The 243,793-nt window shown below is 46.0% G+C and overlaps 1 protein-coding gene across 4 annotated transcripts; it reads right to left on the bottom strand.

Moving 5' to 3' along the window:
* Positions 1-986: 986 nt before the first annotated feature.
* Positions 987-172,939, bottom strand: AZI2 (5-azacytidine induced 2). 4 transcript variants are annotated; one of them, XM_086942121.1, is made up of 9 exons: positions 172,669-172,939; positions 152,948-153,059; positions 141,691-141,914; positions 110,815-110,940; positions 109,056-109,155; positions 77,886-78,034; positions 42,217-42,278; positions 29,499-29,617; positions 987-5,081 (listed from the first exon to the last, which is right to left on the bottom strand). In XM_086942121.1, the coding sequence occupies exons 3-9, from the start codon at positions 141,907-141,909 to the stop codon at positions 4,720-4,722; spliced, it is 1,137 nt and encodes a 378-aa protein (XP_086798247.1). In that variant the 5' UTR covers positions 141,910-141,914; positions 152,948-153,059; positions 172,669-172,939; the 3' UTR covers positions 987-4,719. The 4 variants fall into 4 exon arrangements, with proteins under 4 accessions (XP_086798247.1, XP_086798246.1, XP_086798248.1 ...); XM_086942120.1 differs by having other exon boundaries at positions 172,376-172,787; XM_086942122.1 differs by lacking the exon at positions 172,669-172,939 and adding an exon at positions 172,384-172,530.
* Positions 172,940-243,793: the final 70,854 nt, after the last annotated feature.

Here is a 243,793-nt window from a genome sequence, read left to right as displayed (position 1 = left end):
ACCCCAATACACTTACCCACCGTAAACCCTAAAAATACCTTTGCCAACCAAATACCATTACCCACCTTAAACCCTGAAAATACCCTTGCCACACAAATTACCTTACTCACCCTGAACGTGCTTTAGACACCCAGTACCCTCACTCGCCCCTCAAAATGCCCTAGGTAACTATCCAGAGTTTTTTGCTTCTTTTCTGCATAATTTATGCAACACTCTTAAGCATGAAACGGTATTCTTTTGAGATCTATAGATCTATATATTGTGTGTTAACACTTACCTGTGTAATACTTGATTTTTTCATTGTAATGGCATGCATGGTAAATGTATATTCAAGGTTAAAAAAAATGTGCGGTAAAGGCGTGTTCATGGTAATGCATGGTTAGGACAGCGTAGAATTGGCTAGATTGAGATGGGGGAGGGATGATGCCGCATTCTCATTGACAGATTTCTGGTGGTATCGGTTGTCTCTGTGGTGAAGTCAGCAGGGATGCAGTGGTATCCCTGCCTCAAATGAGGTGGGGAAACACTGATTTGGTGGCACATCACTCTACAGCCTACCTCGTCTTCAAATTTGCAGCCTTTCATTTCTCTAAGGTCAGTAAAACGAGCACCACATTTAAATGCTGCTAAGTTATATTTGAAACATCTAGAAACGATTATGATTGAGGTTTGTACTATAAACATGGTCCGAACTATTTTCTACGTCGTTATACATTACACCAATAAGACATGCGGAACATTCAGAGTTGAAGGCTACAGACATTACATTGAATGCAAAATTATAAAAACAGATTTGAACTAGGAGTGGCTCTGTCAAAAAAAGAGAGATGTGCAGTCCTAGAGTTACTTTAGATAAACGGTTTTGCCACCTGAAGCATATACATGGGCTAGTCTGGAGTGTCAATGGGATAAAACATTGTTAAATCTCTTAAAAACAATAAGGTGCATTGAACAGAGTGCAGGAAGCTGGAAATAAGAGCCTGATCAGGATTTCAAGTGGTCCTTTTAATAGTGCAATACACCTCCATCAGTACTTGAGTAGCTCAGTTAGAACTGCTATCTTAAATGCTGTAACACAGTACAAATTTTTAGCAAAACATTTTATTCTGCACGTCGTCACCAGCAGTTTGAAGAGTGCTTCATGTACAATAAGTCTGATCGTAGGTTCGATTATTTATGAAACCACAAAATCGACAAGAGTTGTGGTCTTGGGGTGGATAACAACAAAGAAAAATGGGTCTTAAAAACGGTCAGAATGTGAGAGGAAATACAGTGGATTAAGAAAAAAAAATCTTAACTTCATCACAATACTATTTACAACAATGGGCAAAACAAATATTGCTTTACTGTTTCATAGAACTGAACTTAATTTGTATGTTAATGTAAAGCAGGAAGAAAAGTGTGGAGTCCACTATAAAGTGTATTCACATGATTCTGAATAAGGAGGAGTAAATGTTGATGCTCCCTGCTTATTACACAGGTATTTATGTGGTTTGATCAGCGAGAGCTCAGCAAGTTGAATTTATTCTCATGCATATGGGGATTTGTTACATTGCTGTTCCAGGGACTCTTCTCCCTGGAGCATATGAGGTTCATCAGCCACAAGAAATGGAATGAAAGCGCTGGGTGAATAGATAATGCATTGTTTATGCATGCCGTTCACAAGCGCATGGAGGGTTATGCGCATTACGTCTTCCAAATACATCCGCTCCAGTGAGTAGTTGGATATCCAGCTTAAAGGACTCCCACAAAAACAAAATTCTCACGTGTGATATGGTCTGCCTTTTAAGCCAGAAGGACAGTGTAGTGAGTAGAACTACACATGACCACCTCCCATTACTGAAGTATCTGACCCGTATGGTAGGGGACATTGTGGTGGGCGTCATCATGAAGGTGAGGCATCAAGTGATAGAACCAGCTGTGAGGAGGATGCAGATTCAGTGCAAATAAGAACAGCCACGTCAAGCCGAAGCATACAGAGTAATGCCTTGTCACATGAAACCAGAGGGCTCACCTCAATTAGACGACGGATAAAAAACACGTATGTGGCCTGCACATCTTGGCAAGGCAGTAACTCCTGCCAGAGCGGATAAACAGCTAACGGAAGGGCAACAAATAAAACACTTCCAAAGCTCCCACAAAACAGTTGAGTAAATGGGGGGCACAGACATGAAACAATAGTCTGAAAATGAGAAACTAATCGGCATATTTATTAGGGTTTGGTGTAGCAAATCACCTTGCTGTGCTGCCCTGAATCAAAAAGAAAGGGCAGGAATGTGCAGAATTATTGTCACATGGTGCATTCCAGTCCCTCCCCCATGCTTGCACTGTTTCGACAGACTAGCACCAACGCAGGCACCCTTGCACATGGTGCAAGGGGGCCTATTGTTTTTGTGCATGAAGGGGCCCCTTCCTTCTCAAGACCAATCCTGGGAGACGTGTTCCTCTTTCTGTGGTGCTGTAGAATGTAGCACACATAGAAAGAGGGGAAAAAAAACTAGAATAAAGTTATTTCTTCCTGTTGCACCTCCCCTGGAGAGGCGTAAGGTTTTAGCCTATCCCCAGGTCTACATGGGCTTGTAAATGTGGGGATGTGTGAAAATCCATGGGTGTTGCGTGGGCACGCCCACGGAAGGCCTCCCTGGCGCAGAGTAAGACAAAGCATCGATTTGCACTGCTTTGCCTCACTCCACATCTATGAGGCCATGCAGAACCACGCAAAGTGGGTTTGCTTCGCCTCATAAATAGGGTTTGGTTTGCCATTATTGGATCACAAAAAGTGCTGCTGCGCAAAGAGCTTGCAAATATGCCCCCAAGAACATTCATGGTGCATCAGTTCTGTGCATGTGGCCTTGGCTGTCATTGCAGTCTAAAGGAACCGGAGAATAAACTGCTGGAGGCAACAAAAGGAGACATTCCAGAGTGATTTACGGGGCCGGTGCCTACCTCATGGGTTGATGGTCCTGCTGTGTATGGGAGCAGGTGCCTGCCGCCTGGGTTGATGATCGTGCTGTGCATGGGGGCAGAAGAGAGAAGGCGTTGCTAATGACTAGCTCTTACCAGGGCCATGTGGGTCAGACATAGTTAGGAGGTAGGATAGCACTGGAGGAACAGAGTAGCTCAGTCAGTAGTTGTATTACTTATTTTAACAACAAACACCCTGTTAAGATGCAATGGATTGGAGGAAAATGCGTCAGCAGCCGAGGAAGTCTCAAAAACTGGGCACAGGGAGAGAAAACAAATGGTGAGCTATTACTTGAATGCCACAGGGAATAAAGCCTTTCATTTTAAAATAAAGCGAAGTCCAAGGAATGTACTTGTTTCAGTGGCGATTGGTTACAACTTAGACGCAGTAGATTTAGTACTAAAAAGTTGTCATCACTTTGCTAATGCAATGAGGGACAGGCTGTAATGGAGAACTGGCGTTGGCCCACAGAGTGCATGGTTTATAAAGCTACAGTACTAAAAACAAAATCAGTGCAACAAGATGCTGTAAGAAGCCCAGGTTACGATTCATTCAGGCACCGACCAGTGTTTTTCATAGTGTTTCAATAAAGAACTCACCGGTGCCATGAGAACCAATAGTAGTTTTTTTGCCAAACGAAGACTGAGCAATGGCTCTACTGCACCTTTCATCGCATGACCCTCCTTTTATCAGCTAGGCATCACATCAGCCCTAACTGGAAGGACAGAACCCATTGTTTTTTAGTATTAGACTGATGTACCAAAGGAGGAATTCATTTTGCCAGCCTCATTCTTCACATAGATGCCAACCTAAAACCTGTGGGAGACCAGGGAAACTTAACAGTCAGTTCTGGCTTTTCAAATCAACAGGTGCCAGAGTGCATGGGGCCAAATGCACTTGGAAACATAGTGAGAAGGCATGGCCGTGCCTGCAGCTGTTTGAAGTGCTTGGAGTCACCTGCACACTGCTTCATTAACAACCAAGAAAAGGTTATCGAGAGATGCACTAATTGAGCTGCAATAAAAGGTCTGCCAATACTTAAAAGCGTAGCCATCTTCACAACACTAATCTCCATTTTTAACACTTGTGCTGGCCTTGGTTAGACTTCCTCCACAATACCACCACATCAAAAACCACCTTCATGCCCATCCAATGAGGACAACTACTTGCAGTGAACGTACCAACGCAAGCTACTGCTTGAAGAAGGGGTGCAGTGTTAATATACTGTTAAAGAACTGGGGAGTACGCCTTGGGCCCAGATCTATGCCAGATGTGTAGAGTAACCACTGGCTGTGTATATCAGTTCCATTTAGATCCACTCTGCATCGACTGGCATATCCTTTGTTAATATGATGAAGATCTGCTTCCCCAACCTGCGGATCAAACAAGTCAAACTTCATACTTGCCAACCTTGTATCTGGATAGTTTATATGCTTCTCTTGTTTTATACACATTACACCCTGAACCGGGGGGAACTCAAGCCTCAACAATCCTTAAATATATTAATCACATCTTTGGGATAGGCCAATTGCAGCCTTAGAAGTTCTTCATACATGAAAGGTACTGTGCATTTTGCTCTATACATAAGCATTTTTGTTTGAGGATATTTAAGTCCCATTTCCACACATCCACTGCCTTATGTAGTCAGTCGTTCCTACTACAATCCGCCACTCATGCTCTGGAGAAAAAACAGCCAACATGAGCCCCAAACTCATGAGCAAATGTTCTTTAACTTTTGAACAAACAGGTACGATTCATTTTCTCAAAAAGTAAGGAGAGGGTGGAGAAACATGGCTTTTTGATTCCCAAAATGTTGAGTCACTTGGCTTTGGAGAGCCTGAGAAGACCCAGGAGTTTTCATCGAATGAGCCCTTCGCAGAGAAGTCATTTTCCTGGTAGGCTGGCCCACCAACAGGGATAGGTCTTTCCTCTGTCCGTGTACCAGGAACCCTTGGGTAAGGGGTTATAGGATCTCCAGAAGCCCAGCAGGCATTTCCATTTTCTGGATGGATGAAGTAGTCATGTTTTTTATACTCTGCACCAGACGAGGTCAGTCGCAACCTTGTATGGCCCGTCTCTAGATCTTCCATGCACTGCACTGGTGCGCTCGTTGAGGCTGGAAAAAAAATAGAACACCATGAAACGTTTCTTCTTATGACTCTTGCAGAACAAACAATTGAAGTAACATGGCTTACAATTCCGTTTTGTGATATATCTTGGGGCAATCATCTTTAAACCGGTTTGTGAAATTAGAGGTGAACAACCGTGGTTCATTAGTGCAACAACTAGGTTTGGGTAAGGATGGGACAATGCTGTGCAACAACAGCTGCCTTATTTATTTGATTTGAGGTTTGTGTACGGTAAGGCATGTGATGATACCCAAAGATCAGCACAGCGAGCAATGCTTTTACTTCAATTGAGGTAGTTGATCTCTTTAAGACACGGTGACAAGACAACTTAAAAGAACGTACCTAGAGAGGAAATGGACACTTCCACAGTAGAGCATCAAAACTGCAGGTATAGGCCATGCTTCAAATGTCGATCAAACTATCTGGATTTAATGAAGTACGATGCGCTAATTAAAGAAAATGGCATCATTTGAACTAGAAAATCCTGTAATTAATAAATGGTGGCTGGAAATCTTAGGCACACGACTTTCGTAAAGAACTTGCCTGCACCATGCTAAATCCGATACTCTAACAGTGTACTAGTGTTTCTTGTAAACTACAAGGGAAGAGATGCTTACTCATAAAAGAGGTTTTATATATCAAGAGTATCTATCACCTTCCAAGGTTCAAAATGTAATATTTTAATATACCACTTCCTTTCTAACTTATTTTTCTTACTATACATTTTTTTAAACTAAACAATTCAATAACCGATCTTAGAACTGAAGTAGTGATGTAAAATAGACTTGTACAGAACAGTTGTCAATTAATGCACAACCATCAACATGAAAGCAGGAAGCTCCCAAAGGTTTTTCCAAAAGGTTTTGTCAAGTTTAATATTTCTGTATCTTAAGATGAGCAGATGTCTACAGCAAGTGTGCATGTGCTGTTAAGGTCCCATGGAAGCATTATGAAGGGCCTTGGGAGGGGAAACTTGTATCACAGTCAGGTGACTTGAATAAAGAAGGTTGGCCAGGCAAACCTAAAAAGGCCAAGAGGGCAGACATAATCTTTAACTATGACCATCAAAAAATCTGGTCAGCCAAAGATAAATCAAACACAGTGCGCTCAAAATATCGAATATTTAATATCGGCCTACACTAATATCGAGTTTTTAATATCGTAGGGACAGAATATCGAAGACAAGAATATCATTGACCAGAATATCGACTTTAAAGATAAGTAATTTCGATTTTTTTAATATCGAATTAAGTAATATCGAAGTAAATAATACCATTAACAAAAATATCGTTGTAAATAAAATCAATTTTCTTTAAATGTATTTTATAAGCATGTTTAACATTTTTTTACATATTTTTTCATTATTTTTAAATAAATATATTAAATGTTTAGAAAATAGTCTTTTTTTTAAAGTAAATTTAGCGTTTTAGTTTCAGAGCGGGTTGTGGGTTCATAGGGGAATAGGGTGGGAAGTAATTTAAATAAGATTAAATATTCTTTTTTATTTATTGTTATTGATAATACATTTTTATTAATTGGCTAATTTATAGTTATATTAATTATAATTAATTTATAATAAATGTGTATTCATTATTAATGAATTTATTGTAAATTGATTATTAATTGGTAATTACTTTTTATTATTGATTAATTGATAATTAAATTGTTACATTTTAATGTGTCGCAGGTTGTGGGTTTTTAGGGGAATAGGGTGCGAAGTAATTTAAATATAATTAATTATTTTTTATTTGTTATTGATTATTAAGTTATTGTTAATTATTTTTTATTTAGTTAATTTAAAATTATATGAATTATAAATAGTGTATTAATTGTTAATTTATTGTTAATTATTAATTGGTAATGAATTTTTATTAATTGATAAATTGTGTTTTTTATGGGAAGCACATTGTGTGTTATAGGGGAATAGGGTGGGAAGTAATGTAATGTTATTTAAGTAAATATTAATTTAACAGGTATTTATTAATAATGTTGTTGTTAAATAATTATTAATATGTTATTTATATTACAAAAAATATTTAATTGATAAATATGTTTATCATACATTTCCACACTTTTACACTCGCTGGAGTGGGAATAGTAATGTTTACCCCTACGGTATCCAACACTTTTCCTACTGTTGCAGTCACTGGAGTTGGAATAGTAATTTTATTTCCTCCGCTATCTAATGTTTTTTGTAATATTTTAGCTAATGCACTGAATATTTAATTTTAAAAGATTAAAAATAATTTTAATTTGTTTCATATATGCATTTAATTTTTATTTATATCAGTGGTTTATGTGTATAGATGTATTTATAATTTATTTAAAAAAAATAAACAATGTATAGGTTATTAAAATACATATTAAAACAGATTAATAAGTATGTTATATATTATATGTATATTAAAATTTTATATATTACTTATAATTTTTAAGCATTTTTAAAATATTTGTAACTTTGTTTATTTTAATTATATGTATTATTTACTTTATTTTACATTCTTTTTTTAACTTACATAAAACAATATTTTCAATAACAATATTTTTGACAGATTTTTTTTGCTCTATTTTTGTACTTACCATAATGTAAATATGCTGTCGATATTCTTGACTTCAATATTTTTGTAGGTCGATATTGTGACCTTCGATATTTTGTCAGTGATTCATCAAACACCACAAGGTATGATCATTTGTCGTGTAGGGATCAAGCCAACAGCCAGGGCTTTAAGTGGGCCGGGCCCTGCCCGTGCTAAGCACCAGCAGTTCTTAAAAGCAGGTGCTGTGGTGGGTCCCTATCGGGCTCTTCATTTTTCCCCTCACCCTCAGGGTGGGAAAAAAATCTTAGTTCTCCACCAGTACCACTGCTCAAAGTCTTTGATGTAACTTCACAGAGACTAGTTTTAGTTATTTCACAATCTCATCATTTCATAAACTGAAGCATTTTTAATATTCTATACAATAAAGCCATCGTGGTTGCTTATTTATTATATGCAACTAACAACCATTGACAAAGCAAATAGTACTGGCTTGTTGTATGTATAATGGTACTGTATCATATCTGGATGTAATGACAGAAACAACAAAATACCAGTCGGGTGGCACGTTCTGCTAATAACAGATTTTTTACTTACTTGTTTTTAAGCCATGCCCTTAATTACAACGGCCATGGCCCTGTGAGAGGACCCTCCCTCCCCCGTTTTTAGGTCTCGCGCCTAACGTTGCACTGCTAGGCAGTGCATCGGGCAGCGCGAGGCATTTTGTAATCGAAATAGGGGGTTTCAGCAGTCACTTTGGACTGTAAAACGCTCGTGCGTGCGCTTTTTAGTGTTACCTCATTGGCCTTGGCATTCTTTCGATAATAAAAGACTTCACACTATTGGCTTTTGGCGCGAGCATTGCTCCTCCCACGGCCTATTGGTGTCTATTACGCGCTTGGTGCGCGAAATAGACACCAATAGGCCGTCACGTGATTTCTATTAGCGCGCACACACGGGCGCGATAATATAAACACATGGCTTGCAGTGGCGCGCGCTCGTGCTTCTTCTTTTTTTGCTTCCTGCCGCAATGATATATTCACTGCTGAAGCCACACAGGAGGCTGCTCACAGCATTTGCAGTGCAATACCACTCGTATTAGTAAAAAGGCCAGCTATTGACATTCCAAATGCAAATTTGTATCTCATTTCAAAGAATGCCAGAAAAGGGTGCAGTAACACCGGCTGTCCCTAGGTGTCTCTGGTCCTGCACCCTTTCCTTCGTGAAAGAAATTTCTTTGTGTACTGCTGGCATACTTTGAAATGGAAAAAAACAAATTAGCATCTGCAACGCCAATCGCTCATTTACATAATTATTTATTCAGATTTCTATAGTGCGAACTCTACCTGTAGGTATTAGAGCGCTTTACATGAGCTCCTGTTACATTACACAAGAGCACATTCAGGCACGGGGAGTTTGTGATCGGCAGGCAAGGCTGCTCGGTAGGAGCGCTTGAGGCAGGCTGGCACTGTTTTTTTATCCAGATTTCTGTGGCCCGAAGTCTACCTGAAGGTATTGGAGCGCTTTACATGAGCTACAGTTACGTTACACAAGGGCACATTCAGTCACAGGGAGAATATGTGATCGGCAGGCAAGGCTGCTCGGTAGGAGCGCTTGAGGCAGGCTGGCACTGTTTTTTTATCCAGATTTCTGTGGCCCGAAGTCTACCTGAAGGTATTGGAGCGCTTTACATGAGCTACAGTTACGTTACACAAGGGCACATTCAGTCACAGGGAGAATATGTGATCGGCAGGCAGGGCTGCTCAGGAGGAGCGATTCAGGCAGGCTGGCACAATGTTGTTTTTATGCAGATTTCAATAGCGCAAACTCTACTTTGAGATGTTGGAGGTCTTTACATGAGCTCCGGTTACGTTACACAAGGGCACATTCAGGCACGGGGAGATTATGTGATCGGCAGGCAGGGCTGCTTGGGAGGAGCGCTTGAGGCAGGCTGGCACTGTGTTTTTTTATAATGCAGATTTCTATAGCGTGAACTCTACCTGAAGGTATTAGAGTGCTTTACATGAGCTCCAGTTATGTTACACAAGGGCACATTCATGTACGGGGAGATTATGTGATCGGCAAGCAGGGCTGCTCGGGAGGAGCGATTGAGGCAGGCTGGCACAATGTTTGTTTTTTAATACAGATTTCAATAGCGCAAACTCTACTTTGAGATGTTGGAGGTCTTTACACGAGCTCCAGGTTCGAGGCATGTGGGCTGCTGAATTCATATCTGTGCATAGATCGCCGCCTAGTGTTGGGTCCGGATGATTGCACATTGTTGTCCTGGAAGAGTCTTCGAAGTATCACGAGATAGGTGGCTCCTCCCCTGGACTACAGTGCGCATGGGCATCGACTCCATCCCCAGATTGTTTTTTTCCGCCATTGGGTTCGGATGTGTTTCGGTTCCCTCTGTCGGAATCGATAGTTGTTTAACTTACTTTGCTCGAGACCAATAGGTCTTTAGGACTTGCGTCGGTATTGTCTAGCGTTCGGGTTCGTTTTTTCTTCGGCTCCGAACCAACACTGCCCTTCCGCGTGCTTTCGGCGCGGACGGGCCTACACGACACTCCAATCTACTTCCATCATGGAACGAAGTCCATTTAAACGGTGCCCGGTGTGTGCCTCGAAGTATCCACATATCGACGTGCACCCGGTGTGCAATAAGTGCTTGTCGCCGGACCCCGACGAGGCCAAGTGTATGGCCTGCTCCAAGTTCCGGTCGAAGAAGACACTCAAGCTCCGCCGAGCTGCGCGCCTGGAGGCCCAGCGATCGGCACCTCCTCCAGCAGACATCTTCGACACGGAGGATGTCGGCGACGACTCTATCCAGGAGATCCCAGAATCTAACCCGGCGTCGGAGGTCGAGGAGGACTACGACGCGGAAGATGAGGATTTCGATGAAGTCGTCGAGGAGGTAGGGGACGACGACGGGGCCCTTGCCACCGTAGAGGATAGCTCGGACGAGGAGCTTCCTCAAACTGACTCCGGGGCCAGCCACCATTCTAAGGCCCAGGCTGAGGGATCGCCTTCGGGCCTTACCCAAAGCCTTGATACCCGTCCCACGGCTACGCCTTCCGGCCCGGCCACGGACATTGATACGGCACCACTCACGGTACAAAAACCGAAAGTGAAACCATCGGTCTCGACGCCAGACGTATCGAAACCGAAAGCGCTAGTCGCGCTGGTCGGGTCAAAGTCTTCGGAGGCCTCGGCGCCGAAGAAATCAAAGATGGCCGTCGAGCTCAAGGGCCACGCCAAAATGGCCGACCCGAAGACTACGGTATCGAAGCCGAAGGTTAAAACGGCCGACGCGGCTGCATCGGCGCCGAAGATGGTCGACGCACTTAAGAGTCGCCTCGATACCAGGAAGGCGGACGACCATAAGAAGGCCACTCTCAACACGAAGAAGCGGCAGGACGACCCCAAGTCTCTCACTGCCCCGCTTCCACTCGGCAAGGCCAAGGGGGCAACCGCGTCGGCTCCGAAGACTGCGTCATTGGTCGCCATCCCGAAACCAGCTTCAGAAGCTCTCTCGAGCCGGTGCGTCCCTCCGCCTCGTTCACTAAGAAGGTTACGGAGTCCCTTCAACGTATTAGGGAGAGAGCCGCAGAAGTCGAGCCCCCTGTGCCGCCCAAGCCTCTTCAAAAACCGGCAAAGACGCCAACGCCGATTCTGTTCACGTTGCCGCCAAAGACGGCGCCGAAGGCTTTCACAGCAAAACCTGGGGCCGAAGGGCCCGTGAAGATATCTTCGACGCCGAAGGTATCGCTAGTGGTTCCAAGCCCACGGCACCGACCGCTGGCGGACGAGGAGCGTCAAGAGGTGATCATTGACGCCAACACGGGCAAGCTCTCTCTCCTTAAGAGAAAGATCACCCCTGAACCACAATTGGAGCATTACCAAATTCCACTTAAGAAAAAGATGGACTCTGCTGGTGCTCCTGCCCCTGTGGAGCCTGTGTCTCCACAAGCACATGAACTTTCACCCACTCATTCCAATGTGGAGGAAGGTGACGGCAACGACTAGGATGAGTATTCCTATCCAGTCTACTCAGACCCAGAAGATGTAACTGAGCCATGGTCTGCTGGTGGCGATCCTGGGGACCCGCATTCAGGGCAGGAGCCTCAGCTTTTTTCTGCCAAAACTTCCCCGACAGAGAACTCTGCAGCTTTCAATGCACTCATTGAAAGGGCGGCAGCCAATCATGACGTTGATCTACATGCTGACCCAGTAGACGTCGACTTCCTATTTGACACCTTTTCAGTCTCTGAAAAAACTGTAAAGACTTTACCAATGCTAAAAGGGGTGTTGAAACATGCGGCAGAAGTCTTCAAGGAGCCCACCCGAGCAAGACTCATCAACCCACGTATCGACAAGAAGTACAAGGCAGCGCCCACTGATCCTACTTATATCAGGGGACAGTTGCCTCTGGATTCCCTGGTTGTCTCCAATGCACGCAAAAGAGCCAACTCACAAACTACGGGTGATGCTCCTCCCCCAGACAAGGAATCAAAAGTCTTTGAGGCTTCGGGGAAAAGGGTGGCTGCGCAGGCAGCCAACATATGGCGCATATCCAATACACAGGCGCTACTGGCGCGTTACGACAGGGCACACTATGACACTCTAGAGACCCTTTTACAGCACTTACCCGATCAATATAAAGAAGCTGCAGAAATGTTGATACAGGAGGGGAAGCTTATCACCAATGCTTCAATTAAGTGCGCTCTGGATGTGGCTGACACCGCCTCAAGAGCAATTAACACTAGCGTTCTACTTCGTAGACATGCATGGCTCAGGATATCCGGTTTCAAACCAGACATTCAAACCACCATCTTGAACCAGACGGTCAACCCTGACCACCTGTTTGGCCTGGAGGTTGATACCACCCTCGAGAAGATGAAGAAGGACACCGACACTGCGAAGTCTATGGGTGCCTTGCAGTCCCAGCAGTTTCGGGGTGGTTCCTTTCGTCGCTCCAATAATAGAGGCACCTCGAGGGGTCAATTGTCACAGTTGACGCAATTCTACAAAAGCAACACCCAACCTTCCTATACCAACAAGGGTCGGGGTGGATACCGTGGCAACAACGTCAAAGGCAGAGGACGTGGAAATAACAGCTCCAGGTCCTCCACCGCCAACAAACAGTGACGCCTTGTCACTGCCCCCCGACCACATAACACTGGTCGGGGGGAGACTCCAGCAGTTCCTGCCCGTGTGGAAGTCCATCACCACGGACAGGTGGGTCAGATCTCTTATCCAATACGGTTATTGTCTGGAGCTCACATCCACTCCACCCAACATACCCCCAAAGAACCGTCCTATGTCCGGCGAGCACTTGTTGCAGCAAGAAGTCAACGTCATGCTGCAAAAAGGGGCAATAGAGCTCGTGCCCCTGCAGGAAAGAGGTACAGGAGTTTACTCCCTGTACTTTCTGATTCCAAAGAAGGACGGATCCCTCAGGCCCATCCTAGACCTCAGACCTCTCAACTTTTACATTCTCTCAGAACATTTCCATATGCTCACGCTACAGGAGGTTCTCCCACTGCTTCGGCAAGGGGACTTCCTAGCAACTCTGGACCTGAAGGATGCGTACTTCCACATTCCACTGCATCCTTCACACAGAAAGTACCTCAGGTTCACCATTCACAACCAGCACTACCAGTTCAAGGTTTTGCCTTTTGGGGTCACCACAGCGCCCAGGGTTTTCACAAAGTGCCTGGCCACGGTGGCGGCGCATCTAAGACGTCAAAACATCCACGTCTACCCCTATCTGGACGACTGGCTCATTCAGGCGAAGTCGGCCCAGCAGTGCGCCAACCACGTGTCCCACACCATTCACCTTCTGCGCGATCTGGGGTTCTCACTGAATTACCCAAAATCCCATCTCCAGCCCGCCCACATCCGGCAGTATCCGGGCGCGACCATAAACACTCTGGCGGCCACAGCGCAGCCAAATTCAGTGAGAGTCAACAGCATTCAATTGCTGATCCAAAAATTCAGGGCTCAACACTCGCTTCCAGCAAGAGTGTTCATGCAGTTGATAGGCATGATGGCCTCCTGCATCTCCATAGTTCCACACGCGAGACTACATATGCGTCCGCTTCAGGAGTGCTTAGCACGTCAGTGGACTCAGGCTCACGGGCAGTTAAAAGACCTAGTGTTGGTGAGCGGTCGGGCATACAACTCTCTGCATTGGTGGAATCCACAAAACCTTTGCAAGGGCCGACGTTTCAAGAGCCTGTGCCGCAGATTGTCCTGACAACGGACGCTTCTCTCCAGGGATGGGGAGCGCATGTACTCCAATACACTGTGCAGGGACTATGGACACTACAGCAAAGGAAGATGCACATCAATGTACTGGAACTGATGGCGATCTTCATGGCCTTTAAGGCATTCAAAGTACATCTGTGCAACAAGGTCGTGTTGATCCGGACGGACAACATGACGGCAATGTACTACATTCAGAAACAGGGGGGCACACACTCTCCGCAGCTGTCTCATCTGGCTCAGAGCATGTGGAAGTGGGCCATCCAGAGGAACATTTTCCTCATGGCAGAACATCTCCCAGGCAAGGACAAACAGATGGCGGACCTGTTCAGCAGGCACAGCCACCAAATGCACGAGTGGGAGATACATCCATCAGTACTCCAACCGTACTTCCACAGGTGGGGTCATCCAGAGATCGACCTGTTCGCCACAAGGGAGAACGCAAAATGCCAAAGCTTCGCCGCCAGGTTCCCACACCCGCAATCGCAGGGCAATGCGATATGGATGAACTGGTCAGGCAGATTTGCGTACGCTTTTCCCCCAGTACCTCTGATACCGCTGGTGGCGCGCAAGCTCAGGCAGCACTCAATAACTCTCATCCTAGTTGCTCCAACGTGGGCTCGCCAACCATGGTACACCACGTTTCTGGAACTGTCCGTGGTACCGCATCAAAGGCTTCATCTCACACCACGCCTTCTGACGCAGAGCCATGGCGACATTCAGCACCCAGATCCGCAGCAGCTCAACCTGGCGATCTGGCTCCTGAAGTCCTAGAGTTTGGCTACCTCAACCTTCCTCCCAATTGCATGGGCATCATTCGCAAGGCTAGAAAGCCCACTACTAGAGCATGTTATGCGGCAAAATGGAAACGGTTTGTCACCTATTGCGCAAACCACAACATTGATCCACTGGATGCTTCTATTCAGAACATCATCTGTTACCTGTTCCATCTCTACAGGTGTAATCTGGCATATACTTCCATTCGCATTCACCTGTCTGCGATGGCCGCATACCTCCAAAATAGACAGCACCTTTCACTTTTCAAAGTGCCTGCCATCAAAGCTTTTCTGGAAGGCCTCAAAAGAGTCATTCCGCCACAGACTCCACCAGCTCCTGAATGGAACCTCAATGTCGTTCTTACAAGACTGATGGGTCCTCCCTTTGAGCCACTACATTCCTGTGAGATTCAGTTCTTGACATGGAAAGTGGCTTTCCTTGTAGCAATTACATCGCTACGGAGGGTTAGTGAACTGCAAGCCCTCACAATCCAAGAGCCTTTCTTCCAAGTTCATTCAAACAGGGTAGTGCTACGCACTAACCCTAAATTTCTACCCAAGGTTGTGTCCCAGTTCCACATCAACCAAACCATTGAGTTGCCGGTGTTCTTTCAAAATCCAGAGTCACTGGCGGAGCGGATGCTCCACACCCTTGACGTTAAGCGGGCCCTGATGTATTACATTGATAGGACCAAGGATTTTAGAAAGACTAAGCAGCTTTTTGTTGCCTTTGCGCCACATCACAAAGGCAACCCTATTTCCAAGGCTGGTATTGCTAGGTGGATCGTGAAATGTATTCAAATCTGCTATGCAAAGGCAAAACGCACTCTTACCATTCCCCCAAGAGCCCACTCCACCAGAAAGTTGGGGGCCTCTATCGCTTTCCTTGGAAACATTCCCTTAGAGGACATATGTAGAGTAGCCACATGGTCTACCACACACACATTTACCAAGCATTACTGTGTAGACGTGCACTCCAAACAGCAGGCAGCTGTAGGGCAGGCTGTTCTCAAGACACTTTTCCAAACTGCTGCAGCTGGCACGGGCGGCCGCCGCTAATGGAGGGACTGCTATGTATTCTATGCACAGATATGAATTCAGCAGCCCACATGCCTCGAACTGCAAATGCTACTTACCAGTATGCATCTGTTCTTGGCATGTAGGGCTGCTGACATTCATATCGCCCGCCCTCCTCCCCGGCGCCTGTAGCAGCTGCAGTGTTCACATATCATTTCATGGCATGGTCATCATTCACTGAGTTTCACTCCATCTTGGCCACAATGGCTAAAAACAATCTGGGGATGGAGTCGATGCCCATGCGCACTGTAGTCCAGGAGAGGAGCCACCTATCTCGTGATACTTCGAAGACTCTTCCAGGACAACAATGTGCAATCATCCGGACCCAACACTAGGCGGCGATTTATGCACAGATATGAATGTCAGCAGCCCTACATGCCAAGAACAGATGCATACTGGTAAGTAGCATTTGCATTACGTTACACAAGGTCACATTCAGTCACAGGGAGATTATGTGATCGGCAGGCAGGGCTGCTCGGGAGGAGCGCTTGAGGCAGGCTGGCACAATTTTTTTTAATGCAGATTTGTATAGCGCAAACTCTACCTGGAGGTATTGGTGCGCTTTACATGAACTCCGGTTATGTTACACAAGGGCACAATCAGGCACGGGGAGATTATGTGATCGCCATGTAGGGCTGCTCGGGAGGAGCGCTTGAGGCAGGCTGGCACAGTGTTTTTTTTAATGCAGATTTGTATAGCGCAAACTCTACCTGGAGGTATTGGTGCGCTTTACATGAGCTCCGGTTACTTTACACAAGAGCACATTCAGGCACTGAGATATTATGTGATTTGCCCATCACAGGATGTGGACGCCACCCAGAGGATCGAACCCTGGTTTCCAGCACCAAAAAGCCGGTCACTCTCCAGAAATAATATATGTACACAACATCTCAATACATGGCCTTTGCTACCTTGCATGCTATCTGTAATTGAAGGGTCGCATAATGTTGTGCATCTTTGCATTCATTTTTGTTTCTTTGTAAGCCTCTGTTAAGTAATCTTGTTTTTCTAAGCCTTTTACCGTGTCTGAATTACAATTATTCCAAAATGACCACACTTCTACCAGATTAGAGTTTAAAGTGCTCTAGTGGCCGTCTTTGCTATTTACACGGGTAGCAGTTCCAGGTTCAAGGGAGCCACTTTCTTCTTCCAGTGTCCCGTGCGAAACTCAGGGTGGGATGCTCCTAACAGCTGTCATGGTGAAGAAGGGAGCAGCTGGAGGGATGGGCGAGGGCCGGGCACGGCGTATAACAAAAAAACATGTTAGGGTTTGCTGACTTTACGCCCTTATGAGCCCTTCTATTTTGTTTTCCAGAATGCAGGGATAATGCCCAAAGTCGTGTAATGGCGAGTGCAAAAGAAATATTTTGGTATCAGCCAGCTAGTTCGTGCATTTGGGTACATTAACAGTCATATGGTTTTATTATCCGGAAAATGAAGAAGGGAGGGAAGAGCTCCCAGATCTAGTTAGACTAGTTTATTGTATCCTTAATTTCTATCAGCGAACTGTCCACAACCTGTTGGTCAAGATATCACTGTAATTGAGCCCTCCTGAATGTTGTATAACACTAAATTTTGTTCATTCTTTTTTAATGTCCTCACGAAGCCTGCTCCGTAAGAAGAAAACCAGGGGCTGCAAGTCAGTGACGGGATTTTCCCAGACTCCCCAGTGCAAGCAATGGATATTATTTCTGACTTGGACCCTCCCCCGTCAATTTCACTCCTCTTCCGACCCCCGTTGATGTTGCAGTGGTCTGTTCCTGACACCTGTCCTTGCTGGAGCAAAGTTCCTTCGGATGTTTTCATTGCCTCCTCCCCGTCATTAGCAGGGGACGGAGCAGGCATGCCAGGCTATGCCTCTGGAAAGGCTTCCTGTCTTGGGAAAGGAAGATGAAAGGGGCAGGCGCTGAATTAGCAACCATTTTGCTGCAACGTGTAGGGTGGAGGGATGAGAGGCCTGCTGCTTATCAACGCCAAATTCACTTTTAAGAAGTGTAAGAAACCCACTAGAGTGAATTTGAGGCATGGTATAAAAAACGTATTTGCTTCACATTTAACGTTATCAGTTCACTTCTAATGAACCGCCTCCCAAGAGTCCTCATTCCCACTACACCACAAAGATTTCCTAACAGACACTACTTCTTCAACAACATTATCTATCATTTAACTTTTTAATACACCTACACATTACATGTGATTGTATTTCAGTATAATTGCAAATCCATGACTAGCACTAACAACATTGCCATTTTCAATGCCAACTGCTCAAACTTTAATAATGCGAGACCTATTGCATTTCCAATGCTCGTTTTTCATCCCACTTAAAGTCCTGCCAACTGTCTTTACACCAGGTCACACATTTCTACCAACTCCCTATGTAGGTGGGCAGGAGAAGCACATATATGCAGTGCTTGAGAAGCAAACAGACATGCACACAGGTAGTGGACGGTGGGGAGGAGGGGCTGGGGTAAGCAAATAGACAACAGAGGGTGGGCGGGAGGGCTGGGACAGCACATTCAGAAGAATGGGGAAGAGCATGGAGGGAGGAAAAGTACACGAGGGACACAGCTTAAAAATGCATACTTTCTCGTTGAGTGCTTAAACAAAAAGAAATAGAGCCTGAAAAAGTGAGCAGTGGAAGGACAAAATAATGCGTCCATGCTCCAGGGGAGGGACAAACACAAGAAGAGGAAGGAAAGCTGATGACTAAGACATAAGCATATAAGTGCCAACAAAGGCAACCAATGGTAGGCAACAACAGGCTCTAAGCCTACGTAAGGTAACAATAGGTCTTCCAAAAGACAGAGGATATGCGGTCTCTTCGTTAGGTGAGACCTATAGAGGTCATTAGTGGCTGGCCAGAGTGAATTATGGGTTTATTCATTCTTCTCGGGGGGAGGGATGGGGGGTTGCCAATACTTTTTAGGTCTCGCTTAGGCAGCGCTTGCGCAGTCTCTTCGAGACATGTTGTATTCAGGATATGGGCATAAAGCTTAAATGGCTTCAGGCAGGACACATACTTGGGCCTAAGTTAGGCTGGCAGTGGTTACTTTACTCACTAGAAAATCTCACATTTATATGAGACCATCTATAAATTTCCCTTCATCAGCTCCACACAGATTACAACCTAATCCGCAATTGATGTAATAATTATTTTGTCACATTTCAAAGCTACTAATTGTATATGTGGACATAGCTATTTGAATGTACTCTTAGTACTGTCTTGCATGCAATGCATAATGAGTAGGGTGGATTTACCATATCTTCTGCAGGGTGAAGTACCATATGTGACCAAAAGAGGTCCCCTTTTGGCCACATATAGTACAGCACCCTGCAACATAGCTAGGTAAAAAACATTGTCATTTACAATGCCAATATCTCCAACTTTGTAGACCTGCAGTGCTGATGCCTTGCTCACTAGGGACCTTTAGGTGCAGCTTGTGGAACTGCACCTTGACATTCATTGCTGGTGCCTTGCTCACTAGGGAGCTCTAGGAGCAGTCTGTGGTACTGCACCTAGACATGCAGTGCTGATGCCTTGCTTACTAGGGACCTTTAGGTGCAGCTTGTGGAACTGCACCTAGACATTCATTGCTGGTGCCTTGCTCACTAGGGAGCTCTAGGAGCAGTTTGTGGTACTGCACCTAGACATTCATTGCTGGTGCCTTGCTCACTAGGGAGCTCTAGGAGCAGTCTGTGGTACTGCACCTAGACATGCAGTGCGGATGCCTTGCTCACTAGGGACCTTTAGGTGCAGCTTGTGGAACTGCACCTAGACATTCATTGCTGGTGCCTTGCTCACTAGGGACCTCTAGGAGCAGCTTTACTAAGACATGGTTGATAGAGAGATTGATGGCATTCACTACTCGGTCTCCTCTGTGAGGGTTATTATAATGGGACAGGAGGGTTGGGGTTCACTTCCTTTCACTGGTCTTTCATGGGTGGGACAAGACAGAATGACCTTTTCAACTCACTCCTGGATCGGAAGAGGTTGATGCATCCAGCACTGTTAGACTGACCTTCCTGTGACTCTGGCACTACCAGATGGGCTAGCTTGAAAGGGCCAGCATTGAGGATGCTTCCAATATGGCTCCCATTATGGCTCTGCAAAATCTTGGCACCTTGTCAGGTCCCAACCCAGGGTGCACTGCCACTATTTGAATTCTCAAGTAAATAACAACAGTCCTTTTAAAGATTAATCCATTTTTTATTTCATTCTATTTTACTTCCATAGTTCATATTTCATCCAATTTTCAATAGTTCCACCGCTGTCTATCCAGGCTTTTCTTCTACAAACATGGAGATTCGCCATTCTTCAAAGCACAGCGTATTTGGTCAAACCGAATTCATTTCAAGCACTAAATGCCCTTCTTCAGGGGTAACTAATACCCATCCCAGTCTTGTGTATATCATTCGTTTCACCCTAGGCCACTTCATGAGTGAGAAATAAATGAAAAAAACAGCCCACACAACATAAACACAAAACAGATTATTAAACCATTGATTCACTGTGCCACCCTGCATAATGCGCCTTACTATTTAGTGCTACATACACTTGCTTTGTGCCCATACAGGACTTTAAGTGGGCCGGGTCGCACTGGAGCTGAGTTTTTTTAACAGTGGCCTCAATATCTGGCTAAGTTTGGTGCCTGGCACAGGCAGTCCGTTTTTTCTGGACTGAAGTGACAGCAGGCACTTTGATGTGCATGTGCTCACATTGCTCACTTCTTACAAGTGGAAAAGTAACTGCATGACGTTGATGTCATGTGAGTGATGTAGGGGAAAGAAAATCCTTTAAAGAGAGTCATTTATTTTCTCTCTGGATTTCCCTTCTCTTTTTGAAGCTCAAGAGCAGCAACATTGTCGTGATGTCAACAAGGCTTTAAGTCGAAGCTTTTTCAATATTATATACAAGCCATAGTTGCTGCTTATTTATCTTATGCAACTAACAACCACTGACAAAGCCAATAGTCCTGACTTTTTGTAGGTATGAGGTTATTTGTATCATATCTGGATGCAATGACAGAAACAGCAAAATACAAGTCGGATGGCACACTATGCTAAACATAGATTTCTAGCGTACGTGTTTTAAGCCACGTCTTTAATTTCATTGACCATACCCGTTTGAGAGATCTGTGTAGTGAAATAATGTGGGATGGTGTGCAGTGTAATTATGTGGATAGAAATGACGTGGTATTGAGTGTACTGGAATTATGTGGAGTGGTATTGTGTGTCTTGGAGTGAGATTATCTTGAACTGTATTTTGTGTTGTGGAGTGGTATGTAGTGGAGTTTACTTGTGTGGTGTGCTGTTAAATATTGAAGCATGATGTGGAATTTTGTGGTGTAGACTGAATGTATGTGGTGTGTTGTGTTGTGTAATTGTGTTGTTGGTTTGAATTATGTAGTTTGTTTTTGATTTAGTTGGTGTGGAATGGAAATGTGTAGAGTTGAATTGTGTGATGTGGAAGTATGCGCTGTTGAGTTAAAATTATGTTTAGTGGTATTATGAGTAGGGGTCCCAGACAACGTATTTTTCAAAAAAACAAACATAAATTATTTGAAAGCCAGGTACAAATGACTAATAGCGCAACTTGAATGAGTGATGTTGTTTATTCATATCCTCATATATACTTTTCATGTATAGATACTTTGTACAGATCGGTGTTGTGCCCAGGGTGAGGCGAAAAGAGGAAGGGAGAAGGAAGGTGATAGGTGATTCGTGAGGAATAAAGTAGTGGATAGTAGTTTCAAAAGTCAAATGTGGTTACAAAAACAACATTTTTCAGTTGGCATCACATGGGCATATTTTTCTAGCCCCATACAATTCTAACAGTTGTAGAATCCTATGCCATACAAAAACCACAGTAGCAATGATCTGTTGATTGTGGGTAGAAGTTGTAAAGCATGGAAAGTTAACGTATCTGGATGTGGTTCCATTTTGGAACCACTCTGCAAGTACATAGACGTTTTTCTCAAACCAATCGCAGAAGGAACAGAGACATACCTAAGAGACACAGTCCAGACAATTACTTTGGTGGATGGACTGCATTTTGACCCCCAAGAACAGCTACTAGTTACATGCGCCATAGTCTCGTTGTATACTAGCATCCCGCAGACTGAGGCCCTCAACGTCATACGCAAGACATTGGACAACCGACCGCACCAATGGCTGTACCCACGGAATTCATCATTGCACTTCTGACCATCGCCATGACTAATAACTTCTTCATCTTTCAAGATTGCTTCTATCTCCAGACCAAGGGTGTCGCAATGGGGGAAGCCTTCGCGCTGGACCTGGCTAATATCTATATGAATGACTTAGAAGAAAAGCATGTCTTAAGCCTTAATAACCCCTACAGAGAACACATCTCATGGTGGAGACGTTACATCGACGATGTGCTTATGTTGTGGACAGGCACTAAGGTTACTTTGGATACATTCCACTGTTGGTTAAAACAAAAGAGTAATGATATTCAGTTCACACTTCAGTCAGACAACAACAAGGTTGTTATGAGGATAATAGACTCTGTACCACACTGTACCGTAAACCAGCCGAACGTAACTCTCTACTACAATACAACAGTCCCCATCCCCGCGCCCTAAGGGACAACCTACCAGTTTGCCAATTCCTGCGTATACGTCGCAACTGTACCAGAAGAGGTTATTACTTCAAAGAATCGGAAGATTTTAAATCAAGACTGCTGGCCAGAGGCTATCCAAGACGACTCATCAAACATGCCCAAAAGCGAGCATGGTACAGCCCCCGTGATGCACTTCTTACTACCAAGGAGAAGAATGATGTAAGCCTAGAAAGGATATGTGTAACCACATATTGCACGCAGAGCAATGAGATTCGCAAAATCATCAACAAACATTGGGCTTTGATTGCTGATGACATAGGCCAGATTGATCCCCCGATGCACTCCTTCAAGAAGGCGAAAAGTATAAGAGATTATGTGGTTTGCTCTTTTTTGGACACCCCGAAATCACCGACATTGCAATTAATGTGGAATTTGCAAGTGACTGTGGGCCATCATCGCTGCGGCCAGTGTAAAGCGTATGATACCAGCATACAAATCAAGCAGTTCACACACAGACAACATAAAATAGACCTTGTTTACTTCACTAACTGTAACACTAGTTGTGTGATCTATTGCATCATATGCCTGTGTGGCCTGACCTACATAGGTCAAACCCAACAAAAGATAAAAGCATGCATTCTCCAACACCATAGTAGAGTAAGATGCGATGTCCAGGGTGCACCACGGGTTGAACACTGCAAATCAGCGGGTCACACACACGATCTTTTGAAGTGGGTGGTACTGGAGAAGTTAGAATTAGGCCCCAGGGGTGGTAACATTAGCACAATCCTGACCCTGAGAGAAAGTAAATGGATGACCAGGTTCGACACTGTCCAAGATGGCTTGAATGAACAGGATGCGAGCTACGTCCAACTAGCATGCCTATAACAATGAACTTTTCTGTAACCTTGTATTTTAGCACCCATGTAAATTTTTTGATGTTTCTATATCGATCTGCAGGTCCACCACAGATGAACATCCTCAATTCTACCATTACAATGTTTTGTAAATTTATGCCAGCATTCTCGACATTCAAGATAAATGCCTTATGTAGTACATGCACACCATCAATGTAACCGATTTGATGTATTTCCTTTGCCCCATATAGATGTGTCATTAATATCACGTTTTCAATTCCTAATGGGTTGCCTGCATTGTTTGTCAGACTATGGACCCAATAGAATTCTCCTGCACACTACTGTACGCTATACACCAGTCATAGACCATAGTCTCTTTTCTTTTCTTTCAACGGACCGGCTCACCGCTAAGCTAGTCTGTCTTTCATTTCGCCTAGAACGGTGCTCCGTCAGCATTTAGCTGCTGCAGTTGCACACGCTGGACCATTTATATAGGAGCTGCCACCGCCCTGCCCGCAATCCTCACGACTGACGTGAGAGAGAGACGGACTTTATTCACCGCGGTAAGCCTCAATTACAGGCCCCCATTAGTTTAGGATGTCTAGCTCAGCCCTTATTTTACGATTTTACAGTAGCCATTGCCCGTTTTTGCTTCCCCGTTGTGCAGATTCACTCACGGTTTCACTTCGAGATCTCCCTAGCATTTGGATCTCCCGAATTTTTCTGACTTATGAGGTAATTCTATTTGATTACACCGTTTGTGTGTTTGGTACGATTATGCCTAAAACGATCAGTCTCACTGCCCTTGAGCCCCGTGCTCCGACCGGGTTGCGTTTATTTTTCATTGTTTGATGATATCGAGAGGATATGCTTTGATATCCGGCTGGGCCCATTGTGTACCGGTACAGATACACGGCTTTGGCCAAGTTTTTAACTAAATTGAACAAATGCCCAAATCTGGTTTTAAGGAGCAGTCTCCCCGCCAGTTATTGTTACGCTTGACTCGTTGAGGTTCCCCTGCCCTACATTTACTGCTGAACGACTTTGCTTTAACTTACTGACACGCTGTGTAACCCGGATGGACACATCATTCGTAATTAATAGGCATGCACACAATGTAATGTCCTTGTGCAGAATAACATAGTGATTATGGGTTTCCACCCTTTTCCTTTTATATATCCTCTGTACTCTATGTTTTTAACCTGGCTGGGTTTTGGTTATTAATAATATCTCGCATATTTGCAATTAACTTAGCATGTTTTCCTGTGGGTATGCACTAATTATAACCCCCTTCTTTATGTATTCACCTATTCATAGGACCACGCTCTCTGTATAACAAGGAGCTCACGGGCCCAACCATTATCCGCGAAGTCTGCCACTCACTGAAGGTGGCTTTTTTTGGTAGATATTAGATTATTTATTTTGTTTTCTTAATTAAGGTGTCATTTTCCTAACTCATTCATTTATGTTTTAACTATAGGTGCCTCAACCCCCACATCACGTCCTAGTCCTGATGAAGACCCCAAAGTAAGGTGCAACTCAACCTACACTGACAAGGGGTCGAAACGTTGACTTTCCATGCTTTACAACTTCTACCCACAATCAACAGATCATTGCTACTGTGGTTTTTGTATGGGATAGGATTCTACAACTGTTAGAATTGTATGGGGCTAAAAAAAAATATGCCCATGTGATGTTGTTTTTGTGACCACATTTGACTTTTGAAACTACTATCCACTACTTTATTCCTCACGAATCATCTATCACCTTACTTCCCCCTTCCTCTTTTTGCCTCACCCTGGGCACAACACCGATCTGTATAAAGCATCTATACATGAAAAGTATATATATGAGGATGTGAATAAACAACATCACTCATTCAAGTTGCGCGATTAGTCATTTGTACATGGCTTTCAAATAGTTTATGTTTGTTTTTTGAAAAAATACGTTGTCTGGGACCCCTACTTATGCAACATTGATTATCCAGGTCCCAGTACCATTGGGTCTACCCTACTGTGTAATGGTAGTGGTATTATGGGGCATGGTGTGAAGTGTAGTTATGTGGAATTGTGTGACGTGGAAGTGTGTGCTGTTGAGTGAAAATTATGTTGAGTGGTATTATGAGGCATGGTGTGAAGTGTAGTTATGTGGAATGTTGCTACGTGGCATAGACTGGATTTATGTGGAGTGTATTTATGCAATATGGAGTAGGGCATACTTATGTGGAGGTTAATTATGTAGTGCTGAGTGGTATTATGTGGAGTGTAACTATGTTGTGCGATGAATTGTGCGGGATGAATTGTGGAATTGTGTGACGTGTGGAATTATGTGGCATGGTGTGGTGTATAATTGTGCGGGGTGGAATTATGCAGCATGTTGCAGAGTTATATTTTTTGGAAGGTAATTATGTGTTTTGGAGTTGTGTGTAAATATGCTGTGTGAAGTATAATTATATAGGTTGAAGTGGAATTATTGAGTTGGACTTTTCCAACTCTATCTATCATGGACTTCCAAAAACTCTCCTCCACCGCCTTCAGGTGGTCCAAAATCAGGCGGCCCGAATCATCTTTAAATCTCCCAAATGGCAATCTGCCAAACCAATGATACACAAACTTCACTGGTTACCAATTGAACAAAGGGTGGCCTTTAAGTTGGGCTGTCTCACGTACAAAGCCCTAAACTGCCCCAGCCCTGTCTTTTTGAGTTCCCTTATCATTCCTTACTGTCCAAACCGCAACCTCCGTTCCACCTATCAAAAATCACTTATCACACCCAAAACCAGAACTAACAAATTCGGTGGACGAAGATTTGCCTTTTTAGCTCCGAAACTCTGGAACTCCCTTCCTCTGAACATCAAATCAAGCAGCTCCCTCCTTCATTTTAGGAAGTTGCTTAAAACTTTTCTTTTTCCCTCACCCTGCTAACTCTGCACTTTACCTCAGTCCCGGAATTCGATGTCCCATAGCGCCAGGAAACCCATGGTGTCAGCGCGCTCTACAAATTTCATTTAATAATAATAATAATAATAATTATGTGTAGTTTAATTGTGTTGTGTGTAGTGTAATTATGTGGTTTTGAGTGGTATTAAGTTCTGTGGAATGTTCTTATGTGATGTGGAATTATGTGGTATGGAGTGGAGTGGAAATATTTGTTTTTTTTATTTTTAGGATTGTAATTATGTGGTATGGAATGTTGTAGGGTTAAATTATTTATAGTTGAATTGTGTGGCATGGAATTATGAGATGTCCAAATGTGCTGTGTGTGGTAGAATTAGGTGGTGTAGATTTGGGCAAGCTGTGCACGCTAAGGCTTTTATGTCATGGGATATAAAGTTGACGATTGTCTATTTTTCTTTGTAAAAATAACATGGGCTGTTTCTTTACCTTCCGGTACATTTCTGAACAATTTGTGAAGCTAAATGGTATTGTTGCTTATCGTGCGCATGCAGGGAAGAATGAGTGTCTGGCAGACATGCAAAAAAATCATCCTACGTCTCAGTGTCATCATCCACACTTCTAAGCAGTAATTCCAATCCTAGAATGAATTACCTTTTGCTTGACAACGACAGTTAATCAAACAGGTAAGAGCTTTGCCAGCCTGTGTAAGTAGCAAAAGTTTTAAAGGAACTTGTTTTCGTGCAAGGTATTGTTTTTCCCAATTCACCGAAGGGATGAAAAACTTCTCCAGATCATAATAGGGAAGAAAGGATGGTGCAATAGCAGAATATTGATACGTGTGGATCTGGTGAGGACTGCGGGCAGCAAGTGCTTGATACGCTATTTGCATAAGTTAATACTATATATTTTTTTCTTTATCCTCTATTAGCTATTAGTAAGGAAGGGGGAAGAAAAGCTTTCACCGAAAGCATTCGTTAGTCTTAGGGAGACAAAGAATTCTGTGGTAGATGCCGCCCAGAAGGCATAGGTATATGTATCAGGAGCTGCCAATGAAAGGAAGTGGAAATGCGCTGAAGACGTTGCTGGTATTCATGGCTACTGTGCTGTTGCAGACTTCGCTGGGCTGACAGTGGGTGGAGAAATGCTACATTATCACTGTAGGTTTAATTGCATGATTTTGCACATTCTCTCTGGCGTTTGTCCTTGGGGTACTTACTGACTGGTGCTACATATGGGATCAGGTTTGCCTTTGACAGGAGGTATGGTTTAGTGGGGTACATAGTGTAAATTAATGTTGGCGTGAGGAAACAAAAATCGGCTTTGATGCCGTAGAGGCTGGCACGAAGAACTGATTTGGGGTGGTCAATTGAAGAGATTGCTTAACATGTTTTAAACTACTACAGTGGCATTGGGGAGGGCAGCAGCTGAAAGGCTCTGTCTTTACTGGTAGGCAGTGGTTAGATGGGGACCAGCCATCAGTCTTGCTGTCGGTGGTGAACAGGGGAGCAGTGGGCGGCAGCCACGGGTTCGCAGTGATATCCGAGGGGTGGTTTTAAAGGCAGGCGGAAAAGCATGACTGCGGGTTTTGTAGGGGTGAGAGTAGAGTGTAAAGAATGCATTAGTAGCAGCCACAAAGGCAGTGGTCTGCGTTTGGAGGTGGTTAACTGAGCGGGCTTTGCTTGAATGTGGGTCATCAAGTGGGAAGATGTGTTTAGGGGGTCGGCTGGAGGCAGTGTTATGTAAGTTTGGTGGAGGGTGCAGCAGCAGTATCCTTTTTTTATGGCTGGGGTGAGCCCCTGCAGTATGGCAGGTCGCTGGCCTGAGAGCTGTTGTTGACTGGCGCGGAGAATGGGGGGGGGGCCACCTTGTACTTTGCAGGGGGCCCCCCTCAAGTTTCGTTAGGCCACCACTTCTCCCCAGGAGACCATCTTGAGGACAGACCTTTGTGTGCAACTGTTAACAGGCACTGGAAAACCTTGGGCCACAAACTGGCAACTTACTAAAATGTAACGTTGGGCTCTTGTGACATTAAATTATTTGTAACTATCAAATCAAATTTAATGCACTGCTTATTGTGATATGTTGAAGTACCAACCTTACTAGTACCACTCAGAAGTAATCAGCACTGAGATGTCAGCCTGTAACTCTGCACTCACCATGGTGCTGCTAGCCTTCAGCAGTAAAAACCTCTTGGTTTTTACTGTTAGAACCCTAAAAACACGAGCCTGCAGGTCTAACCTTTCACGTAATGTGTCTTACCTTACAAATATAAAAAAGGAAGGCCTGGGCTTTGCCATTGCTTAAAAAGGCTAAGTCGAGTTAGCAGTTTAAAAACTGCGCAGCCAGGCAGCAGCGGCAGGCTGGGAGGGATACTTTTGCCTTGTCACAGTCGTAGCGGCCGAACTAGTGCTGCCGTCCACGAGAGACTTGAACTTACAGGCCCTAAGACCATTTACTAGGGAATTACAAGTAAAATAGGTTATGCCAATTGGAGATAAACCAATTAATCATGTACCTTTTCAAGGGTCAGCGCATGCATGCGTGTATGTATGTATGTATGTATGTAAGTACACACACGCTCAACTGATTAGCAGGGCTCAGGGTATTTCAGTCATCCATCGTGCCTAGTAGTCAAACTAGCAAAATGCCCGTTTCCTCACAGATGCCCATGAAAAGTGTGAGCATGCATTCTTGCAACCTAGTAAAGCTATGGCAGAGGCCCGCTTGGCTCAGCGTGTTCTTCATAAACTGACATCTATAGTGGACAACTGACTATACATCTACTAATGCAGTACACAAAACAGCAAACCGCGTCATTAATCAAGAGATTCACAAATCTACACTCTACAGTGAATGAACATTGTTTTGTCATTCCGCTGTCTGCGGACTCTTAAGTGAAATCGGTTTTGTTTGTTTAAAGCTCAGATATTTTTGAGCTTTTTAAAATTTTTGTTTTACAATTTATAGTCTTCTTTTTCATGTATACAGAAGGGGTGTTAAAACTTTAGGGGGTGTAGGGAATGTGCCTTCCGCATATTTTAATGAAATAGAACATTCATTGGTGCAAGGGAGAAAGCGAAATACCCGCCTTAGCCTGAAAGCAAGTGCAGTTTATGGTAAAAGGTCAGATAGAAATAAACTGTTCACACCTCTGCCTTGTACACAGAAGCAACACTCGGCTGAAGAGAAGCCACAAGGGAACAGAAGACAGTACTGCACAAAAACACATCAGCAACACCTTCAAGTGTGAAACTGACCAGTACGAGACAGAAGCCAGAGCGGAAAATGGCGTCTGTGGCCCTAATGGACTCGGATGCCCCCGCCTCTGACTTGGGGGGATGCTGATGAGGGTCGCTAGCAAGGTGCTCTGTCGCTGTACCCTGGGAGCAGTGGTTGCACGGGGCACTTGCCTTTCTTGGCTGCTGCGTCTCTTGCCTTCACTTTTCTTAGCACCTCGGCTTGTACTTCTGTCACCAGATGCAAATTCGACATTTCCTTCTTCAGCTCCCAGAGAGCTTGCCTCATGTCGCTGAAAGACGAAACGGATACATAAAGTAAATGCAGAGTTAGAGTTGCTTTTCCTTCGATCTACATCTTCCTTTATTGAACTACTGCATTAGAAGCCTGGCTGGAATTAATGCTTTAAAAAAAAATCACTGGCTAATTACTGTGCACCTTGTTTCTGTATGGAAAGGATGCATTTTGCACATGTGTACTTTGTATATTTTTGTGGTGCAAATGAGCGTGCAAAGTTTAACTGAACCTCCTTTTGTGGACACTTGCTATATATTGGCTTGAAAAGTCACATTTTTAATACACCCGGAAATAACTCGAAATTATCAGTTACAATGAAGCAAGGTGGATTGTAAAGAATCAAAGAGCACATTTCCCCCGACACTGCAAACATTCCAGAAGAAAGAATTGCAAAATAATGACAAGATACCGAGCTAAGGATAATGTCATCCAAAATAAATGTCAAACTGGTTGTTTATGGCATTGTGCGTGGTACCATTGTTATGTAATGTTAATGAGAATTATTGAGCGTGCGAATACCCGGGGTGTCTTGGTGCTAGGAACGTGGTAAGCCCAGCAAAGCGTCTAGTTCTGAAATAGCCATGTTTTTAGCCCTTTCCATTCAAACGTTAGGTGCAGTAAGCCACGCCTCCAGGCCTAGTGATCCCATTGGTCAGCTTCAAATAGCAGGATTTACCAATGGAATAACGATGGTAGATTAGTGGTATCAACATGACCAACTCCCTGGGAGTCTGCATGAGATCAGGGCGTCCAGCCGGTAACACGAGTCTCCGAAGCTGCTTTAATGCCATCGAACTGCAGCCCTGCCGGGCCTTTACGTCTCCTAGCCCTTTGCACAATGCGTCCCTAGCATTTGTAATTCTACTGGGCCACAAGCTAGTTAATTTATTCTTTTAAACTGAAACGGAAAGGCAGCAAGATCCACTGGAAGACAGCAACATTAACTCTTTTATAAAATCCACCCTCCCAGAATGGCCTGTGGGCAGCCCCGGGACTCACTCACCCGCTGGGTATTGCCAGGGTCACATTACACACACTTGTACATTGAACACTTGAAGAACGCATTCTTTTCCGCCGCCCTCTTCACATTCAGCGAAGGGGTACAACCATTGATGAATGACGGTTAGGGGCGGACGGTGGACCCAAGTGAAAGAGTGACAGAAGCACGGGGCGCGGCTTCCAGCCGCTCCGCATCATCAGGGAGAGAGACCAGGGCAGCTCGCACCTTCTTAAACCACAGATTAGCCACATGAGCGGGAGGGGCGAGGGTCCGAGGGCGCTCTCATCTAGCGCCACGAATAGAATCTAATCCGGTTCAAAGTTAGTCCCCATCCGCACTGCCGCCCAAAACCAGGGGAAAATACTTGGCGACAAAGTGGTACCGGTTACAAAGTGAAAGGCGAAGAGAAGCTCCATCTCCCAGGCCCCCCTATGGAGTGATGGGCGTGAGCAGCATCAGCAGTGACGGTCAATGCAGCAGGCTGGGCCGTTGCACTGTAAAAGGAACTTCTTTGGACAAACATTACTAGCTCCCAGGACAGAAAATAGCTTAAAAAAGCGTAACACTATAGGCGGTCAGGCGAGCCCCACATTACTACAAGCCAAGTAGGACTGGATAGCCCCACTGTATCGTCCCAGGGACAGCAATTTGACCATGACACCTGCATTATTCACCGTTTAGAGTCATACATTTTAGGGAAATTTGATTTTTATGACAATCGTACATAATTTATCATTTTCCATTCCAGAAAAAATTGTATCCGACGATTCGCCATGTTCCACAACCCACCGCTGTAAGAAGCACACGAATATGAATCCGACTGTTTTTAAACCCATAATAACGGTCTTTGTAACCAGAATGTCAACCCTAGTGCAGCACACACAGCAGCGAAAGCGCAATCTTAGCTGCAAAAACATTTCTAAACGAACGCTGCCACCTTCTGGAAATCATGAACATTACAGCCAGAAAAATCATTAAGACAGGAGCAAAAATTACTTTTCTCGAAAACCAAACTGTGATATTGGTGCAGACTGTGGGCGCGCAACACCCATTGAACTCACCGGGCTTCAGCGTCCCCCCCCCCCTACCCCCCACCTCCCCGTCGTGTGTGGCAGCCCGGGATGAGACAGTTCCCGGGCACACACACTGCCGCACCCGAACGTTTCACAGGTCTTTAAAAAACCATTTGAATGTTAATTGGGCCTTGCTGTTTCATACCTTGTTGGAGGCCCGGCAGCTCCACAATGCCTACTGATTAAAGGTTCAGCCCATCCCCCCCCCCCCCCCCGAAATTTGCGCCTCTGATTGTCTGTCAAACATATTTACCGTGAATCCCAGATGACACCCCAAACAGCGCTAAAATATCTGAGGTTATTGGAACTTCAAAATGTCTAACGAACTCCGCCCAAGACCAATAGGCAGCTTCCGTAAATGTCAAAACTCCATCTGGTTTCAAAGCGCCTTCAACACAAAGGAACACAGCAAACACATCCTAAGTGATAAACAAATACACGCAAGCTGGAAACGTGGAATAAAGGTATATTCTGAGATCAAACCACAGCAAAACATTGCCTAAACCTACAACAGTGTGAAATCACGGGTCCCAAGAGTGAGAATGAATGCATCCATTGCAGAGATCCGTGTGCACTCAAAGCCGCAGGCTACAATCCGCACAGACGCATTCATATTATCGACTTCCTAAGGCTGAATGTCTGAGTACCTCGAGCAGATTATACCAACCCTCGCACTTTAGATTCTACTTCTTTGAAAGAGGATCGCGCCACCCCCTTTTTTTGCTTCCTTCAGGTTTTCAATCAAAACTGTAATTTCTCTTAAATGGAATAGTATGGCATCTGGAGACTTTAATACTTAATTCCTGAAAGCCTAATAGGCAGATCATTTCCACTTCACTTCCATTTGCTCCTGGCCTCTGAGTTGGCAACCTAACGCAGGCTGGAACTTGCTTTCTTGGTTTTTGTTTGAAGTAAGCAAAGGAACAAATACACCAAATATAAAAACGAATTGAGGACAGAAAACATGATGTCCTGACAAAATGCCTCCTCACAGCGATTTACATGCAGTTGAGTATGCTGGTCAAACACTGCCACAATGGTAACAAAAACAAAATAACATTTGCACTCGTATCAAAGATACATCCGCCTAAAGGTAAGGAAAAAAAGGTTTAAAATAAAAGAAGTCCCACCTAAATAAACCACTAACATCAAAAACACAAGACAAACCAGGTAGTATTCGTGAAAAGGGCACGATTCTAGACATCTTGCTTGGACAGAGGAAAACAAAGTGTCCAGTATACCAAGAATGGTTCTAATTTACACAAGTGTTTAAGGGTAGGAGGCGGGGGTGGATATTCAACCGTACTATGTATGTGAATCTAAGGAATACACAAAGTAGGCAAAAAAGATGTATAAAAAAACCCAGAAGAAAACATTTTAGGACGCATTCTTGGTATAACTTTCAGAAAGCAATAATTAAAAAAAATATATATATATTATTTAGCAAGGGTCAGAAAAAGATGCTGCTGTACATTAGCACAAGGCGGAGGGGCACTACCTGAAATAGAACTAGATTGTGTGCAACATCACTGGGTGATGTGAGGAGACTGATCAAGCAGGAATAAGGATGTAAGATGAGCAAGTCTAGTGGAAATCATGTCTGAAGAGCGAGGTTATAAGGTTTTGTATTTAAATTTGCGTGTCCCAAAGTATTAAAAAAAGGTCACATTTCGAATACCGATCCATTAACTTAAAATGTGTGGCCCTATTTCTAAATTTAAAGTGGGGGAGTCAATCCTGATGAGCTAACTTTCAGTAGACGGATGGGGCAAGAAAACGTAATTAAAGCGATGGGTGACACAGAAGCTACAATTCTATTAAATCTTTGCTAATATTAAAATTAAATATATTAATCCCAGGAAAGGAACTTTTTCACAAATATATACTACTTCTGAGTTTGTGTCACTTATGAAATTCCTTGTAATCAATAAGATGTATTCCTGATTGATCAAGCTCTTAACAGGAGTCAGGGTTATAGGATTAAACTGACCATTCCAGAAATTTCACAGTTTTGTTTAAAAATACAATCATGCTAAACTGCTGTTCTTTATACTTTATTTTTTCTATCCAAATTACTCCCAGTCATTAATCATCAAGGGTAGATCCATAAACAGTCAAGAACTACACTCCTAACTCTAATCCCTCACTCATAACCCACCTTCCCCCACCCCACCCGCCACCAAACTCAGTTCACCTGGGAGCCACCTGACTTACACCACTACACCAATATCCATACCCACCTCCCCAACAACTCCTATAATCCCCAGCCCAAACACAAGCTGCACTCCCTGTCCCCCCCACACCTTCAGGCCTCTAGAACATCTCAGGGCGGCAACCAAAGTGCGCATGCTCCCAACTCCCACCACCCACCTGCCCCAAGGTGCTGACCAAATAATTTCTGATAGGCTTACGCTACACTCCCACCAGCCCCAAATTAACAACAAAGAAACTAGTAGGACAAGTTACTTACCATTGGTAACGATGTACCTGTCAGAGACATAGGCTAGTTATAGATTCTTTACCGTAGAATTCCCTCCAGTCGTCAGACTGGATCCGGAGAATGTTTCGCTTAGCAGTACCCCTGCACGTTGGTAGACTCCACATCCGTCGTCGGCGTCGTGGTTGCTGGGATGATATATCGCTGTCTACTTAGACGCCGCCTTTGCGTGCTGACGTCAGTTCTGACACGACTTTCCACGCCAGAAGCGCAGAGCCCTGCAAGACACTGACCACTGGTGCACATACCTGGGGCCCTGGAAGGGAGTCCCTATCCCTAGAAGTTAGTTCGCAGGACGGGGAGGATGGGTGGGTCAGTAAGGAATCTATAACTAACATATGTCTCTCACAGATACATTGATACCGAAAGTAAGTGACTTTTCATCTGAAGGAGACTGTTAGTTATAGATTCTTTACCTTGGAATAGATACCCCAGCAATGCCAACACCACAGGTGGGTCTGCAAACTAAGTTCACACTAGAAAATCCTAGAGAACAGAACGTCCAAAATAGCTGCATATCCAGACTTGGCTTTCTAGGCAATAGTGTTTAGTAGACGTGTGCAGTGACGCACAGGCCAACTGAAAGATGTCAACGAGTGAGACTCCATGTCCCAAGGCAGTCGCAGCTGCAGCAGCCCTTTTGGAGTGGGCACGCAGTCCCACTGGAGCTTCTTTTTTTGCTAGGGAATAGCAGATTTTAATGCATAGAAGAACCCACAGAGAGATGGTACGTTTTTCACAGCCCAACCTTTCTGCACGCCCACATAGCCAACAAAGAGTTGATCGTCCACCCGGAAATCCTTTGTACCGTAAAGATAGAAAGACCGTGCACATTTTGGGTCCAAACAGTGGAATCTCTCCTCCTCCTTGGAAGGGTGCGGAGGAGGGAAGAAGGTGGGCAAAGTGATGGTCTGTTTTACATGGAAAGAGGTAACCACTTTGGGAAGAAAAGAGGGACTCATACGAAGGACCACTTTGTCCGGATGAACAGGCAGAAAAGGAGGTTTGGATGATAGAGCTTGAAGCTCAGTCATTCTGCGAGCAGAGGTGATGGCAACAAGGAAAGCTGTCTTCAGAGTGAGAAGCCTGAGAGGACAGTTGTGAAGAGGCTCGAAGGGAGCGCATATAAGATACATTAAGACCAGGTTCAAGCCCCACTAGGGCATTATGAACGGAGAAGGAGGAAAAAGGGGAGTAATGCTATTTAGAAATCGATTTACAATAGGGGACTTGAAAAGAGAAGGCTGATCAGGAAGACTAAGAAAGGCAGATATGGCCGAAAGATAGCTTTTAAGAGTGCCCAGCGCAGAGCCTTGCTGGGCTAAAGACATAATGAACAAGAGCACTTCTGAAAGAGGGGCAGAAAAGGGGTTCACAGCCTTTGTTGTGCACTATGCCACAAACTTGCTCCATCTACAGGCTTATATCGTTTTACTGGCGGGATGTCTGGCTGCCAAGATGACATTACAGACTTCGGGTGGAAGGTCAAAAGCTGTCAACTGTCGAAACTCAATCCCCACGAAAGGAGGTGGAGGCTGGACAGGTTCGGGTGGAGGACCGTCCCCTGCTGATGTGACAGAAGATCCTCCCGAAGAGGCAGTCTGATCGGAGGATCAATGGCCATGCTCAGAACTCAGGGTACCAGACTCTTCGCGTCTGAACCAAAGCCACAATGATAACTTGGGCCCGGTCGTGCTTGATCTTCTTCAGCACTCTGGGCAGAAGTGGTACAGGAGGAAAGGTGTACAGGAGGCCGCAGTTCCACTCGCGACGAAAAGCGCCAATGAGCAAGTGCCCCATTCAACATTCGCTTCAGTGGCGAACAGATCTAACCAAGGCTCGCCCCACTGCTGAGACGTTGCACCACCTCTGAGTGAAGACGCCATGCGGCCATGCGTGATCCATTAATTACCGACGGCTGAGTTGGTCCGCACTGGCATTCAGAGAACCTCCCAGGTGTTGAACCACCAGGGATATGCCCGATGTTCCAGCCATGTCCAAAGGCAAAGAGCCTCTTGATATAGGGTCCACACCCCACTCCGCCCTGTTTGTTGCAGTACCACATAGCGGTAATATTGTCTGTGAACACATGCACTACTCTTCCTTTGATAGACAGAAGGAATGCCTTCAGTGCAAGACGAATCGCCTGGAGCTCCAAAAGGTTGATGTGAAGAGACCTCTGATCTCCACCTCTCCCAGGTGGCACCCCATCCCAGGAGGGATGCATCAGTCACCACTGTCCGCTCGATCTGCCGCTGATCGAATCTTGATTTGTGAGACACCACTGCAATTGACATGCAGTCCTCTCTAAGATCTGGACGACGTCAGAAAGAGTCCCCTGATGCTGTGTCCACTAAAAATTCAGGTCCCACTGCAGAGCCCGAATATGCCACCTGGCATGATCCACCAGCAGGATACAGGAGGCCATGAGGCCTAGCAGCCTCAGGGTGAATCTCACCGAAATACGGGATAGAGGCTGAAACATTGGTATCATAGCCTGAATATCCAGGACTCGCTGCTCGGGAGGATAAGCCTGAAACTGCGCTGTATCCAGAACTGCTCTGATGAAAAGGAGCTTCTGAGAGGGAAAAAGGTGTGACTTCGGCACATTGATAGTGAACCCCAGCAAGTGCAGGAGGTCCGCCGTAGTCTAGAGGTGGTAGACAACAGCCTAGGACAAGCTCGCCTTCAACAGCCAGTCGTCGAGATAGGGGAAGACTGGAACCCCTGATCTGCGCAGATAAGCTGCAACCACCACCATCACTTTCGTGAACACCCGAGGGGTGCTGGTATAGCCAAAGGGAAGCACAGTAAACTGAAAATGCTTGTGGGCTACTGTGAACCGTAGGTAACGTCTGTGGGCTGGCAGGACAGGGACATGGAAATATGCGTCTTGCAAATCCAACACTACCATCCCGTCCCTGGGGTCAAAGGCAGACAGGATCTGAGCCAATGTGAGCATCTTGAACTTCTCCTTCTGGAGGAAGAGGTTGAGGGCCCTGAGTTCGAAGATAGGAAGCAGGCCTTTGTCCTTCTTAGAGTACCAGAAAGTAGTGGGAGTAGCAACCACAACCTACATCTGGCACAGAGACACTTTCAATAGTTCCCTTGGTGAAGAGAGCTGCAACTTCATGACGGAGAAAGGCCAAGTTATTCTCCAACATGCGATGGAAGGATGGTGGCATAGAGAGAGGTGAAGTCTCGAAGGGGAGGGAGTAGCCCCTTCGGACTATCTGCAAAACCCACCTGTCCGACATGATGTTTTGCTAGTGGGGAAGGTGATGACGAATCCTGCCGCCCACTGACCTCTGGTAGCCCTGAAAGGTCAGACTAGGAGGTTTTGTAGGCTGCTGCAGGGGGGTTATGGGTGGACTGGTCCGCCCGCTGACTTCCAGACCCTCGTCGCTGGGTTCCGCGGCCACAAACAGGCTGGGCACCTTGCGTGAACCGGTGGCTAAACTGGGTCGAATGTGGTGGGGCACCCCTTCTGTAGCCACAAAAGGGGTGGAAAGCAGAGTGTGTGGGATGAGTGATCTCTGCGAGGCCCAAGGATCTGGCCGTAGCCCTAGATTCCTTGAAACGCTCGAGCGCGGAGTCTGCCTTGTCACCGAAAAGGTGACGGCCATCAAAGGGCATGTCCAGTAAGGTGGATTGGACATCCCCAGAAAAACCAAACATCCTCAACCAGGCGTAGCACCTCAGGGCTACTGACGTGGAAACCGTTCTGCCCAGTGAGTCGGCAGTATCCAGCCCACATGTGATGGTGAATTTGGCTGGGTCTCTAACCTCTGCAACTACGCTGGTGAGAACGGCCCGGGCCTCCTCCAGGCAGTGTGGCAGCACTTGTGCAACCGTATCCCACAGTGTATGGGTATAACGACCCAAGAGGCATGCATGTTCACCGATCGCATCGCTAAGCTGGTGGAAGAAAACATTTTATTCCCAAGATGGTCCAGCTTCTAGGATTATCTGTCTGGGGGAGCAGTAGGGAATGCACCCTTAGAGGACGAGGTTTACACAACCAAGCTCTCAGGGGTTGGGTGTTGGGAGAGGAAAAGTGGATGGCCCGGGGCTGGGCTGTTGTGTCGGGTAATCATCCTGTCCACAGGAGCCCCTGTGCTAGGCTTGGACCAAGTGCCCAGAAGGACGTCTGTGAGGGTTTCATTGAAAGGCAGAAGGGGCTCAGAAGAGGCCGCCACCAGTTAAACCACCTCTGTCAGGAGGTTAGTCCTGACTGCCACTGTAGGGAGCTCTAGGCCCAAGACCTCAGCCGCCCTAGGCAACACCACTGCATACAACGCTCCCTCAGTAGGAACTGTAGGGGGAGAAAGCATGCAAAGGTCAGGGGAGGTATCCAGACCACAGGCGTTATCCAGGTCCTCTCGCCAGTTTGGCTCCTAAAGTTGGTCAGCTAAAGGGTCCACAGACCCCTCCCAGTCCTCCTCACCCTCCTATGGTTGCCAATTAGGCCTTAAAGGAAGACCAGGGATGAACAGAGGCACAAACGTGCCTTCTGGCGCCGGTTCCGGCATGGGTCCGGCGCCATGTTCAATGTGGGGGTGAGGCTGGGGTCGCTGCCGGTCGGACACATGACTGGCGCCGGGCGAGTAGTCGCAGGATCAGCGCCGGGAATGGTACTGTGAGGTCGACCAGTGGATCCTGGTTGGCCTTCCAGCGCCGGGGCCACCGGCATCCAAGTCCCAGGGCCCCCGCCAAGTCCGCTGGACCCGATGGCGCAACACAGAGTTGGGCTGTCCAAAGATGCCATGAAGCGCGTCGTAGAAAGCTCAAACCTGGGCAGGGGACGCTCCGGCACTGGGAAAAGGAGGGAAGCTCTGAGCCGTCCCTGAAGCAGCCTACGAAGATGGAGCTGGAGAGCGATGACTGCTCCGGGTCCCACATTGAGTCGGCCGACTGACGGGGAGAAGGCGAAGAGAAGCGCTGCTTCTTCACCTTCTTCTTGTGCTTCGACTTACCCGAAGATCTCAAAGACGTGGATGACAAATGATGGTGGTGGCTCTGCGACCAGTCCTGAGACCTTCCTCTCGACCGGGACCTTGAGCGACACGGAGCAGAACACTGAGCCTTCAACAACTTTCAGGACCGCTCCCACAAAGACTTTGGATTCATGGTCCGTTAGTCGGAACACAATTTAGGGTCGTGGTCGCGCTCCAGGCACCAAAAGGGATACAAGGTGGGGGGGTCCGTAACCAACATCAGGTGGGTACAGGCCTCGCACGGTTTGAACCTGGTCTGACGATGGGACATCCCAGGTAAACCAGGAGTCGATAGACTAAAAAAAGAACTCAGCATAAGTCGGGGAAAAAACGTAGTAAAAAAATGACTAAAGGGGCAGCTCCCTTCGGATCTGCGCAAGGCTGGCGCTGAAAAAGAAACAACTGACGTAGGCGCGCAGGGGCGGCGTCTAAGTAGACATCACAATATCCTCCCGGCAGCCGCGACAACGGACGCGGAGCCGACGGACGCCACCTACTGACACGCATGGGTACTATCAAGAGAAAGATTCTCTGGATCCAGTCTGAGGCCTGGAGGTAATTCTAAGGTAAGGAATCTTTAACTAACAGTCTCTTTCAGATACCTTCCATATCCCCCCCCCCCAACCCCCCACTACATTGCATAACCCACTCCCACCGGCATTCACTCTAGGACTATGAACAGCCCTACCCCACACAAAAGAAAGCACAACTCCCGCACACCCCTTTCACTAAATCAAATACCCATGGCCTGGCTAATTGAGCATCAAACGCACATGGAAACCCACCTAGAAGTGGACTACAGGATCTTACTAATATCTCAATGAAACTAAACTCATGTCCTGATTCCGCTGCCCATCACCACCACCCCACTAAATGCAGCAACCGCCAACTTCCAAGGCAAGCGAGGGCACAACCACACAGCTGGTCCACTATGCCTCTCAACAACAAAGCTCAAAGGCCTAAAAGATTAAGCACCACAATGTCTGAGTGGGGCGGAGTAACTAGCAAAACATTACAACCTGCCAGCTAATAGGACAACCCCCCCTCCAAGATCCATCCTTAAATGACCTCTTGCTCAGCAAAAACCTCTACCAGCACTGCAACGGCTTAAGTAAAACAAAGGCTCAACCTTAGATGCTATCATAGTGCACAAAAAATTGACAACATCCTCCACGGACAACCACGTTATTTTCTTCCCCTTCAACAAAGTGCCTTCCAAACCCAACCCGCACTCCCAAAAACCTTCCAATGGACAAGAAATATATGGCAGGTTCCATTAGCGGTCCTTAAAGAATGTGAGCTCAATTAGCTCCCCCACCCCCATCGAAGAACCTCTCCACAATTAAACTCACCAATAACTACAACTCAACAATGTCCTTCAACCTGGACCAAGTAGCCCCTTAAAAACTAAAAATGATGAGAAACACACCATCGAGATCTTGGTTCAACAAAGAGCTCAACATGAAAAGAAGAGAGCTCAGAACAGTGGAAAGACTCTGGCGAAAGGATCCATCCACAAACCACCTGGACTGGCTCAGTAGAGAACGCAGGAAATATAAAAAACACATCATGAATAAAAAAGAATCCTTCTTCTGCAACGCCCTGGACAAAAGAAAAAAAAACAGAATTCTTCAACATCATCAAACATCAAACCGCCAACCCAGCACCAAAAAACCCTTAGATATTCAAAGAAAGGTGTGATAAATTCACCAAGCTCTTCTTCCTACAAAGTCGCTCTCAACTAATAAAAATAAGCAACTAGACCTCTGCTTCAACTGCAATAATCCAGGGTGTCCCGCAAGGCTCAGTCCTCTCGCCCACTCCGTTTAATACCTACATGGAACCTTTCACTGTCACCCTCAATGAAGCAAGCATCCCCTTCCATCTATACGCAGATGACTCCCAGTTATACATGGAAATCTCTTCACTAGAAAACATACAAGGCTAAACTCCACCCTCAAAGAAGTCCAACACTGGTTATCTCGTAACCACCCAAAACTCAACCAAGACAAGACGGAAATTCTCCTCATATCAAAATCATATGTGTAGCCCCAAGTGCAAGATTGGATAAACTACATAGACTCTCTTAACTGCAATCTAACCCTAGCTAACTCCGTCAAATCTCTAGAAATCAGACTGGACCCCAAACGGTCCATGAAAAATCACATAAAGAACAGTGCGAAGTGTGCCTGTTACAACCTAAAACTGCTAAACAAAATCTAACCCTACCTACCACCCAATTATCTCAAGTCCGCCACGCAGGCTCTAGTGCGGTCTAGATTAGACTACAGGAACGCCACCATAACAGGAGCTGCTGACACCCACCTTGCTCTCCTCAGAACCACTCTCAATACAACAGCCACAATGGTCACAGGATAAATGAAATATGACCACGTCTCCCCTGCTCTGAAAGAACTGAAAAGGTTCCCGATGGAAGCCCGATGCAGCTTCAGAATGGCTTGTCTCACTCACAAAGCCTTACACACAGGGAAACCTGCTTACCTTGCCTCAAAACTCAAAACAGCAGGTCAGACGAGAAACCCAAGAAGCTCAAACACCCTACTCTTCATTCCACCCTAAGTCCATTAACAAAAAACTCGGACACGCGTGCTCTCAACCAATTTCCCCAAAATCTGGAACTCCATACCAACACACATCAGGACAAACCCATCCTTCTTGAGCTTTAAGAGACAGCTAAAGGATCTCCTCCTAAACAGACACCTCAACTAGAAGGTCATCAATCGCCCAATGTGACACACCCTTCAACCCATGCTCGCTCTATAAATTGCCCGAGCTAGTTCTCTCCCTTCATGCTCACCCAATGACTTGGACTATATAAATCTTAAATAAATTCTTAAATATATAAATAACCAAAAGAGACGGAGGTTCAGTATGTAGTGTAATTAAGGAAAGTAACGTTAAACATTCATATGGAAACCATTCTTCTGACCTTCCCCTCCCTCCCCCCACTACCCACCATGCCATGCACCGCATACCAGGGCCATTGCTAGTAACACATGCCTGTACCTTTGAGTGGTCCCATCCATTGACTGGTCGTGGCCATGGTGACAGTCGTCTGGAATTTGGTCCTACAAAGAAAAAAATGAATCCAGTAACTAATACATTTAAATAGCAAAGTGCCAATCACCCAGTTTGTAGAATGACTTTACAAAGACCCATTAACATAGGCAGAGTGATTTTTTTTTAGACCAGCAGTTGAGAGGAAATTTGCTCCTCCTACGACAGTTCACCTAACGGAGACCTCACACACCCAGCTACCCCCAGGGGTGACAGTGCCGCGCTCTACAAATGCTAAGTGATTGAAAGCTGTTCTCATATTTCCTATCACAGAAAACTCTTACCTAACAGCACAGTTAATATGAGAGGAGGTGGCCTGACTATCTCCTTACACTACAGCAGTTTGTATTTTTAATTAATTTCACATGTTCAAGTGGTTACAGCACCTGCTGGTTGAGCATAGACTTCACGTTTGTGTCTCAAGTTAATTAAATAGCACCAAAGGAACCAATGTTAGCCTCATAATGTCCGGGCAATAACACTGGAAGATTTCTATATTTTTCTATCATTGGGTTTACAAAGCCAGCAGAGAAGTTGTGTCCTCTTGAAACTGAATGCAGCAAAAGGTAAAAAAAATAAATGGTTTAAAGTAAAAAATGGCCAACTAAACATAATACTAAAGCATCGACAATGCAAGTCACACATGCATACGTGAAAGGGGGGGGTGGGGGGGGGGGGGGGGGGAGAGCCTAGCTATCCTGCTCGGACCGAGAGAAACTGAAAACTAAAAAGGTGTTGTGTGGAAGAACAAGTTACTTACCTTCGGCCATGCCTTACCTGGTAGAGACTATCTAGAATATTTCCCAGGAGTCGGACTGGATCGGATATTTTGTGCAATCCCTTGCGCGTCGGTATGCGGCATTCGTCGGTTCCGCGGGACATCCTCCGCAAAGGAAGTGGCATGTGCGGTGCTTAGATAGGCACCATCCAAGTGCGCTGAGCTCAGTTCTAGACTGTTTTCTGCACCAGAGGCACAGAGCCAAGCAGAGGAGAAGAGATGCGAGTCGCGGACCGAGTAGGTGACAGAGGGGGGCAGGGATCTTTGATGATTGTGCGCCTACAAGACCTCCCCTCTTTTCCACACTTGTGTGAGGCGTGCAGTCAACCTAGAATTGGTTGGACATCCCTACCAGAGAACGTCTGACTTAGGATAAGTATATCCACTCGGCGTCTGTATGATATTCTAATAATAATTTTTTGAATCTTTATCATTTGTTTGTTAGCATTGCAGGGAGGGACACCATTTTCATCTGTCCGCTGAAGAAAACCGTGGACCTTAGGCCTATACATGGGCTGAAGCATGTTGGCATACATAGGGTCCTAGGCCCATAAAATCCTGGTGATACCCACTTACTGTTTTTAATAACCAATATCTCTCCACATTAAAGGGATACCTTCAGTGAATGGTGTTTTTTTAATCTCTAACCCCCCCGTTCTTTTCTCACAAGAGCTCCCTGGAACATGGTTGAGCCCACCTTGGCCTATAGGAGATGGGGTGCCCCTATGATGACACATGATACTATTAGAGTGTGTGAGGGGAATTTAATAGAAAGGAATTGCTCTCAACAGGGGTAGTAATAGGTCAACTATCCTTTTATTGGGGCGCTAGAGGGCGCACTTACGGAATGGCTGCCTAGACGCGCAGCTCCCGTTCCTTGGCACATAATCCTGCATTAATCCTGCACCACGGGGCACTAAACTATCCTGAAACCACCCGCATTCTGAGACCTGCATTGTTCCCTACACTCGCTCCAACTTTGGCGGCTCTGGGAGCTCCGGGACCGGAGATACGAGCGGAGGCAGTTTGACCGACACTGCCGCTGGAGCGCGAGAGGACGCCGGGCCGGCTGCTGCGACTACGTGACCCCGAGGGACACCACGAGGCTGCAGGCCGCATCTCGCTGCCGCGGTCTGAAGCCCTGCTACGAAGGTAGGAGACGGCTGGTCACACTGCCTGGAGCTGTGACCCCCCCCCCCCCCCCCCCGTCGCTGGCAGATCCTCGTTCTTGGTACTGGGGGGGGGGCTGCTCATCTTGCCCCTGCATGAGATTGCGACCTGCCTGCGCCGCTTCCCGCCTTGCCGCCATGGTTGGCTGGCACAACGAGCGCTGATGGACCAGTGAGGACTGGGGCCCGACCCACCCATGAGCTGTGCCACTCGCCGATGGTCACTGCACCGTGGCCACATCTGGTGACAATCACGGATAGAGGGTTAGCTGCAGCTCCCTACGGTGTGGGGACCCTGGGATATCCCGCTGTGTGGCGATCCCCGTGAGGCTGCCCTCTTCGCTGCTGACCGTTGCTGCCTATCCTGTTGACCTGGCCCCTGTCACACTGGTGCTGGTAAGGTCTATAGGGCATGGATCTCCGACACGATTAGCCCTACACCACTGGGGTCCTCTGGATACACTACACGTCCTTGCTTCTACGTCCACCGCTGCCTGGCTGGAGCCTGGGGGGGCACGTGCGGCTGGGATTGCTGACGACTCCCCTGTCTCACGCTACAAACCTACACTGCGGCGGGACCTTCCTGCTCCCTCCCGGCCGCTTTCTCCTCTTTGACCTGCCCTGCGCCTTATTGACTGGGATTGTGGATTATCGCTGCAAGAAGCCATGGGGCGCCCTGAGCAGCGCCAGCCCAAATTGAGCTTCGACAATGCTCGCAAGGGCACTAAAACGACGACGGTGAACTCGGAGCCTGGCACGTCCTCTCCGCAGCACACAGCCCCCCCACCCCCGGCCCAGGCGGCGGATCTTACGGCTCTAATCCAAGAGATGAGGCAGGGCTTCGCCACTGTTGTGGAAAAGGTGGATGGGATGACGGCTCGATTGGATGCCCTTGTGCATAAGGTGGACCGGCATGAGGAACGCATTACGACTGCGGAGCAGCGGATATCCGACAACACGGATGCCACAGCAACCCATGCGACGCAATTAACCAGAATGGAAAATTTACTGCGCGTCATAGCAGCGAAGAACGAAGATTTGGAGGCGCGCAGCCGTCGTAACAACATACGCATAACGAATGTGCCGGAGTCCACAGCCACAGGCAGAATGGAGCTATATGTGGAGAAGTTGCTTAAGGGATCCATCGGAGACGACGCTTTCTCTCCTCAGTTCATAGTGGAAAGGGCACACCGTTCACTGGCACCAATGCCCCAGCCTGGCTTACCTCCTAGGCCTATAATAGCACGGCTCTTGAACTACCGAGACCGCGACACGGCCCTTCGGGCGGCCCGCACTCAGAAATCGCTGCAATATAATGGGGTCACTTTTTCAGTATATCCTGATTTCACGCAGATGGTCCAGGACGAAAGGCGCAAGTTTTTGCCTGTAAAGAAAAAGCTGCGGGAGGCCCAAATCGACTATGCCCTCCTGTATCCGGCCAAACTGCGTATCACTCATCAGGGTAAGCAACGTTTCTTTACTAACCCGCAGAAGGCAGAGGATTATCTTAAAACTGTGCGGACGGCACGCGGGGGCGGGAATGCGCCTGCAGACGACCTAGAGAATGCTGATTTGCCCCCGGAACGACAAGAAGACTAGCTGCATGTGCAAGGTATGAGCACGGCGCTGGTCGCACCAGCCGCCTCTCCAGAGGCTTATGGAACTTTAGACATTGGAGTGCTGAGAGAGTGTTGGACACGCAGGATCATTGCACCCCAGTGGTAATGTACGCCAAGGACCACCCCCTTGGCCTTAGTCTCCACCGAGGGCGGTATACTACTGGAGCTAAGAGCCTGGTGGTGGCAGTACGCACTCTATGCTTTACCCTTTCTGGGTGTTCCCCAATACATGGTTGTGTTTTTTGTTACTACTGTTGAGGTTGGAAGGGAGATTGGGGTGGGATTATGAGGGGGGGATCCATGGCTACTGGCATGTTTGGGATGCTGGGGTGGGTGGGGGGAGGCTGGGGTTCACGAGGCTTTTGTTGCTCAGAATGTACATTTATCTGCTGACAAGGTGTTCCTTTGAGGTTGGGCGGTATGGCTGTGGCTATGTCACCAGCGCCCCTTGGGCATCCCCATACTTAGAGTTGCTGTCTCTATGGCAGTGTTGAATGCCTGCGCAAGATTAACATGCTTATCGTGGAATGTACGGGGGCTCAACAATGCGAAGAAATGCAGAAATATAATTGCTTATTTGAACAGATATCATGTGCAAGTTGTCATGCTACAGGAGACACATTTGCCTGCTCAGGGCGATGCCACATTTGCGAAAAAATGGGCGAGTACACGTGTTTTCTCATCATACTCGACATATGCGAGAGGGGTTGCGGTGCTCATTGCCCGCGGGGTACCTTTTCATCGTCTCGGAGAGGCGGTGGACAAAGAGGGGCGTTATGCTTTGCTGTGGGGACGAATAGGCCGCGATGTCTATATGTTTGTGTCCATGTATGCACCGAATGTTGACACTCCAGCCTTTTATTCTGTGTTGTGGGGGGAAATTGTGGCCGTTGGGGCAAGACATGTTGTATGGGGTGGAGATTTCAACCTTGCACTAGTGCCTCACATGGATAGGGCGGACGGTGTCAGCTCCTACAAGCCCAGATCTAGGGAGACATTGGAGGGAATCATGGAGGAGGGGGGTCTTTTGGATGCCTGGAGACACCTGCATACCCAGGGGCGGGAGGGGACGCACTTCACCTCGCACACCGGGACGTGGGCACGTCTCGACTATTTCCTAGTTGATAGAGAGGTTATTGCAGAGTTGGTAAACGTAGAACACCTGCCTAGGACCTTTTCTGACCACAGCCCTGTGTCGATGCAATTCAACGTTCCTGGGTGGGAAAGCCCTCGTCCTCAGTGGCGACTGCGACCTGATGTGCTATTGGACAATGTTTTCCGTACTGAGTTGGGTGAGGAGATAGCTGAGTTTTTCCCAAGGAATAAAGGTTCTGTGGAATCAGTGGAACACATATGGGAGGCTTTTAAGGTCACTGTTAGGGGCTTCTGCATCTCCAAGTGTCACGGGGTACTGCGTAATATCCTACAGACCATAACTGCACTGGAGCGCGACTTGCGAGCTCTGGAACGCTGCATGGTCGCAAATTCTGACCCACACCTACACGCCACCTTTAGGGAGACACTATCGAAATTTGAAGAGGAGGCAGCTAGGGAGGCGAAATATCGGGGCAAACACTGGGTGGCTCGGAAATATTGCGAGGGTGATAGGCCTGGCAAAGTGCTCGCTGCAATCACTAAACCATCGCGCGTACACAACACTATACTCGAACTCACTGACGACACCGGCACTGTAATCAGGGACCCGGCAAAAATATTGACCACCTTCACGACATATTACTCTTCGCTATATACCTCAACGGCAGCGGAACATGCATCACACGCTGACTACCTCACTGAGGTGGCACTATGTTGGCTCAGCGATGGCGACAGAGAGTTTCTTGCAGCTCCTCTTGAATTAGACGAAGTTCGAGAGGCCATCATGTCACTTCAGAATGGCAAGGCGCCGGGACTTGATGGCCTGCCGGCCGAATTTTATAAAACCTACGTTGACATAATGGCGCCGGTGCTACGCGAAGTCTTCACGGAATCCTTAGCTGATGGCATACTTCCCCGCTCTATGCGTGAAGTGGTCATCACCTCCCTACTAAAGCCGGATAAAAACCCCACCACCTGTGATTCATACCGACCACTATCCCTCCTAAATTGCGATGTCAAGATCCTAGCCAAAGTCTTAGCCACCCGACTGTCGCTTCTTATGACCAGGCTGGTCCTACCTGACCAGTCGGGCTTTGTGGCAGGACGCTCTACATCCCATAATCTCCGCACCCTCTTTGCCTTGCTTCGCACGGTCCACCCCGACATCCCTGTAGCAGCGGTGTTCCTGGATGCTACCAAGGCGTTCGACTCGGTCGAATGGCCTTACCTGTTTTCGGTTTTGGCCAGCATGGGCTTCCCCAGGTTATTTCTCTCTTGGGTCCGACTCTTGTACACAGACCCCACTGCGAGAGTGCTGATCAATGGCCGCCTATCGCCGCCTATTGCACTCACTAGGGGCACCCGGCAGGGATGCCCGCTATCTCCCCTGCTATTCGCCATTGCGGTCGAACCACTTGCATGTCGTTTACGGCAGCTGCATCGGGAGAGTGCAGTGCAATGCCTGCAACGGCAAATAGATGTGTCCCTATATGCTGATGATATCACATTATACGTTAAGCATCCCGAGACACATCTCAATCCCCTGCTCCGAGAATTCATTATGTTCGGAGGGGTGTCGGGTGTCCACATTAACTGGGCAAAGTCGCAATTTTTCCCACTTACTGACGCAGTGCAAGTCTTCCCTCTCGATTACCCACTAGAGTGGTGTAGCGATGATCTTAGATATCTGGGGATTCGAATATCTCGTGATAGAGAGGAGACGATACGAGCCAACTACGGGGTAGCCATGACCAAACTCACTACTGCGGTGGACAGATGGCTTACGCTGCCGCTCTCCATGGCGGGTAGAGCCTCACTCATTAAGATGGTGATTCTACCTCGCTTCCTGTATCTTTTCCTTAACATCCCCTATTACCCTGGCGCTTTTTTCTTCAGAACGCTCCGCACGGAGCTGCGCAGACTCTTCTGGGGCGGCAAATCCCCCCGCTTAAAGTGGTCGACATTGACTCTCCCCTACGACAGAGGCGGCTTCGACGTCCCTGATCTTGAAACTTACTACCAATGTGCACAAGCGCACTTTGCCTACCATTGGATTGCTCCGACTCCTTTCATGCCACACATAGCGGTGGAAGACTGGATTGTACACCCTATACCACTCAGTGGGCTGCTACATTGTCCTGAAGCGTCCATCACCACTGCGAACACCTCAGTTTCCAGCACGTTGGACGCATGGCGCCGCATTGCCAGACATCTGTCGTGCCTGTTTCTCTACTCCCCTAAGCTACCACTTACTTATCATCCACAACTGTCTCTCTTGTCGGAACGTGGTTTCCGTCAATTATGTGACAAACTGCTCATCACCTGCTGGGGCGACCTGTTCCATGAGAGTAGTTTCAAAACCAAGGAGCAGTTCTTTCAAGCACAAGCGCATACCTCCCTCGAACTCTTTTATTACATTAGGCTACGCGCGGGGATGCGGGACATACTACCTGACTATCCCAGCGAACCTGATACCCTCACGCCGTTGCACTTCCTGCTGGAATCACAGGACGGGTCCCATTTGGTATCAGGTCTTTACCGTCAGATCCGCACTGCCGCCCCTGAACCGGAGTCTAGTGCCAGACTGCGCTGGTCCGCTGAACTTGCCATCGACATCACTGATGAGCAGTGGAAATACTGCTGCACGCTTACTTCACGTATATCTGCCAGCAGCAGATTGAAAATTATTCATTACAAATTCCTTCAGAGAGTATACTATACTCCGGCTCGGAAACACAGATTCGGCTTGGCTGACCACGACCGCTGCGAGCGCTGCCGTGCTGACAATGCTGATTTTTTACACCTGGCATGGGACTGCCCCCAGGTAGCTCATTACTGGCAGCTGGTTATGGAGGCTATTGCGGAGATGGTGGACGAGGCAATGCCCGCTGACCCATTGGTCGCCGTCCTCGGACACACGAAACACCTGCCTAAAGGAAGCCGCAAATTTGTTGACACTGCCTTACTCTTAGCCAAACGTCGAGTAGCCTGCCGCTGGGGCAGAGGAAGAGCTCCCAAGTTTAAGGACTGGCTTACGGACTTAACATATTGCCAGGACCAACACACTACCTTTGCCGAATTGGTACCCCTCTCTTGCAGACCCAGAGATATTTGGGAACCGTTAACGCACTATCTGCTCACACACTCGGAAGACGATGCACGTTCGAGCGACCCCCCCCCCCCCCCCCCCCCAGCACGCGGACGCCCCTCCCGGATTGTAGCCCCCTTGATTTTCCTTTGCGACGTCCGATGCTCCTAGTCCCCACACGCTCTCATGCCCCTGCAGCGCCCTGTATGGACTAGATCACCTGCCTTGAATCTGGCCCACGCCCCCCCCTTCCCTTCGGATATGACTTCCCTCTTGTCTCTGCATCCCCAGCACGACTCGTGCTCCGATTAGATGGCACCCCGGATTTTCTCATTTTTTCTGCACCCATAGGACACATCTTGGCAGGCCTCTACCACGCTAGGGTACAAGTCTCGGACATCAGTTCCGCCATTGACTACGGCCTACTGGCCCATCTCGCTGCACCACACTACGACTATATTTCGACACAGCAACACATTGCCTCGTAGTTATAATTTGGGTTGGGGGGTTCTGGGTTACTGTTTTGGAGGGGAATACGTAATTGAAACAAAAAAAATGAACAGAAGAGGGTTCTCAACTCTCGACTGTAAAAAACCCTGTTCAACTGCTGCTCATCCTTGCCGGACCTGCTCCCTGGACTGCAGAACCGACATCATGTATGTTTTTCTCCCACACGCCGCCGGGCCCCTGGGATGCCGGCTATTGGCTGTGTACTGTTCATGCATTTTGCTGCCGGCCTCCGGGTTGTGGCGAACCAAGCTGTGTACTACACTCTTTTCAATCCAATAAAGCAGGTTGAACCCCAAAAAAAAAAAACAAAAAAAAAAAAAAAAAAAAACTATCCTTTTATTGGGAACTGGGCCACCTCATTAATTCTACCTTCTTTTGGTGGGTTTTGGTGCCTGGTTGTTAGTAAATATAGTTTTTGGGAGGACATATCCTTTCCTTCTTCCCGGTTGAGGAAGCGCCTCTCTACCCTGGAGGCCTTTTGGCCAATTTTGTATAATCTTTTTCTGAAATGCCTTCCTTTCTTTGCCTCTGCAAATCCAACAAAGAGTTAATCGTCCCCCTGGAATACTTTTGTATGATCAATGCAGAGCAACAACGCTAGTTTTGGATCCAGACGGTGGAGTCTCTCCTCTTCTTTGGAAGGATGAAGAGCATGAAAAAAAAAGGTAGGCAGGGTGATGTTCTGCACGACGTGAAAAGGCGTGACCACCTTTGGCAAGAAGGATGCTTAAGTTTTAAGAACCAGCTTGTTTGGGAAGGTTTAACTGAAAGCGCCTGCAATTCGGAACCCCTCCTGGCAGATGTTATTGCCACAAGGAAGACAGTTTTGAGAGTTAGAAGCCATAGAGAGCAGTTGTGCATCGGCTAAAAAGGGGAACACATGAAGAAGGTGAGAACTACTAATAAGTCCCTATGGGGCATAATGAAATGAAGGGTGTAGGAGGAAACATCTGCTGCAAACGTTTAATGATAGGTGACTTACAATAGGTGACTTAAACAGGGAAGGTTGGTCCGGCAACTGCAGAAAGACTGAAATGGCAGACAGATGTCCGAATGGGTCGAATGGTTTCAGCGAAACAGCCCCAAATGTAACCCTGGAAAATCTGAGGTGCTTTTCTTCGGGTGTCAGGCAGACCCTAAGTGGCAGGACTGGTGGCCTGTGAACATGTCCCCGCCCACGTCCTCCTCGCAGGTTGCGAAGAATCTGGGGGTCAAAATTGATAACTGCCTGTCTCTTAAGTCCCAGATCCTTGGTCTGACGGGCACCTGCTTTGGTCTCCTTAAAATGCTGCGCAAGTTTCTTCCCCTGCTCCCGCTTGCGGATAGGAAAACCACTGTCCAGGCTCTCATCTGTTCTAGGCTGGACTACTCAAATGTTTTGTATTTGGGTCTTCCCGACTATCTCTTACAGAAACTTCAGGTGGTCCAGAATTCGGCGGCTCGGGCAGTCTTCGGTCTGCCGCGCCGCACCGCGCGAGAGCCTCGGACCTTTTACACTCCCTACACTGGCTCCCTATTCGCAAGCGGATTGTTTTTAAAACACTCACGCTGGCGCATAAGGCTCTCCATGCTGTGGGAGCTGAATATATTCAGAAACGCCTTGCTTTTTACAAGCCTGTCAGATCCCTAAGATGGGAATCTCTTGGTCTGGCCATGGTACCTTCTATTAGGAAAGCAAGGGTGGGGGGGGCGCTCTTTTAAATACCTGGTTCCCAAGCTTTGGAATGCCCTCCCTTTGTCGCTTCGCGGTACCTCGAACCTGTTGGCATTTAGAAAAGGCCTGAAGACATGGCTCTATGGACAGTGACCTGCTGTTTTCTTTACGTTCCTCCCTCTGCTTTCTGCTAGTCTGCTGTGGGTTTGAAAGCGCCGGGACACTCCTTGGAGTAGCCGAGCGCTATATAAGACACCCATAACATTAACAGATGTCCTTTCACTTTGCCCAAAGCATAGGCCTGCAGGGCCAGGGATAGAATGAAAAGAAAAACTTGGCACAAGTGTGCAGACAGACGATTAACCAATTTAGATGTATATCTAGCCACAAACTTGTCCCATCGGCGCGCGAAAATAGTTTTACTGGAAAAACTCCTGGCTGCCAGAATGAAGTCACACACTGGAGGAGGGAGATTAAACACCCTTAACTGTCGCTACTCAAGCTCCACGCATGAAAGTGGAGAATGGACAGGTTCGGGTGTAGTACCCTGCCCTGTTGCTGCGACCGAAGGTCCTCCTGAATGGGCAGTCTCACTGGAGGACGGATAATCATGCTCTGGAGTTTGGAATACCATACTCTCTGTGCCCAGTCCGGAGCCACTAAGATGACGTGGGATCTTCTTGAGAACTATGAACAATAGTGGTATAGTTGGAAAGCCATATAGGAGACCTGAACTCCACTAGAAACAAAACGCGTCTCTGAGCAAGAATCGCCTTTGAAATTCCAGCGTGCAGCAGTGCCGACATTGTGCATTCTCAGTGTTGGTGAATAGATATAATCAAGGCTCCCCACAATCTCAGAAGAGACCCTGCACTAGCTCCACAGGAAGACATGATTCGTGAAAACGCTAGGCATCGACAGCAGAGTTAGTCTGCTCTGGTGTTCATAGAGCCTGCAAGATGTTGAACCACCAGAAAAATGTCCCGACGTGCAGAGTTTCTTGGCATAGGGTCCTCGACCCCATCGTACTTGCTTGTTGAAATACCACATGGCGGTGTTTTTGTCCATGAACACCTGAAAAAGCCTTCCTTTGATAAAAGGAAAAAGGGTTTTCAATGCCAGTTGGATTGCACTCAGTTCCAACAGATTGACGTGGAGCTGAGACTCAGAGGTCGAGGCCTCTGATATCCACCTCTCCCAGGTGGCTGCCCTAACTCAGAAGTGACAGATTTCTCACAACTCTGAGCTCTGGCTGGGATAAGAGGGGAGGTCTACCATTGACCCGATTGCCGTCCATGAGCCACCACTGCAGACTGTTTGCAGTTCCCTCAGGTATGTGAACTGAGTCTAAGTCCCACAGCAGATCCAGCATATGCCAATGGGCATGTTTTACCAATAGGATGCAGGAGGCAATGAGAACCAGCAGCCTCGATCGTAGTCAGTTTCACCGAAACCAAGGATAGAGGCCAAAATATCGGAATCATAGACAAATATTCTCAACTTGCTGTTCCGGAGGATAAGCCCGAAACTGCCAAGAGCTTTGAATTCTTAATAGTAGACTCCCTCTCCATGCAGGATCAGGTGAAGTCGAATTGAAGCAAAAGCTTTGGCCTGCTCAGACTATTGTGAAACCTCTTCCGCTGGATACTGGTGGAATGGCGAATAACAGTTGTTCAGGCTTGGATTATGAGCAGGCTGGAGTATGGCAATGCTTTATATCTGGGAATGGTGGACGTTGTTTACCCGTTTGTAGTTCATTCAAAATGCAGCAGCCAGACTCAGTTCAGCTACCTTCTATATGAATTCACTTCACCGGCTATCTGTACGTAAGAGAGCTAAATTTAAGTTACTGTTCCATGCTCATAGGGCATCATATGATTCTGGGCTTGCTATTTTGCGAGGCTGCGTGCGTTTTTACAAGCCTACATGAGCACAGCGCTCGGCAAACTCAGCCCTGGCTAGCTCTAAGCATATCAGAAAAGTCAGAATGGGTGGCCGCTCTCCATCATCTAGCCGCCACTCACTGGCATCTGCTGCCTTTGGATCTCCATCTTACCTCAAACTTTCTCAGGTTCTGGAAGAAATTGATGACCTGGCTATCCATCTTGAACATGTTGTGCTACCGGATGCTATGTTGCTAAGGATCTAGCGCCATGATATCTCTTTGGAGAAGAGTGTGCGCTCTAAAAATACTATAAACAAATATCAATCCCGTATCTAATTGCAAACTTTGCTGCATTTCACCCATCAGCAATAGCTTGGGAGAGTACAGCCCGAACCTCATCCAGGACCAGGGGCAGCACTTGTGCAACCGAATCTCATACAGTATAAGAATAATTGCCCAATAAGTATGCAGTGTTCACAGACTGCAGTGCCAGGCTGGTGGAAGAGAAAATCCTCTTAGCAACTGTATCCAGCCTCTTGGATTCCCCATCTGATGGTGTGGTAGGGAACACACCAGGATTTATTCAGGAAGTTGAGGCCTGGATCACCAGACTCTCAGCGGTAGGGTGGTGAGAACGGAAGGCTAGGTTCCCGGGAGCGGGGCAATGGCAGTGAGCAATGGTCCTGTGCACAGGAGTGCCTGTGCAGGGCTTAAAGCAGGTCCTGAGCAGAACGTCTAGCAGGGCTTTGTTGAATGGCAGTAAGGGTTCTGATGGGGATACCCCTGGCTGAAGCACCTCCGTCAAGACATTGGTCTTGACTTGAACAGTGGACAGCTGTAGATCTAGCTGCACTCTGGACATACATCGTAAAAGAGGCCCTGTCCTCGGAAGCCACTGTGGGAGGAAAGACAAGAGGCCAGTGTCTGGTGAGGTAGCTTGACCAATGGCGTCCGCAAAGTTCTCATACCAGTTGTGATCAGCCATGGACTCTGCTAATGAGTGAGTATCGGGATACACAGATCCCCTTCATTCGTGTTCTTCAGTGAAATAGGGCTTCATCTACAATTCAGGCTGTGTGGGCCTGGTCGGTGCAGGTCTGGTTCCTTATCGGCGTCTGGAATCATGATGGGTTTGGTTCTGTCGATGAGCGTTGGCAGTGCTAGGAACGGTGCCTCTGGAATGGTCCCCAGAGGTCACGGTGCAGATACGGATCCACCAACAGATCCTAAGGGGTCAACTGGAGCCGAGTGCGGCCTGGACCTGCCGGCCGAGTCCCAAGTGAGGACCCTCCCAAACCCATGGGACCAGAAGGTGTTTCAGAGGGGTTCCACCACCCAAAAATGAGAATAGCCTCAAAACCTTCGGAGATGGGTGGGAGTCACCCCAGCACCAGGAAATTTGGGGAGTTAAGAGAGAACCCAGTTTCCAACACAGGCTGCCAAGGAACCACCCGAGAGTGAGGTTAGGTTTTGTGGTATTGTTTCCTCACATCGTCCGAAGAATGCGAGTGACGCTGAGAAGCCCAAAAAAGTTTTGACTTCTTATGGGACTTACCTGAAGAAGTCCTGGGGTTTTACGAGGACCAACGCAAGCGACTCCAAGAGCGGTTCAGAAACCTCCCAAGCAAACGGAACCTGGAGCGCACAGAGTTGCATGATGAGTGCCGAGAGCATCATGGCTCGCTCACCGATGGCCTTGGGGTTCATAGTCTTGCACTCCGTACACAATGTGGAGTTGTGGTCCCTCTTCAGGCCCAACAGACCCACAAAGTGGGAGTCTGTCACTGACATCAGTCAATGACAGGCTCCACAAGTTTGAATCGGTGGTTTCATTTGGGGATAGCTCCCAAAAAACTGAAAAAAGTCACACTAGTCGACGACAAAAGTGTTGAAAAAAGTCAGTCAAAAAGTGACTGAGGGGAGCTCGATCGGATCGGCACTGATGGCGCAGAAAAGAAGGAAATAAGGTCAGAGCGCTGAGGTGGTGCCTATATAGGCTTCACACAGATCACTTCCAGCACGAACTATGCCAACAACGCCATACGGATTAGACTGTGACCACCTACCTGCACGGAAGGGGATTGCGCCAAAATTTCCAGATCCACTCTGATGCTTGGAAAATATTCTAATGTAAGATAGCTGCGGATAGAAGTCCCTATCAGATGGAAGGACTCAACTTAGAACCCTTGATTGCAAAAGGAAACAAGCACTGGCGTTGCCAATAGGTCTCGCAGTAGGAAAGTTGGAGCTATTGGTTTTGTAAATGACATTTTATATTTATATATCGTTATTGGCATTGTCAATAACAATATATAAATATAAAATGTCATTTACAAAACCAATAGCTCCAACTTTCCAAATGCGAAACCTATTGGCAACGCCAGTGCTTGTTTTATTTCTGAATAAGAATGCCTATGAAAAATTCTGAATCAAAAATGCAAAACCAGTTTTATATAATTGTATGCAAGCCAGCCCAATTACCCTCCCGAAAATGTGTCCCATGCAAAGTTACTTTTAAATACAGGAACACAACAGGCTGTGGCACGCATTCATTCTAATTTCTTCTTTAAAAAGATCAGTTGGTGAGGTTGAGGCTGTTCTTTCTGTTCCTTTGGGGACAACAGATAAGATATCTACCCTGGGGCGCTTCAATGCCACGGGTTGAAGTCAAATAATGGCGGCAATTTAAATAGCAAATAACACTGGCGTCCAGTCGGTCTTTTTGTAACAGAAAGTCTGAGTGACCCCTGTGTTAATACATTTGAAGGTAACTGTTAATCAAAAATCGTCCCCATACGAGAAAACGGCTAAAAATATTTCCGAATATTGGTATGTATTTAAAAACAATCATTGTGGGTAAATAAGAATACAATGTATTGCACGGCACCGACTGCACCCATCTATACATCCCAGCTGCTCTTTGTGACCGAGCAGTAAAATGATACATGCTTTTCCCAGGGAGCGTTTTAAATGCAAATCTCGTGCTGCATACGAAGGAATTTACAGAGTATTTTGAGATCTCCGAATGAACAGGGGACACACTGGCCCGGCTCCTGCAGGGACATTTCTGTGGAGGGGTTGATCACAGACAGCTCGCAATAGGTCAGGTTTCTCAGATAAGCACTGCCACTGCACGCAGACATTCCAGCCCCGCCCACCCCTATTAAGTGAACGCTACAAAAAAAAAGCCTTGCCTAGCGAAAAATATCACGGACCTCGCCACGTTGTTAGGTGTCCTGAGAAATTCTCTCCACTCGCCATGCAGCTGCCAGCAGCTCAGCACACAGCAAAGGCGGCGCAGGAAAGACCCCTCCCCCCACACAAGCATGAGACTCAGTCTGAACTTGGGGGTGGGCTGCGAAGGGCGCCTTGCCCCCCTGACTGGCACTGGCACAACCAGCATGCCTTACTTAAAATATTTAATTCTCCAACTGCAGAACCGTGTACAGCACACAACATCACTGACTGAGATGTACTCCGGTTGGTGTGCCACAGGGTAACAGGAAAGCGAGAGGGCATTTGTATTGTGCACACACTGAAAATGAAGAAATGGCACCAAGGATGCCTTCGAGGTCTAAAAAAAACATTCCATTTGCTTAGCAGCCAAGACCTGCCTAGTGGAACCGCCTCCACTGACTTGTTTTTTAAGTGGAAAAGCATCCTCGGATGTTTGAACAGACGCTGCACAGCAGGCAAAAGGCTGGGTTTACAGCACAGGCAGAGACAGCAGGACAATTTTACAGAGAACCAAAAAGCTGGGTGTGTGGAGGGGGAGGGGGCTTTAGGCTCAAGGAGATCAGCAGCAGCGGGGGCGGGGGAAAGGGGTGCGTGGCACACAAACAGCAGGCTAGGGGTTAATGCAGTGAATGATCACTGAAGACTGTTACAACCCGACAGCTGCTGCAGCTGCTGCTTCAAGACTGTCGAACCACGGGGTGCAAGAAAAAACCTCAACACCCGTTTCAGTGTCTCCGATCGCGGGTGAGGGGCAGTAGAGGAATGTGTTTCCAATTCTGCCACTGGCAGGCACTGGACGATTAGAATTAGGTATTTCTGACCGAAATCAGAAAAACAAGCTCTTGCATTTAAGAAGTAAAATAATAAAAAGCGGTTTGGTACACAGCATGCAGGGGCGCTCGTGCGGCGGGTACAGTGGCACCGAGGCCCGGTGGTGTGAGGGGTCCAGTGCACCAAACAGAGTGGTTTGGGAGGTTGATCGTTGTTGAAAAGCAGGTATGGTGAGAGCAAAGCCAGATCCTGCCAACAAAAAACACTTGCGACAGGCAACAGTTTCATTATGTATTCTGGAGTCTGAGACAACAGAACACATCTACGGCAGATAAGGTGCACCTAATTTGAAACAGTTATAATGTTAAGCCCACAACCATTCATAGTCACCCCGACCGACTATGGCGGCAGCGGTATATGACAACTTGCATGGTTCTGAGAAAGCCCCGTCTTAAGATGGCCGCCACGCCAGCGCCCCGCAGATTGTAGGCAGCCCATTGTACCCTTTCTGTACCCTCGCCGCCCGCGCTAAACCTGAGAGGAACCAGTGCCATCGCCATGGGGGTAAGCGAGATGGGGATAGTATCGAATTATTGTAGAATGAATGTGGGCTCCCAGTTTGAGTAGGAGAGGTGTGCTATTGGGGCTGGTGGTAATACGAGGTCTCGGACTCGGAGGTGTTTGCTATTTTAGTGCCAGAAATGGAGCACCGGGTATTAATACAGGATGGGCATGCAAAATGTGTGCATTACTGCTGGGTTGTGGGTAATAGGAGCCCTTTGAGATTAAGACAAGTGGATGGGGAAAGACTTGAGGGCTCGTGAGTATATGCAAGGGAGCTGCGGACATTTTGGGTGAAGTCATAGGTGGCTAATGAGTAAGACTTTGGTGAGCTCGGGTTAGTGGCTCAGACATAAAATGCTTGAGAGTTCGACTTGGGAGGATAGCTTATGGCTCTAGTGTGGCAGGCAGATGGCGGAGGGAAGCTGGATGAGGGCGGGAGAGCCTGGGGCGGGAATGCGAGCGAGGGGAGGCGGATTAGTAGGGAAGCCGGATGGGGGCGGGAGACTGGTGGGGGGGCGTGCCTCTGGGAGGGTGATTGAGAAATGTTGCGTCGGATTAGGAGGGAAGCCTGATGGGGGTGGGAGAGCCTGGTGGGGGGGCGTGCCTGTGGGAGGGTGATTGAGAAATGTTGCGGTGGATTAGGAGGGAAGCCTGATGGGGGCGGGAGAGCCTGGTGGGGGGGCGTGCCTGTGGGAGGGTGATTGAGAAATGTTGCCGATGCGCGTGCATGTTTAATCACGTGGTTCACGTGAACTGCATGAAAACCGCGGGGCTGAAAGCCCTTTGGTTTGAAGATGTTTTCGCCACATGAATTCTCGCTACGGTCGATGCGCTTGCGCGCATCGATAGGTCGCGAGACCTAAAAAAAGAGTATGGCCATTTTTCTAGGGGGGCAAATAGAGAACAAATACATTTGATTTACACAAGTATTTAAGGATATGAGGGGGAGAGGGTATTCGACCTTATTATCTCAATATTTGGAATACACAATGTAGGTAAACAACTGGTAATACACAAAAAGGCACTTACTGTAGGGTGCATTCTTAGTATAATCTTCAGAGCCATAATTTAAGAAAAACTACAAATTCAGCAAGGGTAGGAAAAAAATGCTGCTGTACATTAGCGTAAGGCAGAAGGGCACCACGTGACATAGAATTATACTATGTGTCGGCATCACTAGGTAACGGGAGGCGACTGATCAACCAGAAATAAGGATGTGGGATGAACAAGTCTAGTGGAAATCATGTCTGAAGAGCGGGGATATTAGGTTTTGTACTGCAATTTGGGTGTCCCAGATTCTTCAAAAAGGTCAAATTTGGAAAACTTTGGTGAGGAGGACGATGCTTCTCTGCTGGCATTGTAAACCCAATAATAGTAAAATAGAAAGATGTGCGAGAGTGCTACTGTTAGGCCAGGAGGAGGCTAACTTTGGTTGCGTTGCTGCTATTTAACTAACTTGAGAAGAACAAACTTTTCAAAGTACGACATGTAAAGTTCTTAAGTTTGTTCAAAATCAGTAAAGTTTTTATCGAAGTTTAGCATGAAGGAAACACATTTTTACCAGCTATAAAAGTCCCAAATATACGCAAACTAAAAATCTGTGCTTTTGCTTACGTGGTTTAAGCCACACCCTTAATTCCATTGGCCACGCCCCTTTTAAAGCCCCCCCCCCCCCCCCCCCCCCGTTTTTTCATCACACTTAAAGCCCTGCTGCGCGGGAGTGATAATGCGGCTCGCTGTGCCTGCAGGAGAACACAGACCTGGGCTACTCGAGCAGTGCAGACTAGCCTCGCCCACGGCACAGAGGAGCAGCCCGAGATTCACTGGTGGAGACTTCAACACCAGGAAACACTGAGCAGAAACAACTGAAACTGAGCACTTCAGGGCCTTCGAACAGAGAATCAAGGTTTAAATAGCATCCTGCAGGGACGACCACACAACCGTAGAGACAAGTACAGATTAACGCTTCCTAACTTCACATCTATAAATACATTGACTGTAAATAGAAATATATGTATTTTCGAGGTAGGTGGCGTTAAAAATACCAAGAAAAGACAAATTGTGCTGTGTAATGAGGCACTTTTTTGTGATCGTGATTTGTGAAAAAAATGACGAAGTAATACTATCTGGGCATAGGTTGCACTTCAGTGGTACAAGTGTATCATCCAATAAACAACAGAAAGTGACTAGTCCGCCTATGTGAAGGGCCTTCAACTCTGCGGCAACACGTGCTGCAGTATTTTTAGCAACATTTGAGTTAGATTTTTTTTTTAAATCTGAAGATTATGCTTCAGCTAATGGATTACGAGGCAAATGCGGTAAATCCATAAGTATACGGAAATCACCAGAGCCGCAAAATGGCATAATTCCAGTGGTCCAGACTACAACCTGGGAATATGCAATGTACTTTGACAAACGATCAAAATATGAAATGTGCACATTTGTAATCTTGCCACACTGGTGAGAATAAGTCCGGCTCAACACAATGTATTACTTGAGATAAAATGGTCATTTGCTTTACCACAGCATTTGGCAGAGGACAGACAGACTAGTAAACATTGTAATTCCACATTATGGCTGCTGAGCCAATTTGGGTTTCGGCCCCGTCATTCTACGGAGTCTGCCCTTCTTAGGGCCACCGAGTCCCTTAGGCAGGGTGCAGATGAGGGACAAACCATGGCTCTAATCCTATTAGACCTCAGCGCTGCGTTCAACACTGTAGCACATTCCATCTTGCTACAGTGTCTGAATAAAGGTGGGGTGAGAGGGGCAGCGCTGAAATGGATATACTCATTTCTTACTGGCCGAGGTTTTCAAGTGAGGCAGGGTGACCACTACTCTGAACGGATCTCTTTGGACCAGGGAGTGCCGCAGGGTTCGTCCCTGAGTCCAACACTTTTCAACCTTTATGTTGCCCCGATCGCCACCTTAGTAGAGAGTTACGGCCTCCGACTGGTGTCGTATGCCGACGACACGCAGTTGGTTATCTCCCTGTCGCGTGCACCCGGTCTTTCAGCGGACATCTTCAGAGCTTGCATGCAAGATCTTGCAGCCTGGATGTCCGCCAACTGTCTCAAGCTCAACGGAGGCAAGACCGAGGTGCTGGTCGTGGGGGGATGCCAATCAGGGTGGACGTCGGCATGGTGGCCGTCTTGTCTTGGTCCAACACCCATCCCGTGCCAGAAAGCTAAGAACCTGGGCATCTGGTTCGATACTGACCTTACTTTCGGCCCCCAGATCAACCAGGTGGTCGGATCATGTTTTGGGACCGTCAAAAGTCTCAGGAAGACTCTGAAGTTTTTACCTATGAAAGCCCGACAAACCTTGGTGCATGCACTTGTTACATCAAAGATGGACTACGGCAATCTTCTCTATTTAGGGACCTTGGAGAAGAATCTTAGCCGCCTACAGGTCCTGCAGAATGCCGCCGCCCGATTGGTGCTCAAACTACCCAGAAGAGCCGCTTCTGCTGCTGCCCTCCGGTCGCTGCATTGGCTCCCGGTTAGAAGTAGGGTAGAATTCAAAGCACTATGCACGTGCCATCGGATCATCAACGGGCGGTCTCCTCTCCCTTTGCAGGGACTACTGACGTCTTATGAGCCGTCCCGTACTTTGAGATCCTCCGGCTCAGGACTCCTGGTCGTTCCTAAGGTGTCTAGAGCGCGGATGGGTGGAAGGTCCTTTAGGTACCTTGCAGCCTCTAAATGGAACAAATTACCGATGGCACTGCGATTAGAACCATCTGAACTAATCTTTAGAGCGAAGCTCAAAACTACACTATTCGCTCAGTAAGGTAGGCCATCTCTGTAGATCCCAGTAAATCTCTCTCCTTAGCGCGGGGACACGCTGTTGTGCGTCACCAAGCGTATACAAAACTCCCTAAATAGAAATAGAAATAGAAATGAGGCATGGACTGACACTATTTGAATAGGATAACGCATATTCCATTCTACAGTATATTACTTCGCGCATGCTACACAGACTAATCTACATAACACTGTCAGAACCCGCACACGGAAACAGCCATACTTGAGGTGCAGAAGGCTGTTCATAGCCCTGGCCCTGGTGCCAGTGCACCAGCTGCATCATTGGCATCAAACCCCTGCCCCCTGTCCTCCCACACACACCGCCCACCGCAGCTTGCCTCAGACACGAGCTAGGGTTTTTACCGGTCTGTTTTCGGCATGACCAGTTTCAATGCCTCCGCCAGTACAAAAATAGGGAAACCCAACAAAAGCTCGTATTTTTCTCCACATTAGTACACAATTAAAGACTGTTAATAAAACAATGCACTTTAAAATGTATTCCACAGTTTCCTTGATGACCCTGACTGATAATTAAAGTAAAAAACATGAATACAAATCACGTTTGGCCGTCTGCACGAAGGAAGCACTTCACAGGTGCTTTCTCTGTGGCCTCTTCTGATTGGACTGGTAGGGCAAAAGGTGCTGCATGGGTGGGCCTGATCCACCTGCTAGAACCGGGCCTGGTGTGGCTGCCCTGGGAACCCCAAAGGCCTGCGCTGGATGCACCGTGCGCTGCTGGACAGGAGGCCTTCCCGTGAATGGAGAGGTCTGGAGCTGGGAGTGGAACATGTGCCTTCCTTTAAACGCAAGGAGGCATGCATAATTGACAAAATGGGAGAGGAAGAGAATCCCCATTTAGTGACGTCTCCTTACGGGAAGTGGGATTTACTGCAAACATTTGGACATAACGACAAAAGAAACCATTGGACATCGGCACACAAGACACGCTGTAAACAGAAGACCTCAGAATCGACACTATAAACAACTGGAAAGGATCTGGCACATCAGCAAGGACACAACGTACAAGACCACCTTCAAGACAGCCCTCAAATTCTACCACAACAGTTGAGAAAATCAACAGACGTCAGACTAGCCAAATGGAGCCAGCTCACCACAAAGGAAACCGCCTCCATCATGAACTTGGTCCACTCAGGGGCCCCAACCAACCCATGTCCTCACCAACATTGCTCGGGCCACAACCTCCATTGCCACAGCCACCTTCTCAGACGACTATTCATCTGAGAGCGGCTCCTTGGATGCCTATGTTGTGCATCCTTCGATAAGTGTGTGGTGGGAGGCCATATCGAAGGCCGTAGAGAGGTCCTGGAGGATCAGAGCCGCAGACTCATTTGTCGAGTAGGACTCGGATGTCGTCTGTAGCTTTGATGAGGTCTCTCTCAATGGTGGGGTTGCTGCAGAATCTGGATTGAGAGGAGTAGAGTAGAGGTTTTGTCCACTGTAGTTTGGAGGTGAGAGATGACAGCCTGGGGTGAACCCGCCTTCAAAAGCCAGTCGTCCAGATAGAAGAAGACTGGAACCCTTGATATGCGCAAATGAGCTGTGACCAACGCCATCATCTTTGTGAACAACTGAGGGGCACAGGTAAGGCCAAAGGGGAGCACGGTGAACTGAAGGCGCTCATGGCCCACCATGAACTGTAGGTAATGTCTGTGGGCCGGCAGGACGGGGATATGAAAATAAGCATCCTGCCCATCCAAAATCTAGACAACTGTACCTGAACATGAGAAGATTCCAAATCAGGAAATACATGATACACAAGGTCCATCTATAGGAAAAATATTTCTAATGTCCATATGTTGTAACTATGACTTCTATTCTTATCAACACTAAGAAAGTTTAATTATGTCCACATTCTGAGGTATGGAACCTTAATAAAGTGTTGTGAGGAAATATAAATTTTATGGTCAAGATGTGTTCCCTAGCGCGCACCCCACCGTCTCCATGTACGAATTAAGGTGCATGTAACTTCCCTCCTGTACCAGCTATGAAGACGCAAATACATTTGCGTCCAACGTTAACATGTCCTCTTTCAGACCCACCTTGAATGGGTTGAATGGTCCGTTCCTAAGTATGCTATGCCAACGTCTTTTTGTAGTATACTTCTACGTTTTTCAGCTCTAGCTGAGTAGGCCCTGAATTTCTGCCACCAAGCCTCTTCCTTGGCTTCTGACTCCAAGGGCCTCTGCCCAGGCCGCCTCTGTACCCGTGAACTCTGACTTACTTTCAGCGCGGCCCCTCGCGCTCAGCTCAGCCTGCTGCCTGCCAAGATGGACTATAACCTTCGAGTTATCTGTTCCGCTCCTCGAAAATACATTCCTGCCTACTAGCTTCAGTAAACATCCTCCCAGCTGCAGAGCCAGAGGGCCGACCTGTCTCAGTGCAAGTAATTCATAGCTCCTGTTAACATGCTTCCATGGAAGGCCCCGTGCCCCACGCTTCTCATGCAGACACTTAGGCGCTTATACACGCATCCACAGTTAGCATAAGAATAGCTTCTGCCCTAGAGACCTATCCGCTCAGATAATATGGTTCCTAAACATCAGATATCAGATATGATAGACGTACAAGTTGATCTGACATGCCAGACTTCTGTCTCTTTCCGTCAGTGTAAATGTCAAGTCCCCTGCACCCCTCCAATCACACGTCATGCAGCTGCGCGCGCATCCAAGCTTCCGATTTTTGCTGACATTGCCACATTTCTGCTTAGTGCCACCCACCCGTGACACCTATCAGTGACGTTTCTAGCACACACCTCTAGTTCACGCCTCTTGATTACGTACTAGTACCACGTGTATACTGTTATCTTGTCTTCTCTCAGCTGTTACGCCTCCTGCACTGTTGCTTATGGCATGAATTAAGTATATAAGCTATGTACTGTTAATAAAATGTAGCGCTCTATCCCTTCTGACACCCCTGTGGTGGTCAGAATCCGATATCCTGGTCATGACCATTCCTTTTTAAGGAATAAAACCCCTAAGAAACTCTAACACCACGGACCCTGTCTTTTTTCTTCCGATCTGAGTTATTATTGATTAAGTACTTACCTGCATAGAAATTAAGAGAGTAAATTAATTATTTACGTCATTTTGGCGCCCGAATAGGGACCCCTCCCCCACCTCACGCGCCGGTTGGCGCATTGCAAGCTCTGTCCCCTGCCATCAGTTAGATGGAACCTACGCGTACCGGCAGGATTTCCTGCATCTCCCTCTGACCCACGGAGGTGACGAAGACTGCGATCAGTGCCCAGACGAGGCGGTGAGGAGTGCGGAGGATCCCGACCAGAGCCTAGCCGAAAGAAGCAAGGTCCGAGGTGTCAAGAGGCCCACCAGGTTTCCGAGGTTTTTCCGAAATTTTCCGAAGTTTTCCGAAGTGTCGAGTCGAGTCCAGTCGAGTTTTCCGAGGCCTTCTGTTCCGTGCTTCCCGGTGAGTACCATTGCTGGGGCGTATCTAGACGGGTTTGGGTACACAAGTCCGGTCTGCACTGTTTTTAGGCAGTGTATCTGTACTGTTTAGCAGTATATCTAGTATTCTGAATTTCTGCACTGTTACATCAGTGTATCTGTACTGTTGAGCAGTACATCCAGTACATCCAGTATAGGGGGTAGTCATCTATGTTTCAAATGTCTTTTTATGTGATTAATGTCGTGGTATGAATGTGAATGTGACCGTTTTTTTTAATGTGAATTATTGTGTCTCTTGTAAAATTAGCCAGACCCAGTATTAAGTTAACTAAGGATTGAGCATTCAGTATTAAGTAAGCAAAATGCCGTTTTTCAACAAATTAAAGCAGATAGGAACTAGGAAAGGGATACTAGAGGAAGAAATTCCTATCCCCCCTAGGGACACTCCAGGTAACTTTATGTACCATAAACATGGCATAGACGCCATATTGTATCTAGACTTATGGACTGACTATACTAAACACCTAGACGAAAGACACCGATGGCCCGTTAACGGAACATGGGATGCCGAGTGCATCATGAAGGTCGAGGAAGCACTATGGAAAAAGAAAGCCAGACAATCTCAGAAAGACGCCATAGAATTTTGGCGTAAGGAATCACATAAACATGCTGAAAGAGCACTCCGTAGAGAAGACAGACTTAAAGAATCAGAGAAAGCACAGGAAAATGAACTAGTTACCGAGGGGATCCGAGTAAAAAGTGAACAGATAGACCGCGCACGACATAATCTTGTGAATAGTATGTATCTTGTGGCCGAGGGTACACCTGAGGCCCTATCAGAAATACCGAAAAACTTACCGTCACCATTAGTTCCAACTAAAGTAATGCATAAGACTACTAAAGACATATTCCTAAATTCATATTTAGAGGATGTAGCACCAGCTTACACCAATCTGCCTGTTCGTGCCCTGCCTACTGACAGGGACGGGGGTGGCACTCCGCCCCCAGGTCATGTTCCGCCGGTACCGCGACAGATCTCCCCCGTTCCGCCAGCCCCGCCACTTCCTGCACTCAAAACAGACCTACCGAAACCACGTTTGCCTGATCTAACAAAACGACAAATTCAAGTACAAAAACAGACTCCACAGGGAGATAATGCACAAGCCTCCGCTTCAGGGGGTGCGACCGCGGGTCCTCGGACCCCGCCATTGACACACAGATTAAATCTCAGGGATATACAGAGTCCTCTCACGTTCAGGTCACCCCGCTTTGACGCATTCAAGGAAAACATTTCAGTTTGCAGATACGACCCAGTACCCGGAAAAGACGACCTAATGATATTGGCATCACTACGGTTAAGATCTGCTACTGATATCTTGCTATGCTATGTAGGAATGAAGGACCGTCTAGATAGAATATATGAGTTTGTTCAGACAGGGAAAGACCCTGACAGTATCAAGAATGCCATGGAAAACCAGAAAGTTGACATTCAAGCACAGATACTACGATTTTTTATAAATTGTCTAATAAGAGAACGGGATAGACCTGGAACAGATCAGAGTGAATTAGATGCACTGAACAAGTGGGGTCAAAATATAGCCGATGGAAAACATGACAAGGGGACTTGCATAGCCAGTATGTATAGGAAAATTAGAAAAGCAGTGATAGCGGTACACCAAAAGGGCAAAGAACAAGCTTCCTCCGAGGAGGAAGAAGAACTTGTAGAACCAGAAAGGACTACGGATACTATAGCGTATGTAGGTAAGGGAACTTACCTTAGGAAGGGCATCCGTCCGGAAAACAAGAGAGTTTTTCTCTCTGCTTTAACAAATCCGAATTCTTCTGAACATCAGTTCCAGGAAACTGATAAAAGGCTTCGAGACCGAATGGGGTACCATGTACTCAATTCTATGGATGAACAGGAACTAGCCCGGTCAGCCGTATTATGGGCCGAAAATGCAGACATGTATAATGATGATACATTAGCGCAGACATTCCTGAACCTCTCCCCAGACGAACAGAAATTAGCAGGTGTATACATGATTCAGCACCTCCTCATCAAGTACAGAAACCATCATTCCGACCCAGGTCCCTTACACGAAACACTAGAAGCACTACTTATGGACAGATGGAGAGGTTTCAGTACCAAGTTAATACAAATAATTCTAGAACAACGACATAAATATAACACCTTCATAAGCTCTGAATATGTTCCCGCCCCGCCTCCAGAAAGGAAAACGTACCACATGCAATGCGGGGGTGGCATTGAAAGTCAGAACCCCTTACGAGAAGTACACCCAGTTATGGGAACAGATAATATCTTGAAACGTGTATATGTACACACGCCATTGACCAAGCTAGAACTGTTAGAAATGAAGAAACTAGTCCCGTGTCATGATAAAGACCCTGCAGGTTTTCACAGAGAGCTTAAAGACATGTTACTAATGGGGGATTACACGTATGATGATATCATGAAAATGTTGAAAGTATTATTGCCCACGGGTATCTTCGAGAAATTGAAGGAAAAGGAATGGGAGGTGGGGGACACAAAGATTGCATGGGCAGAAATAGAAGACGAAGAAAGAAAACGGGTCCCAGGAGTGGGCCTTGGGGATAAGACTAAAGCATTACCCGGTTTGATAGTACAGGTCCTGCCAAGATTATTGACGACTAGAAAGGAAGATTGGGACGCGATCTCGTCCTGTAAACAGAAACATGATGAAGATACTAGTGACTTCTATTCAAGATTCGAGAAATGTTTTATTATTAACAGTGGCCTCAAACAAAGTAGCGAGTCATATCCGCATCTTTTTGTATCAAAATTAGTCGAGAACTCTCTACCATTAGTTAAAAACCGAGTGTACAAAGTTGAAAGTACTTGGCAGGCAAATACGCCATCCCAGATGTTACAAATGTTACAATATCACCAGAACAGAATTAGAGAAGAACAAGATCAGGAACAGAAACGTATGAAAGACACGAAGATGAAAATGTTAGTAGCACAGACGGTCCCAGCCGACGGTCAGAGAAAAGGTGGGGCCCAGACAAGTCACCCTACAGCTCCCGTTAAAGGGACATGTAATTACTGCAAGCAGCCAGGTCACTACGTACATGAATGTCCAGTCCTGAAACATAACATAGCAACAGGTAAAACAAAAGAAAGACCGCATCCGCCTAGACAAGACCATAACCAGCATCAGTCTTCACAGAATACACAAAATACACAGCCTATGCATGCTTCTTCGCCTCCAGCACAGACAGTAGCGGTACCACAGCCACAGCCCATTGCCGCATCCCAGCAAGTTTCACAGCAGATGTACCAGTATGCCCAGTCCGCGTATCCAGATTACCCCCGATATACATGAAACAGCCTAGAGAGGGAAGGTGGCCTGCCTCTTATTGAAATTCCTGTAGATCAAGAAGGCCCTTATGTACACAGTCAGGTATTGGGAAAAGATAGAAAGTTTTAAATTGACACAGGGGCAAGTCGCACCACAATCAGTCATGATGAAGTCCCAGGGGCACCCCTCTCAGGCTCACAGAATGTTTCCCTTGGTTTTTCAGGACAGCCTATTTTAAATGAGGTATCGGAACCAGTACCCTTGGCTGTGGGTCCATTATCACGTATTACAGACCTGTTACTCACGAAATCATGCCCAGAAAATCTGTTAGGAATCAAAACTCTGAAAGCTCTAGGAGCTATAATATGCTGTTCCCCGGAGGGAGTTAGACTCTTTCTACGGGATTTCAAGGGTCACTATGTTTTAAGAGAGTTTGATGTCAGATTGAAAAATGTGCCAGATTACTTGTGGGCAAAGGGCCCAACTGATGTAGGTTGCATGCATATCACTCCATACCGTGTTACACTCAAGACAGGTGTTGTTTTACCCAGAATCGGACAATACAAGTTACCACCCGATGCTGTAGTGGCTTTACTGAAAATCATTGAAGAGCTCATTGCCCAAGGAGTGGTCGTAGAGACCGACTCCAATGTCTGTAATTCACCCATCATTCCGATTCTTAAACGTACCGACCCCAATGCACCACCAGTATATCGGCTGGTGATTGATTTAAGAGAATTGAACAAATGTATTATACCACAATACCCTGTGGTCCCCGACATCTCTTCCTTATTGACTGCTATTGATTCTGAAGCAACGTTCTTTACTGTAATTGATCTCAAGAACGCCTTCTTTAGTGTACCTATTGACCCCGACAGCCAATATCTATTCGGATTCAGTTTAAATGGACGAAGTTTCAAATTTTCCCGCGCACCTCAAGGATTCACAGAAAGCCCCAGCATCTATAGTCAAGCACTGAAAAGACAACTAGATTGTATTCAAATGCCAGTTAACACCGCTTTACTGCAATACGTCGATGATCTGCTGATCACCGCACAAAGTGAGCCCGAATGCGAACAAGCATCACTGACAGTTTTACATTTCCTGGCGGACAAGGGACACAAGGTGTCCCCTTCAAAGCTACAATTCTGTGTTCAGCAAGTTGTGTACTTGGGTCACTTGCTGTCCAAAGTGGGGAGACAGCTCACTCCCGATCGCATCCAGTTAATTGTAAATATGCCGCAACCCCAGACACAAAAGGAAGTGCGGGCCTTCATAGGCCTCACCTCATACTGCAGACAATGGATTCCTCAATATGCATTTCTAGCTAAACCACTTATCCAGTTAACAACACAGGAGGCCGCGACCTCGACTGCCCTCCCTTGGACTCAGGAACACACACAAGCTTTTGAAGAATTAAAGAAAGCCTTATGCCAAGCACCAGTTTTAGCGACACCATGTTACAGCAAACCTTTTACACTTTTTGTTACAGAACGTGATGGTACAGCATTGTCTGTCCTCACTCAAGATCAAGCAGGTTCACATAAGCCTTGCGCTTATTTTTCAAGTACATTGGATTCAGTAGCTCAGGCACTCCCTGCATGCTTAAAGTCAGTAGCAGCAACAGCGTTAGCAATAAGACAAAGTGATTCAATTGTTTTAGGTCATCAGTTAACAGTTCAAGTACCACACTCTGTAGAGGTTTTGTTAAACAGAACCCAGACTCAGCACTTGACTATAGCACGACTGACAGGTTATGAATTAACGCTATTCCAGCCACACATAGAAATCAGACGCTGCAGCATCCTGAACCCAGCAACACTGTTACCTACCATTATGACAGATCCAGCCCCGCATGATTGCATAGAGATCATTAATGCAGTAACAAAGCCTCGACGAGACTTAACAGATGTACCATTGACAAATCCAGACCTGACACTTTACGTGGATGGTTCATGCCTGAGAACAAACACAGGAGAATTAGTGGCCGCATATGCAGTGACCACTGAAACCGAAGTTAAAGAAACACATCGTATTGACACTCTGTCTGCTCAAGCAGCAGAGCTTATTGCTCTGACCCGAGCTTGTATTCTAGCCAAGAACAGAAATGTCAACATATACACTGATTCCCGCTATGCTTTCGGAGTCGTACACGACTTCGGCATGTTATGGCAAGAAAGAGGTTTCCTGACCTCTCATGGTGCCAAGATCCAACACGGTCCCCTCATTCAAGCGCTGTTAGAAGCAATACATCTACCTTCAGGCATATCGGTCATGAAGTGTAAAGCACATACTAAAGCCACAGATTCTGTTTCCCAGGGTAACGACCTGGCAGACCAGACAGCAAAACATACAGCACTGACTCACACTCAGACAACTGATATGACAAAGACAATAGTACCGACTAGGTGTATGGCAGTCAGGGATCCCACACTAGATGTTATCGATATTCAGGCACATGCTACCCCAGATGAAATAAAGAAATGGATTGAACTAGGAGGGATCCAGACAGATCAAGGTTGGATGACAAAGGGAAAATCTACATGGTTTCTCCCTGACTCTATGGTTCAAGTCATGATAAATACAGCACATAGTCCAGCACATCTAGGAGAGAAAGCGATGTTAGACAGTTTACAAAACCTTTGGAACAATAAACACTTACGAGCAGCCGCAAAACAGAAAGTGCGTACTTGCATGATCTGTTGTCAGTTCAATCCAGGAAAAAGCGTCCCTGTAGAGCAAGGTGGATTTCATCCTCCCGATCACCCTTTTGAAGTCCTCCAGATGGATTATATCCAGATGGACCGATGTCGAGGATTCAAGTATGTCCTTGTAGTTGTCTGTGCTCTGTCCCGCTGGACCGAAGCATACCCAGTCCCAGATTACACTGCTCCGACCACTGCTAAGCAACTGGTTCGTGAATTCTTCCCACGATACGGCTTGCCTCGTGTCGTGTACTCAGATAACGGTCAGCCATTCTCATCTGCATTAATGAAGGAAGTCTCTTTACTGCTAGGATACCAGTGGAAATTCCATTGTGTCCGACATCCCGAAGCCGCAGGCCTGGTAGAAAGGCATAATCAGATACTGAAAATACGCCTTGCAAAGATATGTCAGGAGAAAGGGGTCGACTGGATAGTCGCCCTGCCAGTGGCACTATTCTACATGAGGATGGTCGCCCACTCGAGATCAGGGCTATCCCCGTACGAAGTGGTTTTTGGCAGACCACCGAATATGTGGGGGACGCCCATTCCGAAAAAAATCACTGATGTTGATTGTAACATGTTGACAGATTACCTTGCCTCCTTGATGTCTGCACTCCAATCATGTCGTTCACAGGTTGCCGCAGCCTTCCCTGACAACACTGATGTAAGGCCACACGAGGTCCGTCCTGGGGACCTGGTACTGGTCCGAAATTTCGACAGGAAGAGTCCGCTGGAGCCCCGCTGGAAATCTCCGAAGACCGTCCTTCTCACCACAAGGACCGCCGTGAAGATTGAGGGAAGAAAGGGGTGGGTCCACACGAGTCATGTGAAAAAATTTTTCGAACTGAAACCTGATCGAGACTCGTCCACCCCCATCAAAGACTGTGTTGAGCCAAAGGACTTTACAGTATCCGAACGAGAAAAAACTCCCCAAGAAGAATACAGGTCGAAACTCCGATCTAGCAAGTCAGACAGTTTAATTGTTTAAGTCCTCCCCTAGGTGAATCGGTTAAATAGTTTCTGACATGTATCCCCTAGATCGAGATAGAGAGAGACAAGTTAAAAAAGGTGCATATTGTAAATCACTCCGTAGTCACTGTATAGTGACCCTATTAATCATGTTTATTCTAAGTATTTTAGTTATTGTTGCTAGCCTTCTGCTACCTATCTACTGGCCTATTTTCAAGCGTGAACAATCTGTTTATAATGTCTCTGCTGAACACACTTTTAGTGAATTACCTGCACACGAACTCTCTTACAGACTTGCGCTGCGCAACAATACATTCATTAGTATGTTACACCACTCCCATCAGACGAACAATGCTACAGACTGCTGGATATGTGGCCGACTCCCTCCCTACCAGAACTACAAGGGAGCTCTGCCCCTCTTTCCGTACCCGTTCACCCACAATGGCTCCTGTGGGGCATGGTTTAAAATAATTAATTCCTTAGATCCTGATATTGCGGTTTTCGATGGGGGCTGGGTTTGGGGAAACTTGAACTTAGTCCTGCTCGACGTCTGTTACCCTGATAAGGAGGGACTCCCCACTCGAAGAGGAACTGATCTAGAAAATGAAGTATATGGATTAGGTAACTACACAATTAGTCTTATGATTCTTACTGTTGAATCCGAAGCTGCACCAGTTCTGCCCCATATGCTAGTATTACCAGTCACTGGTGAGTTATGTGTCCGAAAGAAAGGGTCAGTACACTTAGGTCATAGTAAATGCACTACGGTGGTCGAATTCAGTGATCATGGTAAATCATCCTTTAAAGCTATCAATCACTCCTATTTTGTTTGTGGTCATACCGCATACATACGTTTGCCTCCAGATTGGGATGGTACCTGTTATATTGCATTCCTTCTGCCACCTGTTTTCCTAGCTCCCCCTGATTACCATAGAAATACCAATCTAGTAAAGAATAGACCCAGAAGAGATATCCCACTTGTCGACTACACAGAAACGGCATGGGAACAGTACACTGACTTCAATAAGGGATTCTTTTTCTTTTTAGGACCTGTCCAAAACAGTAAATTAATACGTAGATTAACTAGAACACTTGAAGTTGTAGTACATGAAACTGCCTCCGCTTTAGGTAACTTAACAGAGGAGCAATCTGCTATGCGGGTTGTTGTTCTTCAAAATCGTCTTGTTATTGACGTCATCTTGGCAGATAGAGGTGGAGCCTGTAAGGTCATCGGGTCAAGTTGCTGCGTTTTCATCCCACAAAATGCGCCATCTGTTTATCAAGCTATTACCCGTCTGCATAAAATTGCAAATCAGATACATCAGAATCCAGGCACCTGGACTTGGTCCGGTTGGTTCTGGACCACGTTAACTGCTTGGGGATGGAAGATCCTATCCTTCCTAGGTTTTGGCCTTGTCATAGTATTCAGCTGCTGCCTGTGCCTACAGTGTGGGCCGGCGATATGTGGACTGTGTGCCACATCGTGCATTGAACATTCCAGTTTCCTCTCAAACCGTCAAAGAAAGAAAGATGAGCAAATGATGTTGCAAGAACAAACTGATCAAATTATGATGATTAATATATCATGAAGGGTCCGTAGGGAACAAGGAGGGAATGAGGAAATATAAATTTTATGGTCAAGATGTGTTCCCTAGCGCGCACCCCACCGTCTCCATGTACGAATTAAGGTGCATGTAACTTCCCTCCTGTACCAGCTATGAAGACGCAAATACATTTGCGTCCAACGTTAACATGTCCTCTTTCAGACCCACCTTGAATGGGTTGAATGGTCCGTTCCTAAGTATGCTATGCCAACGTCTTTTTGTAGTATACTTCTACGTTTTTCAGCTCTAGCTGAGTAGGCCCTGAATTTCTGCCACCAAGCCTCTTCCTTGGCTTCTGACTCCAAGGGCCTCTGCCCAGGCCGCCTCTGTACCCGTGAACTCTGACTTACTTTCAGCGCGGCCCCTCGCGCTCAGCTCAGCCTGCTGCCTGCCAAGATTGACTATAACCTTCGAGTTATCTGTTCCGCTCCTCGAAAATACATTCCTGCCTACTAGCTTCAGTAAACATCCTCCCAGCTGCAGAGCCAGAGGGCCGACCTGTCTCAGTGCAAGTAATTCATAGCTCCTGTTAACATGCTTCCATGGAAGGCCCCGTGCCCCACGCTTCTCATGCAGACACTTAGGCGCTTATACACGCATCCACAGTTAGCATAAGAATAGCTTCTGCCCTAGAGACCTATCCGCTCAGATAATATGGTTCCTAAACATCAGATATCAGATATGATAGACGTACAAGTTGATCTGACATGCCAGACTTCTGTCTCTTTCCGTCAGTGTAAATGTCAAGTCCCCTGCACCCCTCCAATCACACGTCATGCAGCTGCGCGCGCATCCAAGCTTCCGATTTTTGCTGACATTGCCACATTTCTGCTTAGTGCCACCCACCCGTGACACCTATCAGTGACGTTTCTAGCACACACCTCTAGTTCACGCCTCTTGATTACGTACTAGTACCACGTGTATACTGTTATCTTGTCTTCTCTCAGCTGTTACGCCTCCTGCACTGTTGCTTATGGCATGAATTAAGTATATAAGCTATGTACTGTTAATAAAATGTAGCGCTCTATCCCTTCTGACACCCCTGTGGTGGTCAGAATCCGATATCCTGGTCATGACCATTCCTTTTTAAGGAATAAAACCCCTAAGAAACTCTAACACCACGGACCCTGTCTTTTTTCTTCCGATCTGAGTTATTATTGATTAAGTACTTACCTGCATAGAAATTAAGAGAGTAAATTAATTATTTACGTCAGTTGTATGGAGAATACTTGATGCCAACTATGGGAAGGTAGGCGTCCTTTCTGCTACGCACTACAGTGAATGTATTTTAGCTTTTTTGCACTCACAATGCTATTGTAGTATAGTATTGGGAACAAACTGAGCTTTATTAATCAAAAAGCATATCCGCTACATCAAACTGACGAGCCCGAAACAGAATGAAACGTATCTGTGATTGTGTTCATAAGTAATATTAAAGACACAGGAATGTCACTCGAAGGCCACTGCACGCTCCCAAATGCAGACAGTGCTTAAATCAAGCCGAAGCACCTATACTCACTGTCAGAAAGCAGTCACTCATTACTCAATTTAACAGATTCACCAGCTCTGTGCACACTGTACAAAAGCACGAAACAGGTCGTTAGTGAACCTCCTATCACATTGCAAGAAAAGAAAGTAAAGAGGATTAAACTTAAAACAAATGGTCTGTAATGACTAAGCTCACTGCACAGAAATCCTGACTGGTGCTTTAATTAAAATATAATGAAATACTATTCCCATATTAGGCAACCTGCAATCTCCTAGCAGTGATACTTTCAACTCATATTTTTAGCACCTAACGTTAAAGAAGTATCACAAACCAGCAGGCAAAAAAGATCTAGCTGACAATGGTGAGAGATTTAATAGCACCTTGAGCTCCTCTGCCCCTTTGTACAAACAATGGACACAAGTTAGCTGAATAAACCTCAGCTCAGTGGGCTTCGAAAGCCTCACCTTACACAATCCTTAAAAGTACAAAGAGGTCTGAGTTACATATATCAGTGATTATAAAATACAAGTGTATCTATCACTCTACTTACCCGTGTGTTCAAATCCTGCAACTACTCAATATGGGGCAGCAGCCAAAGGACATGTTGGAGGGTAACCAAGAGGGGCTAGATGTTAGTCACACAATATCAGGTGACCAGAGTTTGTGTCAGCACAAATTAACTCTGAAAGAGTACTGCAGTTAGATTTTGGAAGTTCTAAAGGTGCTTGAATAAGTGAGAAGAGCAGCATACCAATGCACCACAAACTCAGGATTAACCCACATTGTTACAATAAGTCATTGCAAGCACACACACAAGAACATCAGTTCATTCTGGTCAAGTATATTCCAAAGAGGGGTGTTTAACTTTCTAGCTAACATGTATAGTCATGCTTCATTGTTTAGACTTCCACAGGAATAAACAAAGCGGATGTATATTGTGATTTAGTCAATTAAAAGTTCTAGGTTGACTAATTCCAGTTTCAGAGCTTATGATTAGTTTTTTTTAACACAGTAAGATTCCCATGTAGGAGACATCTATCATAGATCAGTGCGAAATTGGCTTTAGAGTGAGCCAGAATTCTTGAGATCTATCAAGTAATCAAACTACCATGTACCCCATGTATACCCTAAGATTTGATTGGAAACAGATAAGACGGATTAATTGACTATATCATGCTCTGCGGCAGCTTTGAGTTTATCCCTGAGGAATCTATGTAAGGAATCCTGACGGAACGCGTGCTGGGTAGAAGCTTTGAGGAAAGAAGGACAATAAAGAACCCTCTTTAGAATATATTCGACAAGAATGAATTGATGTTCTTTTGTTTACTTGAAAGGACTAATTTAACAGACTAGATGTTTATACCAAGCTTTTTAAGTGACAGGCAGGCCCCAGAGAGCTAAAAGTGGTGCTGTACAGTGCAGGTCATTGAAGAATGCATGGAAACGAAGCAGCTAAGAGGCGATAAAAGGGGAAGCCACTTCTTTATGAAGCCTGCTCTTCACTTGTCTTTTGCTCCAGGTATTCAGATAGGCAAGTTAACTCTGTGCAAAGCAGAACGTTTGGTGGACAAGGAGCACTGGAATTCACTAGAATAAGCCTATTTTTAACAGAGGCCTTCCTACAGCAGATCTGCAATTTCTAAAAGATGTATACAGCCAATGTGGCTCGATACTTATGAACAGTCTAGTGGTTACTCATTATATGCATGCTCTGCCACCCCTGATAATATGCCTGACTCGTTATCGGTCACAGTAAAATAGATTGAAGACCAACAATATACATAAATGAAATTCTACCTTTTCAAGAGAAAAAAAAACAGTCAGCAAGGACACCAGGCCCCATGAAAGTTGACCAGAGTTGGAAAGCTTCCAGTCTGAGGGGCATGGCCACTCACACCTGCACTTCAGTTACCTGCTGCTTGTCGCTCCACGCTTGCGATCTGAGGCGCAGACACTCATCCCGCAGTAGCTCCATCTCTTGCTCCAGGCCACGCACCTTCAGCTTACTGTTCAGCTCAGTGACTTCCCAGTCAGTCGGGGTGGAGTTCAAATTCGACATAACTACATAAACAAACAGAGACTTATATAGCATTCATTTCTAGGTGTTCCTCAGTACAACAGATCCATTCTGCAGCAGCCATCTTACAAGACATGACCACTAAAGCTCACTGGTTTCACTCATTTACACATATCATAAGGACAAAAACAAAGCTTCCTTGACTGCATTTATTTTTTTAAACTGTAAAGAACATGAATCTTCTTTCCAGAGTCTCTCTCTGCTGTTAATTGTAACCTCAAGAACAACAGTTGTGTGTGCCAACTGCAGGGAGACTTACTAAAGCTTAAAACATTTAGATGTTCACATTAATTATGTTTTCACTAGAGTGTGTTGTTTTACTGCATAAGGCGACTTTAGTGTCAATGTACATTAATTATTTAAATAGACGCAGAGAGGTACTAACGGCAACTTCATTTTGTTCACTGACTCCCACAAGACCACCCTTCGCCCCCCAATTTGGATAAACAGTAATACAATGAGAAAAATATAACTAGATAAATAGACAGACAGAGAAGCAAATGGACTATTTTGTAAACGGCCAGCCACTGCAAACCAGTGTGCTGAAATAATAAGAAAGGGAGGGAAGACCAGGTGACTTCAGGGAATAAAGGGTCACACATTATGTGTGATGAGTTAGTACTAATTGAATTGGAGGCTCTCGCAGTGGTGAAAAAAGCATTTCCACTTGGCTGCATAGCAAGACAGTGTTGTGAGCTGATGTGCTCGAGACTCATTGCACACTCAGAAGGTAAGTTTAGCCACATTCTAAGACGCCAGGAGCCAAATCATTAGATTGAGCAACTGCTGGATGCGATGATAAACCCGATATCTCTGCGCTGTCAACAAATTTGGGCAAGTTCTGAGACAAGACGTGGCAAGAAAGCCATGTGATATAATGCAAGCAAGCAAAAGGGCCATGTTCTTCAGTTGAACGGTTAAAGAAAATCAAAATTGGGGCTCACTAGGTACAGAGTACGATAGGTCACTGTGCCACTGCACTTGTTGCACAATTGACAGATCTGCTCCTGGGCAGGACTGAACCAGAGTATTAGCCTTAGTACAAATCAGTAGGACCGAATCATCGCCCATCTACACCCCAACCCGCAGATGTATGAGGCTCGGCCTGCTACTGCTGTTCGTTGGTAAGTTCGGAATTTCACTTCAACTTTTCTATGCTGCAACATTAGTGCCACCAAGTGCTTTGATGTGGCTGAATACAGGTTGGCACTATGCCAAAATACATAGTTTCTGCTGTTTTCGTATTGTACTTTGCATCGTCATACATTTACTTGCACAATTTGCCCTTCACCTTCTCTCCCTGCCTGTACTTCCACTACAGGCATCAAAAAACAAGGTGATGGATGGAATGCTTTTATTATTCTCAGCCACTTACGATTGCTCGGGCCACAACTCAATCATTTTTAGGTCTCGGCTCTAGATGCCACGCATGCGCTGTCTCGAGAAGAGACATGCCGTATCTACTTCGGCCCACCCATAGGCTTTTTTATTTGCTGGCACCGTTGTCACTCTTCAATTCTTTATCTCCATTCGTCCATGGCATGCATACGTCATGCCTCTGTGTGTTTAGTCCTCTCAAGAGCAGGGACCAATTACTACTAATCATCCACGGGCCCAATTAAAGCAACTGTTCCTGGGAATACTTTTTTTAATAGATTTTTAGGACTTTGATGAGCACTCACTCCTAGCACCGTAGGAGTATGTTCCTGAGAGAGAAGATATGTGTTACAGCACAGAGATTGAAGATAGTCTTTATTCCTAATGTAGCATACGCTGTTAGAAGTCTGTGTAGCTGAAGCTTCATGACCACCTTTTGAAATATTCAAATACTACGACGCCATTAGTGGGATTCCTTGACATACTGTTGCATTCGGGACACTCAGCTTTCTGAACATTCCACCGGTGATTGCAGCCCGGGCTGTTGTTCGGAGTGATCCGCGATTTATGGTGCGTTACTTTGTTTGTGGATTGTTCTTTCGGTAAATTTTTTTGTTTCTTTCGTACCAGATGCAATGCAGATTTCCGCTTCGCTGTTTGTTTTCTGTACTCTGTTCGCAATTAATGGAGGCCATGTTTAAGGCGGGAACTTCTATTTATTTCCTCCAATGGGTACTGTGCCTTCTCTACAAAATGTTGTGTGTTGATGCCTATTTTTGGTTAAAGTGAATCTTCCACGTTGAAATTACAGCTCGTGCTCATATGAGCTTGGTGTGTGTTTGAATTCTCACACTGTGTTTTCTGTGATCTTCCTGTGTGCAGGAGCCTGTTTTTGGACAGAATTATGAGTTACTTACCTTCGGTAACATGTATCTGGTAGAGCTGATTCTAGCCGCAGATTCCTGAACGTAGAATTATCCCCAGGCGTGAGACTGGCGTCTAAGTACTCAGACGACATCATCACAGCGCCCACGACGCCGACGACGGACGCGGAGCCGCAGACGACGCCTACCGACGCGCGAGGGTACTGCTACGCAAAAATTTCCGGATCCAGTCTGACGCCTGGGGATATTCTAAGGTAAGGAATCTATCACTAACGTGTCTTTCAGATACTGCCGTACCCAAAGGCAGGGAAAGAACAAGAATAAAGAAAAAACAGAACCCTGAACCGCCAACCTATAAACAGTCCCCCCCTCCTGAATAGGGAACGCAGGCTAAATGTCATAACAACCTGTAGAAGGATGGTAACCCAACCAAGAACAGCGAAGGGGAACCAGTCCCAAGACAAACAGGGAACGACAACCCCCCAAGGCAACCCTAACCCAGGGTACAACAATCCCCCAAGGAAAAAAAGGGCAAGGCACAGCCAGGTAACCCAAACTCAAGGGGTCAGGGCCAGGGCCTTAAACGGAACGAGGGGAAGGCAAGCCCTAATCCCGGAGCAACCAGGGCAGGGGGGGCATAGGAATACCCTAAGGCCCATCCTCCAAGTGTCAAAGAGGAGGAAAGGAACAAGGCAATCAACCTGCTAAAAGGGCAAAGAATACATCCACAAAGGAAATAGCCACCCCCTGGGAGGCAAGTGCAGAAGACCAAGCCAAACGTCCTCGCAGAACGGGGAGGACGGGAGGGCCGTGAAGGATTCTGCGGCTAGAATCGTCTCTACCAGATACATCGTTACCGAAGGTAACTCGTACATCTGATAGAGATTACTAGCCGCAGATTCCTTAACGTAGAATAGATACCCTACATACCTACGGGGAAGGAGGGTCTGCGAAGGACCCCACCAACATGGACATAGCAGAGTGTCCCACAAGGGACTAGTCCAAGGGACAGGGCGAAGAGCCCCGTCCTCCGAGGCAAGGGGGGAACCCACAAGCAGAACACCACAGACCCAAAGAGAGGTGTGGTGAAAAGAAAGAAGACGAAGAAGAAGAAGAAGAAGCCCGTTCACTCTAAACAGAGGAACCAAGGGCCAGGCCAGGGAGGCCAAAGCACCCCACGCTCCTACAAGGCAACAGAGCTTCCACCCAATGCCAAGCAAGGAAGAAGAAAAGCCTAGAGGGCCCAAGGAAACGAGTGAAAAGAAGGCAAGCCCACCATAGACATAAGGCAACAAACCAGACCGAGCGGCACCAGTAGTAAGAAGCCCCGTGAGACCGGGCAGGCCACACCTGACAAAGCAGAAACACAGAACCAGCCCAGGCTCCAGAACAGGAGAATGAAGGCAAGGAATTGCCCAGACACACCACGAGTGGTCTGCACATGACCCAAAAAAGCATCTGCAACATACATAAACGCCATGGAGAACAGAGGCCCAAAGGCGACCAGAACACCATAGCAGAACGTAAGCTATATAACAGCTACCATTACCCCACATAGGGTAAGTTAAGTCTCAAGAACTGGGAACCCTCTTAGGAAGAAAGTTCTGCAGCACAGGAAAAACAAAAGAGCCAAGGGGAAAGAAAAATACCCCGCAGAAGGCTTGCAAGCAGCCCAAGAGAAAACAAAAGGCCTAATCTCAGGGCCAAGTCTGTGCAGACAATTCCAGCAAAAACACACACAGGCAACAAAAGGGCCGTCTAGCAGCTAACAACGCCATAGTCCCAGCAAGGGGAACTCGAATGGCTATAAAACACACTCCACGGCAAGGGCAACCGGCCCAAAAGAAGATCCAGAACCAGCCTAACTCAGCAGCTACTGAGGATCGGGAAGGAGGAGAAGGATAAGGCGGAGGAGGAGGAGGACGGAGCCCTGCCAGGAACCGTTGGATGGCTAAGTCAGACGGGGCATGGAATAACAGGTTACCATCGAACGGAAGATCAATCAGTCGCTCCCACACATTTTCAGGGAACACGCCGTCCCAAAGCCAAGCTCGGCGACAGAGGGCGACTGAGGAAGCAATGGCCCGGCCCAGCACCTCCGAGATGACCAAAGCAGAGAATAAACGCTGCTTGCTCCCGGCAATCCAACGCATGATGCCGCAAGTCCACCTGAACAGACTCCTGGGAAGCTGCGGATCCCAAGGACTCAGCAGAGCCCCTCAAACAAGAGTAGGCCCTGGGCAACACGCATAAGAAGTTCATGGCTCGCAGGGCAGCGCGGGTAGAGGTGAACATGTTGCGTCTCCAAGAGTCCAGCCAGCGGGCTCCCGGGATGGCGGAGTCAACAGTGGCGGCAAGGAAGTAAAAGCAGTCCGCAAAAGTAGACTTGAGGCAGAGGGGTGGAGGGAAAGACACGCCGGGTCACGCGGTGCTGGGAGGTGCCGGTGCATAAGGTTTAGGGGCGCCGGGTCCTCTGAGGCAGGTCGCCTCCAAGCCCCCATGTGGGAGGAAAGGAGCGAACCTTCAAAGGGAAGCAACAGCTCCCTCCCACCAGAGCCTTGGTGGAGAACCTCCAAGCGATGGTCCGCCGGAAAATGAGCAACCAGGTCACCCATGCGCAGGATACCCACAGCCGTGGACACTTCTTGAGCGAAGGCCGTATCCGCCTTCGTAGGGTCCCGCGGTGGAGAAAACAGCTCCTCTGTGGGCGACAGCTGCAAACTAAGGCGGCCGTCCCGGAAGCCAATCGGGGCGGGCAAAGGCCAGACCTGGAAGTCAGAAGGTGCCGATGAATGGGGAACCTGCCGCTCCTCCGGCAAACACCTCTGCCTTGGAAAAGGCAGGGAGCCGCCCTTCAACGACGATGGCAAAAAAGACACCATACGGTGGCCCGTCTCCGGGGAGGATGACACCAGTAGGCACCCAACCTCCATAGAAGAGGGGGCATCCGAAGAAGAATCCACTGCATGACCTCTGTGTGGAGCCGTAGAATCCGCCGCCTGAGGCAGGACATCAACACAATCCGGCACCGAGGGAGACGCCGGATAGGGCTCCTCCAAATCACACCGTGCCGGGAACCTGAGTGGAGATGGAGCAGAGGTGGCCGAGGGGCGGCGCCGGAACAACGCCGACTCAACCTCCACCGAGGCAGCCGCCTCCATGGAGGAAAGAGAGGGGCCGGGGGAGTGACACGAAGCCTCCGCCAGCCTCGGCCCAGGATGTAACAGAGGTGGTCCGGTGACCCATGCGGCAGCGCCAGAAGCGATTCAACCTCCAACGAGGCACCCGACCGTCCCCCTGGTGCGCAAGGATGCTGTGGCAAAAAGTTGCCAGATTCAGTCTCACGCCTGGGGATACTTCTACGTTAAGGAATCTGCGGCTAGTAGTCTCTATCAGATACGTTGAATCACAAGCAGGGTGAAGAACAAGGTGTTACATTTGCACGTTGTGCACTTATTTTTACTACTCGCCGGAACCGTGTACCTCGCCACTCCGCTGTGCCCACCTTCAACGGTGCAGCCACGTTTAAACAGCTGATTGCGCCCTCACAAAAGGCTGTAGGGACCTGACAATGCTATCGGAATGCAAGTCATGCTGTAGCTGCAGTTTGTACACACCCCTGTGTGTACTTTGGAACCGAAGGCCTTTGGCGAAAGCTGTCCTTTAATGGAAGTGAAACAAACCAGCCAGAATTGTTGCACCCGAGATGGTTTATTTTGAGTCTGAAGCAGTGAGTAGTACCCAAACCGGCTATTAGGATAACTCGTTAACGACCTGCCGGTAGACATTGGGTGCAACTTGTATGTCCATTTCAAATGCAGGTGAGGCATAAGCCTGCCTAATACTGCACTTGCTGATCCTAAGCACATTAAATAAAAGGCAATACTCTTTTCCAGTTTTAATGGCCCTAAGGTTAGTAACTTAGGAAGGAATGGAAGTCGGAGTAGGCTCAGTCAGAGTTTAAAATCGTGACCCACAGATATTTCATGTTTTAGCAGCGAGCACGATTAACTCACTAAGCCATCCTGCAGCCTATAGGGACTTAATTGGGTTGACCCTTTTCCAGCATTTGCCCCTTATCAGCTTCTTATTAGTTGCTGAAGCTGCATGGAGAGGATCAGATGAGAATCTACAAACAACTCTTACATCCCTGCCTTTTTATGTTCCCTCAGCGAGCAATCCTGCGAAAAAGGAGTTTCGAGGGGTACCGAAGGGCAAGCAAAGTGTAACAGGCTGCTCACCTTATGGCTATATATGATGGATAAATGTACACCCTGAGTTTGGTCCTAAAGGTCTCTCACCCAATACAAAATTGAGCGTTTTGAGCTTTTCGGAGGCAGTTTGTAAATACTCCGCAGTAGGCCTTTGTGTGGTTTAAAAATGAGGCACATGCACTTGAATTTGGTTCGTGGGAGCCAGTGGGAGCCTGTCCCAGCTTTGGTATCTTGATTCCTTCCCACCAAAGCCTCCTGTCAGAAGGGCCACAGCATTTTGTCCCAATTGCAATGTTAAAGATATGTTTTAGCCATGCTTATACTGTTCATTCGTGCCATCTATTCTGGGATTCACAGTGGAGCCAGTAGTCGTAGCTGAATGCACCAAATCTGTAACCTTTCTTGGTGACAGATATAGAACATGTTTTTAAAAACTAGAGTTTATCTTGGGTAAGTTGAGCTCTAAAAGTCTCATCAAAATCCAGCTACAAGGGACCGTTTCAGAAAACACTTTCTTTAGTAACTGTTTTGCGCACGACATAGGCATAAAGTTCTCCTGAAGTTCCAGGAGTAAGGCATACTGAATCATAGTAACCTACTTCATCTAATTTTCCAAGCACGTGGACCAAAGGACATGGTTTCATTCTTGGGCTCATTCAAGCCCAACCCGCTTACTCAGTGTTCCATCTCCCAAGGAGTAGGCAGCCCTAAAAGTGTGTGGGCACCCATTTTACTTTTAAGTACTTGTGTTTCCGAATGAGGTGGATATGGTCCCATATACATTAAACATGCAAGGGGCAAATGTCTTTTGAGGTTGTGCCCAAACGCCTTTTTGGCATTACCTAATGTTGAAATGGAGTTTGTGACTCAGAGGCACTAGCGGATGTTTTGTTTTACATCCTTCAGCTGTACATTATATTAATATGGGTAGACGTAAACACCTCAGATTTCGCAATCAATGCATTTTATGTACATTTATTAAATTGGTTTTAGCCAAGACCTTTTGATTTTTGCTACAATTATATTTAGAATATACTTAATGCTAGGGAGTTTCATCCAGCCCTGTTCATCTGTTGGTCTGCTATGGTTTCATTTATGTAAATATTTCCCATTTCAGTTGTGTGCATGTGATCCTTGCAACTGAGGCATGTTATTACATCAGGACTTAACTAAAAGCCCTTACGTTTCAATGTGATCTGTGCATGAAACAGACAGCACATTAGGGTTTATTAACACAGATAATTTCTGAGAAGTTAATGAAAGGAGTTGCTCTCTTCTCATCATTTTTCTTTCTTTTATCTCATTCTCATTCTCTGCATTTCCTTTGGCTTGGATTTACCCAGTTTACGTTGTTCGAGATTCATCCTCGTTCTTGACTTTTTGATGGTTTCTACATGTGTTACTTTGGACCTGCCTGTCCATTTTTCACTTTCCTGTGGACATCTGAAAAACGGGTCAGACATTTTACCACTGCCATACAGTCCTAAGGGGTTATCTAATCTATTAATTGACACCGTGACCAACACATTGATGCTTGTCTGGGGCTAAACCAAGTGCCGCCTTGATAATAACTGAAGAAAGACAGACACCACTGTGCTCTACCCTTTAGAATATCCTCCTCTTAGTCAACGTTTTTTTGTTTCCAGGTCTTGGTCTCTCATCTTATTCTTGCCTTTCTACTTTATTTTCTCTCCCTCCTTTTTCTGTCTTGTTCTACTGTTCTATTCTCTCTATACCACTACCATAAATAAGCTACCAGCTACTGAGTGACAGCAGAGACAGCATTTCCTCTAGCTGGTTCTACGGAGATACAATGGAGCCGGACCCTAGAAAGGGAGAATGAAATAGGCCACAGTGGCAGCTCAGCCCTCCTAGCCTACATCTCCTTTCCAGTTACTACAGAGGAGCAGAAGTTTCAAGCTGCCTTGTGCCTGATGAGTAGCTCATCTTCCCCGTTATACTTTTCAAATTGTATATGCATGTATGATGGTGCATTCACAATAAGTAAGCAAAAGTACTAGAAAGCAGATGAAAACCATATAAAACAAGTTACTTACCTGTACACAGTGGTTATCCAGTATTTCCATATTTCATAAATTCACATACTTGAATCTTTCCCGTGGTCATGGTGGGAGTTCCAAGGTAATAATAACAAGTAGTGCTATATATAAGCATTGAAAGCCATAGAGAAATCAAGTGACATTGGCAACCAATTCACATTGTTTTGTTAGGACCAACCATCAACCAATCCGAGCCCAGCCCCTGAAGCACTATTTCCCTGCAGGGCCATTATACCTCAGATCACAAGCAAAAGTGTTTAAGGGAAAGAATGTCCGAGACATCCTGAGTGGTCGGCCCCAATGTGGAGGTAGGAGGGTTGCATGTGAATCTATGAAATATAATCAATTCTGGAGAACCACAGTGTACAGGTAAGTAATTTGTTTTTTCTAGAAGATTTTTATATCTTTCATAGATTCACATGCTTGATTCAGACTATTAAGCAGTATCAAGGAACAAGCATTTGCAATGCAATAGGTCTCGCATTAGGAAAGTTTGAGCTATTGGTATTGTAAATGACAAATTTTTAATTTATGTTTTGTTTTTGAAAATAGCGAAATTAATAGCTTTGTCATTTACAATGCCAATAGTTATAACTTTTGCAAATGTGACACCTATAGCATTTGTAATGCAATGTGTTGTATTTACGTGACTTGCATGTATTGATATTACAAATAACAACGGCTTCTAATTTTTTAAAATAATTAATACTTGAATAAAAGTTATTGTAATTTATAATGTCAATAGCTTAAAGTTTTGTAAATAACTTGTGAAGATTATGTTCAGTGTATTTTATTGTGACGAAAATCCAAGAACAGAAGTGAAATATTAACATATTTTTGTTACATTTGTAATAAAGCTTAAAACATTGAGAGAACATATTTGAACCAGTTGTGTTTGAATGGTTGCACAGATTGATGCTGTGGGGAGCCGAGTGATGTGATGGCGAATGAGTGATGCTGTGGCGTTCAGTGATAATGTGGTGGCGCATAGTGATGTTGTGGTGCCCCTGAGTGCTGCTGTGGTGGTGCTGAGTGATGCTGTATGCTATGCTAAGTTTTGCTATGTTTTGATATCCTATGCTTTGATTTGTTATCCTATGCTGTGTTTTGTTATGCTATGCTATGTTTTGTTATGCTATGTTTTGCTATGCTATGCTACGTTATGTTATGCTAGGTTTTGTTGTGTTTGGTATGCTATGCTATATGTTTTGTTTTGCTATGCTTTTATATGTTTTGTTTTGCTATGCTTTTATATGTTTGTTTTGCTATGCTTTTATATGTTTTGTTTTGCTATGCTTTTATATGTTTTGTTTTGCTATGCTAGGTTTTGTTTTGTTAAGCTATGCTATGTTTTGCTATGTTTTGTTATGCTACGTGTTGTGTTTTGTTATGCTATGTTTTGCTATCCTATGCTGTTTTGTTATGCTATGCTATGTTTTGCTGTGTTGTGTTTTGTTATGCTATGCTTTGTTGTTTTGTTATGCTATGCTATGTTTTGTTGTGTTGTGTTTTGCTATGCTATGTTTTGTTGTGTTTTGCTATGCTATGTTTTGTTATGCTTTGTTTTGTTATGCTATGCTTTGTTATGCTATGCTATGTTATGCTATGCTATGTTGTGTTATGCTATGTTTTGTTGTGTTTTGTTATGCTATGTTTTGTTATTGTGGAAAATTAATACGGTTTGGTAAACATTATCTGCGCCATCTTGCCTTTTCCCCCGATGCCACACTTTTTGTCGTGCACACCCGCCATTTTAGGTGCCTTGGTCAGAACCACACTCTGCACGCCGCTGACCCCTAGCACGGCTCTTCGCCCTCACAAGCACATCCCCCGCACGCTGACAGCCCCCCCCGCTCTCACATGCCTTGGGTCATAAACCCCTCATTCACGCAGCTCTGCCTCGGAACACCATCCTGTTCCCAGCGCGACACTTCCCTCCATCCCTTTCATGGTCCCGGATCCCTTGATAACACCCCTCTTTCCTTTGTGCCCGTTTGTCTCACTCGTTCCCAAGCCGCCACCTGGCCCTGCGGATACTGTCATGGCCCCCTTCCTCCTGTACAGTAGGAAACACCCCCCCCCCCGTCAAAGGATCCTTGAGCTGATCAAAGCCCCCACCCCATGAGATCCGATCAACCTCACACATTCCATGAATCGGCGGAATGTCCAGCTGCGCGATAATCATCATCTGTTGTGACCTGGGTGGGGACTTCAACTGTAAATGTGTGTGGGAACGGGCCTGAAGCGGGGATTCCGAGGATGTCTTTCCGTACATCAAAGGGTTGACAGAGATGTATTTTTTGCAATAAAGTAATAAACCTGTGTATAAGAGGCCAGGCCTCAGAGATGCAGTTAGAGCACCTCGTGACGATACTTGCTGTCCGAACTGATGTGTTCTCCTCCGGAGAGAATAAACCCTTGTTTCCAGCCTTCCAGTCTCCAGCGCCTGCCTCTTCATTGATTAATATTTTGTGGGTGAAAGAGGCGACAACGCCGGGCAACACTTAAGGATCTTTGTTTATTGGTTGCTTCCTACCTTTTTACATTATGTTATGCTATGTTTTGTTCTGCTAGGTTTTGTTGTGTTTTGTTATGCTATGTTTTGTTATACTATGGCATGCTTTGTTTTGCTATGCTTTGTTAAGTTATGCTATGGTTTGTTATGCTATGCTTTGTTGTGTTTTGTTATGCTATGTTTTGTTTTGCTATTCTATGCCGTGTTTTGTTATGCTATTCTATGTTTTGTTATGCTATGCCGGTGAGGGTGTGTGAGGGAGGGTGAGGGGGTGTGAGGGTGGCTGAGGGGGTGCAAGGGTGAGGGGTGTGAGGGTGAGTGAGGGTGTGTGAGTAAGGGTGTGGGGGCGAGGGGTGGTGAAGGGTGTGTGAGGGTGTTTGAGGGTGAGGGTGAGTGAGGGGGTGTGTGTGTGTGTGTTTGAGGGTGTTTGAGGGTGTTTGAGGGTGTTTGAGGGTGTTTGAGGGTGTTTGAGGGTGTTTGAGGGTGTTTGAGGGTGTTTGAGGGTGAGTGTGTGTGTGTGTGTGTGTGTGTGTGTGTGTGTGTGTGTGTGTGTGTGTGTGTGTGTGTGTGTGTGTGTGTGTGTGTGTGTGTGTGTGTGTGTGTGTGTGTGTGTGTGTGTGTGTGTGTGTGTGTGTGTGTGTGTGTGTGTGTGTGTGTGTGTGTGTGTGTGTGTGTGTGTGTGTGTGTGTGTGTGTGTGTGTGTGTGTGTGTGTGTGTGTGTGTGTGTGTGTGTGTGTGTGTGTGTGCGCATGTGTGCGCATGTGTGCGCATGTGTGCGCACGATTGCGCACGATTGCGAGAGTATTTTGGCAGCTGTATTCCTCCTTCACACACATTTGCACAAACACATTTCCAACTGGAATACGTGACCCTGTGCTCTCTGCAGAGAGCCCGAGGATTAGATAAGCATATTTTCTTAACACCTTTCTGACCCACTCACAGGCAGTGAGAAAGTTGTAGTGCTTCAACGTCCACTCCAGAGCTCTCATTCGAGGCCGTTATAAACACCTGAAGGACGATTCCGTTGAAAGTATTCACTATATGACAGTAACATACGTGCACGAAAACAAACTAGAGAAACACGAGGTCCATCGCTGGCATGTTTTTGTTTGCTTACTTGTGGCTGTTTCAGATTTTCAGGGCATTTATGAGAGCAATTGACTACCTAATCTGTGACACTTTATAGGGAGTTAAAGACGGCTCTCAATACCTTTTTTTCCTGCAAGTTTATTTTTTTCATAACTTATTCTTGTAACAAGCCTTTCTTGTAACCCAAAGACCGCAGTTTAATCTGACAACTATTTTGACAATAGCTGTCACCAATTTTCTTTCTCCCAATTCAGAACCAAAATGTGTTAACGTTCTTGCTGGTGGCAGACGTGGCCAAAATTTACCAGTTTAAGCCAGTGCCACTCATTAAGACCAAGAATATACTTCAATTGCGAAAAGAATGTCATTGGATAGAGTTATTTGGGCAAAGGGAGAAGAATATTCATCAAAACAAATAAATGCACAGTGCTGGTCTTTGGGACAGGATTACTTTTTACTGAGTTCTTCATTATTGCGGTCCCACGATGGCAGCTGTGCCCAGAGCTGTAGGGCTCCCTTTTGCTGCGGACTACGTTTTACTTCAAGCCAGCGAGCGTTACGTGCATGAGGCCTCTCGGCTCCTTAGTAATGAACTCAATATATATAGGTCTGGTCAACGACGTCAGTGACAGTCAAGGTGAATATGTTGTCTGGAGGGAAGTGGAAGGGAGGCCAGAAGCGTCAGAAAGCTATGTGAAAGAGCAGCCGCTGAATTTGAACTGAGCACTTTGGGTTTCTTTGCCTCCCCTCGGAACGGACTTTTGCGGACCTTCAACTTGCACCGGGAGGAATTGCTGAGTGGGGGATATTGTACACCCGCTGTAAGGGCCGGGGCTGCGAGACCCAGGGTGCATTGCGCCCTACCAACACAGCGCACCTGGTGCCTCTTCCCGCCCCCAGCCTCCCCATATAACCAAGCCCCACAACGCACTCGTGGGACGCACGCGGGACTCAGCCCAGGGCTAAGCCCGGGCAAAGGGCAGGCCGTTTGAGGCCGTTCGAGAACGGCCGAGACCGGGACTGGGCCACCCCCCTTGCTCCTGTTACGAACTCTGAATTTCACCACCGTGCTTCAAAAAACGAACCATGACGACAGAGAAACCAGGAGCAAGAGCACGCTGACTGCTGGAGCAACAAAAGGTACTTTGGATAATTATTTTTCCAAAGCTGGGTCTCTCTTGATCGACGAGATAACAATACTGGAAAGGCGCATATCCCAAGAAATAGAATGGGTCCGAAGATCTTCTATAGGGCCCATAGAGCATGCAAAGACTCCGGAAAATAGACTGGATTGTATCATTTCTGAGAATGGGGAAAATGCGGTTGGTGGGATGTTAGCTTTATCTAACTTAACTAATTCTACCCTGTACAACATTGATAATGATATAAGTGTTCTTGACGAGCTTAGCCTTTTACCCCTACCCCAGATCCAAGCGCAACAGACCCTCCCCTCTCCCATTGACACTATGGCTAATATGGATGATATCACTGATAGTGCAGGCTGCCTCACGCAGAGGGAAAGGGAAGGTGCCATACCAAAAAGGAAAAGAAGGGCACAAAACACTGGAGGGCGAAAAGCGAAAATCCCCAAGCATAATGGTATAGTGGAGGGTAGCAGACAAGGACCAGGCAAAAAGGGACCCACTTTATCAGATAAAACCATACCTCCTCCCACTGTCTCACTGCCATCGCAGGCACCAAGTTTGGCAATCTCACCTCCCCCTGTAAACATAGATGCCTATGATCTCACCTTACCCAGGATCGAAGCACTTTTTAAGACACTATTAAGTCCCTTAGACACACGCTGATCAAAGATTGAACCCAGGCTAGCAACGATAGAAACAACTAACGTTCAGCTTACTGACACTTTTAAGATAAATAATAACACAGCGAAAGGTGGGACTGAGCTTAGGAGTAAGAAGGCCATACCCAAGCCCCCACATAAGGACGCTGGGCTAGCTTCTAAGTCATTGCAAACACACCCTCCCGCAGGACATATAGCTACTTCTTTGGTGACTGATTCTACTTTACAAACACAACCTCTGTCACTCCTCAGGTGATTGATCGTAACTTAGGATCTAGCCGCCCACAAAAGGAAGTTGCTGTCATCCAAGATGTACATGCCATCATTAAAAAACCTAGGCCAATGAATCTTCCGCCAGAAGCAAGCCCGTACACAGTCATTTTGGCTGGTGTACCAGAGCTGAAGCCCGATTACAAAGAATCCGTCTTACCTCTGAAAAATAAGGTCACCAATTGGCTTTCTATGAACAGACCTTTACCTCATGGAATTACTAGCGGGGTTCTTATGGTTAGGAGAGTCCCATGGTTGGGCCACACAGAGAAATCAATAACGGAGATTGCGTTATAATTAATTTTAGAGATTCTAGGACTGTTTCCCATATCTGCAGCTGGCCGCACTCCGAACAGGAGACATCCATCCAGTCGCTACCCCTATCTTTTTTTTATCCACCATCGTATAATTCATACGAGGAGGAGGGCTGGCATACAATTGCCAGGAGGGGGAGAGGCTGAGTTGATAGAGCTAGGGGCGACTTTCACAACCCCAGACCACACCAGCCAGACTTCTTTCCAACATTTAATAGATATAGTTGTCTGGACATGATGGACTGACATAATCTGGGTAGGAGGTCGGAGACGGGTAACTCTCATAGGGTACGCAAAGAAGGAAACACTAGTCCCCATATCGCAAGCTTTGATAGCATATTGAAGAACGAGGATAATAATAATAAGAGGATAATAATAATAACAAAGTGACTCATTTAAATATCATGGGTCCCCGAACCAATCTTGAGGAACCCAGAGTTGAAATACGGGAACGACCTTCTAGTATTCTATCACAGTCTAGTATAGTGGATATAGTGACACTTACTGCTCCTGTCTCGAATTCTAGATCATCCTCACTCAAGATATTGTCCTGGAACGTGGCTGGCCTGGGGAATAAATTGAACTGTCCTGACTGGAGTTCGTTTATGGAGGGCAAAGATATATGCCTGTTCCAGGAAACCTGGGCAAGAGAGGCTTCCTTCACACAGGCTTCGCGGCATTTTCGATTCCGGCGAAGTGGGGAGGTAAGGGGCGTCCCTCGGGAGGCCTTGCAACCTGGGTGGCTGTAGACCTGGGCTGCAAGGCTACACCTCTCCCTTCAGCTTCCAATGACATCCTTGGGGTTTTGTTGGAGTGGCCGAACTCGAGTAGGCTGATTGTAAATGTCTACTCCAGACCAGTAAACATCAGATACCATTGATCAACTCTCGGTTTTCCTCAGTGATATCCCCCAGGGTACACCGTTTGGTGGGAGGTGACCTCAACTGCCACTTTGAGCCCCTTCCAGGTTTATTGGATGGACTATCCCAGGAGGAGGACGCGGTGTTGCTGGTACCTCCTTCGGTAGCTCCTCCCCCAGAGCCTGGAGTCCTCTAGCTCTTCAAACCATTGCCCTAACTCTGAAGTGGGGTATGCGAGCTTGTAATGAACGTATAGGCTCAGATATTCCACCCAAATGTACATACCATAGAGAGGGCAGGGAGTCCAGACTGGACTATATCCTGGTTCAACTCTCCCTGTGGTTGCACATTACTGACTTTCAGGTAATAATCAGGGAAGACAGTGACCACAATGCGCTAGAATAGGAATACGCCATTCCCGACCTAGAAGACAGAGGGGCTGTGCTAGATGTCGTTGCCCCAGGGTTGGCGCTGACAAACAACAGACGGCGAGTGAGGTGGGAGAAGCTATCCTCCAACTCTGATAAGGTCTGCAAACTTTACTCCCGGCTTATACAGACTCTTGAAAAGGTCTGTATAATAATGGAGCTCCCTACCTCCCAGGACACACACAAGGAATTATGGATGGCACACGAGAATCTCATTGAATTCGTGGCTGAAGCCCTTTTCACCACAGGAAAGAGGCGGAGTCACGACCGCCCCAGCTGGCATAATCAGGCTTGCAGGAGGCCAAATCAGATCTTCTGACATCAATTAAGGATGGTGCAGATAGGCCTGTAACCCAGGCAAGAAGAAGGGCTTATAAGTGCCTGATTACCAAAAGTGAATGGGAATACGAAAAATGGGAAAATCTTACTACATCATTAGCCATCAGGGACTCCCGTAAATTTTGGCGCATTGTTAACACGGGGTCCAAGGAGCTAGCCTCGGCAATTGAACCTAATATTTCAGATAAGACCTGGCAGGACCATTTCCAGTATCTTTATAAGGTTCCCGATGATGCTACCAATGACACTCCTAATATTAACGTAACAGTGGAGGGGGATCTCTTTACAGAGACGGAAGTGCGAGCAGCCATCGCAGGGCTGGCAGCAGGCAAAGCGCCAGGATTGGATGGCCTGCCTGGTGATTTATTCAAGCAAGAGCCTGACGTATGGACTCCCTACTTGGTCCTGATATTTAATGCTGTTTTAAGGGGTATGGAGGTTCCCTGTACTTGACTGGGCGCAGAGATTGTTCCCATATTTAAGAAGGGATCACCTCTGCTCCCAGCCAACTACAGGCCTATTAGCCTCATAGACGTACCCCAGAAGCTATTTGGCAGGCTGATATTAGACCGCCTCCAAAATTGGATAGAGGAATTCACTATTCTTAGTCCTTATCAGGCGGGATTCAGAAGAGGGGTCTCCACTACAGACCGGATCTTCCGCCTGAACCTCCTGTTTTGAAAGACTGCGGTAATCGAGGGCGGTAGCTTGTACACGGTATTCGTGTACTTGCGAGCCACCTTCGATTTAGTACCCAGAGATAGACTTTGGATTGTACTGTCGGAGCTGGGCATTCCGGCTGATATCCTGACCATTTTGATAAGACTACACCAGGGACATTTCGCACGTGTCCGGTGCGGAAGAAACGGGGCACTCTCTGGCAGGTTCCCCGTTGACAGGGGGGTGAGACAGGGTTGTGTGCTTGCACCGACCCCGTTCTGCCTCTTTGTCAACAGGGTAATTGCCCACCTGACCAGGATGGGTGACATTGACGCTCCCAAGTTGAACGGCAGCAGGGTGCCCACTATTATGTTTGCGGATGACACCCTGCTGCTGTCCAAGTCCCCCATGGGAATACAAAGGGTCCTGAATGGGTTTTCAGCGTTCTGTGTGGAGCAGGGGCTTGAGATCAATGCTTCAAAAACCAAATTTATGATTCTCAACCCCCCTCCCTCAACACGCCCCAACCCTACTATAAGTCTATTAAGACTAGAGAGGGTTTTTATTTTTGAATACCTGGGCGTAACCATCAATCAGGATATGACGTGGGACACACACCGGACCAAGGCTAACATGAAATTGGTCCAGTTAACGGGTGGTATTTCTAGGATGGCAAGTAGGTCGACCTATAAACCTTTTGGTGCCGCCCTCGAAATTTATAAAATGCAGGCTAGAGGGGCAGTTCTACACGGAGGGGAATTGTGGGGTCATACTCCCGCTCAAAATCTGTAGACTACTGAAAACAAATTTATCAGGCAGTTGGCGGCATTACCTGCAAGCACCCCGCTTCTCCCGCTGAGACTTGATCTAGGTCTCAGACCTATTTCGGAGGAACTGGGACTAAGACCAATTACCTTCTGGCGCCGTATCTGGAGTACGCCTGAACTTATGAACTACAGGTACAAGCTCCAAGAGATTCTTTGTCTACCCAAATCAAGACAAATCCCATGGTTAAGGTACATCAAACAAACATGTGAGATATTAGGTAGACCAGAACTATGGCTAGATCTATGTAATGCATGCAGCAGAATCCCACGTAAACTCCTTGTGACGGACTTTCACGAGCTGATGCTAATAGCTACAAAGGGGAATACACGGGAGGGGTCTCTGACAGATATGTTTATCAAATCTAAAGACTCGTACCAACTTGAATGTGTGCTAGATGGCATTACTCCCGTCCAATGCAATGGCGTTATGGCACACTTCCCATAAGGGCATTTACCAATCACTGGGCCCAGTCCCCATCTAGAGATCAGTGCCCGTCATGCTCACACCACCTGGAAGATGAATTGCATATTATATTTTTCTGTAAGGCTTACCAAAGATCCAGGAAATACTGGCTTGCTCCCCTTCTTAAAAACTTGGGCTTCAGCCGATACTTCCCTGCTTACAGAATTTTAAAGACAGATCTCTCACCTCCGACTGTGTTTGCGGTAGCAAAATTTTTAACTGCGATATGGCACATCCGCACCAGTCTTTTGAAATAGGAGTCAGACTCGGTATGAATGAACTGTATAAATGATTTATAACTGTAATACATAGCAAATTATTTTAATACGTTTTTTATAATGTCTTTTAATGATGTTTGGTGGATATCATTTGTATTTTGACTGAATATTTGTTTGTACATCTTTTATGATCTAAAATTGATCGAAATAAAGATTGAAAAATGAAATGAAATGAAAGAGATGCTCTCGCCTAACTCTGGTGCCGCCGGCTACATCAACAAGCTTTGTCTTTCTCTCCCAGGTGCATAGTAATAGCTGATCTGGGCCAGAGACGCCACCCCTCCCGTCCCCAAGATGAGCCCACAACACATTTTGAAAAACTGTGCTTAAGTTTTCCTTAGCAAAACTTGAAAAGGGCATGATGGCTGCACAGCTCTTTTGCGCAGCCGTTACGGATCATTTTGGAACATATTTGAAATATAAATAGATCTTGGTACGCTCTGCTAGCATAGACTGATATAGACATATCTTGGTACGCTCTGCTTGCATGGACTGGGGCACAGGCATATCTATATAGAGATTTCTATAGGCGCTGGCTGCACAGGCAGATCTCACCATGGAAGGATCTCTATAGTCAAGGACATTCTAAGGATTTTGGGAGCCTGGGGACAAACGTATGTTGGGGGCCCTGTTCGGAGCAGCTTTGAATGTATGCTGCAGTTTCAGCTCTGTCATGTCATCATTGCCCAGATCACGGACAGTGAAAGAGCGGACTTGTCCAGACTCTAGCGTTGTTCCATCTATTATTCGGGGATAGTAACGTGTGTTCTCGATGCTGTGACGCAGCTGCAGCTCGCTGATATTGATGCAAATAATCTCCCTGACGCCTCCCACTTCTCGCATGTGAGGTCCTCTTTTGATCTCATATAAACCTTTTTATTGATGTTGCACGAATCACAAACATAACATTTCTCTGCAAAATGTCCGCTACAGAGGCACACATCACTCACATTTAAAAAAAAATGCTTGTTTATATAGTGCGTACTTTACTAGGTGTGTGCAGGAATCAGTCCATGGACCAAACTATTGAAAATTAGTAGGCCGCCGGCCCGAAAACCGGAAGTTCAGCAGCGTGAAGCCGGTCGTGGGGCGGGACTTCCGCCTTCTGCGTGAAGCCCGCACCCACGGAGTGCCTGGCAGAGAGCAGCAGTGGTGACGCGGGGCTCCCATGCCTGAGGGAGAGCCCTGTGGTGGCTGCACAGATAAGGAGGAGCAGCGGAATCCTGAACCGGACGGAGCCTGTAGCCCGGTGATCGGGGCTTAGTGGGGGGGGGGGGGGGGGGGTGTGCACGTGTGTGTGTGCGAGTGTGCGTGAGTGAGCGTGTGTGAGCGTGCGTGTGCGTGTGTGTGTGTGTGTGTGTGTGTGTGTGTGTGTGTGTGCAATTGCGAGAGGCTGACTTGCTCTGGAACTGGGACAGGAGATATGCACGGTGCGGGCCTGTACCTGCGAGCACACATGCTGAAAACGCAGACGGCCCTGCGCGTGCCCATCCCCTGTCCCACTTTCCCAGCAAGTGGATAACAATAAGGGCTTCGCTGGACGCAGCGCTTCGCGCTGCTTACACCAGCTCGACCTAAAAAAAGAGGCGGTGGTATGGCAAAACCACTCTTCTATAAAGAAATAACCATGCTGTAAGAAAGCAACTATCAAGAGAAAAAGACAAACTTGTATTATTTTGAACAGAACACATTTAAGACATTGAATAATCAGGTAAGTAGGAAATAAGATTTCTGTACCTTACTGAAAGAGGTGGCGTAATAATGTTAGCCCAACTGCGGCATCAGCTTTCCACGAAGAATCCAAACAATGTTTGGTGAAGGTATGGGCATTAGTCCACGTTGCCGCTCTACAAATGTCCGGTAACGAAACTTCGGCAGACAGGGCTGTGGACACGGCCACTTTTCTTGTAGAAGGCACCATAACCTATGCTCACAATGTCCTTCCTGCTGTGTTGTGGCAGAAAGTGATGGCTGCAGAAACCCAAATGAGCTATACTGCTCCATGACAAAGCGTAACCTTTTTTAGGTGGAGCAAATGGTATTAGAAGCTGGTCGGATTTCCCAAAAGTCTATTTTTCTGTCTATATAAAACTTTAAACATTGCCTCACAATCGGAGAATGGAGGGTGCTTTCAGTGCTGGACGAAGGGTTCTTATAAAAATGTCAGTACAATTGGTTCATTCAATGGAACAAAGATGGAACTTTCGAAATTAATTTTAGATTCGTTTTCAATACCCCCTTTCATCCTTGAAATGCAAGAATGGGTCGGTAATCATGTAGGTAAGGTAATAATTGTTCTGTAGAAGATTTAAAGGGATGTAGATGGTTACTGAAAAACTGTTCCCATTTCTCCTTGAAGGATTTACTTGTGGCATTCGCACAGGACTGCTAGAATGGACCTACTATCTGGTGGAAAATTTAGCAATCCGAACTTATTGTCATGAGGAGACAAGTTGATACATTGAACAACTGTATTTGCGGATGGACAATCTGACCTTTGTTCATGGAACGGAGGTTCTCCAAAGGTTTGAACTGAATGTGTGGGCATTCTGATAGGAGAAGAAGTACCAATATTGACTTGGCCATACTGGAGATATCAGAACGAGGCGGCACAGTTCTTGCTTCATTTTTCAAATAACTTTGAAAATGAGTGTGAAAGGAGGAAAAGCGTAAGCGAACATTCCTGTCCAGGCTATTAGAAATGCATTTCCCCAAGACTTTTTCAGAGGGAACCAGAATGTATACATTTTGCATTTCTTATTTTGATGAGTTGCAAACAGATCCAGATTCGGGGTTCCTCACTGTTTGAAAATCTAAAGTAACTTCAGATGGTTTATTTGCCATTTGTGACACTGTTTCGCCATTCTGCTCAGAGAACATGCCCATTCGAAATCCACCCCAGGGATGTGCTCCACTTGGAACGAAATGTTATGGGTAAGTAACCATTCCCCTATTCGCTGAGGTTGAGAGGCATTATCTTCGATTTCATTTCTCCTTGCTTGGCGAGATAGAACACGGTTGTGGTATTGTCCGTCCTCACGAAGACAGATGAATTGCGAATCCGGGGAAAGAAGGACAGGAGGCCCAGGAAATCAGCCTTCAACTCTAGAAGACTGATGTGCATTTTTGTTTCTCGAGAACCATTTTTTTATGAATCTCCAGATCTTGAAGGAGAGCCTCCCTCCTCCCAACCTTTCAAGGAAGCGTCGTTGTCATTATGAAATGGGGGCTGAGTAGAGAACTGGGATTTTGCTGTAGTTACCCCCCCCAACACACACACATTTTGTTCCCTTTTTAGCTACTAGATGCTGATTTTCAACAGTGCACGGAGGGCTACTAGCCAGACCTCCGTTCCAGTGCTCCTTCCGTTATTGAGCTACAATTGGCAAAGGACTTTGGCACCCCTGTAAGACCCTAGTAAATGGTACCCCAGGTACATAGGGAATGGGTACTAAAGCGGGTCCCTAAAGGCTGCAGCATATCTTATGCCACCCTAAGAAACCCACATGCAATTTCAGGCTGCTTGATATGGTGCAAACCATGTGTTAAAACATGACATGACACTCTTGTGTGCCATAACAAAGTCACTGCATCGAATATATGCAAGTCACCCTTACAGGGGGCTTTGAGCTCTAAGGCAGTGTGCATTATGTTTTAAGTGAGGACATATCTGCATGAGCAGATAGGCCCCTATAATGTCTAGCTCCACTGCTGGATATTACAAATGAGTGGGGAAGCCATCTTAAGGAATGTACTGGGCACTGGTCAAAACAAGTTTCCGAGCTACATAATGGCTTCACTGAAACATATGGTGTTTGGAATCAAACATTGTGTATTAATAAACCCACACTGATGGATTTATTAATACATGCACCCAGAGGGCACCTTAGAGGTGCCCTCTGAAAACTTACCAATGGCCAGTGTGCTGACGGACTTGTCTTAGCCAGCCTAGCACCACCAATGCGTTTCTGACCCCCGGGGGTGAGGGCCTTTGCTCTCGGGAGGTCAGAACAAAGCCTGCATGGGTAGAGGGTGTTTACATTCCCTCCCACAGGATGAACTGCAAATTAGCATGCCAAGGCAGGGGGCTTCAACCCGCCCACCTCCTTTGGTATGCAAATTTGGCTTCCCCTCACAGGAGAGGATGCCTACCCATCCTTGACCAGGGCCCATTTGGCACCTAGACAAGGTAGCAAAATTAGCTATGAAAGAGACGTGTTGCATTGCCAGGGTGGACAAACCTCTAGGGTGGTCAGCTGAAAGTTAATATGACTTTAGAGATTCCACCATCTTGTGTGTGGTGGAATTAGGAATTCTGGGACAGTGTGATGCCCACTCCTCAAAGGATATTGTCATCTAGGGGGTGTAGTGACCCCCAGGGGTAAGTAGCCCTTTGACTACTACACTTCAATCACCTTAACACACCTAAATGAAGCATTTCGGGTGCCCACTGGTACCAGGACTTCCACGGATGAAGAGTGGACAAAGAAGAGTCATGCCATGTCAACTTAGGAGCAATGACTGACTTGGCGCCAACTCGGCCAGCCTGGCTGCTGCCCCCAACAATCGTAGAAGAAGAAGACTTGTCCTGCCACCGCTGTGCAGTCTCCACGAAACCCAAAAGTCTGACAAGGCTTCGCTAATTGCCTGAAGAAACTCCACTGGAGTAGAGAAGCTACTCCTCTGCAGCCCCAGGCACCAAAGTGGTGAGATCTATCGAGCTGTTGTTCCCAAGCCAGACAAACGTAGAGGACCCTATGCTCCTGAAGGTCAGATCTGTCCTACCACCGATTGAGAGGACACTAGGACCAACCAGAGCCACACAAGACCAATACCCGGGTACTGGACCCCTTGCAGTAGCCATGGCTTCTTGTGCCCAGTAGGACACCAACGCTGAGGAAGACTGACATGTTATGATAAATTCAACAATAGTAAGCTGTTGGATTTATCACTACCAACCTTTTAAGTCCTTGAAATATTATTTTAGCTCACTCCTGTCAATAGTTATACTGTATTGCAGTATTCCCAAGTTAGCCTATGGAACACAAATGCTACAATAGGGACAAACAAAATTGGTAGTTTTTTCCTCACCGGGGCATAAAAAAACATTTTTAAATGTTCCTGATTATTTTTACATGGCACCCTAACCGGGGGGGCCACCTAAGGTAGACCTTAGGGGTGACTTATATGTAACAATAAGGTTGTTTAATTATTTGGAGGTATCTTTAAATCTAAAGCCACATTTGCATATAATTTCAATTTAAAAGCAGCTTGCAAAGCAGGGGCCACTTTTAAAATGACAGCAGGCAACACAGCAGTGCAAACTTGAGTGCATTAAATCTGCTGGGCCTCTAAACATACATTCTCTAATTTAAAGATGGTAAGGCTTGTACATACTCATTACAGAGAAGCATCAAAGTACATGAACTGGCAGGGAAGAAGCCCACAACAACTCCTGCCCTCCTTAAATGATGCAATTTCCATCGCTTTCCCACAATCCCCACACTTGGATTCCCAGTTGAAAACAAGATCCCAACACATATTCCCCTCATAAAATAATGATAAGAAACTAACATATCAAAATGATAAAAACTAACTGCAACTAATACACACTAATCCTGAAGGAACAATATAAGATGCAGGAGTGAAATCAAATCTTAAATGTAATAAAAGAAAACCTAAAACAAAAATAAAACAAAATAATGGGCATAACAGAAATATAATAATAAATGATTACATCACAAAATCGTTTAATTTGTAAGGTACACTTTTGGTTTTGAGCGATTTGTCTCAGACTATCTGTTTGCCCACTTCCTTACATTATTTTCCACGTACTTGTTCTGACACTCGCTCACAACCACGCACAATGGACACCCTATCTTCATTCCAGCATTTACTATCCTACAAAACAGCAACTTTTTTCAGACTTTCTGCAATCTCACAGGCCCGGAAAATCGAACCTTTCTTTTACCACCAATGGGTCTTTTGATCCTCACCATGCCACCCTCTTTCACAGTCAGTTCCCGCGACCTTAATGTGATATATTTGTTTTCGCCAATTTTCTTCTCGCTCCAACTGCCCTTAAAGTATCCTCCAATGGAATAGTTTTACCTATCCATACTCTGTTCATTTTTGATCCTGGCACTCTTCCTTTCAATAGAAGAAAAGCTGAAACCTTGGTATCAGTGTTAGCTGTGGTACGGACAGAGGGTAAAAGATTCTTTACCCCCTGCATCCAAGAAAGTCCATTGACAACTGCAAATTGTCTTTTAACACGCGGTTACACCTCTCCACAAGGGCATTTCTTCTAGGGTGATAATATGATGTGTTAAAGTGTTTAATCCCAAACTCTGTCATAAAATCCTCAAATTCTTGAGCTATGAACTTCAGACATTGTCAAACACTACCTCATCAGGGAATCCCTTCTCTCAAGAAAATGTCTTCCATCACACTTCTGACAGATGATGAAGTAATACTATTTACAAACTCCATTTTCGTCTATCATGAATAATAATCTATCAGAACAATTTCCTACTTTTCCATACCATTAATCACCCTCACAGATCCCCTATGTCCAGAGCTGATTTGGACTAAGCTTTCTCAGGAACAGTTACAGCATTGATTGAACTTTGCACAGTCACTAGAGTTTTTTGTTTTTGCAACATACTGAATACACAACCGTACATACCGGTCCACCTCCCTGTCCATGCCCGGCCACCAACAAGTATCTCTTACACATCTTCTCATGGCACGCATACCTATATGGCCCTCATGTGCCAACTCAATTACTTTCATTTTCAAACTCTCAGTACCAATACTTCTGCTCTACAAAGAATACAGTTGAAGCCAAAGCTCATGGCCCACAGGTCTATAAGCATCCAACAAGGCACCTGACAATTTGTTTTTAGGCCAACTTTCCTCACAGGTCACCACATTTTTTAAAACAGCGTCAATCTCAAGAGCTTCACACCAACTCCTGTTCAGAAATTGCAGTCAAGGTTATGTTAGATAATTTTTGAAAACCACCTCTACTTACTCAATATCATAATATTCACTCTTATCTGTCTCTTTTAGCGGCAACCTAGATAAACAACCTGTCAATGTTTTTCACACCTGGTATATACTCCATCTTGTAGGGGTAAACATGGAGTCTGCACTGCCATTTTGCTATCCTATGGACAACTTGCTGCCCCTTGAGTGGTAAACATGTCAATTAATGGCTTGTGGTCAACAGGCAGCACAAACTCCGAGCCCCACAAATACTGATGGAAAAGATCAACCTCCAACCAACACTCCAATGATTCACATTCCACCACAGAATACAAAGCTTCTTCACCACTCAGCCCGCGGCTGGCAAACACCACTAATTCTTTTCTTCCATTCCTTTTCCGTAGTAACAGCACCTAACCCATACAGGCTAGCATCAGTGATAACAATGCTGGTATCCTTGGTGACAAACAGCTTAAGATGAATGGCACTGGAGACATACAACTTCATTTCTTCAAACTTCTTGCCGTATGCATCACTCCACACAAACATTTCTCTTTTTTTAGCAACAACCTTAAATTGTGTGCACTTTCGGCACATTTAGAAATACATTGAGAATACTATTCCAGCAATCCCATAAAGGAAAGTAACTGATCCTTCTCTTCTGGCACAGAAGCCTCTGCAATGGCCTTCACCAAATCTTTTTTTTGTTCTATGCCACATGCCAATACTTTGTGCCCGAGATAATTTACACTCTCCACAATAAATTTACATTTATCAGCCCTCAACATCATTCACTTATCCTTTCACACAGACGAAACTCCTGTCAGCCTTTTGTCATGACTAGACTCACCGCTAGCATACACCAATAAATCATCTTGGAAACGGAAGACTCCTACTTCCTTGAACAGGGAAGAAGCCCACAACAACTCCTGCCCTCCTTAAATGATGCAATTTCCATCGCTTTCCCACAATCCCCACACTTGGATTCCCAGTTGAAAACAAGATCCCAACACATATTCCCCTCATAAAATAATGATAAGAAACTAACATATCAAAATGATAAAAACTAACTGCAACTAATACACACTAATCCTGAAGGAACAATATAAGATGCAGGAGTGAAATCAAATCTTAAATGTAATAAAAGAAAACCTAAAACAAAAATAAAACAAAATAATGGGCATAACAGAAATATAATAATAAATGATTACATCACAAAATCGTTTAATTTGTAAGGTACACTTTTGGTTTTGAGCGAGTGAACAGGCGGTGGAAAACAGCCAAAAATAGAACAAATGACATCCTCTTGAAACAGAATGCAACGCCCGGAGTGACAAACGAGGTTAAATGCTGTGACTTGTAATCCAACACTATTTGATGATATGCGGGTGCCATATATAAAGTAGTAAAGCACTTTGCCCCTTTTATCAATGAGAGCATCTGTGTAATATCGGGTGGGGGGGTGCCTGTCCACCCAAATCCTTTTATTTAAATCTCTCAAATCAACACACAAGCGTAACAACCCTTTCGGCTTAAGCACCAGAACCACCGGTGACAATCATTCAGACTCTTCTATGGGCTTGATTATATCTTGTTCCTGCAGCTTGTGCAATTCCCTTCGTAACTCATCTCTTATCATCAATGGAACCTTCCTTGCCTTATGCACCACATGCTCCACACCTTGTTTAAGTTGTATTTGTGCTTGAATCCTCTCAACATGCCAACCTTTTCAGTAAAAAACTTTGGGAAATGTCATCTCCCACTCAGATACTTGCATCGCCCTAACACTCATACATTCTTTAAAAAAAGACGATCTATTTTATTAGGATCCAGAATTATTTCCAAATGTCTTTGTTCCTTCCAACCAAACAACGAAGAGCCATACTTGGCTACATATACTGTAGAAGCAAATGTTTTTCCTTTTAAAAAATGGTCTCAAATTCTCAGAGTACCTCTATAAGTTTTCCCCCATACACTATGGGTTATATGTTCGATTTCCTCAAAACAGAATCTTTTTTAAAAATGTGTACCAGTCATCTATACCAATCAATGTGAAAGGTGACCCAGAATCCACCATCATACTCATGATAACTTTACCCAAACCACCTTGACAATACGGTCTTTTAATACCTGATATGTTCAACATGAAAACATTACCGGCAGAACAATCTGCGTTGGTTCTTGTGCCTTTCTCAATGCTTAGCACAACTCTCCCCACTTGAATCTGAAGAATTATAATGGTCATAATTTTCATTCACCACAACTACAGTTTTAGCTTTTCCTTTATCCTTTGCCCTGCCCAGCAAAACATCCTTTTCTCTTGCAATAAACACAACTGTTATTCACTGCAGGGCCATTACGAGAATTGCTCAAACGAGAAAGACTGCCACACCTATAACATGTTAATGGTGGTTTCTTTTTGCATGTTTTTTGATCCTTAAAAAATTTATTTTCTCCTTTACCAGATATTTTCGCAACAACAGACTTGGTGTCAGGAGCTAGACACATTTGTTCCATATACAATACAGTATTTTTAGTACCAGCAGCCAACTCAACAGCTCTACTCAATGTTAAATTCGGTGTCGTAAGCAAAACCTCCTGCATTTTTTATTTGTGTGCTCAACCACCTGATCATGAATTAGTTCATCCTCAAACTCTCTATATTTACATGTTGCAGCTAGCATTCTTAATGCACCGACATAGAATTCCACTGGTTCACCTTATAAGTGATGCCTTATATAACACTTGTGCCTTCTAACAAAACGCTTTTGCGAGGTTTGAATCGGACATCAAGCATTTTCATTGCAGAAGCAAATTCAACCTCCACATCTCCTTCACCCAAAACGGTTTGTTTCAGTAAATGTTTTAAAATCTTTCTTCCTTCTGCACCCAAACAATGTCTTAACAAAGCATACTTTTGCTTGTATGTGATATCATCACCATCTATGGCCTTGACGTAGGCCTCAAAACCCTCCTTCCATTGTTCCCAGTCTATACCAGTCAGGACTGGGTACAAATGTGATTGGTGGCACAATATTTTGCTGCATTATGATTTTGGATGCTATATGGCTAGTAAAAAAAATATATATCACACCCTATACATAAGTATATACTGGAGACCAATAGTAACAAGGAATACCAATAAGATGAGATATCACATATGCAAATGTGGAGGGAGGAGGTCTAAAATGGATATTCCATGCACTTTAAATAACATTTCCAATGGTGTGCATGTCACAGAACAGAATGCACTCCAATGCCACACAGTAAATACAGCAAATAAAATCAATGTGTTACTGCAGTTACTATTATCAAAACACAGCAATATCTGAAATGCACATGTGTCAGTATTGCAAACTTGTAGAGCGCACTTGTGTAAATGCAATGGAGAAGTTAGTGGAGGGAATACACTGTGCGTATAACCGATCTGACAACACGACAATACCTGAATTATGGTGCGAGTATCACTGAAATGGCAACAAGCAGCAACAAAGATACTCGTACGGACACCTGCTGCCCTCCGTAAACCTGAATCGCAATAACAATGCAGCCATGGTTATGGTTACATGGTTCAGGCAAGAACATAGCCAGCCGATCTCTAGATGTGAGCCTGTGGAGACGTGGAGCAGGCAAGAACCAATCAGGAAGCAGAGACAGGAGCATGAACCAATAAGAATGTGATGTTCTGTATGTGAGCATGCGCAGACGTGAAGCAAGAAAGAGCCAATCAGGAACCAGAGACAGGACAGAAACCAATCAATGTGGCACAGGAACGCTAGGCACGAAGGGAGGATAAGTTAGGCAGTTCGCGATGACGTGGCAGTTACTCTTTCCAGAAACGCAGTCACTGGACCCTGGTAGCACACCTCAAAGTTTGCAAACCACAAATAGCAACCTTCGTCCTGCGCTCGCCTTTGTCCTGTGTGTCGCCTCTGTCCTGCGCACCCGCAAATGCTTCCAAGTTCCTTAACAAGGCTACCCACTCAGAGGAACACAGATGAGATGCCAAATAAAAACAGGTGGACCCTGCCAGTCGGCGTGTCGTCAAATTAAAGATGCCAAATACATGGGAAGGCTTGTATGTACTCTTTATTGAGGAGCATCAATGTACATGGACTGGCAGTGAACAAGCTCACACCAACTCCTTCCCACGTTGAACAATGCATATTACATAACTCTCTCACAATCCCCACATTCTGATTCCGGGTTGGAATCAAGATCCCAACACCTACCATACACTAGGGACTTACAGGTAGGTTGTCAGTACCAATTTTATTTACACCTAATTACCATGTACCTTTTAATCAGAGCACTGGGCCTGGTTACCAGAGCACATGGCACAATCAGAGTCATTTACCACCAGTATCAGTCAAAAAATGTGGATATCAGGGCAAAAAGGATAACTTTCCCACATTATAACATCCCTAAAAGCTCCCTTGACTCATCACAGTAGAAGTCCACACCGGTGCCTTGTCAAATCAGTGTGAAGAGGGGCATGTTGATGAAGCATGCCACCACTGGATTGGTGAGGACTTTTATCCTTAAAAGAACATAAAACATACAGAAGTGGCCTGCTCCTCCAAGCATCAGAATCCTGCTCACTGTAGGATGGAAAACAGCCTTCAGCACCCTTTGGGATACTGTCAAAAGAGGTATTGTGCAGAAGGGGGAAGGGAACTAAGGTTCTCTGCTCCAAATAATTATATAGAACAGATGGGGACCGTCCCTAGAATTTTTTTCTTATTGTCACACCCAGTAGGCAGGATATAAAGTAAACATATCTCCTGCCTGCCACACACATTTCTGTAGTTTGATAGAACTACAAAACTGGAAACGTTGAAAGAATGGGCGAGAGTGCACTTTGAAAATGTTGTGTTTGCTTTTGCAATACACGTTGCAGAGCCAACAGATGTTTCCTATGAAACCTACTGGCTTTGAAAATGTTTAGCCATACTGTACAACAGGAACGGTAATGGAATGTGGGTGGTCAGGTAGGAAGAATGGCAACTGAGGTAGCAAGGGGAGCAACACACAGACAAGAAAGGAGGCACACGAAGTATAGGAGGGAGACAGCTGGAAAATGGATGCACGCTTGTAGAGTGCTAAACCAAAAAGAAGAAAGTAGCAACTGAAAAGGTATTGGAAGGACACTAGTAGTGAGTTCATACACTAGAGGAGGGACAAACACAATAAGAGGAAGGAAAGCCCATAGATGAATAAGAATTAAGCAAATGAGAGAGACAACAAGGCCAACCCAACCAATGGTAAGTGTTAAGTGGGTTCTAAGCCCACTGGAAGTTAACGATGTGTGTTGCAACAGGCATCAGAGGCATCATCATAGGCAAGACTTTAAAAGCACAGGTTTTTTGTTGTTGTGTTTTTAGCAAAAAACGTCAATTTTGCGATTGTTTTAGTATTTTGCAAAACACCAATATCCTTGGATCTAATTCTACAAGGACTGCCTTGGATTTCCTTTGCACATAAATGTTAGTATTTTGCGCATATATTTTCATACTTCCATATAATCTATTTACATAAAATGTCTCAATATCGATGTGGAGCTTGGTTTTATCTGCATTAAATCTACTATCTAACACGATCACATGACACTTGATGTAAATTAAAGAGCACACCTTGATGCGTTTCAAGTTCTGTTTTCAACTGCAGGAGCTCCACTTCTTTACTCTGCAACTGTTCGTTGAGGGCTCTCAGTGAATCCAGATTTTCCTTCACCTGTGGCAGAAAATATAAGGACCAATATGATCAGACTGTAAAGCAAAAAATAAATAAACAATTATGGGAGGGCCTCATTTAATATTCACACTATCCCTTAACGAAAACCATTTTTTTTATTATTAAGAGCGGCTATATCAATGCACAGCTTGCTGCGTCCCCAAATTCATACTTAGTTTCGGGGACCATAGCCCAATCTAGTATCAGTCATTCCGGTCACCTGACCTCAAAGAAATGGCTAGTGTGATACAAGGCAACATCTGATCAAAGTTGGGTCAGGAAATGTTGGTCCACTTTTGAAAGAGTGGTCTGAAGGGTCAACATCGCCCTTTCATTGCACCCTCGAGTTTAGCATTGCAATGCCGCCAACTAATAAAGAGCACCTGAAAGGCTGACAGTATTCAGCTTCTGTTTCAAGGCCAGTGCTGGGTTTGGTTTCTACTAAAGTGGCTGATCAGCTCTTCAGTCCTCACTGTCGACTGTTCAGATTCCCTCTATGCCACCGACAACCAGCTGATGCTTTAGAGTTTGCAATTACTTGCTGGGTTGATTGCCCTTACCCTGGAAGGTTTCCTGATTCCTGAAGGGCGCACGCCATGCTTTGGGGAAGGGGGGAAGGGGGAGATTGAAAAAGAGAGAGAGAGAGAAAAAAAACAGATCCTAGAACAAGATCTGCAATGTTTAAGGGATGCTCTACAGAAAACCTGGAAGTCTTTCTCTTGTTGAGTTTGCATAAAATAATGGCTTACAGAACAAGTGCAATCGTATGAAAGGGGGTCATCCTTACATTCCCTCAGAAGAAATATTTTCACAGGTGCCTACTGCCACAGCCACAAGTGAAGAAAAACATAGAGTCCCGAGGCACTAAGAACAGACACATGCTTAGTGCGATCGGGCACTCTGTTTCAAGTGCTTTCTACATTGGCTGCAATGCTCCGTCTTACTTTCCCTGGACCTTTCTGTGCTATATCATGCATTGGTACTCATATTCCAATACAGCTTCCAATGCACAGGGGTATGGAAAATGCATCTAGTGCTGTAAGTCAAAACCTATCTGTAGGATACCTTTAGCAATTTGTCAAAACTGACCAGTCCCGTCTGGTAGTTGGCTATTTCAAATAAAGACACTAGCATTTATTATTCCAGTCAGTTTAGGGTAAGCTGTAGTTTTTGGTGGAATGGCTAGTAAGAAGTGTAGGGGAACTAAACAAAAAAAAATCAGATTCGATGTAGGTCCTGGAATGTGAGGTTTGCTGATGAATACAAGGTTAACTAGGAAAATCAATGGAGTGCATTATATACATTAATATAGCACCAACAAAAGGATTCGAGTCAAGATGCTTCAGTAGAAGCTTTTTTTAATGCTACTTTTCAACAATAACACATTTTCATTCTTAGAAGTAATGTCATCACTAAATAAGTATTCTAGACAGTTGAAGTATTTCAGTTTTAGGTATTCATGCTGGTAAATATACTTTCTTCAGGGCTTGTATTTCATGAAAATGAGCTGTTCCAGATAAAAAGCCCTATCCAGATTTCCCAGAAACAGCAGACGACTGTAATTTCCGCTGGACTCAAAAGATCACCAGTATGGATGAAAGCAGGGAGCTTCCCAAGTACTCAATTCCTGCTTACTCCAGTGGGCGGTTCGCTACATACCACTTTATCAAGTTGATTTTTCAGGTTATCTCGCTCGATGCAGATTTCCCGATAGGCATGGTAGGCTTTGTTAACTTGTTCTCTCCCAATGGAATTACTTTCCTCCGCCAAAGACTTTCCCAAGAGCTGTAAAAAAAAAAAAAAAAAGCATAATTCTCACACAACATTCTTAATTTTTTTTTTTTTAAATAGTTCTGTCTTCATCTCAGAGGGTAGGCACTGCGAACTAGGCCTCAGTTGGCGTGGCAACAGGTTGAAGGCCTTAACAATCAAACCCCGTGTATATCTGAAGAAATACATAAAACACACATATACATCAGCTATGTTTTTGATGGACACTGTGTGCAAAATGTTGACAATGGGGCTAGGAAAACTTAAAAGTATGTCAATCAAACTAGACATCCCCTTGGAAGGAGTGCGACAAGCTTTCACTTTTACCATATGCATCATTTCTACATTAATTGTAAACTAATGCCAACTTGACACTTCAAACACTTTTGAAGGATTCATGGAGAAAGACCCGCATAGAATAGCTAAATCTTGACAAAATATCAATTCCATAAGCAGGGTTCTATGCTCAGGCAGGTCATGGACTATAAACATCAGGCTAGGTTCCCTTCTTACAAGAAATTGTGAGGAGATAGAAATATGGAGAATTAGTAATCTGAATGGTGACTGCACAAGAAGTCACTCACCAAAAAGGCTAGTTGTACACGATATTGTGCACAAACCAAGTGCCCAGAGATCATGATAGTTTGTGTGACTTATGCAGCTAATCTAGAATCAAAAACTACTTCAAAACAGTGGTCAACAATTGTGGACAAATCTTTACAGAACACAGTTGAAGAAGCTCAATTTCTGCATAGTTGGTTGGTTGACACAGTCCCATACAAAGGGGCAGCCGGCATGGTAGCGGGTGCGGGAAGGGGGGGTGGGGGTCGTTATTTTTAAAAAATACCTCACTTTGAGGCCGGGTCCCGCATCTTCTCTGCTCCTGCTCTACTGCCTCCGACACTGACAGGAACAGGAAGCAGGCAGCAGGCAGCCAGGCTCCCTCCCCTAAGCCAATCACAGCGTGCAATGCAGCGTTCCGATTGGGCTGAGTGCCGTGCATTGGTCTGAGCACCATGACACAGCACTCAACCAGGGGCTGGAGGGGTGGGCATGTTCTCGATGTAGGCTGTAATGCAGTCTGCATGGAGGGGGGAAGTGCGCATGAATGGTTTGGGCGACCCGAGAGGGCCTACCAAACGGTCTCGGACAGCAGAGCAGTGCCTCCCACCCACTCGCCGCAAAAGCAGGAAACGAAGCATAAAACAATAGTAACTCAATGTTATTATCATTTTATGTTTTCGCTTAAAAGTATTGGGGCAACCCTGCCCACACATAGTGTTATGGAAGAAGACATATCTCTGTGTAGAACAATATGAAAAGAATGTTGCACACCTCAACATCACTAGTTGACGGAATTGCAAATAGTAAAGTTAGTCACAAAATGTTGTGGGTGTATCGGTCCCTAGTGGTTAACACACCAGACACTGGACAGTTGTATCAACACTGTTTGAAATCGATGAGAAATCATTAAAAAAATGAATAGTTACGTTAGGATGTGATGGAGATAACATTTTCATATTTGATTGATTGGCGCATTTATGCTATGACCATATGGGACCGTAGTTAATGAATTATCACAATTAATGGCAGGAGGGAATGGGTGGGAAAGCACTACTGTTTTTCGCAGGGTCTCTTTTTTGTACTTCGCTATTATTACATTTTTATTGTTTTTTGTGGCATTTGTCAATATACTCTGAGAAAGGTGCTGGAAAAACTGCTATTTGCCCAACATTTTCAAAAATTAGTTTTCTAGCCGAGAAGTCTCCAAACCCTTCGAGGTAGTCAGACTTTCTTGTAGTACTCACTAGCTCTGTGCTGCAAGCAGATGGTATAACTACATTTGCAAGGGCAGCTTTTGAGTCCCAATCTGGCACCAACTGCCCAGTCTACCCCATCGCAAGATTTTTGGTAAATCTCATCTACAAGGCACTGCAGAGTTAAGCCTTCACTCAGCAATTCATTCTAATGGACTGCCTAACATGATTGGCTGTGTTGCAATGTTACGGCACTGTCAGTCACTGAGCATGTATGAAGTTCCACGCCAAATAGTTGCAGTGCATGTTATGTGTCCTAAAGACGCAAGTTTTTTAAATAAGCATTGGCAAATCCAATAGGTTACAGTATAGCCTAGTTCTAGATGTTGCCAATTGGAAACATCTGTATGCGTGATGTATGCACATGCATGGAAGGAAATCTTGAACAAAACCCATTCCAGGATGTTCACCGATGCGCACCCAAGTGTAGTGATGCACATATGTTCTGATGTAGGTGTTAATTTTTAGTTTACCATTTCAAAAAGAAGACAGCCATTTTAGAATGGTAAATTAAAAAGCGAAAAATAAATTCGAAATGCTATAAAGTGTGGATAAGGATGTGAGCTGCTGGGCCATTGTAAAAATAATTAAAATACATTGAAATGAAGGAGTCAGAGGGGACCTGGCCAGCAAGGGCAACATGGCGGACGCATTTTAAATATGCTCCGCCACTAAACCCCATAATCCGACATTTTTATTAGTTAAATGAAGCCATCCTTAACAGAACACCGTGGCAGGGTGAGAGGAGAGCTCCTCCGATGCATTTAGAGGTCACAACATTGCTGCAACGGTGACTGCAGAGCAGTAGCAGACAAAAGCGGGGCCCTGACTAGAAAAGTGGGCCTGAGGAGGATCCATGCCATTGCCGGTATGCACATGAGACTGTTGTGACAGGACGGAGCAGCGACAGATTAGGACACACGCCGCTTCACCTCTCCTGGGAAGCCGACGAACGTACACAGCGCCACCTAGTTTGAAGTAAATCGGATGGCACAGAGAATTGAGGAGACAAACGCGGCTCCAAGAGCGTTCTGGACTGAGTCGATCCCGGAGGCAGAAGGTGCGGAGAGGTCGGCTTGAGCAGCGTTGAGGGACAAGCGGAGAAGAGCTTAGCATCTGAGAAATCCGTGGTGAGGGGGGGGACGAACGACGCTATGGCCCCCTCGGGGTGGGTCGCAGCATAAGAAGAGGCCCGCGGAAGAGTTACCTCGAGTCGCATGAAGAGATACCACAGCGTTGTATGGTGAGCATCAGAAAAGTGCATGTCAGCTGCTGAGAAAAATGCCCTGAGACCTAGGTGAATAAACCGGAGACACAAGCTCTATCGACAGACAAGAAGCACCTAGCTCTGAAAGGTACAGGGAACAATCTGGGTCGGACATGTGAGTATTTGACTGCGTGACAGAGGGATGAGACAGAGGCAACCTGCAAGACAAGTGATGATCCCAGACGCTGACCGGGATACCTGAACTAAGGAAGTGGCATGTGCTCGTGTCCTCTAGTGGAAGGGGGGTCGTGGGCAACATTGGGGCCCAGGTTTGTAAATGTGCTACAGCGGAGCATGCAGGAAGCACTCTGATGACTGAGGTGGCACCACGCTGTGACAGTGATAGAATGGGACAACCTCTGTGGGTTTGTACTGCAATGGGCACAGCAAGGAGAAGAATCTAGACCTGGACAGTTCACAATATTGATCGTAGGAGTCTGATGTGAGCGAAGGCAGTTATAAATGGGAATACATGAGAGGGTCTACACTTGTGGACATCCCCGATTAGGAGGTACATGGTGAAACACAGATGATCCATGGAAAGATTTGACCCGTAGCTCCACATTGTGCTGGGAAAAGGTGGCCCCTTGACTCACCAATGCGAAAGAAGGAGTACTGGGCTCAGGACAGAGGAAGCTGGATTGATGTTCACGAAGGCATACACATCAGACCCAGAGAATAATCCTTGGTTACTATAGTGAAAGACCTGTGACAGACTCACACTGTTGCCCCTGCTGGGTTACGTGACATGGTACATCATAAGACTCGGACAACATTATTGCTCTATCCTACCAGGAGCTTTGGGGCAGCTGGGGTGCCTTGAGACTCTTTGTTGCCCAGATTGGGAGACAGGACACGGTAAACCACAGAACTTAAAACACAGTTAGTGCTCTATCCTATCAGGAGTTTTGGAAGCGCTGTAGTGCCTTGACATCCCAGTCTGGGGAGATAGGTCGCACTAGAGGAGCCGGATCGAGAACCTCTTCCCTAGTAGCCAGAACCATGGACACGGACCAAGCACAACCGCTAACACAACAGGAACCCTCACGGATCGGTTAGACGCCATATTACACGCAATAGAGCGATCCAGAGAATCAATAGAATCAAAAATAGATAAAGAAGCACTTGACCTCATGCTGCTAGGCACGGATCACCGAAAATTGAAGGACAGAGTTGATGCAGTGGAACAAGATGTTACTGAACTGAAGCCTGCCACTGAATTTTGGGTGAAACAGCAAAACGCACACAAGGCCAGAATACGGCAACTCGAAGGTCGCTTGGAAGATGCTGAGGAACGCTCTAGGAGGATTAATGTCCGCCTATTTGGGCTGCCGGAAAGGGTGGAGATCCAAGATACGGTGGCCTTCTTAAAACAATGGTTTAGAGATGTACTGCCCTCCTTCTCTTCCTTTTTCTCCATAGAATGGACACACCGCGTCCCTGGCAGGCAACTGGCGCCTGGCGCTGGGGCACGCCCACTGATATTTAAATTGTTACACTTCAAAGACAGAGATATGATAGTGAGGGAAACAAGAAGATGCCCGAGATCAAATTTAACGCAGAGTTCTCTTCTTCCCATACTATACAATTAGGGTTCAGCTGTAAAGAGGGCTTTCCTGCATGTCAAACAGAAGCTTAGACAACTAGGCATCACATAACTCATTATTCTACCCAGCGAGGCTCAGAGTGGTTTCGGAAGGGAAAACAAGGTTCTTCAATACACCTCAAGAAAAATGGGCCTGGCTTGAAACCACAGGTCAGTTCTCGGGGCCCTGGCCCATGGGCATACCAGGTGCCAGTAATGGAACGACAGATGGAATGAGGAATCACAGTTGACGGCCTAGAAAACAAGCTCACGGTCGGCGGCACCGGATCCTGACCAATTCAGAAAGGAGCGCCAGGCAGCAGTAGGAGTAGCAGAGCGAATTGCACAAGTCGCCGAATCTGTCAGTAAGGAGGGACTGTCAATTTACTCCTCGGAAGACAAAGGCTCATCAGCAGCTGGACTATCAGAGACTATATTGATGCGCATGCCAAACGTCACACCACAAACTTCTGATGATATCGTATAAAGACTGGGAACAGGGTGCTGATAACATGGACTGCCTGTAGAACTGTAACCCCATAACATGGGTGGTAGTACTCTTACACTATTTGTTCCACTAAGGGATGTGTAAAATTCAGTAAACAATTAGACTTACCACGGTTTATTGCAGGTCACTCCAACTACTCACAGTATTAGATGCTACGAGCTGAGACAGTTGGGGATATCGTAGTGGCTATACTTTATAAAGGGAACCAGTTAGACTTGCTGGTAGTTTATTTTTATTTATTTATTTATTTGAAGCTTGTAGAGCGCACAGCTACCTCCAAAGGAAGTGTCCCGGCGCTAAGATTACTGAATTGTCCCCAGGGTAAGAAAACAGAGACAGATCTCATATAGGGTTCTGACACAGCCAGGTCCTACTGCTTAGTGAACAGCCAAGTCTTGAGTTTACGGCGAAAAACAGGCTCAGCTTCGCAGAACCTGAGGTCAAGAGGGAGGCTGTTCCAGAGCTTGGCGGCAGTGATGGTAAAAGATCTGCCGCCAGTCCGAGAGAGCTTAAATCTGGGCACTATCAACAGGCGCAGGTTGTTAGATCTAAGATGTTTGGCTGATACCGAGATTTTAAGACGCTTTTTCAGATATGACGGGCCAGTACCATGGATAGCCCGGAATGTCAAAGTCAAAATCTTGAATTCAATGCGTCGTAATATTGGAAGCCAATGAAGTTTTTCTCGAAAGGCTCTGACTGAGGTGCGGGCAGGAATATTGCCAATGAGCCGAGCGGCTGCATTTTGCACAATTTGCAGGCGGTCAACAAGGAAAAGTGGGGCACCTGAGTAAAGACTGTTGGCGTAGTCCAAGTGGGAGGTAATGAGAGCATGGACCACAGTTTTACGTGCTGATTGAGGGAGAAAAGGGAGGATTTTCTTTATCATGCGTAGTTTGGAAAAGCAAGCTCCGACCACTTTATTAACTTGAGCCTTACCAGACAGGGCATTATCAAAAGTGTAGCCCAAATTACGGGCTGCCTGTACTGGCGTAGGGGGAGGGTTCAAGATAGTAGGCCACCATAAGATAGATGGGGGGGGGGATTTTTTGCTGAAGAAAAGGACCTCCGTTTTATCGGTGTTCAGGGCAAGATGATTGGTGGACATCCAGGAGCGGATGTTGCCAAGGCAATTCCTAAAGTTTGCGAAAAGGGAGTCAGAATGGTCTCGAAAGGAAAAGATAAGCTGAGTGTCATCAGCATACGAGACCACCCTGACACCCCAAGACTCAATTACCTTGGCTAGGGGGGCCACATAAGCGTTAAACAATAGAGGGCTTAGGGCGGAGCCCTGGGGAACTCCGCACAAGAGGGGTTTGTCCTCAGATTCAAAAGGGTGCATGGTGACCCTTTGGAGGCGACTGGTAAGAAAAGAAGTGATCCAGGCAAGCACTGTCCCACCAATCCCCAGCTGTTGTAGGCGGGTGATAAGTATTTTGTGGGAGACAGTATCAAAAGCAGCGGATAGGTCGAGGAGGACCAACATGGCCTCCTCGCCCCTATCCACTGATTCCCTGATGATTTCAGAGACCTCAATCAGCGCAGTCTCAGTGCTAAATCCGGTCCTAAAGCCGGACTGAGAATCGTGTAGCAACTGGTTCGACTCTAAGTAAAGTGCCATTTGTTTTTGTACCACTTTCTCCAAAATCTTGGCAGGCTTTGGCAAAAGTGAAATAGGTCGGTAATTACAAAAAAGTGAAGGGTCGGCACCAGGTTTCTTCAATAATGGGACAAGCCTAGCCTGCTTCCAAACTGAGGGGAATTGGCCGCCTGACAGGGAGGCATTCCAGATGGAAAGGTAAGGATTCAGTAGGATTGGGGCAAGCGTGCCCATAACTTTGGCCGGGACTGGGTCCAGGGGGGAGCCGGACTTGACATTGCGTAGTAAGGCTAACGCAAGGTCTGAAGTCAGCTCACTAAAAGAGTCAAAAGAACAGTGGGGGGGGCCAAGGTGATCATCAACATGATCAGATGTAGACACTGCAAAGGAGGAAGACAGTTTGATTATCTTCTCTTGAAAGAAGTCAGATAATCCGTTGCAGAGATCTTGAGTGGGAGTGGAAAGGGTTTTAGAAGCAGGGGGATGTACAAAATCTTTTACAATAGAAAAAAGAGTTTTTGAGGAGTTCTGTGCCTGCTGAATAAGATTGGAAAAGTGGGCTTTCATTGAGGCGCGTTTGAGTTTGTGGAATTTATTCAGGGCCGATTTGTAGGTTAATTTGGCTGAGGGGTTGTAGTTCAGTCTCCATTTGCGTTCTAGCTGCTTACACCTACTCTTCTCCTCTCGCAACCGTGGAGAGAACCAGGGAGCAGAGGGACGGGATCTGTGGGAAGTGACAGGAGCCATGGGGGAGACCAAGTCAAGCGCCTCAGAGAGCGATGTGTTAAGTCTCACCGTTTCAGAATTAAGGTCATATTGCGGATTGAGGTGAAAATGAAAAAGATCTACCAAAGAGTCACAGGTAATTTTGGTCCATTTACGTCCTTTAGCTGGCATGAGGGGGCTAGGGGAGGGGTGAGAGGGAACAGAAAAAGAAAAAGGGATAAGAAAATGATCGGTCCACGTCAGAGGGGTAGGGGGGAAAGTGGAGAGGGAGGGGAGATTTGAGAAGATAAGGTCAAGTGTATGGCCTGCTACATGGGTTGGGCCTATCACTAATTGGGGCAGGGTGAGTCCTTGAAGGGTTTCAAGCAGAGAGGAAGCCAGTGTACAGGAGGGCTTATCAATATGGATATTAAAATCGCCTAGAACTGTAAAGTGGGGATGTTTGAGAGAGAAGTCAGCGATAGTATGCAGCAAGGTAGTAAGGGAGGAAGCGGTCACATTCGGGGGGTTATAGACTAATATGCCTGCGCAGATGGTACCAGCAGGATCCATAATAGTGAAATGGGCGGCTTCAATAGGGCCCAGATTGGAAATTTTCGTAAGACTAGTTTTGAGATGCGCTTTAGCAATAATCGCAATCCCCCCACCGGTCTTAAAGTTTTCACGGTTAATGGCAGTGAGGCTGTAACCGGGGGGAGTGGCTAAAGTAATGTCTGGTTTAGAGGAGTCTTTTAACCAGGTTTCAGTGAGAAACAACAGGTCCCACTTGTAAGTATCAAGTGACAACCAGACGTCATGGGCATGGGCAGGAAGAGATCTGCAGTTGACTAGAGCGGCATTAAAAATGGTGAGTGGCTGATCAATAATGGTTGGGCGAAGGAGCGGAGTATTAGATACCATCGGTAAAGAAAAATTGCAGTAAGGGCAGGAGTAAGCCGTAACATCAAGATTCGTGGTATTGCAGCAAGAGACAAAGACGCAAATAGCAGGGCGAAGGTTCAACAGTTGATCCGAGGACCAGCGGATAATTGGGGTACCTGGAGCAGGGGTTCTGGCGCTAGGCGCGAGTCCGGCGCGGACGGGCGCAGACGGGCTTGCCTTAGGCGCGCCTTCGGCGCGCCGTCGGCGCGCCCGCTGCGCCCGCCCGCTGCGCGGACGGGAAGGACCCTTCCTTATATCCATAACTGGCAGAGGGTGGGAGGAGGGTGGGAGGCGTCCAGGAGCTGGAACGCTACCCTGCCTCCCCCCAAGATGGCGGCTCCGTTTTACCCAGCCGGCGAGAGCGCTGTGCTCGGCTGCACCGGTAAGGGGAAAGAAGATCGGGACCCCTGTGACGACTCGATCTCGTCAAAGCAAGCAGGTGGTCAGTGTCCACTAATAAAATCTAGCGGTTAAAATATGTACAGTTTTTAAGAACAGCCGGTCAGCGAGACTGCATGCGGTATTAAAATCACCAAACACACAATTATAGGCATAAAGTTCATACACTCTCACACAGAATAAATTCAAGGTTTTAAGCACAGATAAATGCCCCCGGCTTCCGCCTCAGGGGAAAACAAGTAATCTAGGGAGAAGGGTTACCAAGGCTCCTTATGTAGTGAGGGAGGGCGGGAGGCGTCCAGGAGCTGGAACGCTACCCTGCCTCCCCCCAAGATGGCGGCTCCGTTTTACCCAGCCGGCGAGAGCGCTGTGCTCGGCTGCACCGGTAAGGGGAAAGAAGATCGGGACCCCTGTGACGACTCGATCTCGTCAAAGCAAGCAGGTGGTCAGTGTCCACTAATAAAATCTAGCGGTTAAAATATGTACAGTTTTTAAGAACAGCCGGTCAGCGAGACTGCATGCGGTATTAAAATCACCAAACACACAATTATAGGCATAAAGTTCATACACTCTCACACAGAATAAATTCAAGGTTTTAAGCACAGATAAATGCCCCCGGCTTCCGCCTCAGGGGAAAACAAGTAATCTAGGGAGAAGGGTTACCAAGGCTCCTTATGTAGTGAGGGAGGGCGGGAGGCGTCCAGGAGCTGGAACGCTACCCTGCCTCCCCCCAAGATGGCGGCTCAGTTTTACCCAGCCGGCGAGAGCGCTGTGCTCGGCTGCACCGGTAAGGGGAAAGAAGATCGGGACCCCTGTGACGACTCGATCTCGTCAAAGCAAGCAGGTGGTCAGTGTCCACTAATAAAATCTAGCGGTTAAAATATGTACAGTTTTTAAGAACAGCCGGTCAGCGAGACTGCATGCGGTCTCACACCGTCAAGTTTTGGGCAGTACCTCCTGTTTCTGGGGACTGATCAATTAATATTTCTCCATAGACAAGTTGGCTCATTCACCTTTCGTTGAATTGTAGTAGCTTTTTTAAAGGGACTGGGCAAGATTACTGCGACCTGCCATTTTCCACACTTAGATGCATGCATGGGATGGAATGCACTTTATTTCTGTATAAAGTAGTGTTATGACAGACCACACTATACTTACCCAGAATATACGGGATCTCCACACACCCTCACGAAGATATTCGGTCTATTCTTACCTTAAGAGACACAGCGTTCATGTAGCCATATTACAAGAGACACACTTAAACAAGGCTGAATCAGCCAGGCTACAAAAGAAATGGAGGGGTAAAGTGTAGGCCACTGATTACTCATTGTTTGCACGTGGGGCCCTAATTTGGATCCGCCCACGAACACCTTTTACGACAGATGAGGTAATTGCTGATAAATATGGCAGATATGTACAAATTAATTGAAGGCTTGATGGACGTCAAGTTCTGTTGGGTAATGTGTATGCCCCAAATACGGACCAAGTCCAACTCCTCAGATCGATAACTCAAATACTAACAAAGTGGTGCGACCTCCCGTGGCTGATTGGAGGGGATTTCAATAGCGTTATGGATATTGGATTGGATAGATCCTTTCCTCCCTCACGATGCACGATCGCCGCAACCAATGCTGCAATATTGAAAGAATGAGCACATGGGTGGGGGTTGGTAGATGCATGGTAACCCCTCAGAAATCAGTCTACATGTGCGACTGGAAAGATTTCTAGGCTCACTTTCCTTAATCCCTTATGTAACGGACCCTGATTATCTGGGTCGTACGCACTCCGATCACAACCCACACTACGTTGTACTGGCATGGGAATGTAGGACTCTTGTAATCCCTACATGGCAGTTACAATCGACTGTGTTGGATGACCCGTTCTGTAGGTATTCCGTAGGAGAGGTCATCAGTGAGTATTTTACACATAACACTGGGACTGCCTCGTCCATCATGCTGGAATGGGCTGCCATGAAGGTTACACTATGAGGGAGATGTCTGGGCCTGGGTAGTGGATTGAAGAAGCAAATAGAATCAGAGCTACTTGTAATGGAAAAGGATCTATTGGCATTAGAATCCCAGGCTTTAGTAGGCATTGCAGATCCTGTCTTGCTTCTAGAAGCGCATACAAAACGCTTGAACTTAGCGGCGGATTCAGTGACAACACACGCTAAAGCAGATAGATCAGGACCCTTGCTAGCCTGGCTGATAAAACAGGATCAAGCCAGGGGACCTATTACTGCATTTCTTTCACCGAATGGTGCGCTTAAGTATACACAGCACAGGTGCGGTTAGTTCGCCGCTAGGGGTCGGTGTCTTGGCTGCTGCGGGACCGCTGTCAGGTGCTTTCTGGAGAGTTCTGACACGGTTTTGTCACCAGCGTGTAGCCCGTACCCGGCCACCCGGTTCTGACACCCTTCGGGGTCGCAATTAGGTTTCCCCTTGCTTCTTTGACGCCCTCTTGGGTTGTATTGTAACTTTGAACACCCTTCGGGGTCGTAATTGTGCCGTTGTTCGGCGTGGGAACGCTTTGCAGGGTGGCGCCCCTGAATTCTGAGGGCTGTAGCGTTTCCAAGGGCTAGTCCCGTTAAATTGTGTGCCTCTGGCCACCCATACCGCTGGGACCTTCCCAGACCATAGAGTGCTCTTTGGTGGGTCGATTTTGGTCTCATTGCGGACCTCTCTGCCTTTGAGCCTAATTTTACCTCACCATGTAGAGGGAGTTGGACCAGTATGCGGAGGAAGATCCTCTGAATTACGTCCCCCTGGACGATGACTTATCAAGCGGTCGATGACTCAATCTATCGAGCGGTAGACCAGGCAATGGTACCCCTTGAGCAGCGGCTCGCGGCGCGCCTGGATGAGGCGTACGCCAAACTCACCGCCCTTATTCCTGCGCCTGCTCCGGCCTCTGCCCCGGACTCGTTCCCTCCTCCCCCTCCCCCTAAAAAACCTTGTACTGAGGGGGTTGACCCTACAGCTTTTGCGAGGGTGAAGAGCGCCTTTATGGCCTTGGAGGGCTCCCAATCCCCTCAAACTCTCCCCTCGGAAGTTCCTCCTTCGCCTCGTACTATGTCCCCGGATCCACAGCAGGACGACGACTCTCCGGACTCGGAGGAGGAGGCATGTTCCTCCCAGTCGTGGCTGCCGTCTCAACCTTCCACCTTCGCGGGTCCGTCCGACATGTTGGACCCGGACGATATCGTCCACCCTAGATCCTCCGAATGGGTCCCATGCGACAAGGTGGCCCAGTGTGTTGCGAATCGCCTTAGGAGACCGGTGGATAAGGATGCCCGTAGCTGCCTTCGGGCGGAGTGTCCTTGGCCCTCTCGAGGGTAAGGTGGCCAGGACTCCTGACAGATCCGAAAATGGCTACCTTCCTGCAGAAATTTGTAAAGGATCCCCGGAAAGGGATAGACAGGTCCTGGCGTACGTGCCAGGACAAGCTCCTGGATGCGTTCGGCCCCATGACGAAAATCTTGGACATGGCAGAGGAGCCCAAGGTGTCGGGCGACATGATTTCCCCGGAAGTGCTGTCGAACTGGGCCCAGTGCGCCATCATTTTTCTGGGCAACGCCAACTGCGCCCTCTCTACGGAGAGGAGGCGTTCACTCTTGATCAAGGTGGACCCCAAGCTGAGTGACCTCGCGCGTCCAAAGCTGCCGCTGTGGCCCAGGGTGGTTTGTTCGAAGACCCCTTTATTAAGGAGCTCGGGAAGTTTGTGGCGACCTTTACTTCCCTGGACCGGGCTCAGTCCAACATCAAAAAGGTCTTCGCCCCTCGTGTTTTTGATGAGGCAGGGGCCGCTCGTTCGGTTGAGGCGCCGCCTCTGACAGAGGACAAGGCTCTGGACGCGGCCAGTTTCAGGACAAGGCCCGATTCAACAATTTCTACCCCACCAGAGGACAAAAGTTTGGAGGACGTGGTGGTCAAAGAGGCCAGCATCAGGGCGGTGGACGAGGTGAGTGGGCTACCTTCCGCGAGCTTGCGAGTAGGGGGCGACTAGCGCAGTTCTTCCCAGCGTGGGCCTCCCTTACCAGCGATGCATGGGTGCTGCAGACGGTACAGGGCTTCCAGTTGGAGTTCCATGGCCGTCCGTGTCAGCTTCAGCGTCCTCTCCCCATTACCTTTTCCCAGCGCGATGCAGCTTTGGTGAGCGAGGAGGTCTCTGCCCTCCTCCAAAAAGGGACAATTTGTTGCGCTTGTGAACACCCCTCAGTTTTCCTCAGCAATCTCCTCTTAGTCGACAAGGTCGACGACGGCAGGCGCCCGGTGATCAATCTAAAAGAATTCAACGAGTTGCTGATATACCGCCATTTCAAGATGGAGGGGATTCACCTCTTGCAAGATGTTTTACGCCCGTCCGATTGGATGGTCAGGCTCGACTTAAAGGACGCTTACTTGGCAGTCCCGATCTTCCCTCCACACCGTCATTTCCTCCAGTTCAGAATGGGCGATCAAGTTTACGAGTTCACCACACTACCTTTCGGGCTATCCTCTGCGCCATGGTGCTTCACAAAGGTGTTGCGTCCAGCTGTGGAGGCCTTACGAGCTCGAGGTGTCAGAATGATGGTGTATTTAGAAGACATGCTGTTCATGGACCAGTGCCCCAGACGCCTGGAGTCTCAGTTTCAGTCCGCTATCAACCTTCTTCAAGGTTTGGGTTTTGTAATCAACGAGAAGAAGTCCCTTCTGGTTCTCGTCAAGTGTGCGACTTTTCTCGGTTTCAATATAGACTCGGTGTCTTCCACCTTGAGCCTGCCCGCCAGGAAGATGTCGAAGATCAGGCACGAATTACGCCAAACTCTGGCGAAGCCATTGATATCTTTGCGTCACCTGGCGCGGTTGGTAGGCCTATTTTCGTCTTCGATTCAGGCTATCTTTCCAGGTCCCCTCCATTATCGGGCCATGCAACGCTTGAAGGCGTAACCACCTCCGGAAGGGGCTAACGTACTCTCAGCTGGTTCCTTTATCAGACGATGTGAGAGACGAGATGAGATGGTGGCTCACGCACATGGAGGCCTGGAATGGCCGTGCGATTTTCGGCTCGGCTCCCGACATTGTAATAGAGTCGGACGCCAGTCGTTCAGGCTGGGGAGCCAGGTGCGGGGATTTCTCCACGGGTGGCGCCTGGTCCGCTTTCGAGCAATCTTTACATATCAACTGCTTGGAGTTACTGGCGGGCCTCTTCGCGGTGCAATGCTGGACCAAAGACAGAGTGCAATCTTGCGTCCTTCTCAGAATGGACAACGTGTCGGCGGTCCGTTATATCAACCATCTGGGTGGAACCAGATCCAAATTGCTGGCGGACCTCGCCAGAGACTTTTGGCACTTTTGCCTGGAACATCAGGTATCGGTCACGGCCGAGTATTTACCGGGACGTCAGAACGAGGTGGCCGATTGGCACTCCAGGAACATCATGGACGCCAGCGTTTGGAAGCTGGATCCTCTTCTGTTCTCCCGGCTCTCGGACCGGTGGGGTCCATTCTCGGTGGACCTTTTTGCATCCCGTCTGGATCATCAACTCCCGAGGTATTTCAGTTGGCGCCCCGACCCTCTGGCGGAGGCGACCGATGTGTTCCTCCAGGACTGGTCGGTCGAACAGGGGTATGCGTTTCCCCCATTCTCGATGAGAACGCGCGTGTCGGCGCTGCTGCACCGTCAGTTGGCACAGGTGGTGATGAATACTCTGTGCTGGAGGTCTCCAGTTCTACTGGAACTTTGCTGGGATTCTCCAATCCTACTCCCCCCCGTCTCCTCACATTCTCCTCAATCCAGAAGGAGCTCCCAACAGGTTGGTCCAAGAGGGCTCTCTGCACCTGATGGAATGGAGGCTCTCAGGCGTCGTTGGACGCTCCCGGGCCTTTCGGGAAAGGCAGAGGACTTGCTTTCCAAAGCTTGGGCGGACAGCACGACCAAGCGATACAGGTCTGCATGGCATAGATGGAGTCGTTGGTGTGTGCGACGGAATTTTGATCCTGTGGGGGCAGCTGTAGTCCATGTCCTAAATTTCTTGGCCGAACTGGCTCAACAGGGACTGGCTTATCGGTCGATCAGTACCTTCCGGTCTGCGATTTCAGCAGGGCACGATTTGGTGCAGGGTTCCCCAGTTGGTGAGCACCCTTTGGTTTGTAGACTCCTAAGAGGTATCAGCCTTTCATTGCCTCCAGAACCTCGATATTCCGTTCTATGAGATGTGAACAGAGTGTTAAATTTGTTCCTTTCTTGGCAACCGAACAGGTTCTTGTCTCGTAAAGAGTTGACTGCTAAGTTAGCTATGTTGTTGTGCCTGGTATCTTGCAGACAGGTCTCGGATGTGCGAGCGCTAGATATCACGGCCAGAGTTTTCTCTCCGGATGGAGTTTCTTTAACCATCAGTAGGCGGACTAAGACCCTTACTAGGGTTATTTCCTACCCGGCCTTTCAGGACTCCCCCAAACTGTGTGTTGTGCAGTGCCTCCGTGCTTATGAAGATATGACTGATGATACTCGCCCTCCGGGTGAGAGGCAACTTCTTATTGCCCAACGGAAACCGTACAAGGCAGTTACTTCGCCGACAATCGCCCGTTGGGTGCATTGGGTCATGCAGGAGGCGGGGATTGATACCAAGCAGTTTGGAGCTCACTCGCCGAGAGGAGCTATGGCCTCTAAAGCTTTTGCCCTCAGGGCTCGTCTGGAGGATTTGATGAGAGCAGCCGATTGGTCCTCGGACTCCACATTCAAGAGGTTCTATTTCAAGCCAGTTATAGAAGTACCTCGGCTGGTTGTCGATAAGCTTTGAACTGGCATAATCCGAAGCCCCGGTCCTGCCATAGAATGAGAATTTGCCTAGCCTTAGTGCTGGTAAGTTCCAATTCTATTAAGGACCCGGAGGCGAGGATTATCCCCCCCAGTGACTTCCTGGAAGTGGACCCTCCCCGTATGCAATGTAAGTAAAGCGTTTATGATACTCTACTCGATGTACTGCTATTGCTCTGCGTTGTACTTCTCTTCTTTTGATTGATGACGTTCTGTTGGAACGAGCTAGTCCTGATGATATGTTCTTTTGCAGGGACTGAGAATTCCAAACAGGATGCGTGATCGGACCTGTGTGCTTCGCGCGAAGAAAGAGGAGGAGGAGGAGGAGGAAAGGACAGCGGAGCATGATGGGAACTGCCGGTGCATGGACACTGTGATAGGACTCATGTTCGATTTTGTTTTTTTCCCGAATTTCATGGGAAAAGTAGTTTGTTATATATTTTTTCTTGCTGCTATGGAAAATAAAGCGCTGAAAGAATGGCATAATCCTCGCCTCCGAGTCCTTAATAGAATTGGAACTTACCAGCACTAAGGCTAGGCAAATTCTCATTATTGGATTTTAAAAGCGAAGGGTGTACCCAGGCTCCATGAAACACAGTCACACTATTTAACAGCTGTAATTTAAAGTACAGCAGGAATAAAAGGCACACATACTTTATGGGACCTGCTGATTCTAAATTACATAGTGCTACTGAATTATTATTTTTAGGTCAGGAAACAGAAATTAGCAGTTATCGGAAGTCCTTTCATATTGAAGAAGGGTATTCAGAGAGGTGCTTTTTTTGTTTTTTCCACATTTATATAGAGCAAATTTGACCCGAAGGTATTGGGGTATTTACTTGATCATACATTGCATTACACAAGGCACTTTGCTGACCAGTCTTTTTATGGCTACTCAGCATTTGACCGACCAGCAGTTGTATAAGTCAATCTAAGAAGTACTTGAATCGCAGTGGATCGATGGTGGAGGGTCCATGCTCTGTAATACAGGTGCTTTGTCATCATATATGTTTGCCATTCCAAAGCAAACATACACTGCTGCCACATATGTCGTCCAGGTGTTCTAAACCATTGCTTTGCAAACTCTGAGCAGAGTCAGAAACACTTAAAATGTTAAGAAAAGACCCCAGAGTTCTTGCTTCCCCTTCCGGCATTAAAAGGGTAACTTGGATTTCAGGCAAGCGGCGTGTCTATGAGGCAGCTAAGCTCACGGTATTCTTAGAATGGAACGAGAGTTAAACCTGAATGCCTCCGGCACTTTTAGTATATAAAATTGGAGGCACCTGTCGCGTTTAGTGTGTAAAAGTGAAAGGGGGCGTGGCACGGAGAATTTAAATATGAAAGCGGGTGCAGCGCAATTAAGAGTCAAAGCAGGCACAGAGTATATAAAACTTAAACTATGGTGTAAAAAAACAACAGGCACTAAACTGACATGAAATCGGGCACCACTAAACGGACATGAAAGCAGACCTGTGCTGAAACATGAAGTGCAGTGGCTGTATGGGTAGAAAAGCTATAGATATGAATAGAATAGAAAGTTATGAGGCCGCCATTGTGAGGAACTCACATTGCAACACAAGCCAGACTGGACATGAATATAGTAGTCCCAAAAAGGACTCAGACTCTTACAGAGTAAGTAAACTGTAGATGACCGGTGATCCCGACCGAAAACCGGAAGTGATGTATGGGGAGCATAAAGCAAAGCAGACGGGCACCAAAAATCAACCTATGGTAAGTAATAGGTGGGGATTACTCTCTCACAGTGAATTGAAGAGGTCTTGTATGCACGCTGACGCTTGACCTAAAAATAGGGAGGAACCCACTGAGTCAAGAGAAGACAGCCGAAATAAAACAAAGCCATCAGAGCATGAGCAAGGGGCTAACCCAAAGCCAACTCCAAGTATGTTGTATGCACTGGAAACAGCAGGTCTAAAGACACAAAGATGCCAGTCGTGAGACCTAAAAAAGCATTAATGAAATCGGTGAGTTGGGAGAGAAGGTGGTCTACAGTGTGTGTGCAGATTAAGGTCTGTGTGCATGTGTCTACATGCATGTTTGTGTGAGTGCCTGCAGGTGCCAGTGTGTCTATATGTATGCAAGTGTGTCAGTGTCACCTCCCACTTGGTATTATCACCCATAAGTGACCCTTAGGTTATTGAGTGAGGCATCAGCTAGTCTGGGACTATATCTGACTTTTATAGTGCAACCGTGGCATAATTAATTTTCAACCTGGCGCATGGTGGGCTGTCCATAACGTGAAGGTGTCCACCCATTCAATGACGCTGCCCCTGGCATAATGGTGATAATTAGTGGGATTAGTTCTGTTGTATAGACCGTCTCCATACATTCAAAAGAGGGCACTTAGATCCAACATTAGTTGCCTCCTACGGATCCCAAAATTCTTGAAGTCTACAGCAGGTTGAATCTCGGTCTGCCTTTAAAGGGAAACTCAAAACCTGGCAAATTGACTCCGTTTAGTCCCCAGTTACTTCAGCACGCCTTTTACTGTCTGCTAGAGCACCAGGACGCTTCTGTTGAAGCAGCTGTGCACTTTAATAATGGACATTTGATTGACTGATTGAATTAGTAGGACATAGTAGGCATCCAGCACACTTTGATCTCCCTGCCTGAATTTAATGCAAATTGCAAAAAACACAGTTGATGGACAGAATGCAGAACAATGTCTTACATTCACCCCAGTACAGAGATCTGGGCCTAAATCCATCGTTTTTTTGCACTCCACACCACCCTAGGTCAGACAATGGCTATATGCAAATCAGCCTTGACCCTGTGCCTCATGGGAACAGTCCAGCCCGAACTACCAAACCATGGCTTTCCTAGACCGGAATCAAGCACCCAAGGACCGGTTTCTGGCTATCAGCCTTCTTCAGCCTGGATAGCTTGACTCCAGTGATGTGGAGAGCCTGGGACTCACGTCTGAGCATACCCAGCCCATTCGGGGTGAAAATTACAAAAAACACAGTTGATGGACAGAATGCAGAACAATGTCTTACATTCACCCCAGTACAGAGATCTGGGCCTAAATCCATCGTTTTTTTGCACTCCACACCACCCTAGGTCAGACAATGGCTATATGCAAATCAGCCTTGACCCTGTGCCTCATGGGAAAAGTCCAGCCCGAACTACCAAGCCATGTCTTTCCTAGACCGGAATCAAGCATCCAACCGGTTTCTGGCTATCAGCCTTCTTCAGCCTGTATAGCTTGACTCCAGTATACTCAGACGTGAGTCCAAGGCTCTCCACACCACAAGAGTCAAGCTATCCAGGCTGATGAAGGCTGATAGCCAGAAACCGGTCCTTGGATGCTTGATTCCAGTCTGGGAAAGACATGGCTTGGTAGTTCGGACTGGACTGTTCCCATGAGGCACATGGTCAAGGCTGATTTGCATATAGCCATTGTCTGACCTATGGTGGTGTGGAGTGCCAAAAAAACGATGGATTTAGGCCCAGATCCTTGTACTGGGGTGAATGTATGACATTGTTCTACATTCTGTCCATCAACTGTGTTTTTTGCAATTTTCACCCAGAGTGTGCTGGGTATGCTCAGACGTGAGTCTCAGGCTCTCCACACTACTGGAGTCAAGCTATCCAGGCTGATGAAGGCTGATAGCCAGAAACCGGTCCTTGGATGCTTGATTCCGGTCTTGGAAAAACATGGCTTGGTAGTTCGGACTGGACTGTTCCCATGAGGCACAGGGTCAGAGCTGATTTGCATATAGCCAGTGTCTAACCCAGGGTGGTGTGGAGTGCAAAAAAACTATGGATTTAGGCCCAGATCCTTGTACTGGGGTGAATGTATGACATTGTTCTACATTCTGTCCATATATACCAGCTGTCACCCGCCAGCACTGAAAAAACAGTTACCGTTTTCACAATTGCTGAGAGCCAAAAGAATCTGTTCAGAGGTAGAAGAATATCGACATACTGAAAAGAACACATTGCAAAAATACAGAGAGAGAAAGTATCCTGAAATGATTTTGCAGGCCCCTGGTGACCGCATGATGCTCAAAAATAGAGCGGATCTTTTAAACTCTCATACTGTTATCTGCAAAACAGAAAGACCAGTATTTGTTTCCAGATATTCTTCCAGAAGCTCAGCTATTAAAGGCATCATCTTAAAGACCTGGAAGATGATACAATTTGAACCAGATTTCCAAGGCTTGTTTAACAGCGTTCCACTATTCGCTTATCAAAGAGCGAACAACCTGAAAAACATGTTAGAACTCAAACCTAAACCACCGGGCACTGTTTTCTCTGGCACCAAACCTTGTTATAATTGCAGTCATTGCAATAACGTTATCAAAGGCACCTCTACCAATCATCCATCATCTGGGAAACAAATCAAATTAAGAACCAATGCCACATGTGATTCCACGAATCTGGTTTACCTACTGAAATGTCCGTGCGGTTTACCATATGTAGGGAAAACCGAAAGAAAACTTAAAGTCAGATTGACCGAGCATAAAAGTACTATAAGAAACAAAAAACTGAAATCTCCTTTAGCAGCTCACTTTATTGAATTTCAACACAACATCAGTCAGCTGAGGTTCCTTGTACTGGAGGTTGTACCTACAAGATCCGGCATGGACAATAGAAAGAAACTATTAAAAACGCGAACGGTTTTGGATCAAATTTCTGGATGCGTGCCAACCGAAAGGATTGAATGATCGTATTAAATACAGTTGTCACCTTTAAACATGTGTCTCAACACTTTATCCTGTGTATTCATTCTTACTTACTCACCATCCACATCTTGTACCCATTATCTTTTACATTTTTCATTTTTCTTATGCCGCTTCTTCATCTACCAGCCCACCTCAATCTTCTGTTATACTGGACTATATCCTATCATTTTTCTTCTGATTGTTCTCCACATTTGACTACTCTTATCTTTTTGAGAATGGCATATCATGTAGTAGCTGTAATTCGCATTTTTTTGTCTGAATGACTTTCCCTACTTAAATGGCCGACACCGTACGAGGATTTTCTGGTCTCATGATGTAAAACAATTACATTTTACGTTCTAATTTCACTTCCCACATTGATTTTTAGTCGTCAAGCATGGTCTGCACGTTTATTTAATTCATTCTATTTTCACACGTAAACTCACTCGCAAGCCTATTGCCTTTCTCCGCAGTCTGCTTTCTATGCAGACCGCGGTACTGTTTGTCCGCTCACGTGACCTTTCTCTGTTTATTGACTCCCACTTGCGCGTTACGCTTTCCACCTTTACCCTCGGAACGCGATATCTTGACTATTTCGGTAAGCACATAACTTTCTTACAGCCTCTGGGATTATTGTCTGTCACGCATAATAATGCACACCATTTCGGGATTTACCGTGGGTCTCTTAGGTTTTTTCGATATAACTAACTTTTGTGCACAAACTCGCACCAAAGGAAATACTGTTTACAGTCCGTTTTTTTCTCGTCACCATCTCACTACTTAAGGCACCCGTTTTATATTGATTCGAAATAACATATTGGCTCAATATTCTGACTAAACCACCTAGTTTAGCCTGACACTCACGTTTCCTTTGTAGTTGGCCCCCCTTAATTTTTTAGTTACTTTATAATTTAATAGAGGTTCCGGTCCTCTTCCTAAAACAGTGTTTATTTCCTTGTAGATTCAGCTGAGTCCCCTGATGAAGGGACTTTCGTCCCGAAATGCATAGGGATTTTCTACACTTCTGAATGAAGCTCATGATGGATATGATACTTTTACAGTCTATATGAAAATACAAATATATGACTATTGGATCATATGAATATGGAATAAAACAGACAAACCTATTTATCTTGTTGAATTTGAATTCTCTTTGAAGTTTCGGAGGTTTGTTATACCTCCTGAGGAGCACCATCAGCCTAAAGTTATGTTGAACATAGTGTTCAGAGAAAGAACAGGCTGTGAGATCACTCCAGGAACCGGATGCTGCGACCTCATTCGGATGCTGCGACCTCATTCTAGAACAAGCATATAGGTACAATCAAAGGACGCGCCCCAGGGGATGTGAGGGAAAAAGGCTCAGCTATCATGGAAGCTCCGTAGCCCGATCCTCGGCCACCGATCTATCAGCACAGTGACGCCCTGAGAGCCGTTCTTAAGAACCGCACCACTCACCTCTTACCCGGTGTCGTAGCAAGTCTGTTTAGAGGGTCGCACCACCACCCCTAGCATCTCTGAGCTGAGAACTGCACATTTGTGCAGGGAGGAGACCTAGGAGGGCGAGGGCTGGCGGCGCATGCGCGGTAAATGTTACATTTTGCGTGCGCTGTGGCTCGAGCGTGCGAATGGTGTATGCAGCGCCTGTCCCCTTCCGGGGCTCCCGTGATGAAGAGGGAGCCCCGGCACCAAAGTGGAAGAAGATAACAGTGCGGGGCTCCTATGCCTAAGGAGGAAGCCCCGCATCGTGCTGCTAGAAATTTGGAGGAGCTGGAGATGGACTGTGTGCGCGTGTGTCTGTGTGTGTGTGCGCGAGACACGGAAGTCATTAGGAGCGCTCACAACACCAGCAGCGCCCAAGAGATTCTGCACACGTGATGAAAGCCCGCCAGCAGAAGCGCGTCCTAGAGATGAAATCGCCGAGGGAAAGCGCGTACCCTTCCCCTGTCCAACATTCCCGGCAAGTGAACAACATAAGGTCTTTCGCTGGACGCAGCGCTTCGCGCTAACACCAGCAAGATCTAAAAAAAGAAAAATAATGGCTTACACAGAGGTGGATACAATATACAAAAATGCTAAACTATATAATTATATATTCTCTCAACAGAAAAATGGAGCATTCAGAAGCTGTCATTTGATATGAGAACATAGCCCACCCTCCTGTAATTCAGAAGTAGATTAAAACACGTTAGCATGCATTTAAACTATAAACCCACCCCTCTCTTCTGCTTGTGACAAATTTCCGCTAATCTAATACTCAGTCTCCTGCTTTCAACAACAGTTCCTGTTCACTCACAATACAACCAATATATTTCTCTAGAATGTTTTGCACTTCGTTTCTATGTTGGCTAAGAATTAAAGCACACGAATACTACTTGGTACACATGTGCTACATGTAATCATAAAATAAAAACCACATTAAATGACAGCATGATCCAGACCAACACAATTACCTAAGAGGCGGCAATCCGAAATAAAATCAGCAATTAAAGATGGTAGATAGACAGGCAATATCATCCCTTTTGCAAAAGGTCACAACCACTGGCAAAACCAAAGCATATGGCTTTTTGTAAGTAGAAGATATATCCAGCTATTCTAGAAAGAGAATTCCATAATAAAGATACATCGTATGCCACAACAATATGGAAGTTTGGCGTTAGGTCCTTTTACAGAACTGTCCGAGCTAGCATTGTTAAACAGCACTTCCACAGAAAGAGTCAGGACAAAAGTTTTTGTTACAAAAAGTGAATTTAAAAGTAGGGCTGTGCCAAATGTGCGTAATTTACTTTTACCGAATTACTCCAATAGGAGAAGTTATGCAAAATGCAACGCTGCCATTCAGCGCTCCATTTTGGCATAAAATACTTTGGACACAAGTACGCTTTTCACGCAAGGAAAAATAATGCTGGAAACAGCATCTTGCATTTTATTGGTTTGAATTGTTGCTGTGAGCCTGCTATAGGATTTTCAACAGAACACATTTGAAACTATACTATGCGGAGTGACTTCAGAGCTTTGTCTTAAGCAAGATTATAAAGTAAATCAGACCTGGGCCTACGCATACAGGACATCACCAAATAAAACACTCAATGCGAACTCCAGAACAGATAGAACCTGCCCCATTTGTTGCAAACGCACCTTTACATGACATCTGCAAGGTGTACAATTCATGTTTGCACAAGATTCTCCTTTATTGCTATGGTCTCTGAATTCATAAGCAATAGAACGTCTGCATGAGCTGGATCCCGCAAAAACATTTTAAACTGCTACGGTTCATTTTCGATAGTTAAAAAATCTTTGCAAATGTGCATTTTCTTTATTTGTGACTGCATCACAACAGCTTTCAAACTTTGCAGCAATAAAACCCGGGTCATCCCGTTCAATCACAAAAGAGCCATCAAGGAAGCCTCACGGTGCTGCTTCTTCACCTACAACTTCTCTCCTTAGCAAGGTAAAATGGCCGGATAGGATTCTAGGCGCCTGGGTGTCATTAGCCCCCACCTGTAGATGGGTGCTCTACCCTGCTGCTGCCACAACTAAGAAACGTCAAATTCTATCCTTCCTGCCTCTTCTCTCCTTCCCAGAGGGCTACCTTTGGGTGCGGCCATAAACTCCTGCCATCCAGAACGGAGTACGGGTTGAAATTCCACGCCTTCCGTCCAAATGCTCTAAAAAAGCAAGGGTTCACGGTGGTACTATTCACAAACAATCATTTTTCTTGGCAATTGCAACAAAAACAATGAACGTGTTGTTTCATGAAGATATACAGTTTCCACCAATTCAATCAATACTCTTTTTAAGTCAAAAAATAAAAAAGTTCAAAGTGCTCAAGTGTTCATGTTGTGGGTGAAGATAGGAACAAGCGTATATAGTACATGTAGAACATGTTGCGATGGTGGTACAGAGTGAATCAGAAGTATCCAACTGCCCTACTCTAGAAAAATAGTTCCACTGATCTTGTTGCTCTACCTAATTAACGGGTCATCACGTGAACAACAAGCATTTGCAATGCAATAGGTCTTGCATTCACGCAAGTTTGAGCTATTGGCATTGTAAATGACAATGCCTTTTATTTATGTTTTGGGTTTTAAGACATAAATAAAAGACATTGTCATTTACAATACTAATAGCTTAAACTCTTTCTAATGCAAAACCTAATGCAAAACCTAATGCATTGCAATAAAGGGCCTTCTCGACCGATTGTTAGATTGTAAATATCAGAGGAAGAGACCGTCCTGCAAAGTCTTCAAAGTAGTGACAAATAGTGCAGTGAATAAGATGTGTGTAAGTGTTGTAAATTACACAGACACAAAGTGTGAAGTGGGAGTTACATATTATCCGAGCTATAAACAGTAACAAAGCGCTCCAAAATCTTTCGCTCCGATTACACAGTCGCGGCTCAGGAGGAAGAGCTGGGGGGGGGCTATTTCCCGCCCTCTAAGTGATTGGAGTGTGCAGTGTGGCATTGTGTAATGTCATTGCTATCAGTGGCCTCATAAAAAACACTCCAGCTGTAGTAGGGCCCAGGCTTCACTTCCTGGTGCAGGGCGGGCTTTGCTTTATGGCAGGCATGGAGTAAGGGATGATAACAGCTGCAGCTCCTGTCTCGTACAGTGCCCTTGCTATTACTAATGAATGAGAGGGGCAGAGGTGGTGGTATTGGTGGTGGTGGTATTGGTATTAGTGGTGGTATTGGTGGTGGTGGTACTGGGGGTTGTGGTGGTAGTTTTGCATTATACGTAGTATTGCGCTGTCCCAAACGTGGGTAGCGTCGCCAAATGCACTCAAAGATGAAGAATTTCAGAAACGTTGTTATGCGTTTGAAGTTGATTTATTAAAGAAAGGTTTTCTTAGTCTTAATGTTGAATTCACATCATAAAGTTCATAAAAAACATCCATGTTCAATTCTTATGATTCATTCGTAATTTCCCAATGCATTTCGGGCCGAAAGCCCTTCATCAGGGGATTAGCATTACTGTTAATGAAGGATAATACACAAAAATTAATATGCAACAATAAATGCACAGCAATTGATATGAATGGTCATTCTTGGATAAAAAAAAAAAATATATATATATATATATATATATATATATATATATATATATATATATATATATATATATATATATATATATATATATATCAACATAGACATTTATATGCATTCATGTTCACAAAGTGCACCACGAGAGTAAACATATAAGCTCAAAATGGTCGATCCACAAGATGGAGCAGTGTATAAAATATTCCACACATTAAGTAGTGATTTATTGGGAAATATTGGGACTGTTGCGCTTTACTCGAACGTGAAATGGGAAATACGCAAACGAAATGGGGAAAGAGTGCGGATGCTAGAAAAAACGTGACTATTCAAATACAGATATGTGTCCGATGCTTTGGAAAAAATGTTAAAGTGCGTCCTATTTAAATCAATTGAAGTTCGGGTACTGACAAACGTAAATGGGAGAATACTGTATCAAGTGAAACTGCTCAAAACCGGGTGTTAAGCCCCTTCTATTTTGGACAATGGTAAACAGAAAGCATACCTAGTTACCGTGGTTCACTCGCGTTTCTACGATTGAGAAATCTCTGTAAAAAACAAAAAAATAAGGAGAAATCATAAGCATTACGGGCACATGTGGGCTGGCTCGTATGAGGTAAGGTTCTAGCGTGCGACAAAATTACTCACCGGTTTCAAACCAAGTGTTCGATTCAAGCTGGCGTGCCGTCTACGGTGGCGGGATGGAATGCGGAAGTCCCGGCAATGTATTTAAAGGGAACGTCACATGACGGGAACGGTCACGTGACTGGAAACTAAAAGAAAGATTCGCGCGAGGGTAGCCTGTGATAAAAGACAGACTAACTATTGTGAAAAAAAAAATGTATCACTGCGAATGAAAGTGAAAATATTAATAACGATAATGCAAGGTGAAAATATAAACAGGCGTGGATCGGGACTATTTGAGGACAAAAGGGTTGGGGTACTAAGCACTGTTAAACAAGTCCAAGAGATGTACGTGTGTTGGTAAGGTGCCATTGCGCTAACATGCAATTAGGTGCAAAAGTGGTCTGAGTAATTAGAGAACATGGGAGTCATAATACATTATCAAAACATGGTTATCACAATATAGTGTGATTCATAAATGTGCATACATTAATAGATGGAATAAACTGATAGTCTGTCTACAAAAAACGATGAAAGTCCATACGATCATTTAGTCCTTTCGGGTAGTTCGTTGTTAGACGATTAATCCAAAATATTTCTCGTCTCAACAAATGTTGACTGTTGTCTCTTCCTGGTAAAATGGCTAGTTGTTCCAAAACAGGAAACCTGAGTTGACTGGGGGTATGATTTTGTGTGTTGAAGTGTGTTGCCAATGGAGATTTAAAGCTCTTGGTTTGGATGTTACTTTTGTGTTCCGCGAGTCTTGTTTTTATTTTTCGTTCGGTTTTGCCGACATAGGCTAAGCTACAGGGGCATTTGAGCATGTAAATTACGTTGCGGCTGTCACAAGTCGCGGACACTTTCAATTTAATGACTGTTCCTTGGCTTGGGTGTCGTACTTCATTTCCTTTGATTATAGCATTTCAATTTCCGCAATTATGACACGGCATGGTGCCTTTGTAAGCAACTGTTTTACCTTAACTTTTTGCGTTCAGTATTTCTTTCATGTTTCTTGTTCGTTGATATGCGAATCTTGGTGGAGTCAAAAAGATGCCATTAAAATCTTCTTCGAGTGCCAATAATGGCCAATGTTTCAGTACAATTTTTTTGATGCAGTGACTTTGTTGAGTATTTGGATATGAATGCTGTTCTTTCTTGTTGTTTGATGCTTTCTTTGACTATCAATAAAGATGATCTGGGTATGTTGGATGCCTTGACCATTGATTCATTGAGGATAGCCGTTGGGTAGCCTCGCTCCCGAAATTTGTCTATGAGAATGGGTGTGTTTTCATTGTAAATATGAGCGGTAGATGATATTCTCTTGACTCATAATAACTGAGAGTACGGGAGAGGTTTTTTGAGTGATGGTTGATGGAAGCGTAATAGATTGTTTGTCTGTGGGTTTGGTAAATACCGTTGTTTCTAGTCTTCCTTGTTTGTTTTCGATCATGACATCCAAAAATGATATTCGTTGAGTCTGTATATTGTAGGTAAATTGAATTCTGTCATTCACCATGTTTAACTCCATGATCGCATCAATGAGGGTTTGTTTGGGTCCTTTCCAAAGAATGAAAATATTGTCTATGTACCTTTTGTATAGGATCAGATTGTCTGTCCATGTGTTGTTGTTCAGTATATGATCCAGTTCGTACCTGTGCATGAAGAAATTAGCGTACGCCGGTGCGGCGCAATTTCCCATGGCAGTACCTGAAGATTGAATAAAGTATTCTTTGTTCCATTGCAAGTAGCTGTGGTACAATGTAAAATTTAACAATTCCATAAGAAATATCATGAAATTTTCATCCATTTCAGTTGACATAAGAAATGATGCCACTGCTTCTGTTCCTAAGTTGTGGGGGATTGAAGTGTACAAAGATTGTACGTCAATGGTGCAGAGTAGCATCACCTTACTGTATACGGTTGCACGTTCTTCCAAAATGTTAAGAAAATTGGTGGTATCCTTGATGTATGTGGACATTTTTTGCACTATGGGTTGCAGATGTTTGTCAAGGTATCTTCTTACGGGTTCATGGGTGGAATTTACAGTGGAAACGATAGGCCTGCATGGAGGATGGGTGGGATGCTTATGAACCTTCGGGATCATATATATGTAAGGAACCGACGGATTTTCTTTGAGAAGGTAGTTATTTTCTTTTGTGCCATGGTGTTCAGGCTGATGGCTTTGTCAATAATGGTTGTTAATACAGTGGTAAATTCCTTGGTTGGATCAGATGAGATCTTGTGGTATATATTGGTATCTGTGACATGGTCATTGATTGTAGAAAGACTATCAGTTTATTCCATCTATTAATGTATGCACATTATGAATCACACTATATTGTGATAACCATGTTTTGATAATGTATTATGACTCCCATGTTCTCTAATTACTCAGACCGCTTTTGCACCTAATTGCATGTTAGCGCAATGGCACCTTACCAACACACGTACATCTCTTGGACTTGTTTAACAGTGCTTAGTACCCCGACCCTTTTGTCCTCAAATAGTCCCGATCCACCCACGTTTATATTTTCACCTTGCATTATCGTTATTAATATTTTCACTTTCATTCGCAGTGATAAATTTTTTTTCACAATAGTTAGTCTGTCTTTTATCACAGGCTACCCTCGCGCAAATCTTTCTTTTAGTTTCCAGTCATGTGACGTTCCCTTTAAATACATAGCCGGGACTTCCGCATTCCATCCCGCCACCGTAGACGGCACGCCAGCTTGAATCGAACACTTGCTTTGAAACCGGTGAGTAATTTTGTCGCACGCTAGAAACTTAGCTCATACGAGCCAGCCCACATGCACCCGTAATGCTTATGATTTCTCTGTATTTTTTTGTTTTTTTACAGAGATTTCTCAGTCGTAGAAACACGAGTGAACCACGGTAACTAGGTATGCTTTCTGTTTACCATTGTCCAAAATAGAAGGGGCTTAACACCCGGTTTTGAGCAGTTTCACTTGTGACAGTATTCTCCCATTTACGTTTGTCAGTACCCAAACTTCAATTGATTTAAATAGGACGCACTTTAACATTTTTTCCAAAGCATCGGACACATATCCGTATTTGAATAGTCACGTTTTTGCTAGCACCCGCACTCTTTCCCCATTTCACTCATTCGCGTATTTCCCCCTTCACGTTCGAGTAAAGCGCAACAGTCCCAATATTTCCCAATAAATCACTACTAAATGTGTGGAATATTTTATACACTGCTCCATCTTGTGGATCGACCTTTTTGAGCTTATAGGTTTACTCTCGTGGTGCACTTTGTGAACATGAATGCATATATTAGCATATAAATGTCTATGTTGATATATATATATTTTTTTATCCAAGAATGACCATTCAAAGCAATTGCTGTGCATTTATTGTTGCGTATTAATTTTTGTGTACTGTCCTTCATTAACAGTACTGCTAATCCCCTGATGAAGGGCTTTCGGCCCGAAATGCATTGGGAAATTACGAATGAATCATAAGAATTGAACACGGATGTTTTTTATGAACTTTATGATGTGAATTCAACATTAAGACTAAGAAAACTTTTCTTTAATAAATCAACTTCAAACGCATAACAACGTTTCTGAAATTCTTCATCTTTGAGTGCATTTGGCGATGCTACCCACGTTTGGGACAGAGCAATACTACGTATCAAGTGGTCCTTTAGCCCCGAAAGGATTACCAAATAGCACCTACCGAACAGCAATCAAAATCTTACCCTTCAACTGAAATAGGAGTGCGATTGTTCTTTCTCTCAAATAGTTCGGTAGTTTTGCATTGGCAGTGGTATTGTTGGTGGTATTGGTGTTTGTTTTATTGGTGGCAGTGGTGGTTGTATTGGCGATGGTGGCAGTATTGGTGGTGGTGGTATTGGTGGTATTGGTGGTGAAGGTATTGTCCAAGATAAACCTGTGGTGAGTCTCACTGTGAATTTACAACCCTCTACATTACATTCCTTAAAAATATAAGGCCCTTGAACAAAGAAGATTTGGCCAAGAAAGCACACGTAATACTTTCTTCTTCAATAGTTAAACTTAACATTGTAAGGCCCTGAAGACCTGCACCTGACATAGACAAGATGACAACTGGAATCAGTCCATCATGAGGCATCCTACACAACTCAAAATGATCCATGGCCAGGATCTCAGGTGTGTAAAATCATGGCAGTCAGTAGTATGAATTAGTTCAACGGGTGAGAGAAATATAAAATAAGGTTCCTCGTTCCTCTACTCAATCTTTGGAGTCTTCCCCGACTCGTCAGAAGAGTGAGAGCAGATATGGATAGAACTGTGGATTGTCAAAGATTTAAACTAGTTCCTCAGGACACCTCAGAATTAAGGCTGGAATTTTTGCATTTGCCGCAGATGCAAATCGCAGCACACACCTGACATTTTTCATCCAGCTTGCCGAGCAGATGCAGAAATAAAATTCAAAGGCACTGTGCCTCTTATGTTAAGAAAACCGTTATACGAAGCAAGTTTATGAGCCACAAACGTGGAACCTACTAAAATATTTAGTTTTTTACCACGCAAAATGGCAAACTGACTTATTCCAATATGACAGAATTAAAAGAACGAGTAGCTACTGGATTCTAAATATTTTTCTAGTCAATTTACATTTTGCAATGAGGTTACTTGAAAGCACTCAACCAGAATGCAAATCAAACTCTCTGGCATCAGGTGCTACACCCTAACTACACTCAGTAAATCTCGGCACGCATACAAATTCTCGGACAGTAGAATTCTCTTCTTAACAAGTAAAGATTGTAGGTGCCTCATACAATGTAGGTTACCTGGTCTTCTAACAGCCTTACTCTTTTCTTAAGAAAAGAGTTCTCCTTTTCAGACTCCTTAAGCCGTTTCTTGATATCTTCATATGCCGTGACAAGTGCAAAGTGTGATGCAACTGACTCATCTCCTGAAAATGAAGAAAGTGGGATGTCCTTATTCCGCTTCCTAGTGTTCTCCGCTTTCTCACGGTCCAAAATGAAGAAGTCATCATCTAAGTCCATGGCAGCTGTTTTAGAAAGAAAGAGAGGTTATGTAAAGAGAATATTCTTACTTGACAAATTTTCATGCAGGAAATAGAAAAAGTAGCTTTAAAGTAAAGTAAAAAATCGGAAAGCATTTAAATACACCCACCTTTCATTGTATCTGAATTTCAGAATAGCTTTCCATATAATCACCGTTTGTGACAATGACAACATAAAAGTTCAAATGGAATAGTTTCCCACCAACTGACATTATATGGTAAATTTCAAATAGGATTCGCAGAGTAATAGTACGGTAGCTGGATCCTTAAATCATGGAATAAGAAACCTTTGAATGTATGTTTTATAGTACATATTTGTATGGAACTAACAAGTCACAAGAATAGACAAAAAGTAAATTGTTTTACATACCATTCTTCCATGCTTTTCAATGCCTTCTCAATTCTGAAACCCTTAGTCCAGTGTTGCCTCATTAAGCTTGTACCACTGTACTATGAACATTTCACTCACTGCTACTTCTAAAACCTTACAGTTTGTCATATGTGGACTCTGGGCCAGATTTTTAGTTTGGGACAGAGTAAAGGTAGTCAGGCTGATAGTGAACTTCACGTCCGCTACCCTACCTTTACTCTGCCAACCAAATTTAGTGTTCACTGCCGACCCTGCTGCGAACCCTATGGGTTTGTATGAACCATTGTCATAGCAGTTTACACAAAGCCATTTAAAAGTTTGGCTTGAATCCCTCGTTAGTGAGGGGCGCTTACAACAAACTTTAAAAAAAAAAAGAAAAATACAAAAACATACTCCCAAGGAAGGAGTTTATTTTTGGAAAAGTAAAAACTAATGTCCCCAACACCATAGGAGTTCTCTCTCGTGGTGTGAGGGTAATTTTTTTAAGGTTTGGCCTGAGACAGCGCATGCGCTGTCGCTTGCAAGACATTTTGTTTATATACAGGAGGCTTGGAAGCCGATCAATCAATCAATCAGACTACTTGTAGAGCGCGCTACTTACCCGTGAGGGTCTCAAGGCTCTGAGGGGAGGGGTGTGCTACTGCTCGAAGAGCCAGGTCTTGAGGAGTCTTCTGAAGGAGAGTAGGTCTTGCGTCTGCCGTATGTGGGTAGGGAGGGTGTTCCAGGTCGAGGTAGGAGAAGGATCTGCCGCCGGAGTTAGTTTGTTGAATGCGGGGGACAACGGCGAGGGCGAGGCTGGCGGAGCGGAGCTGGCACGTGGGGGTGTAGAAGCGGAGTCTGCTGTTAAGGTAGGCTGGTCCAGCGTTGTGGAGTGCTCTGTGTGCGTGGGTGAGGAGCTTGAAGGTGATCCTCTTGTCGACGGGGAGCCAGTGTAGGTCTTTCAGGTGGGGAGTGATGTGGCTGCGGCGGGGGACATTGACGATTAGTCGGTGGAGGCGTTTTGGATGCGTTGTAGTCGTTGCAGGTGTTGGACTGGAATTCCTGCGTAGAGTGCGTTGCCGTAGTCCAGTCTGCTGCTGAGGGCCTGTGTCACCGTTCTTCTTGTTTCGGTCGGGATCCACTTGTAGATGCTGCAGAGCATGCTGAGGGTGTTGTAGCAGGAGGAGGAGACGGCGTTGACCTGCTTAGCCATGGAGAGGGAGGAGTAGAGGATGAATCCTAGGTTGCGTGCATGGTCGGTGTATGTTGGTGCTGTTCCCAGTGTGGTCGGCCACCAGGAGTCGTCCCAGGCTGAGGGGGTGGGTCCGAGGATGAGTACCTCCGTCTTGTCAGAGTTCAGCTTCAGACGGTTGCTCCTCATCCAGTCGGCCATTGCTTACTATTGGTTGCCTTCAGGTCACTGATTTGCTTGTTTCTCCGTTTGTCCGTGCGTACAGATGCCACTTCCTCGCTTTGGCTCTCACCTGAAGCAAGGCCCAAGTACCTGTGTCCTTCCACTGCCCGCGCTTTTGGGAGCTACTTTTTTCTTTTTGTTGAAGCACTCTACAGTTTTCTGCAAGTGGCTCCCTCCAGTATGTCTTTCCCACGTGTATGCTCCCTTCCACCCTCCCTCCCAATTGTCTGTGCTTGCTTGTTCCAGAACACCTACATTTTCCTGGTCCATGCTGACACCCCACCCGCTTAAGAAAAAAAGTGCTATGAAGTGGACACTGAAGGACGCATTGCATCTGTTGTAGCTCACTTGGTTTAGCCCTTTTCCTCACCCCTGCCTTTGTCCTGCACTTGGAACGTTCTTACTGTTTGTGAACCAACATTCCAAAGCTGCCTTCAGCTGACTGGACCCGGTTGGTGGTGGAAGACAGAATAAAGATTCTTCAGCACTTGCCTGGTGTTATGTCTTTTTAACACTAGCAACGACGTGCTGCGAGGGGGCAGCCACACCACCATCCCCAGCTGTACCTAACAACGCTACAGCAGTATTCCAGGACAGCGGTAACTTCAAAAGGATCCTCTGATCTCTTCTGATTTAAGGTACTGTCAATTGACATAAGGGAATTCTCGCTTCTTCAAGTTATCGCATCCACAACCTCAGAGGGTCACTATCCTTTGTGCCTCTGCCAAGTCCCTGTTGGTCTTCAATTCTTCCATTCCTCTGCGGTGTTTGTTCTAGAGCCTGGATTGTTCCACAGGGCTGCACGGTTCGTAACCTTGGTTGTTACTCAGAGACTAATGTGAGGAGTGTTCCTGTTCTGAGAATAGTGGGGCGTAGTTCCTTTTTGCCAAGTTCCAAGAAGTATTCCTCGTGTCGGAAACGTGATGAGCTTCATCTCGTCAAGTCCAGCCATTGGTGCTCACCACAGCGCCACCCTGCCAGCATTGGACTGCCTCACAGAGTGTGGGGCGGGTGCACGGCAGTGATGAACTGAGCTCCGCCCTGTTTCCTCAGAATCGGCTTGGCTGGATCTTCGGCGTCGTTCGCTCTCTTTCTGGGGGGTGGGAGAGTACACAACAGAGATGGCCCATGGCTCTGCCTTCTTCATACTGACGCATTAAGCTTGGATTTCCTCCGCCTTCCTTCGCGGACAGGCACTGCTGTTCGACAATCTCCTCATTTCTTCGTTGACCTGGCACAGCTTTTCACAATCTTCACTGCTTCAGTTGCTCTTCCGTCACCTTATTCTTTTCACTGGCAGGCACAGCAGGCTCCGAAAGCAACCCATCCTGCTACACGATTTGGAATTGAAGACCGTAAAACTGTTAATAATTTAAAAGATTCCGAACAAGAGGTGGATGAAGGGAATGGAGATTTCAATGTGTATCTAGCAACTTGGAAAAACTTTTTGGTAAGGCCATAAATGTAGTGTTAGAATGATTAAAAAATGTTCTCTAGAGTGCAAAGCAAAAATGAAAAGATAAGATCCTACATTACTGTGCTAAAGGGTTTGTCCAACGCTTGTGATTTTGAAGGTTCAACAGACTCCCTCATCGGGGAGCAATTAGTAAGATGAACTAACAACCATAAAATAGGAGAGAAACTATTGGCAGGGAACCCTGATCTTAAACAAGCCATTGAAATTGCATTGGGAATTGAGCATACTGCAGAATGCATAAAAGAGAGAAAGTAAACACAGATTCATGCAATGAAGTCAATGCCATCTCTAAACAGTAAGTAAGGAGAATATCAAGCCAGGTAAGGATCATAAACAAAAGAACCAAGGGGTTGCAAGTTTTAAAACTAAATGTTACAGGTGTGGAAACCCAGCACATCTGGCAAATAACCCATCCTGTCCTGCCAAGAATGCAACGTGTCACAAACGTGGACGGGAAGGAAATTTGTGCTGAGTGTGCTGTGATATTTGTGAAAAAACTGTATCCATCATTGAACAAACTACACCTGTAGAGACCAAACTCGTGTTCCAACTAGAAAACAAAAGATGATAGCATCAAATTTCCAGAGTGTTGTATCACTCTAGACAACAAACAGGTCAAAGTCTATGCGGACTCATGTTCACCCTACAGGAGAGAAAAGCTTTTGATGTAATGTTCCCCAACAGACTAAGTGCACTTCAAGCGGCTGACAAACCAGGAGGATATAATGTTGATCCCATTCCCCCATGTGTTTTTTGCTTCAATGTGATAAAAAAAACTTTATATGGAACGAAGACTGCCAAACTGCATTAATGGCAACTAAGTCATGCATCACCAATGAGCCTTTTTTAGGCAGATTTGACCCTACGAAAACTACTTATTTGTCCACGTATGCCAGCAATAAAGGGTTGTGAGCCAGCCTCACCCAGTGGGTAGGGGACAGAGAGCAAGTTGTTACTTTAAAGACATTAAAAGGAGGTGAACAACACTACTCCGTAATAGAAAAAGAGGCTCTGGTGTGGTTCTGGGCCATCAGACATTTAAAAGAAATGTTGTAGGGTATACCTTTCATCATCAAGACCGACCACAAACCCCTCACCTATGTCTTCACGACCAAAGGTTCTATCAAAACCACACCGAGGATGGCCAAAGGGATTTTGGGGTTAGAAGGCTACAATTTCAAAGTAGAATATGTGCCTGGCAAACACAACATGGTAACTGATTTCCTGTCAGGTGCTCCTCTTAATGTAAGTGCAGACACAGAAGAGTAGGAAGAAGGGGACATGATTTTAGAAGTAGCAGCCTTTGACGAGAGGATTTGGGAGGACTGCAATGTGCTTGACAAAACAGGTGCTCCTTTAAAAGAATACATTAAGGGTGGATGGCCTGACAACAAGAGTGTCTTACCTGAAGCTATCAAGAAATATTGGGAAGTGAGACTTGAATTGTGTATAATTGATGCTATTTATCGCGTAGAAAAGGTAGTACCTCCCATGAGAGTCGGAAGGAAAATTGTGAATTTAGCACACATGGGACACTTGGATCGTAGTCTAATAAAAGGCAAGGTGTGTTAGGAGTATTGGTGGCGAGGGATGGATGCCATGTTAGAAGAGTTTGTAATAGTTTTTATCACTTTTGGCACACTCATTACAGTTTTTGACTGTTAGGAAAACCCCCTTTGTCCCCTGTTCAAGTCCCTACTCGACCATGGTTAAAACTTGCTTTAGACATTACTGGCCCATTAAACCTCAAACATCTGAATGAACGATTCACTTTGGTTCTCATAGACCACCACACTCGGTGGGTGATTACGAAATGTGTTATCCAAATTGATACCAAGTCTCTCATTCAATTTCTAAAAGATACTTTTTATTAAGAAGGCATACCAGATACCATAGTAACAGACAATGAGGTCCAATTTACATCCGATCTCATGAAGGATTTCCTCTCAGACTTACGCATTTCTCACCAGAAAACCACATTGTATTGCCCCAGGGTTAATGGGTTAGTATAACACATGAAGAGTTATTAAAGAATGTCTTCCAAGGGGGCGTGGCTTCAGCGCCGGAGAGCGAGGACAGAATCCCCGTGAGCTCCGTGGTGGACCGGACCCGCGGATGCCTTGAAAACCTTTCTCGCAGCATTTCTGAGCGGCTGTCTACTTTACAACGTCGTCGGAAGGTGTGAGGATCATGTTGAGCCTATCAGTGGCTGATTCCATGCCGTACATCGCCTTATATAAATAGCGGTAATTTCTTTATCTCCGGAGACGCGGGTGGCCACCATTTTGAGCCGCCGTTTCCCGCGTCTCTCATTCAGCCTGCCTTGCGCTGTACCGCTTCTACTGCTTCATAAACAGCTAGGGATGATGAGATTTCCTCTTGTGCCATAACCAATGCTGATGTCTGCTAGTTTCAAGATGATATTAACCGCTTCAATGCTCATGACGAGCTCAGCTCGTCATGAGGCACAGTGGAGCTGGGCTTATGATGAGCTGAGCTCGTCATGAACAATGGTATTCAAAGAATATCAGCACAGGAGGGGAAAAGTCACAACAGACAAGGTGTTAAGTTTTAAGCAGCTTTCTTTGATTCTATGTGAAGTAACACAGCCGCCATTTTAGATATGCTTTACCTGACGAGACTGTTTGCTCTAAGCCTGTCAATGCTTTTACAATGAAGATAAATGTGGATTTTACTACAAAGTTGTGCATTTAAATTGTTTTGACCTATGGAGGAGACTCTCTTGAAGGTTCTTTAATCCCTCTTCGACAGATGTTGTGACGAATAATCCAAATATCTCGAACTCGTGCTCTCACATTCACTCAAGTGTTTTTTTTGCGTGCAGTTACATCATTTATCACTACTTCTTGTGCTGGGGTCTTGTGCTCCTATTGCTGCATTAGTCTCTCAGCCGATGTGAAGACTACTCAAGCAGTATAGGTTCCGGTGGTGTTCGTGCAGTATACATCACTGAGTATCTACCATTACTGTACTTTTTTCTTGGCACAATATCTTGATAGCAAAATGGCAAACGTCTCACCTACTCCAAAACTGTCTCAGACTGGCACCAAACCGAAGAGACCCAAGAATGACCCACCCTCTACCATTCAGTCTTCTTCTAACCCTGTACTAGACTCCATTTTGGAAAAGGTTTGTGGTCTCCAACCGTTCATGTATGCCACAAACGAGAAGCTTAAGCAGATTGAGGAGCGCTGGGTTGTTATGGAGAGCAATGTGTTGAATTTGGAGCAGCGAGTGAGCAATATCCAGGATGTCACTGTTAAAATTCCTTTGTTGGAACAAGAGATCCACAAATTGAAACTGCACACGGAGGACCTTGAAAATCGTAATCGTAGGAACAATCTACGCGTTTATGGTATTCCGGAGAACGTTGAGGGTCCAGACATGCTGTCTTTCATCCGTAAATTCCTACAGGAACTTTTGGATCTCCAGCCTTCCTCTCATCCCCTAAACATACAGAGAGCTCACCGTTTAGGTTGTTTGAATTCCAACACTTCCAAACCTCGGGGTATTATTATGCTTTTCCTTGAGTTTACAGAGTTAATGTCTGTCTTGAAGGCAGCTAGGCATAAACGGTGTCTCCAATGGTCAGGTCACAACATCTTTATCTCACAGGATCTTTCGTCTGCCACGAATGCCCGACGTAAGGAATTTTTGAATCTTCGTCCTCTGATGAGACAGTTGAACATTCAATATGGAATTCTGCATCCGTGCTTCTGCAAAATAACGCACAATGGCCGTACCAGCTCCTTTGATGATCCACAAAAGCCTCACGCGTTTCTACAGAGTGTCTCTTCCTCCAACATGGACACTGCTAATTAGTGTATCCCTTCCTATGGTCTTCATTGTAGCATTTCTTGTCTCCACTTTGATCTCTATTGAATTTTTCTCCTAGTTTCTGCCTCCTTTTCTGTGATTTCGCTTTTTCATCTTTTTATGTTTTTCTTTACGTATATGTCCTTTCATTGGCAGCCCGTGGGGATGTGTCCCCTCTTTGGTGTACCCACGCCCCTGTTGTCTTGGTTGCTGTTCTCTTCTCCGATCAGGCCTCTATGCCTCGATCTGCTTACTCTTTTCTTTTTCCTCTTCAGCTATTCTTCTTTCCCATCTCCTGTTCTCTCTTTATCTGGCTTTTCTGCCTTGTCATCTGTGTCCCATGCGTCTGTATTATTGAACGGTCTTTCCTTCTTTATCTGTTCTGTGTGTGGTTATCCTTTTTGACTTCAGATGCATTGTACTTCAGTGTTGTGGTTGTGTTGGGAGTTTTCTCATCTTGGTCAATGATTATTTGTTGTTTCCCTTTTTATATTTACCTCCTTGAAGTGTGTCTACTCCATTTGTCGCCCATCCTTCCCTCCTATCGCCATGTGTAACTTTGTATCGTGGAATGTTCGAGGTCTCGGTCACCCTGTCAAGCGTCAAAAGGTATGGTCTCACTTGTCTAAACTTAATTCACAGGTTGTTTTTCTCCAGGAAACGCATTGTTCTGATGTTGAATCTCTTAAGTTGAAGCGGCAATGGGTGGGGCAAGTAGTATTCTCTCCTGCTGTTATTAAAAAAGAGGGGGTTGCTATTTTATTTCATAAAGCGTTAAATGTTCAAATTATTTCATCCCAGAATGATGCTGAAGGGCGTTGTGCATTGGCTAAGGTTGTTATCCAAAATAAAACATTGGTTTTTACTAAATATTTATGGCCCCGTTCGTCCAGATCCCAAATTTTGGAAAGATATTAAAGTTATGATATCGTCCATTGATTGTCCAGACTTTGTTATTGCGGGTGATTTTAACCAATGGTTAGACCCTTTTTCAGATAGATTATCCTCCAGTAAGTTTCAGCCTGATAAATCTCATAAGAGTTTTCAATCTGCCATTGCCTCTCGTCCTTTATTGGATTAATGGAAAATGTGCAATCCTGACTAGCTTGAATATACTTTTTTTCTAATGTACACCATACCCGCTCAAGAATTGATTACATTTTGGTCAGTAAATCTCTATTTCCCTCTATTCAGAATTCTGTGATTGGTTCCATAGTCATTTCTGACCACGCTCCGGTTTATACTTCCCTAGACCTCTCCCGTAGTATTCACAAGTTTTCCCCAACTGCCACCCCGCTATGTTGGTCATGCTACAAAGAACTGGGTACTCTAAAACATCAGTTATATGAGTGCTCTTCTGTTTTGTCTTTTTGGAATGATGTTTGGAATATTTGCATGCCAATGTTTCACTGTTCCACCGCATTATCACTATTGAATGTTTTTCTAGGTTCATTATCAACTGATATTGATATTGTATCTTCTTCTTCTAGATTGTTGGACCTGTTTATTGCTCTTGCATTTAAAGTTATTTTATTGTGTTGGAAGGATAACTCTAAACTTTCTGTAAATACTTGGTGGAATTTCATTTGTGATGAACATAGGATAGCTATTGCTTCCTCCTCTTCTATTTCCCTAAAAATTAAATCTGATCTCCTTTGGCTCCCCTTTACTACATATCTTTCTTTCAACTCCCCTAGTTGACTGTTTTAAATTTATTCCACATGTATACCCGTATTGCTTCTCACTCTTCCCTTTCTTCCTTCATTCCTTCTTTCCTCTGCTCTTCTTTCTTTTCTTTTCCTCCTGTGTCTCTTCCCTCCTCTCTTTCTCCTTTTCTATACTTCTTTCTCTATTATTGCATAGGTTTTCGGCTCCATGTTCTTTTATGATGTCTACCATTAGCTATGACATATGTATGGTTTTCTCTGTAAAAAAACATTTAAAAAAAAGGGTCTTCCAAGAGCAGAATTCACTAATGTATTAGCAAAATCAGCCTTGCAAGAAATGATATGGGTGTACAGAACCGCACCACATAGTGTCACAGGGGTGTCTCCGTTTATCTCTTTAAATGGTAGGAAGCCGAAAAACAACCTCACTGCTGAATGGTTATGTAAAGACAGCCATGTGTTGAAGACAGATCAGAAATTACCAGAAGAATTGAAACACAACAAAACAAGATATGACAACACTAAAGATGTCAAAACACATTTGCTCAATCCAGGTGAATAGGTACGCATCGACCTTCCCAAAGCAACAAGAAAGCTATTCCCGTTCTTCCGAACCGCTCAAGATACCAAGAGTAGGAAGAAATGTAGTCCAGTTGGAAAATGGACAAACTTGGGGGATGGACAAGGTGGTAAAATGCAAGACTCCCCAAACTGTTCAGGAGGAAGCCGGTCTTATGCCAAAATGCTCCATTTCTCCTCGCAGGTCATCCAGGAACAGTGGTTGTCCAGTTTGGCACAAAGACTTTGTGGTTGGTTAATTTCTCCTGACCATGTGTTAGTCTATAAAATAGCTCGATGTCGTTCTAGCACTTTTCTGTAATGTTCTTCTTTCCTGGTTCAATTTTTCTTCTACCTTACCTGTCCTTCTCTCTCACTCTTCTTTTCTTCTACGTTCTCTCCTGCCCTGGGAGGTGTGTTGTAACTCACTTGGTTTAGCCCTTTCCCTCACCCCTGCCTTTGTCCTGCCCTTGGACGTTCTTACTGTTTGTGAACCAACATCCCACAGCTGACTTCAGCTGACTGGAACCTGTTGGTGGTGGAAGACAGAATAAAGATTCTTCAGCACTTACCTGGTGTTATGACTTTTTAAAACTATTGCTTTTTATCCCTGTTCCCACATGTCTCTCTCTCCTTTCATCATCAGTGTTCCCCCCTCTTTTTGTTGAAGCGCTCTACAGAGTATGTCTTTTGCACCTGACTTCCTCCTATATTTCTTCCCTTTCAGTCGGTTTCATAACTTGACCACCCTCCAGTTGTCCGTGTCTGCTTGCTCTCTCCCATTTCCATTTTTTTTCTTCCCCACACCGTCCCTCTCTCTTTCCATATTCCCACACACCCTCTATAAAGGGGATAAAAGCACTATGGCACAGCCGGTGCTAGCTGCTCCATAGCGTTTTTTCTCTAACTTTCAGCAATGCTGCTTAACAGCAACGCTGCTGAACAACATGGCTAATATACATTCTCAAAGCCAATAGCTTTCCCTTAGGTGAGATTTATGGACTCTGTCAATGCTAGTTGTCTTTTTACTGTCACTCGCCACCAAGATATATCTTAGGGTGACAGTGAAAAAAAAAAAAAAAAATCTGATGGCCCACTATACATTGGGTAGACAGGCCACATTGCTTACCTCTGACAGCCCATATTTCCTCAGAAGAAGATGTACGCAATGTAAATTTTACTCAGCTGGTGTAAACCAGGCAGTCCACCCAACTAAAAATTTGGCGGGCAGACAGAGTTTGTCGGACAGGATACTCCCTCACTGTTGCAATGGAGTACCCTGTCCGCAAACTCCAAATCAGGTCCTCTGATTCAATAATCCACATACATTAGTCTTTATTTGAGCACAGTAGCATTTCCACAAGAAATGTTTTGCAAGACAGCCACATAAAGGTACAAAGGATAATGTCCGACTAGGTGGATACACATATTGGAAAGTAAAGGTAGTTTAATTTTTTTAAGAGCGAACCATAACAAACAATGTATTCATTCAAGGGGGTTTCTCACTGCCTCAAGGGGGAAATTACGGAATATTTTGTCAGCAACTACCTCAAAACCACCAGACAATCAGCAAAGACTCTAGCCTCAACTAATATGCCTTCTCAAGTTGAACACATGATTGGCCCCTTTCTCTCCTCCCTTACTACAAAAGTACAAAACAAAAATTAGGAAGCCAAGACAAAGGTCTGGCATTCAAGTAAAACGTGTGGAGCTGACCTGCACAAGGTTCCCAGAGATGACCTGCCGGTATTTCAAATTTGCAGTGACTCACTGCACAGTCTTTAACAGCTCCTTCATAGTGATGGAAATTTCAGCAACTGGCCTTGACCTGCAAGCCAAAGCCAGACAAAAAAAACAAATAAATAATGTAGATGTTAAAGTATGTAGACAATTCTGACAATGTCAGCAACAAACCCTTGGCTTCAGAAAAGTCGTGCCTTCCCATAGCCAGCAACTAAGGAAACATTTAGAAAACTAGAATTTAAAAAAAAATGACATTTTTGAAGTAAAATGAATAAAATCTCATTACACACTGGAAAGATGCATGTTTCGTTATAAGCGATGTAAGTATAATCTGACAAGGAATATAGTGGACATTACGGGCTAGGGATCTTGTTTTGGGATTATGCTTTTGTATACGTTTAGGGTTAGGATTTTAAGGGATTTTACTCATTCTGAAACTAATTAGAATAGTTTCTTCTGAATTGCCAATATTATGTACAGTTCTTATTGGTTTGACCAAAATATTAGCAGTAAATTTGAAAGGCACTTTGTCTCTGTATCATCCAGGGTTCTCTGCTCCGTCATGCTGTAAATGTGATTCTCTGGGTTAACTGCCTTATTTTGGGTTTATACACCAGTAAAAATACCTGGTTATAAAAACATGCATTTGTCAACTTCATGTGGAGCAAAGCAGCTACGTGATCAAAGTTCTCCAGGTGACATAAAAATGATGGTTCAACATGGACATTTTTACTCAAATGGAAGCAGGTTTGGGAGGTGTGGTGAATGGGCACGGTAATTATTTCTGTTAAATTAGAGAGGTTTTTTCTTTAGTGACACGACAGTTACAGTTGTTTGATCACTCCTTTTATTTTCAAAGTTCAAGGGTGAAAAGGGGCAGGGGTTGTTGTTTGAGGGCATGCCCGTCACTCTCCAAAGCAGACAGCCTTCCTGCTTCCCATGTGTAAGTGTCAGTAAGAGGAAATTCAAATACAGGCTGAAAAGAGGAGAGGGTGGAAACAGCTGTAGTACCTGGACCAGATTGCCCAGATTAATATAAATTCCCCATTAAAGGAAGAGGCCGATACTTGCTAGGCACACTCTCCAATTGGAAATAGATTTTTTTTTAATAAGCACAAACTAGTTCATTAAGTGGGAAAAGTCCTCCTGCGCCTCCCGTGGTGTGTCTTGTATTACATACAATACGCTTCATCATATCATAGGGAATGCTCATTTCGGTTACAGAAGGGAACAATTTGTTGCCAATTCATATGTTCTAATGGGAAATAGCTATTGGGCAATATCACAACAGAGGAACGATCCTGGAGAGAGCCCATCAACTGCCCTACCCAAGGATTATGGGTTGCTTTAGGTCTGGCTTGATAGTGCAGATGTCTGCTGGAGTTGCGGTCACTATTCTTTAAACAAATTATGCACATACATCCAGCGAGCATCAGAGGAGTAAACATCTGCCACCCCATACTATTGACTGTTAGGTATATCATTATATGTCCTAGGAAATGTTTCCATTACAATGTATGAGTGACTATTTTAAAGCTAAAAAGCACAATCAAATTATCACACTGTGTCACATCTCACACATGCATTCAACACAAAAAGTAATATTTTTTCCCACTGAACCAGACATTTTTTGTAAGCTTTTACAGGACTTTAGGGTGGCACGTGGTGGCTGCTTTATTGGCTTTTAAATATGGAGATCAGAAAGGCGTCCCCCAAAGTCTTTGGAGAGCAATAACAATGCTGGAATCGAGAGACTTAGCGCTGCCTCTTTCGGTCAGGCCACATGTTGGCAATGGGGCAGGTTGAATGTCCGAGTGTGAGGATTAGATTTGGATACTGCAATAAAAGAACAGTTGATACCACGACTATTGAGTGCTCGGAGAATCGTTTGAATTCAATTTGGAAAAATCTTTTTTCCCTCAAAGTGAAGGATCGGGTGGCAGATGTTAGTGTATGTAAGGAGACTGAAAAAGCTAAGCTAGACAGTGATGAAGCATCAAGGGCAAGAGTGGCGGATGTAGCATCTAGGAAAGGGAAACACAGAAATGCTGTAAAAGTGTAAGCTGAAGATTGGGTTTGTATTAGAGATGCTTTGTTGTTAAAGAAATGGTTGTCTAAGTTTAGGGATCCTATTCAAGTGATAAGAGTGTGTGGCAATTCAGTGCAGGCATCCAATGGACAATGGTGGAATTTGTCACGAGTTGCAAGGGTAAGTATAACGAATATAGTCGCACTAAGAAAGTTGTGGATGGGATTAAAGGGGTGGCATGTTCTTTTGAAGGTAGTGAGTCTCTAAGAAGGAGCAATTGTTGGATTATTTTAAGTTGTGTAGGTGTTCATGGTCAGGTGATTGCCAGAAAAATGTCTGGATTCATTTAAGTTGTGTACATTGTGTGCTTTTTTGGGGGTTGGGTGTGATGTAGGTGTAGAGTTCACTATGTTTTGTTGGAAATTAAAATGGGTAGATATGTGGTGTAATGTTTCTGTTATTGATGCTCTATGGTGACATTAGTGTTCCAGGGTCTTAAGAAGCGTGAAATACCCGTACAGATGTGGAGACGGTTAGCAGCGGAGGGAGTCTCTTGGGCTCTTGTACTTTAGAGATTAGCTTTAATAAAACTGTTGTTTGGCTTACTATGAAAGTGTCCGTGACTTCATCACCACAACTCGGCAGTATTTTTATATAGTAAATATATGTAGGAAGTACCAAGAAGGATAATACTGTAAACCCATGTATTACATATTTACAAACCTCTATAGGGAGAATGTGGACAACAGAAGAAGTTCTTAACATAACCATGATGATTTTCATCCTGCTCGACATAACGATGCCATTAGAGAGCACAAAAAATAGCCTCGTCTTTCAGTTCAACGTGTGAAATACCGCTTCTTATTGGCTTTAGTATAGCAAGAGATTTGAGTGTAGACATTATTTAACAAGCATTTGCAATGCAATAGGTCTCGCATTAGGAAAGTTTGAGCTATTGGAATTGTAAATGACAAATTTTTTAGTTAGGTTTTGTTTTTGAAAATAGCGAAATTAATAGCTTTGTCATTTACAATGCCAATAGTTATAACTTTCGCAAATGTGACACATATAGCACTTGTAATGCAATATGTGTTGTATTTACGCGACTTACATGTATTGATATTACAAATAACAATGGCTTTTATTTATTTTTACATAATACTTAAATAAAAAGGTATTGTAATTTATAATGGCAATAGCTTAAACTTTTGTAAATAACTTGTGAAGATTATGTTCAGTGTCTTTTATTGTTAAAAACTCCTAGAACAGAAGTGAAATATTAACATCTTTTTGTTACATTTGTAATAAAGCTTGAAACATTGAGAGAACATATTTGAACTAGTTGTTGAATGGTTGCACAGATTGATGTTGTGGTGGCGAATGAGTGATGCGGGGTGAGGAGTGGAGGGGTGAGAGGGTGTGTGAGGGTGAGAGGGGGTGTGAGGGTGGGGGGGTGTGAGCGTGGGGGTGGGTGAGGGTGGGTGAGAGTGAGTGAGGGTGTGTGTGTGAGGGTGAGGGGGTGTGTGAGGGTGAGGGGGTGTGTGAGGGTGAGGGGGTGTGTGAGGGTGAGTGAGGGAGGGTGAGGGGGTGTGAGGGTGAGTGAGGGTGTGTGGGCAAGGAGGTGTGAGGGTGAGTGAGGGTTTGATGGTGTGAGGGTGTGTGTGTGATGGTGTGAGGGTGCGAGGATGTGAGAGGGTGGGGGATGCGAGGGTGAGGGGGTGAGGGAGAGTGAGGGTGAGGGTGTGAGGGTGGGTGAGGGGGTGTGAGGCTGAATGAGGGTGTGAAGGTGAGGAGGTGTGAGGGTGAGGAGGTGTGAGGGTGTGCGAGGGTGTGCGAGGGTGTGCGAGGGTGAGTGAGGGTGGGAGAGAGGGTGTGTGAGGGGAGGTGAGGGTGTGATGGTGTGTGAAGATATTTGTGGGGGTATTTCTAAAGCGCAGCGTTCGCTCCGGAGGGAGCATCTTGGCGCTGAATTTCCTGGTAGAGGATTGAAGACCAGTCCTGGTAGCAGTATGAGTTTAGATGGCTGCCTTGGTGTAGTTATCCGGAAGGTTAAAAATCCAAGTCTTTAGCAGTTTTCTGAAAGGCTTTTCGTGAGTTTGTTGTCTCAGATTTTTGGGCATGCTGTTCCAGGCTTTAGTGGCCAGGAAGCTTAAGGTTTTTCCACCCTTAGTCTTCAAGTTGTACCTAGCGGGGAGGATGAGGTTGTCCTGGGAAGAACGGAGGGATCGACTCGGGTTGTAGTGGGGGAAGCGTCTGGTGAGGTATTTTGGACCGGATTTGTTAAAAGCCCGAAAGGCAACAATCAATATTTTAAAAAGTATTCTTTTATGGAGAGGGAGCCAATGCAGGGATCTTAGAGCTGCGGAAATAGATGATTTTCTGGGCAGCTTTAGGACCAGTCGGGCAGCCGTGTGAAGAACACTTTGAAGCTTGGTCAGAGTAGTCTTTTTTGCCCCCGCAAGGAGACCGTTACAGTAGTCCAAGCGCGAGATTATAAGGGCCACTGTTACTGTTTTCCTAGCGTCAAGTGGAAGAAAGTCGAAGAACTTTTTTAGCGATTTTATTATTCCGAAGCATCAGCCCGCTACATTCTTGACGTGCTGGTCGAATGATAAGTCTGAGTCGAATAGGACACCAAGATCAGGAGGACGACGCTTCTCTGTCCAAGCAGCCACTGGATGGAACGCCCTACCACGTTCCCTCAGACTTGAACCCAACTACTTGGCATTTCGCAAAAAGTTGAAAACACACCTATTCCCTAATTAATCGTCTCTCCTCCCTCCCTCTCCCTCAACTGGATTACAACTCCTACAGCGCGGGGATGCCCTTGGGTCACCAGGCGCTTTACAAATCGCTATTAAATTAAATTAAATTAAGATTCCTTGCTGTTGTTACGGTCTGGGGAGGGGCAGCTGAGTCATCCGGCCACCAGAGGGCTGGGCAGAAGGTGGTGTTTTGTCCGATAGGGAGGATCTCCGTTTTGCTAGAGTTACATTTGAGATGGTTAGTATCCATCCATTGGAAGACCGCCGTCAAACAGTTTTTGAGGTTGAGCTCTGCCTTGGTTGAGTTATCCTCTAGGGGTACGATGAGTTGCGTATCATCGGCATACGATGTTACCGGTATGCCGAATGATTCAATCAGGGATAAGAGTGGGATGAGGTAGATATTAAAAAGGGGACTCAAGATGGACCCCTGAGGTACCCCAGAGGAAACCCTCTTCTCTTTGGAGTGGAAAGGGCCAAGAGCGACAGTTTGGAACCTGTCAGTTAGAAATGATTTTATCCAAGATAGGGCATTTTCCGAAATCCCTATGTCCGTCAATCTGCTGATCAGGACGGAGTGGGAAATGGTGTCGAACGCCGCGGTAAGGTCGAGAAGAATGAGAATTGCAAGATGAGGGGGTGGGGGTGAGGGTGTGTGAGGATGTGGGGATGAGGGTGAGTGGGGGTGAGGGGGTGTGAGGGTGAGTGAGGGTGTGTGAGGGTGAGAGGGTGTGATGGTGACTAGGAGAAGGTGGCAGTGTAGTTCTCCTGTTCCACACCAAGTGGCACAACATCACTGAATAAAAGGGGAATGTCAGTCCACACAAGTCAATAAATCGCATAAATCGGCCATCGGAAAATGTGAGAATATTCGGACGCCGCTAACGAAGAAGGAAATCTTGCACAAACATCACGATCCAGTGTGAGGGCCCCTGGAGCCGAACTGAAACCAAATTGGCACGCAGCCCTAACTGAGACACTATGGTGTTATACGGAGAATAGTAGCCCCTCGCAGTGCACTATGGATCCTACACCCTACTCACAATAAAGAGGGAAGACAGTTTAACAAGCAGAGTGCATTTAAACAGCACTTAAAGTGCAGAAGGCATGTGAGATGCATTAATCCCCGGCAGAGAGCGATAAGAATGACATGTGACGGCCGCTGCGACTCAGACACACCGTGTAGCATCCAGCATCAATCACAATAGCAGGAGCTGCACTCAGAGCGTCACATACCTTTCAAGCCCCCCCCCCCCTTCGTTTTTTCGTCCCACTTAATGCCCTGGGTGCAAAGTACGCACAGCTCTCACTGGCATCTTCAGCAAGTAAACACTGCGGTACATACACTATAATACAATCCTCGCACGGACTTTGTTAGGTTGTTCGGCAGGAATCTAGCCGGATGTAGATCGAGAAAGCTCCTAGAGTAGAGGCTTGGGGTGACTGGCACACAGTTCACTGTCGGTGAGTGGACTGGATAGCTGAGCTTCAGGGCAGCAGAGGGCGTGTAGGGGCACCTCACTCAGGCATCAATGCAGGGTGGGGGAGGGGGGGGGAAGCATCCTCAAATTAGGCACTGCCTGGACCACAGGGGTAGAATGGGGTTTCTAAAAGACCCAGGATACGTCTTCAGGTAAACAGCCGCTTCTAAAACTTATTTTACGTCACGTGACAGCTCTTGTGCAAGCACAGCGCCAAAGTCCAATAAAGAGCTGCATTTGAAACAAGACGTGTGCGTGCGGAAAACTGCCGTGGGGCGGGACTTCCGTTTCCTGCTGGAAGCCCGCGCCCACGGATTGGCTGGCTAGGAGAGGAGCAGTGGTGACGCAGGGCTCCCATGCCCGAGGGAGAGCCCAGCGGTGGCGGCTGAACTCCGGAGTTGCACCGATGCGGTAAGTGGGGTTGGGGGTGGGGGGGGGGTGCGCGCGTGTGTAGCTGTGGTTGTGTATGTATATGTGTGGCTGTGTGTCTGTTAGCTGTGCGTGTGTATATGTCTGTCCCGATGCATTGTGCCTGCGTGGGTGTATGTGTGCGCGCATGCGCGAGTGTGGCTGTGTGTGATTGAGAGAGGCTGCGAATGCGAGGCAGGGGATGTGCACGGCGCCGTGCGCGCCCTCGAGGGTGAATCTGAGACAGCAGAGGCGCGTAACCGAACGCTGTCTCAGATTCCCCCGAAACCGAAAACAATAGGTCTTTCGCTGACGCTCAACCTAAAAACTGAAAGGGGAAGCGCTCCAAAGCGTTCCCCTTTCAGTGTTAGAAAAAAGTTATACCTAAAATGGGAAATTCTTATGAAAAAGTGTAGGCATTTGGAACAACATTTAGGACTCTGGAGAGGGCTAAAGGCCTAAATATAAGCTGTTGATTTTCCATTCCTGCCCAATAAGAGTGCTATTACATACAGAGAACGTGCTGGCAAGAATAAAAAACAACTACTCCTTTCAGTTTCAAGAAGATTGCTTGTAAAATACTTCTTGGTGTCCAGCCAGCAATATGGTGACTACTACATGGCTCCAAAAAACAAAGGAGAGAGTCAGGACAGTATGTGGGCCGTCCTTGTCCCAATGTAATACTCTAATAACCAACAGACACGGGCCACTAGAAAGTGACTAGCTAACCTGAGTATTGTCTAACACCACAGGAATTGTTTAAAAGGACCCTCACACACCAACCAGGATGGTGTCATGCTTCATCATTGGGTTCCTAGTTGGGTAGCCCAATGCTACCCAACTGTGCAACAAAACCAGATTATAGTGGAGCAGGTTTTTAGTTTTTGTGTGATGTTGGGAGTGGGGGACGTTAAAAATACCTATGGGAAACTCACTATTCGATACTTTATTCCCAGTGGCCAAGTGTATTTTTAAAACAAGGTGAGATGGATAATATGCCAGAACTGCAAGTAGGTGTCTGGATTATCCTTTGGTCAACATGTTTCAGCTCTTCAAAAAAATTAGTGGAGCTTTCTTCAGGACCTCTTTATATAATAATTAACGTGCGAAAGTGAAAAAGTGAGTGGTAAAAATTAAACCACGTGTGTAACGCATTTTTACACACCTGCTAAGGCGTGCTTATCATGCGGGGATGAACTAACCATGAGTACCGGTCCGTCAATAGTAAAATTCCTGTGGAGAGAGAAATACCAAGACAAGACGACATGTAACATAAAAACACTTGTTTGTTGTCACTTCCATACTGATCTCGCCCTAGCGAGTGTGTAAAAATGCGTTACACATGTGGTTTAATTTTTACTGCTCACTTTTCGGCTACCCAACGGGAAACCCAATGATGAAGCATGACACCAACCAGGTTGGTGTGTGAGGGTTCTTTTTAACAATTCCTGTAATGTTAATCACTACTCAGGTTAACTAGTCACTCTCTAGTGGCCCGTCTCTGTTGGTTATTTGACTACTACATGGCTACTGTATTCTCTATGCTGAATGCCCTGGCAGCCAATCCTGGCCTGGTCCACCTCAGTCGCACTGATGAGGTTTGGAGAAAGATAGCCTGCCAGGCTAGCGGTGGGCAGCAGTGCCCCCCGCTAAGGTTGTAGCTTGGCTCTCCTCAAGCACCTGTAGTTCTGGAGTAAATGCTATAGCCACGTCGCAGGGCTAAAGTGACCACTGGGTGCAACCAGAATATCAGACTTTCTCACAAAGGCTAGACCAGGGTGTCCGGCAGGTATGGGGTGATAGATTGGCACAAGAAACACAGCAAAGGGTAGGTCTTACTCCACTGCAGAAGGGTGCGAGATGGGTCGGTTCGAGAAAGCAAGCCTGAGTCCCAGTCAGGGGCTTTACTCTTTGGCTCCTTAAATGTAAACGTCCAGAATTTGTAAAGCACAAACAATTACCGAAGATGTCAAGGCGCTGGGGGCTATCGGGAAGATTAAGCAAGGTATTGCCGAGAGTCACATGGTGCTGGGTTAATCTGCCGCCGGGACCGAGGATCGAACAGTGAGCCCCCGGGTTCCGGAGTCTGTCGCCCTGGCCGCTGCGCCACACCTCTTCCTTCACACCTTGGAGGACAATCACACTGTGAAATTGCCCATGTACAAATAACACACCGAAATGTCAAGTCCCTGTAACAGCAAAGAAGGGAAAGGTCACAGTACGCCGCAGGTCATTTGATGGAGGGGTCAGTAGGTGCACTTTTGTCGCAGCAGGTGGTGGTCTCTTGGTAACACCTTGCTTCCAAGACAATATGCCATACAACATGAATGATAGTTACAATCAACCAATAGCTGAGAACTGTGACCTAGACTATGTGCAAAAGATATAATTAAACACGAGTGACCTTCTGCCACCCTTGATGTATGGACTGTATTAACTCTGTTAAACAGCCAACACGGTCTATCGCCAGACCCAAATACAGCTGCTTTAACTGCTTCGATGCTGATGACGGCCAGGAGCCGTCATGGCACAGTGCTCGTGTGCTGATGACGGCTCCCGGCCGTCATGGCACCCACCCACGGGAGGAGGGCTGGTGCTCCCCCCGCAGGTGCCCGATTGCCGAATTTCAACTACGGGTGGCCGGGAAGACATTCCCCTGCCTCCCCCACCGCCCCCCTGTCACATCATTGATGACGTCAGCGCACGAGCCGCGCTGACTTCAATCTCTGTTTACTTTCTCTTTCCCCATCGGCGGCCGCCATTTGGAAGCAGCGCGTCGTAGGGAAAACAGGTTAGTGCAATCACCAGGGCGTGGGCGATTACTGTGAAAGAGGCATCGGGGGACAGAAAAGGGTTTTCCTTTCCCCCGGTGCCTCTTTTCTGCGTTCCTGCTGCACGTTCGTGCAGCAGGAATGCACAATAGTCCCAGGGATTTTTTCTTTGGGGTGTTTTCTGTTTGGGGGAGCGGCCCCTTGGGCAAGGGTCACCCCGAAGGTGGCAAATTATTTGTACGGTGTCCACCCCCCCACCGGGGGGGGGGGGGCAGGCTAATTATTGTTTATTTTCTGGCTCCCTGGACAGTGATATTTTATAATATGGGGAGTGGCCCCTTGGGCATGGGTCACTTCCCTTTGGGGGCATGTTTTTGGCGATCTTCCCCCATGGGGGGCAGATCAAACCATTTATAAAAAATGTTGTAGCGCTCACTAGGCCACCAGGGATGTGTATAAGGAGAGTGACCCCTTGGCCAAGGGTCACTCTCCATTTGGCCCACTAGACCACCATGGATGTGTGTGGAGAGCGGCACCTTGGGCAAGGTACACTCCCCTTCGGGGGCATGTTTTTTGGCTGTCTGCCCCCATGGGGGGCAGATCAAGCCGTTTTTTACGTTTTTGTAGGGCCCACTAGGCCACCAGGGATGTGTGCAAGGAGAGTGACCCCTTGGGCAAGGGTCACTCTCCATTGGGGGCTATTACGCACCATATTTGGCCCACTAGACCACCAGGGATGTGTGTGGGGAGCGGCCCCTTGGGCAAGGGTCTTTCTCTTCATGGGGCAGGTTAAATATTTAGTAATTTACTGGCCCACTGGACCCCCAATGTAGCCATGTGTGGGGAGTGGCCCCTTGGGCAATTGTCACTTTCCGTTGGTGGCCCTCTCGCACCATATTTGGCCCACTAGACCACAAGGGATGTGTGTGGGGAGCGGCCCCATGGGCATGGGTCGCTCCCCAAGGGGTGCAATTTATTTTGGCGTTGTCTGCCCCCCCCCTGAATATTTGGTAATGTATTGGCCCACTGGACCACCAATGACGCCATGTGTGAGGGGGTGGCCTCAAGGGCAGGGGTTGCTCCCCTTTTACAGGCGTGAATATTTTATTTATACTCTTAGGCCCACCTACCCCTTAGCTTAGCTGGTGTATTGTGTGTTGACTGGTGCATTATTTGAATATGTGATTGTAATGGTTTTTTTTCTCCTTTTTATTGTAGTGTACAGCTTGTGATTCCTGTTTGCGGTTTCGGCAGTGCTTGTTCTGCAGTTTTGCGTATTTGCATTTATTTGGTAAGAAAAAACATTTTTGTATGGTTTACTCCATATGAGTATTATTGTTATGCATAAATATCTTTTTTTGTAAGTGCTGTCATAATGGCTGATTTCTGTTTGTGTTCTGAGCATGAAATTCTTTGCGATGTGTTTTGCGTTGTCTTATGTGTAATTTTTCTCTTTCTTTTTTAGTGGGATATTGTTGATCCTTTCTGTGTCTGTGCAGAGTAGGTGGTGCTGAGTCTAGCTGCTTCTGTCAAGTGAGTAGTATAGTGTTGGAGTATATAGGTCTTTGAGATAAAGCAACATTGTGTTTATTTCTTTTTTTTTAAAGGATTTGTTGTTCACGTGTTTGACAAGTTACCTTTCTTAGTTAGCATTATGGCTAGCCGTAGAATGACTGCTCAGCAGGTGATTGGTTTGCTTCTTGAATCTTCCTCTGAGCTGGATCATGACACTGACAGTGCGTCTGAGGGAGAGGTGGGAGGGGAAGATTCAGGCAGTGAGTTTTCTCTCCACATGGAATCATCGGATGATGAATCCACTCTCAGTGCGGACGAAGTGCCTGTTTTAGAGGAGGAGATTGATGTGCCAATGGTGCAAGAGACATCTGGATTGCAGCCTGGGGCTGCAAGCCTTCCCATTGGAAGTGCTGGACTCTGGGTTGATCCAAACATGGTGCAGCCGGTGTTGTCTGACATTACTGGTTATGCAGGGTGTAGAGTGGATTGTGAAATTTTCTTGCCTATACAGTTTTTTAAGTTGTTCATGGATGATGTTTTTTTGGCTGATATTGTTGAGCAGACTAATTTGAATGCGGAACAGTTTTTGAGGGACAACAGCGCCAAACTTGGGCCCCACTCTAGAGCTACCCGTTGGACTCCCACAAATCCGGATGAGATGAAGAGGTTTTTAGGTTTGACTTTTTTGATGGGCTTGATAAGGAAGCCTTCCCTGGCTTCATATTGGTCTTCCAGTCCCTTGATGGCAATGTCTATATTTCCTGCAGTTATGAGTCGTAATCGGTATTTACTTTTGCTTCGGATGCTGCATTTCGTTGATAATGCTTTGGCGTTGCCACAAGATCACCCTGACTGTGACCGCCTTTTTAAGATTAGGCCTGTTATTGATCATTTTGTAGATCGATTTTCAGAGATCTATACTCCAGGCAAAGAAATATCTATTAATGAGTCTTTGGTCCTGTTCAAGGGCCGTTTACTTTTTAAGCAGTACATTCCTAACAAGAGGGCACGTTATGGAATTAAGCTGTATATGTTGTCTGAGAGTAGTACAGGATATGCCTATAATTTACATGTGTACACTGGTAAGGATTCCACTATTGACCCCCCTGGTTGTCCGTCCACTTTTGGAGTTGCAGAGAAAATTGTCTGGGATCTTGCTAGAGGACTGTTTAACAGAGGCCACCATTTGTACCTTGATAACTTCTATACTGCTTTGCCATTGTTTAAGGAGTTGTTCTAAGTGGACACTTTTGCCTGTGGCACAATCCACTCTAACCGTAAAGGTTATCCGAAAGAGCTTGTTTGCAAAAAGCTTCAGAGGGGACAGTGCAGTGCCTTGTGTAGTGATGAACTGCTAGCTGTAAAATTTGTCGACAGGAGGGATGTGTACATGCTGACTACCATCCATGATGAAAGTACTACATCTATGACTGTTTGGGGTGAGGTTGCTGAAGTGCGGAAACCTGTGTACATTGTAGACTACAATAAGCACATGGGTGGTGTTGACAGAGTTGATCAAAGGTTGGAACCTTACACTGCTATTCGTAAGTCTTACATTTGGTATAAGAAATTGGCCATCCATCTGTTTAATATAGCAACTTTTAATGCTTTTGTTGTGTTCAAGGAGTGTTCTCCTGCGTCAAAGTTGACTTTTGTTCAGTTTCAGGAGTCTGTGATAGGCAGCCTTGTTGTTGTGGTGGAACAGGCACATGTTCCTAGAGTCGGAGTGGTGGAGGAAGTGGCTAGATTGCGAGATCGCCACTTTCCTGATTTTATTCCTCCCACGCCCCAAAAAAAACAATCCCTGTAAGAGATGTAAAGTCTGCTATCGAAGAGATGTGCGAAGGATACTCGTATGCACTGTGCCGATTGCCCTTCTCATCCTGGGCTGTGTGTGCCCAGATGTTTCAGAATGTATCACACTCAAAAGAAATTTTAGGAGCTACCGTGAGTCTAATGGTCTACTGCCTGGTCTGTAATGTTTTTTATTGGTTTTTCAGTTTCACCTGTGGCATTAGTATTTTTTTTTTTACTTACAGCTGTTTGTAGTTGTATTTTTGTATCTAGTTCCAAATGGTTTGTAATTTTTTTCTTTGTTTTAAAAAAAAATGTATTTGGCGGTGTGTGTGGACTGGTGTTTGGCTGGCGGCGTGCATGGACTGGTGTTTGGCTGGCTGCGTGCATGGACTGGCACTTGGCTGGTGGTGTGTCTGGACTGGTGCTTGGCTGGCGGTGTGTGTGGACGGGCGCTTGGCTGGCGGTGTGTGTGGACCGGCGCTTGGCTGGCGGTGTGTGTGGACCGGCGCTTGGCAGGCGGTGTGCGTGGACTGGTGCTTGGCAGGCGGTGTGCGTGGACTGGCGCTTGGCAGGCAGTGTGCGTGGACTGGCGCTTGGCAGGCAGTGTGCGTGGACTGGCGCTTGGCAGGCGGTGTGTGTGGATTGGCTGGCAGTATGCATTGACTGGCCCTTGGCTGGCGGTGTGCGTTGACTGGTGCTTGGCTCGCGGTGTGCTTTGACTGGTGCTTGGCTGGCGGTGTGCTTTGACTGGCGCTTGGCTGGCGGTGTGTGTGGATTGGCGCTAGGCTGACGATGTGCATGGCCTGGTGTTTGGATGGAGGTGTGGGTGGACTGGCGCTTGGCTGGCGGTGTGCGAGTAGTTTCTTTCTGTTGGTCACTACCCACACTGCTAGCTGAGTCCAACTCCACGCAGTCCATCACTTTGTGTAGTTGCTGTGTCTGGAATGTGGGTGTGTGAAAGTGATGGGCCCTTGAATGGCGCTGTCTGCTGGTGTGAGTGTTGTAATGTGATGGGCCCACGGCTGGCGGTGTGAATGTTTTGTATGTGTCACACGTATGAAAGGTGTATGAATGGCCTGTGAAGAGGTTGGGGCCTTGACATGGCTTTACAGCTCACGAGCTGTGAGTCAATGGTTCAGTTTCTCATTCTTTCGAGTATTAACAGTTCATTTAATTTTTGTGAAATGACTTGATAATACAATTGTATATACTGAATCATCACTCACCCTCGTGCCAAATCCAACCAGTATGTGTGTGTGTGTGTGTGTGTGTGTGTGTGTGTGTGTGTGTGTGTGTGCTTGAGGATTAGATGGCTGTGCAGTAATATTTGTCTTTTTTCTCTTTGTGAAGCAGGGTGTATCTTGTCCCTTTTTGTGAATATTGTAATGTGTTGTATTTGCTCCTGGATGGAGTGAATGGTCTTCTGTGTATCAGGTATGAAAGGTGCGTGAATGGCCTGTAAAACGGTTGGTGCATTGTCGTGGCTTTACAGCCCACGAGTTGCGAGTCACTGGTTCGGTTTTTTTGAATTTATTTATTGACAGAGCAGTTCATTTGTGTGAAATCTCTTGTTAAATAAATTTTATGTACTGAACCATCACTCGCCCTCGTGCCAAATCCAACCAGTATGTGTGTGTGTTTGAGGAATAGATAGCTGTGGTGGAATGTTTGACTTTTGAGTGTCTCTGTTAAGGTGTACATTACAGTTAAGAATAACCTACTAAATGTAGATATTATTGTTAAAAACCATGGGAGTATATGGTGATGTCTCTCTTGTGAATTCCCCCGGGTGTCTAGTTTTCGGAAATGTTTGGGTTTTGTAGTTTCCCAAGATGGCCGCCAAGCCCGGGGCCAAAAACTCGTGGGAACCCCCTTGCAAAACCAGGTTGGTTTGGGATAGGTTATTTTGATGTCAGCTCAATATGTTTTGGGCCCTTGCATGTTGCGGGTCCTTGAGCCACCCACATAAGTGAGGTACCATTTTTATTGGGAGATCTGGGGGAACGCTGGGTGGTAGGAGATTTGAGCTGGCACGCAAAAATGTATGGAAAAGTGTTTTTTTACGTAATTTTAGGGTTTGCAGGGAATTCTGGGTAGGAAAACGTTGGGGGACCCACCCATGCCATACCTCCCTGGACTCCCCCGGGTGTCTAGTTTTCAGAACTGTTTGGGTTTGGTTGTTTCCAAAGATGGCCACCGAGCCCCGGGCCAAAAACTCAGGTGCCCCCCTCCCCCAAAAAAATAAGGTAGTTTTGCTATAGGTTATTTTTAAGTCTCCACCGTATGATTTGGGCCTTTTCCTGTTGCAGCCACTATGCCTACCCACACAAGTGAGGTACCATTTCTTTCGGGAGACCTGGGGGAACGCGGGGTGGGTGGAAATTTGTAGATCCACGCAGATTCCAGAACTTTCCACCACAGAAATGTGAGGAAAATGTGTTTTTTTTGTCCGTTTTTTAGATTTGCTAGGGATTCTGGGTAACAGAACCTGGTGGGAAGCAGTTGAGTCACCCCCATCCTGAATTTCCCTGGGTGTCTAGTTTTCAAAAATGTATAGGTTTGCCTGGGTGCCGGCAGAGCTAGGGTTCAAAAACGAAAGGTAGGCACTTTGCCAAAAAAGGGCTCGTTTTTACTGCGAAATTGTGGGGCGACCACGTTGCGTTTTGCTCTGTTACTAGGCAGACCCAGGCAAGTGAGGTACCATTTTTCTCGGGAGACCTGGGGGGTACGCTGGGTGGTTTGAAATTTGTTGATCCACGCAGATTCCAGAACTTTTCACCACAGAAATGTGAGGAAAATGCGTATTGTTCCCCAATTTTTTAGGTTTGCAAGGGATTCTGGGTAACACAACCTGGTGGGAGGCAGTCGAGTCACCCCATTCTGAATTCCCCTGGGTGTCTAGTTTTCAAAAATGTATAAGTTTGCTAGGTTTCCATAGGTGCCGGCAGAGCTAGGGTTCAAAAACTACAGGTAGGCACTTTGCCATAAAATGGTCAATTTTTAACTGCAAAATTGAGGTGTGACCACGTTGCATTTTGCGCCGTTTCCTGTCGCAGGCACAAGGCCGACCCACACAAGTAAGGTACCGTTTTTATTGGGAGACTTAGGGTAATTCAGATGTGTAAATCAACTGTTATTACTTATTGAGCTTTCATACATTTATTCCTTCCCAATGAAAGACGTTGTGTAAAAAAAAATCTTTGTGAAAAATGACCAATAATTCTCATGTGAGTATGAGTATTCCCAATTTTGAAAATGTGCAAATATATACACTGTTTCTAAACTCTATAATTTGTACCCAATTCAGAAATACATAGGTGTCTTTCATACCGATTTTTCCATGTATACATTTTCCAAGAATAAGTGCTCTATGCCCAGTAAATAATAAAATACCATTGCAAGTTGCTGCTCAGTACTTGGCTCTGGGTTAGTCGGGTTCTTGGTGAAACTACAAGTCCTATATATCCCCACAACCAGGAAGGTCAAACGGATGTAACGGTATATTGCTTTCAAAGAGCTGTCAAAATTACAAGAAGTTATAGGTGAAAACGTTGCGACAAAAGGCTGTTTTTTTCAACTAATTTTCAATTATTCCAATATTTAACTGTTAGTTTCTATAAAGAAAGCTTCATGGATTTAGACAAATGACCCCTTTCTGAATTCAGACTTTTGTCTACTTTTCGAAAATGTACAGCGTTCCAGGATCCATTATTGCTTTCAAACTCATTTCTACCATTAACTGGAAGGAGGTTGAAAGCTCTAAAAATAGCAAAAATAGGCTATGTCCCAGAAAAATGCCAAAACTGTGTAAAAAATGTTGGTTCTCTGACAAAAGACTGTCATTCCCTAAAAGCTGAGAAAATGGAGATTTCAGCCCCACAAACCCTTTTTTGATAACATTTGCAGGGAAAACCCCAGAGGCTTTCATTTGCAGCCCGTTTTTGCCAATTTTTTTGAAAAAAACAAATATTTTACTGTATTTTGCTTAATTTCTGGGACCCCTGCAAGGGAATCCACAAACCCTGGGCATCTTTAGAATCCACATGATATTGGAAGAAAAGGACGCAAATTTGGCGTGGATACCTTATGTGGTCAAAAAGTTACAGGGGCCTAAGCGCGCACTGCCCCAAATCGCAAAAAAAAGGCTTAGCACAGGAGGGGAAAAGGCCTAGCAGCGAAGGGGTTAAAAAAAATATTATAATAATAAAAACAAGAGAAAGATAAGGAGGTTTATCTGCACCATGATGTAGGCCTCAAAAGTGCATATAAGTGCAGGGACAGCATGCACCTCACCAAGCACTTCCCACATGTCACACCACACAACCATGCAATACAATATATAAATTCACCTTTCATAACTTCAGTTGGGAAGTGTCACAATGACACACTAGTAGCTATATATACAATATACAAACGTCAGATAACGTGACAAGAATAATTAAGCGAGCAGCGTTCTTTCTCAAAGTTATTTTTACAATTCTTTTGGCGAGTTACTATCACTTTCCTAACAGGCAATTGAGTTTCCCATTCATTACTATTGCATACTTGGAGGTAATTTCCGATACTATGTTTCCCTCTTTGTAGATAAAATCGCTGAAACGTTTTGATACACACCGTTCTGGGATACGTACCATTCCCTATTCTCTGACCGACTGCCTAGAGAAATTCCGCTCTTTTATTTATAACTGCAGTTCTCATTATTAAGGTGCGCTACCATGGCTTATGTAAAAACCTGATTTAGCTACTATAGAGCTTCATTATAAATTTTAATTGATATTTTCATCCTGTAATTAGGTGACTGTTCGATTGAATATAGGAGTACATTGAATTTCCCAGAACTAAGCCGCACAGTCTTTAGTTCTTCTATATACATCTAAGAGACCCAGGATATGTTCCTCTCTCCTTTTTAAGTAAGTCAGCCTATATGAGCAGTATGAACTGTATATGCCCATATCATATTTAGCGAATTAGAATTACATCAGGTCATATCCACATATATTTTTCTGCAATGTTTGAATACATCTTTCTGTTATGACCTTCTGTATTGATAATTGTCATGCTTTGCTGCATAGTTATTTTCGTTGTGTCAGTTTCATAGAAACTTTATTTGGATGTGAATGCTTTGCTCTGTTTTATCTTGATGGTTATTTATACTTTCAATTTTTTAATTATTCAATCGTGTTATTAGGGACATGGTTCATAATCACGGAGGACATTTTTTCAGTATGTAAAATGAGATCTGAATGTAATTTATATAAATGGTTCATGTTATGTTTTAGATTGTATATATACCAGATTAATTTATTTTTCCTTTGTTTTTATTACGTGTTTCAGAAATTTATGTGGCTCCTGAAGAAGGCGTTTTGGTAAACGCCGAAATGCGCGTCGACTACATTAATTGCCACTTTTAATATTAATTGTGTGTCTTTTTAATGGATTGTATTTTTTGTAATTCTGTTTCATATTACGGTTCTATTTCTTTTTTGTATTTTGTTGTGCATATAATATGTTGAATATGAATTTTATCTGTATATTTTAATATAATTAATCATTAAATAGTATATGGTTTTATTATATAGTATTTTCCTTCATGTCCTCCTACTTTGACTTATTCCCTTTGCCAATATTATGATTGCCTAGGATTTGTTACATACATTTTGTTTTCCCTGTCCTAGGAATAGTACCATCTTCTATTCAGGGGTCCTTGTTTTTCACATACCATGACAGCTTTATATAACAGACTGCATGACAAACTACTTACAAACTGGGAGATGAACAGTATGAGAAACCGTAACTCAGTTTGCATGAAAATATCTAGGGGGAAGCAACCCATGGATAGGGTGCTACTCATCTGTAAAGTACTTCAGCACTTCACTAAAGTTAAAAACCCACAAGCAAATTGCAAAACAAAACAGTGTTCAAGTGCGTAATGGGGTAAAGCATCCCAAAAAAATTCAAACCAAACAGCAGCTTTAACATCCATTTATAAAGAATTGCACAACAAATGTGCATATGACACGAGGAATAAAAACAGCATAAGTAACTGTAATTCTTCTGTATGACTAAATGCTAGCACTTGGCTCCAATACAGTTCGGTGCTACCTGTCCACAAACCTCAACAGCGCCTTGTCAGGGGTAATAAGTGTTACTTATTGAATACAAACACAAATTCGTATTTTAATTTTCGGAATGCTCTTGGGGGTCATAAATGTTAAGCAAAGACGAAATTAAACAAAAAGGAAACAATTAGCTGAAAAATACATGCAAGCTCCTGTCATAGTTGTGCTCATATACGTAGGCTGTGAATGAGCCCTATGTGAGCAGGTACCAATGGTATTTAGCTCGTCCTACCCGGCTAGCACAGATGATAAAACTAGAGCAGGTATAAATAATGTATATTCGAAGGGAGTAGGGGTTGTAAGAAGAAAGGAATAGGTGTTCATAACAAACAATGAAGCTCCACTGCGCTGGTGGCATTGTAGCAGGGCCACATACTGCCTGTGGCAGGGAGGGAGTCTGCTTGAAGGGAGAGATAATGGAAGGTGTTCGAGTAAGAGGTGGGGAGGGTCGCAGCAGTAGCTCAACCCATTGAAGTTTCTACATTTATAGTCCCGCCCCCCTCCTTAGGGACCTACTTCCAAACCTGGATCACTTCCTGAGACGGTGAGCCCGGAGAAGGGGGTCCACCAGGCAGGGGTCCGTGGAGGGTGATCCAGGCCCTCAGAGCAGCAGCGGGAGACGGGACAGAAGACACTCCGAGACCGGGCGCAGAAACGCGGAAGTCACCAACACCGAAAAGTAAGTGGCTTGAGATGACAGCTACATCAGACGTACAGCCCGGGTGGATCTCGGCTGAGAATCGCGCCAAAGCTCTGCCGTGACAAGAGTCCAGGCAGACTAAGCGCACTTGGGTGACGTTTCTACTTACTGTCACTGAGCCCATGCACGCCGGACCCTTCCGGCTCCTTCATGTGGGCACCGATTCGGCTTTGGCAACAGACTTCCCTCATAAACAATGCTCTCAGTAAAGAGTCCAACTACTTCCGCTTGCGTTGTTATTCAGGCTCAAAACACACTATCATGGGCACGTGCAGTGCTTCGGACCAATGATCATCGCCAATAGTTTTTATACACCAATCCTAGTCAAGGTCGCACTGTGTGGGGATTCCTAGCAAATGAATAGCTGTCGTGTCGTAGTTAAGCCAACCATGTGAATATTTTTATGAAAATATTTCTATTGACCAATCGTATAGCTGCATGCTTTTTTCACCACTAATACAAAGTTTCCGCCTTCGGGGCAGGTTGTTGGTTGGCTGGGTTTGTTATTAGGTGCTGTTGTAGTTAGGACAAACTCATAGCTGCCACGGTTTCAGATTGCTATGTGTGACATTTTAATAATTTTAGAGTATTTATGAGTGACATTTCAATGACTATGAGTGACACTGTCTCGTGAGCAAAATTAAGCAATGAAGAGAAGGGAAACAATAATATCAGAAATTGCACACGTTTGAGGAACGAGAAACTAAGTTAACTGCTGCCAAACGTAAGAAATATAAACAACTTCCATTGATCAGACTCTAGCTAAAATTATAGAAATTAGATAAAGCAGCTTGGAAGTGGTTGAAAATGTCATTATAATTAGCTGAGTGACTCAGTCTCACTCAACAGCCACCAGTGACCTGAGCTATAACGAAACTGACAAACAAAGCAGAGACGTACTGTGTGAGTGACAGGGACATAGGCAAACTCAGAATAAGTCTAGAATGGAGTGCATTTGCTAGTAGGTGTCTGGGTAGGCACGTGATTGAGATGAGCCACACTTCACACATAGAACTGGGTACGCTCTCAGGTATGTTTGTACTGTCTGTTTTTATTAGTTTAAATGGTTAAAGTTCTCTGCAGTTTAAAATGCCCTAATAAATCGAAAGTAATCAATGGCATTTATTTGAACGTCGTGAATAAACACGGCACAGTTTGTTCTATTTAATAAGAAGCTAGTGAGGTTTGATGTGCTGTGCTAGCTGCCCTGACCCGGGCAGACTGAGTGTTTCTGAATAAGTGAAAAATCTGCTGTCGCCTTCATGTGCTGCTTCTTATCTTTTTTCCTCTACTTGTGAGGAAGAGTGACGCTCTGAACAAGCAAGGAGGCCCAATGAGGGAGTGGGTGGGGGGCTCCTTTACCAAGCAATAAAAAAACCTTTCCAGTCGCTTCAGAGCCCCGCGACCTCTCCCAAGGCTTCACCGAGGAGAGATAACTGAGGTACGGTGGAAGGGAGCTGCACTTGGGGGCTCAGCCAGCATCTCAATTTCGCGTACACAGGCTCTCTCTCCCACTGACCATGACCAGCCGTACATATAGCAATAGCAAAACTTCACTAACCTCACAGAAGAAGGGCCCTCCACCTCCAGTCTGTCCAGGCGGCCCCGGTGTCACTGACTTCACTCCGCGACGATCGGCTACAGTAAGATATTTCATGATTCAAAGGGGGCGGTAATAACAATAGCTAGCACGTGGTGCCAGAGCAGATTAAAGCCGACAGACGGTGCCGTAGTTATAGACAGCACTACCTCTAAAGATGATGACATGCGGCGCCGCCTGCAAACTATCCAGCCGCATCGAGCGCCCAAAATAAACTGCGCGCGCTTCTGCAGTGACGTCTCACCGTGATGACATCAGCCTGCCAGTAAGAGCCGAGCCGGGGCAGTTACATTCAACCAGGATACATTGTACTAAAGCTGCGTTAGCTCAGCTGAATCCCAAGCCTGCTGGAGCTGCCACAGACTCTGTTTTAATCAGGCTTGACAGTCAGGCTTGACAGTGACAACCTCAAGTACTGATAATGCACTTAGCTTTTAAATGCGCCTATTTGCGTGGCAATCCTTTAACATGCGGTAATGCGGAAATGTAACTAAAAATGCGTTAGTGTCACAGGATGTGTGACACTTGGCAGGGCTGCAAACTGTTGAGGGAATGTCTGGGCAGGTAGTTATTCTAACTGGGGAGGAACATGGCCAAGGATGCAAGCAGGGTATTTACAACTGCGTATAAAATCGTGAGGAAATTGTCTTGGAGGAATTACCTTTATCGATTCCCCTCCACTGAATGGTCCATGTTAGGCTTGATGATCACCGAATTGCAGTTATCGTGTTAATGAACATAGCGTTTAGCATTGTGATGGATGAAGAAATCTAAGAGATAGTCACACAGGTTATGGGTTTCAGTAAGCTGGCAGCTATGAGTGGCTCTGCAAGTCCCTTTCTGGTGTTTGGTATTTTCATAGTTCACTTCGCTGGATAGTGCACTGCGTTGTCCGCTCTGGGATATTTTGTTTGAAGTTAATGGTGCTGAGCAAACATGGTGGAAAGATCTACTGGGATGGACTTTATTAATATGATCCCATATCGGAATGTCACTGTGAGATTATATAAACAACAATGGGAGTGACGTGTTCCCTGACCCAAAGAACACACGCAGGACGCCAGATGGTTATTGGAGGTACCTTTATTTGTTGTTTGTCTTGGGTGATACAGCCATGCTTATGTGCGACCTCTCGCCCCAAGGTCCTGGTCCAGTCTGCCCTCTGATCCCCCTCCCCTGACCGGATGTGGTGTCCGGTGTCCCCTGTCCCCACCCAGGTCCCCATGGTCCTAGTGCCAACGTCGTGGCACGACATCTCCCCCCTTGTTGAACAAACATTGTCTTGCCCCTCGTCGAGATACTGGTAGAGTGATGTAGATAAAGAGAGAGAGAGAGAGAGAGAGATTTTATGCTCTCTTGTCGCGTCGGCTATCGTGTCTCTGTCTCCTCAGATCTCTTCGATCAGTCTTTTTGGCTTTCTACATTCTCGTCTCGGTCGTTGTTCTTTGATGCCTTGTGTTGGTTCAGCCAGTGGTGCATCTCCTGTCAGTTCTTGTTTCGGCAGCTCTTCTTCTTTGGGTTTTAATTCCTTGAAATAGGAGCTGTTTCTCGTGATCTGGTGTTGGCCCGCTGAGGCTGTGATCATGTGCCCGCTTACTTTCGTCACTGTCAGCGGGTCTTTTGAGAAGGTGCTGTCTGACTTCCTTGCCTGTCGCTGTTTCACAAGCACTGTGTCCCCTTCTTCCATGTCGTTGCTGGTGGCATGTCTTCTTCGATCTGCGTAAGCTTTCATCTTCGCTTTCTGTTCTTTATCTCTTGTGGCAATGTCTTTGTGTTCCTTTTTTTTTTCTTCTTTGATTTGTGGTAGTCGTATTCTGCTCACCCTTCCTAGTACCAGCTCGGCGGGACACCTTCCCGTGGAGCTGTGGGGTGTGTTTCGGTAGTCCCTAAGTACTTGACACAGTGCTTGTCCAATCGATATTTCCATCAATTTTGCTCTTTGCACTGCCTTCTTGATGGTCCCCATGAACCGTTCGCCCATCCCATTTGCTTGTGGCCACAGCGGTGTTATCTGTCTGTGATTTATTCCCAGGTACACCATGAACCTCTTGAACTCTTCGCCTGAAAATGGTGGACCATTGTCCGTCTTGAGCATTTGGGGTGAGCCCCATGCTGCGAAAATATCATCTAGCACAGGCAGTGTCGCATTTGCTGATGTAGATGATACCGGTCGTACTAGGGGAAACCTTGAATACTCGTCAATGATGACCAGCAAGTAGCTTCCTGTTTCTAGGGGCCCGTAGAAATCCACTGGTAGCTCTGTTCACACTGTCGCTGGTAGCGGGGACATCTGGAGAGGTTCGGGTTTTGAAGGTGGTCCTGTCACCTGACACACGTGGCACCTTGCCACTATGTCTTCCACCATGCTGGCTAGTCCTGGGAACCATACCTTTTCCCGCAGCATTTTTTTTCGTGGCCACCATTCCTCGGTGTGATTCACGTGCTAGTTCCACTGTTCTTCTTCTCAGCGTTTGGGGAATCACTATCATAGTGCCTCTCATCATTATCCCATTGTCACACTTTGACAGTTCCTCATGGATTCTCTTGAATGCTAGTAGCTCTTCCTTGTCTACTCCGCTTTCTTCACTGGCGTAGCCATTCACGTGCCTCCACCTTTGCATCTTGGTGATCTTCATTGCTTCTTGCAGAGTGACATCTTGCTTCGTCTCCTCCTCTAGTTCATCCAGTGTTATCGTTGCTGGTGTGTTGAGCTTCAGTGCGAAGTTTATGTATTCTTCCGCCATCGTGGTCACTTTTGAATTTTGTGGCACGTAGTCAGCAGGGTTCTGCTCTTTTCCGGGCTTGTGAATTATCTTAAAATTGTAATCCATGAGCCTGATTCCCCATCTTTCTATTCTTGGTGGTATCTTTGAGTTGGGATTGCCGTAGATTGTGATCAACGCCTGATGGTCCGTAATGATTGTGAACGGCTTCCCATAGACGAACATGTGGAAATGTTCACAGGCCCACACTACCGCCAGACTCTCTTTTTCTGGTTGGGAGTACCTCCTCTCAACCTCCGTCAGACTCTTGCTTCCATATGCCACTATTTGTCGAGGGGAGTCTCTCCCTGGCTGGTGCTGTGCTAAAATTGCTCCCAATCCGACCGGGCTGGCGTCCACTGTCAGCTCTGTGCATAACCTTCGGTCAAAGTAGGCCAGGTGATCCACTGCTGTCACTGCCCTCCTTATTTCTTCAAACCCCTTGTCACACTCTGAGGTCCACAGGAAGCTCTGTCCTTGTTTGGTTAGGTCTCGTAGCGGCGCACTTACAGTGGCAAAGTTTCTGATGTATCGCGCACAGTAGCTTGCTAGCCCCAGGAACGATCTCACTTCTGCTACGTCGGTGGCCTTCTTTGCCTTTTCTAGTGTTTCCACTTTGCTGTGGTCTGGGCGCATTCCTCTTTTTGAAAATATGTGACCGAAAAATACCAGCTCAGTTCGCCCCAGCTCGCACTTTTCTTCATTCAGTGTCAGGCCTGCTTCCTCTAGATGTGAGCACACCTCTCTTAGAGCTCTTCGTTAGATTTGCCAAATACAAGGATATCGTCACTATAGTTCAAACTGTTTTTGACTGGTCTGATCACTTGCCGTATTGTCTCTTGAAATATTTCTGCCGCTGAGGAGATCCCAAAGCTCAAACGCTTGTATCTTAACAGCCCTAAGTGAGTGGAGAATGTCGTGATAGACCGCGACTGTGGTTCTAGTTCCAGTTCCAGTTGTTGATACCCTTTGCATAGGTCCAGCTTTGAGAAACACCTTGTTCCTGTGAGACAGCTGATCATGTCGTCCAAATGTGGCCCCGGATGTCGTTCACGCTCAATGGCTCTATTTGGGACCCTCATGTCTACACATATTCTTATTTTTACTTGTCTTTCTTCGGGACGGCTACTATCGGTGACACCCACGATGTCGGTCCTTCTGCTGGTTCTATTATGTCCTGTCGGAGTAGGGCCTCTAGTTCTTCTTCCACTTGTGGCTGCAGGTGTATGGCACTCTTCTGTGGTGTTGTGCCACTGGCCTCACTGTCTCATCGATGTGCAGTGTTATCTGTCTTCCTCTCAGCTTGCCTAACCCTTGTAGCAACCTGGGGAATTCTTTCAGGATATTTTTCTTTTCTGACATGTTGTATGTCATTTCCATCAGCCCCATCACTTGAGCCGTGACATTGCTCAATAAACATGGCGCAGGGATGTCCCCTTTGAGCACGTGTATTTCTTCTGTCAGTCTTTGATTTTTGTATGTTAGATCTTCTTTGAATTTCCCCATGTTGATCACCGGTCTTTTTGCCCCCAAGTGAAGACTTGTATCCGGGATGGCGTGAGGATTGGCTTTACTTTCATTCTTTCGTATTCCGAGATGCACATTATGTTGCATGTCGCGCCACTATCAATGCGATGCCTGACTTCAAAATGGCTGCCGCTCTCATTCGCTGTTCCTATTGGCTCTCGCGCCTGGCCGCAATATGGCCGCCAAGACTCTCACGAGAGCTCGCGCTGCTTCTTTAATTCTTTCAGCTTTCGCGCTTTTTCTTTGTGCGCTTACCGGGAAGGTCGCTTTCCTTTGTGGCTCTTTGTGCAGCGATCGGGGTGGGCTTCCACGTCGCTGCTGGCCTCCTGAGGATGCCGCACCTCTTATTTCTTCTGTTTGCGACGCGATCCAGGGTGGGCTCCTGGTTTAAATCGCGATTCTCCACGCTGGACACCGCATCCCACCTTCGTCGCCAGATGTCGTGTTCCCCGACCCAAAGAACACACGCAGGACGCCAGATGGTTAGTGGAGGTACCTTTATTTGTTGTTTGTCTTGGGTGATACAGCCATGCTTATGTGCAACCTCTCACCCCGAGGTCCTGATCCAGTCTGCCCTCTGATCCCCTCCCCTGACCGGATGTGGTGTCCGGTGTCCCCTGTCCCCATCCAGGTCCCCTGGGTCCTAGTGCCAACGTCGTGGCACGACAAGGAGTATCACCATTGGACCAAATCCATGGTCTCAAATAGGAAGAAGGGAGATGGAGAAGTAACAAAAGAAAGGGTTTATCTTTTGTTAGAAGACCCCTCAATCACCATCCTGGTTGGTGACATGCTTCATCATCGGGGTCCCACCCGGATAGCCGAATGCCATCCGGGTGTGCTGCGACACCTGATTACAGTGGAGCGGGTTTTATTGTGAATGGAGTGCAAAAGAAGTGATGTTAAAAAATGTCCTAGTATAGCTTCCTGGAAAAATGTATTCTGAAGTTACTGGACAATGTTAAAAGCAGTAATGAGATACTAATGTTGCCTTAAATGACCAACTGTATCTATGTGATTGTGAAGTAAGGTCTACATGTTTCAACCTGTGTTGGGATCTACCAGGTTTTCGTCAGGACCAAGTGCGTTGGAACCTGGGAGGTATACACACACTAACGTGTACCCAACCCTCGGTTCCAGAAACCAAACTGTATACTTACAGTAGGTGTCCTTACAGCCTAATTAGGCGAGGAAGAAAGGAGAAACCTGTGGGGAAAAAGGAAACATCACAAACAAACAGATCACGTGCCTGTAACGTAGTGTCGTTTCTCAGTAATCAATATGTTCCATGCGAATCCCTTTCATGCGCAAGACATTATCCCAAAAAGTGCATACTATATGGTGTCAAAAAATGCTGGCACGGGCCTGCATTGTGTTGTAAGTATGCAAGGATTATCAACGGTATTTCCCGAAAAAAGGCTCAATAAGCCTGGGTTCAGATACCTCACACTCCCACGGCATCACACTGATCAATATACGTGGATAAGTGGGTGTGAAATAATGGTTTAGTCACTCTGATATACTTTATGAAAAAGTGACTATCGACGTTCGCACACTATTGTGTAAGCGTTTCTTAATGCATGCATAATTAGATCAATAAAGCATCGTGAATCATGGCGGCGGGAGGAAGGTACTAGGACTAAGGTGCATTCTTACTCTGGATGAGAGTTTCAAGTGCTTCACGGGGGAAAGAGGATGGCCTGTTCTGCATAAAACGTATTCTGTAGCGGTGGAAGAAAAAGAAGGTTGATTAAAAAGAGCAGTAACGGGCCCGTGTCGTGGAGCAGAATCGCTCGTACACGCGCCGCAGTTAGGTGCTACTCCTTCTGTTTGCTCTCAGTATAGAACCGCTCACTGTGGCTATCCATAACACTCCTGAGATTAAGGGCGTACCTTTTAGTGAAGAAGTGCATAAAATATCACTTTTCCCAGACGATGTACTCCTGTCCCTCATTGATCCAGCCTCCTCTCTTCCTGCACTACAAACAGAACTCTCACGATTTAAAGCAGTAGCAGGTTTCAAGGTGAATTTGGGTAAATCTTACATACTTAACCTCACAGTCCCTACTGCTGAGGTCGAGCACCCAGCTTAAATGGACTTCCCGGCCTCTACAATAACTGGGAATTCAATTGACACCCCGAGTAGAGGAGCTTTATAGAGCTAACTTTCCTCCTTCCCCTTTGAACCTCCAGGCAGATCACGATGGAAACCGCTTTTTATTTCCTGGCTAGGCCGCATCCATGCAGTCAAAATGACAGTACTTTCTAAACTATTACATCTCTTCCAAGCTCTTCCAGTGGAATTGGAAAACGATTTTCTCCCTAAAGTAAAATCTATGGTGCTGCAGTTCGTTTGGCAGGGTGGTCGTGCTGGGTTCTCCTTCTCCATTTTTAAGAAGACCACGGGGGAGGGTGGGGTGGGTCTTCCAAACTTTGGTCTCTACTGCAACGCAGCGCAGTTAAGAGTGGTGAACGAGTGGTCCAAGAGGGAGTCTGGGAAACATTGGTCCATATGGATAGGACAGTGACATTCTCACCTTTGATAGCTGCAAGAGGGATTATGGACTGGAGCATACCAAACATTATCACTATCTTCAATTGAAACACTGGGCGTTTACACCCCACATTCATGAAACAGCCACTCGCCCCCTCACAAAATTTGAGAAATATGTGCAAACTGTGGACTCTATGAAAGGTGTGATCTCCTTTTTGTACAACTATCTCCTCACCTCTATGCACACCCCGAAGTCTCGTTACATGTACATGTGGGAGGGTACATTATAGCGGGACATTCAAGATAGTGAGTGGGCGGGGCTCTGGTCAGATATCCCAAAATTCAACTATTCCATAGAACTAAGGGAGGCTCACCTGAAAATAATGATGGACTGGTACCCCTACCCTACCAAGATCAAAAAGATATTTCCTGACTCGTCTGCCCTGTGTTGGAGAGGTTGCAGCCTGTTGGGCGATATTCAACATATTTGGTGGGGCTGTCCAGTGATACAACCCTTTTGGGAGTAAATCCTCGCACACATTAAAGATATGCTGGGGTATCCTATTCTGACTTCCATGGCAAATACCCTCCTTGGCCTTCGCGACCCCTCCCTCAAACACCAAACTAAAGCTGAAAAGGCCATTATGCGGACCTGCATTGGTGCTGCGAATATAGCCATAGCAGCCGCATGTAAGAAAAAGGAAGCTCTCGCCATCTCGTTATGGCGTTCCAGACTCTGGAAACTATTGAGCCTTGAAAGGATGGCGGATATATGCAGGGACGACTATAAGAATTTCAAATATAGATGGGGCCCTCTAGTAGCTTTCCTTACAAAGGGACTACCATCAGCCGTCAGCCCTGCATCAGTCAAAGCCATGCACCTGTTTCAATTTTAACCTATTTGGAACTCCTAGGATTGCAACTGAGCTGCATTTGGGTAGCCGCCACCAGGGTTGAGTTGGGGTTGGGGGGGAAAGGAGGGGGGGAGTTTATGGTTTTCAAGTTCAAGTACAAGTACACCCACACACATTTATTTCCATGTTCTCTAAGAGTCTGGTTACGACTTATTCCCATTAAAGGTCACCTTCTCATTTAGAGGGATTAGGTTACTATTGTTGCAAAAGCAAGAGTATGTTCTAGGCACTACTATCTTACCCCCTGTCCTTGCTATTGGAGAAACTGTACTCATTCCTCTAGGATTCCTGGGATATGATGGGGTATACATCTATGATTGCATGTTGCTTCTTTTTGGTCCTGTAGCTTGCTCAGCCGTCTACATATATCTGGATGTATAATATGCCAGTTAACTCAGTACTACATGATAAAAAGTTAATAAACATATCTTTGGGGAAAAAAAATTGTGGTATTTAAATTATTTGTGGAAATACTGGGATAGATCTGACATTATTACAGTACATGCATAGTCCTATATACAAGAACTGAACATAGTCAAAAGCATGCCTCTTTTAAGTACCTGTGAATTAGCTGTGATACTTTGTTTCCCCTCCATTGCATTTCCATCTACGTGTGAGGTTCCAGATAGCTCCCAACCTGTATACACAATCAAAAGGAGGCCTGATGGCCCCATGACTTCAGACTTAGTTTTGGGCTCTGTTGGAATTTAAAATAACAAAACCACCCTCCCTTACACTCTGCTGCTTGGAATGAAATCAAACATCTTGCAGGCGTTTCTGAATGTGTCCCGGTATCTAAAAATGACATTGGGACGAGTTTAGAATATTTCTGTGGGGCCCAACTTCTTGGCAGGGGAGATGCCGTCCACTCAGAAAAGAGAGGAAAGACACAATTTACCCACGTGTATCCTCGACTTGCACCCTGCAGGTAAGGTAGGAAGGGCTAATTTATGGCTGACCTGGGTGTTAAATAATGTCAATTCATGGCTAACCCTTCTGTCCCCTACTGCTACTACTACGATAACACTCAACGGTTAGCAGCCAATTTTTAGTTCACACAGGCTACATAATACGTCCATTAATTACACTGCCTAGTCTTATTCTAATCACATAAGGCGTGTCTGTGATTGGTCTTGTCCTTCACCCTGTACTGAACCAGCCCACAAACATGTCATCACCAAGTAAACAGTCCTGGGATAACTGGAGATATCCTACACATAATGCTGGACCAATGGAGTACTCTTATCTGCTCTACTACTGCCTGCCCCAGGTAGCTACATACTATGACTGCCTCTTTACATCTCACAATGGCAATCAGAAAAGTGATGGCAGTAACAAAGTCCGCCCAGAAGATTGCCCCACAATTTCTTTCTCCAACCATGCCTGCTCAGGACTATAAACTTTTCAAAAAAATATTTCATATTGGGCAATCCAGTGCAGTTACCAGCTAAGCGAAGTTTGATCATAAGAAATAAAATACAGGGACCTGCAGAGCTGCACAAATCTGACAGCATACTGAAAATAATAAATTGCAATCTATTTCTCACACTTCTTCACCCACAATACAGCTCTGCACTACATCCTATAACCCGATAATGTACCCCAGTGGTCAACACACACAACATGGATCACTTCCCACAAAGGATAAAAATACAACAACACCCTTCAAACCATACACCCTGCACGGCATTGCATGCTGGCCAAATAGGCAAGTTCTTCAGTTCCGGACTATGGGGAAGCAAGCACTTTAAAAATGTTGCAGTACAATCCAATCCACACTACCAGTTTGCTCTAGATGCCACAGATGGTTCAGGGCTGGTCTTATCTTAGGCATTATCTTCTAACTTTTCCATTTAAAAAAAGAACAAACCTGCGGCCATTAATGTATAGAACCACTCTATCAATGTATTTCTCTCTCTATTCTATTGCAGCTTTCACCTTCTACAAACATCTAAAGTTTAAAAATATAAATGGAAGAAGTTTTTATTTAATGAGTAGGTGCTTTAAAACTAGCATTAGGAAATCCAGTAGATCTAGCTTGTCCCAAATTTGTTTGGTAATTATATAACCACCTTAACTGGAGCGCCGCAGAACCATACCCATGGTTATAGGAGTACAGAATTGGCAAAAACATGTTACTGTTAGCACTGCAGTTACATAACTATCTCCTTTTTTAGGTCTCGCCTATTACATCCCGCAAGTATAAATAGGCGAGTATATAGTAGGCAAAGCAAAATCTCTACCAACTGCGGATTACGTCCAGTTTATGTGATGCAGTCGTGTGAGACGCGCGCGGGCACGTCAAACCCATCAGCCTCGCACCAGACTTCAATGGAATGCGCTCCCAAGCTGCTCCTCCACCCCCGCATCAGACTTCAAAGCAATGCGCTCCCGCCCCCCCACAGCAATGCCAAGAGCTTGTTACTAATGCAGCATCTCCTTAATCACGGTTTCACGCAGCTATTTCCTTTAATACTGCACTGACTCAAACATACACACCACCAGCTATAATTGCATGCTTTCACCAAGCACACACACACAACCAGCCGTCAGTGCACGCTTCCACCAGGCATACACACCACCAGCCGTCAGTGCACACTTTCACCAGGTACACACCACCAACCGTTAGTGCACACTTTCACTAGGCACACACACACCACCAACTGTCAGTGCACGTTTTAACAGGCACACTCCAGCCGTCAGTGCACGCTTTCACTAGGCAAACACACCTCCAGCTATAATTGCACGCTTCCACCAGGCACTCACACCACCAGTTGTCAGTGCACACTTCCACCAGGCACACACCACCATCGTCACTGCACGCTTTCACCGGGCATACACCCCACCAGTTGTCAGTGCACGCTTCCACTAGGCACACACACCACCTGCCATCATCACCAGTCATCAGTGCACGCTTCCACCATGCACACACATTACTAGCTGTCAGTGCGCGCTTCTACCAGGCAGACACAAACAGCCGTCAGTGCACGCTTTATAGGTACACACACACACACACACCATTAGCGTCAGGCATCCAGAAGCGTTGATGGAGCAAGGATTCGCACGTAAAGCGCCTTGCTCACATACAAGAACCTCGCCTAATGTATAATCATATTAATCCAGTTATTCGTCATTTATTATGCGTCTTCCCAAACACGCGGGTGTCCCCAGGATGCTTGCTTGTATGTCTTTTCCATACTAACGAAGCTTGCACTAAAGAAACGGCTGCTTCGCTGAAATTCAGTCTGCGCATGCGTCGGTCATACCCATGTGATGTGACGCACTCGCATTCTAGAGGGAATCTATTGCACATGCGCACTGTTGCAAACATGGCCGCTTGTCTTTTACCACGCTCTGTGCTTGCTACAGCTGCTTCAGCCTATCTGTCCTTTCGCACTAAAACCGTAACGCTATAGTTATTATAAAGTAAGGGATGTTTAGAATTTTATCATGGTATACAGTGTGATCATTTTATATGTGATTTTAATTTGTTTTCGCTTACTTTTCATGTACCGCGTCTCTGGGGCTGGGAAATTCGGGAGCGGAGCCATACTTGAGGCTCTGCTGGGCTCCAACATGTGACCAGGGAGAAACTCTACTGCGCAGAAGCTGAAACAAGCCAGCTGGCTCCTGAAGCACAATGCGCCTGAGAAACTCTCTGGGAAGACCAAATCTCACCTTGGAAGAAGCAATTCTGTTGCTACCTATTATGAACTTTACTGAATTGCTGTATTCTTATGCATGGGAACGTGAACCCAAGGGGCGGGTAGGAAAATTATAATATTGAGGGTGAGAAAGTCGAATTCTAGGAGGTGGTAATGACCGCACCACCTCTCCTGACCAATCATAATGTGGGAAACTGTCACTTGCAACATTAGTGGGTGGTCTGAGGGACCCCAAAACAGTATAACTGCCCTTGTTTAGCTTAGGAAAATTGTCTGACTTGTCCGAGTAGCAGACCTGTCACTGACCCTACGAACTCTATAGGTGCTCAATCTGAGAGTGCTGCGGAGCACTCTGTCCATACTTTCCACAAACTCCTAAGGGGTGGAAATAATCCTAAGTACTGGCGAAGCACTTTGCTGGGGAAATTCGAAAACCCAATCGGGGTTGCTGGCAGATTACTTGCAGGAGAGGGGTAATGCAGGCGTTGCTGTCCGAAGCTGTAGGTGTTGGTCGTACCCTGGGAGGCCCAGTCTTGACCCAAAACCTGAGGGGTATCCTGTTCTGAACTGTCCGTGGGCTGTACCTGCTCGCATTCTGGTATTCCAAATCCTTGAGGGTCCTTGTCCCCGTCTTTTCCAAACTGACCCGTGGCCAGGGTTAGTCCTCACTCCTATTTAGGTAAATATAAACTGTGGGTTTGCGTTTTCTCATAGTCTTCTCTCACTTAGACTCATATCTTTTTCTCTTCCTTAAGGGAATATTTTTGACTTTGATATTTGTTTCTGAAATACCAAATCATATATGTTTTGCTTATTAGATTTGTTCCACATCTCTCCCTTCCTTTAGAACTTTGCTGAACTGTCGAATTTATTAGTATGTTCCAATTTTCCCTTTCCTTTAGTATGATTGCGGTGAACTTAGCAAGAATAGTCTAAAGAACTTTGGTTAAGTACATGTTTAGGTCCCATTCATATCCTATGTCCTAGTATAAAGTTGCAGTGACTAGTTCTGTTCTAAATTCCTACCTTTAGTCTTCCCATATACTCAAATGGTCCTAGTTTTAATTCATAGTTACCTAGTGGTTTTGATTTTGATGATTGACGTGTTATTCTGCATATCGCTTATTGCCTTGGCATATTCTCTTTGAACTTCTATATAAAACTTTTAACTTCATCAGGTGTCTGTGGTCATTTTACAGAAAATTGTGGATAAGTATGTTCTGATTTATAAAGGGTATTTTTCCTAGGTCCCCTGTCTACTATTTCCCTGATAGCTCCAGATCTGTCATAAGTATTGTGCCTGTGGTAAGTCGGGTACATGGTAAGCAGAGGTGTGAAGCCAAACCTTAATTGCTCATAGAAGCGTGCAGGAGGAGAAAAAGAAATCATCACCCGGTTCACCCAAATGTCATTGTTGTATTAAATTTGCATGCCAGGGCCCAGTGCGTGTAAGAAATTGGTAACCTCGGTGACCCGGGTGAACTGCGCGCTCTATCAGTAATTTTCTGGTAACCAGAGGATGGTTTGGACTAGTTAGATTAGGTAGACAGGATAGCTGATAAATAAAGCGTGAAAATAAAATGTGCTGCTGAAATTTCTATGCTGCTGATTTTTTATTACATTGATTTAAAGATTTTGAAAAGTTTTTAGGATATATATGTCTATGTATATGAATGTTGCATTGCTGCTATTAGTGTATATGCTATATTAACAAAAGAATTGTTTGTAAGTGTTCAGTGTAGTCCGAATCCCCGGGGAAGTATTTAGCTAAGGGTGAGCAGAATCCGGTTAGCTGTTGAAGTCACTGGTTTGAGTCATTAGTGCAGGGTTAGGAATAACTGGAAGCACTAATTAGGACCTTTGTTTGCATCTGAGTAAATGATAGCTACGAGTCCTTTATAAAACTTTCATTGCGATATCACCTAGTAAGGGTCGCATACGGAAGGAGTAATAGGGTCTCCGAGGCTTGAATGGTAAGTAAATTAGTCCGCTGGTGAAAGCCTGACTTAGTATATATCCCAGGAAGAAGGGGATAAGTCAGGGGAATAACAGGTTCTATTTTACGTATGTGAAAGGTTAGGCAAAGAAGTCTACCTAGAGTGAATGAAAAGTAGACAGAAGTGGTTTACTAGCAGCGAAAGAAAATTCTTTTATCTCTTTAGAACACTCAGACATAGTGGCAAACGTTGCGTGTTGTTGACTAAGATTTGCATTCGCACTTTAGGGAGAGTAAAAAGTTTCCGTTACCTTGTGAAGGAGGGAGTCGGTCGGAAGACTGCTCTGACGTCACTCCGTGCCGCGCTGGTATTGGTCAAAACAGCGGGTGTGTAGTGAAGCCGAATTTGTGAAGGAGGGGTGAGTGCCGAAGCGTGAGACTCTGTCTTGCGAAAAGGCCGCGCACCCATTGGTTAAGGATTTTTGTATTCTCTAAGTTAATTGGGTACTACGAAATAAAAGTCGCGCTAGCATTGGAAGCACAAAGGTAAACAAAATTAATCAGGCCGAGTTAGAAGCGAGTCTGGAGAGTTGTATGTGGTATCCAGATTTTATACCGAATCCAAAGTATCTAGGATTTCACAAGGAGCAGATTGTACGAGGTAGACCACACATGATGTATGGAATAAAAAGGAAAATGTCATTTACTGATAAAATAAAGAATTTTTTCAAAACTGACAAGCCCATTAGAACGAGGGAAGGCGTGCTCATTCCCCCGCCAAATACTCCTGCCTCTTTCATGATGTTTGATAAAGGGTACCATACCTGTGTATGGTTAGAAAACTGGGCAAAGTATACTGCAGATGACGGAGTCCTAGCATTCCCTGTTGAAGGTACATTTAATGGTCGGATCCTGTTTAACTTAAGGACCCGCATGAATGAATTACATCCTAGACCTAGGTTGACCCAGTACGAAGCCCTGGAAGAATGGGAGATTGAGGCTCTAGAAAGAGATAGACCCCGGATGGACAAGGGAGTAAGTAAATGGTATCCGAGGGTTCAAGCGCAAACCAAAGAGCAGAAAATGAAACAGTGGAGGCAAAACATGATGACAGAGGGATTGTTTCCAATGATGGGGGTGTTAGAAGAGGGGAAAGGAAAATGTAAAGAAAAGACCCATCATTTAATGCCCGTGGGGGACTCAGAAGATGAGCACCTAGAAGATTTGTTAATGAAAAATCCACCTCCCTATGTTGCAGAATCAGAAGCTGTGCATTCTCCAAACCCATTTTCGAAATATCCCAGATGTCGGAGGGATAGTGATACAGATGGAACGGGTACAGACAGTAAAACCAGTAATGGGGATGGGTTTTGCAGACCAAAATCTACGGTCCCAAATTATCAGCCGTTCGGAGAAGATCCACCTCGGTTGGTCACTCCGACTGCTCCAAGTATTTATCCTCCCTTGGTACCTCAGGTGTTGCATGACAATTCCGCAGAAAAGGCTTTGCGAGAAAAGGAAAAAGAAGCCCTGGCTAGGCAGCAAGATGATTTAGTTCGAACCATTGCCCAGATACATCCCCATCCTGATTCCCTGACTATTCCAGTAACTATTGGTCCTGCTATTCCACTGTATAGGGATGACCTGGCTAGTCCTCGTCCACCTGTTATCACCCCAATAATGCCTACTCCTAGCATTCCACTCCCGAGAAAAGAAATGCTCATAGATGATGATCAAGAAAGTGAATGTGAATCAGTGGTTCTGATGGATATGCCCATCAGGGAAAACAGAACTAGCATGTCAGGATCCAGAAGTCAGAATAAGGCAAAAGAGGTTCTGATTGGGAGTACGACGGGGATTAGGAGTGCCACAGTAGTATCCCCAGAAGAATTAGACAGATGGACCAAAGAGCTGGAGAAAAAGACCACTCCCCAACCCAAAGCATTAGAAATATATAAATTGAGAATAGAAATAGAAGAGATGATGGCTGGAAATGTGGGAGTGGAACGCCTGAACTCTTTCAGTGAAGAAGAGTTGCTGTTCATCAGTAAAAACCTTACCCGAAACGCTAGGTTGCTCCATGAAAGGTTATTGGACACTGCCACAGAAATGGGGATAGATATCAGTCGCTCCAAAATTCTTCAGAAACCCTACAGAGTAGATTTTTCTGACAAAGACTTGGAAAGCTTAAATGTAATGGGAAAACAGATCCAAATAAAAGAATTACTGAAACTCTTACAGAAATGGGGGGATGTAGGAAAGTGGAGAACCCGGTGGGCAAAGAAAAAGGAAGACAGTAGAGCGAAATCACAAGCTTCAGAATATGTACTGAAAGAAGTAACTCCCGCAGAAAAACTGTGTCCCATGAGAGAGGTCCCGGGGGGAAAATATGTCCATGTCCCTTGGTCCCGACAGGATATTGTGTCATTTACTAATGACTTCCCGAAATTACGGGAGAAACCAGTCGACTGGTACAGACAGGTCGAGCGGTTCGTAAAAGTTCAGAAATGTCTTTTGAAAGACCTGGATGGGTTTTTCGACATTGTGGTTCCTGTAGATTTGTGGACCGATTGCAAAATTGAAATTGATTGGCCCAGTGAGGAATATGCAAGAGACGACAAAACCGGAGCTCCCTCACCTGAAGTAATGAGGAAGTATGAACAAGTCATACACTACCTCAAGAAAAAGGTGCCCGCAAAGGAAACAGATTGGACCAAAATAGATAGAACCACCCAAGAACGCGATGAAACTGTCCATTCCTTTTATGAAAGGTTACTGCAAGTATTCAAAACTTACAGTGGTATCGATAATGTAGACATGAAAGACATGACCCATTTCAGTTACAGATTTGTGCTAGGATTAAGGCCTGAAATATCACAATGGATTCGAGATAATAAAATCAGTTGGCAGGGAAAACCTATAAATGATGTCTTGAAATACGCAAAATATTGCGAAGATGAAATTGAAAATAAAAAGAAGGCTCTCAAGGAAAAGGTAATGTGGGCACAGGTGAAATTAGCTGAACAGCAGGAAAAACAGTTAAGTAAATTAAATTCTAATAATAATGCTCAGAATGCCACTGCTGGGGGAGGAGGGAAGCCCCGAGCTAAAATGAGTCGGGCAGAGGCTATGAAGAAGTTTCTGTGCCATGGGTGCGGCCAGCTAGGGCATTGGAGAGACGAGTGTCCACACCTGCAGGCCGGTAATGCCCCTGTAAATGGTTTAAATCCACAGGTGCAGAAAGAGGGGACAAGAAAGAACCAGCAACAGGTAAAATTACCTCCAGTACCTCGCGCTCCTAGACAAAATTTTAAGAATCAGGGTCAGCAGAATGAGAGGGCGGAAGTATGGGAAGTCGAGAATGAAAGAGATGCAGTCATTCCACAGTATTTGTTAAATGATACCTTCCTCTATGAAGATCAAGATTGACGGGGCCTGAGAGGGGAGGACGAGGAGTGCGTGCTTGGCGCCTCCTTACCGGTAGACCAGACTGGACCATACATTGAAGGAAAGGTTGAAGGAAAAGACGTCACCTTTCTGTTGGACACTGGTGCTACCAGATCTACTGTAAGAACAGTGGATGTTCCTAACCTACCCCTCTCGGGAGAAGCGATCCAAGTAGTGGGTGTCTCCAATCAAATAATAAGTACTCCAGTAACTGAACCAATGGAAATTTCTATAGGAAATTTTAAAGAAATGCACAGATTTGTGGTCTGTGATTCCAGTCCTGTGAACCTGCTAGGACGTGATTTGCTGTGCAAGATGAATTGTACCATCTATTGCACACCAAAGGGCGTCGAAATTCAGACCCCCGATGAAGATGGTCTGTACAAACTGATGTTGGTCAGGCAAGATTCTGATATTAAACCTTTAACAGATGAGGATTTACCTGAAGAGCTCCAGTTAAGAGTAGTACCCGAAGTGTGGGATTTCACAGGAAAGGATGTAGGCTTAATGGCAAATGTGGACCCAGTTAAAATAACAATAAAAACGAATGCTGTATACCCCAAAACCAGACAGTACAAAATGAGTGCAGAAGTGAAAGCAGGAGTAGCGACTGAGATTACCAGGCTGCTCGAAGCAGAAATAATAGAGGAAGTGATGAGCAGTCCCTGTAATTCACCTATCATTGGGATAAAAAAGCCTAGTGGAAAATACCGGGTGGTGCAAGATTTGCGCACGGTAAACCAAATTGTTGTGCCTTGCTGTCCTGTTGTGCCCAACCCTGCAGTGATACTATATCAGATTCCCTGGAATGCAGAATGGTTCACTGTCATCGACCTGTGCCATGCATTCTTTTCCATCCCATTGCATCCAGAAAGCAAGTTCCTTTTTAGTTTTGAATTTGACAGTCATATCTATGTCTGGAATCGTGTCCCCCAGGGGTACACCGAAAGTCCATCGATTTTCAACCAGATACTAAAGAAGTGCCTTGAAACCCTAGTGCTGCCGAGAGAGTCTGTTTTGGTGCAGTACATAGATGACCTATTAGTGGCATCTAAAACCCAGACGGACTGTGTTACCGACACAATTGCCTTGCTGAATCACCTAGGAAAAGGAGGACATAAAGTGTCGCCTGACAAGTTACAATTTTGTAAGAACTCAGTGAAGTATCTGGGGCACCAGATAGAAAAAGGAATCAGGAAAGTTACCTCAGAAAGAATCAAAATAATTAAAGCAATGGAACTGCCCAGAACTCAGAAAGAGGTGAGAATGTTCCTAGGAGTTGTGGGTTACTGCAGACAATGGATTGTAGGATTTGCAGCTCTAGCAAAACCCCTGATCAAAATGACCAAGAAAGGAGTAGAAGACCCCGTCAGTTGGGACAGTGAAAGCATGAACGCTTGGGTAACTTTGAGAAACTGCCTATGTACCGCTCCTGCATTGGGTATGCCTGATTACACTAAGTCCTTTGAGCTATTCTGTGACATGAGAGAGAATTGTGCTCTTTCAGTCCTGACCCAGGAGCATGGATTAGTTAGACGGCCGGTGGCCTATTTTTCGGCCACCCTAGATCCGGTGGCTGCCGGATTACCTGGTTGCCTGAAAGCAGTGGCTGCTACTTGCGTCAGTCTGGAACAGAGTGAGAACATTGTCATGGGACATCACGTCACTGTATATGTTCCTCATTCTGTTGTAATCCTACTGACTAGAACTAAGACCCAGTACCTCACACCTAGTCGGCTGACTAAGTATGAGAGAATTTTGATTGGTGCTGAAAATGTAACCATTTCCCGGTGCAATGTCCTAAACCCTGCGACCCTGTTACCTGTTCCTCTGGATGTAGAAATTGAAGAGGGAGGGGAACATAATTGCATCGATTTAACTGAGTTCAGTACTAAGCCCCGTCCTGACATCCGTGAGATAGCATTACTTGATGGAGATCTTACCGTCTTCGTAGATGGCTCGTGTTTAAGACATGAAAGTGGAAGACTGTGTGCTGCATATGCTGTGGTCACATTGACGGAAACCATAGAAGCATCTTACCTATGCGAAGTGAAATCTGCACAAGTGGCAGAGCTCATTGCGCTAACAAGAGCATGTAAGAGGGGTAAGAACAAAAGAATAACTGTTTACACCGACAGCCAGTACTGTTACGGGGTTGTTCATGACTTCGGCCAATTGTGGTTGCAAAGAGAATTCATGACTTCCTCAGGCACCCCTATCAGAAATGGAAAGGTGGTGCATAACTTACTGGAATCTATCCAATTGCCCAAAGAATTGGCTGTGGTCAAGTGCGCGGCTCACAAATCTGGAAATGATGATGTGCCCGCCGGTAATAGGTACGCTGACCAAATTGCCCAATTTTGCGCCCGATACCAAATGTCCCTCCAAATTGCGTTGTGGGGTGGAACCAGCTGCCAACTTATGTTGTTTGAGAATGTGTCAACGTGGGAAGAATTAAAGGATTTGCAACAGGCAACAGACAGGCAAGAAAAAGGCAGGTGGGCAGCAGATGGGTGCAAATTGAGAGATGATGGTGTGGTGGTAAACTCGACTGGGGTGCCTGTACTGCCTGATAGCTTGATAGACCCCATGATCAGAATGATACATGAACCAACACATATGGGAAGGGACGCAATGTGTCGGGTGTTTGACAAGGTGTTCTATAATTCAAAATTCAGGAACCAGGCGGAAAGGCTTTGCCAGAGGTGCCTAGTGTGTCAGCAATTCAATGCAGGAAAAAGGACTGTAGTAGAACAGAGTACTATTGGAAAGGCAGTAGGTCCCTTTGTCAGAATGCAGGCAGACTTTATAACAATGCCTAGGTGTCAAGGGTATAGATACATATTAGTCATAGTTTGCCTATTCTCCCGGTGGGTGGAGGCCTATCCCGCATAGAAAAATGATGCCCTAACTACAGCAAAATTATTGCTCAGGGAGTTGATACCTAGGTACGGAATTCCTGAGACAATCGAAACGGACCAAGGTGGGCATTTTGCCAACGATGTCCTAGAGGAACTCTGTAAAGCATTCAAAATGAAGCAAAGACTGCATTGTGCCTACCGTCCAGAGGCTTCTGGGGTAGTGGAGCAAATAAATGGCACCCTGAAATCCAGATTGGCCAAAATGTGTGATTCCACAAAGATGAACTGGATAGAGGCTTTACCCCTTGTGCTGATGAGTTTGAGAAGTATCCCGAACTGAAAAACTGGCCTGAGCCCCCATGAAGTGTTAATGGGAAGAGTGATGCGGCAGGCATGGGTACCCGGACACAAACTGCTAAGCATTTCTGATGATATGGTATTAGAATACTGCAAGCAGCTGGGTGACCAAGTGCGTTCTCTCTCTCAGCAGATTGGAGAGACAGCTGACGAATGGCCAAAGACTCCAGCACATAAACTGCAACCAGGAGATTGGGTGGCGTTAAAGAAACACACCCGGAGCAGTTGCCTGAAACCGAGGTGGGGAAAGCCAAGACAAGTGATCCTCGTCACTACAACTGCTGTAAAGTGTGCTGGTGTACCGAAGTGGATCCACGCCAGCCACACGAAGCGGGTAACTGGAGAAAACGCGACTGGAGCTGAAGGCAGCGCAGCTGAGGAGGCTTCCGAGGAGGAGAGTCCGGAGCTAGCTGACATCGAACTGCCGAGCACAAGTCGAGACGTTGAGTGGTTCCCCGCCGACGACCAGGTTCATGATCCAATACGAACCAGGAAATATTCCTACTTAGACAGTGAGTGGGATAGCCCAGGTGAGCTAGAAATAGAAGAAGGAGAAGGTCAGGTCAACGAGAATCACATCACACCTGATCAGGAAATAGGCCAAGTAGGGTCAGATCAAAACATCGAGACTCCTCCTGAAACTCCGGAGTCTGGAGAGGGACAGATAATAATTAGAGCTGACGTTCATGCAGAAGAAAACGAAGAGATCGAAGAGCATGAACAGGAACAGATAGAAATAGACCAACGTGTTCAGGAAACCGAAATAAAATCAACCGAAAATAAAAAGCAAGTACGATTTGAACCTGAACAGGATCAGATTAGGGACCAGGCAGAAGAAATAGATGAAAGACCTGGAACTAGTCAGACAGGTAGGGAAACAGAAGTGCCACAACAAAAAGTAAAAAGAGTGCACGAGGAAGGCCAAGTTTCCTCAACTACTGGGAGGCACGGAGGTAGAAGTGCACCCCGATACGTCAAAAGACTGAGGCTCAGACTAAAGACAGTCGAAGAAAAACTGAAAGACCGAAAAAGGGCTGAGAGTGAAAGAAAGGCAGCCCGAGGCAAGTCGCTAAGAAAGAGCGACAGAGTAAAGAAACAGAACCGACTGTATCGGAGCCCTGAATGGACTTACTTTGTGTTGGAGGAAATTGATGAGCCCCACCACAGTGGCAAAAGTGACGAAGAGTCCATCACTGATCGGAGTTCTGACGAAGACCCTCCTTGAGAGAGCCTCGAAGTGAGCCTCTGGTACAAAGAAACGAAGAAAAGTAGCAAAAGCCACCTGTAAGCTAAAATGTCTGATTCGAATGTCTCTGGAAGGTCCAGATTTGGGTGTTGCAAAACCTGTTGTAAAATATGCTTATGTAGTATAGCTATGCTAATAGTAATGTGGATAGGACTAACCGTTTTCTTACCTTTTATGATAAGTAAAAATCCTAACTTGTCCCCTACTGAACCAGAAGCAGTAGTCGTAGGGGCAGTACAGACTGCAGAGACACCACGAAGCTTAGAAAGACGTGACAAACAAGTGAGTCTGACACACACACGACCTACTTTAGAAGCATCAGATGAGGATGGACTACACTTTCACAAAATGAGAAACAGGACGCATTTAAATGTTTTTGCTAACTTGTTAGTACATTACGTAGAAGCTATGGAAATAGAGGACTGTTATGTCTGCATGAAGCTACCAACCTCAGTGGCTGAAGGCGTGACATATCACCATCTACCTTTAACCTATGGAATTTCCTGTAGTATATTAGCTAGCTTGTTTCATAGGAGCACTTTGCAGTACTATTATTCAAATGCTGACGTAGTATTTTCTGAACTTCCCATTAGAGGACACCTGAACCTTGTGCATGTTAGGAGTGAAGTGACCCGTTATATGGGAGAATATTTTCTGACTATAGGCAACATAGATTTAGACGCAGCAAGACAAGCTAATCTGACCTGTTCTCTGCAAGAGCAGGAAAAGATGTTTATAAAGATGGCAGACAGAAGGAGAGAAAAGTTTCAGAAGAAGGCAAATGACGAAAAGGATAGAGTCCCTAAGTGGGCTGAGCACATGGATAACACCTCGCAAGGCGAAGCTAATCCTGCCTTGTTGTTGGATTTTGAACGAAAAGGGAAACTCTGTATCCATAGGGAAAAGACAGAGTACTATAACAATGTATTCATCGGTTCCAGCGAGTGTGAACATAATTACAAGGTAATTGGAGGTTGGGGTTTCAAAAATGGGTCAGAACCTGTGTTTCCCGGAATATATTATATATGTGGGAACAAGGCTTATTTCAAATTACCGGACCACTGGTATGGAAGCTGCTACTTTGGCATTGTTTTCCCGAAAATATACCATGTGAATAATGCAGCTGGAAGCGATGAAGAGACTAATGGCTTAGTGCGTAGTAAACGTGAGAGTGTAGGTGAAATTATAGGTGATATTTTTAGTGCACTGATACCTGGAATGGGGGTAGTTCTGAACACTCATAGAATCTGCAAATTGTCTACAGTAGTGGACCGGTTATCAACAGACACTGCTGCTGGATTCCTGATGGTCAATACTGAAATGGTTGCGATCAGATCAATGGTTTTGCAAAACCGCCTTGCTCTTGACACCCTATTAGCAAAAGAGGGCGGAGTCTGTAGAATGCTGAAAGCGCAACATTGTTGCACTTACATTCCTGATAAAAGTATCGAATTAAAGCAATATGTGAAGAACATAACTAATTTGGAAAAAGAACTCAAACCATTGGAGGTTGACAGTGCCTGGACGAGACTGACTGGAGGTCTCTCCTCTATAGGTAGTTGGTTTTCTAACCTAGGTAGAAATATTTTGTGGAAAATACTGATGCCAATAGTTGTGATAGGTGTGGTTGTATTGATCATTTTCATCTGCTGCAAATGCCAGAAATGCAAAAAGAAGTATCAAGTAAATAAGAGGGGGGTGAAGAGAAATATTGATGAACTAGAATTAGAAGAATTAAGGAATGAAGTCTACAAAAAGGTGAAAAATCACCACTCTCATAGAGAAGCTGAAAGAAAAATCAACAATAAGTTTGTTGAAATCCAAATGAGTGATGTGGATGAATGAAAAAGTTGGCATCTGTTTCCTTTATGTGGTGATGATAGTAAATATCATCAAAGAGGGGATTGATGGAGCAAGGATTCGCACGTAAAGCGCCTTGCTCACATACAAGAACCTCGCCTAATGTATAATCATATTAATCCAGTTATTCGTCATTTATTATGCGTCTTCCCAAACACGCGGGTGTCCCCAGGATGCTTGCTTGTATGTCTTTTCCATACTAACGAAGCTTGCACTAAAGAAACGGCTGCTTCGCTGAAATTCAGTCTGCGCATGCGTCGGTCATACCCATGTGATGTGACGCACTCGCATTCTGGAGGGAATCTATTGCACATGCGCACTGTTGCAAACATGGCCGCTTGTCTTTTACCACGCTCTGTGCTTGCTACAGCTGCTTCAGCCTATCTGTCCTTTCGCACTAAAACCGTAACGCTATAGTTATTATAAAGTAAGGGATGTTTAGAATTTTATCATGGTATACAGTGTGATCATTTTATATGTGATTTTAATTTGTTTTCGCTTACTTTTCATGTACCGCGTCTCTGGGGCTGGGAAATTCGGGAGCGGAGCCATACTTGAGGGTCTGCTGGGCTCCAACATGTGACCAGGGAGAAACTCTACTGCGCAGAAGCTGAAACAAGCCAGCTGGCTCCTGAAGCACAATGCGCCTGAGAAACTCTCTGGGAAGACCAAATCTCACCTTGGAAGAAGCAATTCTGTTGCTACCTATTATGAACTTTACTGTATTGCTGTATTCTTATGCATGGGAACGTGAACCCAAGGGGCGGGTAGGAAAATTATAATATTGAGGGTGAGAAAGTCGAATTCTAGGAGGTGGTAATGACCGCACCACCTCTCCTGACCAATCATAATGTGGGAAACTGTCACTTGCAACATTAGTGGGTGGTCTGAGGGACCACAAAACAGTATAACTGCCCTAGTTTAGCTTAGGAAAATTGTCCGACTTGTCCGAGTAGCAGACCTGTCACTGACCCTACGAACTCTATAGGTGCTCAATCTGAGAGTGCTGCGGAGCACTCTGTCCATACTTTCCACAAACTCCTAAGGGGTGGAAATAATCCTAAGTACTGGCGAAGCACTTTGCTGGGGAAATTCGAAAACCCAATCGGGGTTGCTGGCGGATTACTTGCAGGAGAGGGGTAACGCAGGCGTTGCTGTCCGAAGCTGTAGGTGTTGGTCGTACCCTGGGAGGCCCAGTCTTGACCCAAAACCTGAGGGGTATCCTGTCCTGAACTGTCCGTGGGCTGTACCTGCTCGCATTCTGGTATTCCAAATCCTTGAGGGTCCTTGTCCCCGTCTTTTCCAAACTGACCCGTGGCCAGGGTTAGTCCTCACTCCAATTTAGGTAAATATAAACTGTGGGTTTGCGTTTTCTCATAGTCTTCTCTCACTTAGACTCATATCTTTTTCTCTTCCTTAAGGGAATATTTTTGACTTTGATATTTGTTTCTGAAATACCAAATCATATATGTTTTGCTTATTAGATTTGTTCCACATCTCTCCCTTCCTTTAGAACTTTGCTGAACTGTCGAATTTATTAGTATGTTCCAATTTTCCCTTTCCTTTAGTATGATTGCGGTGAACTTAGCAAGAATAGTCTAAAGAACTTTGGTTAAGTACATGTTTAGGTCCCATTCATATCCTATGTCCTAGTATAAAGTTGCAGTGACTAGTTCTGTTCTAAATTCCTACCTTTAGTCTTCCCATATACTCAAATGGTCCTAGTTTTAATTCATAGTTACCTAGTGGTTTTGATTTTGATGATTGACGTGTTATTCTGCATATCGCTTATTGCCTTGGCATATTCTCTTTGAACTTCTATATAAAACTTTTAACTTCATCAGGTGTCTGTGGTCATTTTACAGAAAATTGTGGATAAGTATGTTCTGATTTATAAAGGGTATTTTTCCTAGGTCCCCTGTCTACTAGCTCCAGATCTGTCATAAGTATTGTGCCTGTGGTAAGTCGGGTACATGGTAAGCAGAGGTGTGAAGCCAAACCTTAATTGCTCATAGAAGCGTGCAGGAGGAGAAAAAGAAATCATCACCCGGTTCACCCAAATGTCATTGTTGTATTAAATTTGCATGCCAGGGCCCAGTGCGTGTAAGAAATTGGTAACCTCGGTGACCCGGGTGAACTGCGCGCTCTATCAGCGTCAGGCATCCAGAAGCGTCAGGCATTCACAAGCGTCAGGCATTCACAAACTTCAGGCATCCACAAGCGTCAAAAATCCAAAAGTGTCAGACATACACAAGCGTCAGGCATCCACAAGCATCAGACATTCACAAACATCAGACATCCACAAACTTCAGACATCCACAAGCATCAGGCATCCACAAGCATCAGGCATCAGACATCCACAGGCATCAGACATCCACAAGCATCAGACATCCACAAGCATCACCCATCAGACATCCACAAGCATCAGGCGTCCAAAAAGGATCTGGCATGCACAAGCGTCAGGCATCCACAGACGTCAGGCATCCACAAGCGTCAGGCATCCACAAGCGTCAGGCCTCCCCAAGCATCAGACATCCACAAATATCAGACATCCACTAGAATAAAGTCAACCCCATTACCTGAAGTGAGAGACTGTGGGACCCCATCCTGGTCACGAGTTGGACACTCTGCGAGCTGGAGTGTCTGCATGCAGGAACCTCAGCGTCAATGGTCAGTGTGTCGGCTGGGAAGTTTCAGTCTACTCTATCTATCTTGGCTTAACACCTACACCCATGCGAGGTACACTTAGGTACATCTTATTTAAATTTATTTAAATTATTATTTATTTAAAACATTTATTGAGCGCGGCTGTCACCTGGCAGGTATCCTGGCGCTGGTAGCTACTCCTGGGTTTTTAGGCGGGGGGGTGAACTAAGGGCAAGCGGGCTTAGAGGGGTGGGGGGAAGAGCCATGTTTTGATTCGCTTCCTGAAGGGTAGGAGATGAGGGATTTGACGAATATCGGCCGGCAGACTGTTCCAGAGCTTGGCCGCAGCTACTCTGAAGGATCTTCCCCCAGTCCTGGCCTTCTTACATCTGGGTACTTTCACGAGGCAGGCGGTTGAGGACCTAAGTGTTCTGGTGGGGGTGTACCACGAGAACAGACGTTGAAGAGGTCTAGGTCCTGCGCCGTGTAGTGCCTTGAAGACCAAGCAAAGGGCCTTGAAGGCAATGCGCTGCTTCAAAGGCAGCCAGTGCAGCTCGGCCAAGGCAGCGGTGGCCGAGGATCTCCTGGTCCAACCAAGAGCCAGTTTGGCTGCTGCCGACTGAACTCGTTGGAGTCTGTCCAGCAGTGTCACAGGGGATTCAAACAGGAGGGCATTACAGTAGTCAAGATGACTAAGAATAGTGCACCTGACTATCAATGCTCGGGCTGAAGGTGGTAGTAGAGGCAGGACTTTGCGCAGCGAGCGCATAAGGGCTGAGCAGGTGACGACTGTTCTTGAAACCTGCGTTTCCATGCTCAGTTGGTGATTTAGCATGACGCCCAAATTGCGAACACTGGTAACAGGTAGCGGGTTGTTAGAGTTTTCCGGGGGCCAGAACTCAGCAGGCAGAGGGCGGGGTATGCGGCTCGCGGGACAGAACAGAACCTCGGTTTTTGAGGAGTTGAACTGGAGGGAGTTTCGGTGTAACCAGCCTGCGGTGTCTCTTAGGCAGTTATGGAAGGCTTCTAAAGAGATGGAATCTTCGCCCTCCCAAGAGAAAAGGAGCTGGGTATCGTCCGCATAGTTTACTGTGGTCATATTGTGCGATTTAATTAATGTGACCAGTGGTTTCAAGTAAACATTGAAAAGAATCGGACTGATTGAGGAGCCCTGGGGAACACTGTGAGGGACAGGGGAGAAGACCGATTGGAAAGGGGGAAGGGATACAGCCTGTTTTCTGTCACTGAGATATGAATGAAACCAGAGCAGGGCCGTACCATCGATCCCTGCCTCTCTCAGCCTCTCAAGCAAGGTCCCATGATTGACAGTATCGAATGCGGCAGACAGGTCTAATAAGATCAAGGCCACAGCTTGGCCCCTGTCTGCACGCATTCGAAGCTCTTCCATGGCAGTGATCACTGCAGTTTCAGTGCCATGGGCTGGGCGAAACCCAAATTGGGATTCGTCTAGAACGTGGTGCTGCTCGAGGTGGGTTGAGAGGCAATTGCTGACCCAACGTTCAAGCACCTTCGCCGGAAATGGCAGAAGTGATATGGGGCGGAAATTGGACAAGCATTCTAGATTCAGCGTAGGTTTCTTTAGTAGCGGGGTGATGAGCGCTTGCTTCCAGGGGATGGGAACGAAACCACAGCTGAGAGATTGATTGCAGATCATCCGGAGGGTGTGGAATAACTCGTGCCCGCATGCTTTCCAGATTTTCGGGGGCAAGGGGTCAAGGGGAGATCCCGAGGTGATGCCCAGTGCCAATTTCTCAAATTCTGCTTGAGAGATCAGGGGGAAAGCCAGGAGACTATTCATAGGAGGGCACGCTGACCTCGGAGAATCAGAGTTGGTGGAGCCAGCTCCGGGGGGGGTTGGGTGGTTATGTAACGGGGGCGTTGCCAGATTGTTGATGATAGTCTCAATTTTGTCAGTAAAAAACTGAGCAAGGTTGTCACAGAGGGTCTGAGATGGGGGAATGGAGTTCTTGACGCAGTCAGGATGTATAATATTATCCAGGATCTGAAATATACTTTTTGGGCTGTTAGCAGCGTTAGCTATAGTTGTGCAGTAGTAATTCGATTTACTCTCTGCGATGGCAGATTTGTAATCGCGGAGTGAGTTTTTCCAGAGGGCTTTGTTGTTGTCACAGTATCCGTGTCTCCACTTTCTCTCAGCCTGTTTACAGGCTGATTTGAGGGTTTTCAGGGAGTCATTGTACCAGGGAGCAAGTGCTCTACCTTTGGGTTTGCAGTGTTTTAGAGGGGCAACCGAGTCCGTGATGGAGGTAATTCTCGAGCTGAGGGATCTATAATTGTTTTCCACCGAGTTGGTAGGAGAGAAACTATCCTGCACCTCAAAGACTTTGGCGGAGATGCTGAGTTTTTCTAGAGCTTTCCAGTTTCGATAAGAAAATTGTGGTGGAGAGTAATTCTTGGGCTTTCTTATTGTGGCGTTGGTGATGTAAAGTTTAATAAGCGAGTGGTCCGTCCAGCTCATAGGCAGAATGTCGCCTACTTGAGTTAGATCAGGACTCGAAAAAATGAGGTCAAGACGATTGCCTGCGGAGTGGGTGGGGTCCTTTATCAGTTGGTGAAGACCCACGCTGTCACCAGACAGCAGAAGGTTGTCTAAACCTGTATCTAGGCTGCCGTTTGGCCAAAGATTGAAATCTCCTAGAATAATAAGTTTGTTATGGGAGGTTGCCATGTTTGCGATGATCGTGAGAAGAGCTTGCTGTTGCGAGAGGGAAAATGCCCCTGGTGGTCGGTAGCAGATGATCACCGTAAAGGTGACTCCTGGGTGACAGTTTATAGTCAGACCAAGGAGCTCGATTCCAGGTACAGGATCTATGTCAATGGTGTTCATTTGCCACGAGGCTCGGAAGATGACGCCAACTCCGCCGCCGCGACCTTTGGGTCTGGGGAGATGAAGAATGTTGAAGTTTAGAGGACAGGCAGATGCTAAATCGGTCTCACAATTGGCATGTGTCCAAGTCTCAGTTAGAAAAAGTACATCTAGATGGTGTGAGTCTATAAGGAGGTTGATTTCAGTGGCGTGCTTCGGTAGAGATCTGATGTTCAAGAGGCCTCCTACGATTAAGCCCTTGTGGGTGAAGTCAGTTAAGGGAGAAGCAGTCTCTTCAAAGGTGAGCTTACCTTCGTGCGCATACCCTCGTAGATTGAGCAGTGCATCCCGGGTATAGCAGGGGGATTGAGGGCTAGATTGGGCAGGGTTAGTGGCGCTAGGCGCGTCCTCGTCGCGGACGAGCGCAGACGAGCTTGCCTTAAGCGCGCCTTCGGCGCGCAATCGGCGTGCCCGCTGCGCTCGTCCGCTGCGCTTCCGGTATGGACACATGAGTTATAGTGGTAGCAAGTGACGTGGGAGGGGGTGTGGCCAGCAAGAGATGGGCGTGGCTATCGTCTCCCTCGGCGAGCAATGGCGCCAAAAAACAAGTGAAATTACGTTTCCCAACAGCTAATATTCAGCTGCTCTGGGAATCGAGGTGAATGTGCAAAATCGGCAAGTATTTTAAAAACGCAATACACAGCATACAATTTTAAAAGCAGTAAACACCTCCCGGCTTTTCGCCTCAGGAGTAGCACAGCAATAGAGCAGCGCTAGAGTTCAGCGCGCCCTATTTATCTCTGCGGAGGGGGCGTGGCCAGCAAGAGATGGGCATGGCTATCGTCTCCCTCGGCGAGCAATGGCGCCAAGAAACGAGTGAAATTACGTTTCCCAACAGCTAATATTCAGCTGCTCTGGGAATCGAGGTGAATGTGCAAAATCGGCAAGTATTTTAAAAACGCAATACACAGCATACATCTAGTTAGGGAGGCATCGTAGGAGTTTGCATCTTTTTATTATCATGTATTTTATATACTTGTAAGTATTCATGATTACTGCAAGATGGTAGAGTTTTACCATCCGTTTACCTTTATAGTGTTGCTAATCATTTATATCTTTTACTGTCTAACGTTTGATGCAGCTCATCTATTTTACACCAGAATAACAACTGTTCAATAAATACTTATTGAAAATGCCCAGCCTGTTTATTCTGGGTATCTCTAAGACAGACTAAGTAAGCATGAGTGACTGACCGACAGGTAGTATATTGTTTGCACAGTCCTGAGGGATCAAGGTTGTCATGTTCGATGGTTGCCAAAAACTATTCTCTCCTTTGTAAGAGGGGATTATGGTGCACTGTGAGCTAGCTGATACAAAAGGCCAACATACCCGGTGGGGGTGTTTAGAATGAGTCTGACACCAGACCTACAGTGTATGCTGTCCAAACGTGCAGATCCTGTATAGTATTATAGGAACTACATCACAATTAAAGGGGAACAACCACATACGGTGTTGGTATGAAAATTGACGAGGAGCAAAATATTGTCTTGTTCTCATCAGGAGGGACCATGATGGGGGGGTGGTAAACCTCAAATGTGTTGAGCCATGCGTTATCAGTGATGTGCCATTTGACTCCTAGGGGAGCTGCAGGTTTGAGGAGGAGATGCAAAGCAGGGGAGGGAAAGTTGGGGCGTATGTCCCGAAGGAGGATGGCCTGGGCCTGGTCAGCGGGTAGTCACGATCCCAGGATTGAGCACCATAGGGTGAGTGGAGCCAGCGCTGTATTCCTGAGGTGCTGGTGAAGAGGAGGGGGAGGGTACCTTTACTATGCAGCGTCTTATGTAGCCCCACGACCCTAGCAGGCGTGGAGGTGTGGGGGGGGGGGGAGGTTGTGTGCATGCTGTTCTGGTGCTAAGGAGCATGGAACGGTTCTTGGTGTGTGGGGGAACAGATGGTAAGCTTGGGTGTTTACGAGGATGGGGGTGTAGATATTTCCTTATCTCTGTGGTCACCCTGCATCAGTGTGCTAGGTTGGATTTCAGTGCATAGTTGGGCAGATGTCCCAGTGCAATCCATACGTGAGTGAATAAGGCCTGCACTGGCACAGAATGCAAATGTTACCATTGACTGCTGAGTTCTCTGGCTATGTGATGATCAGCTTTCAGAGGCTGGGCCTTCATGTAACCCCCTTGAAGGCACTTTTAGCTTCGCATCAGCCCTAATTAAATAGTGTGTGATGGCATTTCTGTTGTATCCTTCTCGCAGCTGCAGGGTGAGCTGAAACATTTTGTGACTAGGTCATCGGAGAGGCAGCAACATAGGGCTGAATAGGGGAGGTCAGCAGTCAGGCTAATCTAACTGGGTTTGGAGGGGTCTCTTCTGAACATCTGTATGGAGTGATGGGAACGACCTCCTTTCCATCCACCTCTTAGGGGACTGCTATGGGGTATCTCAGAAGATCCATCACTGACATGGTGTATACTTGGCATGTAGAAAGGCTGGTTGATGACTCCCGTCCGTCTGAGACAGTGTAACTTGGGTCCAGGGTAGGTCTTATACATTATGTCTTAGGAGGATTCCTCACTGCTCAACCATGGTGCCTTTAAGCTAGAGCAGCTGGTATTAGGTGTATTGAGAGGGTGGGGGATGGGGAGGGTGTTTAGTGGTCATCTCGAAATTTATTTTGAGTGTCGGAGTGGATGGAAACTTGGACACAATTTTAGGCTCAAAGTAGGTGCTAGGGGCAGTGCAAATATGTGGGAGATTGCTTCTCTCGAGAGCTTCCACTTAACAGATATGTTCTTTGTGGATCTGTGGAGGAGATGGGGTCCTAACAGTTCAGTCCTTATCCCTCTGGTGGCAGACTGACTGATTAGGTATACCGTTCCCGATGGGGCCACATGAGGTTCAGTCAAAAACAATGAGCACAAGAGTGTTTCACACCGGCTCACAATAATTACACAGATAAATACGAGCGCTGATTGATAGCACCGCATTTAGACTTGAACCTCCTGAGGCGAATAGCCGGGAGCCACGCACCTCAAAATTTGCAAAAACTGCTTTTTAAACTTGTGTGAATTGATTTTAATCCACTTGCAAACAATCTCCCCAGCACTTACTTGAACTCCCCAAACAGACGACATAAACGCTGTTCAGGGGCAGAAATCGCTCGCTAGCCGCCATCACCGGCCTCGAGGAGCCACGGGACACGCCCACTCCTGTTGGCCACGCCCACCCTCCCAACGCCACCTATAAACCATGTGTCAGTTCAGGCAGCGCAGCGGACGAGCGCAGCGGGCGCGACGATGGCGCGCCGAAGGCGCGCTTAAGGCAAGCTCGTCCGCGCTAGGCAGAGCGCAGAGCCAAGCCATACCACCAAATCCAGCAACCAGACATGGAGATATGGAGAAGACGACTTGCTCCACCTTAATAAAAAGGTACATGACTCATGCCTACATAGCATATCCGCTGACCACCCCTCTACCAGATGTTCCCACTGCCCATACAGACTCAACTCCTCTGTATCTATATTGCCTCCCCCTATCCCGATACGTATGGCCCTCATCAACTGCAGATCTCTCCCTAAACACTCGACAGAAATCCACCTTCTACTGGAAAACTACAACTCAGAAGTGCTTTTCCTAACCGAAACGTGGCTGGGACCTGACTCAGACCCTGACATTGTCAACTCCCTTCCCCGGGCTTCCTCATACATCGCATAGATCGACCGAAAGGAAAGGGTGGTGGCATTGCCATAATTCATAAAGACCAGCTGTCATGCCGTCTCCAAGGCAGCCCCCTCGTTGACTGCGAAAACGTCATGTTTGCTATCCAGGTCTCCCCGTGCCAATCCATATCAGGCTTCCTCATCTACCGCCCCCTAGGACCATTAGGTCAGTTCTGTGAATCCTTAACGGAACACTCGTACACCCTGACCGCAACCAACTCCTCATGTCTGATCCTGGGCGACCTAAACATCCATTTCGATAAAAAGGAAGTCAAACAGACCGCCGACTTGATAGCAGACCTTGAAACCCTTCAACTGAAACTACTAGGCCATCAACCCACTCACACCTTGGGACATTTGTTGGGCCCAGTTTTTACCAACATTCACGACCTTACTATCCGTGATCCCATTCCAGTCCCTTGGTCTGACCATCTCCTCGTTCCTCTATACTGGCAGATCACCCGCGCCCCCCGTACTACCGCCCCTCCTAGCAAACCTTCACGATCTTGGTCTAAACTTGATGCAGAAATCTGGAAACATCATCTAGAGAGTTCCCCTCCTGCACCCAACAATAACCCCATCAGCGCTGATGCAGAATTCTCAGCATGGATCGGCAACACACTAGACAAAACTCTCCCCAAAAAAATCTCCTGTAATCCACGGAACAAAGTCACCTCCCCCTGGTTCACTGATGAATTGTGACTCCTAAAAAAAGCCTGCAAAAGATCAGAAAGAAAATGGAGGAAAAATTTCGACCATACCAGGAAAATCGAATATAAAACTACTCTTCTCACCTACAAAAAAGCAATCAAAGTCGCACAAATCAACCACTTCGAGGAGAAAATTAAATCTTCTCGCAATTCATCCCGGGAAACTTATCAAATAGCTAAGAAACTCCTCAAAACACCGGAGCCCCCCCCCCTCTGGTGGAACCCTCAGTCACCCGCTGCAATGAACTTGAAGAATTTTTTAACTCTAAAATTGCTAATATCATCAATTCACTCCCCCCTACCTCCTTGAACGCCCTCATCACCCCCCCGGACGTCAACCCACCCAATAATCAGCTGTCAGCTTTCACTTCGCTCACAACTGACACCACTCTCCGCATACTCAGTTCTATTAAAAGTGGTAGCCCCTCCGACCCTGCTCCACTTAATATTCTGAAACTAGTCGGACCCACTATTCTACCTTATCTGACAAAACTTATCAACAACTCACTCTCCCTAGGCACTGTCCCCCCCAGCTGGAAAAGAGCAATGGTGAAAGCATTGCTCAAAAAACCCCACCTTGATCCACTGGAACTCGGCAACTACAGGCCGATCTCCCTACTCCCAGGTGTCAGCAAAATAGCTGAGAAACATGTTAACCAAAATCTCTCCCAATACCTCGAGTCTAACAAACTACTGGAACCCTCCCAAATGGGATTCAGGCCAGGCCAGGCCAGAGCACCAAGACCGCAATACTGGCGGTAGTCGAAGAGGCAAGGAAGATCATAGACTCAGGGGGATCAGTGGCAGTGATCCTCCTGGATCTCAGCGCCGCATTCGACACCAACAACCACTCAATCTTGATCCAAAGACTCAAACACCTTGGAATCACAGGAACGGCTCTGGCCTGGTTAGAATCCTTCCTCAAAAACCGATTCTTTCAGGTGACAGAGGGCACCTTTACGTCCAGACCCACAGCCATCAACTGCGGGGTACCACAGGGCTCGTCTCTGAGCCCAACCCTTTTTAATGTTTACATGTCCCCCCTCGAGAAAGTCGTCGCCCCTTATGGCATCAAACTACTGACCTATGCTGACGACACTCAACTGGTGGTTTCCCTTAACCAGCAAGACCTCTCCATTCCCAACCTGCATACCTGCTTAATCGAAATAACAAAATGGATGAGTAGCTCCCACCTCAAGTTGAACAACGAAAAAACTGAGATAATGTTTTTAGGCAACAAATCTTTATACAGTTCCATCTCCATATGGCCGTCAGCTATGGGCCCCCCCCCTGTGTCCAAACCAGAAATTAAGAGCCTGGGCATCTGGTTAGATGAAGAACTCAACTTCTCAGCCCAAGCGCGGAAAACCGCTGGAACCTGTCACGGTCTGCTAAGATCAGCAAGAAAAATTCTACCCTTGCTTCCGACACAATCTCGCAAACTCCTCATCCACGGCCTTGTACTATCTCGATTGGACTATGGCAACGCCCTATACCTAGGGGCCCCCAAAAAAGTTTTAGCAAAACTCCAAACGGCCCAAAATGCGGCAGCCCGCATTCCCACAGGAACCCATCGTCGCTGCTCAGCCAAACCGTCTTTGAAGGCCCTACATTGGCTCCCTATCCAAGAGAGAATCCAATTCAAAGCACTCTGCACGACCCACAAGATTATGCACGGCAAGGCCCCTCCCATACTCCAAAATCTCATCTCACCCCACACCACCTCAAGAACGCTTCGCTCTTCCAACTGCAATTTAGCCTCAGTACCCAGGATCAGAAAAGCCCGCTCAGGCGGCCGACTGTTCTCACTCAACGCGGCTAAACTTTGGAACTCGCTCCCCCCAAACCTCAGAGCCCAACCTAACCTTCTTTCATTCCACAGAGCACTTAAAACATGGCTTTTCCCATAAAGCATCTCTCACTAGGTTCTTGTCTGCCAGCGCTGGGACGCCCATGGGCAGCCATGCGCTCTACAAGTCTGTAAAATAAAATAAATAAGATAAAAAGCAGGAGGCCCACAAACAAAACCACACAAGAAAAATGTACAAAATACTGCATGAAAGTTGCGTCCCCACACAAGCAACAAAGCCCAACATACCCACACAACTGGAGCCATTGACACATACTAGCATACACATTGCAAATAGATTCACGTAGTGTAGGGTAGACTGGTGGCCATCAACATATTGAACAGGTGCAATATCGAGGCTGGGGTCATAGTGTGCACGCACTCAATCCACTTTTGAAGAGGTTGGCACCTGTTTATAAGTCTAGAACATAGGATTGGCTGCTCTAAATAATAATGACCTGCTAGGGAACAGCTACCTCTCAATATATGGAAAATCAAAGAATCAACACAAACTCCAGTATATTTTAACTAGCCCCAAATTTACTTTTTCTCCAATTTCCCAAGTAAATATTCAGGTTTCATTTCAAAATAATCACTACATTGATTTAAGTCTACAATCCTGCGTAGGAGTTTCACTTCAGACATCGTCAGCCTGGTCTCTGAGTCGATATTTCCAATTTGTGGAACACAACTTTGTTTTCACCAGTGTAATTTTGCAAAATTGTAATTCTGAACTCAAACTGGTGATAGGGAACGTATAAACACAGCCATTCTTGAGTGTCTGCATCTGCAGAAGAAAGAGAACTGAGAAGTGAAAGTGCATGTGTGAAAAGGGAGCGGAGAAAAAGAATTATCTGAGCAAGAGAAGGCAGTGTAAGGGAGGTTGTGTGTGTGTGAGAAGGGCAAGTCAGTCTGGTTTACAGGGGAAAGGATTTGAAACAGGGAATGGAATGTGTGCTGTGTTTGTCAGAGGAGCATTTCATTAAGAAGGGATGGTGTGAGCATGTGTGCGTGAAATTAAGATAGTAGGAGGAGTGTGTCGGATAGAAAAGAAGGCTTTCGAGAGAACTGTGCTAAAAGAAGATTAGACTAGAAGTTATGAGAGAAAGGAGTGTATGAGATACAATAGTGAGATGACTGTCAGGAATAGTTGGCCTTTTGAGAATGACAGAGAGCATTGTATCGAAAATGGACAGAATTTGTGTGAAATAAAAGTGAAAATTGTGAGAAAGGGCTAAATGCGAGATAGAGAATTGGAGGTGGAGGGTTGAGAAGAAAAGTGTGCGGTCCATGCATTTTAAGAAAAAGTAGAATGAATGCTTAAACAAAGAGTTCAAGGCAATATGTGTGAAAAGATTGCACAGCATGAGACTTGACAGCAAGGGGAATTTTTGGGGAAGAGACTACTATAAGGATGCATAGGATGCCACCACCAGAGCGTGTCATATTTGTAGCCAAGCGGGAAATGTGGTATTTGGGATGGGATGCACAGAAAAAACAACCTTGAAATAGAGATGTAAAAATTACTTGTGCTGGCCCTAGGTGGTGTAGACAGAGATAGAAGTAGTAGAGACAAGAAAGAAAGAGAGCAGATATATGCGAGATACAGATGGCGAGAGAGGGCGATGAATGAGAAGAGTGTGACAGATGTATAGTAGATTGAATTGGGGTGAAAGAGTGTGAGACAGAGGCATGTGTAAAGTAAGTGTGTGAGGGCATTAAGGGTAAGAGAAAAAGGTGAAGAGACAAGCAAAGGTAACACAAGAGAAAAGGAGCAGAGATAAAAATGTAAGCCAAAGAAATGCACATAAGAGAGAGGGAGTGGAAGAGAATAAAAAAGAGGGAAAAAGTAGGAAAAGAGAGAATGGATTGCAGTAGAGTCTGGGAAGAGAGTGAGAGAGGAATATCTTTGTGAGAGCGGGGGCAATGGTGGAGGGAGAAATTGAGCCACATAGATGCATAGTTTTTTGGTTCTGCCATTTTGCCTTTAAAAGGCCATACTGGGCACTTGTTGCCCCTCCATCCCCTTTTTGACACCACGAGTAGCAAAGGTTTCTGTAGCAAGGACTCAGCCTTTGAGGTTTAAAAATAATTGACACATGTGCTTGTGAATGGCAGCAGTTGCATCTAAAGGAAGTGACAGCAGCAAGACTGCAGAATATGACACAGGTTTCACAGCAGGTCTCCAAGTGACAGCAACAGCACTTTCAGGATGCTTACGTGGAATATCACCTACCTACTCGAGAATGTTTTCTGAGCTTGCATATTCACTCACGTATCCACCTATGCATTCCTCACTGTGAGCTAAGCACCTGCTCCAAAGTTCTGTCTGAAACCTACATCCTATTCTTTTGTGCATTAATTATGCATGAGCTGTAATGTGTGAAACCTGCACAAGTCTACCCTGCGGAATCTCTTCTGCAGGGAATGGCAGATTGCACTCTGTGGGAGAATCAATCAATCTCAATCAGTGACACTTATAAAGCGCGCTACATACCCGTGGGGTCTCAAGGCGCTGGGGGGGGGGGAGCCGCTACTGCTCGAACAGCCAGGTCTTCAGCTTCTTCCTGAAGGAGAGGTGGTCTTGGGTCAGGCGCAGGTCGGTCGGGAGGGAGTTCCAGGTCTTGGCGGCCAGGTGGGAGAAGGACCTTCCTCCTGTAGTCGCTCTTCGGATGCGGGGGACGGCGGCGAGGGCGTGGTTGGCTGATCGGAGGTGGCGTTTGGGAGCGTAGAAGTTGACTCGGCTGTTGAGGTAGCTCGGGCCTTGGTCGTGTAGGGCTTTGTGTGCGTGGGTGAGGAGGCGGAAGGTGATTCTTTTGTTGACGGGGAGCCAGTGAAGGTCTCGCAGATGTCCGGAGATGTGGCTGGTTCGTGGGATGTCGAGGATGAGTCTGGCTGAGGCGTTCTGGATCCGCTGGAGTCCCTTCTGGAGCTTGGCGATGGTCCCGGCGTAGAGGGCGTTGCCGTAGTCCAGTCGGCTGGTGACGAGGGCCTGGGTGACGGTCTTCCTGGTCTCGGTGGGGATCCACCAGAAGATCTTCCGTAGCATGCGTAGGATGTTGAAGCATGCCGAGGAGACGTTGTTGACTTGCCTGGTCATGGAGAGGGAGGAGTCCAGGATGAAGCCCAGGTTGCGTGCATGGTCTGTCGGTTTGGGTGCGGTGCCCAGGGCGGGAGGCCACCAGGAGTCGTCCCAGGCGGAGGGAGAGGAGCCCAGGATGAGGACCTCCGTCTTGTCCGAGTTCAGTTTCAGGCGGCTGGTCGTCATCCACTCGGCTACCTCTTTCATCCCTTCGTGCAGGTTGGCTCTGGCGGCGGCGGGGTCGTTGGTCAGGGAGAGGATCAGCTGGGTGTCGTCGGCGTAGGAGATTATGCTGAGGTTGTGTTTGCGTACGATGGCCGCGAGGGGGCTCATGTAGACGTTGAAGAGGGTGGGGCTCAGAGATGATCCTTGGGGGACGCCGCAGATGACTTCGGTGGCCTCTGACTTGTACGGTGGTAGGCGGACTCTCTGTGTTCTCCCGTCGAGGAAGGAGGTGATCCACTCCAGCGCCTTGTCCTGGATTCCGACGTTGCTGAGGCGCCGTACTAGGGTGCGGTGGCAGACCGTGTCGAATGCCGCGGAGAGGTCTAGGAGGATGAGGGCCGCTGTTTCTCCATTGTCCATCAGGGCTCGGATGTCGTCGGTGGCGGCGATGAGGGCGGTCTCGGTGCTGTGGTTGGCTCGGAAGCCGGACTGTGAGGGGTCGAGGGATCCGTTCGTCTCGAGGAAAGCGGCCATCTGCTTGTTGACGGTCTTCTCGATGACTTTGGCTGGAAACGGGAGGAGCGAGATGGGGCGGTAATTCTTGAGGTCGGTGGGGTCCGCTGTTGGTTTCTTGAGTAGGGCGCTGAGTTCGGCGTGTTTCCAGCTCTCGGGGAAGATGGTGGTGTCGAGGGATGTGTTGATGATGTCTCGCAGGTGGGGTGCGATGACAGCGTCGGCTTTGTTGAAGAATGCCTCCTTCTATACTGCCATGCTCTACCTGCTCTGTGAAGAAGCAAAGCTTGTACTGTTGTTGCAGGATTTGTATATGTCCTGTGATGGGAGAGCTTGTGCCGCTGCTGCTCTAGCTGTACCTGTACCTGTTTTCTGAAGGAGGGAATCTTACATTGTATTGCCAAAGGTAAGCCTGTTCTACAAAGACGTATTTGTTTCTACTCCTGATGACCATGTTATGAAAAAGCAAAGAGTATAGTGAATACACTTGAATAATCTGCAGTATGCGCCGGGGACTATTTCACATTATTTGATATGAGATGGCAGGAGAAAAGCGTCTGTCCCGAGGGGGCAATATTCGAGCCTCAAACACGACAGACAAGAGAAGCAGCATCCATTGCTCAACCCTTCTGTTTCTAATCTTGTGTTATGAAGGCACCAGTAAAAACATTTTAAGGTCACACAATATTTATGTATGTGTGACCTAGTTCTAGGACACCCCCGCGCCGCACGGCCACCAGCTGCTGCGTGTGCCCCCTTCTGCCTGACTGCCTCGCTGCTGCCGCGTGACCACGCCCCCTGCCTTCCAGCGGCGTGGTCCGCGCTCGCCTGTCCTGCCCCTGTTGTTTTGCTGTGTAAATTGTTTATTTTTTGTCTTTCTGTATTGCCTGTTTAATAGTTTTGTCATTTCCTTCCTGTTTTGCCGTTTTGTGCTGCCCCTCGTCCTCCCTCCCCGCTTCCCGCCACCGCCGCTAACCCCGCCCCTTTTTTCCTTCTGTACCCTCCCCGCTCCCGCCTCCCAGCTGCTCCGCCCCCCGCGCACTTGGCCATATATGGCGACCGTGCGACGCAGGTGAGTGTGACCTAGTTCTAGGACACCCCCGCGCCGCACGGCCACCAGCTGCTGCGTGTGCCCCCTTCTGCCTGACTGCCTCGCTGCCGCCGCGTGACCACGCCCCCTGCCTTCCAGCGGCGTGGTCCGCGCTCGCCTGTCCTGCCCCTGTTGTTTTGCTGTGTAAATTGTTTATTTTTTGTCTTTCTGTATTGCCTGTTTAATAGTTTTGTCATTTCCTTCCTGTTTTGCCGTTCTGTGCTGCCCCTCGTCCTCCCTCCCCGCTTCCCGCCACCGCCGCTAACCCCGCCCCTTTTTTCCTTCTGTACCCTCCCCGCTCCCGCCTCCCAGCTGCTCCGCCCCCCGCGCACTTGGCCATATATGGCGACCGTGCGACGCAGGTGAGTGTGACCTAGTTCTAGGACAACCCCGCGCCGCACGGCCACCAGCTGCTGCGTGTGCCCCCTTCTGCCTGACTGCCTCGCTGCCGCCGCGTGACCACGCCCCCTGCCTTCCAGCGGCGTGGTCCGCGCTCGCCTGTCCTGCCCCTGTTGTTTTGCTGTGTAAATTGTTTATTTTTTGTCTTTCTGTATTGCCTGTTTAATAGTTTTGTCATTTCCTTCCTGTTTTGCCGTTCTGTGCTGCCCCTCGTCCTCCCTCCCCGCTTCCCGCCACCGCCGCTAACCCCGCCCCTTTTTTCCTTCTGTACCCTCCCCGCTCCCGCCTCCCAGCTGCTCCGCCCCCGCGCACTTCGCCATATATGGCGACCGTGCGAACGCGCAGCGGGCGCGCCGATTGTGCGCCGAAGGCGCGCCAGAGGTAATCCCGTCTACGCCCGTCCACGCCTGGACCGCGCCCAGTGCCAGGACCCCTGGCCCACGAAGACCCCGGCCGACCCGCCTGACGTACACCGCCGCAAACCTCAGCGCACTCAACGCCGGTCGACTCCCAGGATGCTACCAAGCCACACCACGACGCACCCACGGACCCTTCAGCTGCCACGCCTGCAAGTTCACCTGCATCCAGACCTGCCCCGCACCAGCACCCGCCAAGCCGAACACCAGCAGCAACCACCTCAAGTGCATCCTGCTCAACACCCTCTCCGTCCACAGACACGCCATCGAACTCTGGAACCTCCTCGACACCACAGCCCCTAATGTTGCCTTCCTCACAGAGACCTGGATGAACGCCTCTTCAGCGCCCGACATCGCCATCGTCATCCCAGAGGGATACAAGATCACCCGGAGGGACTGCACCGCCAACCAGATGGGAGGAGGCATCGCCATCATCCACAGGAACACCATCCGTATCACGACCAGCACCGACAACACCCTTACCACCGCCGAACACCTGCATTTCCAGATCCACACCGACCCGAAGACCACCCTCAGGGGCAGCCTGATCTACCGACCTCCGGGACCACTCACCCAATTCAGCGAGGACATCGCCGACTTCGTCAGCCTGCATGCCCTCCCCTCCGCTGACTACATCCTCCTGGGGGACCTCAACTTCCACCTGGAGAACAACAACGACCGCAACACCAGCACCCTGCTCGACAACCTCGCCAATCTTGGACTCAAGCAGCTGGTGTCCACCCCCACCCACCTCGCCGGACACACACTCGACGCAGTCTTCTCATCCAGCACAGACATCGCCTTCAGCCACGCCACAGAACTTCAATGGACGGACCACAGCTGTGTCCACTTCACCTTCAAAAGAACGACGACCCACCACCACCAGCAACAGGTTGCCCGCAGAAGCTGGAACAAGATCACAGCCGACCAGCTCGCCACCTCCCTGAGCCAGTACCCTCCTGCCAGCTCAGCGAACCCCAGCCAGGCCGCCGACAACCTCACGAAGTGGATCAGCAACTGCGCGGACGAACTCGCCCCGCTGAGGACCCCGCCCAGCAGACCCGGCAGCAAGAAAGCCCCATGGTTCACCGACGAACTCAAGAGCTCCAAGAAGAACTGCCGAGCCCTCGAGAAAGTCTGGAGAAGGGAACCAACACCGGACAACATGACCACCTTCAAGCTTGCCACCCGGAAGCACCACCAGCTGATCCGCGCCCCCAAGAAAACTGCATTCAAGGACCGGCTGGACAACAATGCACACAACTGCAAGGAACTCTTCAACATCGTGAAAGAGCTATCCAACCCCAGCGCAGGAAACAACGACATCACCCCGTCGCAAGACCTCTGCAACTCCCTCGCCTCATACTTCCACAACAAGATCACGAACATACACAACAGCTTCAGCACCCAACCAACGCACACCACGACCGAACAGCCACCCCCCACCACCACCCTCCGCGCCTGGACTCCGATCAGCACGGAAGACACCGTCCGCACGATGAACTCCGTCCACTCCGGATCTCCGACCGACCCCTGCCCTCACCACGTCTTCAACAAGGCCGACGTTGTCATCGCACCCCACCTGCGAGACATTATCAACACCTCCTTCGACACCGCCACCTTCCCTGAGAGCTGGAAGCACGCCGAACTCAGCGCTCTACTCAAGAAACCCACAGCGGACCCCACCGAACTCAAGAATTACCGCCCCATCTCGCTCCTCCCGTTTCCAGCCAAAGTCATCGAGAAGACCGTCAACAAGCAGCTGGCCGCCTTCCTTGAGACGAATGGATCCCTCGACCCCTCACAGTCGGGCTTCCGAGCCAACCACAGCACCGAGACCGCCCTCATCGCTGCCACCGATGACATCCGAGCCCCGATGGACAACGGAGAAACAGCGGCCCTCATCCTCCTAGACCTCTCCGCGGCATTCGACACTGTCTGCCACCGCACCCTAGTACAGCGCCTCAGCAACGTCGGAATCCAGGAGAAGGCACTGGAATGGATCATCTCCTTCCTCGACGGGAAGAACACAGAGAGTCCGCCTACCACCGTACAAGTCAGAGGCCACCGAAGTCATCTGCGACGTCCCTCAAGGATCCTCGCTGAGCCCCACCCTCTTCAACGTCTACATGAGCCCCCTCGCGGCCATCGCACGCCAACACAACCTCAACATAATCTCCTACGCCGACGACACCCAGCTGATCCTCTCCCTGACCAACGACCCCGCCGCCGCCAGAGCCAATCTGCATGAAGGGATGAAAGATGTAGCCGAGTGGATGACGACCAGCCGCCTGAAACTGAACTCAGACAAGACGGAGGTCCTCATCCTGGGCTCTTCGCCCTCCGCCTGGGACGACTCCTGGTGGCCTCCCGCCCTGGGCACCGCACCCAAACCGACGGACCACGCACGCAACCTGGGCTTCATCCTGGACTCCTCCCTCTCCATGACCAGGCAAGTCAACGCCGTCTCCTCGGCGTGCTTCAACATCCTACGCATGCTACGGAAGATCTTCTGGTGAATCCCCACCGAGACCAGGAAGACCGTCACCCAGGCCCTCGTCACCAGTCTACTGGACTACGGCAACGCCCTCTACGCCGGTACCACCGCCAAGCTCCAGAAGAGACTCCAGCGGATCCAGAACGCCTCAGCCAGACTCATCCTCGACATCCCACGAACCAGCCACATCTCCGGACATCTGAGAGACCTGCATTGGCTCCCCGTCAACAAAAGAATCACCTTCCGCCTCCTCACCCACGCACACAAAGCCCTACACGACCAAGGCCCGAGCTACCTCAACAACCGAATCAACTTCTACGCTCCCAAACGCCACCTCCGATCAGCCAACCACGCCCTCGCCGCCGTCCCCCGCATCCGAAGAGCAACAACAGGAGGAAGGTCCTTCTCCTACCTGGCCGCCAAGACCTGGAACTCCCTCCCGACCGACCTGCGCCTGACCCAAGACCACCTCTCCTTCAGGAAGAAGTTGAAGACCTGGCTGTTCGAGCAGTAACGGCACCCCCTCCCCCCAGCGCCTTGAGACCCTACGGGTAAGTAGTGCGCTCTATAAATGTCTTTGATTGATTGATTGATTGATTGTAACAAAGAGAGAACATAAATGTCTGTTGTGATGGGGTGCTGGGTCCCCATTTCTTTTACCCTGATACAATTGCCACTCGTTTATGGTACCCTCCACCCGGTCATCCATGCTTGAGAACCACACTTATTCTCAAAACCTGACCTTTGCGATGGCCATCTCTTCATGCCTCTGGTTTACTAGCTGTATTATGTCTCATTTGAGACTCTGAAGTAGTACTGTTTTATATCCTCATAAGAGTATTTCATCTGTGTTGAAATTTGGATAATTTCTAATCACCCACAGTGCCATCGTAGTATTGTGGCTTACCTCGTCTCGGTTTCCCAACCCTACTTGGGCTAATTCCCAGCAGGTGTTTCCAGTCGCTGCAATGACTTGCTGAATGCATTAGTGTTTGCTGGTCCTACTATTAATGTTTTTCAGAGAAAGCTTTAGAGCACACTGCTTGTGCCACACCTGACATGTTCCTCTCCATCTCCGGGCATAGGGTAATACTGGGTTCAGGTTTGGGAGATAATCAGCCTGGTTATTTATTCCTGGTCTGTATCGGGCTGTGAATTGGTTTTGTCTGTAGCTAGAGTGCCCACTTCTTCATGCAGCATAGGAAGTGTGGTGATGTCACTTGAAAAGGGTGAATAAGCAGCTTGTGGTCAGTGACAACAACAAAACCTGAGTCCATATACGTACAAGAGAGACAAGTGCATCTTCACTTTATTGCAAGCACTTTTCACTCTATTTTTGAATATCTTATCTATGTTTTCAAAAAAGCTCTGCTGACATTGCTGATTGGTGTCCAAGTGCCCACAGCGTGTTCCTGCATCAAAACTGCACATATGCCACTAGGGATGGAATCTACCACCAGTTCTGTCTTTCTGTTTAGGTGAAAGTATCTCATGAATGTGTAACCTTGCAGAGCAGTTTTGAAGTCCTCACTTTTTCCATCACTCCTGGGCTTACACACTTTGTGTGCCCATGATATAGTTACTGTGGACAGCTGCCTGTCATAAATAAAATAGACCGCCAGACAAAGTGATGACCAGTATTGAGGAGGAAGTCGCCAATAAGTTGAAATTGTTACTGAGTGAGCACTGTGGTAGTCAAAATCAGATTTTGTGTGGAATACAGGGGACGTAACTCAGTCTCCAAGGCTGATGAACACCCCATTCGCAGAGCAAATGAGTTCATTGATAGGTTGGGGGCTGCTAAATTCCTGAGTACTTTTGACCTTACTTCAGGGTACTGGCAGATAGCCCTAATTGAGGGGACTCAAGAAAGGGCACCATCCTCTACCCCAGTGGGCCACTTTCAGTTTAGAGTGATGCGCTTTGGATTGATGAATACCCTTGCCAACTTCCAGGGGTTGGTGAACCAGTTCTTAGCTGACATGGAGGCCTCAGTGCTGCTTACTTAGGCGGCATAGCTGTCTATAGCAGCAACTGTGATAACCACTTGTTTCAACTACATGAGGTGCTCCAGACCCTGCAACAGGCAGGGCTGACTATCAAGGCCAGTAAGTGCCAGATTGGGCAGGGTTTTGTGATGCCCTTGGGACATCTTGTGGACAGGAGTAGGGTGTAGCCCCTCCAGGCCAAATTAGAAACTATCCTGGCAGTGGAGCCCCCCAAACCCCAACCAGAAGTGAGGGCCTTTGTGGACCACACTGGATACTACAGGAGGTTTGTTAAGAGATATGGCATCATTGTTGGCCCCTTAACTGAGCTGACTTCCAAGAAGTAGCCCAAAAAAGAAAGTGATCTGGACAGTGGACTATCTGAAAGCCTTTGACACCCTCAAACAGGTCTTGTGTATAGTCCCTGTACTCAAGTCCCCAGACATTTCCCATGAATTAATTGTGTAAACGGATGCCTGAGAGCATGGCATAAGGCAGTGTTATCACAAATGAATGAGGAGGGCCTACCCAACCTGTAGCGTTCATCAATACGAGGCTACTTCCCAGTGAAAAGAGGTGGAGTGCTATTGAAAAGGAAGCCTTTGCTGTGGTCTGAGCACTGAAGAAGCTGAAACGATACCGAAGTTCCTGAGTGCTTTTAACCTTACCTTGGTACTTATTTCCATATTCAGACAGACCACAGGCCCCTTCAGATGTCTCATGCAGATAAACAATAAGAATCCAAAACTGTTGAGGTGGTCCATCTCCCTACAGGCCCAGAGTGATCTGACCCAGGTGGAACACCATCCTGGGTCAGATCACTCTGGTGCTGATGTTATGTCCAGGTCCTTCCGCCTTAGTGATGATAACTCCCAGGAGGTTGGATAGTTCACCCCACTTTCACCTACGGGAACACATATTAGACTTGTCATCTTTAGGGTGGTGTCCCCCAAATGTTTTGCCTTCACTATCCTATTTTTATGAATTCGGTTTTGCTGGCTTTAGGACTTGTGCTCACTCTCTAAAACATGGTGGAATTAGCTTACACCTAATTGGCATACTTAATTTACTTACCAGTCCATAGTAAAGTGGTATACCATATACCCAGGGCCTGTACATTAAATGCTACTTGTGGGCCTGCAGCACTTATTGTGCTTCACATTTAAATAGCCCCTTAACATATGTCCCGGGTCTGACATAGCAGACTTAATACAGTATTAAACAGCTGATTCAACTTGGCAAAATAACCTTGTCAGGTCTTAAACTCCCCTTCTATTATGTATAAAACACCCATGAGGAAGGCTCTAGGCGGCCAATATGGTAGGGTGTATTGTAATTAAAAGGTTGGACATGTACGTCTTAGTTTTACATGTCCTGCTAGTAAAAAATGTCTAAATTAGTTTCTTACTACTGTGAGGCCTACCTCTCCCAGAGGATAACATTGAGTTGCTTTATCACATTTAATAAATGCAAACTCTTGATTAGGAGACAATAAGAAATCAATGTTTTGTATCTGAGAAATTATAATTTAAAATCCTCTTTCATGGTAAAGTCAGATTTTAAGTTACAATTTTGAAAATGCCACTTTTATAAAGTTTACAACCAAATGCCAATACCAACAAACAATATACGCACAGTTATTATGAGTACTCTATTTAATAATAGAGCTCATAGGACAAACCTTTACAGTGTACTTTTGTCATTTCTATTGTTTGTCATTTACAAAAGATTATTACCGACAAGGAATATATAAAAAATGACATACATCCAACCACCCACTTCATGAAGACATTTTGTTACAGGAACACCACCTGCAGCTTTGCCCCACTGGAGCTATACATTCTCAGACTATTTATGTTGTAATTTCTACTAAGCCAAAGGTAAGCGCTGACCAGGACCAATTCACTTCTGGTATCTGACCTACATTTCTTTGCAATAGGACATTTTTTTTTTACTTTGACCCAGTCTTGTGCGACTTGATGCCTACAATTGGAGCTTTGATCTTTGAAGCGCTCATTTTTACCTTAAACTTTAAAAAACAGACCTCTTGTTCCACTGATTAGAGTTTTGTTGTTTTGGTGTCAAATTATTTATTAAAATGTACTCTACTTTTCTGAATTGGTGTGGTAATTGTTGTGTTTTTACTGTATTACAGTTTGTGTGCAGCATAAATGTTTTGCACATTGGCCCTAAATTAAGCCTGACTGCTTTTGTGCCAATCTACCAGAGGGTTAAGCACAGGTTAACTTCGTGACTTTAGTGGTTCACCCCGACGGAAGCCGTGGTTGATGTTTGAGCAGGGTTAACCACCACTCAATCAACAACCCAATTTTAACGTGAATAATGGACCACTCCGGTTGCACAAATATGATGAAAGCGTATTTATGAAAGTATTACAAAGAAGAGTGTAATATCGAGTTGGCATTCTGTTCCTTTATTGATGACACACATCATATATTTCTGTCCTATGGGTAAGTAGCTTGAATGTCAAAGCATATGCTGATGGAGTATGCGGTCCATGGATCTTCAGGGTAAAAGGTGCATGCTAAATAGCTTATAGTGATTTCGAATAATTGTGGTATTCAGTCCCTATCAAGATTGTGAGAGAGCGCAAAACTGTGTTAGAAATTGTAGGGGTGCATCATATTCATGAGTAATCAGCACCCGCATATATAGAGGATTATAATCGTGTTTAAATGGGACACAGAGCTATGAACCCATGTGCTAGAATTTACATATCTGTAACGTAAAGTGTTTTGAAAATACTAATGTCATGTTAACTTAGAAATGTTGTTCGCAGGGAGATACTAATTCAGTTAAAGGATGCTCGAATAGGCATCGATGTATTTAAATGCATGTTTAGAAAATTCATTATTGTATTCATGTAACGACATAGAAGTGATTAGTTAGAAAATGTATTCTTTTTGCTATAATGATGTAGGCCTAATGAACGAAAATGTTTGCCAATGCTAGAGTGTGATATCCTGAAACGTGCAGAGGCCCAGGTGGGGAGAGAAGGACTGTGTAGGCCGACCTAAGAATGTTTCACTTGGCATTAAATCATGGAAATGCCTTTCCTAGAAGGTTGCTTTAGAAAATTAATTGCAAGTAGCATGGAACTGTGAATCGATTTATGTACGTTCCTTTGCAGGTGCAAGGTTAACTAGAGATAGTAGAGAAGGGCCCATTGTGTATGAGCGACAGGATGGTAGTCCCAGACATGGAGGAATTTAGGGAAGCAACTTCAAGAGGAGAAGAATCTGGGACCCAAGGCCGTTTTTCAACGAACAAAGATGAAGATGTCGTAATGGAACCTTTTTGAAAGTTAATACTTTCGAGAGGGCCGTACCCTAGGGCGTGTCGCCCTTATTGTGGGGTTTGTATTAGGGACAGCACCCCGGTGGGAGATCAGAGCAGATGCGCATGAGGGCGAAGAAAGATGCTGGGTAGGCAGAGAGACTTTCTATGCGAGATGGGTTCTTAGGCTAAGTCCGAAACAAGTGAGTGAGCTTCTTTGGAAGTCACCACGGCTGACACCTTTGTTAGGAGGGAACTCTGCTAAGTAGGGATGTCACTTAGTATAGTGTAGGGACAGCCTAATCTGAATGTATCTCTTCTTTTCTTCGATGCCTACTAAAACCCAGATAATAGCAATTCTTGCTAGTCTGGTGGTTTTGGAGATTATACTTGTGTTGTTTCTTAGTCGATTGAGACTTTTCCGTAGGATTATGTTTGTATTAGTGCCTGTTTACCTTCTGAACCTTTTACTGAGGTGTTTATATACACAACTGCTTTTGGCTTTATAATAAATCTTTAAACTTGACTTTTTGTCAGTGGTTCTTTGGGGAGTACAATGGGAATGGTTCGAATTGATACTATTCTGTTGAAAGAGATTGCCTTCCACACTCTATGACAGATAAAAAGGTCTAGTCGACCTGTGGCGGGATTCTAGAAATACTATCCTGATTCTAGAGATAAAAAATCCCACCTTTCCAGTTGGTAGCAGAGTAGGATGGTTTATCTTCTGGAGTGAGGGCAATCTAGAGTAAGTCAAAGATTCTCCCCAAGGCCCATAGAGATCTGGGTATGTGCGTCCGCAGAACCGTGGACAGAAGATGGCGTTCCACGGAAGATGACGGAGAGTGACGGTGCGGCAGGAAGCAGCAGGTCGTAAGAGAGTGAGTATGAAAAGGGTCATGCATGTTAGATTGCAGTGTGCATTGTGTTGTTGAATTGTATTGTCTAGTGGAGTTGAATGCCTGTAGTATGAAAGGGAATCAGATTGTGAGCGCACGCAACCAGTGAAAATCTTAGGCTCAAGAGGGGAGTTTAAGTGGTTCGGGTGTATCGAACACCTACAGTAATTGTCGACCATTGAAAGGGGATGATGAGGTACCATTGATCGCCCGCAAGACCGAGATAGGGGGGACGAATGTGTGAATGCGTGGGTAACGGATGCTGGTCGGAAGTTGCCGTGTGTATGTAACCTATCAGAGAGGCGATTGTCTGGTCGTTTAGCGGACAGACATTTGCCAGTCGGTGACAATTACAGTCAGACTGTGGACATACAGTCAGAGAGAGGTGATTGCTTGGTCGGAAGTAATCATTTCAAAGTGTATGATTGGGACGCATGTATGACCGAGAGACGAGCGGAGGAAGGAGGGGAACTGCTGCAAAACGAAGGCGAGTGACGTCAGAAAGAACCGCGCTGGGATAGGACGGTTAGTGTGGAGCCGCGCTGAGATTGGGCGGTTAGCGAGAAGCGAATGACGTCAGAAGAGAGCCGCGCTGGGATAGGGCGATTAGAGTAAAGTCGCGCTGGGATTGGTGGATTGTCATTGTAAAGTAAACGAGCATAGTAAACAAGGAATCGTTGTGGGTTTCATCATGAAATGTTTAAAAGGATTGCAAAGTTGTTTTTCGGGAGAAAAGAGGCTAGAACCTCGGGGTGGGGAAGAGGCTCCACCCGAGGATACGCCAGCTCATTACATGGCTACGAACGTTGGGTTACATACCATACTGTGGCTTGAGAACTGGTGTAAGATGACTGACGGGAATGAGGAATTGACGTTTCCTAGATATGGGACATTCAGATTAGAGGTGTTGTACCAGCTAAAAGCGATTATGTCTTCTTTGCGACCTTTGCCTAGACCAACACAGTTTGAAGCATTAAATGCATGGATCAGGGCAGCCCACGAAAAGAACAGGGATAGAAGACAGGAAAGAGTGAAGAGATCAGTTAGGGCAGTACAGGACGCGAGGTGGGATGCACTGGCCAAGAGGTGGAGAGTGCAGACCATAGAGGGAGACAGACTTTACCCACTGTTGGTTAATGCAGGGGAAACACAGAAAAAGAATACGGAGGATGATGACAGTGAAACAGAAGACAGTCTGATAGAGAGACTGTTGTCGGAAAGACCACCTCCATATAATCCAGAAATAGAAGGGAGCTCACCACCACCGACAGGAAGAGAGACGTCGATAGTGGACGGTGGAGTCCTAAGAGAGAGCGACTTGGGCCCAGTACACAAAACGAGAGTCTGCCACAAATAGATAGAGAAAGGAACGTCAGCGAAGATAGAAGTAATGTGGCGGACGAGTGGAACCGATGGTCCAGACCTGTAGAAAGGAGAACCCCTTTGGCAGCATCGGCAGATTCATCCAGAGAACAGGGGGGTTTAAGAGGTCAGATGGATCTGAGAGGACCACGGCCCCGGTCGATTGGAGAATTGAGGCCAGATTTGAGAACATGGGAAACGGTCGCGGATACCCAGAGCGACAGGCCAAGAGACGATTGTAGACATTGGGGTCAGGAGAATAGGGAGGTATCCCATTGCAGGTCTAATGGAAGTAGGTAGGAAGGGGACCGTGGGAGTGAGGAAAGTAGGGGTACGTTCACCTATGAAACTGCAGAGAGAAGACAAGACTGGGACTGCGGGAGATGGGAGCGGGGAAGTGTTCCCCATAACACACCCGAGGAAGACAGACGAGTGAGTCAGGAATGTAAGGGGAGAGACTTGAGTGAAACCTCTAGTCAAGGCACATTGAGGGCAGCAATAAAGGCAAGGAGAATAGATGTGCTGAGACTGAAATCAGAGGTGGAGGAGATAGTGTAAGGTACAATACCTCTAGAAAGAATAGAACTTTACGAACCAGATGAACTGTTGTTTGTAGCGAAGGATGTTACTTGCAGAGCTAGGACAGCTCATGAGAAGCTAACTGAACTAGCAAACAAATACTCAGTGGATCTGACCAGGACAAGTGCCTTGCAGGGTGGCCATAGGCTGCAGTACTCAGATCAAGAACTAGACGAGAAGAGGGCGATCGGATTAAAAACCCACATCAGAGAACTAATAGTGGGAATCCGAACATGGATACAACTGGATAAATGGGAGGAAAGGTGGTCAAAAAAGAAGAGTGTTAGGCGGAGCACTATAGAGACTCCCCGAGGACCAGGGCTGATGCATGCAGAAGCATACCCCTTGAGGGAAGTTGCCCATGGAGGATATGTGCACGTACCCTGGAGTAGAGGAGATTTGGCTGCTTTCACGAATACATTTCCCAAGTTGAGAGAGAGCCCAGTGGAATGGTACAAGCAGGTAGAGAGGTTTGTCAAGATTTCGAAGGCACTGTGGGTTGATTTGAACACATTGTTTGACATTGTGGTCCAGGGAGATCTGTGGGTAGCATGTAAGATCAGTGTTGAATAGCCTACAGAGGAGCCAGAACAAGACGCACTCACAAATGGACCTTCCCCAAGAGTCATGATAAAATACGAGCAGGTGATCACGTGGTTAAAAACAAAGGTACCACCACAAGTCATAGATTGGGTAAAAATAGACCGAACTAGGCAAGAACCGAAGGAGACAGTTCATGAGTACTATGAGAGATTGTTGCAGATATTCAAGCAGTGCTGTGGCTTGGATGTGATGGATCCGAAGGACATGGGACAGTTTGTGTCCAAGTTTGTTTTGGGACTGACACTCGAGATCTGTCTCATGATACAGCAACATTTGATCTGTTGGCAGAACAAACCTCTAGATGAGATCCTGAGGTACGCAAGGTACTGCAGTGATGAGATAGACTCGAAGACTAAGAAGCTCAAGGATAAGCTGATGCTAGTACAGATGCAACCGGGAGGACAGGGTCAGTCAGGGAATGGAACATTAGGGAGAAGATCGGGCGGTCAGAAAAGGGACAGCGAGGATAGTCCGAGGCCAAGGGTAGACCTGGCGACTCTGAAAAAGACAACTAGGTGTCATCAATGTCATGAGATCGGGAATTGGAGGCGCGAGTGTCCCCATAACCCAGAAAATCAGGTACAAGAGGAGGAAGAGGAGAGTCAGGCCCCTCAAGTACCGAGAGCTACAGTAGTTAAGCTCAAGGCGGCAAAAGGGGGGACGTTCGCTCCTAGAGCTCCAGTTCCCCAGCCACCGAGGATTGCAGCAGGGAACAAGACATACCATCAGATGCCCTCCTGGTAGATGGAGACGAGTGCTATCACTTTGACCCAGTGACAGGACAATGCCTGAACGAAGGGGAAGATTGTACCTTGGGAGCAGTACTAGAGATAGACCAGAGAGGACCCTTTGTAGAAGCTGATGTAGCCGGACACCCCACCACCTTTCTAGTGGATACGGGTGCTACTTGTTCTACCGTACCGTCCGCAGTGGTTCCTAACTTACCACTTTCCGGACAAACTATCCAGGTTGTAGGGGTTGCAAATAGAAGGATGACAAACCCATTGACTTATCCGGTCCCAGTAAAAATAGGAAATTTTAGGAACAACCACCAATTCGTGGTATGCGATTCTAGTCCTGTGTGTCTGTTAGGAAGGGATTTATTATGTAAACTCAATTGTACCATCTACTGTACATCTAAGGGAGTGGAGTTAGAGACCAATGATGATGATGCTGCCTTTAAGGTTGCAAACACACGCGTGTGCATAGAACTGTATCCTGCACTAACGGTGGAGGAACTACCCTGGGATCTGAGAGAGACAGTCAGACAGGAAGTTTGGGACTTTACAGGAGAGGAGATTGGATTAAGGAGTGGAGCCGGTTAAGATCCAAGTCAGACCTAATGTAGAGTTTCCAAGAACACCCCAGTACAAGCTGACCCCGGAAACAATTGCGGGAATAAAACCCGTGGTTGAGTCCATGATTAGACAGGGAATTCTGAAGGAAATAATGAACAGTCCATGGAACTCTCCGATTATGGGTTTGCAGAAGCCTAGCGGGAAGTTCAGGATTGTGCAGGATTTACGAAAGGCGAACGACATAGTTGTTCCATGCTGTCCAGTGGTACAGAATCCATCAGTGATACTGTTCCAGATTCCAGCACAAACTGAATGGTTCACAGTGATCGACTTGTGTCAGGCATTCTTCTCAATACCATTGCATGAGGAAAGCCAGTTTCTTTTCGCTTTTAAGCTGGAAAATCGTGTACTAACATGGTGTCGTATCCCTCAGGGGTATACAGAGAGCCCATCGATCTTTAATCAAATGTTGAAAAGGAATCTTGAGAGTCTAGTACTGCCCCAGAACTCGGTTCTCGTACAGTACATAGACAACCTCCTTGTTGCGTCAGAGACAGAAGATGCCTGTAGAATAGACACCATCGCTTTGTTAAACCATCTGGCAGAAATGGTCACAAGGTATCTCCCAGCAAGCTACAATACTGTCTCCCCGAGGTACAGTATTTGGGACACAGAATAGAGAAGGTGATAAGGAAAGTGTCTCGTGACAGAATAGAGCAAATAATGAAAATGATGGTGCCCTCTACGCAGAGAGAAGTTAGAATGTTTTTGGGAATGGTTGGCTACTGTCGCCAGTGGATTGCTAACTTCTCCCTGAAGGCGAAGCCTTTACAGAAACTGACGCTCAAGGACGTGAGTATTCCGGTACCATGGGACACAGACTGCATGATGGCTTTCCTTGAGTTGAGAGAAGACTTATGTCGTGCTCCGGCTCTGGGAATGCCTGATTACACCAAATTGTTTTCACTGTTCTGCTGCGAGCGAGAGGGTTGCGCGCTAGCAGTTTTAACCCAAGATCTTGGAGGTGTCCATAGACCAGTTGCTTATTTCTCAGCTACCTTAGACCCAGTAGCCGCAGCGTTGCCCGGATGTCTCAAATCCGTTGCTGCAACAGGTGTCAGCATTGAGAGGTGTGAGAGCATAGTGATGGGACATCCATTGGTGGTACATGTTCCACATTCAGTAGAACTGTTAATGACCAAGACCAAAACGCAGCACTTGACCAACAACAGGCTCACACGCTACGAGCAGGTTATACTTGCTGCGGAGAATGTGACTCTAAAGAGGTGCTCGGTTTTGAATCCTGCTACGTTGATGCCATTGCCAAATGTTTTAGATGATGATTGTGAAGACCATGACTGTCTTGAAGTGACTGAACTGTGCACTAGGCCTAGACCAGACATTGTCGATGAGCCATTGGAAGACCCTGACGAAATTCTCTTTGTAGATGGCTCATGTATAAGAGACAATGCTGGACAATTGAGAGCGACCTTTGCCGTTTGCACGATCTATGGGATAATCGAAGCTGCCTGTTTGAAGGAGTACACTCCGCTCAGGTGGCTGAGATAGTTGCGTTGACGCGTGCCTGTTTGGCAGCCAATAAAATTCGAGTCACCATATACACCGACAGCCGATACGGGTTTGGTGTAGTTCATGATTTCAGTCAGTTGTGATCTCAAAGGGGTTACATGACATCGTCAGGTTCCCCTATCAGGAATGGAGAATTTGTCAGGTTACTGTTAGAAGCTCTGCAGGGACCAGCAGAAATCGCTCTGGTGAAATGTACAGCACATAGCAAAGGTGCTGATTTTGTGTCCCTGGGAAACCGTTATGCGGATGAAGTTGCACGTTATTGTGCAGAACAAGCTTACTCATTTACTGATCAAGTCATTGAGGGAATGCATAAAGGGACCGAGCTAAACATGATACTTGAAGTGGCAGATACCTGGGATGAATTGAGGAAGATGCAGGAACAAGCGTCTGATTTTGAGAAAAGAGTATGGGTGACTTCTGGTTGTACCAAAGGGGATCTGGATTTGTGGATTTCAGCTGATGGGAGAGCTGTGTTGCCAAATGAACTAGTGAGCCCAATGGCTCGCCAGATACATGGTCCTGTGCATTTGGGAAGGGATGCAATGATACAAATGTTTAGGCAGACCTGGTATAATCCCAAGTTTAGAACGGCTGCGGAAGCGGTGTGTCAGAGATGTGTTACGTGTCAACAAATGAATGTTGGGAAAAGGACACCAGTCACGTTAAGTCACATTGGGAGGTCTGGAGGGCCTTTCAACAGAATGCAACTGGATTTCATTGAAATACCGAAGTGTAATAGCCTCAGATATGTTCTGGTAATTGTATGTGTGTTTTTTACTGATGGGTTGAGGCATACCCAACTCGTAGGTGCGATACACTCACAGTAGCAAAGTTATTGTTGATGGAGTTAGTGCCTAGATTCGGGGTCCCGACCTCTTTGGAATCGGACAGAGGGACACATTTTAACAGTGAAGTTGTGAAAATTCTCTGCTCTGCACTGAACATTGACCAGAGATTGCATTGTAGCTATCGACCAGAGGCTTCTGGAATAGTGGAGCAAATAAATGGAACCCTCAAAGCTCAAATGGCGAAAGTGTGCTCATCCACGTCCCTGAAATGGCCAGATGCTTTACCATTGGTGTTAATGAGCATGCGTAGTACACCAGACAGGAGGACAGGACTCTCACCACATGAGGTGTTGATGGGAAGAGCTATGAGATTGCCGTCCGTCCCTTCAACAGCCTTGCTAAATATCACAGATGATCTGATTCTTGACTACTGCAAGGGACTATCTGATGTCATCTATTCTGTGTCTCTTCAGGTGCAGACTGCTGAAATCCCGGCTTCTAGAGACCTTTGTCACGATCTATGTCCCGGTGACTGGGTCCTGGTGCGGAAGCACGTGAGGAAGATCTGCTTGGATGTGCACTGGCGAGGGCCGTTCCAAGTCATCCTGGTGACGAACACTGCCGTGAAGTGTGGTGGATTGCCGAATTGGATACATGCTTCTCACACCCGAAGAGTCCCAGCGCCCCTGGAAGAAACAGCTCCTCTCGTTGAAGAGGCTGGCAACTCATCTGGCCGAGCTGAGGGAGATTACGACGGCAGCAACACAGAATCCGCCTCAGAAAGGGGAAGCTGCTGTGAAGGCGATCTCGACCCTGAAAAAGCTGAAGGCAGTGATGAACAAGTTGTGCCGTCAAGAAGCAGAGGAGTGAACCGCACAGAGGCAAGTTGGCCTGACAGGCGGAAAAGGCTGAACGTGAGGCTGACCTCTGAAAGAGATCTTGCACCTGTATCGGAAGAATCAGACCCGGAAGGAGAAAGCCAAGAGTCAGAGGAGAAGGGTCCGAGGAGATCAAGGAGGGTGAGAGTACCTTTCAGAAGATACGCCACTCCGGAGTGGACCTAGCCTTTGACAAATGCCAGGTGTACTGAGATCCGGGAGGGTGAGGTCGGTGCTTGTGACCGATTTGACTCCCAATGTTAAGTTGGAAGTGATACTGTTGGTACCTGGACTGGAAATTGAAGGTATACTGACTATTACAGTTCCTAATCCCCCTATCTTGAGCAAGATAAATGACTTGATCCTAAATAGATGGGTTTTTCCTACATTTGGTCCTGAAATACCTGCTTATGAATCAATAGTCCTTCACATGGAACTTTTGGATTACGTACTCTGTGCAGTTGGAGAAAATCTTATAGTTGATCAGTAAAGACTTTGTAAATAGCTGTTGAAATTACTCAGAGCCGAGTGGAAGAAGAAGAAAATTAGGGATATCCCTTAGAGGAAGGAGAAGGGTTAGGGTCACCCGATTGCAAAATGAAAATGAAGAATTAAAAAGGGGATCTCTGCTTCCAGGTGTGGTTCGAGAAATTCATAGAGCCAAGAGACTTTGGGCCTGATTCCGATCCTGGATTTTTTTTTCCATACAAATAGGATTTGTAGTTTTTTTCCATACAAATTGTACAAGTCCCTTCCAAACCGTGAAGTACGATTCGTACGGGAAAAATACATACAGATCGGCCCAATCCTTACAAATCGGATCGGGGAAAGCTGTACGACACGGACTTGTAAAAAAGACCATACAAATTGTAAAACGGCTGTCCAACCCGTCAAGTACGATTCGTACCAGTTTGTCAGCATACGATTTGTATGGAAAATGGCCTATATACGGGGAATGACTCGTACCGGGCAACAAAGCGAACCCCTATACGCCTCATACCCTGGTATGACTCGTTCTGGGGGTACGAATCATACCGGGGTACGGGTCGTATAAAGGTATGAGGCGTACAGTGGTCCCCCCACATGCGAGGCATGTGTATGGTGCGTACACCAAAATCGCATATGTACGCACCGTACCCCAAAATCGCCCATGCACGCACCGTACCCCAAAATCGCGTATGTACGCACCGTACCCCAAATTTGCGTATGTACGCACCGTACCCCAAAATCGCGTATGTATGCACCGTACCCCAAAATCGCCTGTGTATGCACTGTACCCCAACATCGCGCATTTACACACCGTACATACGCGATTTTGGGGTACGGTGCGTACACGGGCCATTTTGGGGTACGGTGCATACATACGCGATTTTGGGGTACAGTTCGTACACGGCCGATTTTGGGGTACGGTGCGTACATATGCGATTTTGGGGTATGGTGCGTACATACGCGATTTTGGGGTACGGTGCGTACATCGTGATTTTGGGGTACAGTTCGTACACAGGTGATTTTGGGGTACGGTGCTTGTACGGTGCGTACACGACCAGTACCCCTTCATCGCGTATGTACGCACCGTACCCCACTTTTCGTGTCATCCGTAGGCACTGTGCATACGCACCGTACCCCTGTATTCATGGGGTGTACGACGCGTACATGGGGGGGTCTGTCTCGTACTGTTTTAGGGGCGTACAAGGCTTTTCCCGCACATTTTGGCTCTTGTAAAAAAAGAGTCGTACCGCATGCCGTTTGTACGAATCGTACTTGCCAGGTTGTAAACTGCTGCCCGGAATACATGGGAACGTCGCGTACAGAGCAATCCGAATCGGAATCGCTTGTATATACGAGTTGTATGGTCTTTTTTACAATTTGTATGGAGTGCGTCTATTTGTACGGATTGTACTTCCTAGGTTGTAGGGGCCTCCTTACAAGTACGAGTTGTATGGAGAAAACGCTCCATATCACGGTTTGTACAGCGATTTTCCAGGATCGGAATCATCCCCTTTGTGTTACTGCTAGAAACAAATCGCACTGTCTGAGACCATGGAGGCTGGGAACCCGACTCGTAGGGCAAAATGTATTATAGGCACACTTATAGGGTTAGTGATTTTCTTTATATTTGTAGTAGTTTTAGTTTCGTATTTAGCACCACAAGAGCAGGAAGCGGGGGTCAGGGGAACACCTACACCTACCATTCCTAGCCAGAAAGAGGTAGACATAGGAGCCGAAAAAGCTTTGCTAGCAGAAGAAAGCCGTAGATTACATGCAGATTTGTCCAAAGGAAATTTTGGAAAGAATGCGTATGCCAAGTTGTTGTATGAGTATATTGATGCGATGGATGCAAAAGATTGTTATGTGTGTATGCAGTTGCCAGCTTCAGTAGACGAGGGTATTAGATAACATCACCTGCCATTGACATAAGGAATTTCATGTAGTTTGCTGCTTAGCATATTTTATGGACGGAATCATTTTGAATATTTCTTTTCAAATTATGATGCTGTACTACCGGAAGTCCCAAATTATATGCATTTGAACAAGTGGGACTATTATAAATCAGAGGATAGACTTAGATACTTTTTCATTCCAACGAAAGGAATAGACACCTCATATGCTCATCGACACAATTTGACCTGTTCATTAGCAGAGGTAGAGAAGAAGTTTATAGAACAGGTAGAGGATAGGTATCAAAAACAGAAGCAGTTGCAGGCGTCAGGTCAAGGTAAAGTAGATTGGACAGCTGAGGAGAAGTTGCACAAGACAAGGGGAAGCTATGGTCCAATAGCACTAGATGAGATACAGAAAGGGAAATTGTGCCTTCACAGGCCAAAGACGTATTATGAAAATGTGTATGTGGGCCAGACTACCTGTGAACACACCTTCACATTAGAATATTACACCAAAGATTTCCTAAAGAGTGTGATGCAAGTGATCCCTACAGTGTACTTTGTCTGTGGGAAAAATGCTTACGTGAGATTGCCAGATAAGTGGTATGGGACATGTTACCTGGCGATAATTTTTCCTAAGATATATCACACTGAGGACTTTGCTCTGGTGGAAGGCGGACAATTGACGAGGGTGAAGCGAGGAGAGAGTGCTGGTGCAATAGTGGGAGATGTGTTCGGAGCTGCAATACCAATGCTGGGAGTGATCTTGAATGACGTAAAGATACGGCGGTTGGCAACTGTGGTGGATGAATTGTCAATGAGTACAGATAAATCATTGGTGTTGATTGAGGGTGAGATGTTGTCGATAAGGGCGATGGTTTTACAAAACCGTCTTGCCTTAGACGTTCTTTTAGCAAAAGAGGGCGGAGTCTGTAAACTTTTAAAGGTCCAGGAATGTTGCACATATATTCCAGACAATTCCAAGGATCTGAAGAAATATATAAGTAACATTACTGCAATACATTACGAAATTGAGGATTTGACGCAAGAGAATGCATGGGAAAAGGTTGGCAAGGGATTTGGAAGTGTTGGAAATTGGTTTGCAAACCTGGGCAGGAGTTTCCTTGGATACGTACTGAAACCCCTTATCATCATAGTGGCATGTGTGATCGGAATATGGGGTTTGTTGAGACTGTACAAATGGTATAGGTCAACCAGATTGGCAAGGTCTATGAGAGCACAGGAACAGAGAATGGAGAACTTGCAAGACAATTAATATCGTAGTCTAAGGGCATTAGAGATGCTAAGGCGAGGGAATATTGCAACAAGTGCTGTGTAGCTCGTTCCCTACCCTAAGGAATGTGGGTTGGTGGTGATGACACAGGTCATCAAAGGGGGGACTGAGAGAGCGCAAAACTGTGTTAGAAATTGTAGGGGTGCATCATATTCATGAGTAATCAGCACCCGCATATATAGAGGATTATAATCATGTTTAAATGGGACACAGAGCTATGAACCCATGTGCTAGAATTTACATAGCTGTAACGTAAAGTGTTTTGAAAATACTAATGTCATGTTAACTTAGAAATGTCGTTCGCAGGGAGATACTAATTCAGTTAAAGGATGCTCGAATAGGCATTGATGTATTTAAATGCATGTTTAGAAAATTCATTATTGTATTCATGTAACGACATCGAAGTGATTAGTTAGAAAATGTATTCTTTTTGCTATAATGATGTAGGCCTAATGAACGAAAATGTTTGCCAATGTTAGAGTGTGATATCCTGAAACGTGCAGAGGCCCAGGTGGGGAGAGAAGGACTGTGTAGGCCGACCTAAGAATGTTTCACTTGGCATTAAATCATGGAAATGCCTTTCCTAGAAGGTTGCTTTAGAAAATTAATTGCAAGTAGCATGGAACTGTGAATTGATTTATGTGCGTTCCTTTGCAGGTGCAAGGTTAACTAGAGATAGTAGAGAAGGGCCCATTGTCTATGAGCGTCAGGATGGTAGTCCCAGACATGGAGGAGTGGCTGCGGAATTTAGGGAAGCAACTTCAAGAGGAGAAGACTCTGGGACCCAAGGCCGTTTTTCAACGAACAAAGATGAAGATGTCGTAATGGAACCTTTTTGAAAGTTAATACTTTCGAGAGGGGCGTACCCTAGGGCGTGTCGCCCTTATTGTGGGGTTTGTATTAGGGACAGCACCCCGGTGGGAGATCAGAGCAGATGCGCATGAGGGCGAAGAAAGATGATGGGTAGGCAGAGAGACTTTCTATGCGAGATGGGTTCTTAGGCTAAGTCCGAAACAAGTGAGTGAGCTTCTTTGGAAGTCACCACGGCTGACACCTTTGTTAGGAGGGAACTCTGCTAAGTAGGGATGCCACTTAGTATAGTGTAGGGACAGCCTAATCTGAATGTATCTCTTCTTTTCTTCGATGCCTACTAAAACCCAGATAATAGCAATTCTTGCTAGTCTGGTGGTTTTGGAGATTATACTCGTATTGTTTCTTAGTCGATTGAGACTTTTCCGTAGGATTATGTTTGTAATAGTGCCTGTTAACCTTCTGAACCTTTTACTGAGGTGTTTATATACAAAACTGCTTTTGGCTTTATAATAAATCTTTAAACTTGACTTTTTGTCAGTGGTTCTTTGGGGAGTACAATGGGAATGGTTCGAATTGATACTATTCTGTTGAAAGAGATTGCCTTCCACACTCTATGACAGATAAAAAGGTCTAGTCGACCGGTGGCGGGATTCTAGAAATACTATCCTGATTCTAGAGATAAAAAATCCCACCTTTCCAATTGTTTAAGGTCCAGTTCTCTGTGGTTGTAAATATGTTTTACATTATTCTCCAAAAGAGCCATTCCTTTCTGTATGTATGCAAATTGTCTTGTCACCCATACAATAAATGGCACCATAAATCCTCCTTTTGATATTCACGTTCTCTAATGGAAGAACTGCGGTGCTCGGGACAATGCCCTCATAGCTCTGGCCTTGACTGAATGGTAGTTCCTAATTAGACACCGATCTTCGTAGTCTCCAGGACCAGTGTTCAGCTTGGTGTCCAATCTTTCGGAGCCCTTTTGGAGTCACGCATTAACAATTCTGGGGCAAGCAGCTGGATTAAGACCAGCGGTGGTTCCAGAAGGGTCCGAGGAGGTAGAAATTCAGACTTTTCCAAATACTATGTATTTGCGCTTTTGCAAACGATGGCCCAGTTTTACGAAATCATAGACACTATGGCAAAGCCCTGGCTGAGCCTACTTACACACATGAGCCAGGGAATCTGGTGAACTGTAACCCACAAACCATTTGCAATCCAGGCAATGATCAGTCCTGTGAGACCACAGGATTATTTGTTTTAGAGTTCCGAAACTCCTTCCACCATGGATGGAGACATAAGAAATCCACACTGTCCTGATGTAGTGTAGATAATGTATATAGATGTAACCATAACAATAAACACAATAGTGACGGTGAAAGAAAAAGATAAGCAACATATTACAAAGAATTGCAACATTGTGATGGCATTTCAATAACTGAGTGCATTGAAAGATTGAGTCAGTCTTGGTAATCAACCCAGCCTTCCAGACTCTAGTTTTCTTATCGCCAAAAGTGGCCTTCTGAGGTTTTTTTTCCAGCACAGCTTAGCTGAATAACTGGATTGCCATTTAGGTAGCTTCTTTACTCAATAAAGGTCGCTCTCTGTCTCAGTTACGGTGTTCCAGGCTGATAAGGCGCACCTCCGGTGGCTTTCGCTAGGGATGTTTGCAGCTCAGCTCCCACGAATCAATCTCCCAGGAAGCTGAATATTCCCCTCCGACCAATGTGTGCCGATATCAGGCTTAAATACCTTTTCCTGATTATTTTGAAAAGAGCAGCTCTTATGATGTATAATGTAAACTGCAAAAATTAGCATATAAACTCCCTTGCACTTCAATAAATATCACATATAATAAATCACTTTAATACATATATATAAATAATTGATGCGCTATCAAACGATAATTAAGCAACTTTATATATATTCAATACTCCAATGTGCCAAGCATATATGAATACAAAAATGTGAACTCAGACTCATGAATGTTCAAACCTAAAATGCAATGAGGGTTCATCAGCAGAAATAGCAAGACTAGATAGGAGAGGTACCTGGAAATGCATTTGTGTTAACAGGAGCTACGCCAGGTAAGGAGGGAGCTGCATTGTGATTGAAGGAATATGCACCTGAAGCTGAGGTGCAGGAGCTCAAGTGGCATCCTTTGCCTTCGGCTTTGCGAAAAGAGCTCCAAAGAGGAAGTATGCACTATGCAGCAAGGACAATATGAAGTCAAAGCCTGCACTTGAGACACTTCAAGCTGGGAGGGCTTGAGTAACTCCTGCTCCACTTGCTCCAAGTCTGATGAGTCTGACCTATCCCTCATGGAGTTGAAGTTTTCTGATGAAGCCAGCGTAGAATCCAGAGAAAAATAAGTTCTGAGGACACATGCCACGGGTATCAACAGACACTCCATTTTGTCAGGAAATCATGGAAAGGCAACTGCTGCCATGAATTGCTTTGGTAAGATCTTCATCCGGTAAGCCTTCAGTGTTGGGTGCAACCTCGCATTAAGGCTGCGGTGGTTGGCTGTCAGTGACTGGATTTGAAGGTCTGTCAAGTGCCTTTTGAGACTGCCAGTGAAAGGTTGACTTCTACCAGTACCCAGGGCGCAGCCCTGCTCAGAATATTGAATATAAACATGTGGTAGATGTCTTCTTTAGAGTGTCACAGCTATGAAGAAAATTCCACAAAGGTAAAAAGATGTAGACTGCGCTGCCGAAGAAGTAAGGAGCCAATCTCTCGCTGGCATCAGTAAGGAGAAAAACAAGATACAGGTCAAGAATCAAATGAATATAAAACAGAGATTCCCTTGAACAAGGTCATGTACATAAGCACCATAAGTGGAAAAAAGCAATAACTATAACAAGTAAATCTAGAGTAAAAAACTGACAAAATTTATTGTATACAGTAAAATTAAAAAAGCAGAAAACATAGTAAGCTGCTTGACATAGGTTAAAATAATTATAATAATAAAATAACAATCCCACATTCAATATTGACCAGCAATATTGCTAAGAACAGACAGAAAAATAGTAAGACATACAATTTGTGCAATACAAGGTGTGTGTTCTGATATTCTTTTTAAGGCACCGGTGTTATGCACTTTAAGATAGTACTGTGTCAACAACAGTGTCTGAGCCTCGATTCACACTGTACTAGGGCGTTGACGCGTTTCGGTGGTTTGTTGAAATTCTATCCACCTTTATCAAGACAAAGAATCAGTTTCTGTCGTAGTGTACATATGTTCCTCTTAGGTGCGAAGGACCAATCTATAGTGATAGTGCAGACGTCCTCTGTAATGACGTTATTACTCAAGCCGCGGATGTTCATGAACAATTTTCAAGCTTGGTCTATATTAATTAATTCCCTTATCCGTAAATTGTTAAAAATTTACAGCAGACTGAGCCGAGTTTGGTATCACATATGATTCCTTCTGTCCCTTCTGTAGTGGCTTCTATTTGTGCCTTGCTGATAAGTCTACCTGTTAAATTGGGTGGCAGTATAGTGCCGAACTTTCTTGGTACACGGCGCTTTACTTTCAATCGCGTTGTGTGGGACCAGAGGCGCCTAAGTCATACCCCAGAGACGTGAGTATTCGTTCCCTCTATGCCTACTGTCGGCTGCACGCTTCTCTGGTCGTAATCATTCAATTGAATATACTGTATACAATAAATTTTGTCCGTTTTTTACTCTAGATTTACTTGTTATAGTTATTGCTTTTTTCCACTTATGGTGCTTATGTACATGACCTTGTTCAAGGGAATCTCTGTTTTATATTGGTTGGTGAACCCCATTTCCCTTGACTTCAGTTAAGGGGTACCTCTCCTTTTTCACTCAAGAATCAAAAGAGCCACAGTTGCAGTTGATTCAAACTGATTGAGGAAAAATGACAATACTAGCAAACGATGCAAAGTAAAACAACAGATGATAGGAAAGAATTCCAAAGAAATACAATCTGGTGAGAAAAAAATCAGGGAAACAAATATTTAGCAAGGGGGTGAAGAGAACGTCGAAATATCAGGGAACACATGTAATAGAATGCATTCAGCCATTTCACTCACCACATTTAATGTGGCTAAAAGAACTGAACTCATCAGAGGAACCTCTGCCACATCTTGGATTGGAAAAATCATGTAACTCCCTGTGGAGTAACTACTATCTTAAATTGGGTATTTAATCTGGCCAAACTCCTCCGCTGATGAGAAACACATGGTGTCTGATTCCAAAAAGAATCCCAACTTGACCTTCCGCACTCCAGTAGGTTTTCTGGAGGCCCACTGGCAGTTCTCCCTGCCATCAATCGCTTGTACAAGACCCTTCCGGGTCCCCGCAGGTATGACTGATGATCAGAAGGCCCGCTATCAACATGGCATGCAGCAGTGCATACAACATTCTTCATACACTTCTTCTCCTTCCAAAACTGCATGAACTCGCATAAGCTCTGATCTTTCATTTAGTTTTAGGCACAAACATGACAGTATGCATTTGATCAGAAGCTTTTGGCTTACCTGGATATGTTTGGAAAAATTAGAAGAAATGGAGCCTCAATAAGGTCACCAAACCAACTGCACAGCCCTATGTGTACATCAGTCAACAAAGTCCAAAACCTTTAGCCAGTTTATCTCACTTTAATCTTCATTTTTGTCAACATTTTCTCCATCTTTTATTGAAGGTGTTCCTTTGTTTTTGTTTTGCACAAGTGGTGGGGCACCTGAAGGCAATAAGCGGCAGAGGATTAACACAGGTCTCTTTTACGAAACCCCTGAGGAAGGGATTTATCCCAAAATGCATTGGGTATTTTAAAAACATCGGGACACGTGAACTCCCTTGTGCTACTGAGTAAAGCCTGAAAGGGCAATATTTGAAAACAACGTGTAAAAGGAATTGAAGAATAACAAAAACTTATCGAATAAAAGATGGAGAAAATGCTGACAAAAATGAAGATTAAAGTGAGATAAACTGGCTAAAGATTTTGGACTTTGTTGATTGATGTACACAGGGCTGTGCAGCTGGTTTGGTGACCTTAATGAGACTCTATTTCTTCTCACATTCAGCGGTCCTGCACAGGCGGAGCGCAAATGTAGCTTGCACGCCTCAAAAGCTGTTGAGCTTCCAAAAAAAAAAAAAAGTTGGATTACACTAGAGTGCATTCTACCATTTCTGATTTGCATATGCTTGGAAAAACCAATGGACCAAAACAGGCGTATGCAGCAAAACAACGTCTTCTCAAGGACACATACTCAAGAGTTAGCCCTTCCACTGGATTAGAAACTGAAGATTTCCTCTGAATTTTTGAGAGTTACATTTTTTTTTAACCTCATATTCATGTTATCGTTCAACTATTGTTGGTGGAGGTTCTGATAAAAATAGATGAGAATGATCTGGCATATAGGTCTTCGGTTGAGAAGAATGAAAGAATGAATCTTCAAAGTCCAAGGTAACTTCAACAGAGGATTTCCATGATGATTGATCATAAATTGCTCACAAAATTGTGGTTTAAATGCTACTAGTAAAGTATGAACTGGGAGAAAATTAGCAGAAACCCACAACCAAACCTTTTCCCGAGACAAACATCTTCATTTCTCAAAATACTTATTTTTCATTTTTTTTAATGATGTAAGCACTTCTGGGAAAAAGTGGTCTATGCCTGTTCAATGGACTCAAGTATTCCTTTGCTTCAATGATTAAAGCATCAAATCAAGGAGAGAATGGACAATCTATTGGATTAATATATTGCATACAAAAGAATTGTTATAGCTATATGGCACTGCGAGTTGCATTATTGTAAGAAACTCCTGCCATTGGATGATAAGACACTGAATCATCTTGAGTTGCATTGCAGTCGCATTCCAAAAACTACATCTAACTAATTAGTTAACTCTATCTGTCCATTAGACTGGGGATGAACTATGCATCAAGAATAGTATGAAGGCAAAGCCTGCACTTGAGACACTTCAAGCTGGGAGGGGTTGGGTAACTCCTGCTCCACTTGCTCCCAGTCTGATGCGACTGGGAATGATAACCAGAAGACAAAGCCTGTTCCATTCCCAAAGTTATGCAAATAGTTTTCTAGTTCATGAGAGATGCCTAATGCCTGTATCAGTTATGATTGAGGGCACCCATGAAGATGTCAAGTCAAGTCAAGTCAAGTGATTTATATAGCGCGCTACATACCCAGAGGGTCTCAAGGCGCTTGAAGAAGGGTGGGGAATTACTTGTCGAATATCCAGGTTTTAAGTTGCTTTCTGAATGTTAGGTGGTTCTGAGTGAGGCGAAGGTGAGTGGGAAGTAAGTTCCAGGTTTTCGCTGCCAGGTAGGAGAAGGATCTGCCTCCCATGGAGGTTTTGTTGATGCGAGGTACAGTTGCAAGGGCTTGGTTGGAGGATCGTAGCTGGCGGGAGGGGGTGTAGAAGGAAAGTCGTGAGTTGAGGCATTCGGGTCCAAGTTCGTAAAGTGCTTTGTGTGCGTGGGTTAGGAGGCGGAAAGTAATCCTCTTGTTAACGGGGAGCCAGTGGAGGTTTTTCAGGTGGCCAGAGATGTGGTCTTTACGCAGGATGTCTAGTATGAGTCTGGCTGAAGCGTTCTGGATGCGTTGGAGTTTTTTCTGGAGTTTTGCGGTGGTACCGGCGTATAGGGTGTTTCCGTAGTCCAGGCGGCTCGTGACCAGTGCGTGGGTGACCGTTTTTCTAGTTTCGGTGGGGATCCAGCGAAATGTTTTTTTGAGCATGCGAAGAATATTGTAGCAAGATGATGAGACGGCGTTGACTTGTCTGTTCATAGAGAGTGAGTCCAGGATGACACCTAAGTTCCGTGCGTGGTCCGTCAGGATGGGTGCTTTTCCAAGGGCCTCTGGCCACCAAGAGTCATCCCAGGCGGAGGAGGAGGTACCTAGGATAAGGACTTCTGTTTTGTCTGAGTTCAGTTTTAGACGGCTGTGCTTCATCCACTCGGCTACTTCTTTCATTCCTTCATGTAGGTTGGTTTTGGCGGTGTTAGGGTCTTTGGTGAGTGATAGTATCAGTTGAGTGTCATCAGCGTAGGAGATGATGTTGAGGTTGTGTTGGCGTGCGATGGCCGCGAGGGGGCTCATGTATACGTTGAAGAGGGTGGGGCTGAGTGAAGATCCTTGTGGCACGCCGCAGATGACTTCGGTGGCTTCTGATTTGAATGGTGGAAGGCGGACTCTCTGAGTTCTTCCGGCAAGGAACGAGGTGATCCATTCCAGTGCTTTTCCTTGGATTCCGATGTTTCTGAGGCGTTGTATTAAGGTGCTATGACAAACTGTGTCAAAGGCTGCGGAGAGGTCGAGGAGGATGAGGGCGACTGTGTCTCCATTGTCCAGTAGAGTTCGAATGTCGTCTGTTGCAGCGATGAGTGCGGTCTCAGTGCTGTGTTTTATAAGGGTGCTATGGCAGACCATGTCAAACGCTGCGGAGAGGTCCAGGAGGATGAGGGCGGCTGTTTCCCCGTTGTCGAGTAGTGTTCGGATGTCGTCTGTGGCTGCGATGAGGGCGGTCTCGGTGCTGTTTTTGGCTCGGAAGCCGGACTGTGAGGAGTCGAGGGATTTGTTGGTTTCGAGGAAGGCGGCGAGCTGGTTGTTGACAGCTTTCTCGATGACTTTGGCCGGGAATGGAAGGAGCGAGATGGGGCGGTAGTTTTTGAGTTCGGTGGGGTCAGCTGTGGGTTTTTTCGGAAGGGCGCTGAGTTCGGCGTGTTTCCAGCTTTCCGGGAAGGTGGCGGAGTTGAGGGAGCAGTTAATGACGTCTCGGAGGTGCGGTGCTATGATGGAGTCTGCTTTGTTAAAGATGTGGTGAGGGCATGGGTCTGTGGGGGATCCTGAGTGGATAGAGTTCATCAGGCGGATGGTGTCTTCAGTGGAGATTGGGTTCCAGTCATTGATGATGTTCAAGGGGGGTGGAGGTCCTGCAGAGGGTTGGGTGGGTTGGTCTTCGGGTCGGTTGTCGAAGCTGTTGTGGATGTCTGCGATCTTGTTGTGGAAGAATGAAGCTAGGGAGTTGCAGAGGGCTTGAGAGGGGGTGATGTCGTTGGAGTTGGCTGAGGGGTTGGTAAATTCCTTGATGATGTTGAATAATTCCTTGCTGTTGTGGGCGTTGTTATCTAGTCGGTCCTTGAAAGCGGCTTTCTTGGCAGTCCGGATCAGTTGGTGGTGTATACGGGTGGCGTTTTTGAAGGCGTCCTTGGTGCTGGTGTTTGGGTCTTTTTTCCAGGCCTTCTCAAGGGAGCGACAGAGTTTCTTAGATTTCTTAAGATCATCGTTGAACCAGGAGGCCTTTTTGCTGCCTAGTTTGATTTGACGTTTTTTCAACGGTGCTAGGATGTCGGCGCTGTTGGATGGCCATTGGGTGAGGTTAATGGCTGCTTGGTCGGGGTTTGAGGAGTGGGCAGGGGGTTTTGAAGAAGCGATGAGGAGATCTGGTCGATGGTGATTTTGTTCCAGTTTCTTCGCAGAGTGGGTTGAGGATGGTTGTGGGTTGTGGTCCTATTGTAGGTAAAGTGAACGCAGCTGTGGTCCGTCCAAAGGAGAGCTGTGGTGTGGCTAAAGGAGACATGTTTGCTGGAGGTGAAGATAGGGTCGAGTGCGTGACCTGCAGTGTGGGTGGGGGTAGTGACAAGTTGTTTGAGTCCGAGGTTGGCGAGATTGTCCAGAAGGGTGGTGGCGTTGCGGTCGTTGTTCTTTTCCAGGTCAAAGTTGAGGTCTCCCAAAAGAATGTAATCCTCGGAGGGGAGGGCGTGTGGGGTGATAAAGTCTGTGATGTCTTCACTGAATTGTGCACGGGGTCCTGGTGGCCTGTAGAGGAGGGTGCCTTTGAGTGTGGTCTTGGGGTCGAT

The sequence above is a fragment of the Lissotriton vulgaris genome, chromosome 10 (genome assembly GCF_964263255.1).
Source record: "Lissotriton vulgaris chromosome 10, aLisVul1.2, whole genome shotgun sequence".
Lineage (NCBI taxonomy): Eukaryota > Metazoa > Chordata > Amphibia > Caudata > Salamandridae > Lissotriton > Lissotriton vulgaris.
The sequence above is the reverse complement of the archived record's forward strand: the minus strand, read 5'-3'. Positions and strand labels throughout refer to the sequence as shown.

What these genes read in the sequence shown, in the direction of transcription:
- AZI2 (XM_086942121.1), bottom strand. Translation starts at nt 141,909, where the DNA reads ATGGACTTAGATGATGACTTCTTCATTTTGGACCGTGAGAAAGCGGAG. An exon ending in TAAGGCTGTTAGAAGACCAG is followed by an intron (nt 110,941 to 141,690) that starts GTAACCTACATT and finishes TTTTTTTTACAG; the next exon opens with CTCTTGGGAAAGTCTTTGGC. An exon ending in ATGGATGGGACCACTCAAAG is followed by an intron (nt 29,618 to 42,216) that starts GTACAGGCATGT and finishes TTCGTCTTTCAG; the next exon opens with CGACATGAGGCAAGCTCTCT.